The 288358-nt window shown below is 36.4% G+C and overlaps 1 protein-coding gene and 3 pseudogenes across 5 annotated transcripts; 2 read left to right on the top strand and 2 right to left on the bottom strand.

The window, feature by feature from the left end:
- Nucleotides 1-12278: 12278 nt before the first annotated feature.
- Zmat1 (zinc finger matrin-type 1) lies at nt 12279-59350 on the bottom strand. Of its 5 annotated transcripts, XM_077107307.1 has the most exons (8): nt 59074-59214; nt 35217-35264; nt 33734-33840; nt 29833-29934; nt 29438-29612; nt 27264-27332; nt 15883-15982; nt 12279-14753 (listed from the first exon to the last, which is right to left on the bottom strand). In XM_077107307.1, the coding sequence occupies exons 1-8, from the start codon at nt 59135-59137 to the stop codon at nt 13433-13435; spliced, it is 1986 nt and encodes a 661-aa protein (XP_076963422.1). In that variant the 5' UTR covers nt 59138-59214; the 3' UTR covers nt 12279-13432. The 5 variants fall into 5 exon arrangements, with proteins under 5 accessions (XP_076963422.1, XP_076963421.1, XP_076963423.1 ...); XM_077107306.1 differs by lacking the exon at nt 35217-35264 and having other exon boundaries at nt 59074-59350; XM_077107308.1 differs by lacking the exon at nt 29833-29934.
- Nucleotides 59351-114437: 55087 nt separating this feature from the next.
- LOC143638588 (transmembrane protein 230 pseudogene) lies at nt 114438-137133 on the top strand (annotated as a pseudogene).
- Nucleotides 137134-140853: 3720 nt separating this feature from the next.
- LOC143639497 (transmembrane protein 47 pseudogene) lies at nt 140854-141381 on the bottom strand (annotated as a pseudogene).
- Nucleotides 141382-144311: 2930 nt separating this feature from the next.
- Nucleotides 144312-258218, top strand: LOC143638586 (YTH domain-containing family protein 1 pseudogene; annotated as a pseudogene).
- Nucleotides 258219-288358: the final 30140 nt, after the last annotated feature.

Here is a 288358-nt window from a genome sequence, read left to right as displayed (position 1 = left end):
AATCTCTTCATGGTGTGACTGCCCAGCCACACACTTGGGGCTTTCTCTAGAACATGCTTTGTCACTTTTTATAATGTATATAGACTGGAAATCTTCAAGTTCTGGTCAATTTTTGCTTAATAATTCTTTCTCAAGTTTCTCTCTCTTTTCACTATAAAGCAACAGAGAAGCTGCATCTTCAGCAATTTTACCTAGAAATATCTTTTGGTAATATCCAAATTTGAAACTTAAATGTTTTAATTTCTATAAAACACTAGAGCTCAATTGGGTCAAGTTCTTTGTCACTTTACAACAAGGGTTGCCTTTTCTCCAGTTTCCTATTATATTTTCCTCTTTCCTAAGCACTCACAAAATTTACCTTTAAATGCCAGCAAATCACATACAAAAACATTAAAAAGATAGTGCATCATTATCAAGTGGGGTTCATCCCAGGGATACAAGGTAGGTTCAACATACAGAAATCACTAAATGTAATTTATAACATCAATAGACTTAAAAGACAATAATCCCAGGATTATCTCAATAGATTCAGAAAAATAATTTGATAAAACACAGCATCAATTCATATTCAAAACATGAGAAAAACTAGGGATAGTAGGAACATACTTCAATATTGTAAAAGCTTTATATGCTAAACCCAAGGCCAACATCATTCTAAATGGAGAAAAATAGAAAGGATTCCATCTAAAAATTGGAACAAGACAAGAGATGCCCTCTTTTACCACTTCAAATAGAAGAATAGAATTAGAAGAAAGAAATTAAAGGGATATGAATAGGAAAAGAAGAACTCAAATTTTCCCTACTTGCCAATCACATGACTCTATATTTAGAAGACTCAAAAACCTCCACTGGAAAACTTCTAGAACTCACAAATCAGTTCAGTAAAGTAGCAGGACATAAAATTAGTACCCATAAATCAATTCTGTTCCTATTCATCAGTGATAAATCAACTGAAAGAGAAATTAAGAAAACTGTCTCATTGACTATAGCCTCAAAAAATATTTGGGAATCAATCTAACAAAAGAGGTGAAATATCTCTACAATGAAAACTACAGAACTCTGAAGAAAGAAATTGAAAAAGACCTTAGAAAATGGAAAGATCACCCGTGTTCTTAGATAGGCAGAATTAATATTGTCAAAATAGCCATACTACCAAAAGCACTCTACAGATTTAATGCAATGTCTATTAAAATTCCAATGATATTCTTCATAAGAAATAGAAAAGGCAGTCATGACATTCATTTTGAAAAATAAGAGCCCCAGAATATCCAAAGTAATCCTAAGCAATAAAATGAAGCAGGAGGCATCACAATACCAGACTTTATACTATAGAGTTATAGTAACAACAACAACAACAACAACAAAACAATAAAACCGTGATAGTATTGGCACCAAAACAGACATGAAAACCAATGGTATAGAACAGAAGGAACAGAGACAAGCCCACATAAATACAGTTATCTCATACTAGACAAAGGTGCTATAAACATACATTGGAGAAAAGATAGCCTCTTCAATAAATGGTGCTGTGGAAACTGGAAATCCATATATAACAAAATGAAATTAGACCCCTATCTCTCACCCTGCACAAAACTCAACTCAAAGTGGGTCAAGGACCTAGGCATTAGACCAGAGAACCTGTGTCCACTAGAAGAAAAAATAGGACCAACTCTCCATTAGGTCAGCTTAGGAACCTCATTCTTCAACAAGACTCTTAAAGCTCAAGAAATAAAATCAAGAATCAAGAAATAAAATCAAGAATTGGGATAGTAACAAATTTAAAAGCTTATTCACAGCACAGGAAACTATCAAGAATGTGAAGAGAGAACATATAGATGGAAGAAAATCTTTGCCTCCTGTACCTCAGATAGAGCATTAATCTCCAGGATATATAAAGAACTCATAAAAGTTAACACACACACACAAAAAAACAAATAATTCAATCAATAAATGAGGAAAGGAACTGAACAGACACTTCACAGAAGAAGAAATACAATTGGTCAACAAATATATGAAAAAATGTTCAACAACACTAGCAATTAGAGAAATGCAAATTAAAACTACACTGATTTCATCTGACTCCAGTCAGAATGGCAATTATCAAAAATACAGGTAACATTAAATGTTGTTGAGGGTATGGGGAAAAGAGTACACTCATATATTTCTGTTGAGACTGCAATTTGTTGCAACCACTCTGGAAAGCAGTATGGAACTTTCTCAGAAAACATGGAATGGAAGCACCATTTGACCCAGTTATCCCACTCCTTGGCATATACCTCAAAGTCTTAAAATCAACATACTATAAGTGATACAGCCACATCGATATTTAAAGCAGCTCAATTCATAAGAGCTAAGCTATGGAACTGACCTAGTTGTCCTTCAACAGATGAATGGATAAAGAAAATGTGGTACATATACACAAATAAATGTTACTAAGTGATAAAGAAGAATGAAATTATGGCATTTACTAGTAAATGTATGAAAATGCAGACTACCATGCTAAGTGAAATAAGCCAATCCAAAAAAAGGCTAAATATTCTCTCTGATATGCAGATGCTTACTCATAAAAAGGGGGTGGGGGGAAGGGAAGTTCACTGGATTGTACAGGGCTGAGTTTGGGGAAGGGCAGGAGCTGGGAATGGGAAAGACAGTGGAATGAATCAGGCATAACTTTTCTATGCTCATATATGAATACATGACTAGTGGAACTCCACTTCATGTACAACCACAAAAATGGGAAGTTATAGTCCATGTATATATATGTCAAAGTTTTTCTATCATGTATAACTAAAAAGAACAAATAAAAAACTTTAAAAATTTTAAAAAACACCAAATTTACCTTTAATATTCATATTTATACCAACAATCTCTCTTTAAGGTAATCTAGACTTTTTCTAACATGCACTACAAAACCCTTCCAGTTCCTCATTACCCAGTTCCAAAATCATTTCCATGTTTTTTAGCATTTTTATAGTAGCACCATACTTTTTGATACCAAAATTCATGTTAGTCTGGGTTCTCCAGAGGAAGAGAATTAACAGTATATAGATGAATGAATGAATAGATAGACAGATATTAAGGAATTAACCTATGAGATTATAGGAGGCTTCTTAGTAGGACTAAAGGCTAGAGACATAGGGAAGAGTTGCCCTTCAAGTGTAAAGTCAACTTGTTAACAGAATCCCTTCTTGCCCTGGGAGGTCAGTCTTTGTTCCAGTGAGTCCTTCAACTGATTGGATGAAGCCCACTCATATTATGTAGAGTGATATGCTTCAATTTAAATGTTAACACCCTCCCCCCGCAAAAAAAAAAAACCCCAAACCTTTCATAGAAACATCCAGAATAACATCTGATCAAATATCTGGAAACTTAAGCTTAACTAAGTTGACACATATTAATCACCACAAACACTTTTGGCCAATATTACCTGGGAAGTTGCCTCAGCTGTGGGAAATCTCTAAGTAAACAGAAACAAAGGGAAGCCCTGAGACAGTCCTTCACAGAGTTGCCAGAGTAGTTGAAACACACAACTATAATTATTTGAGAGAAAGGTCTGTACTGTTCACTCTGGCTCTTCACCACCTGCACTAGGAATCTTCATGGCTGCTGATGATCTGGGGAATGATGATGGTAAAAGAGTTATTTTAAATGCCATAAAACTTTCTTCCCACAACACTGCATTTTCTTTCTTCATTGAAACTTAAATTTTGACTACATTCAAGAGTTCTGTGAGTCTGACAGATTTTTGTTAGCTTATTACTTGCTTTTATAGAGAGACAGGGTCCTGAAACTCACCACTTGACTTCTTAGTGACACCACTGCCCTAAATTAAACAATTTTTGTAGATCCCTAAATGTATCATGAGTCCTGGGTACTGTGCCTACTATACTTAATGGATTGACTCACCATGAACCAACTTCAGGAGTTAGAAAAATGGGGATTACATTCTCAGCCCAGCCTCCATCTCTATGATCTTAAGCCATACATACACCTAACTATTCTGAGACTCACTTTCCTTTTTTTCACTTGGTTCTCAGAATTAAGATTTCAAAGACATACATTGTGAAGGTGCCTAGCCCAATACACGTTTTCAAAAATCTAGTTCCAACTCCCTGCCCTTACGTTCAAATGTTTCTTGAATATTCTATTTCCTCTCTTTTAGGAAATCATTTGCTGCTTTTTCCACAAGGGAAATTGGTAGCTGGGAATAACTGAATAAATTATTCCTTGAAAAATGTTTGGTGGCTCACAAAGGATACTCATTAATTCACAGGATTTAAATCTCAATGGAATTGAAAGTCACATTTCTTCTAGGAGAAGTGCACTTTGAAAAGAAGGACTAGTCTTTTCAAATGCTTTTAATGAAGGAGGAGCTCTAGTAGATGCCTCATCTACATAAAACCTTTTTCATCAAAGGATATGATGTTTAACAAGTTAGACCACTTAGAGATGAATATGTATATATTAACTCTCTGTAGGTAGGAAATTGTGAGATTTGAGAAAAAGAAATGTTGCTTGGCTCCTCTGTGAACCAGGGATAATGAAGGTGACATGTGAAAACAAATTACAAAATTGAACTTAACCAGTAAACCAATATAATTATTAATATACAGATCAACCATTATATAACCTTAGCTATTAGTAAAATAAATGCTATGCACAAAGCATTAGCCCCAAAATTGTATTAACACAAGAAATTTGTCTTATGTTTATTCTCTCAGCCTTTTAGAGAGTAGACTCCTACCAAATTATTTTCAGCACAAATAATGAAAACATAAAATTTTAAATTCTCAGGTCCAATGCTACATATCATTTTGGAGAAATTTGTGTATTGGTTTATACCAGGTTTTGTTAAACAAAACTTCAAGGCAGCTTAAAAAGATAGGCTTGATAAAATTGTAGATAAAGTGATGGAACTGTAGATAAAGAAAAATAAGGTAGAAAGAACTAAGACTGAAGTGGAATGACAAATGAGGGTGAATTTGGTATCAAACAACACAAGTAATGCTTCCCACACACTCCCATACAATCTACCTGAATAATCTTCCAGCCTTTGAACACTCCATTATTCAGAACCCTTGAGATAACCTATTTTATATTTGGCTGTTATTACTGGAAAGGGATTTTTCTTAAGGTTACCATCATGTAATTTAGCAACTGAATTTTGGTCAATTTAGTCATGTTTCCCTCAATACTACTCTACTTGGCATTCTAATTAAATTACATTTATTGAGAGTTCAATATGTCAGAAAATGTATTGGCATATTATATTATTTAGTCCTTAAATAACCTTACTAAGTGAAATTTTTTACAAAGTCTTCCTGTCACAAATCAGCAAAAGGTTTAAGGTAGCTAAATGACTTGCCTTCAGTGACCCTAAAACAAATGAGTGTGAGTGATTATTTGAACCCAGTCTTCTGAATCTGAATCCATTGCCTGAACCATTTACATGTTAGGATCCTGTTTTCTCTCCCACTTTTGGCACTATGAGTTATGTTGGTACATGGTAGTTTACTTCTAGTTACTGAATAAGATATATTACATAGAAGTGAATTCAAGGAACATTTCAGTATCACCTACTGATTTTATTTGATGTAAGATGCAGAAATATATAAGGCCAGGATTTTATCTTTTTCTGGGATGGAAATAAACTCTGCCCCACCCAACCTCTTCAGGGATCTGTGAGCTCTGCAAAAGAGAAACATTATGTGGAGAATATACAGTCAAATGAATGCTTACTTTCTTAGTTACTTTATACAGCATTTCAGGATACAGAAGAGCTTGATGACTCTCACTTCTGCCTATACCTATTTCTATATTTTTAGATACACCATTTATGAAAATCACCTAAGTACTGCACACTTCCTTCTTCTCTGTCTCTTTGGGGTTACCTTGCACCTATGCTTTCTTTTTTCTAACAAATATCCTTTACATTTGTGTCTAGCTGGTGAGGTGAGATTGATGTACAGCTAATATTTTGAAAAGAAGTACACAATTAGATTTCCTGTCTTTCTGTTCTATCTTCCATGTGCCAGTTAAAGATAAATAAAAAATGTTGAAAGATTTTATGAAATCTTCCTCCAGAACCTTGTCATAATATGCTTAAGAATTATATGAACTACTCATTAAAAACATGGAAGAAAACAAATGCACCAAACATCTGGTGAGGTTGTACCCGTATGGTATATTCTAGAATAACAGGTATGTGGGGAATCCTTTTTGACTTTTCCATAATATGACTGATCCTTGCTATTCCCAAACATCTTTTTACTAAGTGCTTATCTTAAATTGAGGTACAGGGTGAAGCTTTACTGATCCCAAGTGTTATAGGTCAATTATTACATACTTAAAATTGTTTTTAATCCTCTTTGGTCTCAAATGTCCTAAGAAACTTAACATTTGTAATGAAAAATTATTTGGTTTTATTTCAATCTGAAGCCTCTTTCCATTAATCTCAGCATGATCTCAGTTTGACTTTCTTTGTATCAGTGTTTCTGATATTAGCCCATCTAAATAGGGCTTTACTTTCCCACTTTCCTCTCAGTTCAAATATTCATTAGGAGTCTATGACCTAGTCTAGCATTTCAGTTTTGACAAAGAATCCTACAGTTTTTCTCCCTCTGTGTCTCACTCCCAGTTCTCTCTGATACTACCCTATTACCTAATATCACACTTAGATTACTGTACAGATCCTATGCTGTGTCTCCTTCCCTGCCTAGCCTCCAGCTTCACACTAAATGTGTTTTATGAGCACATTAGACTCATAAAATACCATCAGAGACAATCCAGTCCAACTTTTTATTTTATTTTTTGCTTAGAAATATTTCATGATTCCTGTTATATTCTATTTGTGCCATTATGACAGAATGTCTGAGACTTGACTGGGTAATTTATAAAAAACAGAAGTTTATTTCTCACTGTTACAGAGGTTGCAAAGTCCAAAATCAACATGCTGGCATATTTTTGTTGTCTGTTAAGGGCCTTGTCTCCACTTCCAGGATGGTGACTTGAATACTTATTCTTAGGGGTGGGAGAGGGGTGGTAAAAACCATTCCTCATATGGCATAAGCACTGATGAGAATGAAGCCACATCCACAAGTCCTTTGTATAGTGACATTAATCCACTTGTGGGGGCAGGACTCTCATGATCTAAGCACCTCCCACTATGTCCTACCTCCCAATATTGATGCATTGAGAATTAAGTTTCCAGCATGTGAATTATGGAGAATATAAATATATTCAAACCATAAAAACTCCTGCTTCGTAACAGAACAAGGCTACTAATACTGTTTATCAAAGTCCTCCATGCCCCATTTCTGGAGAGCCCACCCTTACTCTTTGCTGACTTGCCCTTCTCCTGGAGCTCCTCCTAGAAACCTCTAGCTCTCTTACATTCTGGCCACAAATTGTCTAATCTTAGAGACCAGTTCCACCAAACCTCTTCCTAGTTCTCTCCTTCTGTTGAATACATACAGTCTCTCTTTTTCCCCTTATAAGACTAGTACTTCTCAGGCTGGGTTAAACTGTGGTTTGATCATAGTAATTGGTCTGATGGACAGTAGGAGTGATGGGTATAAATGCTTGGGGAAGGGCCTTATTGTCTTTCAAGGCAATATTATCTTCAAGCAAGAAAAGAATGCTAGCCATTAATTGTTAGAAATGTGTTAAGTGGCCACATTTATCAAAACTAATTAAATGTAATGACACCCAGTTAATTTTGGACTTTATATAAACAATTTTAAGTGTATTTTATCTCAAATATTCCACGGAACACATTTATACTAAAATTAGCTCATTATATGAAATTCAAATTTAACTAGTCATCCCGTATTTTATCTGGAAATTCTAGAGTTCAGAGGGTCCAGGGGAAGGTGTGATGAAGATGAAGAGATGAAAATCCCTTTATATGCTACCAAGGATGCCTTCAGTTTAGACACATTTTTGCTGCTGTGAACAAAAGATCTGACAAGAACAATTTTAAGGAGGAAAAGTTTATTTTGGGGCTCACTGCTTTGGAAGTCTGAATCCACAGACAGTGAATTCCATTTCTCAGGGCCTGAGGTGAGGCAGGATATCACGGCAGAAGTGTGTGACAGAGGAAAGCTGTTGGGGACATGGCACCAGGAAGCAGAGAGAGAGAGAGCTCTCCTCACAACCACAAAATATAAACCCCAAAGGCATTCCCTTAATGACCCACCTCCTTCAGCCACACCCTACCCACTTTCAGTTACCACTCAATTAATCCCTATCAAGGAATTAACACACTGATTAGGTTAAGTTCTCATAGCCCAATCATCCGGCCTCTAAACCTTCTTGCATTCTCACACATGGGCTTCTGGGGTATACCAGGTATCTAAACCATAACACCTTTTAATTTTCATATTTTTCCTTAAATTGGTGATTCTGTCAGCCTTCATTTTCTTTCTCCAATGCAACAATGACTCTGAAATTTAGCAGTTTTCATATAATTGCTATGTCCCCTGATCCTCTCAACTGCTTGAGATATTACACATGCATGTATATTCCTGTCCAATAGCATCACTGGTGAAAATTTTAAAACTATACTGCCATAGCATGACAGAAACCACCTACCATCTGTATTTTACCTCCTACAAATGAGAGAATCCATATTGCCTGCTCCAAACCGCCCCTTTTTGGTGTCTATTTCCTAAGACCATTTCTGGTTCCTCTTGTCCTAGGTAAGGTTCTGGGAAGAAATTATTATGAGGTAGGGATTTGATGAAGGCAATTTAAAGGGGTATCAGAAAAGAAAAAAATATTTGTAAGGCAGTGATAGAAGGATAAATGGAACTACAAACAGTCACGACAAATACCTCTGCTCATCCCATAAGGAACTCTGTAACTAGAATAGCCTTTGCAGGTGTCCCAGATTGAAGCAGGAGGCCTGGTCTTAGGAAGGGCAGTTTCTTTAGACAAGAACTATTCCCTAGAAACTGGAGAAATGAATGCCTCTCACCTGAAAAAGGTGTGACAGATAGAGGATGGTTTGGGTCAGCACAATACAGCATCCAATACAACATATTTAATTTAGATCTCCATTGGCTCTTTTACCTATTACTTCTATCAATCTTTTATATAATTAAAAATTGTCTTCACTTTGCTCTTATCTTCCTTACCATTTTTATCACAGTGTTTCTACTACCTTCCAAATCTTTCATTTATGGATTTTTTTTGTAATTGTTTCCTTCCGTCAATTTTTGTTTCACACCCTTCAGTTGACTGTTTCAGGATTATTTTTCTGATTCATTCTGTTTCAAAGGTTTAAATGTTTTCTTCCATTTAGCCCACTTAAAAAATTACTAGGTCAGATGTTCCAACTGCTTTTTTTGTCTGCATTTTCTGGTGTTCACATTCAACAGGTCTTGACGTCTAATGTGTTAATCTCACGTTTATATATTTATTTTGGTGCCATAATGCTTTCTGAGATCTGCTTTCTCTAGATTCTTCTCCTATCCTCTAACATATGAATTTTACATTTTTCCTTACAATCTTTCTGTTCTGTTCAATTTGATTTCAGAAACCAGAAGTTTTCTTTTTTTCACATGGATTTACCCTGGAGGAAAATGTATGCTGAATGGTTCTGAGATCCTCAAGGAGTTAGTTCACCACAGTTCTCTTTTGATGATCCTGTGCAGTTTTCTTCACTTACCTGTAATTCAGAAACTGTAATGACTTCTAATGTTTTAGTTGCTCTCAAACATATTTTCCTCTTTTGGTCATATAATTAAGAGGAATTGTTTGGTTTATTGCAAAGAAGAGATGCTCAAAAATGTTTGTGTGGTTTTTTTTTTTTTTTTTTTTTTTGCTTGAGCAACTAAATGAAGATTTTTACATAAATGGGTAAACTAGAAAATGAATGATTAATGACAGAGGCCGGCACTCTATGTTGGCTATATTAAGTTTGAGGTGCCTTCTAGCTACATGGATATATTAAAGAGATACAACTTTGAACTGGGAAGTTTATTTAGAACAGTTTCCTTTGTGAAGCCTTTCCTGAATGCCATGTTCCCCTTCATCATCATTCCTGTTGTAGCCTTTATCCAGTTCATATCACAATTACCTGTTTATTGGTCCATTTCCTCTTGAGGACTGTGTGGGCTTTTTGCGAAACAGGACATATGTTCATTTCTTCCTCAGGTCCCTTTCTGGCACAATACTGATAGTCAGCTATTATTTTCTCAATGCATGTATATAACAGGACAGCCAATTATATTTTTTTTCTAAAACTCCCATTTTTGAAAAATATTTTTCAAATTAAGCCTATGTTTGCTCATTTATACTATCCAGTTCAGGGCACATCTCTGAAGTTAGGCACTATTAGTTTACTTATTCTGAATACTGTCTTTAACATTTGCCTCAGATCATATGTGAATTTATGTCTAGATATTGGTCTTTCAAACCAAACATGTAATACATCCCCAAACATTGCTTTCATATGTAATATATTAAATTATTTTTCCTCAAATAAGTCTTTATATTGTCTTCCATACCCCGTGCAGGATTTTTAAAAAACTTTTACTACTGAATTTAATCTTAACAGAGTCAGCAGTCAACTCCAAAAGTGGAGATCACTTTATATCTTCTCTCTGTGTGTTGGTGTATCTTGACTTAGATATATTCTTACCTCCAGATGCTTAGAGGCAGAAGATGGGAGCAGAGCAAATATGCAAAACTTGGGTTCCAAGTGCTTGTCACCAGCTTCAACCATAAAATTAAATTTTCTGGTTAACAAATAATTTACTTTTGCCAAAAAATTTATCCTAAAATCTTTGAAAACCACTTTTCTTGGGCAAGCCTAAGTTACTGCCTTAAAATTGTAATCAAAACCACACCCTATTTGCTCCAATAGCCACACTACCCAATTTAAATGTTTTCTTAATTTACATGATTCATCTTTTATAAAGTTATGTATGGCTAATATTAATGGAACATTGTATCTATACATTTTGAGAATAACACAGTAATTTGGTATCTTAGTGAATATTCTTGATATATAATGTTGAATTCCCCCAACAGATTTAAACAGAAAAAGACTTCTGCATAAGAATTTATCAACTGTAAAAATGTTAATGATTCAATTGATCTTATCTTGCATTTTCTGTAGGGGGGGGGAACTTTGTACTTTTGTATTTGTGTGTGTGTGCTCAGAAAAAAAAATGCCAATTTTGTGGCTGACAATTTAGTCTACTTGTTCTATCTTGGCTCTTCTTCCTCTCCTTTCACTAGTATACCAAATATGGTTTAAAAGGGGGGGATGATACTATAGCATAAAATAATCTTATATTAACAGTCTCATGAAAGAAAAAAAATTATTTGGGGACCATCTAACTCTTTGGGACTATTTATTTAACTAGGGTATAAGCCCAACCAATAATATCATGCTTTAGCACATATCTACTATTTTATTTAAATTTCAAATATAAAAACCAACTATGAAATGGCTTGCCTAAATGCAGATATATCACCATTAAAATTTACTTACTTTTTGAATAGGTTTAGCACGTGAAGGGACTACTATAGCCTATTTTTCCTATTCCTGGTGACTTCATGTTGGATTCTGATGGCATTCTCAAGATCACGCTGCAACTTGATGGTACAACTGGAATCCAACCCTGGGATTTGGATTCCCAGGCCATTATACTTTCTATTATACCACAGTGATGCTCAAATGCTTACAGGAGTTGCTGATGATAAAAAAAAGGAGCACCAGAATAAAAAAATCATCAAAATCAAACAATATAAAGGTAATAAACCCTCATGGGCCCCTATCACTTAAAATTTTTCCTTCTTCAATTTCAAGTATTTAGCTGGTCATATTTTTCTAAGATAACACTAAGCTCAAGATAAAGTACCAGCTTCTACTAGACAAGCTGTAAAAGCAATGAAATTATTATAGCTTTATAATGTGATCTTCCCAGAAGTATTAAGTGTAAACTATTTAATTACTGCCCCTTCACTCCAAGATCAATCATCTATGGATGGAAAATGATCATTTAAATAAAACAATGTATAGAAATTAGAACACTTTAATATAAACACTTCCAGAATATAGAGTGATTTTTGTATCAGCACTTTGAGAACTTTTTTTAAAAGTATATATCTTCTAAGTTTGTTATAGACTATTTAATTTTTCACTTTCAGAACTAGAAAATACAAAAATACACTGCAAATTAGATTTAACAAAGAAAAAAATCAGTGTAAATTGTTTCATACATTTTCTTTTGAGAAAACTAAGAAACATAAACAAACACATCGATAATAAAATACCACCAACACTAACACAAACCCCAAAAGGAATGGATTCAGCAATGCCTTGTCTCCCATGGGGCTGACCATGCTTAGTTTCCAAGAACAAATAGGATCAGGTGAGTTCAGGGTGGTATGGCTGTACACTGCAACTCTTGATAATTCTCTCATTAAAAAATAAATTATCTCTCATGGGTAAAAAAAATCCACTATCACAGCAATCTGATGGACAAAGTAGAGATAACCCCATTTAGTGAAATTACATTTTATGTAAGATACATTTAATAATCTTTCTTTCTTTCCTTCTTTCTTTCTTTTTTCTTCTTTTTTAAAAAATTGAGGAAGAGTAATTTGAGGAAAAGGCATAGTGAATACTTTCAGTTCACTTGGCTTTTATAGAGATTACATTAACTGTCCATGTGAAAAATCAAATAATTATTTAATAAAACCAAACTTTTCAACCTATTTCTTCAACCTTAAGGGAATAAAACTAGGAAGTTTGAAATTAGAGGATAGACTCATCCTAAAGCATTGACTCTTCTGTCTTCTTTTATAAGTTTCCTGTTCTCTTATGTTCTTCTTATGTTCTTATGTTCTTGTTTCTCAGAGGTTAGGTTTGGGGTTTTTTGGTTCTTTTTTCAGTTAAATTTCAAGTTTTACAAAAAGAAAGAAAAGGAAAGAAAGAAAGAAAAGAAAGAAAGAAAGAAAGAAAGAAAGAAAGAAAGAAAGAAAGAAAGAAAGAAAGAAAGAAAGAAAGAAAACAAACCAGTTTCCCTTAACTGACAATGGCTATATCTACCTCTCCTTTTCATCTGATGCTCTTGTTTTTATCTAATTTCATCTTCTTGATGTTTTCTTCAGTTCATCCTCGAGGAAACACCAACTAAAAGTTTAAAATCCAAAAGCAGATTCATCCCGAAATACTGACTCTTCTGTTTTTCTTTCATAGGTTTGATTTTCTCTGCTGTTCTTCTTTCTAAAAGACTGACTTAAGCTTTTCATGTGTTTCTTATTTCAATTCATTTTTAATTTTTGCACACAAAACAATGAAGCTTTCCTGCACCAACAATGACCATATCAAACTCTCCTTTTCTTCATTGGATTCTCCTGTCTTTATCTAAACCCATACTATTTTCTTCAAATCATCCTTTGGTAAACTAAAAGTTTAAAATCCAAGAATTGACTCATCCCAAAGCATTTCCTCTTCTGTCCTTTCTTCAACAGATTTTCTTTTCTCTTTCCTGTGCTTACGTTCTTCTTTTTCAGAGGATATATCACGGCTTTTTTTCTTTTTTCTATGCTTAAGTTTTCCTGAACTGACCCTGACTTTATCCTCTTCTCGTTTACTTTGTTGGATGCTCTTGTCTTTGCCTAAATCCATATCCTCATAACTCTTTTTCTTTTTATGCTTGGATTGCTCCTTCTCTTGCCTTTCTTCACCTTCCTCAAGGTGTCGTCTTTTCTTCTGGTGTCGCCGTTTATGAGCTGCTTGATCGTCACTGGTGTTGTTTTCTGAGGAAAGGTGCTTATAAATTTCACATTCTACACTGTATGGGCCAGAGTTATTTTCTTGCTGACTAAGGCTCAGAGGTACTGGTTTTTCTGAGAAATAGTCTCTGGGAAGTTGACAGTACTTTACAGAGTCTAGTCTCTGTTTGCTGTCATAAGCTGCTAAGCAATGAGGTAACTGGTTTTCTACTGTTTGTGAACTATTGTATGGTCCTGTATAGGTCTGGAAAGTCTCAAATGGGAGTCTTTGCTCAAACATTCTGTATCTCGTTCTGCTATCAACCATTTCTCTGTGCCTTTGAGTTTCCACAGAGCTATCAACTATCTTTCTGAAACAAGTCTTTGGCTCTAATCCTCTGGCTTTCTGCACTTTGATGTAATCATCAAGTTCATCTTGGAAAGAGTCATATGTTCTCTTTGAATGAGCTGGTAACCAATGAGGTAACTGGCCTTCCACTGGTGAACTACTGTATGATTGGTGGTAGGTATGAGAAGTCTCAAAAGAAAATCTTTGCTCACACATTCTTTGTCTGGGTCCAGAATCAACCATTTCTCTATACCCTCGGTTCACAGAGTTTTCTCTCATCTTTCTAAAACAAGTGTTTGGATCTAGTCCTCTGGCTTTTTGCACTTTGATGTAATCTTCAAGTTCATCTTTGAAAGAGTCATGTGTCTTCTTTGAATGAGTTGGTAAGCAATGCGGTAACTGGTTTTCCACTGCTTGTGAATTATTGTATGGTCCTGGGTATGTCTGGAAAGTCTCAAATGGAAGTCTTTCTTCATACATTTTAGGTCTGGATCTGGAATCAACCATTTCTCTGTACCCAAGGCTTTCCAAATAATTCTCTTCCATCTTTCTGAAACAAGTCCTATACTCTAGTTCTCTCATTTTCTGCATTTTGATATAATCTGCACATTCAACTTGGTAAGAATCTTGTGTATTTGAATTCTTTACTAGATTGATAACAAGGGATTCTCTGCAAAAAGGACAGAAAGTTCTTGTTACAAGAATATTTTATTCTGAATATTTTCTTTGCTCTCAAAATTTTTAAAAAAATCCAAATAAAATTTTAAAATCAACCTCAGGATAAAAGCTATAAAGAATTACTTTTCATGGTAAAAAGATACAGTGGGAATAATCAGATATCTCCCAGGCATCTCACAACTTTTGTTTTTAAGAAAACTTTCTCTAGCTGGGATTAAAGGGAGGAGCATATATATCAGATGCTGATATACTAAAAACCTTAAGACATGTTTGGATGTGTGAGTAAGGGCCATTAATATTTAATGCTCTAATAAATGGTCTGATCTGAATGTTAGAATGATATGTGTTTTGATTAATCAGTTCCTTGTATAGATCTACAAATGTGGCAAGTATTCTGGAACCCTGAATTTCTTTTTAACATGTCTAAATGTAGGTTAATTTTAGCAAGTCAGACAATTTAGGTCCTAAATATTTATCTATAATAAAGTAACAGAAATGTTATATTTGATTTTTTAAAAATAAGCCAATTATATAACAATTAAATGTCCCTCTGTTGTATTACCTAAATTACCCACTCCTCAATTGCACATTCAATTATCATCTCCTTAAAATAACTGTTAACTAAGCATTTATTGAGCTCCACCTATGTCCGAGTCAGGTACCTTACATATGTTATTATATTTCATTTTTAACAATCTTATATAAGAGTTCTTCACAATTATACACTTTATAAAAGATGGATCTGGTATTCTGATCCAGGTCTGTCTAACAGCAAAATCTTTGCTCTTAACCACTACACTTCACTGAATGTTGACTGGATCATTGAAACCGTGGAACTAAGCCAAACTTCTAGAAATGATTTGAATTTGTATGGTTAGCCTGAGAATGATTCCTTAGCATCTCTCTAAAAAATATAATGCTGTCTGGTCAGGAGGGATACAAAAGAGCCAGCTCTTCCAGCACACTATCATGACACAAGAACACCCTTGGGGACACTAGTGTACAATGTTACTAATACTGTTAACCATATCCAGTTCAACTCATAAGGAAATGAATGCCCAGAGAAGTTTTGTAAAATATGTGTTTGGTGTCAGGAACATTTTATCAAAAAAACCACTTACTTAATTTGATGTTCACTCCCTTGCATGTGGGACCGGAACATATCTAAAGATGTAAAGGTTATACTACAAATATGGCAAATGTAGGTTCTCATATTAAATGCTGAAAAAAATAGAAAGTTCAAGTTAAGAAGGTTAGTATGGATACACTTAGAATCATTTGATATTAGGACTGGAGAAGAATTTATTAGAGATGATCTACTTGAAATTTCCCAATTAGGACTGGGCCAAGAATGGCAAAATGACTTAGTCAAAGTCACAGAGCCATTTAGTAGTAGTGAGCCTTTGTGCCCATGTCTCTTAATTTAATCCCCAGAATTCTTTGCACTATACCACACTGTTTCTGTAGCCTTTATTTATTCCCTAAAAATCTGGTATCTGCTTGCTTAGTGTTGCTATATGGTGGTGTAGCAGGCACCTCAAATTTAGTGTGCTTGCACAACTTTTGACTCTGTCCCTTGACAAACCTCTTTTTGTTTGCCACTAATTCTTTTCCACCCAACCAAAGTCTGAAATGTCCCAAAAGATTAAAGACAAACAAAAGCAAATTTTTACACTCTTACCTGAAATCACTGTAGTGCATTAGCTACCAAAAGTAATTTCCACATATTTTAGAAAGGAGAGAGGTTCAGTGAGACCCACTCACAGGATAAAAGCTGAAAGCAAAATTCTAAAACAAAACTGCTAGTTACCATTTTAAAAGAGTCAAAAACTATAAAATAGGAAATGTCCAACAACTACCTTAATAGTTTGCTTCTTGGATAGAAGGGGGGGAATAAATTATTTTCATTGTCTTACTCTCACCATCCTTCTACTTCATCTTTGGTCAGAAGAAGCAAATTAATAAATTTCCTAAGTCAAATATAAAAACAATCCTACACTAGGAAATGAGGCAATAAATTGGTACTGTAGAGACATTACAGACAACTAAGGTCACCCTCTTTTATATCAAACAATAAGCTAATCATGGAAAGGAAGCTAAATTAATCATTCTGAAGTGTATTTGTTTTGTCTGAGTGAAGATTATTCACAGAAATAAAAGACTACTGTCAAGTGGAAAGAAAGATGCTGACTTTGAAGACATGAGACTCTGTTCACTATTAAGATATACTCTTAGTGTGATACCAGAAGAGCTCAGCAGGTCACATAAAAATTTGAATGAATGATTCCCCAAATTTGTCCTTCTATCCCTGTATTCTGATTTCATGCTCACCATATCACTCTCTGTTTATAATTTTTCCCATATTTTTTGATACCAAGAAAAGTACAATCTAGATGACAAACATAAAAACTGGGCAATGGGGTCATATAAATATATGTATGTGTGTGTGTGTGTATATGTGTGTGTGTATACACACACACACATATATCCTGGTGTTATATATATATATATCCTTATGGTATATATATTCTCCTACCATAAATCAATAGCAGAATGATAATATATCAACTTAAACTATAATGTTTACTAAACTTCTCTGATAAGAATCACCTGGGGTATCATCCTGCAGAACATGATTCACTCTTTTAGGGGCAGGGACAGGGAATTTGTTTTTTAATGAATATCATTAGTTATTATTATCTGATATTTCATGAGAAATATACCAAGGGAATATTTTCCTGTTCCTTGGTTAATTTCAGCCCCCTTCAAGTTTGTGATTAGTGGCTCCCTGATTTGATAATGATCAACTGAAGATTCTGGACTTCCTGAAAAACATGGGACTAAAATGAATCTTTACAAAAACTTTTTATAGGAAATTACTACTATCCTTATTTTAAGGTTCAGATTTATATGGCCAATACTATGCATTTTTTAAGGCACCCATGTTATGCAAGGAATCCTGGCTTCCTCTAGATAAGTGGTCCTCAATGCTGGCTATATTAAAATTGTTTGGGGGAAATATTCATGTTACAGCTCCACATAAGATCAATTAAATCAGACTCTTCAGGGGTGGAACATGGCTTCCTTACTTTGTGAAAGCTTTTCAGATGTTTGTACTTTCAGCTATTGTTGAGCACCTTCCCTAGACTGAGCCAATGATCTTTATTGTGATTAAAAACTCAGATTATATATCAGAGCGTTTGTGCACTTACTTAGTGCTTATAATTATAAAATACACTGTATGTAGTTTTATCTTTAATTCCTCCTTTGTTTCTCCACAATTACAACAGGGTCTAATAGAGACAACATAGGACTTCAGAAGAGCTGCCAATCATATATCCAGAGGCAGTTCTAGTACTGTGGTGTGATTACTATTACTTTAGCCCTTGGCTATTCCACAGAATGATGTTCTTTTCTTGTTCTCATCTGTAGACATCTCAGAAAATAATGTATAAAAACTGTGTAAACAGGGCTGGGATTGTGGCTCAGCAGTAGGGCACTCGCCTAGCATGTGCAAGGCCCTGAACTGGATCCTCAGCACCACATAAAAATAAATAAATAAAATAAAGGCATTGTGCCCATATACAACTAAAAAATAAATGTTAAAAAAATGTGTAAACACTTTCTGTGAAGACAGGAAACCTATTCATTGATCTAAAGATCAGAACTCCTGGTCTAATCCTATAATAAAAATTCATTATTCTTACACTCTCCATTATCTTAGAAACTGCTCCTTCGCCCCATTCAGATTTGCTGTACTTGCCCCTGCTAGGATCCTTTGTTTCTGAGTTTATCCAGAAACTGAGGCTTCTTTGCATCTTGTAATTTTTGTCCAATCTTCTCCTAATCACAGCCCTATCTCAGAACTCCTTGAACAAAGGTCTTTATTTTTAAAACATGAATTGGGTAGGGTATGTCTTTATAATCTAACATTGTAGTTTCCAATTTGGCTTCATGTTGGAACCACTCAATGAATTTTAAAAAACAAAACAAAACACGATGTGTAGGATCCAGGGATGGAAATTTAATTGACCAGTGGAATGATATGAGCATTGGGATATCTAAAAGCCCCTCAAATAATTCTAATGTGTAGTCAAGGATGAGAACCTCTGGTCTAATATGTTAAATCGGGGGCAACAATTGAAAGTTATATGAAAGTAAAAAAATAAAAAGCAGCTTAATTTGGAACTTATGAAGAAAAACAGAAAACATCCAAATTACTTGTCTTAGAATTATGATAGAAAACAAAACTTTTTAAAAAATTAATATTTAAACCGATTCTGTTTAAATAGGTTTAAATATCACATATTTATATATACACAGAGGAATCTATTCTCTCTCTCTCTCTACACACACACACATACACACATGCACACGCACACTTACACATTATTTCACTTCACCATTGTTCAATCCTATGAAGTTACATTATTTTTACTTTTTACCCAACAAATTTGAGGTGCAAATGCACAAGTGGCTTCAAACACACCTCTAAATCTATATTTATCCCTCTACATGATACTGCCTAAAATAAGCAATTACCAAATATAAATTGAGAAAAACTCATTACCATATAAAGCACTAAGAAATATATTGCAGAATAAAATATAACCCATTGTCTCAAGGAGAGTGAGTCAGTTGTGGGGCTATAATTGATGCAATTGTCAATGAACAGTAGACTATAAGAGAAAAAGTATAAAAGCAAGAGCTATAGCAGTAAGGGAAGTTGTGATGGATCACTGAGTACAGGAAGGGTTTGAATTGTAAGGAAAGCTTACCAGGGGATGAAACAACATCAACTATGGAAGAGACAGAAATGAGGATGATGTGTGGAATTTGAACAATCTGTTCAATAAAAGTGAGTATCTATGTGGCACCAAGCATCATGCTACATGTTAGAAGTACGAAATGAATTAAACAGCCAGGTTTCCTACAAGACCAATGCGAGAAACAGATAAATGAACAAAGGATTTCAATCTCAGATGGTAAAAGTAAGAAAAGTATGTTTGAGAGGTATGGGAGCACAGTGAAGCATAGGCACTTAGCACAGTATAAGGGTCTAAAGATACTTCTCAAAAGAGAAATATGAATGGTCAACAAATGTATGAAAAATGTTCAACATCTCTAGCAATTAGAGAAATGCAAATTAAAACTACAGAGATTTCATCTCACTCCAGTCATGATGGCAATTGTCAAGAAAGACAATTAAAAATAAATGTTGGTGAGGAGGTGGGGAAAAGAGTACATTCATACATTGCTAGTGGGACTGCAACTTTGTGCAACTATTCTGAAAATCAGTATAGAGATTCCTCAAAAAAAAAAAAAAAAGGAATGGAACCACCATTTGACCAACCTTTCCCACTCCTCAGTATATATCCAAAGGATTTAAAATTAGCATATTACAATGATGCAGCCACATCAAAGTTTATAGCTTAATACACAATAGGTAAGCTATGGAGCCAACCTAGGTACCCTTAAACAGATGAATGAATAAAGAAAGTGTGGTATATGTACACAATGAAATATTTATTACTCAGCCATCGAGAAGAATGTTTTTATTACATTTGCTATTAAATGGATGGATCTGGAGACTATCATTCTGAACGAAATAAGTCAGTCCCATAAAGCCAAAGGTTGAATGTTTTCTCTGATATGTGGAAGCTAACCCACAATAAGGCAGAGGGAGAAGAGAAATTCAGTAGATTAGACAAAGGGGAATGAAGAGAAGAGAAGGAAAAGGAAAGGCAGTGGAATGAATCTGACATAATTTTCCTATCTGCAGATATGAATACACCACAGTAAATCACACCATAATGTATATACACAAGAATGACATCCTAATTAGAATAAGATACATTCCATGCTTATATAATTATATCAAATGGATTTTACTATCATGTATAACTAAAAAGAACCAATAAAAATTTTCAGATGAAAGGATCTTTTAAATTTTCAATTGTATTAATTTCTAGTTTTATTGCACAGTGGTCAGATTTGTCTGTTTTATTTTTGCTTTCTGGAATTTACAGACTATATTTACAGCATATATGAGAATCTAGCTATTCTCTCAAGCCAGGTGTGAGATTTGCAAAATATATAGCACAGTAGTACTCTGTTCACTAAATTTTTGTTTTGGAAAATGTTTTTTTTCCTTAAAATGTGATTTATGTTAATATGCCATGGATTTATTTTGTTATTTTAGAGAAAATAATAATTATTAAAAAAATAAAAATTTCAGTTTTAATTTCACAAACAGTGAATACCAATGGAAGTGATCTACACAAGTAGACACTCTTTGTAGTTCTTTATAATTTTTGAGTTATAAGAGGATAGGTCCTGAGGCAAAAATTTTGAGAATTGATACATTGTAGAATTGTTTTACTTTGTTATCCATTCTAAAAATCTTTTTATTCTAATAATTGAATTAAACTCCTTACTCTTATTGACAATCCAAAAAATAATAATAAAATTTGTGGGAAAACTTGCAAAAAATGGGTTATCAGGAAAGATAATGACTTACCTAAACTTGGAAGGATGAAAAATAGTTAACTTGATGGAAAGAGTTGCTGAGAGCCTTATAGATACATGAAATAGAAAAAAAACACTGATAGGTTTTTAGGATTTTTTTAAAAATTGGAATTGTTGTAGAGTAAAATACCAGGGGACAAGTTGAGCAAGGCATAAGGGGTCAGATCAAAGACAGACCTAAAACTTTTTTTCTGTATGTTAAGAAAACTTGAAGTGTTTTAAGTAGTAAATGACATGGTTGTTCAACTATGTGTTTTTGAAGAATGTCTCTTTTGGCTACAATATAGAATATAATTTTAAGAGGAGCAAGCCTCGGGGCTGGGATTGTGGCTCAGAGGTAGAGTGCTCGCCTAGCATGCTGGAGGCACTGGGTTTGATCCTCAGCACCACATAAATATAAAATAAAGACATTGTGTCCACCTATAACTAAAAAATTAATATTTTAAAAAAGAGGAGCAAGCCTATATGTAAGGAGACCACATACATGAAGTGAATACAATTAACAGGGCAAGAGAAAATGAAGACATGGATTAAAAGGTTCTAAGTAGAAATAGAGAGAAACAGGCAAGTTGTTGAAATATTTAGTATCAAAAATTGGTAAAACTTAGTGACTAGGTGAAGTGAGGGGTAAGGGAGAGAGAGGAATCTAGAGGAGTGTAAAATAATTCCCAGAATCCTACTTTGGTAATTGAGTGGGTGGTGATCCCACTAACTGAAACTGGAACTTCAGAAGGAAGTGTTGTTTTACAGAGTAGAAGCGTAAGTAATGATGAGTATAAGCTTGAATACTTAAGGGTATATGAAATATTCTTGAAACATTCATGTAAAGTTATCCAATAGGCAGTTATAGATAAGAGTCTGAACAGACAGAAGAAAGTCCAGAGAGATTTTGGAGATGTCAGGACATGGGGATAGTTAAAATAATCAGAATGGGTGAAATCTCCTTAAGACAATGTATAGGTGTGCATAGGAATAGCAACATAATGATAAAAACCCTGGAGAATGTCACTCTTTAAACCAAGATAGTAGAGAAGGAGGAGCCTATGCAAAGTACAAAATGTGAAGGATGAGGTTATGATAATGAACAGAGAAAACAATGTTTTAGGAAGCTAAGTAAAGATGTCCACTGCATTTAGAAATTTGAAGGTCACTATGACCCAGTGAGGAGTAGTTTCACTGGAGTGATATGATAGAGTGGTAGCATGAAGGCTGGGTGAATATGGACCAACAATGGCAGTGAATTGAGGAGTGAGTGAATAACAAATTAAGAAGTAACGGTAGAATAAGATTTTAAAAACCAGAAACTTGGCTAAGAGGAGACAAGGAGAGTGCAGTAGTTAAAAGGGAACTCAGGGTTATAAGAGAAGTATCTGCAGGGGGTGCTTAGGGTTAGAGGAGGAAGAGGATCTGGGAAGGGCAAGATACTTAGTAATCCACATCTGATGGACAATTCCTTGTTGATGAAATTAAGAAAGAAGCTTGTCTAAGAAGTGTGACGAGGGGGAGCATAGAGCAAAGGAAGAGAGTCTTGGAGAGTGATACAGTTTTAAAATGGTTGTTAAGGGTCATGGCATTTGCAGATAAATGGATGGAATTAGAGAAGATAATGCTAAATGAAGTTAGCCACCGCGCCCCCCCCCCCCCGCCAAAAAAAAAAACAAATAGCAAAATGTTTTCTTTGATATAAGGGGGCTGATTCATGGTGGGATAGGGAGTGGGAGCATGGGAGGAATAGAGGAACTCAACAAGGCAGAGGGGTTGGAGGGGAAGGGAGGGAGCATGGGATTATTAATGATGGTGAAATGTGAGGATCATTATTATCCAAAGTATATGTATGAAGACACGAATTGGTTTGAGTATACTATGTATACAACCAGAGATATGAAAAATTGAGCTCTCTCTCTATATATAATAAGAATTGTAAAGAATGGGGTTATATTATTTTTTATTTATATATAGCAGCATTCCACTGTTATATATAAATAAAAAATAATTAAAAATGATTGCTACGGAGAAAAGTGAAGGAAAAAAAAGGTTAAGTAGGACTAAAGACCCAAAGTGGTTAGATACCAAGATTCTGAAGAGGTACTCAATCTCTAAACTTATATAATTTTCTCAGCATTACTCAGTAGCCTGTATGCTGAAATAGAAAAGGTGGAAAACAGAATTGATCCAGGCTTAATATTTCATTACTAGAATGTAAGAGGTACAAGTAAGCCATTCTAAAAGGTTCTTACAGCATTAAGGTGCAATATGATGGTAGAGGAAATACAATGAAGGACTACAGAAAGGAGAACCAGTTCTAATATTTTATAATACTTGAGGATGGACAGCATGTAAGTAGTCAAAGATGTCCTCAAAGATTCAAGTATAGATAGCTAATAAATAATGGTCCTACTGGCAAAGACAGAAATCTTGGGAAATTCAAGTTAGTTCTAGAGAATATTATTGATTCACTTTTAGATATGTTGAGTTGCATGTGAAGGCAAGACATTAAGTGCAACAATAGAGCTAGAAATTAGTAAGATAAACAAAACAAATACAATAAATAAAAATACATACATACTTTAGTTCCATATCGTTATGGTAGCCATTCCTGTGCTAATAAGGCCTGGGCTGGATGAAGGACATAAAGAAAGCAGTGAGAATGATGAAGGAAAAAAAAACGAGAAAAGAGATTAGATATGGAAGAAACACATATAAGCAACAGCAGATGGAGAGGAAGGTTGAAACATAAAGGAGAAAATTGGTAAAGAGTGAAAGAGTTAAGGTGGCATATGTCAAATTGTTTTTTTTTCTTACTGTCTGCTTATTTGTAATATGGGCTTCTACTGCTACAGTTCTTTGAAATCCTCATTAGTTAATTTAATTTCTCTAACAATTTTTAAGTTCTCAAATGTTTACTACTCTTCAGGCAATAGGCAAGAAAGGACAAATCTATTCTTTGAGTTCTAGCTTCAGAAACTAGTGTAAAATGACTTCAATGACTGGATTAAATTAATTTGATGATCTTTCCCTTCCCTCCTCATCATATGAAAATTTCACCAAAATTCTTTATCCCTCATTATAATAACCTTGAAACTTCAGAGTACTAAAATGATTTCCCCTTTAATAGTGACAAAAGTGCAAACACTACTCATAGTTGACTCAGTTAAAATTTACTCTATGCCACTAAACTATAAGACACTTATCTCAGATACTTTCAGCTCAGAGATAGGAAAAATATCTTAACAACAGGAAGTCTGCAATTTCTCTAAACATCTTTTACCTTCAGAAGCCTTATCACTTCTATTTCTACACTTTCTTAAATCAACATTTAAAAGCATAAATACCCAGGAGTGATGGTGCACACCTGTAATCCCAGCAGCTCAGGATGATGAGGCAGGAGGATCATAAGTTCAAAGCCAGTCTCAGCAACTTAGTGAGCCCTAAGAAACTTAGTGAGACCCTGTATTATAATAAAAATAAAGAGGACTGGGGATGTGGCTAAGTGTTTAAGCACCCATGGGTTCAATCCTTGGTACCAAAATAATAAAAAAGAAATAAAATAAGATCAGAGATAAAATCACATCTGTATGGAACTTTGGGGGATATATTAAATCACTTTAAGTAGGATAAAATAGTACAAACATGGAGTAAGCACTTGATAAATATCAATTAACAGTTCACTGATTTATATATTATACCAATCTCTATTGAGGTAGGACTAATTTTTGTGCCAGTTTTTATTTCTAGTACTGGAATTATAAAAGAGTTAAATAATGCCCCTTCCTTCAAAGATCTCACATTGTAATGGTAGATAAAAACACATGGAGAGATACTTGGAAATGCAAGTTAAGAAAGTATAGAAAATTAGCCTTGAAGGAAGTAAAATGGCTTCCAGGTAGCAGCTGCATTTTAAACAATGAATAGGAGTTAGCCAGAGGAGGGTTATGGGAATTATTTCAGGCAATATGACAGCATGAACAAAAGTATAAAGACAAGAAACAAGACAATGGTTTCTGGAAACCACAAATGGTTCACAGGAAATGACCTGCATAGATTATGGCAGGGAGCAGTAAAGAGTGAGCCTGAAGAAGATAGGCAAGAATAAGAAGGTGCATAGCTATGAAGCTTAGTATTTATTCTTAGAAGATGGTGAGACAATGGAGGATTTTTAAAGAAGGGGAACAACAAGAAAATATTTGCATTTTAACTAAAACACTTCAGTGGTTTAATTGAGGGTATGTTTGGGCAGAAAAAAACTGGAGAGAGGGAGAATAGTTAGGAGGTTATGGAAGGATAATGCTTTACAAAATTTACTGGGTGCAAATCACCTAGGGATCTTGTTAAAATGCAGATTCTGACTAAGTAGGTCTGCAGTGGGGCCTAAGATTATGTTTTCTAATAAGCTTCCAGGTGATGCCATTGGTGTTCATCAACAACCCACAATCTGAGTAGTACAACTTTAGGAAAGATGTTACGGACCTAAGAATTTAGGGGAAGAATATGGCTGGAGATAAAGACATAAATAGTGACAGCTTGGTGCCTGATTAGATATAGAAAGTGAAGAAAGTAGCATTGGGGAGATCACAGGTTTCTAATTTGGATGAATACATTTGAAATGGCTTTGAGGTATCCATGTAAAACAGCAGCTGCCATTTGAATATGTATGTCTAAAGTTTGACAGTAAGGTCATAAGCCTACAGATGAGAGATGAAACCAGAGGAATGGATTTGAATCGTGTTTTCTAGAGTAAGGTCAAGAATGGGATTATGGGAATACATCTAGGTAATGAACAACCACAAAGAAAGAGCCCATATAGAGAACAGGTAAGAAATAGAAACACATTAGAAGAACCAGAGCATAAGGAATTACATATGATGAAGAATAGAGCTTCAAGAAGATAGGAGTAATGAGCATTTCCACATGAAATAGCAAAGTCTAGTAAAGAAAGAATTGAAAAATAACAGCAAGTTGAGGAAAATAAATGGGTGGAAGAGAAAGTATGAAAGGGGAATAAAATATACTAGTAGTGAGAAGGTGCCTGTGGGGGAAAATGAAAAAAAAAAAACATGGTTAGAAGAGCAAGTGGATCACTCCAGTCAGGATCAGTCTATATTGTGCCTGAACTCTTGCCAGACTTTCTTAGTTCCAAGTCCTTCATTCATCATCTCTCCTTCCCACTTCTGTCAAATGAAATCACAGAAGTCTATGAAGATCTTATAAACCATAATGCTTCACACTTCTAGTTACCAGAAATATGTAGACAAATGACATATATATATATATATATATATATATATATACAAATAACATATATATGTGTGTATATATATGTGTATGTATGGCTATTTATCCTCATGCAATAAAGTGTTATTAACCCAACTAGTTTACATACTTGGTCCTTCAGGGAAAATGATATATTCTCATTTGTATTCCCAAGAATGGCCAGCCTAGCGCACAAGAGACACTTAAGCCATATTTAGTGAATGAACAATATCATCACAATACAAATTTAAAGTACTTTTTATGAACCTAAGATAGCATACAACCATGTGAATACCTATATTTACTTCTGAATTAATAAGGGTCACCTAAACCATTCTGTGTTTCATTTTCTAGAATACAAACAGATCAAAGTAGATGGACTTCAAAGTCCTTACTTATCTAAAATTCCATGATTCCATGAAAACCCTCAGTCCCTCACTCAATAAGAATAAAATGTTATATAAATAAACTAGTATGTTTTATGAAACATGAACTTCCCATGAAAGAGTTTTGGGATAATGCTCCTGTTTATCATTTGCATTTGATTTTACTGGAAGAGGTTTCTCTCTTGTCTACAAATGTCTTCCTAGCTTCATTTCTTTTGTGTTTTTTTCCCAACATAATGTTGTTGGGCCATTATTGGACTATTAAAGGAAGCAGGACAGATTATTCAAATCCAAAGCACTGCTGGAAGAGGAAGGCATAGTCTTGTCTTTAGTCCCACCTGGAGGAGGCTTGGCAGCAAAAGGCTTCAGGAAGGTTGACTCTGTGTAAGTACGAACAGGCACACCTGCTGAAATAGTTATAATGAAAAGAGATCAGTATGTGTTCATATATTAGAGCTGCATTCATAAAGTATTACAGACATTTAGAATTCTTTTTTTTTAATATTTATTTTTTAGTACTTGGCGGACACAACATCTTTGTTTGTACGTGGTGCTGAGGATCGAACCCGGGCCGCACGCATGCCAGGCGAGCATGCTACCACTTGAGCCACATCCCCAACCATTTAGAATTCTTTAAAAACCCAGCATCTTTGGACTTTCTCAGCACAGGGATGCTGGATAGAAGAACTGAAGTCAAAAAGAATTTCCTTCTGTGAGAATGGAAATTTGAACACTCATTTATCACAAGGTTTTTCCAATAAAGACATGGGAGGGAAGGAATTTTTCACATCAGGCATTGCCTAAATTTTATTGGTTCATTTGAGGAACCAATAAAAGTATGACAATTGTCTTAGTGTAAAACAAATGGTACCAACCTCTAAGTTGATGTCTTTTTTAAGTACCATAGCAAATGCATCTATTCTGCCTAGGCTTAATTTTAACTTTTTTTTTCCTTTTTAAAATTTTTTTTTCTTAGTTGTTGATGATCTTTTTTTTTAATTTATTATACATGGTGCTGAGAATCGAACCCAGTGTCTCACATATACCAGGCAAGTGCGCTACCACTGAGCCAGTCCCAGCCCCTGCCTAGACTTATAATAATGTTTGCATCAGAATAAAATTGATGCAGTTAAGACCATGAAACTATACCTGTTTCTACAATTCCAGTTATTTCATTGCTATTTCACTTTCTCTCCTCAAGGCCAAGACAATGGATATTGGTTTCCAAAGATATGGTTGTTATAAAATACTTTCTCTTTTAAGGCACACTAATTCTGTCCTTCATTAGATTGGCAGTCAGAAAAAAAAACATACAACAATTAAGAGACTAGAATAACTTTAAAAACAAATTCTGATTTCATTTGTTAAGAAAATAGTAAGTTTTAATGCTGCTTCTTGTAGCATTGACTTTGCTGGGTGATGCCTATAAGATGACTTAGGAATTAATGTAGATGAATTTTCCATGCCAGGTATACCTTAGTACTACAAGGTTGAAGCTACTTAGAATGTGAAAAAATATTTATTTCAGAGGATTAATCATCATCTTTTTTGTTTTGCACACAAGTTTTTCAAAATAGAAGTTGGGTTTCCCAGAGTGTGCTCTGCCTTTTTAGATAATTTTGGGTCAGATCTCTCTGCACTGGTAGCCCAACATCACCAGAAGAAGGGGAAAAAACAATATTTTATAATTTTCTGTATCTTTTGAATTTAACATAACAAAATTACTCAGCAACTACTGATTGATAATGCTAGTGGTATTTTTTCTTTATATTCATAGGAAGAAATAAATGGAAAGACAGGGTAAAAGGAAAGTCAATAACTTTTTTGCCTGCAGTTATAGCCAGGAAAGGCTGCATCTGTGATTATATTATGATGAAGACATTGTTCTGAACACACATTTAAGACATCATTTTGGCAAGTACTACAGCAATAAAGAAGATGCCAAGGGGAAGAAATAAGAAAGTGTTAAAGAGCTTGTGACTTGATTATAAACTGATAGAGCTCTAGCTACTTGTTAATATTTACAGCAGTATAGCAAGTCACTTGCTTTATTTGGATTTAGCAAAATGAAAGTGAGATGTCATAACACCTTTTAAATTCAGCTAGCAATTATAATCTCCATTGACAAGGACACAGAAAGAGATTAACTGAGTAGAAGAAAAACAATTAAGTTGTTTAAACTGAAGTGAAAGTCTGCCTGATAAAAAATGGATGGCAGGTTTGAGGGAAAAGATGTCTAGATCTTTTATTAAAGAAAAAGAGGTGAGTAGGGGCTGGGGATGTGGCTCAAGCGGTAGCATGCTTGCCTGGCATGCATGCAGCCCAGGTTCGATCCTCAGTACCACATACAAAGATGTTGTGTCCGCCAAAAACTAAAAAAAATATATTAAAAATTCCCTCTCTCCCTCCCTCCCTCCCTCTCTCTCTCTCTCTCTCTCTCTCTCTCTCTCTCTCTCCCTCTCTCTCTCTCTCAAAAAAAAAAAAAAACAAAAAGAGGTGAGTAGAACCTTACCCATCTCTGATTGAAATCCTGATGGAGATACATGATAATGTTCTTCCGTTAGTTGCTTCAGTTTTTTAGCATGGACCTTCCCCACATAGTGAGATTGAGCAACAATTGGAGAGCTAAAAATCATGTTGCAGAGATCACAAAATTTGTTTCTGTCCACTACTCCACTCCTATGCACCTGAAATAAGCACAAGCGTGTTAGAATGATTCAATAGCTCAAAGTTCAGAATTATTTTTTTCAAATATTTTTAGCTGTAAATGGACCAAATATCTTTATTTTTTAAATGTGGTGCTGAGAATTGAACCCAGTGCCTCACACATGCTAGGCAAACACTCACCACTGAGCCACAATCCCAGCCCCAAAGGTTAGAATTATGACATTAACATAGACCACTCACCTTAAGGTTCCCATCATGCATCTTCATTCTCTTACCAGGCACTTCATTTTGTTCCCCATGCATTTGAAAATAAAATCTAACATTTTGAGCATGTTTTTCACTCTGAAAAAAGATATAATATGACTTTGTTTATCCAATAACAAAGTCATCAAAATTTTATATCTCTCTGAATTTAAAGACAGTACTCATGAGTTTTATTACATTTTAACTGTACTGCTTATGAAAAAAACTTCACAGGCTTTGAAATCTCTAAATCTCACTTAACATAAAAATAATGCTACAATTTAGAAGTCAATCATTTTTAGGTTCTCATTTTTGACAGACTTCTAGTTGCTACCCAATATCAAATGTCTTCTTCCTTAGTTACAAACCCTCGTCAATGGTCCCAACAAAAGAATATATTTTTCAGCCTCCCTTTCTGTAAGATGTAGCCATGTAACTAGATTCTGGCCAGTAATAATCTGAAGTGTTTGGTGAAACTTTTGGGATGTTTCCTTAAAAATTTCCTTAAAAGGATAAGCCCTTCTTCTATCCTACTTCCCCCATGCTTCTAGAATTATGTTGAAAAGGACAGAATTCACCTTGAACCACAGGTAACTGTGAGGATAAAAGCCAGTTCATCAGATCAGAAAGACATGAAATGCCTAGGTCACTCCTAATAGTACTGAGCTGTCATAGGATTCTAACACTGCCTACCTCTCAAAATATTTTATGTGAGGAATTAAACCTTTCTGGATTCAAGCAATATTAGAAACAATCTCTGAACAAATATATAACCTAATATGTAAGAAAAACCAAAATATTAGTGTAGGGAGAGGGTAAATGAACAATTTCTTAACATACTGCTTGAGGCAAAATTTCTCATTTTTTAATAGAGATAACCAAAACTTTAATTATGATTGAAACATAGATATGATAAAAAATAAAAGAAATAAGACACAACATATACACTTTTAACAGAGAAGTAAATTCTATATTGGGGGTTTTGGCGGGTTTTTGTATTTTTTTCTTTGTTCTAATTAGTTATACATGACAACAGAATGCATTTCATTTCATTGTACACAAATGGAGCACAACTTTTCATTTCTCTGGCTGTACACGACGTAGAGTCACAGCAATTGTGCAATCATACATGTACCTAGATTAATGGTAAACTACTCTCTTTACAGAATTTTAAATAGTCCATCATACAGAATAGGAAAGGAAAGGAAATAATAAGCCAGAAGCCTGTAATACTATCTAGTTTCAATAGATGTCTAGGTTTTGCTTTGTTTCTTTCAAAAGTCCTTTTTATGAAGTAAAATTTTATAGACACAGTCCTATACCCTCATGCCCACAATCCTTTCCACCTCTCTTCCTCCCCACAGGCAAATCTGATATATAGCATTTCCTTTCCTGCATTTATTCTTTGACCACATTTACATGTGTATGTAAAGTTTACATACTGCTCTTCAAAAATTTACAAAAATTGAATCACTTAATATATATATATATATATATATATATATATATATATATATATATATATTTTTTTTTTCCAAATTGCTTATTGAAACTCAGTATTAAAGGGGCTGGGGTTGAGGCCCAGCAGTAGAGTGCTCGCCTAGCATGTGTGAGGCCCTGGGTTCAATTCTCAGCACCACATTAAAATAAAGATATTATGTCCAACAACAACTAAAAAAATAATTTTTTTAAAAAACACTCAGTATTAAAGATTTATCCATATTAATACATATAGTTCTAGTTCATTCATGTTACATACTATATAATATTCTACTCCATATTCTACCCATCCAGTCCTCTATCAAGTACAGTTATGCTTGAATTTATTTTGCTTTTACAAACATTTCTGCAATAAACATATCTCCTAACATACATGTTTAAGAGTTTATTTTGAGCAGATACCTACGAATGGAATCCTTGGCTTCTAAAATATGTGAATTTTCAACCTTATGAGGTATTGTAACATTCTGAGGCAATTTATATCTCTCAAGGTAGTGTTTCTGTATCCTGATATTCTGAAGTGTTAAGTATCATTAGATTTTATATTTTGCCAGTATTATGGTATGGTAGTCCATATAAAGTATCACTTTTATATGGTAATCCATATAAAGTATCACAATATCATTTTAACTGCATTTCCTGTTTGATCACTAATTCAGTATCTCTTCTATAGCCAGTTCATATCCCTTTCCCATTTTTATTTTGGGTTCTTATTCTAACTTAGTGGTAATCCTTTGTATATTCTAGACACTAATCCTTTGTTATTTATATGAGTTATAAACATCACCCAATGTGTGGCTTATATTTGACTTTATTGGGACATTTTTTGCAGATAATATAAATTTCTCTTACAGATACTGTGATTTAATTTATAAAGCTGTGACTTAAAGGTGAAATTGCTGTAGATATAGGGAAACAGTCCAATATAATAAAACAGAAGAATATCCTCAAAACAGACCATTGGGTAGAAATTAGAATACAATGACGTGTCCACCACAAATCAGTGGGGGCAAGGATGGACTATACAACAGACAGTTCTGGGATATCATCTATTGTATCACCTGTATATCCATATGAAAAAATACCATCTACTTTCTATGCACAAAAATCAATATCAGATGGATTAAACACTTTGACATATGAAGTAGAATTTTTCAAAGTTTTAGAAGAAAGTGTATAGAATAGTTTCTTAAACATATAAGCATAGATATAAAAGGAGATATTAATAAATGCAACTTCAAAACTTTTGCTACCCACATTTTGTTAGTTCAATAAACATGCTCAGAGAGATGAAGTATCTTTCCCAGGGTTATACCACTATTCAATGGTGGAGCTATGACTTGAACCAAACTCTTCATCCACAACCAACAAAATTTTCCTATCAGTAATTATAATAGTTTAATCCTAGTCAACATAAGGACTAAAATATAGTTTCCAGTAAGATTAGTAATGGACAAAAATAGAATAAGTATTTGTAAAAAGTCATATGGGCATTACACTGTTTAAAGTAAAGATATCTATTACTTCCGGTAATCTAGATATCAGATATGAAAGAAATTTAATGGTTCACCAAATGATGTATAATGTAGAACAATATCCAATGAAAGCGAAGAACACTGAATATGAAATCAGAAGAAATCACTTTAGGCTTAATCATGTCAATGAATAGCTATGAAGAAAAACCCTTGGCCAAGTTCAGTGGCACACATCAGTGACTCAGGAAGCTGAGGCAGGAGGATCACAAGTTCAAAGTCAACCTCTGCAACTTAGTGAGGCCCTAAGCAACTTAATGAGACTCTGTCTTTAAATAAAATTTTAAAAAGGTGTGGGTATGTGGCTCAGTGACTAAGCACCCCAGGGTTCAATCCCAATACTAAAAAGAAAAAAAATCACCCTGGGTCTGTTTCCTAATGTATTAACTAAAAGAGTAAGAACATTAAACATTTTCTCTTCTAGCTGAAGAATTTATGTTTGAGTATCTAAAATCATGTGACCAAGTCAATAACTGGTTAATTTTGTTTGTGTAGTCATCTTGTATTGTAAAAGGAAATCCCTGGAGTTCTACAGTTTCCCTTGATTTGCATTAACAGTTTCCTACACCACGTGGAATATTTACTACAAGGATGAATAGTATAGTTGCTTGATGGATATAAAGGAGGGAGAATGATGTCAAGAAAGTGAAATAGATATAGGGAAACAGTCTATGTTTAAATCTGGATTCCCCAAACTTAAGGTAGTATATTACTGTCCCTCTCTGAACCAGTATTCCCCATCACAGGGAAATAATACCACCATTTCACAGGATTCTTGAAATCATCAAATAAGATTACTTATATGAAACTTACTTGCTATATTCAAAAACTTGCTTTCAACCCTATTACCACTGTACTTAACCAACCTCATAATGCGAAATCCTTTGTGATTCGAACTGTAGCATCACTCCACATACTCGACAAAAGTTATCTGTAAAAAGTTCAGTCTTTCCCTGTTCAGTCCAAGTGGCATCTATGAATAAAATAAAGGGAAGTAAGACAATGTATTACTTTAATGGATACATACAGGTACCAATTTCTTTCCTCAACTATATATTTCATATACCACTTGAAGTTTGACTGTTTATGAGGCTGCAGTAATAGCTTTTTCTAAAACATTCAACTTAATATGCATATATTAACAATGTCTCTAATGTCTAATATGAAAAGTTACATTCATTTAGTATGATAAGTCTAGTCAATGACATTTTAAAGGAATAGTCATGGGGCATCAGTAACTTCATGAGCTTCATAGAATGATTTGGGCAATCAATAATGAAAGACTGAGTTTTAAAACTTAGCCTGATATTTTGAGTTTTATAGTAGACAATCCTTAGAAATTTGTTGTTTTAAGTCTGTCACTTATCTCAAGATATGACTCCAATGTTATCTAAAAATCATATGGAGGGGCCTGGTGATGTGGAGCAATGGTAAGTGCTTGCCTAGCATGTATGAGGCCCTGGGTTAGATCCACAGTACTGCAAAAAAAAAAAAAAAAAAAGAAAGAAAAGAAAAGAAAAAGAAAATCACCTGGAACTACAAATCATTTTTGTCCACCATAGGCAAATATCTTCTATCACTGTACAAACACTAGGACAATCATTTGGCCAAACAAATTTCATATTAACCCCCAAAGATTGTGTTTGTGTGTGAGTATATACATTAAGATACAGATATTTATGCTATAGTATTTTTCAATGCAACAAGTAACACAAGCCAAGTAATTTTGCATTTATACTTAGTGTCCACACTTATATCTAAAGTCCTTAAGAGCTTCAGTGTATTATACCAAAGTTTATTAGTTTATCTACAGGGCATATATCACAAAATATCAAAATTTTGTTTATTATTTGGGCATTTAATGTATAATTTGGTACCATATATACTTTCATGAAGAGATTCCATTGATGTATTAAATTAAAATTTGTAGAACAAATACAATATGTCCAATCCCAAACACTAACAAAAATTAAATATATGCACATATATTCATAGGAATATATAGAATGATGTAAACTAAATTTAAAAGTAGTTAACTTTGGGAAGTTAAGCAAGAAAAGGAACAAGGGGAGATAAAATAATGTTTAACTCTCTGTACAACTATCTAAAGTTTTGTAAAAAGTATACAGTATTTTCTAATTAAAATGATTAAGATGGCTGTCAGAAATATGGAAAAATAAGACACTCTAGCACTTGATCCCATTACTCCCTGACTAAAACCATAAAGTGAACAACTATTCACACATGAAAATACTTTCAAGAGCTAAGGAAATCAGTTGAGAGATAATAGCTTCTGGGTGTAGCACAGAAATACAATGAATTGAAGAGTACAGGAAAGACCAACATTACCTGCATCACCCCTCCCCAAATCCCAAGTGGTACAGCATGAGAGATACCCTGTGTATGAGGGAAGAAGAGGAAAGTTAGAACCAGACTTTGTCTTGAACCCCAACACTGGGTCTGCCACAGTGAAACCCAAAACTAAGCAGGTCTCCATAGTCCCAGATTCCAGGCTGGTGCTAAAAGGCTGAACTTGCAGGACTGTTCTGGTGCCAGTCCAGATTCTGCCACCCCAGTCTCCAAATCTATAAAATATTCAGTCTCCAGGTTGTTTCAATGCTGAGGTGAACTCTGGTCCTGGGCAGATATGGATATAGGCTCCAGGTTTGTACCTGTGGATTGAGCCTTCAAGCCTGACCCAGCGCCAGGCAGGATCCTCCAGCCCTTGCAGCCTCGCCCTTCAGGCTGGCCCCTCTATCCCCATGCTCTAACAAACCAAGATCCAGGAATATTCCACTAGATCCCAGTTCTGAACCATGCACTCAGAGACTCAGTTTCCAGGATCACCTGAGTATCCAGGACCACCTGAGTATCCAGGACCCAGCCTATCCCGCTGAAGACCCAGGACCTAGGGTAGTTATTTTGGATATAACTTCTAAGTGAGGCACCTGCATACCCAGCCTTCAGGCAAGCACCACAGCCACATGCTTCAGGTTTGCCTCAGTGCTCTAAGAATCAGGATAGTACCTATGATCCTAAGTTCTAGATTAGTCCCTGTGGACTCAGGCTCTAGAGTAACCCCAGCATCATGCCAGTCTCAGGTTTCAGGATGGTTCTTGTGCCCCAGGTTCCAGAGGAACCATGGTCTTATGCCCACTCAAGTAGACCATGATGCCAGGCTAGACACCTTGGATTGAGATTCAAAGATCACTCTTAGAGACTCAGACGCCAGGTTTATTTCAATGGTTCCAGGTAGTAAGCTTGCCCAAGAGCTAGGCCAGCCCATGGCAGGTTCAGGTTATGGCCCACCCCAGCACCACTTCAACCTTTGTGAGCTCAGGCTTCAGGCTGGCCAGCAGAGGTACAAGATTTAGGCCTGCCTTTGTGGACCCAGGCCCCGGGCTCATCCCCTAAGTCCAAATCAACTAGTCTGCCACACTGGATTTAGGCTTCAGGCCAATCCTGAGGACTCAGGTGACAGGCCTTCCCACCTGCTGACCTAGGCATTAGATAGACTGCTCAAAGCCTCCAGCAGCAAGCCTTCCTGAGGACTACATCAGATGGCCTGCTCAAAATCTCTGGACAGTCTGACTCTTGAAGGCTTTCCCAGACAAAGATAGTATGCAATGAGTGGGATAAGTCCCTATTTCTTTATGTGCACAAACATCAATGTAAGGCAATGAGAAAAGAAAAAAAAAAGGAAGCATACACCACCAAAAGAACAAAATAATTTCCCTATAGCTGACTCCTGCCTGATAAGAATTCAAAGTAATTGTCTTAAAGAAGCTCAGAAAACTCTAATAAAGAGAAACAATTTAATGAAATCAAGAAAACAATGTGACAAAATAATAAATTTAACAAATAGATTGATATTATTTTAAAAATCTGAAAAATACAATGAATGAAATGAAAAATCTAATCCATAGCATCAACAGAAGACTTTATCAGGTGAAAGAAACAATCTATTAATTCAAAGAAAGGTTATTTAAAAAATACAATCAGAGGAGAAAAAAGAATGAAAAGAAACAAGAAGTTTATAGGATTTAGGAGATAGCATCAAAAAGCAAATGTTCAGGTTATGGATGTTCATGAAGGAAAAGAGAAAGACAAAGGAGTATAAAGCAAAGTGTGTGTGTGTGTGGGGGGGGGGGGGGTTCAAGATGGTGGAATAGAGAAGATTGCTTTCCTGACTATGAAACCAAGAAAGCAAACAGGCAGCTTCTCAGTGAGGTGGGTAAACAACAACAACAACAACAACAAAAAGGAGAGCTTTACTGGAATTAAATACTGGGCATTCAAACCAGATTGGGGATAATAATTGGCTATAATAAAATAAGGAAGAAATCCACAGTACCCCACAGCCACAGCTGTGACTGGAGGCACCATCTGGGGCATGCCCTCCATGAGCAAAGTGGAAGGATAAGGGAATTAAAGAAACCCATATTTTTAGGAGGACTGAGGCATGTCCAGGTACACAGAGTTTAGAGATCAAAGAGACTGCCTGACTAAACCTAAAGGTGTGCTACACAATATCCTCATACAGGAAGGAAACTGCATCTTTCCTGGCTGTGTGTGGACAGAGGAAAAAAAACAAACATTTGCAGCTGAAGAATTGAAGCTGGCAGCTGGGGAAGCCAATTCCTGGCAAACCTAAATATGGCCTGAAAAACAGTCCTGGAAAACTCACATTGCACAACATAGAGTGTGCCTAGGTGACCGGGAGAAAATCAAACGTGGAGAGAGGTTTACACATGGGACAACAGGTCGTAGAAACCGACAAGGCTCTCCCCCTCCTCCTCCATCCATGTTGCTTGCAGAACCAGCTGGGGAAAGAAACATCTGGCCAGGAATTCGAAAGAGTGGGGGCCGGAGAGATTGAGTTTGGAGACTGTACCCAAGACCAAGAAACAGGTTTGCAGGTGATGTAGTAGACTAAGAATTGGCTCCTTGACTACATGAGTAGAACCCAGGAGAGATCCCTGGAATACAGTCTTTCAGTGTGGATCAGCAAGTACTGGGCCCTGGAGGGAACTGATTTAATATCTCCAGACCAACTGGCATTTAGCAAAGAACCTGAATCCACCTAAGCCTAAACCCTGCCTACATGAGTTCCATCTACAGGATTACCTCCCTCTCTTCGGCAACCCCACCAAACAGTGCTGAGAAGGGAAACTGAGAATATTTTTAATTCTAACCGACACAATTCTTTAACTTTTCATTGAGGTTCTTTTTATTGCTTTCCTCTGTTTAATTGTGACCTTAATGGTTCATGGACACTTATACATATTCATATTTGTTTTTTCTCATTTCTCGCATTTTTGAAACTAGTTATTTTTCATGGATCAGTATTTTGAGGACTACAATGTTTGATTAGTATATTTCAGTTTTGTTATGTATTTTTTAATTTTCATTTTTTAAAAATTTACATTATACACACACACACACACACACACACACACACACTTCTCTTAAGTTTCCCTTGATTCTCTTTCTCTTCTGCTTATAGCCAATCTCTATTATTCTCTTTTTCATTCTTCCCTTAATTTTACTTATATCTTCTCATCTCCTCTCTCATAATCATCACATCCTACATCACTTCTTTTTTGGGAGTGGGGTACCAGGGATTGAACTCATGGGCACTCAACCACTGAGCCACATCCTCGGGCCTATTTTGTATTTTTATTTAGAGTCAGGGTCTCACTGATTTGCTTAGCACATTGCTTTGCCTGAGGCTGGTTTTGAACTCATGATCCTCCTGCCTTAGCCTCCTGAGCTGCTGGGATTACAAGGGTGCACACAGTGCCCAACCCTATATCACTTCTGTTCTTTCAGTCCACCATTTTAAATTGTAAACCCTTTTCAAACTTACTGTTTTTACTGTGGGCAATAACTGATTATATCATTTCTGTTTATTGTAACAATTATCATTATAAATATCATAGCGGAGCTATTTGTTTTAAAGCTGTATATTTGCATTGGTGGTTGTTATTATTTATCTCCCCATAAAGAGTGAGGTACAGGAAAGCCTCAGGGACACTACAAGTCCACAGGATAGAAATTCTACTGCCTCAGATCCATACTGTTAGATGGGTATATACACAAACAACATGAAAAAGCAACTGAACAAATTGCCCCCAAACAAACCAAGATACTTCAATAACAGAATCAATCAATATCACTGTGAAGAAATGTCATTGAAGGAATTTAGCATGTACAAAATTAAACTGATCTGTGAGGTAAAGGATGGTGTAAGGAGTGAAGTCAGAGAGAAAATACATGAAGTGAAAAATCACTTCAATAAAGAGAGATTCTGAAAAAAAAATCAAGCAGAAATCCTGAAAATGAAGGGTTCAATAAACCAAATTAAAAATTTAACAGAAAGCATCACCAACAGACTAGACCATTTGAAAGACAGGCAATGAAGACAAAATACATAATCTTGAAAATAAAGATGACCATGGAGATATGATGTTAAGAGATCATAAACAGAAATTACAAGAAATATGGAATAACCTGAAAAGACCAAATTTAAGATTTATCAGGATAGATGAAGGCTCAATATACAAACCAAAGGTATACACAATCTTTTCAATGAAATAATATCAGAAAACGTCCAAAATCTAAAGAATGAAATGGAAAATCAAATACAGGAGGCTTAAAGTCCCCCAAATGTACAAAATTACAACAGACCAACACCAACTCACGTTATTATGAAAATGCCTAACAAACAGAACAAGGATAGAATTTTAAAGGATTTCAGAGAAAAATAATAGGTTACATTTAGAGTGAAACCAATCTAGATCTCAATTCAATTCTCAACATAGACTCCCAAAGCTGAGAGGTCGTGGAATAATATATACCAAGCTCTGAAAGAAAAATGGATGCCTTCCAAGAATATTATACCCAGCAAAATTAAGCTTCAGTATTGATGATGAAATAAATACCTTCCATGAGAAACAAAAGTTAAAAGAATTCACAATTAGAAAGCCTATAGTACAAAACATACTCAATAAAATAGTTCATGAAAAATACATGTGAAAAGCAGAAAAGGGAGAAACTACACTGGAAGAATAGTCAATCAGAGGAGAAACTGCCTCAAAGTCAAAACCAGAATTAAATCAAAATGTCAGGGAATAAAAATAATTTCTCAATAACATTGAAGATAAATGGCCTAAACTCATCAACCAACAGACACAGACTGATAGACTGGATTAAAAAACAAGATCCAACAATATGCTGTCTCCAAAAGACTCACCTCTTAGGCAAAGACATTCACAGACTGAAGGTGAAAGGATGGGGAAAAATATTATTCACATGGATCTTGTACACAGGCAGGGGTCTCTATCCTCATATGAGATAAAGTGGACTTCAAGCCAAAGTCAATAAGAAGGAACAAAGAAGAACATTTCATACTGCTTAAGGGAATTAAACAAAAACAAGGTATAACAAATATTTACGTCCCCCAAACAGAGCATATATGTGCATCAAAGAAACCCTTCTGGACTTCAAGAATCAAATAGACTACAACTCAATAATACTGGCTGACTTTAACACGTATCTCTCAACATTTGATACACCCTCCAAACAAACTAAATAATCTATAGAACTTAAAAATATAAATAATTTAGACTTAACAGACATATACAAAATGTTCCATCCATCAATGACTGAATTCACTTTCTTCTCAATAGTATGTGGATCCTTCTCTAAAGCCATAAAGCAACTCTTAGCAAATACAAAAAAAAAATAGAGATAATACCTTTATTCTATCAGATCATAATGGAATTAAATTAGAAATCAATGACAAAATAAAAAATAGAAGCTACTCTAGCACTTGGAGACTAGATAATATTCTATTGAATTACCAATGGATAGCAGAAGAAATCAGGGATAACAAAAAAATACTTAGAGGTAAATAAGAATAGTGACATAACTTATCAAAATCTCTGGGGCACTATGAAGGCAGTTTTAAGAGTAAAGTTCATCCCATAGAGGTCCTTCATTAAAAGGACAGAAAGTCACCCAATAAATAACCTAATATTACAATTCAAAGCCCTCAAAACAGAAGAATAAATCAACACCAAAAGCATCAAAAGACAGGAAATAACTGAAATCAATGAAGCTGAAACAAAAAAAAAATTTAAAAAGAAACAAAAAGTTGGTTCATTGAAAAAATAAATAAAATTGATAAACACTTAGACAAGATAATAAAGAGAAAGAGGAAAAAACTCAAATTACTAAAATTCGTGATGAAAAAGGAAATATCACAATGGACACTACTGAAATACAGACAATAAACAGAACCTATTTTGAAAAAATATACTCTAATAAAATAAAATAGAAAATCTTGAAGACACTGACAAATTTTCAGATACTTATGACCTACCCAAATTTAATCAGGAGGACATAGAAAATTTAAACAGATCAACTTCAAGCAATTAAACTGAAGAACCATCAAAAGCCTACCAACAAAGAAAAGCCAGATGGATTCTCAGGCGAGATCTATGAGACCTTCAAAGAACAAACAAGAAGGCTTCTCAAATTATTCCAGGAAATCAAAAAGGAGGGAGCCTTTCCAAACCAGACAAAGACACATCAGGAAAGAAAACTTCAGGTAAATATGCCTGATGAATACAGATGCAAAAACACTTAATAAAATACTGGCAAATCACATACAAAACAATATCAAAAAGATCATATGCCATGATCAAGTGGGGTTCATGCCAGGAGATGCAAGATTGGTTCAGCATACAAAAATCAATAAACATAATTCATCACATCAACAAATTTAAAAACCAGAATCACATGATTATCTCAGTAGATGCAGAAAAAGCATTTGAAAAAGTAGGGCATCAATTCATGTTCAGAACCCTAGAAAAACTAGGAATAGTAGGAACATACCTCAACATTGTAAAAGCTATATATGCTAAATCCATGTCCAACATCATTCTAAAAGACACTTGTAAGCATTGCTTCTAAAAACAGGAACAAGATAAGGATGCCCTATTTCACTATTTCTATTCAACATAGTCCTGGAAGCTCCAGCCAGAACAATTACAAGAAAGAAATTAAAGGGATATGAATAGAAAAAGAAGAACTCAAACTATCCCTACTTGCCAATGACATTACTCTGTATTTAGAACACCCATAAAATCCCACCAGAAAACTGATGGAACTCATGAATAAATTCAGTAAAGTAGCAGGATATTAAATTAATACCCATAAATCAATTTCATTCTTATTCATCAGTGATGAATCAACTGAAAGAGAAATTAGGAAAACTATCCCATTGACTATAGCCTCAAAAAAGTATTTGGGAATCAAACTAACAAAAGAGGATAGGAAATGCAGCAGAATACAACAGACACTAGTATGGCAATATGTAAATCAATGGATGTGTAACCGATGTGATTCTGCAATCTGTATACAGGGTAAAAATGGGAGTTCATAACCCACTTGAATCAAAGTGTGAAATATGATATGTCAAGAACTATGTAATGTTTTGAACAACCAACAATAAAAATTAAAAAAAAACTAACAAAAGAGGTAAAAGTTGTCTACAATGAAAACTACAGAACTCTAAAGAAATTGAAGAAGACCTTAGAAAATGGAAAGACTGCCCATGTTCCTGGATAGGCAAAATTAATATTGTCAAAATGGCCATACTACCAAAAGCACTCTACAGATTTAATGCAATGTCTATTAAAATTCCAATGATGTTCTTCGTAGAAATAGAAAAAGCAGTCATGAAATTCATTTTGAAAAATAGGAGCCCCAGAATAGCCAAAACAATCCTAAGCAAGAAAAGTGAAACAGGAGGCATCACAATACCAGACTTTAAATTATACTACAGACTTATAGTAACAAAAATGGCATGGTATTGACACCAAAACAGTCATGAGGACCAATAGTACAGAATAGAAGGCACAGAGACAAGCCCACATAAATACAGTTGTCTCATATTAAACAAAGGCATCACAAACATTCTTTGGAGAAAAGATAACCTCTTTAACAGTGCTGAGAAAAATATGTAACAAAATGAAATTAGACCCCTGTCTTTTACCCTGCACAAAACTCAACTCAAAGTGGATCAAGGACCTAGGCATTAGACCAGAGTCCCTGCACCTATTAGAAGAAAAACTAGGCCCAACTCTCCGTTAAGTCAGCTTAGGAACCTGATTCCTCAACAAGACTCCTAAAGCACATGAAGTAAAATGAAGAATCAATAAATGGGATGATAACAAACTAAAAAGCTGCTTCATAAGAAAGGAAACTATAAAGAATGTGAAGAGAGCAAACAGAGTGAAGAAAATCTTTGCTACCTGCACCTCAGATACATCATTAATCTCCAGGATATACAAAGAACTCATAAAACTTAGCACCAAAAAAAGTCAAATAACCCAATCAATAAATGGACAAAGGAACTAAACAAGCACTTCTCAAAAGAAGAAACATGAATGGTCAACAAATATATGAAAAAAAGTTCAACATCACTAGCAATTAGAGGAATGCAAATTAAAACTACATTGAGATTTCATCTCATTCCAGTCAGAATGGCAATTATTGTGAACAGAAGTAGCAATAAATGTTGGTGAGAATTGGGGGAAAAGGTACACTCTTACATTTATGTTGAAACTGCAATTTGGTGCAACCACTCTGAAATGAAGTATGGAACTTCCTCAGAAAACTTGGAATGGAACCACCATTTGACCTAGTCCTCCCAATCGTCAGTATATACCCAAAGACTTAAAATTAGCATACTATAGTGATGCAGCCACATCAACATTTGTAGCAGCTCAATTTATAATAGCTAAGCTATGGAACCAACCTAGCCCTTCAATAGATGAGTGGATAAAGAAATGTGGTATATATACACAATGTTATATTAGCCATAAAAAAAGAATGAAAATATGGCTTTTGCTGGTAAGTGGATGGAACTGGAAGCTATCATGCTAAGTGAAATAAGGTAATTCAAAAACAAAACCAAAGTCCAAATGTTCTCTCTGGTGTGTGGATGCTAACACACAATAAGAGGGGATGATGAAGAACAGAAATACTTTGGATTAGACAAAGGGGAATGAAGGGAAGGGACAGGGTATGGGAATAGGAAAGACAGTAGAATGAATCAGAAATCACTTTCCTATGTTCATATGTGAATATACAACCAGTGTAACTCCACATCATGTATAATCAAAAGAATGGGAAGTTATACTCCATGTATGTATATGTCAAATTACATTCTACTGTCATGTATAACAAAAAGGAACAAATAATTAAAAAAAAAACAAAGAACACTTTCCAAATTTGGAGAAGTATAAATATCTAAATACTGGAAGAGCAAAGGTATCAAATCAGATTCAATTCAAATAAGATTATCTCAAGAAAAATTATAATTAAATTCTCAAATATCAAGGACAAAGAGAGGATCTTGACAGCAGCAAGAGAAAAGAAGCAAATAACATACAAAGGAGTTTCAAAACGGCTAGCAGTGAAAGCTGATAATCTAGCTCAGTGGAACAGTGCTTGCCTAGAATGCTCACGTCCCTGTGCTGGAGTGTCAGCATAACAAAAAAATCCAGCAGTGGATTTCTTAGAAGAGACCCCAAAGACCAGGAATGTGGGATAATGTATGCAAGATAATTAAGTAAATAAACTACCAAAAATAACATACACACAAAAGCAGCCCTTCTCAGAAGTTAAAGATAAATAAAGACTTCCCCAGACAAACAGAAATAGGGAATAAATCTCCACCAGACTTGTCTTACATGAAATGCTAAAGGAAGTTCTTCCAGCTGAAAGGAAAAGATATTAATTTGTAACAAGAAAATGTAGGAGTGTGTAAAACTTACTGGTAAAGTAAGTACACATATAAATTCAGAATACACTAGTCCTGAAATGGTGGTGGGTAAATCACTTATATTGTAAATAATGAAGCTAAAAAAATAAAACTTTTGAGAATAATAGTAGCTACAATAATTTGTTAAAGGATACACATATAAAAGAATATAAACTGTGACATCAAAAATATAAAATGTGGGCTGGGGATGTGGCTCAGTGGTAGAGTGCTTGCCCTGCATGTGTGAGGCACTGGGTTCAATTCTCAGCATCACATAAAAATAAATGAATAAAATAAAGGTCCATCAACATCTAAAAAAATATAAAATGTGGGAGGAATAAAGAAGTGTGAAATGGTTTTAGATGATCAAATTTGTTATTAGCTTTAAGTAGCCTGTTATATCTATGAGATGTTCTTGAAATCTTCATAGTAACCATAACGCAAAATTTATAGTAGATACACAAAAGGTGAAATATAAGGAATCAAAGCATAACATCAGAGAAAATCAATCATAAAGGAAGACTGTAAGAGAGGAAGAAGAGAAAAGAGACATAAAGCAATTAATAAAATGGCATTATTAAATCTTAACATATCAATAATTATCTTGAATATAAATAGATTAAATTTTCCAATCCAAAGAGAGTGGCTGAATGGATAAAAAAGCAAGACCCAAACACATGATGCCTATAAGACACTCACTTCACATGTTAAGAACACATGTAGAAAGTGAAAAGATGAAAAGTTTTTCTATGAAAATGAATACCAAAAATAGAAGGAATAACTACACTTACATAAAAACAATTAAAGATACTTACTTTAAAAGTTAAGTGAGGTATCTTTCACTAAGCTTAATTTTCAATATCTTTCTATGGACTGAACTTTAAAAATTAAAGTTACTTTAAAAATTACATGTTCAAGATTAGAATAACTGTAATTAGAAACATGTCATAAAAGAATTAATATTTACAAGTTTATCCCTATAATTTATCACATCACCTATGAATTATTTTTGAGATTATCCTAAAATATATGATTTATCTGACTCTAACATCAGCAAAGTAAAAAGGTTATCTAAAATCTATTTCAGGACTTTCCTTATTTCAGTAATAAACGCTATATGTAATGTAAGCATAGTGTCATAATCTTAACTTCTCAATGTGGATTTTTCAGCAGAGACCTTATAGACCAGGAACATGGGAAAATGTATTCAAGATGATGCAGGAAATAACTACCAAAAATAACATGCCCACAAAAGCAGCCCTTCAGAAATTAAAGATAAATAAAGACTTCCCCAGACAAACAGAAACAAGGAATAAGAAGTTTATAAGTATCACTAATTATCCTGTGGTGGCATTATAACATTACAGAAAAAGTGTTTCTTTTTTTCTTTCTTTTTTCTTTGTTACCCAGAATTGAACCCAGGGGCGCTTAACCACTCAGCCATATCCCCAAGCCTTTTTATTATATTTTATTTTCAGACATGGTCTCACCAAGTTGCTCAGGACCTAAAAGTTGCTGAGGATGGGGATGAGAATCACCTAAAACTTGTGATTCTCCTGCCTCAACCTCCCTAGTGGCTGGGATTATAGGCATGGGGCATCAAACCCTGCAGAAGCATTTCTTTCAGAAGTAGGGAACCACTAATTTATAGGTTCAAGAATTCCAAAAATTTTACACTGATTTTTCTCCTAGATCAACCTTTAATTCCAAGTTTCTCCACTACTGAGACAATCTGAAATTGACACTCAAGTTGGTAAACAAGAAGGCTGGATTTTTCCACCCAGTCTTTCATTACTGGTATTCCAGATCACTTCCATAAAGTCCAGGAAATTGCTGGTGTCCCTATAACTTTTCCTTTAGGATAATATTGCCTAGATTGCCTTTGACTCATTTCCTCAAACAAGGCCTGGGTCTGTTTTTCTTTCTCAAATGATATAATATCCTCAGGCTCAAAATTCCAACCATTGTCCCTAGAAAATCACTAATTCATATCAATTATAATATAACAACCTTTCCTATTTACCTCTTAATGCCACTTAACCCCACCTAGTTCAGGCCCTCAAGTGTCTTTGGATATAATTTAGCTTTACTGACATTTATTGTGTTTAGATCTAAAGTATTATGGTAGGTGTTTTGAAAAGAGGTAGAAAAATGATTGAACATTGAGGGTTTTCTGTGAGTCAAACAAGGTGACAGATTATCTCTTCTGAATTTAAGACAAATGCATATGGTAAATGGTATTTTTGACATTCTAAAAGTTTGGAAATTGTGATTCAGTGAACCAAAACTAACCTGTCACATGTTATGTGACCAAGCTGGAATGTAAATTTTGTCATATATATATATATATATATATATATATATATATATATATATATATATATATATATATACCATTTTACTTATTAGGAATGCAAACTAAGTAATTCCTAATCTCAAGTACTGGACAATTCAGAAAGGAAGATAATTTGTGTATAGAAAGTGCTAAAATCTGAAAACCAAAATATTTTCTATGCTATAAGGCATAAGAAAGTATAGTATATTCTTGCTGAAAATTTTGGAGAAAACTTCATAGAAGAGAACAGAATTTGAACTAAGCATTAAAAGATATGCAAAATTTTAAAAAGTAGAATAATGGTATTTCAAGGAAGGTAAAAGATTATGAAGAATAACACTGGAAAAGAAGAATAGAGTCAAATCATAATGAGATTCATTAGGGCATTTGGATTTAATTATGTAAACAATAGACAAAAAAAGTGATTTAAAATTGGCATATCAGTTAGGTGTCCATGGAAGACCTGAGGCTTGAACTAGAAGAGGAGCTGTGGGCATAGAAAGAAAAGAAAGTCATGTCTATCAAAACTAGAGAATATTAAAGACTGAGATAAGAACTTTCTGTGAATATTATAAGCCTTTACATCTATTACAAATAAACTTCAGTAATGTTGTTTCTGATGTAAGAGTTGGAGCTTTGGCATTACATCCAATGAATGTATCTACAACTGTTTGTCAGTGGCAAATTCTCTTTGTGGGAGAAATTTATATGAATATGCTGATGTCCCAACTTCAGTGAATCAAATATGAAAACATAAAATTATAAAAGATGATGCTGAAGTGATGATTCACACTTAAAATTAACTTGAAATACTTTCCCCAAATTTTATATAAATAGCAACTCTCTTAATTTAAATATGATTAATTCTACTCTAATTTTCAGCAACAATTCTTTATGTAAAATTCTTCTTAATCGGGGTTTCACATCAAATTCACATGTGAAGCTTTTCAAAATCATACATACTGAATTAAAATCAAAATTTCTGTGGGTGGTTCAATTTATCCACAAGTGATTATGATGATCAACATGATGGGAACGCTTCCTTATAGGACAGGCTCAGATTCTTACACATAATGATGGTCCAATATTTATTTGGTGAGTAAAATGAACTGTAAAAAGATCTTGTCATTTAGAATGTTACTTATCAGGCTAAACTATGTTTAGTCTAATCTGTAAAGGTTTTAGAAGAAAAAAAGGATGAATGAGTGAATGCCCATATTCCTCAGCACTATTCAAATCTCTCCATGGTTGAAGCCCAAGAATCTATGTTTAAGCAGGTTTCTGAGAAGCTGGTGTTTGGCTGTACTCTCTGAAAAAGCATAACTATTGACCTCATTCAGCTTTGCACCATCTTAACCTTGGCTGCCCATCAGAATCACCAATTTAAACAGGCCAATCCCAAGGCTCCATCCCACATTAATTAATAAGAATTCTAAGTGTTTCCCATTCATTGTTTATTTTAGTTTCCTGGGTGATTCAGTTGCATAGTGAGAGTTGAGAACTAATGCTATCTTTTAAGGATTTTCCAGGCTTCTGTTGAACTGAAAGTTGTTTTCCTAGTGTAGGAGTTCTTAACTTTAGTGTATATCAGGATTTCCTGGAGAATTGTCATAAGAGATCACTGGATTCACACAACTAGAATTTTTTTATTCCGTAGTTCTGAGATTGAGCTCAAGAATTACATTTCTAAAAAGTTCCCTGGAAATACTGATGCTGTTGGTGTAGGGACCATCTAGAGCTTCCATGGGGCCTAGTTTCATTTCTTGAAGACATAGTGAGTATGACCCCTCTTCTAATATTCCTTCAATCCTTTAAAAGAGCTATTGCTTTTTCTTCCTTTCCTTTGTCTTTACCCCTTTTGTGAGTTAATCCCAGTTAGTTCATATGGCATGATTTCTAGTCCTCTTATTAGTTTGCCTAAATCCTTGCCATTCATAACTAACACAATCTCTTTAATAGGGTCACAATAACAACAAACAAGTAAAATGGGATCATCTTTTTTTTAAAGTTATGGTAAAAAACAAAATTTACCACTTCAACCACATTGAAGTATACAGTTCAATAGCATTAAGTATATTTAATACCTTACTTTGAAAATTTATCAAGGAAGCTTAAGTTAAATTCACTACTTGTGGGGGTCACATCAATTGACTCATGCTCAGCTAACTTTTGACTCAAATATCTGGTTCTACTTCACCTAGGACTGATTAATCTGTGTTCCTGCGGGGCACAGTTATATAATCAGAAACATTCTGGATCCCTAAACAGACCCAGTATATACTTTTTGTTTTAATCAGCTTTTTTGTTGCTGTGACCAAAAGACCTAACAAGAAAAATTTAAGAGGAAAAGTTTATTTGGCTCACGGTTTAAGATGTCTCAGTCCATAGATGGCCAACTCCATTGCTTTGATTCCAAGGAGAAGCAGAACATCATGATGGAAACATAGTGGAGTAAAGCAACTAAAAATATAGCCACAAGGAAGCAGAGAGAGCTCTGCTTACCAGGAACAAATATATAAATCAAAGGAATGCCCCTAGTAACCCACATCCTCCAGCCATAACCTACCTGCCTACAGTTACCATCCATTTAATCCACTGACATGGATTAATACACCAATTAGATAATGGCTCTCATAATCCCATCATTTCACCTCTAAACTTTCTTGCATTGTATAACACATGAGCTTGGGGGGGGTGACATCTATTATCTAAACCATAACACATTAGTTCCATTTAAATTTCATCTTCTTAGATTCAGTTTATCATTCTAGTGTTTCAAGATCTTTCTGGATTCTGAATTTGTCATCTGGGGGATTGTGGGTGGTGAATTTCTATTAAAAAGTAATTTGAATATTGTTTCTTAGAGGTCACCCTGTACTGACAAATTCTTCTCAAGTTGCATGGCCCCTAAATTTTGACATGGATGTGATGATCTTCGCTTTCTAAAAGTGATATGTGAGACTTGGAGAGATTAAGTGGTTTTCCCAAAGTTACACATTTAGTGTCAGAGCCAGGATTCAAATATATGTTGACCCAAGGTTTCCTTGAGGTGGTTCTCAAGAAGGCCAAAGTCTTGAGTTGGACACGTTGCTCAATGGTAGAATTCTTGTCTAGCATGTATAAGACTCTAGAGTTCAATTCCCAGTTATAACAAAAAAAAAAGAGGTGGCAAAATCTGGAAAGGGAAACTTCCTTTCTAGGCTCAGCATTCATAAGATGCTAAATAATTGTTTCTTTAGACCCACCCTACCCGCTTCCTCCACTATTTGAGACATGACTTTTGAACTCCCAGAAATAAATGGCCAATAGCCAATTCTGAGAGTGGGAGAGGAAACTGGTGCTCATAGTACAGATGTTTCTCAGCCTGTCTCAGTGTGAAGGCCTAGAGGGAAGGATAATTTCAGGGAACAGATGTTGAATTAGAAGTCAGGTAAGCAGATGATGTTGGCTGTGAGGAAGATGGTAGGGAAAGAAATTATTATTTACTAAATACCCATGATGTGCCACAAATTAAAAGTAAGTGTTCTAGTAAAAAATGGGAGTAAGGCAAGGTGGTGCGTGCCTGTAATCCCAGTGGCTCGAGAGGCTGAGGCAGGTGGATCACAAACTCAAAGCCAGCCTCAACAATTTAGTGAGACCCTGTCTATAAAAAAAGAACTGGAACTTAGAAACTATTTCTGCTAGTAATGGGAACCAAAGCATAGCTGAAGAAATGAGGAAACCTGGGGGTTTGTGTCATCCTCTTTTCTTCTTTACAGTCTTTCCAAGATCTTTTCTTCCTTAACTGATTAGAATATTAAACAAATGTATTTATTGGTTAGTTGTTACATTCGGTTTTACACTGTTTTTTTAAAAAAAACAACGTTGTAAAAAGCACCAGAGTAGCTGGGAGAAGTGGTGCACATCTGTAATTCCAGCAACTTGAAGCTGAGGCCAGAGGATCACAATTTCAAGGCCAGCCCCAGCAAATTAGTGAGACCCCCCAACATCCAAGTCAAAATAAATAAATTTTTTAAAGAGCTGGGGATGTAGCTGAGTGGTAATGTGGCCCTGGGTTAAATCCCAAGTACAAAAAAAAAAAAAAAACCACCAGAGTAAGAGACTGCATTACTGTTGTCATCCTGCTATTTACTTACTGTATGACTAAGAACATATCACAACCTTTCAGATTTCTGTTGTACTTGACTTTATATTTTTTATGGTGATTGGTGGAAAAAAGTTTTCTTTTAGATAGGAATACATATAGAAGCAGAATTGTGGTGGAACACTTACAGAGGACATAAATATTTTAGCTGTATCCATATAATAAGACAATCAGAAACAAAAAAGATGACTTAACATTTTAAGAAGCCTTAATGTAAACATGGAACTTTAAGGGCCTAAAAAAATCGATATTTCTCCCCCTACTCCTTCCTTCCCTTTACTTTCTTGTCTATGCCCAAACCCTAAAGCTGGCTCTCCCCAAAATATTTCTTTGCAAAAACCCACACAACCTTTCTATCAACAATTATATTGTTTTAGTCATTATTACAAGTGTCAAAAAAGAATTTTTTTGCAATTTAACATTCTTGTTATAGATTGGTATAAAGAGCTCATTTTTTTTTCTCTGCCAATAAATACACAAAATTCATAGCATGTTGGGTCTTGTAGCTTTCAATCCAATTCAGTAAGAAGTTAGGAGATGTAGGGTAAAAAATATAGATTATACATTAGAATATCAAATGACAATATACTGAATGCTGCAAAGTATAAATTCATCTCTCATTTGCATTGAATAAATGTCATAGAACTTGGTAAGGTAAATGCCCCCAGTCAATCTCTGGAATGTTATTTTAATATTTCTAGCATAGTGCTTCTGAACTGTTCTTCATTTCATGGTACCTAAATTTTTATGCTACTATGAACTTGGAAAAGATATACAGATAGCAGAGAAAGATTTTATTCTCAGAATCAAAGCTTATTTTAGTGAAACAGTAATGAGATCTTAATGATACAAGAGAATGCTCTCAAATATGGACAGGGATGTACTGTCATTGAAACAGGAATTTCTAATGCTAACATAATTTCTTTACATTTTAACATACGTGTAATGAGAAATAGGAAATAACTGTCAGAAAAACTAGAGTGGAAATGGGAAAAAATAAATCTGCAATGGAATAAGGCTTAAAATGATAGGATATGGAAAAGATAAAATAATGTTTAATGGATGGTCCCATTTATACTATGGTAAAGAGGGTAAAACTGCTTTGCTTCGTGCCTTGTGGTCATAATAAACTGTATTTCCTCAGGTTGTCAACTGTTAACAAATTAAGCATAGCTTTTAAATATGTTATTTTCTAGAAGTTAGACATGTCAGAAAGTTGTACAGAGTGGAGAAACATGGTCATATAACAAAACTATTATCTACAGGTACAGAGTTTCGGTTTGGAACAATGGAAAAGTTTTGGAAATGAATCACTGTAAAGCCTACACTGCATTATGAATGTGCTTTATGCCACTAAATGGCACACTTAAAATACTTACGCAATTTTTTTGCAAAACTTTTTAAATATTGAGAAAATAAAAGATAAAAGCACCTTCTTCTTCTGGAATTAGTGCATGAAAACAAGTGCCCCAGAGTGAACCCATTAATGAGAAGAAAATGCAAGAGCAAGTGATAAACATTTTTTGTTTGCTACCACAGTATAAGTGAACCTCCTGAGTAATATTTATGAGGATTATTTGAATGAAAGAGTAATTTTGTGACAAATTATAAATGGAATCTGACAAGAGTGTTCATAATTCAATGTAATGTATTTTATTACATTTAAGTGTGGCTTTAGCCTTTGGTGGGAGAATGAATCAACCCCAATATAAAACCTGCTGGGTTGGGGATGTGGCTCAGGGGCAGAGTATTTGTCTAGCATGCACAAGTCACTGGGTTTAACCCCCAGCACTGCAAAAATAAAAATAAAAGTGTTTATCTCTTTATTTCTTTACTACAGGAAATATTTACATGATCTGAAAAAAATAAAGCTTTCATAATAATTTGGAATTGGAGAGAACTATGACCTATTCACTAGGTAGTAAGAGAAAACAAGTTAAGCTTTTGAGTTGTTTAAATATATTCAAATCCCATCTGTACCTGTAACTATATAAACTTCAAGAAATTATTTAATTACTCTAAACTGATTTTTCATCTAAGAAGTACAGAAATGCATATGTAATTCCAAGGATTTGGCAAATATTAAATGAGATAAAAGTTTTTTCATTCAACATGTACACACTTTAATAAAAGTACACTTTTTTTTTTACCAATCCAAACACTTTTGAGTTTTTACTTAATATTATGCATAAACATCTTAGTTCAGGTCAGGTTATTTGAAAGATCATCTAGTCTAAAATTTCTCATTCTTGATATTATTGTTACTTTGGGTCAGATGATTCTTTGTTGTGAGAGGCTTTCCTATGCATTGTAGGTATATCTGACAGCATCCCTGTCCTCTATCAATAAGATGTCAGTAGCATTCCCTAGTTGTAAAAAACAAAACCATATCCAGACATAATCAAATGTCCCTTGAGGGGCAAAAATGCCTCCAATTCAGGCCGAATCCATCCTAATGTCCTCATTTTATAAATGAGGAAGCTAAGGCCCAGGGAGGTTACAGGAAATAAATGAATGGGGTGACTAAAATTTAAAAGATATAATTCTAGATTCAGTTGGATTTGGTCCAGAAAATAACTGTAGTAGTCCAGGGAAAGTCAATAGTAATATCAGAGAAATGCTAATCAGTAAACCATAATTATGAATATGAACCGCTCACGTTCTATGGACTTGGGCATTACAGAATTACAATATAAAAATATTTGATTCAGCTTATTCCAGAATATATGCCTTTAATGAAATAAAATAAGATGGAGTCATTTGATAGAAACTTAATTTTAGTGACTTTTGTTAGGTTGGGCCTAGTTTGAATAGTTACACTATTATGAAAATGCAAAATATCACTATCTTCTGCTTCTAAAAATGCAACTCTGTATTAAAACCAAATTATCATATTTGAAATGTTCTCCTATCTAATACTACTAGATAACACCAGACAATTTAAAATGAAATAGATTTTTGTGACAAAAATATAACACTTATGGCTTGGATCAGAAAAGAAAAATGAATTTGGTCCACACTTGTTTGTGGAATTATAAATGTTACAGGATGTCTGAGGAAGGGAAACAGAAGATTACCATATTTATTCAGTTTGGGGAAATATAATTTTCTCTGTTTTATGAAATGTTCTTTGATTAGCCTGATAATCAGTTTAAATTTCTTAAAATTAGGTGATTTTACATATATCTGGCTGTATGAATAAAATGAATCTTACTTGCATTTCTTAAATGACAATTAGGTTTAGTTATACAAACATCAAATCTCTTCCTAAGGACAAATCATATATATCTATGGCAAGAACTTGCTATTAGCAGTTTTAATTCATTGCTGAACGGGAATTTCATAGTCTAACTGATCTTGATGCAAAGAGATCCAGGATTGTAAAGAACTTCTTGTACATCCTGTTTAAAATAAAGTGACCAAAATGGAGCAAACCTCAAAAGTGTTGGCTGTAATACTATAAACATAGTCACAGAGAAGTTTGAGAAATAAGCATTTTAATTGTGCAAAGAGTGCATGTACTATATTCTCCATGATTACATCTTTAGAGATAATCTCTCAAACATTCTTGAATAAACAGGACTTTTTTGGTAAAAGCTGGCTTGACCTTTGAAATCTTTTGCATACCATCATAACCTCAGGAAAGAATGACCAGAGCACATCAGTACTAAGATATAGCAGAATGAGGAATTGTGTTAATCTTGCCAAGGTGTTTTAAAGGCCACACTCCTCTTAAGGAGTTTTCAGAAAGATTAATTGCGCTAGAAATACAAATATGTACTGGTCAACGTGATGAACACTCAAAGCTATAAAGCCATCTAATATCCTTAAACTTCCAGGTTATTAGGTTAGTGTCTGATTCATTAGTTTACCAAGTTTTGACTAATTTACAGAAATTATCACAATCAGATAATGACATTTCCCATTGTACATTAATAATTACAAAATAAAAAGGAATTAACAAAATAATTGAAAAGTACTAGATATAATGTTAAACATTTATGTCATTTTTATTTCAACTAACCCTTGACCTTTATAATCATAAACCTTTGTGGCTAGTGAATTCAGGGTTCATGCTTCTGAAGTCAGAAACTGAATTAGGTCCTGTGTAATCCATTAACTTACTTGATCCCATGACAGCTACTTTGCATCAGAAAGCCACCACATACATGCCATTCATTCCAACAGGTTAATAAACATGACTGGATCTGTAAGACTGGTTTTCAGATGGGAAAGAATCAAAGTTCTCACAGATATAATGAATATGGTAGGAAACTTGCTTAAGTTATTCTTTATAAGCTTAGTAAATATTTTCATATATTGACACCTAAGAGAGAGGGCCAGAAACTAACAAATGTTCATTAACCTCTCTCCAGACATCCCCAACCTGTGAAATACAAAATAAAAAATTATTTCTAACAGTTTACTAATTATTCTTCACAAATATACTAGAGTTGAAAATATAATGTGCATTAGTATGCCTCTATTATATAAACCACCATGATCAGAATGCAGATTTATAATAAACAATGGAACACAATTCATTCAGGAGCACAATTAGTCATTTAAAACTACATTTTTCCCACTTGTTTATTTTGTAGTTTTAATATTGAGAAATGCTATTGAGCTCTTCAGTATAGCTGTGTCTTTTGTCTGTATATCTTTAAGCACTAAGCCTAGTGCCTGGCACACATACACAGGTATTCATTAAGTGATTCCTGAATAAATGAAGGAAAGGTTAGTAACTAGGTTTTCTTACGGTGGACTTACTGACATATGACTTGAAACTCTATTGAACAATATGGAAACAAAACACTTCTAGTGCTATGCAAAAGGATTAATAACTAAATAAAAAGCAAGAATCTAAAAAAAAACAACTATTTCATAATTTCTTTTTCTTGAAAGAAAATAGCAAATGAACAGGGAGTTTCATTTATTTTTTTGTTTTGGTTTTTACTATGAGTACAGGTAACATCATTACTGGGTGAAAATTCATGTTTGAGCCATTGAACATTTTTTAAAAACTTGATTTAATGAAATATGTTCTACAAAATCTCATGACCCCCCCCCCTTACCATGAATTCTGAGTGTATTGAGTGTATATGTTTGAATTTTTTCATATGTCTGTTCACATCCCATTTTTTAAAGTTTCTGATATTCCTTGACAATTTCTGATTTCCACTGACATTTGCCCATTGCCAACCCAAGAGGGACAAGATCCATGAATCTTAGCAGGAGATGAAAATTTATCAAGCCTCAGGCACAGTGGCAAATGCCTATAATTCCAGTGACTCAGGAGGCTAAGGCAGGAGGATCTCAAGTTTGAGGCCAGCCTCAGCAACTTAGTGAGACCCTGTCCCTCCCTGTGCAAAAATTAAAAGGACTGGGAATATAGCTCAGTTGTACCGTGGGTTCAATCCCTAGTATTAAAAAAAAGGAAAGAAAACAAAAGAAAAAATGTATCAGCAAAGGCTTTTTCAAATCACATTTAATGATCTTATCAGGAGCTGACTTATAATAAGCGGAATACTGACAATCCTTTGGTATCTTTTAGAGCTGTATCCTAACTAGACTTCAAAAAACCAAATGGGCAAAAGATATTGGCACACAACCAAGTAACATTTTTCTTTTCTCCTTTATCCACTATAACTGTCAGCCATTATGACTTTTATAACTATCTACTTTCATAACAACCTCACAAAGCCACTGAGGCCTAACAGTGTTTTGGGCAGTGTGATATAGCAAATATTCACCATTTGTGAAGTGAAAAGGTGAGAAAATTTTAATTTGGACTAAAGAGTTAATGATGGATATTTAGCTAAAAAGAAATGATAAATGATTTTTAGGTAACAATTATACTTGGTTTTTCATACCCTAATAAATTGTATGAACCCTAATTCAACACCGAATTCATTACTCAGTGAATGTCAGATGATGATTATTGGTCAAGGTTTCTTATATTCTGTAAGTTACTGTCCCCATACACAACCATGCAAATGACCCACAAAGGAATGTCAATGCAGAACTCCAAAATTATGGTTCATGCTTTTAGATATGAAATTTAACTCAAGAGTTTGGACAGTCCAATTCCCCCATTTCAGAAATGACAGAACCCAAATCCAGGAAGCTTAGGACCTGTTCAGGGTCACAAAGTCTAGTGGGATTAGTTAGCAGCACTGGACTTCTAAGCCAGAGTTCTCTTCATACAGATAAGGTGTTGCTGCTACTTTATGAACTTACATCTCTTAAAGCCTTTAATGTTTGCATATAGTACAATCAAACCAGTTAGAGAGCCTGGCAAAAGCCACTTTTCCCCCCCATGAAATGATGACCTTAACCTTAACTGTGAACAGGTATGAGAGCCAAATTGAGTGGTGATTTTGATGCCTATAACACTGCTCTCACCTTCCTGCTGATTACAGCACAGTTTGGTATAAAACTTAAAAATCTAGGAGTTTCATCCTAGGACAATGACATAAATCCAAGCTGATTGAAGATACTACCATCTTTCAAAGGTTACCTTTGCTAAGAGAGTTGATAAATAAAACACCATCATATTACAGTGTATTTCTAATATCCATATTTAGTAAGTGGCATTTATGTAATGTGCCTATTACAATTATTGTGAGGGATTTGTTTTTATTGATTTGCCATTCTACCAAAGTGAAAGGTATGAAAATTATGAAATATCACACACAAATATATATCATTTACAAATGTGAAGAGCGAATTTTTATGGGGTAATTTTAATGGGGTGTCCTTTTACAATAAAAAGGAACTTAAATTATTTTATTAAATTTTGGCATCCATAATCTTTCACTTTGGAGGTAAGTTAGCAAGATAAAGTAACAAAGCACACAGTGGAAATTACAAAATTTACAATGGCAAGATTCTCTGAGATCTTCTACAATGATATCGGTCTCCACCATCTAAGAACATTTCCAAAACTGCTTTAAAACACATTTCAAAGGCACATTTTATAAGTCTGATATTAGTAGACTGTTTACAAGTATATCGTACTTCATGTGAACTAAAGTCCATTTATATTGAAATAGTCAAGAAATACATTTTTGTTTGGAGTAGTATGTGTTGATAAGTAATACAGCACTGATTCAAACCCCAAACACCTTTAAGATGGGCCTGTAAACCTTGCTTTACTAGTATACAACCTCAAATAGCCACAGAAAACTCTCCAGTGGTCTCTGAAATCTCTACTTCTGTCAAACTCTCTGCCTCTCTTTCTCCAGTGGTCTTCTGCACCACACGCTGGATCCTAAAATACAACAGATCCTACTTGAAAGCCCAAGTATACAAGCTAACCTCCTGGAAATCCTAACCCCGTTTCTCTGTAAATAGCCTACTACTAGTTTCTACACTTCAGGACACTGAATTTCACGGGGGGGGGGGGGGGGGGGTGTCTCCCTCATTTCTTTTCTTTCCTCTTTGATTTCTGTGCCCTTCCTCCATCAGCCTCCCCTTTCGTTTCCCTGACTCTTAAGGACCACAGCACTTCTACCTTGCCTCTTCTTTTCCCAAATAACACCTCCGTTCTACATCACACTAAAGCGTCTGGCTGGAGAGAAATAATGTGTTATATACATTTTTTTTTTCTCTTCTAACTCCTGCCTTGTGAGTACCTGAAGTTCCTTTGCCTGAGGACCCCAGTCCTTTGCGGGGAAGGGGAAGAGGTAGGGAAGCCCCTCTGCTTCAGTCCATCTTGCACACTCAGGGCTAATACAGCGGGGCGGGGCGGGGCGAGTTTGGCCTTTACTGCGCCACAGCAGGTGGGGGGTGGGGCGGAGGCGAACCGCGCCCAGTCCGATTTCGGACAAGCTGAAGAGAGGCAGAGAAGGAGATGGGGCCGCCCCCGCACCCCGGGACGGGAACTCACCTTCTCTGAGGCAAGGGCGGGTGTCTACTTTAAAACTACTGTCCCCCCTCCCCGCCGCCGCCATAGTGGAGCCGCCAAAGCCGCCGCCGTCGCCACAGCCACCGGCGAGCGGGCAGACAGGGGTGGAGGTGGCGGAGGAGGCAGGCACAATCACTGCCACCGCCGCCGCCGCCGCCGCCCCGCAGGCGACGTAGGAGGAGGAGGCGGCAGAGACGGTAGCTTCCTGAGGGGAAGACTCCGCGGCCAGCAGGATGACTGTGCTCGGCGCCGCCGCCATCGCACAGCGAGGCGCGTACAATTGCACTTGCGCCCCGCTCCTGTTAGGCTTCTTTAGCTCCGCCTTCCTCTTAGCTCCTCCCCCTCGCCCCTCTTTTCCTCGTTTCAACTGGAGCCTCGTTCTAGCTCCTTCTGTCCACCAATGGGAATGCTGTACACCCACAGGAGGCCTCCCCCTCCCACCTCCTCCTGCTTGGCGTCACCAGCCTCCCTTTGGAGGGAAAGTGATGATAGCCAAGGGTAAAGGTCAAAAAGCGCGGGGTGTAAAAGCACGTGGACCTCACACAGTGAGGCCTCTTGGAGCATCTATCTAAAACCAATTAAATAATAATAATAAGTCTGGAAATGTATTGATCCCACCTCCAAATTATCTCTAAAGTACATTTTATTCTGTTTTACATCCCTTAGTAAAGAGATTAGAAATAATAATCTTTGGTCACTATACATTTTCCCCATGGCCTCTTAAAGGACTGTTTATCTGTACATCTACCCATCTAAATTACAGTGAAGTTCGGTCAATCTGGTACCCAAAGAACTGGGATATTACTGATATTTTTTTTTCTTTTCTTTCAAATTCCCTTCCTCCCCAATCCTGATTCATGCTTATTATTTCCTTGCTCTTTTAACATTTTTTCACATAGATATTTGTCTAACTAATGTGTCTTAGTTTTGATTGGTTTCAAATTTCACAAATATTTATATCTTTTTCTAGGTAGCATTCTGGAACTGTTCCTTTTTTGTGGGGATGGGGGAGCCAGGGATTGAACTCAGGGGCATTTGGTCTCTAAGCCACGTCCCCAACCCTATTTTGTTTTTTTATTTAGAGACCGGGTCTAATTGAATTGCTTAGCACCTGGCTGTTGCTGAGGCTGGCTTTGAACTCGTGATCCTCCTGTCTCAGCCTCTGTAGCCACTACAATTACAGGTGTGTGCCCCCCTGCCCCCTTGCCTGGCTTGAAACTGTTTCTTTAACTCAGCATTTTGATTCAAAGAAGCACGCATGTTGTCACTTGGAGTTGTAGAAATTCACTCTCAGTGTTTTACATCCCATCCATTGCCTTGTTGATAAACATACCTCCTGGTACATGTATGCAAAAGTATGCTCTCCTTTCCAGGCTCACTTTCATTACTGTATTTAAGTACTTACCATGTCTTGTCAGAACTATGGTATCATATCCCACTAATCTCCTTACCTGTGGTCTCAGTGCCTCCAACCTGTTTCAATATTGCTATCATCCATCACCAGCTCTCCATCGCCTATGGGATAAAATTAAAGGGCACCCCTTTAATCGCCCCTCGCCTTTTGATCTCACTTCTTTTCACTCCCCCACCCCCTCCCCTCTTTTAGTTTATGATTCAGCAATACTAAATCTTACAGATTCCTGTGGAGTCCATGTTATTTCATGAGGCAGTGTTATTATATATGTTCTTCCTTCTTCCTAATATACCCTTCTGCCCACATGAACTCAGAAAACAAGATAATAAATCACCTCCTCTTGGTAACCTCTTTTGTCTTTTCTTAGAGTTAATTCCACTTACACCTGTACTTGTTGCATATTTTTATTGTAATTAATCATATTTTCTGCCTCCCCTTTTGATAGCCTGGAGCCATTTTGAGACTAAAGATATTTTGTTTTATTTCTTACTCCAAATGCCTCAGCCCAGTAAAGTCCTAAGACAAAAGCAGTGACACCCCTCCTCCAGGTCCCTAAGCCCCACAGATACCTGTGTTTTTCCTTGCACAATTGTTTATTCTTTCTCAAAGCTTAAAAGGGAGGTTTCAAGCAAAAATTACTTTAAAACATTTGAATATTTGTCAGTTGTGGCTCTGCATTCCTGAATGGCAACAATTAGCTGAAGCTGAATAACAAATTCAAAGGCTCAGTGTGCTGGGCTTATAAGAATGTCTTTATGGGATTTTGTTGTTGTTGTTCAGATTTACCCAAGAATACTTGAGTGAGTAAGTAAGTGGTTTCTCACTGGCATTCTGTAAATTAGGGTATCTTCTGGTCATTGAAGAAATTATTAGATAGGCCAGGCAAAAGAAATATTCTGCTGAAATAGCCAGTAGGACAAGGTAAACATAAAAATGGGGTGTGATTTTATCCCTTCCAATATGAGGGAGGAAATCCCTCAAACACATTGCCCCTCTAAATATGAATCACAGTTCACTTGTGTAAGAAATATTCACTCAGAATAGGGGAGTGTGAATCAGTCAACATTCAGTCAGCAAAAAAAGAAATTGCATTAGGTGTTTCAAACAGAAAAGAAAATTAATGTAGGAATCAGGTACTTAAAGGAATAAGAAAGGTTAGATGAGTAAAACATTTGTGTGAATATGTATGATATTTTTCTATAGAATGGAGACTTTAAAAGCCAGTTTACCTGGAATTCAGCAGGTAAAGAATATGAATTTGGGGTGGGGAGAGTCTTAGCATCCTTCTGTGACTTTCTTTTGAGGATCTGTGAGATTAACAGAAATATTCAGCAGTTCTCTGACCTGTGTAGCAATAATGATTATTTATTTATAACAAATATTTATTAAATCATAGAATAACTTCTTCCTCCTGAGACCCCATGGAAAATTCTGTGTCTGCCATTCAATAAAATAGTAAAAATATGAGAAAGGGTAATACATTAAATGAAAGAAAATGATTTTTCTCCCATGCTTCAACTCCATTTGGTCACATGCTATTTCTATCTGCTAGGCCAGTACTTTCAAGCACAATCACTTAAGCTTGCAGGAAAAAAAAGGCTGTGGCACTTTTAAATAACTGTAAATTGGCCTCTAAAGTTGCTTTTTGTGTCAGACAAGGTCTGCCAGAGAAACTTCCAAGGTCATTTAGAAGTGAACAATATGTCTTTAAACTTGCCCAGCTATCCTGCCCCACATTTAGGTGACCAAGAAGTGAATTTTGCTTGCTATAATATTAAATTCTGTGCTCATTGGTGGTCCTATCTGTCATTTTCTGAACATGCAATGTAGGAAGAGGCATGATGTCAAACAGCAAGCTCAAGAATGTGCCTTCTGGCTGCTGTTGTGGCTCAGTGGTAGACCACTTGCCTAGCATGTGTGAGGCACTGGGTTCAATTCTCAGCACCACATATAAATAAATAAATAATAAAGGTCCATTGGCAACTGAAAAAAATTTACAAAAAGAATATGCCTGAAGAGTCTATTGTACATGAATATATGAGTTTCTTAAAAACAAACAAACAAACAAAAACCCTTGCTTTGTTTGCCTGGGGAAACACTGCTTTTTTAAAAAATGAGCCCCAGTGGTCTCCTTTCTTCCTTTAAGTAATAAACCTACCTCCACACTTTAATTTCTTTGGTTATAGTCAATTAGCTTTGTATTCCCCAAGGGGTGAACCCACTGCCTTCTTACACTATAACATGAAAATTTCACCAGATTTCAGTCATATACTATGCTAATCCTACACACTTTTTTTTCTCTCTCTTATACTTATAATTTTTCTCACTAACTATAATGTTATTAAATGAATGCTAAAGTAATTTCTTTCACAGGAAAGGCATAGAATGTTGTAAAAAATAATAATTGTAAATGCCTATTATGGGCCAGACATTTCCCATAATTTCCTGTTCATCTCACAATGTTGATGTTCTATTGAGCTCATTAATCCATTTAAAGAACGAAAAATTCAGTCTCATGAGTGCAACTAACTGTTCTATGGTTTTTAACTTAGTGATTGAAAATGGTCTGTCTATACCACTGGGCCAAAGTGAATAGACTGTATTGATTTGAATGAATTTTAACTACCAACCCCTCAAATCATAGAAAGAAGATGGGAGTGAGGGTGGGAAAGGGAATTTAGATCTAAGGTGGAAGGGAAGGTCAAAGGTGCTAAAAAAGGAGCATATTTTTTCATAAAGGAGAAATCAGTGAAAAAACAAAAACATATTAGGGCTCCTTTCACTATATTTACAGTGCAATGTAACATGCCTCATTTGAAATGATATGGGGACATTTAAAAGTCCACTATTACCTAACATAATGCATTTAAAGATATCAGAAAATGAAAGAAATAATTAAAACATAATTTTGTGGCATATAACTAGTAGTTGACATAAAATGAACCTAAGCAGAACAGAGAGTTCTGCTGTTATGACTTACCTCCTAAAAGTGCCACCTCTTAATACTATCACATTGGCAATTAAGTTTCTTTTTTTATTTTATTTTTTTCATCTTTCATACATTTGATTCAAGTGAGTTATGCACTTCCATTTTTACCCCAATACAAATTGCAGAATCACATCAGTTACACATTCACAATGTTTACATAATGCCATATTAGTGACTGTTGTATTCTGCTGCCTTTCCTATCCCCTACTATCCCCCCTCCCCTCCCCTCCCATCTTCCCTCTCTACCTCATCTGTTGTTGTTCAGTTCTCTCCCTTCCCCCCCCTTCCCCTCACAACCTCATATATGTGATTTCATATAACGATGAGGGTTTCCTTCCGTTTCCATGCATATTTCCCTTCTCTCTCCCTTTCCCTCCCATCACTCATCTCAGTTTAATGTTAATCTTTTCCTCATGCTCTTTCCCCCTGCTCAGTTCTTAGTTGCTCTCCTTAAATCAAAGAAGACATTTGGCATTTGTTTTTTAAGGATTGGCTAGCTTCACTTAGCATAATCTGCTCTAATGCCATCCATTTCCCTGCAAATTCCATGATTTTGTCATTTTTTAGTGCTGCATAATACTCCATTGTGTATAGATGCCACATTTTTTTAATCCATTCATCTATTGAAGGGCATCTAGGTTGGTTCCACAGTCTAGCTATTGTGAATTGTGCTGCTATGATCATTGATGTGGCAGTATCCCTATAGTATGCTCTTTTAAGGTCCTCAGGGAATAGTCCAAGGAGGGAGATAGCTGGGTCAAATGGTGGTTCCATTCCCAGCTTTCCCAGGAATCTCCATACTGCTTTCCATATTGGCCACACCAATTTGCAGTCCCACCAGCAATGTACAAGTGTACCCTTTTCCCCACATCCTCGCCAGCACTTAATGTTGTTTGACTTCCTAATGGCTGCCAATCTTACTGGAGTGAGATGGTATCTTAGGGTGGTTTTGATTTGCATTTCTCTGACTGCTAGAGATGGTGAGCATTTTTTCATGTACTTATTGATTGATTGTATGTCCTCTTCTGAGAAGTGTCTGTTCAGGTCCTTGGCCGATTTGTTGATTGGGTTATTTGTTATCTTATTGTTTAATTTTTTGAGTTCTTTGTATATTCTGAAAATTAGGGCTCTATCTGAAGTGTGAGGAGTAAAGATTTGTTCCCAGGATGTAGGCTCCCTATTTACTTTTCTTATCGTTTCTCTTGCTGAGAAAAAACTTTTTAGTTTAAGTAAGTCCCATTTGTTGACTCTTGTTATTAACTCTTGTGCTATTGGTGTCCTATTGAGGAATTTGGAGCCCGACCCCACAATATGTAGATCGAGCCAACTTTTTCTTCTATCAGACGCCATGTCTCTGATTTGATATCAAGCTCCTTGATCCATTTTTAGTTAACATTTGTGCATGGCGAGAGAAAGGGATTCAGTTTCATTTTGTTGCATATGGATTTCCAATTTTCCCAGCACCATTTGTTGAAGATGCTATACTTCCTCCATTGCATGTTTTTAGCCCCTTTATCAAATATAAGAAAGTTGTAATTTTGTGGATTGGTTTCTGTGTCCTCTATTCTGTACCATTGATCCACCTGCCTGTTTTGGTACCAGTACCATGCTGTTTTTGTTACTATTGCTTTGTAGTACAGTTTGAACTCTGGTATCGCTATACCTCCAGATTCACACTTCCTGCTTAGAATTGCTTTTGCTATTCTGGGTCTTTTGTTATTCCATATGAATTTCATGATTGCTTTATCTATTTCTACAAGAAATGCCATTGGGATTTTGATTGGCATCGCATTAAACCTGTAGCAAACTTTTGGTAATATCGCCATTTTGATGATGTTAGTTCTGCCTATCCATGAGCAGGGTACATTTTTCCATCTTCTAAGATCTTCTTCTATCTCTCTCTTTAGGGTTCTGTAGTTTTCATTGTATAAATCTTTCACCTCTTTTGTTAGGTTGATTCCCAGATATTTTATTTTTTTTGAGGATATTGTGAATGGAGTGGTTTTCCTCATTTCCATTTCAGAAGTTTTGTTGCTGATATACAGGAATGCCTTTGATTTATGCATGTTGATTTTATATCCTGCCACTTTGCTGAATTCATTTATTAACTCTAGCAGTTTCTTTGTAGACCCTTTTGGGTCTGTTAAGTATATTATCATGTCATCCGCAAATAGCGATAATTTAAGTTCTTCTTTTCCTATTTTTATGCCTTTAATTTCTTTTGTCTGTCTAATTGCTCTGGCTAGTATTTCAAGAACTAAATTGAATATAAGTGGTGAGAGAGGGCATCCCTGTCTAGTTCCAGATTTTAGAGGGAATGCCTTCAGTTTTTCTCCATTCAGAATGATGCTAGCCTGAGGCTTAGCATATGTAGCTTTTACAATGTTGAGGTAAGTTCCTGTTATCCCTAGTTTTTCTAGTGTTTTGAACATAAAGGGATGCTGTACTTTGTCAAATGCTTTTTCTGCATCTATTGAGATGATCATATGGTTCTTATCTTTAAGTCTATTCATGTGGTGAATAACATTTATTGATTTCCGTATATTGAACCAGCCTTGCATCCCAGGGATGAATCCTACTTGATCATGGTGCACAATTTTTTTGATATGTTTTTGTATTCGATTCGCCAGGATTTTATTGAGAATTTTTGCATCTAAGTTCATTAGAGATATTGGTCTGTAGTTTTCTTTCTTTGAAGTGTCTTTTTCTGGTTTTGGGATCAGGGTGATGTTGGCCTCATAGAATGAATTTGGAAGAGCTCCTTCTTTTTCTATTTCTTGAAATAGCTTGAAAAGTATTGGTATTAATTCTTCTTTGAAGGTTTTGTAAAACTCCGCTGTATACCCATCCGGTCCAGGGCTTTTCTTGGTTGGTAGTCTTTTGATGGCCTCTTCAATTTCTTCCTTTGTTATTGGTCTGTTTAAATTGTGTGTGTCTTCCTGACTCAATCTGGGCAGATCATATGACTTAAGAAATTTATCGATATCTTCACTATCTTCTATTTTATTGGAATATAGGGTTTCAAAATACTTTTTAATTATCTTCTGTATTTCTGTAGTGTCTGTTGTGATATAGCCTTTTTCATCCCGTATGTTAGTAATTTGAGTTCTCTCTCTTCTTCTCTTCGTTAGCATGGCTAAGGGTCTGTCAATCTTATTTATTTTTTCAAAGAACCAACTTTTAGTTTTATCAATTTTTAATGGTTTTTTTGTTTCAATTTCGTTGATTTCTGCTCTGATTTTAATTATTTCTTGTCTTCTGCTACATTTGCTGTTGTTTTGCTCTTCCTTTTCTAGGGTTTTAAGATGTAGTGTGAGTTCATTTATTTGTTGGTTTTTTCTTTATTTGAGGAATGAACTCCAGGAAATGAATTTCCCTCTTAAAACTGCTTTCATTGTGTCCCATAGATTCCGGTATGTTGTGTCTGTATTGTCATTTATCTCTAGGAATTTTTTGATTTCCTCCTTTATATCTTCTGTAACCCATTGATCATTCAGTAACATATTGTTCATTTTCCAGGTGATGCAGGATTTTTCCTTCCTTCTTTTATCATTGATTTCCAGTTTCATTCCATTATGGTCAGATATGGTGCATGGTATTATCTCCACACCTTTATATTTACTGAGAGTTGCCCTATGGCATAATATATGGCCTATCTTTGAGTAGGATCCATGTGCTGCTGAGAAGAATGTGTATTCACTTGATGATGGTTGATATATTCTATATATGTCGGTTAAGTCTAGGTTATTGATTGCGTTATTGAGTTTTATAGTTTCTTTGTTCAGCTTTTGTCTAGAGGATCTGTCCAATGGTGAGAGTGGTGTGTTGAAGTCCCCCATAATTATTGTGTTGTGGTCTATTTGACTCTTGAACTTGAGGAGAGTTTGTTTTATGAACGTTGCAGCACCATTGTTTGGTGCATAGAAATTGATAATTGTTATGTCTTGATGGTGGATGGTTCCTTTTAACAGTATATAGTGTCCTTCTTTATCCCTTTTGATTACCTTAGGTTTGAAGTTGACTTTATTCGATATGAGTATGGCCACACCTGCTTGCTTCCGAGGGCCATGTGAGTGGTATGATTTTTCCCAACCTTTCACCTTCAGTCTGTGTATGTCTTTTCCTATCATATGAGTCTCCTGAAGGCAGCATATTGTTGGATTTGTTTTTTTAATCCAGGTTACTAGCGGCAATTAAGTTTCAATACATGAATTTGGGGAGACATTCAGATCATAGCAGTGTGTATAAGGTGACTCAGTTTTGAACTAAAACTTTTACACATATGAACAGAATATTTCAATTATATATATTATATATTTATATATAAATTATATATATTTATATATAGTTCAAATATTCTGTGTATATGAAAAATATATATGAAAAATATATATGAAAATACTAAGAGTATACATCTTATGGTGGATCACAGTTAAGATCAAAATACAAGATAATTAACCCATATTCACATTTTTAGAAGATATAACTAGATAAAATTATTATACTATAATATGTGTCTGGTTAGAGATTGATGTCATAGAAATGAATCTTTACTGATTAAACTTTGTCAAATATATATTTTTAATTAAAATGAGTTTATCCAGAGTTTTTATAAGGATTTGCCTCTTTATTCCTGAATTATTTCTCTCATATTATGAACCTTCCTGGATTCTCCTTGTTCTGTTCCATACTCTCATCACACAGATTGCCCCCTGCCCCTGCTTCACACACACCTCAACCACCTAGAGAGAATCTCAAAGGAACATTCTTCAGTAATTTAGCATCCAAATCTATGCTAAAATCATGCTTTAGGCTTCCCGTGCCACATAAACATCTAAAAATTTCCAGAAAATTCTATTGGTTAAATTCAACTATAGAGAAGGGTTTTTCCCCTTTAACCTAAGTTTGTATTTTAAGATTTGTTAAAAGGAAAAATATGTTATACATTAGTCACTTAATGGTCACACTGGACTATGCAGTCAGGGAGTAATTTCATCATCCCATTGTCTCTTGTTTCCTATGCTTTCATGTCCTCTGGCTTTTATGCTTTATGTTATTCATCTTCTTTACATCATTGTGCAGCTTTTGCTTTAAGAGACATCAGCTATCCTCACAGGTGATTAGTCTAGAGTTATATTTTCAGTGGAGACTATTCTTTGCATTTAAGTAACAAATAATTTAAATAAAATCAATTGCACACCCAATACTGTGGATTTGAAGATCTTTTTAAATTGAGGATTGAACCTAAACCTAGTTAAAAAGATGTAAAAAATACCAGAATAAATCACTGTAGTCATCTTTTTGTTATTGCTAAAAGGTATATTCCTTGCATGGGCATTCCGAAAGGATTCAGCACAACTACACAAAGTAAGATTTCATTGTTACAGAAATTATTTGAAAATTTAGCTTGATGATATCTATTGTGTGTGAGGATGTGCACACACATGAAGTTCAAAAATCTTTGAACTCCTCTTTGATAGAGTTATTCACTGTAAGTCTTTTCTTCAGGAGATTGTCTTTTAAAATGACTCCATTCTATAAGTGTTTGAATGAGGGTCTGAGTATTTGTACAGATTCTGGTATTCCAAAAGCACTCAAAATAGTAACATAGGAAATGTAACTAATTATAATAAGAGTTGAATTTGCTGGGCAACAAACATGATGAGAGAGAAAGTAACCTCTCTCAGATGCTAGAGACTGATGTTTCTGACTATGGGACACACATATGTTGACTCTCAATTCAGTACTCAATCCCACGGGCCTACCCCACTAAGTATTTTGTCCTGTCAGTCTCTAGGGATAGCGCAGACATGAGGTCCCTAAAAGGAAAGACTTTGCAACTTTATAGCAAGTTTGTATAGTAATGGTTCTCACAATCTTTCCACAAAGGGATCTATGGCCATTTACTTAGCTAACTGTACAAAGGAAAGAAAGATGCACAGACATCTTTAGACCTTTGGACACAGACTTCTAGTTGACATTGATATCTGAAGACTTGAGACATCTTCATGGCACTGGAAGAGGGAGCAGATGAGTCATCCAGCTTTGATTTGCTGTCATTCTAATGAGTTCATGAACTAACCTGCTGAAAGCCATAGCCAAGTAGGGATGCTGAAAGCCATAGCCAAGTAGGAATGACACATGGCATTTTGGGTTGAAAGGTGACCCTGCTCAGGGATTAGGGTGGCTCCGGGTTTAGGGTGAATCCTGCTGGGAATAGGGCGGCTCCAGGATTAGGGCAGATCCTGCTGGGATTAGGGCGTATCCTGCTGCCTCAGGCATCCGCTTCTTTGGAGTTCCTGTGGAGTTCTCGTGGGGTTCTGAGAGAATTGGTGCACGGAGCCGGGTAAAGGCAGGGTGTTCCTGGGTAGTGTGGGTAGAGTGCCAGTGAGAGTTCGGGAATAAAGAGTTGCTGTTGGAATCTACAAGGTTTTGTGGTGGCTCGATTATTTTGTGCCCAGCCAGACTGCGGCACTAACCTGCTTGTCATTTCTCTGATCTTCAAATATATAATTAAATTGATGTACATGCCAAGTGATGGAACCTCCACAGTTGTTCCTTAACTGGTGAAGAAATGGCTATCATTCTAGTGATATATAAGTGGAACCCTCTGAAGCTGGAAATACTACAGCCAAGAAAATAAATTTAAAAACATACAAAATCTTGCAGAGGGTGACAGAAATCTGATACCCTTTAAAACTTCAAGGATGTAGGGGTAGTGATGTCCACCATTTTCTCATTTAATTCACCCTTTAGACTATTAAAAATCCAGAGAGATTATGGAGGAGGAGAGTAAACCACCAAAAAAAAATTATTATCCTGAAGGATGTATTAACACTCTCATTCTGTTGTAACACAGTCTGAAGAAATGCAGACCATGTGGACATTCTGTAGAACATTATTTTGATACACTATATAGATAACAACATTTAATTAAATCAATTTAGATAGAATTTGTAGGAACACTTGAGTGCTTAGTAAATCACATGTGCTCCAGAGAATGAGAGAGAAAACTATCCCAGTTTTATGTCAGTGAAGATTGTAAAGGTCCAGTGGTCTTCTGCATATTCGGAAAACTACATTAAAACACATAACACATTATAGGATTTTGTGGTATCCACTATAAGTAGGAAACATCACACCTGATAGACCTTTTCAGATTGTAGAGCAATTTATTCCAATTTGGGAATATTGCTCTCATTTATTGACTAAGTGGCATGCAAAGCTACCAACTTTGAATAGGGCCAAAAGCAGTAAAAGACTCTGTACTGGGTGCAAATTGGGGTACTAGCAGCCCTGCTACTTAGGGCATATGACCCAACAGATCTTATGACATTAGAGGAAATTCAGAGGGGACAGATTCCACATGGAATTGATGGCAGCTCTCAACAGGAGATTTACAACATAATGATTGATGTTCTAAAGCAATCTGCAATGAAAAATTAGACAACGTTTTAAATTTCCCACCATAAACTAGATACCATCAGACCCACAAAACTAAAAGCTTGCATGACATTAAAATCAAGGGGAGATCAGTAGAGGAAAGGGACCAAGGGATGGGAGGTATGGTAGGAGGGGGGAAGTGCTGGGAGCAATATGGCCTAAATTGTATTGTCATATTTTGTATTTTATGCATGTATAAATATGTAACAACAAATCCCATCAGTATGTACAACTATAATGCACTAATACAAAATGTGGGGACAAAATCTTGAGTGAATGGGCCTAGTAAAAATTCATTGTAAATTGAAAGTGGTACTACTGAGATTGGGCAATGTCATGTCTAGAAAGTACAATGAAACTACTGGAGGAGGGGGTCTCAGACTCCCAAGTCATCAACACTTGGAGCAAAGCCTCAGGTCTCAGCTCACATTTATGGTCATAGGAGATGCCTATGATGAGCAAATGGAGATGGGAAAGGATGAAGCCTGATTCCTAGATTAATTGATTGATTACAGTGCAAACTGAAGAGGAATGCTGCAGTATTAAGCCTCATTCAAAGACAGCCCTGAATGATATCCACTTTAAGGGTCCAACTTTCCAATGTGAATAACTGTAGGTGTTGAGGAAAACAGCCGAAGGGGCCCCAGCAAACTTTCAGACTGCCAGCTGTTGAGCTGAAGGGGCCCCAGCAAACTTTCAGACTGCCAGCTGATGATTGGCTCACAGCGGCCCCAGCAACATCTAGCTGATTGGCTCCTCTGCGGTGATGCTCATTGGGCTGTTTCCCTGCCCTTTCAGACCACGGAGCTGCTCATTGGGGGACTTTTTTGGCTCCGCCTATGCGACCCAGCCAATCGGCCTCAAGAGCAGGAGGATTGTGGGAGGAAGAGGTTGTTGGGGTGTGTGGCTTGTGGGAAGCCGGTGGTGGCAGTTGGGCTCTGAGGGTTTTTTCCTGAGGAGCTGTTTTGTTTATCTTGTGTGGTTCTAAAAATAAAGTTAGTTTCTTTTGACAAGTGGCTCCTGAATTGTGCCCAGCCAGACTGCGGCATTTGGTGGCTCGCACGGGGAGCGACTGAGGGTAAGTAAACCGCTCGCCCCTGAGGGCAGGGTGAGAGGATGGGGAGCCATTTTAAGATTCCTCTTTTGTTTTGCTTCATTTTTGTTTTAAGTTGCCTGTCCCTGGAGATGAGTGAGACGGAAGAAAAACCGCTCACTTCTGAGGAAAAACTATTTACGTCTGAGGAACAGATAGGGAGAAAGGACGGATGCACATGTCAGGAGGATAGAAAGGCTATAATGAATTTTTGTTGTTCCATTTTTATTTCATTCTGTCTCGGTTTTGTTTGGCGTCATCTTGTTGGGTTGTATTATAGTAGAAATACGGGATCAGAAACTAGTAAAAAACAAACTGAAAGAGTGTTAAGTAAATTGTTAGAGGAAGAAGGCATCCCAGTAAAATCAAGAGCAGTCAGGGCATACGTTGATACAATGCAAAAATGTAGCCCATGGCTTTTTAAGGAGGAGTTGTTAAATATATCACAATGGAACCATCATGGTGAAGATTTAAAAAGAATAGAAAAGAACAGCCCAGGAACTCTGCCAGCTGACACATTGGCATTGTGGGCATTGGTATCTGGTTTTCTTAGTCCAAAGCCTTCAATTCAGACAAAGGTAGAGGAAGGAGAAGACATATTGATTCAAGTCAAAGAGGAGGTCTCTCAAGTTAGTCAGAAAGAGGAAAAGATTCAAGTAAAAGAGAAGGTCTTTCGAGCTAATCAGACAGAGAAAGAAAGTTTAGAGCAGAAAAAGCCATCAGGGGGAAAGTTACAAAAGGAGACTGCTACTAAAACCTTTCTATCACCAGAGGGCTTAAGTGTCCAACCAACAGCACCACCTCTACAGGAGACTGCTACTAACACCTTTCTATCACCAGAGGACATAAGTGTCCAACTGACAAGGCCACCTTCATATGCTGAGAGGCCCCCAACCCCCGCAGTGGATAGTTCAGATCCTGAGACAGGATCTCAAGTATTAACATGCCCTGTATTTGAGGTAGGAGGGCAGCGAATTTACCATACTTTAAATTTCAAAACAGTGAAGCAGCTAAAAGAGGCTGTAACAACCTATGGTCCTCAAGCACCCTTCACTGTAAGCTTGGTCGAATCCATTACCAACTTAAACATGACGCCAGCAGATTGGGCTAATATGTGTAAAGCTGTGCTAAATGGAGGACAATACCTGTTATGGAAGGTTGCCAATGAGGAATTTTGCAAGGAGACGGCTAGGCAAAATGCAGCAGCTGGTTATCCTCAGAGAAATCTAGATATGTTGTTAGGAAAGGGACCTTATGAGGATCAGCAGCAACAAATTGCATATGATCCTGGTGTATATTTACAAATTGCTGTAGATGCAGTTAAGGCATGGAAGACTTTACAAGGACATGGAGGTTTACAAGGTCAATTATCTAAGATAATACAAGGAACTAATGAATCTTATGCTGAATTTGTAGATAGGCTTATTCAAACAGCTACCAGAGTTTTTGGGAATACAGAACAAGCAATGCCATTAATAAAACAACTGGCTTATGACCAAGCGAATCGTTGGTGCAGAGATATCATTAGACCATGGAAACATGAAGATTTAAACAAGTATTTAACTCATTAGCTAACTCATCAATTTGATTCATAGTATATGGAGTAATAATTTTATTGGGAGAAATTCCAAACACTCCCTTTGCTGCTTTTATTCCTTTGAGTATTAATTGTCCTACAGCCTCAGGATACCTAGTAAGAATAGTGTTAGGAGAATAAGATAAATGTATCCATAATAATGGGCAGAGCATCTGGTCAATGGATTCAAAGAGAAATGGCTGAAGACAAAAATAAATATGAATTCAAGGCAGTGGAAAATGACTTGTCAAGTTGGTCAGTGTCCTGGAGGAAGAAGTGCTGGAATATAAGGTACCAGAATGCATGGAGAGGAAGCAGGTGGATGGATTAATGAAAGTAGGTAATAAATGAAAATCTTTGTATTATGTTTTAACACCCACTAGACAGCATTCACCACAGGAGAGATATTAAACAGTTGAGACACAATAAGCCAGCCAGTTCCTACTGGCAGTCTACTAAAGTGCACAAAATATGGGCACCCAAATAGAGTAACCATTAATAGCATGGATGGAAGTTATGCATGTGAACAATACCATAGGTTTCTTGAATGTATTTCTCTATCTAGAAATCTCAGTGTTATATTCTGGGTTTCTTTCTTTCTTTCTTTTTGTATTATCATTTACTCCTGGAATGAAATGAAATTTTTTTCTCCTAAATCATGGTATACAATAAAACCAGAAGTTAGGAAAATACATAAAAGAAAATGGAAAATTACTTTTTTTACCAACTCCATTAGGTAACTCATTCTATAACCGATAAATCTTAAAAATAATTTTAAATGCCTGTGTCCTACACCCTGCTGTGCTTGTGTACATTCATGTGCAGGAGCATGCACAATTTCCCTGAAGGATAAGATAACCACTTAACAAGAAACAAAATCAGTACTTTGGGTGCTAGAGAGATTGCTAGAGTGAATTCAGAAAGAATTCTTTGGGTCATTGTGACAGACTTAACTAATAGCTTTAATAACCTTGTATAAATCCCTTTGCCTCTCTCCTTTACCTCGCTTATCAATCTGTATTTCACTTACTTTCTTCTAAAATGTACAGGATTGTATGGGGGCAAATGAGAGGATTGGGTGAATTGTTTTAATTAAATACCCTCTGATTCATGACCTTGAGGCACGGCAGCATCAAGAGGCACAATGAGGCTACTTACTAGCAAAAGTAGAAGTCTTAGATTCAGTAGCCCTGATACTGATCCTTGATTCATAAGAAGCATGTAAAAATGGTTTAAAGAACCCTATATTAAAGTTATTGGTTATCATTTCACTACAAAATGGAATCCAGTTAAACATTGCATCTACTGAAAGTCTACCCAAGTCCCTATAAAACAAACATGTGTCCATTGCTAAAGGACACTAGCTCCTCTTCTAGATTATATAGGTGTCTTTTTTGTGTGTGGTTCTGGGGATTGAACCCAGGGCCTTCAGCATGTGAGGCAAGCACTCTACCAGTTGAGCTATATCCCCAGCCCCATGTGTCTTTCTTCTTATAATTGGAGGCCCCTTTTTTACACTCCAGTATCAATGAAGTAAAGAGGTGTATTTTTTTCCTTCTTCACCAAAACTAGAATTTAAAATCCAAAACCAGGATTGCTCTTCCAAATAGACCTCCATTCCTGTGAGAACACACACCTTTTTGGTAACATTATTATTGAAGACGACCATGGTCACAATCAACCAATGTATGATGTTCACAACCCCTCCAGGGTCATAAAAGTTCAGCTGAGTTGCCTTTTTTCCAACTGTTTTTCAAACCATAGTTTCCATTTCCAGAACCCTATGATTTTAAAACATTTATATTTTATCTACATAGCTCTTTATCTATTAATATATCTCTATATTATTTTTTAATATTTTTTAGTTGTAGATGGACACAATATCTTTATCTTATTTATTTCCTTTTATGTGGTGCTGAGGATTGAACCCAGTGCCTCATGCGTGAGAGGCAAATGCTCTACCGCTGAGCCACAACCCCAGCCCCATATATCTATGTATTATATATTCAAGTATATAGTATAGATGACTTAGGAAGTCAATTCCAATATTTTTACTGCAGGTTCTTTTCAAATATGTCTCCAATTCCAAAGGCAATAACATCTCAATATTATAAGGATATGAAGTACAACATAAATCTTTGCATACCTGTTACAGGTATGCAAAATGGAATATCTGTTACCCAAGATATCATTAAATGAATGGATATGAAAATACTCCACACAACAGTTACGTTGTAGGGAAAAATTGGGATAATCTGTGACAATGAGAAAGCACAGTATTTGGCCCATAGTAATATAGAATCCCCTGGGGGACCCCAGAGTACAAGGACCATGCAAACTTTCCTCAATCCTTGCAAACCCCAGTGGGCACTTATTTAATGGTAACAACCTACAAACAATTTTTAAATAATATTACTTATTGGCTTTTCTTATGAGAAGCTAATAGGGTAAAAGGATGTGAGTTATTAGGATAAAAAGGAACCACGATTATTTTAAATCATGTCCATAAATTCTGACACTTGCTATGATCTGAATGTTTGTGTCCCTCTGAAATTTGTATGTTGGAATTTAATCCTCAATGTGTTGGTATTGAGAGATGAGGCCTATAGGGTGACTATTGGGATTAGTGACATTATAAAAGATGTCTGAGGGAACTTGTTTCCCTAATTTTTTCCTTCTGCTTTGTGAGGATACAACTAGAAGACACCATCTATGAGGAATGAACCCTCATCAAATATGAAATCTATTGGCACCTTGATCTTGGACTTCCTACCCTTCAGAACTGTAAGCAATAAGTTTCTGTTGTTTATAAATTACCTAGTATAAAGTATTAGCAGTCCAAGCAGACTAATATACAAATGGTACTGAGAAATGGTGTGGTACTGTAACAAACACATAAAATTGTGGAAGTGACTTTGGAACTGAAAATGGGTAATTACTGGAAGAATTTGGAGGAGTATGCTAGAAAATCCTACTTTGCCATGAGCATAGCATTAAGGATGATTCTGGGGAGGGTTCACAGTGAAAGGAGACCTATAGAGAAAATATCAGTATTCTTAAGAGATTATCTAAATAGTCACGAATGGATTCCAAGATGTCAATCATTTACCACCAGAGCTGATCAATCCTGACCATGAATTTCCTAGCAAAGTATCTATATGGATCTCTTCATAATACAACACCAGAGGGAGGGTACTGGATTGGACAAAATGCATTAAACTTCACAAGTATCCACTAACCTTCATTCTCCTTCTGGTTTACTGAGAGGCTTATAAACAATGATATACAGGTAACATATAATGATAATTTAAATACCAAGAACAATACCACTTAAGATATGTGCATTCTTTATTTTACTCTTAAAGATACTTTTATATGGTAATACTTTTATTTATATTTCACAAATGAGGAAATAAGTCCTTAGAAAAAATAAATAACTGATAAATTATCATGCAAATAGAAAGAAGTTGAACTTAAGTTTCATTAAATAGGTCCATATATAGATCTCTTGCCTTTTTGTTCCTTAACCTTTTGTCAGGTTGTTCTAACCATAAAAGGACACTTCCCACTTATAATTCTAGGTACACAAAACCCAAATGTAACACACCTTCTGCTTAATGACAGTGCCTCATTCTACTATCTCTTTTCTATCTTTTCACAAATCATACTATATTAGCACCTAGGTTGAAGATAGATAACAAAATGGGATTCACTGAAAATTCATAACCTTCCTTCACCCCAAAAGGTTATCCTCTATGAATGGAAACTTTCTACCACAGTAGACTGTCATTCTCCAGAATGATGGTTGTAAGCTTTGGTTAACTGAAAGTTTCTCTTTGCAGGGAACAGATTACTTATTTACAACTGTGAGCATCTTCCCAAAAAGAAAATGATCTTAAATTATTTTTTAGAACCAATATTAAACAGGATACCAGATATGGCTCCACCTCATTACAGTGATCTTGAATGAGCAGCTACTAGAGGATCCAGAGTGACAATACCCATGACTCCCACCATAATAAACAAACACCTCCCTGCAAACCAAAGACTATGTGGCAGAAGCTCAAAAATGTTGTAGAGCATTCATTCTTGTTCAGCTTTTCCTGGGTATGCTTTGTTTGATTCATGGTTTGGATATAGGATTTTTATTACTCCAGCTCAATGTTAAATTCCTTGGAATCCTTTTCATCTTACTTGTTTGTAGTATTGAGGTTACATTTTCTCCACAAAAGTGACTCCAGAAAACTCAGGGCAAATTCCAAATCTTCAGCCACATTTGTAGTAATTTTTCAAATGTAAAACTTCACCTCAAAGTCTTGAAGCTATCTTAGGACTCATATTAAGGAACCCCTAACCTCTACCACATTAAGGTCTTTACAGGCAACATCCTCAAGTCAGTAACAGACAAGAATACTCAGTGTCCATCACCTCAGGAATGATGAACTCAGACAACCCAAAACTAAAAAAATGATGAGCTCTGCTGAGAAGACCAACATATCCCAAATGATGATCTCAGAACAAATGGCACTCTAAAATGTCCTGCCACAACAATTCCACGTTCAAACCAACCAAAGAAAAATTCTAATCCCATCCCTTCCTCAAACGCAAATCTTGGATAATTCATTCCACTTGTATACACCTTGGATTTTCTATGAATTCCTCAATTGCCCTTTATCCTCTCTCACCTCATTCCCTCCTTTAAGTTTCAATTTATACAGACATCTGTTCTCAACTGATGCCAACCCCACCATGGTTACTGTAAACTATTTAACTGTTTGTTAAGCATTATCAGAATGCTACTGATTTTGCTTATGCATGTCTTTGTAATTTCCTATCTTTCTATCTTACCCAAACTACCTTACAAGAAACTGAAGGTTATTGGTAAACTCTTTCCTGCCTAAAACATACCCAAGCCATGTCTACTTGTTTTCCAGTACAGGTGACCATTTATACAGCTAAGTTCTCCTCCTTCTAGGTATTGAATATTCATAGTAAGAGCTCATCATCTTCCCCATTCTCATTATGGCCCTTGAATTTCTTTTTTTCCTTTTTTTATTATTAGTTGTTCAAAACATTACAAAGCTCTTGACATATCATATTTCATACATTTGATTCAAGCAGATTATGAACTCCCATTTTTACCCCATATACATATTGCAGATTCACATCGGTTCCACATCCACTTTTTTAATATTGCCATACTAGTGTCTGTTGTATTCTGCTGCCCCTCCTATCCTCTACTATCCCCCCTCCCCCCCTCCTCCCATCTTCTCTCTCTACCCCATCTACTGTAATTCATTTCTCTCTCTTGTTTTTTCCCCTTTCCCCCACTTCCTCTTATATGTAATTTTGTATAACAATGAGGGTCTCCTTCCTTTACCATACAATTTCCCTTCTCTCTCTCTTTCCCTCCCCCTTCTCGACCCTGTTTAATGGTCATCTTCTTCTCATGCTCTTCCTCCCTATTCTGTAATTAGTTACTCTCCTTATATCAAATAAGACATTTGGCATTTGTTTTTTAGGGATTGGCTAGCTTCACTTAGCATAATCTGCTCTAGTGCCATCCATTTCCCTGCAAATTCCATGGTTTTGTCATTTTTTAGTGCAGAGTAATACTCCATTGTGTATAAATGCCACATTTTTTTTATCCATTCATCTATTGAAGGGCATCTAGGTTGGTTCCACAGTCTAGCTATTGTGAATTGTGCTGCTATGAACATCGATGTGGTAGTATCCCTATAGTACGCTCTTTTAAGGTCTTCAGGGAATAGTCCGAGAAGGGCAATAGCTGGGTCAAATGGTGGTTCCATTCCCAGCTTTCCCAGGAATCTCCATACTGCTTTCCAAATTGGCCGCGCCAATTTGCAGTCCCACCAGCAATGTACAAGTGTACCCTTTTCCCCCACATCCTCGCCAACACTTGTTGTTGTTTGACTTCATAATGGCTGCCAATCTTACTGGAGTGAGATGGTATCTTAGGGTGGTTTTGATTTGCATTTCTCTGACTGCTAGAGATGGTGAACATTTTTTCATGTACTTATTGATCGATTGTATGTCCTCTTCTGAGAAGTGTCTGTTCAGGTCCTTGGCCCATTTGTTGATTGGTTTATTTGTTATCTTATTGTCTAATTTTTTGAGTTCTTTGTATATTCTGGATATTAGGGCTCTATCTGAAGTGTGAGGAGTAAATATTTGTTCCCATGATGTAGGCTCCCTATTTACCTCTCTTATTGTTTCTCTTGCTGAGAAAAAACTTTTTAGTTTAAGTAAGTCCCATTTGTTGATTCTTGTTATTAACTCTTGTGCTATTGGTGTCCTATTGAGGAATTTGGAGCCTGACCCCACAATATGTAGATCGGAGCCAACTTTTTCTTCTATCAGGTGCAGGGTCTCTGATTTGATATCAAGCTCCTTGATCCATTTTGAGTTGACTTTTGTGCATGGCGAGAGAAGGGGATTCAGTTTCATTTTGTTGCATATGGATTTCCAATTTTCCCAGCACCATTTGTTGAAGATGCTATCCTTCCTCCATTGCATGCTTTTAGCCCCTTTATCAAATATAAGATAGTTGTAACTTTGTGGATTAGTCTCTGTGTCCTCTATTCTGTACCATTGGCCCACCCGCCTGTTTTGGTACCAGTACCATGCTGTTTTTGTTACTATTGCTCTGTAGTACAGTTTGAAATCTAGTATCGCTATGACGCCTGATTCACACTTACTGCTTAGAGTTGCTTTTGCTATTCTGGGTCTTTTATTTTTCAATATGAATTTCATGATTGCTTCATCTATTTCTATAAGAAATGCCATTGGGATTTTGATTGGCATTGCATTAAACCTATAGAGAACTTTTGGTAATATCGCCATTTTGATGATGTTTGTTCTGCCTATCCATGAACAGGGTATATTTTTCCATCTTCTAAGATCTTCTTCTATTTCTCTCTTTAGGGTTCTGTAGTTTTCATTGTATAAATCTTTCACCTCTTTTGTTAGGTTGATTCCCAAGTATTTATTTTTTTTGAGGATATTGTGAATGGGGTGTTTTTCCTTATTTCCATTTCAGAAGTTTTGTCACTGATATACAGAAATGCCTTTGATTTATGCACGTTGATTTTATATCCTGCCACTTTGCTGAATTCATTTATTAGTTTAAATTACTAACATATGGGATGAAAAAGGCAATATCACAACAGATGCTACAGAAATACAGAAGACAATTAGAAATTATTTTGCAACCCTATATTCCAATAAAATAGAAGATAGTGAAGACATCGTTAAATTTCTTAAGTCATATGATTTGCCCAGACTGAGTCAGGCGGATACACACAATTTGAACAGACCAATATCAATGGATGAAATAGAAGAAGCAATCAAAAGACTACCAACCAAGAAAAGCCCAGGACCAGATGGGTATACAGCGGAGTTTTACAAAACCTTTAAAGAAGAATTAATACCAATACTTTTCAAGTTATTTCAGGAAATAGAAAAAGAGGGAGCTCTTCCAAATTCATTCTATGAGGCCAACATCACCCTGATTCCAAAACCAGACAAAGACACCTCAAAGAAAGAAAACTACAGACCAATATCTCTAATGAACCTAGATGCAAAAATCCTCAATAAAATTCTGGTGAATTGGATACAAAAACACATCAAAAAAATTGTGCACCATGATCAAGTAGGATTCATCCCTGGGATGCAAGGCTGGTTCAATATATGGAAATCAATAAATGTTATTCACCACATCAATAGACTTAAAGATAAGAACCACATGATCATCTCGATAGACGCAGAAAAAGCATTCGACAAAGTACAGCATCCTTTATGTTCAAAACATTAGAAAAACTAGGGATAACAGGAACTTACCTCAACATTGTAAAAGCTATCTATGCTAAGCCTCAGGCTAGCATCATTCTGAATGGAGAAAAACTGAAGGCATTCCCTCTAAAATCTGGAACAAGACAAGGATGCCCTCTATCACCACTTCTATTCAATATAGTTCTCGAAATACTGGCCAGAGCAATTAGACAGATGAAAGAAATTAAAGGCATAAAAATAGGAAAAGAAGAACTTAAATTATCACTGTTTGTGGACGACATGATTCTATACATAGAAGACCCAAACAGGTCTACAAAGAAACTACTAGAACTAATAAATGGCCCTTGAATTTCCTTCCAGCATTCCCTTTACCTCATTTACTTTTCCTTCGTGGACCTCATATCCTTCCTGACACCTCATCAATCAATATTGCACACAGCCATGTCTTTTATGACATGTCTGCACTAAGATAAATCTATCCACCAGAAATTTCACCTTCCAAGTCCTCTTGGGATATTGATTCTCCTGCTTACCAAGGTTATACATTCTACTCCTACATCCCTATCCCTTTTTTTCCTTATGTAACTTGACCTTTGTTTTATGTATACTTAGTATTCAATTCACCCTATGTCAAACTAGAAAATCCATCACTATCTGAATTAGTTCAGGGTGCTATAACAGAATACTATAAAATGCAATTGAAGTTTATTTCTCACAGTTCTGGAATCTGGAGAGTTAAAGATCATGTTCAATCATTTTAAGGCTCTGGTTTTCAGATGGACATCTTCTTGTTATGTACTCACACAGCAAAAGAAGAAAGAACTCAAGCTCTCTTATGTCACTTCTTATAAGGTCACTAATCCCATCACGAGGACTCCATTCTCATGAACTAATTACATTCCAAAGGCTCCATATACCCATTGCGGGTTATGACATTAGCATATGGATTTAGGGGTGACACAAACATGCAGTCCACAACAACCTTTCTAATCTAGCCTTCCCACAAAAAGAAGCATTGAGCTATCTTTTTATCTATCATATTGATCTTTATCACAATCTTTGTACAACAGACATAAATTTAGGTATTTTCTCTTTAGTAAAACGATATCAATTAATAAGGGCACCCAGACATTGTCAGAACTCCTGGAAGACCACACACTAAGAAACTCAAGACTTAGAGGCCCTTAATATGGCATAAAGCTCTCTAACTACTATAGTGGCTGACAGAAGATTAGTATTGGAGTACTCATTGCAATCTCAAAGTAAGGTTGTGTTTTAAAGTTGGATTTTTTTCTATATGTTGATCTAGAATAGAGGCAAGTTCTCCAGAATATTAAAACAAATACAAAAAATACAATAATCAATACAACAATATGAGTTTAAAAGAGTTTCTGAACCTTAGTTGATTTCTTCTTCTTGCCATCTCCTTCTGCTGGCATTGACTAGCTCTGCACTATTTTAGGGAGCTACAATAATTGGTTATCTAATTATTTTGAAATAACTTTGCAAATGTGTTTTCTCTCAGACCAAGGGTAAGTTCATTTTCAAGAAACCTGAAAGGTTGCTGTGCTAACTCAAACATCAGGAATGACTGTATAGACGGGGATGTCGGTAGGGGGTGGGAGGAAGGAAGGAGGGAGGGAGGAAAGAAAGATGAAAGAAAAGAAGAAAGCAAGGTAGTTTATATCCTTACTGAATTTGAGTGAGTTCCAGAAACCCCCAAGCTACATTTCGTACCTATGTCTTGTGCTTTTGCCTCCTTTAGGATCCTGAGAAGTCTCAGACCTCCAACACACATACCCCACAAATTCATGCACCCTCTTGATTCCTCTTTTCAATTTTTTTTGCTGGCAGCTGCCTCTTTTAAACTCATACCAGTTGGGTTCCCTTTTATAAAATGTCCATGTGTTTTTTTTTTTTCCCCTCTCTCTCCCCCTTCTGAACTTTTCACAGCATGCCATCTTCCCAGCACTTTGCTTCAGGATTTTTCCACCTGAGTGAGTAATACCTCTTTCATGCTAAAGGATTACTGTCATAAATTTCCATATGTGAACCTAATATTTGCAGGCAAAAAGCTTTTCAATGTTCAAGTAGAGTTGTTATAACAACAGGATTTGTTCATCTTCCACCACAACCTCAGCAATTGAGATAGGCTATCCTTTCTCCAACAGGTCTGGGTCTGCCTAAGTAAGCAGGTGTATGCAACCCACCCCCCTGAATCCTCCCAGAGGTGTTTGCTTCCAATTAGCGTTCCTTGGCTCCTTTCTACGCCATTCAATGTGATGATTCCTAAAAGGGAAACAGACCATGATTTCATGCACATAGCTACTTAAGAAAAAGGGGCAAAGGATAAAGAAGGTGGAAAGAAAGCTCTGATACATAATAGCGAAATATATTATGATCTGAAAAATATCTTTCTTTTACAAAAGCAAATAAGGGAAACTTCTGCAGTTTCATAGAGAAAAGTTAAAAGTGGGGAAAACGTCTGCTCTGATGTAAAAAAAATCCACCCACTCATTCAATACACATTCATTAAATACTTACTTTGTTCCAGGAGTTTTACTAGATAGAAAAATGAGTAAGTGTGCACAGTCCCTACCCTCTGGGATCCTTTAAACCTAATGAAATGGGCAGATTAAAAAATTAGGCTTGCAAAGCATATAAAGAATGTTATGATGAGGGTATTCCAAGATGAAAAAAGATATCCCAGATGAGTAATTAACTGAATAAAGGCAACTCAAAGTCACCATAGAGAAGATACTTCTAACCTGGATTTTTAAGGGTGAAATCGACTGAGCCAACTTGAGAGTATTCTATATATAATATTTCAAGATTCAAAAGAGAAAAGTATGTGTGATGTTAGGGAGACTTGGAAAATGTGGTCCTTTCAAAGATTAGTGAATCTTTGAATTTAGTTGAGGTATAGAGTGCACATAAGGAGGAAGCCAAAGAAGAGAATGTCAGCAGTCAAATCATGAAGGACCCTGAGTTACCACTAAGGGTCTGGTTCCTATTATTTAGTCAATAGGGTGTTGCTGAAAAATTTTGTATTACATGTAGACCACTTTGGCAGCACTGTTGGGAGAAATTTAGGTAGAAAAAAGGAGAGATCTTATAAGAGAACTTTGTAGTATTCCACACTTTTTCTGAAGTAACAATAGCTAGAATAAAGGTACAGACAATAGGAATAGAGAGGAGGGGAAAATGTTAACTGACAGTGGGTAGAATTTGGCAGCTGAATGAATGCAGGACAATGATGAGAAGTAATAAAAAATGACTCCCAAAATTTCAACTTGTATATGGCTGGTATGTTAAGGTAGAAAACACAAAAAGAAAAAAGAGGAACTTATTTGAGGGAAGGAAAGAAGAAGACTTATTTTGTATGCACTATGTTTGATACATCTGCAGAATGTCTTACAGGCAATTGAGTGTATGGATCCATAACTCAGGAGCAAGAGCAGGGGGTTCATATTTGTGAATCATTAGCCTATCAGAGGTTGTTAAGCTAAGAAGCTGGTCAAATTCACATAGTGTTTATACAGTAAAATGAGAATGAGCCAAAAGCAAAGACAACAGCAGAAAAGGCTAATATATCAGAGGCAGTTATAGAATGAGAAGCCTATAATGGAGAATGAGAAGTACTTAGCCACACTGGAAAGAGAAATACAAGAAAGTGATATCACAGAATTTAAGGGCAGAAAGCATCGATTGATGAAGAGCTCAATCAAAATAAAAAGTATTCACTGGAGTCAATTTTAGAGCGTTATTATTGTGGTTTGGATATGAGGTGTCCCTGCAAAACTCCTATGTTAATGCAGGAATATTCAGAGGTGAAATTATTAGATTATGAGAGCTACAACTTAAACTAAGTCCATCCTAGTTTGAGTGGAATAACTGGCTGATGACTGTAGGCAGGCAGAGCATGACTTTAAGAACTGAGTCACTGGTGGTGGACCCTGGAAGGGTGCATCTTCCCTATGCTCCATTCCCCTCTCTTTCTCTGCTTCCTGGCTACCAAGAGCAGAGCTGCATTTCTCCACCAAACCCTTCTGTCATGATGTTCTGCCTCATGTTGGATCCAGGCCAATGGAGTCAGCAGATCATGGACTGAACTTCTGAAACTATGAGCCAAAGTAAACTTTCAACCTCTCACTTGTTCTTATCAGGTAATTTTGGTCATAGCAGCAAAAATCTATCTAAAACAGCTATTTTAATGGAGGGATGGGGGCTTTAGTTTATAATAGGGTAAAGAAGGAATTAGAGGTGAAAATGTGGATAATTATAAGAACAATGCTTTTAAAAATACTCTATTGTGAAAAGAGTGATCAAAGAGTTTCCATCTTTTTTATTGACTGCTATAAAAAGCTCAGTAGATAGTCAAATGTCAGAATTCAAGGGATGAAGGGGACTATTTATGGAGCAAGGCCTTACAGTCATAGGGAAGAAGGGGGTTCCAAAGAATTGGAGGCTGCACTGGAGTTTTTAGCTAATGGTTCAGAAGTGAGGTATTTGAGGCACCAAAGTGTGTGTGTGTGGAAGAGCAAACAATACAGGCAGAGATGAAGGAAATGGAGGACTCAGTTTGAAAAGGAGTCTTCCCATTCCACTGAACTTCTAGTGAAAAAGAGTGGAAATAAATGCAGGTACAGATATGGTTGTGAGTGTGGCAGCAGAAAACTGGGGAATCTTATCTTCTGATCTCTGTTTTCTTTGTTAAGTAAGTGATGAAATCATGTAATGAAAGCAGAGGATTCAAGGACAGTAGCAAATGTCTGAAATAACTACTGGGATAAAAGGAATAAGTGGGAGAGAGAGGCATATACAGTACTGAAGGGCAAGTTGACATTTTAAAACTGGAGTTTGTAAAGGAACATGTGCTTAAGAGATATGCTATTGTCCTTAGCTGTGATTAGCACACTTGGGTGATGTTAGAGAAAAATGAAGTTGAATAAAATCAGATTTTAAAGCTGCAAACAAGAGGTTAAAATGATCAAAAAGGATAAAGTTTATATGTATTTTCAAGAAAGTGGTGAAAGTTATAAATTGGCAAGAGGGAAGGAAGTGAAGACAGCATATTGTTGATGGGAAAAATATAGAGGCAAATTCTCAAGGTCTCAATAATATCTATACAGATTTTATGGGTGTTTTGGTCAGATTTTTAATCACTGTGACAAAAAGACCTGACAAGTATAACATAGAGGAATAAGGGTTTATTTTGGCTCACAGTTTCAGAGGTCTCAGTCCATAAATGGCTGACTTCATTGCTCTGGGTCCAAAGTGAGGCAGAACATCATGGCATAAACACAGGTTGGAGGAAAACAGCTCAGGACATGACAACCAGGAAGCAGAGAGAGCTCCACTCATCAGGGACAAAATATAAACCCTAAAGGCACACCTCCAGGAGCTTACCTCCTCCAGCCACACCCTACCTGCCTACAGTTATCACCCAGTCAATCCATATCAGTAGATTAATTCACTGGTTAGATTGTAACTCCCATAATCTAATCATTTCTCCTCTGAATGTTCTTGCATTATCTCACACATAATCATTTGGGGACACCTCATTTATAAGCCATAACAAGTGGAGAGAGTAAGGAGAAAGGTGAAAAGTTGTGAAGTGGTGATTAGAAAGTGGTATTAGTCTTTAAGGTGTCAAAAGTATAGAAATATGAGTGACAACTGTTTTCAGGATATGCCATGAAATGCTGTTCTCACTCAGTATGTAGGAATGGTGAAAACAACTGGAATTGAATAAATCAAGAATTGTATGAAGTTAAAGAGTTAGTTGATTTTTTAAAAAATATTTTTTTTATTTTTTGATGGATTTTTTTTAAATGTATGTGTGTATTTTTTTAAGAGAGAGAGAATTTTTTAATATTTATTTATTTATTTTAGTTCTCGGCGGACACAACATCTTTGTTTGTATGTGGTGCTGAGGATCGAACCCAGTGCCTCATACTTGCTAGGCAAGCACTCCACCACTGAGTCACATCCCCAGCCCCAGGGGTTAGTTGGTTTTTATAAACAGACATTGAAGACACAGAAGATGGAAAAGATAAGAGAGGAAGGATATGAATAGGGACATAATGACCAGAAGGTTTGTAAACACTAATAATCAAGAATGTTTGATGATTACATATAATCAGATGACATGAGAAGAAGTTGTTATGTGAAGGGATAAGAAAAATGATTTAGAAGTGGCCATTAGGTTATCAGGAGAATGTTGGAATCATCTTTAGGTCTGTGTAATGGGATTTGAAAGAACCATCAATTCTTTCATAAGAGGTGCATGAAAAGGAAATGCCCTTAAATGAGAGCCAAGTGGTGGTTTCAAGCATTCTGCAAAAGTGAAAACCCAGTGGAATTTTAAGTCAATGGACAAGGTTCAGAGGAAAGAAAGAGAGTTCTGGGTATAAAAGTATGTGGGGTTTCAAGAGCTATCATTATGGACAGAGATGACAGATATGATTTAAGTTGAGATTATCTAATTTCAAGGTTTTAAGTGGAACTCAGGAACAGGTACTATCTCAAGTACTGCAGAGTAGAAAATCTGATAGAAGAGGGTATTTATTTATTTATTGTCACAAAATCCACTTAGAACACTGGTGAAAAAATCTGGAGATCTTAGAAGAACTTCTAGCTTATAATAACAGGTCAACAAAATTCATTGACCCCAAGACTCTCACTTCTTAGAAATAAACAAAAGCAATCTGCCAGGAAATAGGGAGTGATTCCTTACAGCCCCAAAGAGATCCTTTCTTGATTGTATAGGGACCTGAGAGGATGGTTTCTTCTGATGAAAAGAGGCACAGCACCTTAGGGAATGGATGAATTGGGGAAGATGTGAGAAGAAATTTCATAACAGAAGTAATATCTGTTCAATGTAGACATTGAACCTCATTGGAGACCTATAATAAGGGCTAAAGTGTTAAAGTTCACCCTGGCATGTGTAGTCACATAAAGTCCCAGAAGCTCTGCTCTGTTGCCTCCACTGGCACCCTTAATCAGCAGACATATGTGCTTCTAATTTTTTCTTTCAGTTTCACCCCAATGAGTCCTCTTAATTACACTAGGCAGACTCCAATAGAATCTTGGACACTAAAAGTTCCAGGTAGCTCTCATATAATTAAAAAACCCACAAATCTTGGTGGAAAGGGTGGGTGTGAGGAGATAGTCCCTTGCTTCTAGAGATGAAAATTATTCTTGTGACATAGACTTTAAATTATAGCATTTGAAAAATTGAGAATAGCACCCACTCATTTCTGCCAAAACCTCACTTAGAAAAAATTTCAGTACTCTTAGCATGTCACAATACAACATTTCATCTTAATTCCATGCTAATTTGAGGAAAGGGGATATAATTCATCCTATTGGGCTAAGTTCTGTGTATTCCAAACCAAAAAAAGACTGTCAAGTGATAATAAGAAAAAGAAAAGGAAGATCATCAATCTATGAAACACACATGAAAGATGGTTAAGAGTTAGTTTTGGATTCATCATCTCGCTGCCATGTTCAGCTTGTTCATGGAATATCTACTATATAATAGATGATGCACATATTCTCAACACACACACACACACACACACACACACACACACCTTTTTCTGCACTACCTCTGATGGATATTTCTATTTTTTTCAATAATTCTTTTAACAGATTAAGATACTATATTAATCCAGAGCTTTACAACACTAATAGCTAGTATTTGTTAAGTGCCATCCATGAATTGTCATTATTACACAACAGCCCAATTAAAAACTATTAATATCATCCCATTTTTTTTACAGAAGTGCAAACCAAGAGGTCAACTTGCCTGAGGTTACACAGCTAAATTGCAGATTAAATTCCCGAGAAAGGAATCCTATGTAGGTATCCTGGTGGCAGCTCCCCAAATCACTGTGTACCTGTATCTTGTTTTGCCAGCCTTTAATGTGAACTGCAAAATGTCAACATTACATAGTGTACATAGTGCTCTTTCTACTTATAACTTCTCATTGAGAAGATTCATTATTAATAAAAATCACACAATTTTAGTGCTGCAATAGATGATAACAACCCTTTGTCACTTATTTCATCAGGAAAATAAAGTTAATAGAGGGAAAGTGACTAAGTGACTAACTTAATAACATATGTAGTCCATTAATGGCATAAATCATGTCTTTATGAATGCAAAATGCTACTATCACCCTCAAAGTATTTCCTCCATTGGCCCACTGCAGTGATTGCAAGCCCATCAATAGGAACTTCTTTTGAAATAGAGTTTTGTGTTAATCATTCATTTGCATAAAAAGAAGGTCCATTGCTAAATTTATTGGATAGTCATTATGATCGGACACAGGACAGAATTTTGGTTTGGGTCTTTTATTTATTTATTTTGTTTATTTATTTTCTTTTTTCTTCCTTTTTTTTAATACTTGAGACTGAACACAGGGACTTCCACATGCTAAGCAAGTGCACTGAGCTACATCTCTGGCTCAAAAGTAACTTTTGATGAGGAAGAGGAATAAAGGAAAGATCTATAACTAGAGAGAAATGCAGACCATGGTAAACACCAATGTTTACTTCAAAAGTAAGAGGACAAAAGGACATTGAATAATGGGAGAAAAGAAACTAAAAAGATACTAAAGGGAGTACTGGGGTGCAATGAAGGGAAATAGTGGTAAAGACATAACCTCACCTATCTTTACTAATTAATACATTTTGAAAAGTGCTTTTCTATTTACAGAGTGCTTTGTGTAAAACACTTTCTACAGAGTATGCTACTAGTAAGCATTTAATGAATTGTAACTTCATTTTCATTTCTTTTCCTTCTATATTTTCATTCTTGAATATACTTTGAGATGTATTGAGTCAGGTGGTGCTATTAGTTTTAATAGTAGGCTGTGGTGTAGTGGAAAGAATGTGAACTCTGGAGTCAGCCATTCAGGACTTGAACCCTGTCTCAGTCACTTATTATTTGGTGTGAGAAGGTGAAAACATAATCCCATTCCCAGAAATAATTTATTTAGATTTTCTGCATACATTGTTGGATTTAGTCACTCTTCCTAAACTACCAAAAAGTAACAGAAGAGTAGGCATTGTATCCAACAGAATAAAAAAAACTCTCATTTTATAGATGGAAATGAGCATCTTCCCTTACATTCTTTCAAGATACTTGTAATTGACATTCTTACAGAAAATGTGAGTCCCCTGGCCAGGATAGCATGCCTTATATTGTCCCCTTAATGTAGGAAGCAAAATTATATTTGTTCTTTGTTTCATCCCAATAACTCTGGATTCTGTGGAATTCCTGAATACCCTTGAAATTCTGACTACTCTCTTTTCTATGTCTTTCTGTATTACAGTCTTCCCTGAATTCCTTCAGGGTGTCTACCTGTGCTTGTCTCCAGGTTTACCCTATTGTATGCATCTTACAATCTATGTCTCTTATTTTCAGGAATAGTTTCTGACTTGATCTTTGTGCTAACTTATATAGATAGATAGATAGATAGATAGATAGATAGATATAATATAGATATATAGATATAGATATATACATAGATAGATATAGATATCTTTATTTTATTTATTTATCTTTATGTGGTGCTGAGGATCGAACCCAGTGCCTCACACATACTAAGCAAGCTCTCTCCCACTAAACCACAACCCCAGCCCTCTGCTAACCTTTGATTTAAGTATAATTTTAGTTTTTTAGCTGCTTCCCAATCTAGATAAAAAGGCTCCATGTTGAATTTTTGGCTTTTCGTCTGATCTTTACCATGTCTCAAACCTGTCATGTGTAACTGATTAGAACTAATAAAAAAAAAAAACTAAAAAAAATCCTTCCAGAAAAAAAAAAAAAAAAAAAAAAAAAAAAAACCCTGTGGATATCTATAGTATTCAGGATATAGAAATTCTATGAACACAGAGTAATGTAGAAAAAGAGAAAACAATGTTGTATTACTGGACAAGCATATCCAAGTTAAGTGCATATAGGCAATCTGAATGAGACTACTGTCAAAAGACAAAATTACAAAAAGTTTAAAGATTTTTGTGATTCTAGAATCAGGAAACACTTCATTCTACAAAGTAGAATAAATGTCCAGTGACCTGAGCAGAGAAGGGGTGGGATTTGTACACAGAGAAGGGCAGAAGAAAGCAGAAACAAAGAACAAAGAGTGAATCCTTCTCTCAAAGTTCCTTTAAAAGGGGCTGGGGATGTGGCTCATGCAGAAGCGCGCTCTTCCGGCATGCGTGCAGCCCGGGCTCGATCCTCAGCACCACATACAAACAAAAATGTTGTGTCTGCCTTTAAAAGTTCCTTTAAAAGTTACTTTCCTGGTAAGGAAGGAACAAGACAAATCAACATCAAAATAACTGATTGATTAACACCAGATTACTTCAAGTTACTTTTCTATGATAGGATTGGAAACAGAGAGGATTTCTTTATCATGCTGATTAAAACTGGGCTGTTTGGGGCTAGGGATGTGGCTCAAGCAGTAGTGCGCTCTCCTGGCATGCGGGGCGCTGGGTTCCATCCTCAGCACCCCATTAAAAAAAAATAAAGATGTTATGTCCACTGAAAACTAAAAAATAAATATTAAGAAGTTCTCTCTCTCTCTCTCTCTTTGAAAAAAAAATTTAAAAAACTGGGCTGTTTGGGAAAATTGGCTATTATTTCTTTCTCTTTATCTTTAGAAGGTCACATAACAACTAAGTTTCAGTTTGGTGGAACTTAAGTATGAATAATACCATTTTTATTTTTAGTCTGATCTGTAGTGGCCTCACAGAAGAACTTATAATTCAAAACAATGGCCTCCGATAATTTTTATTTAATGTTATAAAGTAGGGCATTTTCACATACATTTATATAGATAATTTGTAGCTAATACAAAACACATGTCCTTCAAATTTATTGTATTTTTTCTTATAAAAGAACTTAACAGCACAATTTTCACGTTGTTTTCATTATAGTTCATTCTAAATTTGTTATCAAGTTGCTATCGCTGTTCTACTTAATTTCTTTCATCCAAAGTATAAGAGAACCTTTCTAGCCTCATCTTAAAGGGATACAGCCTGAGATAGAAACTTGAGTTAATTTCTCAAGGTGCCAAAGAGACTTCTCTGTTGTTTACATTTCAAAAAGGATGAAGTCCAGACTCTCAGAGAAAGTTATTTACATTCCAAAAGGTTAGAGTAAGGACCCATGGTTAATTAGGTTTCCTGAAGAATGGCTCTTGGAAGAGGAGAGGAAATGCTCTATTTGCCCTTTACAAACAGACACCATCATTTCCTTTGCTCTGTCATTGACAACAGTAGTGCTTTAGCCACAAAGAGCAGTTGTGCAAGCTGCCTAACATGGAGCAAGAAATACACCCACAGATCTGAAAAGACTTGGAAATCTTATCTTTCTGACTGATCTTATCTCAGGCGCACTAGAAAGATATTGAATTGCTCCTAAGTTCTTTACTGGTATCCCAGAGACCCAAAAGTTTAAGAGATGTCTACTTTCCATCAATAAGGAAGAATCGGTCCATGCTGATCAGGCATGAATGCTGGCAACCAAATACTAGAAACCAGTTAGCATCCAAAGAAGAGCAAAATACTAAGTTTACTCATTATGGTGCTTTTGTTAACTTACATCATTTCTTTGTTTCAGAAAAGTCATTTCAGCAGATGCTTTTGCTTTCCTAAATACATTTGAATCAAAACCATTTGTCAGAAGAGGTCCATATATCTATCAGTTGGTTCATGCAGAGTGTTATGCTTGGTACTACACACACACACACACACACACACACACACACACACACACCTGTTAGCCTTTATTTTTGGCTTAAAACAATATTTTCTTATATCTCAAGTGCTAGATCTCACAAACCACTCTTTTTATTATTATTATGTCTGATCTCTAATCTCATGATATTCAAATTTTAAAATACTCAATAAACCTTATGGTTTATGCAAAGCACTCGGACACTAATATAGATTTTACTCAAATTTGTTGTGAGAGAGTATCTAGGGCTGGGACTGTGGCTCAGCAGTAGAGCACTCGCCTAGCACAGGTGGGACCCGGGTTCAATCCTCAGCACCACATAAAAATAAAGGTATTGTGTTGTGTCCATCTACACCTAAAAAATAAATATTTAAAAAAACTTTAAAAAAGAATATCTAGTGACATATCTAGTGAATATCAATAACAATTTTAAAAGAAATCAATTGCCAAGGTTTCCAAAACAATCTAGTTGAGTGATTATTATTCATAGATTAACGAAAACACATTATGTAGATTATACCAAAAAGTTTCTTCTGAAAGAGTTCTCCTCTAATTTGTTCCACGTTTGAACTCGGATAAGAGATAAAGTCTTCCCTGGTGCACAGACATGATTTAAGGCCCAGTAGAGTGATAGATCAGACCTGCTCCAGGAGCCCCAAAAATAATAGAAGGAAAACAGGGAGGTGGGCAACAAGGATCAAGGGGACAATAGGGGAGGAGCCATAGAAGGAGGAAGAAAGGAGGAGAAAAAGGAAAGTTGAGTTTCAACTTTGAAGAGTTGGAAAATATCTCTGTTGTGGATGCTAAACACAGAAATAAAAAGTAAATTGTCATATAAAATTAAAACTATTTACCACATACATAGTTACATGCATGTATAAAGAAGATCAGAAAAAAATGATGCCAATTTAAGATTTTGGGTGAGTCTGAAAGTGGGGGATTATCAGGCTGGGGAAAATCAAAAGAATGAAGAAGAAAATCAACCAGTGAAATGATAGAGTGTCACTACTTGAAGGAATAAATAATCAGTTAGTTCAACTCTCTCCTTTTATGAATGAGAAAACCGAGGTTTCCAAGGTACCAATGAAATCATAAAAGGCCCATGGCAACTGAATACACATGGAAACTGAAGAGATTTGCCAAAACTCAGACATATGCCCAAAGCCAGGCCTTTAATATTTTCATAATGTGCTTGAATTTTTTAAGTTTTCAAAACTTTTATGCTCACTTTTTAGGTTTGGCTTTTTAATAAATATATCTATTTGATATTTTATAAAAACTAGAAGTTCACAACTTTGAATCTGGAAGAATTCAAACATAGATAAACAATCTGTCATATCAGAGGAATGCCTACATTGTAGCTCCAACCAGAAGAGTTGGTTATATTGTCATCAACTAATGGCATATTTGGGTGAAGGGAAAGGAATTAAAGCTAACACATTCGTTACCAATAGCAGTTATAACATAAACATGAAAAGCTTTGAGAAACCAAGTTTGTTCTATTTAATTTTGGATGGGAAGGGAAATGGGGTTCTGCCATCCTTAAAAATTGATACTAAGAGCTGGTTATAAACTGAATTTCTAGAGCCATGAATATAGAGGAAGGGCTTGCTTCCTGATAAAAGGTGGTTTGATATGATCAACTGCTTATAATTATATATTTAACACTTGGTTATCAGGAAGTGAGAAATAACAGGAATAACAACTCCAAATGAGAGATGATAAAAAAAAACATTCTGAATCACTTAGGGGGAAACTTTCTCAGAAACATACACTTAATCACCCACAATTTAGCCCATACTATATCTAACCTTTAACTTTAGAATTCTTGTCTCTAGATCTAGTGATCCAGGCCTAACTATAATGAGAAATATTACATTTAATATAAATAATTGAAAACATAAAAATATTGGCTATATTAGCATGTTAGATTATTCAGTTTTGTGCTTGTTGGGAGTTTTATCTTCTGGTTGAAGGTAACTTTCAGGATTAAAATTTTCCTGGCTTATAAGCAAAGTCCAAATTCTCTAACCACAAGCCTAACCATGTATTAAAGGTAAAAAGCAGGAGGCCATTGACCTGAAGCTGTCTCCATATTTTGAGCTCCTATATAATAAACCAACTGAAACCTAATTTAGGAGTATATTTTATAACAAAAATCTGGATTTCAGCCAATCAAATGCAGCCAAATGATCATACTATGCCAAGTTAAGGCAAATTTCTCATCACATCGTGCCTAAATATGGCAAACACCTAGTTGTAGCCAAATAGGTGATTTATTTTCTTTGCTTCTGTGTTTGGCCTATAAACTAAAGCTGCTTAGTGAAATCTTTGAACCTCTTCTTTGTCAGAGTGCTGCTTGCTTCATGAATTATTCTTTGCTCAAATTAACTCTGTTAAATTCATTTTGTTTGAAGATTTTCTTTTATACATATATGGAAGACAAAGACCATTACATAATTAATATAAAGTTAAGCCAAACAAGATGGAAACCAGTCTGTGGACCTCCCAGATATACATCTTCCCAGATGTTCAAATGCCCAGACAGCTAAATAAAATAAAATGTTATCCTTTGAATTTTAATCCTCATGTCGGATGTCTGTTCAGGATATTGAGGCCTCACTGACCAGGGATGAATATTTACCCAGTGAATGACAGTATAAGAGGGATGTTGAAAGTATCCACAAAGACATAGACAGCTTTCTTTTTAACTTCACAGACAGACTAAATTAGACACAATGAGAAACACAAAGCAGGATTCCATTACTACAGGTATCTTAGTCAAAGGCAGCCCCTGTCTATGTGCATTGAGGTAACAACTGAGTAAGCAACATAAATGACATCAACACACAGGCCTAGGCAACTTAAGTGACCACTTAGAGTAAAAAAGTAAACTAATTAACACAAACCTATAACCCAGTCACTATTTCTTCTTTCACAGTAAAATCAAACATGAAGAAAGTTTGCCAAAGTTGCTTGATACTTTGGTAACAAATTTAAGATTCTAATTCTATTTGTTTCACTACATTATAACATTGTTGCCTGACTTTTTTCTCTTTGCTCTTGGATTTGCAGTGCATTGGAAATGAGAAAAATCACATAATAATAAAGAAACCAAGATTGTAAAATATTTCCTAATATTACTATTGTATTGCCAATTTAATGCTTGATTCTAATTCATAATACAATTTTAGACTGTAATATAAAACAGATCTGTGAGTCTGTAGGAAAAAAGTGAACAATTAAAATATGGAGCATACCTGATTTCAACTATGAAAACATTATTTCCAAAACAATAATATTTTGCCTAATAAGTGAATATTTGTTAAAATAGAAATTTCTGGGGAATGATGTTAGCCAAATTATATTGTCATATCATGTGCATGTATGAATATGTAACAATGAATCCCATAATTGTGTATAATTATAATGTGCCAAAAATATGGGGAAAGGGATCAATTTTAAAAACATGGAAAATACAAATAAAGTGCAAATGTGAAAAAAAATAAAACAGGAATTTCAAAGTATTTGGTGATGTCGTGCTTGATCCTAAAATGGGAAAAATACTGTTAAAATTATTGTTGAGTTCTTTAAGCATAGATAGATAACTATATTTAAAGTATTGTTAAAAGTCTTCCTGTTAACCAGGACGTGTTGAAGTCGCTATTGCAGCCCTATTGGGTCCAGTCTTAAACTTTCTAGTGTTCCAAATGGTTATTTGTCACTTTGAAGACATAAGAAAAATTGTTATCTCCCTCTCCCTATCTCTCTCTCTCTTTTGAGAAAAAGTAAAAAAAAGAAGTTTTACTGCTTTGCTAGCAAAGAGAAACACAGGCAACTCCTATCCCAGACTGATTCTGCCCATCAGGGGAAACTATTTTTTTTTTTAAGAGGTGATTCAAAGGCTACATTCCATGTGCTCTCTGTCCAGAGTTATAATTCACATCTTATTTTATTTTGGTACCAGGTATTGAACTCAGGGGGATTTAACCACTAAGCCATATCCCTAGCCTTTCTTATATTTTATTTAGAAACAGGGTTTCACTAAATTGATGAGGCTGGATTTGAACTCACAATTCTCCTACCTTCTAGCTGCTGGGATTACAGGCGTGTGCCACTACTCCTAGCATAATTCATTTATTAAATAGTTATTTCTGATATATTCTGGTGCCATCCCTAAGTCTAAATTAGTTTGTTCCTGTAGCGGATGTGTGCTCAAGGACAGATAACTCTGCCTAGGATGGGGAAGAAAGGTAATACTGTTTCCCCTGAGATTAGGAAGGGGAGGGAGAGAAGAAGAGAAAGAAACTTGTCTATTTTAAAAATAATTCACAGTGGCAGAACAGCAAGTGCTATATTCAAAGCATAAAGTGAACTACTATTACACTTCCTCATTGTCAAATTTTACATTCCATTTCTATGGAAAAATGGGCAACGGTATCTCCAAACTGCTTCCTGCTGAGAGAGTGCAAAATTGGGGGAAGTGATTCAAAGTCCTTGTTCTCTGTCAGGTGGGACAGGGACAGTTAAGGGTATTCAGCATCAAGGCAGTACAGAGGTCCACGGTAGCAGTTGGCAGGTAAATTGACAGGGTATACCCAGGGCAGATAATTCAGGTGGTCAAAGGTGTTGCGACTTTACTGGCTTCAGTTTCATTTTTCTAAAACGGGAACCAAGATGGAGCAATCCGTACCACTTAGGGAGAGAAGGAGGAAGTTCTCTGAAGCAAGAGAAGTTTTGGCAGCTGCTGGGACAGTCCCTCTGTCCCCACCTTTACTCATAGGAATAGCTCCTCCAGACCAACTACAGGCAAACTTACCTGTCTACTAACTCTCCAGCAGTTGATTCTCAACAGTTTTGCCAGTTACCTTGCATCCTTAGCATGGAAGTGGGTGGGTTACTCAGAGTACCAGACTTGCCCGAGAAATCTGGAGTGGGTGCTGCTCTCAGGTTCTATCTAGGCTGCCAATTTTTTATCAAAGCTGGGTCCTTGTCTGTGAGGCCAATCCAATAACGAGGACATTAATTAACTAACTAACAAGTAAACTAATTAACACAAACCTATAACCCAGTCACTATTTCTTCTTTCACAGTAAAATCAAACATGAAGAAAGTTTGCCAAAGTTGCTTGATACTTTGGTAACAAATTTAAGATTCTAATTCTATTTGTTTCACTACATTATAACATTGTTGCCTGACTTTTTTCTCTTTGCTCTTGGATTTGCAGTGCATTGGAAATGAGAAAAATCACATAATAATAAAGAAACCAAGATTGTAAAATATTTCCTAATATTACTATTGTATTGCCAATTTAATGCTTGATTCTAATTCATAATACAATTTTAGACTGTAATATAAAACAGATCTGTGAGTCTGTAGGAAAAAAGTGAACAATTAAAATATGGAGCATACCTGATTTCAACTATGAAAACATTATTTCCAAAACAATAATATTTTGCCTAATAAGTGAATATTTGTTAAAATAGAAATTTCTGGGGAATGATGTTAGCCAAATTATATTGTCATATCATGTGCATGTATGAATATGTAACAATGAATCCCATAATTGTGTATAATTATAATGTGCCAAAAATATGGGGAAAGGGATCAATTTTAAAAACATGGAAAATACAAATAAAGTGCAAATGTGAAAAAAAATAAAACAGGAATTTCAAAGTATTTGGTGATGTCGTGCTTGATCCTAAAATGGGAAAAATACTGTTAAAATTATTGTTGAGTTCTTTAAGCATAGATAGATAACTATATTTAAAGTATTGTTAAAAGTCTTCCTGTTAACCAGGACGTGTTGAAGTCGCTATTGCAGCCCTATTGGGTCCAGTCTTAAACTTTCTAGTGTTCCAAATGGTTATTTGTCACTTTGAAGACATAAGAAAAATTGTTATCTCCCTCTCCCTATCTCTCTCTCTCTTTTGAGAAAAAGTAAAAAAAAGAAGTTTTACTGCTTTGCTAGCAAAGAGAAACACAGGCAACTCCTATCCCAGACTGATTCTGCCCATCAGGGGAAACTATTTTTTTTTTTAAGAGGTGATTCAAAGGCTACATTCCATGTGCTCTCTGTCCAGAGTTATAATTCACATCTTATTTTATTTTGGTACCAGGTATTGAACTCAGGGGGATTTAACCACTAAGCCATATCCCTAGCCTTTCTTATATTTTATTTAGAAACAGGGTTTCACTAAATTGATGAGGCTGGATTTGAACTCACAATTCTCCTACCTTCTAGCTGCTGGGATTACAGGCGTGTGCCACTACTCCTAGCATAATTCATTTATTAAATAGTTATTTCTGATATATTCTGGTGCCATCCCTAAGTCTAAATTAGTTTGTTCCTGTAGCGGATGTGTGCTCAAGGACAGATAACTCTGCCTAGGATGGGGAAGAAAGGTAATACTGTTTCCCCTGAGATTAGGAAGGGGAGGGAGAGAAGAAGAGAAAGAAACTTGTCTATTTTAAAAATAATTCACAGTGGCAGAACAGCAAGTGCTATATTCAAAGCATAAAGTGAACTACTATTACACTTCCTCATTGTCAAATTTTACATTCCATTTCTATGGAAAAATGGGCAACGGTATCTCCAAACTGCTTCCTGCTGAGAGAGTGCAAAATTGGGGGAAGTGATTCAAAGTCCTTGTTCTCTGTCAGGTGGGACAGGGACAGTTAAGGGTATTCAGCATCAAGGCAGTACAGAGGTCCACGGTAGCAGTTGGCAGGTAAATTGACAGGGTATACCCAGGGCAGATAATTCAGGTGGTCAAAGGTGTTGCGACTTTACTGGCTTCAGTTTCATTTTTCTAAAACGGGAACCAAGATGGAGCAATCCGTACCACTTAGGGAGAGAAGGAGGAAGTTCTCTGAAGCAAGAGAAGTTTTGGCAGCTGCTGGGACAGTCCCTCTGTCCCCACCTTTACTCATAGGAATAGCTCCTCCAGACCAACTACAGGCAAACTTACCTGTCTACTAACTCTCCAGCAGTTGATTCTCAACAGTTTTGCCAGTTACCTTGCATCCTTAGCATGGAAGTGGGTGGGTTACTCAGAGTACCAGACTTGCCCGAGAAATCTGGAGTGGGTGCTGCTCTCAGGTTCTATCTAGGCTGCCAATTTTTTATCAAAGCTGGGTCCTTGTCTGTGAGGCCAATCCAATAACGAGGACATTAATTAACTAACTAACAAGTAAACTAATTAACACAAACCTATAACCCAGTCACTATTTCTTCTTTCACAGTAAAATCAAACATGAAGAAAGTTTGCCAAAGTTGCTTGGTACTTTGGTGACAAATATAAGATTCTAATTCTATTTGTTTCACTACATTATAACATTGTTGCCTGACTTTTTTCTCTTTGCTCTTGGATTTGCAGTGCATTGAAAATGAGAAAAATCACATAATAATAAAGAAACCAAGATTGTAAAATAATTCATAATATTACCATTGTATTGCCAATGGGTTGAGAAAAAAAACAAGGCCTATTGCTTTACTAGCAAAGGAGAAGCACAGGGGACTCCTGTCCCAAAGACTATTATTCTCCATAAGAAAAATTTGTCTTACAGGTGTAATACAGCTATAGTTAATGCCAGGTGAATTATTAGAGAATCAGTACTGATTGAACATGTATTAAGTGATGAGATCCAGCATGATAAAGTTCAGTATAGAAATAGTATCTTGCTCTGAGAAAAGATGGGGAAATTCTACTTAAGAAGCATAGGTCTCCTAGTGAACCCTTGAACAATAAAAAGAAAAACTTTATATGGAAATGGTAACAATTTTGTGCCCATGGTTCCTGAAGAATATTAAGTATTATACTGGAAGTGTTCTAAAAATGTAGTTTTGGGTATAAAACATTAGAGCTATTTCATTGTGGGATTGTTCCCTAACCAGCATCTTTGAAGAAGATGGAGGGGAGGTAGTGGAAGGCATGTATTTACAGTGATAACTATTATGATCATGCTTGCTCTCCCCTTCAGACTATTTCTGACCCTCATCTTTTTCTTCCTTCCCTCCAGGTCTGGCTCCTGACATACAGAGTGTACACATCCATCTTCCCTTTATTGACCTATGACATACTTTCATGTTTGCAGATAACTCAAAACTTGGCCTAGAAATATAAAGATGGAATGATCAAAAGTCAAATTACCTTGAAATTTTGTGTGCTAGATTTACAGTAACTAGACAATATTAAAGGTGAATATCTGACTGCAGATTATTTTTTAATTGCAATATAGAACACCAAGAAAAGCTCTCACTAAGCAGAAGCATGTGTTCAAATATACAGTAATACCTAAATATTTTAATTGACTATATTTGCAACACAATCTAAAGTTAGTATGAAGCTTTGCTGAAGAAGCTATTATGCACAAGAGCTAAAAAGAAAGGTATGGTCCAGATGCAAGAGAAGTTGATGGCATTATATATGTACTATTATGCACCATTCAGAAACCATAATTTTTGAGTGTCATGACCAAGGATAGTTAAAGAACCTGTACTTGGGTGTGTTTCTGCTGCTGTAATGCTCCTGTTGACTTCCCACTCCTCATCATTTCACCCATCCCAGCTTTTTTCTTTATCTTTTTTCTCCCTTCTTCTCTACTCATTTTTAAAGGTTTCAGCTGCTTCTTCTTAGTTAAAAGTCCTGAAACTTTCCATGCTCTGAGAAGTGACTTCTCTTCCCATAAGGAATCTATATAATCCGTGTGGATAGTCAATTTGGAATGAGTCTTCCTTTTCCCAGATTGAAACAGGTGGCCAGGAACATCTTGGTAACTGAAGGGTATTGGGAATCAGGGAAATAAGAGCCAGAGTTTCATGGTGGGGCTGCAATACCAGGTCCTCTATCATCCCTTACATTGTAGGCAATGGGCAAGGAGTATAAAGGTGGAATTTGATATGTGGTAGTGATACCTTCATGTAGGCAGGATAGGATGCTCCTCTTTTTGCAAACAATGACTATGCTGAAACGGAGATTGTTATGAAAATAATAACAACTAATATTTACTGAGTTTTTGCCATGTGTTTGTGATTCCCATGTTATCTAATTTAATTATAATAGTTCAGTACAATGATGTTAATATTTGTACTTTTTGGAACAGAAAACAGAATTTCATGAGGTTACATGAACTGCCAAATATCACACCATTAACCAGTAAGAGGAAATTGACTAGAAACCAGGACTGTCTGGTGATAGAGGAGCTTCTACTTCTAGCCATTACACTATAAAATCTAATTGTTAATTGGATATAACAGAATAATCTTAGCTGCCCCTAAAGAGGTTTGTATCAATGTTCATTGCCTAGATCAGATAATTTTTCTTTGGTTATGAAAGATGGTAGTGTTTGGAAAATTTGCTGGGTGAAATACATGTGAAAATTCTCTGTATTTTCCTTTTTTGTAAAAAATGTCAAAATTTTAAAAATTGAGAATTGAAAATAAATGTGATCATAACATGGCTTTAGGAGGTTATAGAAAATGTGAAAAAGGATGGCATGAGACTTCAGCAGATCTCCTGGTTTTAATCTCTGCTTATCAGTGACAGGACGAATATAATAGAAGGAGTATGGCCTCTGAAGTTAGGCTTGGATCCAAATTCTTGTTCCAATATCCTTAATTGTGGTATATTCACACGCAGTTTATTCATTTTATTAGATTCACAAGATAACATGGATGACTCATAGAAACAAATATACTACTGAGTGAAAGAAACAAGTCACAGAAGACCACATATTTTTAAGATTTATAATCTCAATATTGTTTTATTTGATGTTATGGTAAATAATATTCGTTTTTAAATTTTTTTTTAGTTGTAGATGAACACAATAACTTTATTTATTTATTTATTTTTATGTGGTGCTGAGGATGGAGCCCAGTGTGCAAGGCAAGTGCTCCACCACTGAGCCACAACCCCAGCATGATCACGCAATTTAATATAAGGCTTAAAAATAACAAAGCTAAAGAATATATCATTATGGATAGATACATGATAGAATGTTTTTAAAAAGACACAATACAAAAATCAGGATAATAATTACTTCTAGGAAAAAAGGGGAAGTTATATCATATTGCAATGGTCTAGTTAAATCAGATGGCAGATTCACAGGTGCTCATTTTATAGTTATGCCTCATAATTATATAAATACATAAACATTTATTTATGCATATTACCTATAGTATGTGTAGACAATTGCATAATAAATTGCCTTAAATTCATCCTGTTTTTAAGATTAAATGTACAACTGGGTGCAGTGGTGCATGCCTGTAATCCTGGCAACTGTGGAGGCCAAGATAAGAGGATCACAAGTTCTAGGCCAGCTTCAGAAACTTAGATACCAGTCTGAAATAAAAAATAAAAAGGGGGGCTGGGGATGTGGCACAAGCGGTAGCGCGCTCGCCTGACATGCGTGCGGCCCGGGTTCGATCCTCAGCACCACATACAAACAAAGATATTGTGTCCGCTGAAAACTAAAAAATAAATAAATATTTTAAAAATTCAAAAAAAATAAAATAAAAAGGGCTTTGGATGTGGCTTATTGGTAGAGTGCCCATGGGTTCAATTCCAAAATAAATAACCCAAAATGATAACCCCAAAATAAAAATAAATAAAATATACATAAAATAAAATGCTGAAATCTTAAATATACCACTGAATCGGTTTTGTCAAGGGCATACACTACTATAACCTAACACCAATATCAAGTCAATTCCTCCATCACCTTGGAAAGTATCCTATTGCTTTTTGCAAACAATTAGCCAAGGGCTGGGGATGTGGCTCAAGCGGTAGCGCGCTTGCCTGGCATGCGTAAGGCCCGGGTTGGATCCTCAGCACCACATACAAACAAAGATATCATGTCCGCCGAAAACTATAAATAAATAAATATTAAAAAAAAAAAAAAAACAATTAGCCAACCTCTGAAACTAGAGGAAATCACTGTGACACATATAGATTGAATTGTACAGCATATATGAGCATATCTACTTTTATTCAGAGTAATGCTTTTGGGTTTATCTGATATTGTTGCAATATTAATTGCAATATCAACAGTGAATTCTTTTTTGTTCCTGGGTAGTATTTCATTACATTATTGGAGCATAAATGGTTTATAGAGTCTCTTACTGATTAATATCTAGGCTGTTTCCAGTTTTCAGATATTATGGATGAAATCTGCCATGAACATCTTTGTACAAAGATTTCTGGATATGTTTTAATTTTTCTTGGATGAATACCCAGGAGTGAATTACTGGGCCCTAAGTTACATTAATGTTTAACTTTTAAAAGCAGTTGATAGTCTTATAACATTCTAACTGATGAAATTCTCACAACATAAGAACAAGAATATTCATTGTGTTTGGAGAAAGGTATGACTCAAAATAACATGAATTACAAGGGGCTGGGGAATGGGAGGTGATGGCAAATGGATCTAAAATTTATTTTAAGGTGAAATTTTTCTAAAATTAGATAATGGTCATGGTTGTACAACTGTGAATATACTAAAACTGGTGAATCAAATACTTTTAAAGGTTGAATTTTACAGGTCATGAATTATATTTAAATGAAGCTGTTATAAAACATTGCCACTATTTAAATGAAGCTGTTATAAAACATTGTCACTATTTAAATGAAGCTGTTATAAAACATTGCCACTTTTTAGAGTAACTAATAGATAAACTTTTAGATAAACTAATAGATAAGCTTTTATAAAACTTTTTACTCAGTCTTTCATTCTTTTTGATTCTCCTACTCATTTTTCTGGAGTTCATTTTAGTTCTCATTTATAGAAGTTATTTTTTACCAGGATCCTAAAATGTGAGCAAGGACAAAGAAATCATAGCTTTTATTTGATGCTGCTCTATATTATCTTAAGTACTTCCAAAGAAATAGCAGTTACTTGCCTGTGCAGTAGCCAGTTTGAGATATTATTTTAAAATAAAGAATATATATGTATATGCACATATATATCAAAACATCATGTTTTGTACTTTATATACACTTTTCATTTGTCAATCATACTTCCAAAAAGTTGGCAAAATAATAAAAAGGAAAAAGTGGATGTTTTAGACTTTTTCACATTATATATATTCACCTAAGCCACAATCACCATTATTAGTAGTACTGTATTAATGTTTTAGGTAATATTTGTGCTTGCAATGTAATATTTTTAAAATTCTGTAGTCATTCCGTGAAATAAACAAAAGATCTGTGGTAGTAACTTAAAAAAAAAACTAATATGCAATTAAACCACAATGACAAAGTGGTCACCCCTAAGTAAATATACATATTTAATATGCAGACTTTAAATTCTATATTCATAAACAAGGTTCAATAGCATAGAAGATATCTAAAATGTTAGGTGGAAAAAAGTAATATTATTATCACAAGATCCTGTTAAAAGAAAAGCTAAAGACAGTTGAATTTAACAAAGTGTACTTGAGCAAGAAGAATACGCTCAAGTTGCATTAGGGACTAAACAAGATTCAGAATTCCCCTGTCCACCCTGCCCTCCCAAGTGCAGGTTATATTTATAGCTGAAGAAAAGGAAGTGACATACAAAAATAACCTGATTGGAAGTTTGCATTTACCTTATATGGGCATGGTCTGGTCAGTTGGCAGCCTGTGATTGGCTGAGACTTTGTTGCTTGGTTACAAAGGTCTTCTCTTGATTAAGCTAGATTATTATTATTATTATCTTTTTACCCATCAAACTATGTCTAGAAGCTGTTTTAGGCTAAACTTTATGGAGGCTGGTTTGGACCAAATTTGTTTGTTTAACAATTCTAACTCTGTAGTATGAACATATTAAACTGTGACTTTAAAGTAAACTGAAATGTTAAAGGCACCTACCTTTGTGTGGTGACAGATTTTTTTTTCTTCCTATATTTTCTTTTTTTTCATTAATTTTTTTTAGTTGTTAATGGAGCTTTATTTTATGTATTTTATGTGGTGCTGAGAATCAAACCCCATGCCTCACACATGCTAGGCCAGGCACTCCACCACTGAGCCACCACCCCAGCCCCCTCTTTCTATATTTTCTAAGTTAACTAGATTTTAGTTTATGATTAAAAAGCCATCTAAATTCAAACATCATCACAAGGGAAAGTGATTTGTTATATTGGTTCCTGAGGAAATGAAAGTGACAAGAGATGGGTTTTACCCTAAATATGGTAACATCCTCAGTGTCATTATGATCCAAGGGTTTCTAGTTTTTGTCCTAATAATTAATTTTATTGGCACCCTAAGCTAGTCCACTGAACACAAATAAGTAACTTACAATAAATGAATCACACAGCCTAGATGACGTGAAGGTCTTGATAAAGACTATGTATGTGCCATTCATTTCTTTCCAAATTTTGTTTCAGAAAATATAGAAATGTAAAATTTGTGTGTGTGTGTGTGTGATGGCTGAAATGTAGTAAACAAAAGTAATAATTTCAGTTGTATAATCAAGTGTGAACAAGGTTGTTGAAAAATAGGAACTCTTGTGTACTGTTACATAAGAGAGCAAGTTGGTAGTAACTATTAAAATGGAAAATGTGCATCCTCTATGATCTGTATAAAACTACTATTAGTTTTCTATTGCTGCTCAACAAATAGTTAAAAACAGCTTAAAAGAACATGTATATTTATTATCTTTCTATTTATCTTTGTCAGAAGTCTGAAACATTGTTTAACTGAGTGTTTTGCTCAGGATCTCACAGAGCTGAAATCAAGGTATGCACAAGACTGTTCTTTTCTGGAGATATGTTTTTTCCTCCACATTTTTATTGGTGCACTATGAACATAATGGTGGGAACTGTCGTTATGTTACTACATGCACACATATAACAATATAATGTGACTAATATTCCTTCCTAGCACTTCCTGCCTCCCTCTCCTCCTCTTACTCCCTTGTCCCCTGTCTCTACTCTACTGATCTCCCATTACTTTTCATGTGATCACCCTCGCCTTTCTTTTCTGTTTTCTTCTCTAGCTTCCACAAACGAGAGACAACATACAACCCTCATATTTTGAGTTTGGCTTATCTTTCTGAAAATAATGTTCTCAAGTTCCATTCATTTTCCTGCAAATGAAAATTTCATTTTTTTTCTTTTTTGGGGTGGTACTGGGGATTGAAATCAGGGGCACTCAATTCCTTTGCCACATCTCCAGTCCTATTTTGAATTTTATTTAGAGACAGGATCTCACTGAGTGCTGAGGCTGGCTTTGAACTTGCAATCCTCCTGCCTCAACCTCCCAAGCCACTGGGATTACAGGTGTGTGCCACCACACCCAGATAATTTTTCTTTATGGATAAATAAAATGCCACTCATTTGTAGATGGACAACTAAGCTGGTCCTGTGATTTGGCTATTTTGAATTGTGCTACTATAAACATGAGTATGCATGTATCACTGTAGTATGATGAATTTCATTCCTTAGGATACATACTGAATAGTGGTATTGTTGAGTCATATGGTGGTTCTATACCTAGTCTTTTGAGAATCACCCCCCTAGGAGAGTCTAGACACCAGTGTAAGATATGCTGACAGGTGGTAATGAAGCCAGATTTAAAGTTAGGTAGTCAGTGTAGTCAGGTAAATCGGGTCTAATATCGAGTGAAATCTAAAATGGAGGCCATGCTGGGAATGACTCAGGGAAAACGCAGGACAACTCATGGAATGTTAATGAAGTCCTGAAAAGGCCCTAGGCCAAAGTCCACCTCAAAGAAATGTTAATGGAGCCCAGGAAACAGCCCCCAGCAAACTTGAAGGTGCTGACTCAGAAGTCCTTCCTGACCAGATTACTTCTTTGGCCCACCTGTGTCCCACCCCTCTTCCAACCTACATTCCATCACCAAAACTATAAAAAGGGGAAACAACCGCACTTCCAGGGATTCCCTCCTCTTGGGTCCCCTTCTTCCTCCGGGAGAAGTCTTTTCTGCTGTCCTTTAATAAACTTCTAATTTCTACTCTGACCTTGCCTCGGCGTGTGCTTTCTGGTGTTATTCTTCAACATTGGGGAAGCAAGAACTCGTCACCGGTCAACAGCGGTTTCAGTAATACCCAATCCCTGGGATTTTTAGTTAAAGACAAATCTTTACAAATACAAAAAAAAAAAAAGAAGAAAGAAAAGAAAAAGAGGCCTGGATGGAGGGCTTGTGGGGGGAGAGTTCTCAGTGTTCTAGACATCCAGGCTTCACTCCCAAGTAGGCTTTCATAAGATACATTTAAAAAAAATTAATTCATATCTTTGCACTTGAAGGGCTGAAAGAGATCAGTGTTTCAGTCCTGCCCATAGAAGACTGAAGGGAATAAGCTGTGGCTAAGGTGGCCCTAGCCCACTGATAAAATCATACTACAGTTCTCTTTTTAAACATACTGAAGTTTCACTGAAAGCATAACAAAGGTATGAGTTATCCTGCATACTACGTGCAATTCCAAGAGAAGGGGGCTCTTCTGGGGTAATCTTAAAATGAACCACATCAAGAAGACTGTCTAGAGAACACCAAGACCCCAGAGGACAGGAATCCATCAGAATCTTAGGGGTTAAATGGGATCTTAAAAGCAACAGATGAAGGGGGCAAGGTTCATAGTCAGATATTCCCAGAGAAGGATCACCAAGAAACCTGCTTAAGCACCCTAACAGATGAATCCTCAATATTTTATCTGCTATATTGAAGGTCCTGGTTTTTGATGACAACTGCCAGTTACCATGGCCTGTTTTGTTCCTTAACTCTTCTTCCTCTCTTATTTCTATTCATGTAATTTCCAGGAGGAATAGTGTGTAGGGAAGAAGATGGAGAAAGAAAAGAGTGAAGAAGATAATTTTATCCTTCCTCTAAACTGTGAAGTTCTTTGCCTGAGGCATCCAGACTAAGATATGGGAAAATGTTGATAAAATGGTACAAAATTTCAGTTAGATGGGGAAAAAAAGAACTTTCAAACTAATTAATGATTTGATTTGACATTACATTTGATGTAACTTTAAAATGACAAAAAAAAAAAAACCCAGACTATTCTCACATGTGAAAAGAACTCCCAAAGCTGCTAGATATGACCAAGATTTCCTAAGAAACAGGAAAATAATTCTTTTAATTATATTTAAAGGTTAAGTGTGGGTGAAAAAGGATGCTTTTTTCTGCTTTGATCTATTGAATCATAATTATTTAATGAAATTAATTGTCACTCATGGCGTTGGATAAGAATTCTTGCCATTGACTTGCTGGTTTTTATCCAAGTAGAGACTTGTCATGGTCTGCAAAAGAGCCCCTGAGGGGGTTCATAGGAATGCACCACGCAAAACAAGCACTTTTGTTAGCCAACTGCCTTTGCTTCTGTCCATCTAGATGTTAATGAAAGAGCATTTGTCCAAGAGACCACAGGACAATTCTAAGATCACGTGGGAAGCTTTGACCTTGGCAAGGTTGTGAGAAGTAGCCTTGAACTTTGGATACTCAAATGAACATTGGCAAGCCCCTCAAGCTGGAACAGTGAGAATGTATTCTCTGATCACACCAGCTCAAATTGATTTTTGTCGCCTATAAGCAGCTGTCTGAATTAATACCTTCAACCAGCCCATTTGTCAATCCTTTACAGGGATACCAAGGAGGTTTTATGAGAAAGACTATTTATCCAGTTGGTTTCAGTCTCCTAACAAATAGTATACATAATGTATTAACTTGCTACAAGAAAGTTGTGTGTCCATTCTCTCTGGAATTCAGAAGTCAATTTAATAAGATCTTTCATTTGTTCATTCAAAATTATTCTCAGTCTCATTTGTGTGAAGACTTATCTAGGCATGGGGATAAAGCAGCATTTGAATGAAATATATAAAGTTGCTATCCACAACAGCCTATTCCCATGTTATTATAGATGGAGGTTGACAATAAACAACAGAAAACAGAGATAGCTTAAAGAAAGTATATAATGTGAAATAGTGAAACATTATAATGAGGCAACCAAAGAAAAATAGGTCATAGGATATATGTAAGAGGACTGTATATTTGGTAGTAAATAAAGCACTTTGGATCCCTCTAGGAGCATTGGAAGTAATGGATTTAAGCAGTAATAACAGTGGGAACTGTGGGAGCTTGGTAGAGGAAGTTCCTGCTTATCAGCATTGGTTGAACACTTTGTAGAAATTGCCAAGATAACACCAAGATTCACTTGGGAATACAAAGAGATCAGAGATGGTCAAAACAACATTGAAAAATAACAAAGTTGGAGTATTTATCCTTCCCAATTTCAAAAGCTACAATAAGAAAGATTTTTATGCTACCAGCAGAACAATAAACATATAGATCATTATGTACTTATACTTATGTTCTTGGATAGGCAGAATTAATATTAGCACAATGGACATACTATTAAAAGCACTATATAGATTCAAAGAAATTCCCATCAAAATACCAATGACATTCTTCATAGAAATAGAAAATGTAGCCACAAAATTCATTTGAAAAAAATAAGAGGCCTAGAATAGCCTGTAAAGGTAAAATTTCTAAGCTGATTCTAAGCCGCAGATCCAGAGTTAAAGTGTAAAAGACCGGACATTGTGAAGTCTGTAACTGCAAGGCTTGGGTTGTAAAGTAAGAGACCATTGATATGTTAAATACCTCGGCTACCCCGGAGCCTTTGATCTCTGTAGCTGTTAGGACAATACCGGAGCTGCCCCAGTAAACATTCTCATTGACTCCTCTGGTGGTCTGATAACTTGGGACTTTGAGTCGCCTGGCACTAGGCACCACGGGCCCAGAATCAATCAATTTAAATATCCCCCCCTTCCCCAAAAAGTGTACTTAAGCTCTGCCTGACCTCTGCTCTGGGCTCTGGGCTGCTCTATCTTCCTGAGTGAGCCTGGAGCCTCAGCATGCTGAATCAATAAAACCCCTTCTGCCAATTGCATGGAGCCGGTCTCTTGTGGTCTCTCCCTCCGACGTTTCGCTGGACCCTTACATTTGGTGCGTTGGCCGGGAACTGCGCATCGCCGGACAGGGAGACCCCAACGGACTGCTTTAGGGGGTAAGTAAGTAAGGCGCCTCTTTTCCTTCTTCTTCTCCTTGCTTTTCTTTCGCGATCGCTCGCGGTTTGGTTTCTGGTGGCTCAATGGCGGGCGTAAGCTCCCAGAGGGCGTGAGTTCTCAGAGCCTTGGTTTGGGTTTGGGTTTGGCAGCGTGTGGCTGCCAGTGGAAAGCGTGAGTTTTCCCTGGCTGTGGTGACGACTCGGGGGGACGGAAGTGCTCCCCATCAGGTAGAGGGAGGAGCCCTCGTCAGGTGTACAGCGTGTCTTTGGAGCCACAGGTCACCCTCCAAGGGACGCCTTGGGGGACTCGGGGGGACGGAAGTGCTCCCCATCAGGTAGAGGGAGGAGCCCTCGTCAGGTGTATTCTGCTGCCAATCCGTCTGGTTTTGCCGGCAATTCTTTTTGTTGTTCTCAGGTTGAATTCACTGCCTGTCTTTAATTTTTGCTTCTGAACTTATGTTAAACGTTTTACTGTGTGTCTGTGATTGCGTCTCAGTGTGTCTTGTTTGTATTGTCTTGTCTCTGTCTTGGTTCAAGTAACTCCCAGTATGGGACAAAGCCATTCCACGCCTCTGTCCCTGACCCTTGATCATTGGACGGATGTCCACGCAAGGGACCAGAATCTTTCCTTTACAGTGAAACGCCGGACCTGGCAGACACTCTGTGCTTCAGAATGAATCTGCCAAGTCAGAGATATTGTCTTTCAGCCGGGTCGCATGACCATCCAGATCAACAGCCATATATCTTATCCTGGCAGGATCTCTGCGAATTTCCTCCCACATGGGTGAAGCCCTTCCTTGTTCCAGCTCCAACCCCTCCCCCCACCCGACTTACAAGTTTAATTGAGTGGCTGATGTTCTCACACCAGCCCACTTGGGATGACTGTCAACAGCTTCTGGGGACTGTCTTCACAACAGAGGAATGGGAGAAAATCCTCTTGGAAGCCAGAAAGAATATTCTTGGACCAGATGGGAGGCCAACTCAACTTCCCAATATCATTGAAGCTGGCTTCCTCTTGAACTGACCCAACTGAGACCCTAACACCTTTGAAGGTAGGGAGCATCTGTCCACTTATCGCCGGGCTCTTGTAGCGGGTCTCCAAATGGCCGCTAGGCGGCCAACTAATTTGGCCAAGGTAAGAGAGATTATCCAGGGTATGACCTTAAGAGATTTGGCTAGAGAAACTGAGGAAGAGAGGGAACAAAAGAAAGATAAAAGGAACAAAAGGCAGACTAAAGCATTGGCTAAGGTCCTGGTCACAGCCACAGATAGGCCAGAAGTTAGAAAGCAGGGAGACAGGAAGGGATATCTGGGCCCACGCCAAAAGCTGCCCCTGGCCTCAGACCAATGTGCCTACTGTAAAAAAAAAAAAAAAGGACACTGGGCCAAAGAGTGCCCCAAAAAGAAGCATCTACGCCAGCCTGTCATGCTGACTCCAAAAGATGACTAGGAAAATCGGGGCTCAGGTCCCCTCCCCGAGCTCAGGGTAACATTTGAAATTTCTAAATCCTTCAATAAAAACTCCCATAGTCACGGCTTTGACTATGTCAGTAAAAGATAAATATCAACTCTTTACGCCCCCAGGGACTGATCAAAGAAACAAACTAAAAGATTATCTTGATGCCTGGGCAGAAACTGCTGGGTTAGGTCTGGCCATAAAACAACCTCCAGTAGTAATAAAATTAAAAGCCTCTGCCTCTCCAATGAGTGTTAAACAATATCCTCTGAGCAAAAAAGCTAGGGATAAGATAAGACCCCATATTCAGAAATACCTGGCTCTTGGGGTCCTAAGGCCCTGTCAATACCCGCCCTGTTACCAGTAAGAAAGCCAGGAACTGGGGACTATCGTCCTATTCAAGACCTGAGAGAGATCAACAACAGAGTGCAGGACATTCACCCCACGGTGCCTAATCCATATAATTTGCTTAGCACTCTGAATCTAGAGCGAATATGGTACATTGTGCTGGACTTAAAGGATGCTTTCTTCTGCTTGCCCCTACATAAGGACAGTCAGTTATTGTTTGCTTTCGAATGGATAGACCCAGAAATCGGAACATCTGGCCAACTAACCTGGACTAGACTCCCACAGGGGTTCAAAAACTCCCCCACTCTTTTTGATGAAGCTCTCCACAAGGACCTCAACGACTTCAGAACTGCACACCCCGAAGTCACCCTACTCCAATATGTGGATGATCTGCTGCTGGCAGCCAACACCAAGGAAAACTGTGAGTCTGGGACCCAAGCACTATTATCCGAGCTTGCTCACCTCGGATACAGGGCTTCTGCCAAAAAGGCCCAAGTTTGTCAACAAAAAGTAATCTACCTAGGTTAATCTCTTGGGGGTGGCAAACAATGGCTTACAGAGCCCAGAAAAAGAACTGTTGTGCAGATACTGCTCCCATCTGATAAGAGACAGCTCAGAGAGTTTCTTGGGACTGCCGGCTTTTGCAGGTTATGGATTCCTGGGTTTGCGTCTCTGGCTGCCCCTTTATACCGGCTGATAAAGGGGGATGTCCAATTCCAATGGACCCCTGAACACCAACAGGCTTTTGATAATATCAAAAAGGCGCTGCTATCCGCCCCAGCCTTAGCACTCCCAGATGTAAAAAAACCCTTCACTCTACATCGAGGAAAAAGAAAAGAATAACATGGAGAGTGCTCACTCAGACTTTGGGACCTTGGAAAAGGCCGGTAACATACTTATCAAAGAAACTGAATCCAGTGGTCAGCGGGTGGCCCCATTGCCTAAGGGCTATAGCAGCGGCAGCCCTTCTGATAAAGGATGCTGATAAATTAATGTCGGGACAGAAGCTAACTATCATAGCCCCCCATGCCCTAGAGAGCATCATCCGTCAGCCTCCAGACAGGTGGCTATCAAACTCCAAAATGACCCATTACCAGAGCCTTTTGCTCCACTTAACCCGGCTACACTGTTGCCGGAAGAATCATCAGGACCTGTGGCTGGAAGAATCATCAGGACCTGTCGCTCATGATTGTCAACACATACTGGTAAAAAAGATTAGTGTACACCGAGACTTAAAGGATCAGCCACTGCCCTACCCTGAGGTCGTATGGTTTACGGATGAGAGCAGCTTCCTCCAAGACGGAGACTTGGCTGCACAGGAACATTCAGGCAGCTTATCATCTGGGGACACAGATACAGAACTCTGGGAAGCCTTCTCCACAAAGAAAAAAATAACCCAGATAGTGGTCAAAAAGATTCTGGAGGACATCTTTCCAAGATTTGGACTGCCTAAGGTAATGAAGTCCGATAACGGACCAGCGTTTGTGGCCCAGGTAAGTCAGGGACTGGCCAGGACCCAGGGGATTAATTGAAAGTTACATTGTGCCTATAGACCCCAGAGTTCAGGACAGGTAGAAAAGATAAATAGAACCATCAAAGAGACCTTAACGAAATTAAGCTTGGAGACCGGCATAAAAGATTGGACTATGCTCCTACCTTATACACTGTTTTGTCCTGATCAGTTCTATTTTTGATCAACCATATGTGTTAATGTCTATAAAATAATCTGCTTAAATTCAAAAATTTACAAGTATTGTTTCAAAATGTGAACAGAAGGAGGTTAACAGATAAAAAAAAAGAGAGAAACTAGAAGGTTCTAGATATGGATTTAATAGAGGGAAAATGTGTTTCTAGATAAAAAAGTCTATGTGATTAGGTAATTAAGAGGGTTTAAGTAAGTGATAAAAAAGGTTTGTGTAAGTTGGTTATGAGTATAAGTTTTTGAGCAAGTAATTTAAAAAAATTAAACAGCTGGTTAAACAAGTGCTGCTATTTAAAAAAAAAAATTGTGCTATGACATTTCTTTAAAAGCCAAACTTGGTTAATATAAAATCATCAATGTAATTATGGTAATTTTAATATGTTCATATCTTCCAGGTATACAAGTCTGTAAGGTAGAAGCTTCAAAAAAACATTATATCAAACTGGTGTCCTAAAGTTGTATGGTAATTTTAGGCTTAAAAAAAAAAAAAAGAGACATGTTGGAGATTTATTTATATAATTTGTGTTCTATAACTGGGCTAGTTATCAATGAGATATGTACAGTTCTATGTTACCTTTTTACACTGAGATACAACTTAAGTGTATTTTTAAGTTAATGAGAGCCTAATCTGTGTAAAGGTTTTATTACAAAACACAAAAATACTTTGCTACTTTTCCATAAAAGGTTAAAAACTTTCAGCCTTTCTTTAACTCATGTTTTAGGTGTGATATTATGTTCATGTAAACTTGAACAGCAGTTTATGTAAACTTTGTAAAATAATGTCTAAAAAACAAAGATCAGCTTTAGAACTATAACATTTGAGATTTATAAAGAGCCCAGCCTTACTTGAGATAAGGCTCTATGTCCCATCTCGCTACATGTAAAAGTAAATATAAAAAAGTAGGCCAGATTTCAGTACATTTAAAGTTGTGTCCAGAAGTTGGTTTTTGTCACGACTGCCAGGATCTCAAACAGGGGATTATAATGTATAGCTCTGCCAAAATTCTAGGTAACTAATATGTAAACTAAATATGTTTCTACCCTAGTTAGTTTTGTTTTCTGGTTTGCTCTTAGATGGTCTAAGGATTGCCTGTTAATGTTTTAAGGAGATACTGCTTTAAGAACTTACAACCTGGTTCAATTTAAGATAAGGAGTTACCACCTACAGGATAGAGAGATAGGCATTAAAGCCCAGTACTTTTAATATAAGGCTGTTTGAACTTATTTGCTGGATGTTTAAGATCAAGTTTTAAAATTAAAAATTTGGCTCTTGCCCTCTGAGTCAGTCTGAATCAGGGAATAGGGGGACTTCTCCAAAGAGCTTTGCAACTCTGGGCCACATAACCTCCTGAACAGGGAGATTAATGAGACCAGTGGAGGACAGAAAGCCAATCGGTGCATTTGCTGTAAAGAGGAGGGAAGACATCCCTGATGCTTCCGAGGGAAGCCATATGGTCAAGCAAGGCCTGGACCCATCCTAGCGCAAATGGCACTAGCAGATCTGAGAAGCTGCTGTAAGTTCCCTGAGGACTCCCAGGGAAACTCAGCTGACTGTTAACAATAGATAAAAACAAAGATCAGTTTAACTTGCTTCATCTTAAACACTTAGCAAAGACAGTTAAAGCCAAAGCATAGCTGTTCCTGGGCATTTTAAATGATAGTAATAGTTAACTGTAACTTTCATAAATAAATAAACTAGAGGCTACAAAAGAGATTCTTAGGTAAAAATGCCTGATAACCATCGAAAGGAACTGCCAGAGTAGTTTTTAGTTCAAGGCCTTTAACCAACGCAGATAGGCTTAATGTTTGCTAGTATGGTTATCCAGCCCTAGTAACAGAATTAAAGGTTTCTCTATTAGACACAGCACAGAGGTCATACTAGTACAAAGATTTTGCAAGATCAGATGACATTAAATTATTAGACAGACTATATCTTAAGGGAAAGGACATCTGTAACCCTAAAAGTTAAACATTGTATGACAAGTATCCTTAAAGATTTACATGCTCAGACAGAAGCCATGTATTCAGCAACTTTGTCATGGAAACAATATCTTAGTTCCTGGTTCTTGGTACTGCCTGATAAAAAACATTGTTAGTCTTTGTCTTTGCCATCATACTCATTGGCATATTCCTGTGCTATGAGATTTATTGCTGCATCAATCTGGTTCCAGTACTAATGAATTCTTTTTTCTCTTATAGACCACCCATCATTCAGATGGCCCTCCAGTCTGTTACTTCTCAATTGGACTTTTATCATGGACCACTTGATAGACCCAATTTTTTAGAGGGGGACTCCAAACTCCTTGCCCCACACCGTCCCTTTTCAGCCTAAAAAAAGCCAGAAAGATCATCTTAGCCCCCCTTCCTTACAGCAGTAAGGAGTTCCCAAATTAAAGGGAAAAAAAACAAAGTCAGATTTAAAGTTAGGTAGTCAGTGTAATTAAATTCAGTCTAATATCAAGTGGGATCTAAAATGGAGGCCATACTAAAAATGATTCCAGGGAACACGAAACAATTCATGTAATATGAGACCCTTCAATAATTATGATTCAGTACTTTTAAGATTAAAAGTAGTCAGAAAAAGGAGTGGGGAATGTAAAGGTAAAATTTCTAAGCTGATTCTAAGCCGCAGATCCAGAGTTAAAGTGTAAAAGACCGGACATTGTGAAGTCTGTAACTGCAAGGCTTGGGTTGTAAAGTAAGAGACCATTGATATGTTAAATACCTCGGCTACCCCGGAGCCTTTGATCTCTGTAGCTGTTAGGACAATACCGGAGCTGCCCCAGTAAACATTCTCATTGACTCCTCTGGTGGTCTGATAACTTGGGACTTTGAGTCGCCTGGCACTAGGCACCACGGGCCCAGAATCAATCAATTTAAATATCCCCCCCTTCCCCAAAAAGTGTACTTAAGCTCTGCCTGACCTCTGCTCTGGGCTCTGGGCTGCTCTATCTTCCTGAGTGAGCCTGGAGCCTCAGCATGCTGAATCAATAAAACCCCTTCTGCCAATTGCATGGAGCCGGTCTCTTGTGGTCTCTCCCTCCGACGTTTCGCTGGACCCTTACAGCCAAAGCAGTGCTTAGTGATAAAAGCAAAGCAGGAGGTATCACAATGCCAATACAGCATGATATTGGCACCAAAACAGGCATGAAGACCAAGGGAACAGAATAGAAGACAAACTCACATAAATACAGTTATTTCATACTTGGCAAAGGTGCCAAAACATACATTGTAGAAAAGATAGCCTCTTCAACAAAGGGTTCTGGGAAAACTGGAAATCCATATGTAACAAAAGGAAATTAAACCCCATCTCTAATTCTGCACAAAACTCAAAGTGGATCAAAGACCTAGGAATTAAACCAGAAACCCTGTACCTGCTAGAATAAAATGTAGGCCCAACACTCCAACATATTGGCTCAGAAACCAACTTCCTTAAGAATATTCCTTAAGCCCAACCAGTAAAATTAAAAATAATAATAATAAATGAGATCACATCAAATTAAAAAACTACTTCACAGCAGAGGAGACAATTAAGAGCATAAAGAGAGAACCTACAGAGTGGGAGAATATCTTTGCCACCTGCTCTTCAGATAGGACATTCATACGGAGAATATACAAAGAATTCAAAAAACTTAACACCAAAAATCAACCCAATCAATAAATGGGCAAAGGAACTAAAACATTTCTCAAAAGAATAAATATGAACATTCAAAGAATATATGAAAAAAATGTTTAACATCTCTAACAATTATAGAAATGCAAATGAAAAACTACACTGAGATTCCATCTCACTGAAGTCAGAATGGCAATTATCAAGAATAAAAGTAACAATAAATGTTGGCAAGGATGTGGGGGGAAAAGTACACTCATACATTGCTGGTGGGACTGAAAATGGGTCCAACCACTCTGGAAAGCAGTATGGAGATTCCCCCAAAATCTAGGAATAAAACCACTATTTGATTCAGTTATCTATCTCCTCAATATATATCCAAAGGATTTTAAATCAGCATGTGATAGTGATGCAGCCTCATCAATGTGCAGCACAATTTATAATAGTTAACATATGGAGCCGACTTTGTGCACTTCAGCAGATGAATGGGTAAAGAAAATATTGTATATATACACAATAGGATATTACTCAGCCATAAAGAATGACATTTGCCAGTAAATGGATGGATCTGGAGACTATCATGCTAAGTGAAATAAGACAGTCCCAAAAAGTCAAAGGTTGAATGTTTTCTCTGATATGTAGAAGCTAACCCACAATAAAGGGGGTATAAAAAAGAGAATAGGAGTTCAGTGGATTAGACAAAGGAAAATGAAGGGAAGGGAGGAGGAATGCAAAAAGGAAAGATAATGGAATGAATCTGACATAACTTTCCTATGTACATACATGAATATACTACAATGTGTCACACCATTGTGTACATTCACAATAAATTAAATTTTAAAATAACTATGGCTGAATAGCAGAAAGTTCAGTAGACCAAAGGGAGCAGGCATTTGCGGGAGGTGAAGAGAAGGGGAAGTACCAGGGACTGAATCAGATAGAACAAGATGTGTTTCATGCTTGTCAAAATTGATTCTACTTCATGTATAACTAAAAGGAACCAACAAAAAAGGATCTCTATAACTCATCTGCCGCAGTCTCTGGCTGGGCACAAATCACGAGTCTCCACACAGCTTGTAGATTCAAACAGCAATTCTTTATTCCCGAACTCACACCGGCCGTCTACAAACACGTTCTGGGGAAATCCACGTTCTCTGCCCAAATCCACCACTCCTGGGCTTCTGTCTCCCAAATATACTGTCTGACCCTAAGAACTCAAGAGGAAACCAGGCAGCAGGATACGCCCTATTCTAAAGGGGGAACACCCTAATCTCCTATTATGCTAAACCGCCCTATTCTAAAGGGGGAACACCCTAATCTCCTATTATGCTAAACCAGGAACACCCTAAACACGGATCCGCCCTGGTCCTTGAGCAAGGTCACCTTACATGCAATGTCCTGCAAAATGTCCTATTTCCATGAGTCCTTCCACTAAAGAAACATGGGGGTACACTGGCAAGGAAATTGTCATACCTACTTGGCTGATGGCTCCCAGCACTCATCAATTAAAATATAATCAAATTTAAAAACGGGCAAAAGACTTGAATACATATTGCTACAAAAAAAGGTGGACACATGACCAGTGAGCATAAGAACATATACTCAACATCAGTATTCATCAGGGAACTCTAAATCAAAACCACAAAGAGATAATCACTTCCTAGCCACTAAAATGGCTGTAATAAAAAATAAAGCTTATACCAAGTTTATACAAGGATGTAGTGGAATTGAAACCCTCACATATTGATAGTTGGAAAATATTTTGGCGGTTCCTCAAAACACTAAACATAGATTTACTTCCAGTACTTTTACTTTGCCTAGGAGGAAGAATGAATAATCCCCTTTGGTTGCCACTTTCGGTATCTTTTTCCTAATGCATCTCTTAAATTAATTCTATGTGTGATGGCTCTTTTGGGGGAAGGTATATTCAAGGGAAATGCAAACATATTTTTCACACAAAACTTATACACCAAAGTTTATAATAACTCTATAATCACCTCAAGTTGGAAATGTCTATCAACTGATGAATGGATAAATAAACTAAGGTATTTCCATACAACAAGATAACTATTTTTTATAATGACTTGTCTTTCATTAAGACCTACACCCAACCCTTTCTCAGGCTCCCCTAAAGACTCCACAGGCCCTAGCATGTGAGTACCATGGCTTAGAGGCATGTTTTCCAAATGCTAAAAGTCTTGCCATATCAGAATCATTTATTTTGTCTAAAAAAATGCCCATGGACTGAACTCCTAGAATGGCATTAACTATACCTCTGCTACTGCCTCCCCAACCTCAGGCAACAGAGGAGGAAGCAAAACTATACCAAATGGGGAGTGCACAAAATCTAGCACAGAACTTTGTCTTGGAGCTAAGTGCCAGGCCTACCATGGTGAGCACCTGGTACAAACCAAACTCTCCATGGCCAGGCCCTGAACTCATAAACCGAGACTCTAGACCTTCCCCAGTGTCAGGTGGAGACCTATGTGTTGGTTAGACAGATTCAACTTTCAGCCTGCATATTGCCAGTATTTCAATGAACCTGGCACAAACCCCAAACACACACATATACATACACACAGGACTGCACACTGATCCTGTGGGCGAGACTCAGATGCTACTCAGCTTAGTGTTATAGCCTTGGTGGCCAAGGGAGTATCTCTATAAACTATTCCCTAACCTGGGATAGTACAGCTATCTTCTGGCCAGGGTTGGCTGAAGGAGCCTCTAGATCTGCCCCCAGGACCAGGAAGAGACTTGTGCCCCAGTGCAACAGACTCATGTTTCAGCCTGTATCACTGCTGGTTGTGGAATGGGCCTCAGTGTCCCCTTGAGAATATGCAGGCTTTTGTGGCTATGAGACTCTGGCGTGAACCAATTTAGTATCAGTCCGTATGGCAAAGACCCCATTCATTGAGGGGTAGGCCAAGGTAGTAAGCACAAACTTTTCTCTGGAACTGAGTGTTGGACTGGGAAAACCTAACACTGGGCAGATCCTAATAACTTTACTCTCCAGGTCTGCCTGTAGGCAGAGCCTCTGGAATAACTCTAGTGCAAGAAGAAGACATGTGGCCCTAATATATCAGACTTCCATTCTAGTCAGCATCACTCATGACTGGTTGTAGCCATCTTGGGCCACTGTTCCCTCTCAGGAATAGGCAGCCAATAGATGTGTGGATCTTTGTCCTACCCAGTGCTGTAGGTGGGCTGACGGCTCAGGGTGTGATTTGGCTCTCTGGTATCAGTATGTACATGTTGGCATAGAAGCCTGGCACTGGTTCGTCCATGGTAAAACTGCTCAGGGCAAGGTAGAATTTTGCAATGCCTGACCAGAAGCCAGTGACTATTTAGAAGGTATCTAGGCCCACCCCAACTCCAGGGAGAAAATTGTGGGGATAGATTATCTTTTTAGGTACTTTGATTCATTCTCAGCAACATACTAACTGTATCTTTGGGGAAAACCTGGGCTTGGATTGCCCTCTAGTGGTAAGATAGTGACAACACACCAATAGCAGATTGTAGGCAAACCTGGACCTGAGCACCATCCAGTGTGAAAGTAGTGGAAGTGAATAGTCAGAGAAAATGAGGAGCCTATGAAAAATTACAGAAAAGATAGGCATTTTAAAAAGCCATATAACAAAGACTGAAATAAATGCCTAATCCTTCAATGTGCATATTTCATCATACATTAAGCATCAAGAACTTTCAGAGAACCATGACTTCACTCATTAGGCACCAACACAAGTCTCCAGAAACTGACCAGATGGTTACCAGTATGAATAATCTCTCCAACACAGAATTTAAAACAGCTCTCTTAAGGAAAATCAACAAGCTTCAAGAAAACACAAGAGAAATGATCCAATACTCTGACAAAGAAAATTAACAGTAAGATGGAAGCAATTAAAAAATGTTAAACAAAAATTACTTGACCTGGAAAATACACTAAGCAAAATTAAAAACATGATAGAAAGTATCAATTGCCAAGAAGGTCTTACAGAAGAAAGAATTAGTGTTCTCAAGACATGTTTTTTGAAAATACAGTTAGAGGAGGAAAATAAAATAATAAAAATAAAATAAAAAATGCAGAGGAATGAAGAAAGGTTACAGAGCTTTGAGGACAGCATTAAAAGAACATATATTTGGATAGTTAGGGTTCAAAGTTCTTGAGAATGCCAAAGGGGTAGAAAGCTTGATTAAACTGATAATAATTGGAAAACTTTCCAAACCTAAAGAGGGATACAAATGATGAGGATGGGAAGGTCAAAGGTAATCAGCCAAATTTAAATTAACTAAGCCTACCCCCAAGGCACATTAAAAGTAAGCTCTCAACATGAAACAAAGAGAAGATCCTCAGGGCTGTAGGGGAAAAGAAATAAGACAGTAGGGTGGCCCCATTCAACTGTCTGCAGTCTTTTCAGCAATATCCTTATAGGAGAGAATGACATGAGATTTTCACAGTACTGAAGGAAAACTGCCAACCAAGCATACTGTACCCAGTAATACCATCCTTTACAAGTAAAGAAGAGATAAAGATATTTTCAGGCAAACAGAACTGAGAGTATTTGTCACCACCAGGGCTATCCTACAAGAAATGCTAAAGGAAGTTTTTCAAACTGAAAGATATGTTAATGAGTAAGAAGAAAATATCAGAAGATCTAATGCTCACTGGTAAGACTATTCAATTTCAAATGCTCAAATATTGCAAACTATTCATTTCTTTACTATGAAGAATTAAAAGAAAACAATTTAAATAACTTCATTAACAAATGAAGAGAGACAATATATAAACATATACAATAAAACATTTAAAATTCAAACTGTGGGAAGGAATAGAGGGCGTGTGTAAACTTTTTCATGAATATATTCTATTTCTTTTGTTTCTTTTGTTATTATTTCAGTCATGATGAGTTGCTATCATTTAAAAATATAGTGTTATAATCAAAAGATGTTTATGTAATCCTCAAAGTGACCACAAAGCAAACAATGTATAATAGACATACCAAAAATAATAACAAGAAATAAAAACTTCTAGAGTAAGTCATTTAAGCACAAAGGGAGGCACTGAAAGAGGAAGAAAGAAGGAAGGAAGGAAGAAAGGAAGGAAGGAAGGAAGAAAGGAAGGAAGGAAGGAAGAAAGGAAGGAAGGAAGGAAGGGGGAAATAAATAAAATTATATAATAAAATTAGTAAAAAGTTACAAAATGATGGTGGTAAGACTTTACCTATCAATAAATGTCATAAATGTAAATGGATTAAATTTCCCAATTTAAAGATATAGAGTGATGGAATAGATAAAAAATAAGAACCAAGTGTAAACTGTTTATAAGAAATTCATTTTACCTCTAAGGACACACATTTGACTGGAAGTGAAGAAAAGAATAGGAACATTTCATGTAAAAGTAAAACCAAAAGAAAGCAGGAGTAGCCCTATATATACCAATTAAAATATACCTTAAATCAAAAGCAGTAAAAAGAAGACAAGGAAGTTCCTTATATAATAGTGAAGTGGTCAGTTCAACAAGAGGAAATAACAATTCTAAATATATAAGCATCCTACATGTATATATAAAGCAAATATTTTTAAATCTAAAGGGATATATAGACTTTAGTACAATAATAGTAGGGGGATTTTTAACATTCTACATTCTGCAATGGACAGGTCATCCAGACAACAAATCAACAAAGAAACAGCAAAGTTAAATTGCATACTAGACTAAATGGAATTATAAACATCTATCTAACTAGCATTTTAATCAATAGCTGTAAAATGCTTATTCTTCTCATTAGCACATGGGGTATTATCTATGATAGACCATATGGTAGGAATATTATCTATGATAGATCATATGGTAGGCCACAAAACAAGACTCAAATCAATTTTTAAAAATTCAAATCATGGAATATGATTTGACCACATTGAAATAAAACAAGAAATAAATAATTTTAAAATTTGGAAAAATCTAAAATACATTAAAAAGTCTAAAATTTGGTCTTGAATAACCAATGAAATAAGGAAGAAATCAAGAATAAAATTTTTAAATTTCTTGAAACCAAAGAACATTGCAAACATAGCATGCCAAAACCTATAGGATACTGTAGTGGCACCCCCTCCTCCATAGAAAATCTTAATTAAGCTTCCAGAGACCCTCACCATAATTGTTCTTAGACTGTCAGCAAGAATTTCTGTAAGAGAGTTGTGTGTGTGTGTGTGTGGGGGGGTATGTTTGCAGAAGCAGAGTGCAATAAGAAAGACTAACTCAAGGCCTTCACAGAGGTATTTCCATTTCAAAGGACAATAGTTAGATCCTAGGGAAAGTCCTTTACAATTCAAAGGATGAGAGTAAATGGTGAATTAGGTCCAGGGAAAACAGCTGATGGGAAAAGTAGAGGGGAACTCTCCCTCTCACAGGCACTGATTTAGAGACCATCCTTGGGGCTATTGTTGTAAAACCTGACCTGAGTTGGTTGCCCAGAACAATAGGAAAAAACCCTACTTTTATGTGGACTTCTGCAGATTGTGAACCTCTGAGCTCCTCCCCCTACACACTGGGTATAAATTTCTAAAACTTTCTGAACTCAGGGTTCAGAGGGATTGATTGATTGTGGTGAACACCCACCCACCCCCTGCTGGACCTGGCTGTAGCCAATAAATGTGCTAATTTCTCCATATCCAGCCTCATCTGTCCTACAACAGAACAACAAACCCAGTACTAAGAAGGTGGTTTATAACAATCTGCATCTACAACAAACAAGTAGAATGATTTCAAATAACCTATTTCCTGCTTCAAGAAACTGGAGGTGTCAATTGTTTCAAATACATCCTGTAAGACCAGCATTACCCTTATACTAAAACCAGACAAGGACAAAACAAGAAACAAAAACTGTAGGAAAATATCCTTAATGAACATAGACATAAAATTCTCAACAAAATACTAATAAACCAAATCCAACAGCTCATTGAAAAGATTATTCACCATTATAATGTGAATTCATCCCAGAGGTGCAAGGATAGTTCAACTTATATAAGTCAGTAAATGTATATACATCAATAGAATGAAGGACACAATAAATGATCACCTCAATAGATGGAGAAAAGGCATTTGATGAAATTCAACATCAATTTATGGTAAAAATACTGAACAAGTAAGATATACAAAGAATCTGCCTCAACATGAAAAAAGCCATTTATAGTATCCTAACAGCTAATGTAATAAGAAATTGGAAAAACTGAAAGTTTTCTACAATCTAGAACAAAAAAATTGTGTCCACTTTTGCCACTTTTACTCAGCATAGAATGTATTTAAATATTGAAATCATACAAGGTATATTCTCTGAGTATAATGGAATGAAACTAGAAATCCTTAATAGAAAATAATGGAAAAATTCACAAATATATACAAATACAGAATAATACATCCTTAAAAAACTAATGAGTCAAAAAATGATATTACAAGTAAAATTAGAAAATACTTTGAAATAAATAAAGATGAAAACCAAATAAAACCCATGGGATGGAGTAAAAAGAGTGTTCAGAGAGAAATTTATAGTCATAAATGCTTAAATTAAAAAAGAAGAATTATTCTAAATTAATAACATAAATTTATACCTTAAGTAACTGAAAAAGGAAAGCAAGTTAAGTACCATAAGGAAAAAAAACCCAAAGATTAGAGTGAAAATAAAATAGAGAATAAAAAACTTAATGGAGAGAATCAAAGAAACAAAAAATAGGTTCTTTGAAAAGATAACAAAATTCATAAATCTTTGACTAGACTTGTCAAGAAAAAATGAGAGAAGATTCAAATTACTAAAATCAAAATTGAAACTGGAAATATGACTGTAGAATATACAGGGGAAAAAGGGGATTTTAATGGAAGATTATAAAAAATTGTTTACCAGCTAATAAGGTAACCTAAAAATGGGTGAGACATAAACTAACAGAACTAACTTGATAAAAATTGAACTATGAGTTCTGACCTTGAGTTTGAATCAGTGAGCAAAAGCCTCCAACAAAGTAAATCTAAGGACCAGATGGTTTTATTGGTGAGTTTTACTGAACACTTAAAAAAGAATATAAATCCTTCTAAAACTCTCCCAAAGAATAGAAAAGTAATATCTCATAACCCAGTCTCTGAGTCCAACACTACCCTTATATGAAAGCAAAGACATCTGAAGAAAATTGTAAACCAATACTCCCTATAAATATAGGTCCTAAAAAATATTAGTAAAGCAAATACAGTAGCATATTAATAGGCTTACCTAATAACATTTTACTAGGCCTCACCTTTTAAAAGTTCCACCAACTCAGCACTGACACAGCGGAAACTAGGCTTCTATCATAGGAACCATTGGGGAAAATTCTCAAACCATAGCAGTGGTTCAACATGCAAAAATCAACCAATGTAATACATCATATTAGTAGAATAAAGAGAAAAACAATTCATAATTATCTCTATTAATGCAATTTTTTAAAAATCCAACATACTTTCATGATTAAAAAACACTCAGGGGGCTGGGGATGTGGCTCAAGTGATAGCGTGCTCGCCTAGCATGCGTGAGGCACTGGGTTCGATTCTCAGCACCACATAAAAATAAAATAAAGATATTGTGTCCACCTAAAACTAAAAAAATAAATAAATATTTATTTTAAAAAGCACTCAGAATAAGAGAAATATTCTCAACAGTATAAAAGAGTATTTATACAAAACCCACAACTCATATTCAGTGTAGAAAGACTGTACCTTTCCCCCCTATGTTCAGGAACAAGGCAAAGATGTTTTTATCATTGCTATTCAGTATTGCACTAGAAATGCTCTTTTATTATTCTGTGGTACGGAGGATTGAATTTGGTGGCACTCTACCACTGAGATACGTACCCATCCCTTTTTATTTTATTTTTTTATTTTGACATAGGATCTTGCTAAGTTACCAGGCTGGCTGCAAACATGTGGTTCTCCTGCATTAGCCTTCCAAGTAGCTGGGATTATGGGTATGCACTACCATGCTCAGCTAACATTGAACTAGAAATTCTAGCCAGAGCAATTTAGCAAGGAAAAGAAATAAAAGGCATGAAAATAGGAAAGGAAAAAGTGAAATTATCTTTAAACACAAATGACATGATCCTACATATAGTAAATTGCAAAATATATTACAAAAAAGAAACTGCTAGGGATGATAAATGAATTAAGTTTCAAGGTACAAGATCAACATGTAAAGATCAGTTATATTCCTATGAACTGACCATACTTAATATGAAAGGAATATTATAAAGTTATTCCATTTCCAGTAGCATAAAAAAGAATAAAATATTTAGGAATAAATTAAATCAAGAAAGTACATGCTTTGAACAAGGAAAACAACATGATGATAAAAGAACTAAATAAATTGAAAGGCATCCAGTATTCATGAATTGGAAGGCTTATTATTGTAAGGTGGCAATACTACTGATGCAATCTATAGATTCAATGCAATCTGTGTTGAAATCACATCTTTTTTAAGAAATGGAAAAGCTTATCTTAAAATTCATATGAAACTGAAAATGACCTGAATGCTCAAAGTAATCTTAAAAAAATGTTGGAAGACACAATTTCTGGTTTCAAAACTTAATACAAAGCTACCAACAATCAAAAGAGTGTAATGCTTAAGTACACACACACACACACACACACACACACACACACACAGATGAAACAGAATTAAATCTTAAAAAAATCCTTACATCTGTAGTCAAATGATATTCTACAAGGGTGAGATACGTACATAGAGATGATTGAAAGTAAAACTGGCTGTATTTGAATATGGTTGATTGATTGTACTGATATCAATTTCACAGTTTTGACTTTGTGTTATGTTATGTAAGAAAATGCCATTCAGAGAAATTGGGGGAAGTATATACAGTACTTTTCTGTACTATTTTGGCAATTCTCGTGAATATATTATTTAAAAATTTTTAAAAAAGATTTTTAAAATAAAACAGGAATTAGGGGTACTGAGCAGAGTATTTGGCTATGTAGGTAGTGAGTGTGAGCAGATGTGACCAGGAGCAGAATGTTGAAATATGAGTGGGACATACATTGTTGGTGGCACTGCAAATTAGTGTAACCCCTCTGGAAAGCAGTATGGAGATGTCTCAATAAACTAAGAATGGAACGATCATATGATCCAGTTTTACCACTCTTTGATATATAGCCGAAAGATCTAAAATGAGCATACTATAGTGACACAGCCACATCAGTATTTATAACAGTAAATTGACAATAGCCAAGCTACAGAAGCAACTCAGATGCCCTTCAACTAATGAATTAATGAAGAAAATGTGGTATATATACACAATGTAATATTATTTAGCCATAAATAAGAATGGAAGTATGACATTTGGTGGTAAATGGATGGAAATAGAGACTATCATGCTAAGTGACATAAGCCAGATTCAGAAAGCCAAAAGTTTAATATTCTCTCTGATATGCAGAAACTATTCTAAAATAAGGGGGGGAGGGGAAGAGGGGATTCCATTAAAATAGAAGAAAGATTGGTAGACTAGATGAAGGGGACTGAGAAGGAGAGAGAAGGGACATGATAAAGGAAGAACAGAGGAATGAATCTGACCTAAATTTCACATGTACATATATGGATTTATCACAGTGCATCTGACCATCATGTATATACACAAGACACTAATTGTTAAAAAGACTAAATGGAAATACAGAAAGATCAGTGTAGTAGAGAGAGGGACACAGGGGGAGGGAGGAGGGAAGGGAAGGGGGAACACTGGGGATTGGATTGGAACAAATCATATTCCATACTTTTAAAATTATGTCACAATAAATCCTAATGTTAAATATAACTAAACAGGACCACTAAAAAGAAAAAAAAGAAATATGAGTGGGTTACCAAGAGTATCAGTACAAAGGCAGCAGTGGCATCAGTGTCTGCTGGGACTGGGGTTCAGCCGTAGTGCACTTGCTTAGCACGTATGAGGCACTGGGTTCAATTCTCAGTACTGCATATAAATAAATAAAATAAAGGTCCATCAACACTAAAAAAATGTTGTTGTTGTTGTTTTTTTAAAAGAGAGCAGTGGCTGTAACTCTATGAGTCAGACTTTGGTGCAGAGTGAGATATTTATCTATGTGCAGGACAACACTAGTGGCAGTCTTCTGCCTGGTATTGAAGTTTGAATGATGTAAGGAGGATAAATTGCTGTAAGACTAAATCAATGAACATGATAAGTTTTGGCCAGAAATAAGATTCAGATTGTGGTGTTCAGTTCTAAGTAGCATAAGGATACTATTGAGAGTGGGGGCAAGGAGGGGCCACTGAAACTACATAAATTAGCCTGCTCTCAACAAATCATTCATCTGTGACACAAAGGGATGTACCATCTGTACTTTTTAGATGCCTCACATTAAAAAAAAAATTCCTGAGTGGAGTTAACTAGGCTGTGAGTCGTACTTCTGCTCCTAAGTATACCTGGCTAGACATGAAGCGAAACCTGATTAAAGTTTGACTTTCCCAGAAAAATGAGAAATTATATCCCATCTGATTCAAATGTATGATATGTCAAGATCATTGTACTGTCATGTGTAATTAATTAAAGCAAATAAAAAAATAATAAAAAAGTTTGACTTTCCCAATGTCCTCCATGCTTTGAACTCTGAAATCCTTATCTCTCAGTAGTGAATGAGACATTCTGTTCTTCATCTCAAAAATGCAAATATAGTCACAAAGACACTCCGCTCATACTAAATAGAATGTCACTGATTACAAGTCCATGTAGGCAAAGTGGGGACACTTTTAGAATTTCCAATGAAGATTATTGTCTCTTATGGGTTGAATGTTTGTGTCCCCTCCAAATTTCATGTTGAAAATTCCCAATGCAACAGTACTAAGAATTGGGGTCTTTAAGAGGTGATTAGGCCGCAAGGGCTCAGCCTTCATGGATAGAATTAGTGCTGTATGAAAGGGCTCAAGAGAACTAGTTGGTTCTTCTTTTGTCCTTCTACTCTTCACCTATGTGAGAGAAAAAGGGTCTCACAAGACACTAAATGCTGTTGTCTTGATCTTGGACCTCACAATATCCCAAACTGTGAGAAATAAATTTCTATTCTTTATAAACTATCCAACCTAAGGCATTTTTGTTATAGCATCAGACACAGATTGAGACAGAAATTGGTACTGAAAAGTAGGGCATTGCTATAACAAATTCCTGAAAGTATGGAAGTAGCTTTGAAACTAGGTAATGGGTAGAGACTTAAAGAGTTTGGAGGTGCATGCTAGAAAAGCCTACATTGCTATAAATGGGGCGTTAAGAGTATGTCTTGTGAGGGATCAGATAACTGTGACTCATTTGGGCCCAAGCTCCAGAGAGCACAAGTGTTAAAGCTTGGCAGCATCCACATGATATAATCATTCAGTGTGCACAATCTGTGGAGGCATGGTTATCTCATCCTAGTTTCAAAGAATGTCCTGGAGAGCCTTGGGACTTAGACAAAGATTTCCCAGTGGAGCAGGACTGCTGCAGAAAGACTCCACTATGGAAATGCCCAGTGGAGCCATAGGGTCAGGACCACTGTAGAGAGTCTCCACTAGGGAAATGTTCAGCAGAGCTGAGGGTCAAGACCACTTCAGAGAGTTCCCATAAGTGCAATGCCTAGTGGAGTTGTAGTGGATGGACTTCCTAGCAAAATCCCATACCTGTGGAGCTACTAGCATGGAACACCAGCCTGGGAGAGCTTCCGGTATCTGATTCCAACACATGAAAAGTGTTCATGCTCTGGACCCAGCAAAATCATGGGTACAGGCCCACCTGGAGCCATGTACACCCAACCCCTGTCCTGTGTGTCCAGAAGGCAGGACATGAAGTTAGTCTCAAGCTTCAAGATTTAATATTTACCTTGTTGGTTTTGGGTCTTACTTGGGACCCATTGTCCCTTTCTTCTCACCTATGTCTCCATTATGCTTTTCCCACTATTGTATTTTGGAAACACCTAACTTGTTGATTCTACAGACTCAACAGTGAGAAAAAATTTGCCTCAGGATGAATCACACCTTAAGCCTCATACATAATTGATTTAATTAATATTTAGATTATACTTCAGACTTTGACTTCAAAGTTGATGCTGGAATGAATTGAGACTTTTTGGGATATTGGCACTGAATGAATGCATTTTGTGAGAAATGAATTTGGAGGGAGCCAAGGGAAGAATGCTATAGTTTGTATATTTATGTCTTCTCCAAAACTTATTAAAACTTGATTCCTAATACAATAATATTAAGAGGTGGAACCTTTAGTGCCTTATAAAAGGGTTCAAGGAGACTAGCTAGGTCCCTTTTTGCTCTTCCATTCTTCCCCTAGGTGAGGATGCGGCAAAACAGCCCTTACCAGAAACTGAATGCCAGTAGCTTGATCTTGGACTTTCTAGTCTATAGAACAGTAAGAAATAAATTTCTGTTCTTTATAAATTTTGTTATAGCAGCATAAATAGACTGAGACACTTTCCCTTTGGCTATTCTTAATTTCAATCTATGGGGTAATTCCTAGAAGACTTAATAAAAAATGTTACAATTGCACAGTAAGTGCTCCTTCAGGAGCTGATGAAATGAAGCTTGGCATAAAAGCACATGTTTAATTTCAGTCCTTAGACAAGTAGAAAGTCAATATCAGTAAGCTTCTAGAAGACAGAAATAATTTAAATTAAACCTGGTTCATCAGAGAGTAAGCTTATGTTTACTAAAATGTCAAGCTACAAGTGCAGAAAATAGAAATTACAGGCATCATGTGTTATACCTAATTGGTTTTTGGTTTGTTTGGCAATTCACTGACAGTAAATCACAAGAAAGAAAACACTTTCCCACAATCAGAGTATATTGAGTGTGAAACACAGCCAAGAGGCCCAGCTCTTCCTCATCCCACCTAATACTGAGGTAATTGGCACAGCTGAATAGTTGGGAGAGGATAGGAACAGGGAAAAGTAGCCAAAAAAATCTACTAATCACTCTGCAGATTCCATCAGGATGATTGCCTCTGAGCTGCTTGGAATGCTTCCCTTGCAGAACACATCTCCATGTGGACCACAAAACATTCCAAACACGCTGTGTGCTTTATGCTCTCCACCAGATTAGCTCTGCAAGTACATATCTGTGGGCTGTGAGTATAAGTGTGCAATACAGTCAGCCAGCTGACTTTGCAAGATTGGGAGAAGGCACACTAACTTGAGCATTTCAGGGCACTATCCTAGGGGAAACAAATATGAAGATCTTGACTCAGATTGGCTTTGCTGGATTGAGAAAAGGAATCAACAAAATGATAAGGCAATCTAGGAAACGGGAGAAATATTTGCAAATTATATATCTGATAAGAGGTGTCTTAGTTCATTTTGTGTTACTATAACAAAATGTCTGAAAATGGGAATTTTATAAATAGTTAGAGCAAGACATCTTCTTGGGTCTGATGTAGACCTCATGGCAGATGGCATCAAAATGGCAGGAGCACATGTGGAAGAGTTTACATGGAAATTAGAGACTGGGGACAGGCCAGGATCACTCTTTTCATAGCAATCTGCTTTCATGTGAATTAATCCACTCCTACCAGACCTGACCCACTCTCATAAGACAGCATGTATTAGTCTAAATAATAAAACACTAGGGGCTGGACAACTTCTAAAGAAAATAAGTTTATTTAGCTTAAAATTCTGGAGGATCAAGGGCATGGTATTGATATTGTCTTGGTTCTGGTGAGGGCCTCATGACAGATAGCATCACAATGGTGAAAACTTGTGAAAGAGGGAAAGGTCATATGGTAAGACAGAAAGCCAGTTATATACTGGGGACTTTCTGGAGCCTCATAAGAAGTATCTTAATCCATCCCAAGGGTATGATTCCAATGAGCTAAGGACCTCCCACTATGCCCCATATCTTAAAGGTCCCACTACCTCTTAATATTGTGACTGATGAGCAAGCTTTCAATATATATGCCCTTGGGGAAGAAATCTCCAACCAACCCATGGCACAGCATTAATCTATGCATGAGGGTGAAGCCCCTATGACATAATTACCTTCTACTATGCCCCACTTCTTAAAGTGCCCACCATCTCAACACTGCCATACTGGGAATCAAGCTTCCAGCACATGAAACTCTGGGAGACAAACCATAATAGATGTTAATATTCAAAACATAAGTATCTCATACACCTCACTAGCAAATAACAATCATCATCATAATCCTATTTATGTAACTATCTAGACTTGAATAGATAGTTTGCTGAGAAAGTCACATATATGGCCAACAGGCACATAAAAAGTTTCTTAACATCATTAATCATCAGGAAAATTCAAATCACAACCACAGGATATAACCACAAACCTGTTAGGGTGGTTATTAATAAAAAGTCAAAAGATGACAGGTATTGGTCAGAATGTAGAAGAAGGAACTCTTATAAATTAATTATCAGAGGGAATGGAATTTTTTGAAGCCATATAATCCAACAATCCCACTATTCATTGTATATTGTATTTTATCCAAAGGGAATAAAATCTCTATTTTGAAGAGATAGCTGCCTTCCCTTATTTATCCAGTATTATTTACAAAAGCCAAGGCATGGAATCAACTTAATTGTCCATCGACAGAAGAACGGTTAGAGAAAGTCTCTCTCTCTCTCTCTCTCTCTCTCTCTCTCACACACACACACACACACACACACACACACACACACAGTGGGATATTTATTCAGGCTGGGAAGAGATGGAAAATGTGCTATTTGCAACAACATGGATGAACCTAGAAGACATTATGCTAATTGAAATCAGCTAGTCACAGAAAGATAAGTACTATATGATCCCATTTATATATGAAATTTTAAAAGTTGAACTCATAATGTGCAGAATCATAGTTTTCAGGTGAGGGGTGAAGAGAATGGGTAGATGTTAGTTGAAGGACAAAAACTTACAGTTTTAAGGTGAATAAGTTCTGGAGGCCAGTTCTGGAGAGTAATATTCAGCATGATAACAATAATTAATAATGTATCATACAATTCAAGTTTTCTAAAAGTGAAGATTGTAAATATTCTCAACCAAAAAGCAACCACCTGAGATAATAATATATTAATAGTTTGGTTGTAGTGATAATTTCACATTACATACATAGTAGAAGGTAATTATGTCATAGGGGCTCCACCCTCATTTATATATATAAATCACATAAGAAACTTTGAATTTATATAAATTTTATCTGTCCATTTTACTCAAAAATTATATCCCATCTGATTCAAATGTATGATATGTCAAAAAAAATAATAGTATGCCATACATTTCCATGTGTTATAAACTTCAATAAATCAGTGTATCAGTGTACACTTCATAATGTTATGAATAAATACACTTGTGGAAATATTTTTAAAAAGCTGAAAAACATGTCTCAGTTGTGAAAAATATATTTTCTATTATGTGATATTTCATATTAATAAAATATTCTTAGAAAGCAGGAAGTTTTTAATATTTTTTCAGTGAAACCACTTTTATTTTTATATTTTCCACATAACTAACTTCATGTCAACTACAAAAATCATGAAATGAAGAACTGATACTGAACTGCAAACCCCAAATCATTGGAGTAATAAACAGGCTTCCCCACTGTTATAAGTAACCAGGATATCATAAGTTCATATTTAAGTATTAAAAACATCATATATTGAGAAATAATAAAGATAGTATAGCAGAGGGGAAATTACCAGCACAAAGAGCCTGACATATATTTTTAAGACAGATGAAATTTCTAGACACAGTTTTAGACATTAAAGAGGACACAGAGTTATACCTTAGTATGCACTGCTCTGTACAAAAATATAGTCTTAAATAAGTTACATTTCAGGCTATACAATTAGATATCACTTACCAGTCAATTCATTGAATATTTAATAATATACAGATACATCTTAATCCAGATATATCATTTATATTTCAAACACATAAATCTCTCTATATTTCTTTCTTTAAAACTTACACATTGAAATTACAAAAAGCTAAATACTTGTGCAAGATATCTGAACAACTAACCCTGCTGAGTACTTTTTTGAGTACTTTTATGCTGTGTGTGTGTATTATTTATCTAAGACAAACAATGGGTTTGTGGTTAACAACTTTGCTTATGAAATCATCAAACAAATCTAAAACTACAAATATGTAACGTTAATGTAAGTGAAAACTTCACTCATGTTTATTCCAATAGACAAAAAATTCAGATAATTTTCCTGTTGTGCTGAGCCTTGTTAGGTACGAAACACTCTAAAATATTATTGATGGAAGAAATATAGTGTATGGCTCTTTATTGGGAAGGGGGAAATGTTACAGAAGAAATCTGCTTTTCAATAAATGACAAATATGTATGCCTCAATCTGTAGCATATTCTGCCACTTCCCAGCTTGTCATACTGACAGAAAATAAAAACTTGATAAGACTCTAGAAAATATATTGGTCTAACAGCATACTGCATCCCCCACTAGGTCCAAGAAAAGTGCCTCATTAATGTCAGCACCATAGTACTGTACTTTCATTTTTCAGGAATAAAGAGATCTCACAGTAGAGTGTATTTGGTAGCTGAAATCCCTACTCAAATATATTTCTCATGCTGTTCTGACAATAGGCAATTAACTGCAATACAGTCTGCCCCAGATTTTACTATTTCTCAAGAAATTGCTTCAAAATATTCTATATTACTGCTAATTCTGGAAATTTTCCACTCACAGTTTCTAATGATTCTTTATAGAATCATACACTTTTATAAAGGTTTCTCTCTAGGATACATTTATTCACTTTTGTCTATCACAACTAAACCTGGTAATAATAAACCTGGTACTTCATATTTGCTTTGTGATTCTATAGAAAATTCACAAGATCTAGCCTTTGGCACTTGAATACTAAATTAGTTTTATTTGAGAGGAGGAGGCTATTGTTCTTGGCAACTATTCTTAAGACAAGCTGAAAACAGAACTCTGTTCTAGACAGTAAAGCAAATTACTAGTACTATTATTGACATCCTACTTTTAATGGATGTTGCAATACAATAGCACATAGGAGAGTTTTATTTTTCTTATGCTTATTTTTGCAGGAGGGCAAACCAGAACATACTGTTTTAGTGTTTTGTCAACAAAATAATTATTTATAACTTTTATGGTAGAATTGCATATTTTAGGAGTATCAGTAAGGCTGGCTATGCCATGCAGCCTGGGACCTCTAGGCCACTAGTTATGGGCAAGTTCCCTGCAAGAAGGCAGCTTGGTAGAAGGCTCTGGTAATACATGCCTGAGGCAGGGTGGGACAACATGCCCTCTTTGTCAGGAGCCAGGGCTATTGCCTGAAGCAAGCACAGCATAGTTCTCGGTTTGAAATGGTTGGCTGCTTTCCAGAAACTAGTTCTGTTTGATTTTGGTCTAAATTTGCAACAGTTCTTCTCCATGTGGAAAATGACTGGAGATGGGCAGGAAAATAGTACTATAGTTGTGTCAGGGTAACCTAGCTACTGGAATCCCCAGTAGTAAAGTAAAATACTCAAGGCTCTCCAGCACAGACAATGGCTATATTGACCTTCAGTTTAAGGAAAACCTCCTAAGATTCCTTACAAGGTCATTGCACTTGCCACTGTGCTGTTTTTGATTGGTGCCTTTCCCATTATTTCAGGCTCTGTCTTGCTGTGAGGCTACATCAGCAAAGTGGGGTCAGACCAAGCAGTTCCTGTCCTGATCATTGGCATTCTGGTGTTCCTGCCAGGATTTTACCATCAGAATATGGCCCACTATGTATCCAAAGGCTACAAGAGTTACTCTTATGATGCCATTCCAAACTTTGATGATTAGCACTCACTTAAGCACTGAGAAGGGTCACAATGGGACTGTACCCACCTTTAAGATTTTGAGCAGAAATTAGGGCTAAAGACTGAGGAATCCTGCATTTTTCAGATGTTTAACAAAACAATAGCTAGAGTTTATGGGGCTATTCCAAGAATGTTCACTGAGCTTAATTAGCTGATCAGGACATGATGTTTTTCATCTTCTGTCCTTGGCAAAAGCTCAACAAGTTTTCCCACATGAATATATATCATGGAGAAATAGCAATGCTACTAATTGGGAATGCAGGAAGTTTGCTGTAGTATAAAGTGTTACCACTACTTCCCTCTTTACATTGAGAATTTCTTTTAAATAGTCTTCATTGTCAATTTGATTTTATACCAAATGGAAGAGTGTGGTATGTCTAATTTCTTATTACTAAGTAATTTTTTAAAAATATCAAAAGATTTTAACCCTTACACTTAACTCTACCTTCTGATGAAGACCTCAGCACAATTGGTGAGTTCCATATGCAATATTTTTTACTTGGTTTCTTAGTGACATGAACTGGGATTTTTTAATCCATAGAGTAAGTTTTCAAGGTGTAAACACTTTTCTTTGACAACCAGCTTGATCTTGGCCAGCTCTGGTCTAGTTTCCCAATAGGTTGGCCTGAATATAATTTGAGTCATTCTATCCTTTGTATATCAAGATGTTCTGTGTAGCATGCCTTTAAAGCTGGACTTTTGGCTGTTCCATATGAAAAATGAAGATAAGTAGTTACTAAAAAAAGGGGAAAATTGTATGTTTTATACAAAAATAGGTTCATAATTAAACTTCCAAATTTGTATATTAAACAGAATTAACTCAAACTTTCAATGAGAGATTAGTTGCAAACTTATTCCCTACTATTAATATTGCCTTCCCTTGAAATAGTTCCCTTGATACTTGTTATGGTTTGGATATGAGGTGTCTCCCAAAAGCTCACATGTGAGACAATGTGAGAGGATTCAGAGGGGAAATGATTGGGTTGTGAGAGCCTTAACCCAATTAGTGAATTAATTACCTGAGTGGTAATTGAAGACAGGTGGAACATTGGGGGCATGGCTTTGGGGTATATATTTGTATCTGGCAAATGGAGATCTATCTATCTCTCTGCTTTCTGATGATCATGTGAGCTGCTTCCCTCTGCCACACTCTTCTGCCATGATATTCTGCCTCACATTGAGCCCCAAGGAAGGGAGGTGACCTTCTATGGACTAAAAAATCATGATCCCTGAAATAAACTTTTCCTCCTCTACAATTGTTCTGGTCAGATATTATAGTCACTGCAGCAAAAAGCTGACTGAAAGATTTTTACAAAGCTTTACAAAAAACAGTACTGAAAGCTGGGTCCTTGTCCTTGATGCTAATCCAATAATGAGGACATGGTTTTGAGGAAAAGGAAAAAGAAGTTTTACTGCTTTGCTAGCAAAGGAGAAGCACAGGGGACTCCTCTCCCAGAGGCTGTGGATCTGTCCATCAAGGGGAGCAAGGAACTTTTAAAGAAATGATTCAAAGGCTACATTACCCTTGTTCTTTGCCAGAGTTCTAATTCACTTCTTAATTTGGGAGATAGTCATTTCCAAGATATTCTGGTAACATGCTCAAAGTCTGAATTACTTTGTTCCTGTGGTGAGTGTGTTCTCAAGAACAGATAAGTCTATCTAGGATTGGGAAGAAAGATAATCCTGTTTCCCCTGAAACAGGGCGGGAGAGAGGAAGAGAAAGAAAAATATCTGTTTGAAAAATAACTTGCAGTGGCAGAGAAGCAAGGACTGTATTCAAAAGCATTAAGCAAACCATAGTTACAAGGACATGGGTTTGAGAAAAAGGAAAAGGAAGGTTTATTGCTTTGCTAGCAAAGTAGAAGCACAGGGGACTCCTGTTGCAGAGGCTGTGATTCTGCCCATCAGGGAGTACAGAGGGTTAAGATTCATTCAAGGTGTTCCCTGTGGGGGAGGGGCAGGGGGTTGTGATTTACTAACAAGTGAATTTGGGAGATAGCCATTTCTTAGATATTCTGGATCCATCCCTGAAGTATGAATTACTTGGTTTGTGCTCAAAAACAGATAACTCGGCCTAGGATGGAAAAAGGGTAATCCTGTTCCCCATCCCCAGGTTAGGAAGGGGGAGAAGGAGAAAAGGAAAAGAAAACATGTCCATTTAAAAATAAACCTCAGTGTCAGAGCAGCAAGGGTTATAGTCAATGCATAAGGTAGTCCACTGTTACATGGTCAGTTAATGATTACCCTAACATAAATACATTAAAATTCTGTGCACAAATCAGCCCATTAGTTGAATTTACTGGACCAGGTGATGTCACATGAAATCTATCTACTCCTCTCTCAGGAAATGTATATAAATCTAAGGCTATTTCTTTTTTTAATGAAGACATTTAAAATACTTTCAAATATAGCAGCTTTCTATTTTAATGAATTTCACACAAAGTGATCATCCTAATTGCTACTTTCTTTGGAACTACAGTGCTTACAGAACAATCATTAATACTGATATTAACACATTTTCAATTTTTCTTCTTAGGCAATTCCATTAATATTTTCCAGTGGAAGAGTATGGAAAATAGACCAAATCTTTAAGGTACATGTACTTCTGTATGGTAAATAAGTCTGAATACCAATATAAGCCTCTTAAGAATATGTGTAAGATTAGTGTTCAGTCCACTTCACTAGAGCAAATAATAATTTTATGTGTAATTGGTAAATGTATATGTAGGATTATGAAACAACTTTTTACCATTTTATACTAATGATTCACTTTTTTCTATAAAAATTTATGCACAATTGTTTGCTGCAATGTTTGGTAAATGATTTATAGTGCTCAAAAGGAACTCATGCATATTTCTTTCTGATTGCCCCAGGGAAAAGAGAGACTTTCAATTTCCCTCATTCTAGATGGGTCTGAAGCACAATTTCTAAATACATAATGAAAAGCACATGTCTCTACTTCTAAACTTCCTTCCCCAGGAGATGCTGATTGCCAAAGCATAACCTCCCATTAAAAAGAGAATTCTTGAAGGTGGAATGTGTAACATTAACCAGTTATATTCACAACTCACATTAGGTGCTGAAAGGCATTCACTTTTCAAGAGCTCACTCAAGCAAGAAAAACAGCACTCATTCTAAATGGTTGGGTGGGATAAAAACTTGAACAGTGGAATCCTTGTTAGGGCAAAGAAACTTTGCTTTTTAGGCAGATACACTATCTTTATTTCATTTTTTAATGTGGTACTGAGGATCAAACCAAGTGCCTCATGCATGCTACGCAAGCACTCTTAACACTGAGCCACAACCCCAGCCCACAAAGGAGCTTTTAAATGTTGTTTATGTCAGCTGCTCTCCTGCAGACAATAAGAGATTCAGGTAATTCTCATTCCAACTAGTTTCTCACAATTGTTGCTGGTTCATACACCATTTCACTTGTCAAGAAAAATGACATGAACATATTGGAAGTTTGCAGCTTTTGCCTATGTCTAATCCATACCTTAATTTGTGCAGGTCACTCAAGTGGCTATAAAAGCTGGTTATGATGTTGACAGGCAAAAGACAAAGTATATTAAATGAATTGAGCAAAGTGATTGATGCTGCACAAGTGTTTTAGAAAACAGTGAGTTAAAAAGATGGAGAAATACATCTTTTGTTGAATGGCTGCTTTTTCATTTTTCTTTTTTTTTTAATTTTGGACTTGGTTTTAGTAGTAGTCTTCATAGTTCTTAAGGTTCAGGCAATAAAAGATGGTACCCTCAAATGAAAATAGTTGCACCCCACACACCATAACCCATTTGAACTCATGATAAAATTTCAAGCTTACAATTTCAATCAACTTGATTCAGTAAAAGACCAGGTCTCAAACCTGTAAAACAACTGCTGCAAAAAGCATGACAGCAACAAGTCTGTAGAAGCACCTTCAATATCCCACATAGATATAAATCAAACCCACCGAGAATGCAGTGAGTGATGGCAGTGCCTCCCAAGAGCAGAGCTAGAGTAGCAATCTGCCAAACACTGCTGAATGTGAACTTGAAATGCCAAATGTCTAAGCTAGCAGGTTTCTGGCAAGATTCCCACAAGAATTGGTGATCAGTGGTGGACCAAGCTAGGCTCAATAGTGCTTCATGTCCAGACACTGTGCCTGGAAGATGTACACAATGGAAACCAGCTTCAGTGGGGTTAGCACCTTCAGGCCTATCTCTTCCATGTCACTGCCTGTCAAAACCATCCTGGGGTGCAGCTGCCACCCACCCCAGAGGTGAGGATACAAGTTGGGTACTGGGAACCAGAACTCAAGCAGCCAACCACCGCCCCCTCCCCTGGACATGTTCCTTGGGGATTACAGGTTCCCACTGCATGGGGAAGGTAGGTCTGTGGGAGCAGGTAATTGGATGGGGGTTGTCAGCAGCCACAGTGACATTGATCCCACCATGCACTGACTTTCAAGGCATGTTCTCTCAATATTTCTTTAACATGAGTAATCAGCTTTAAAGGGAAGAGGAGCTCTAGCATCCATAGTCGCATATAGTGTCCCTGCTATTAGGAGCAAGGCAAGGGATCCTGTGAGACTCAATATTAATTATTACTCAGGAATTTTAGACAGTGCATCTAAGCATGAACAATAATTACAGAAATGATGACACAAAATCGCTTTTTCAAGCTGAATAGACTGCATACCTAAAAAATCCTGGAGAAAGAAAAGCACAATAGCAGATATAGATCAATAAAATATTACTTGTCAGAGTTTAATAACTTTAACTCTACACACAATTTGGATGAAAATTGCATAAAACATGTAGTTATGAAAATATTAATATCTAAAAAGGAATATAACAGTTTCAAACATATGTACCTGCCTATTGAGAGAAGAAAACTCAGAACAAAAAAAAGACCAAGTTAAACACAAATTGTTTAGAAATTTAATCTAATTCAAGTACAATTTTCCACAGAGTACTGGGCATTGCATATATGTGTGTTTAAATGATAATCTAGAGAAAAATAAGAGTAAAAAAAGTCTTGATATTTGAAGAGTAAATTTCACTGTCCACTCAGAAACAAATTTAAATGGGCTTTAGAACATAATGAAAATTTTGTTAGTACAAAGAAAAAGGATAGACAGATATACAAAATGATAATCGACAATACCATTGAGGCAAATTCTGATTGTTTAATAATTTAGTAAAGGTCTGTGTGGTAAAATGTGCATATAACATAAGCTTATGCAGACTTCAACCACAAAAACAACTGTAAGCATATTTCATCCTTTTTGATATGGGAAATGCAAGGAATAAAATGTTTACTGTCAAAAATGACAGAAAAAAATTTTACAAATGAAACAATCCCCAAAGAGAACAAGCGAGGGACTTTCAAAATGGTCAAAATAATTAATTGGCCATACCTTATTTTTCATGGCTTGGAAAAGTGCCTTTGGTTTCTGCAAACAAGTATCTATCTCTCAGGTTTTCTAGGAGCTTTGGTGTTGTTGCTAGTGCTCTTGGAAAATGTGATTTTGGCTAGCTCCTTGGCAGCAGCAGGTCCACAGACATCTGGCTTTTCCAGAATCATCAAGTGTCTGCTTTAAATAAAGGGCCAAGAAAAAAATCCGTGCACATAGCCTTGGAAAAGCTATCCCTGAGGTGAACTTGATTTTGAAACTTATAGAAGTAGCTACCACAGCTGTCCATACTGCATCATTTTCTCTTCTCACCTTTCTGCTTCTCGATTTGGGCTCATGATTTATGAAGCTCTATTGCGATAAACAAGACTTGAGATTGCCTGGAAAAAAGGACTGGTTCTGGAATCATGACAAATATTCAGATGAGATTTTGGGCAATCTCAAAGCCTGAGTGAAGTAAAAGCAACATAGGAATTTTTGTAAACGATATATTCCAGCTCAATTCTGATTGGATAGTCCTATTGGCCATCAACCAATGTGAGATAAACAGGCCCTTAATCAACAAAGTAGTGGAAAATGACCTTCAGAACTTGTACTTTGAAAAGACTCCACCTATAACACCTAGATTTAATAGGTTTTATTAAAATATTTTCATGCTTTTATTTAGCAATATGCACATAAAAATATATTTTTCAAAAGACCTAGATAACACAAAGAAATACATAATACATAAAAATAGCTAACCAAAATATTGAAACAAAATGAACTTTAATATGACTGATGAATTCTTAGATTAATCTTCTAATTTATTGCATTTTAGTCTATTATTTTATTTTCTTTCCTACTGTATCTCTTTTTCTTTTTCTTTTGTTAATATACTGTTAGTCAAGTGTTTTGTGACCTATAGTATGGAAAAAGAACACTGAAAATATGGAAAGGACCAATCAAAACAGCATACATTGCATGGTCCAAAGGCTCAGCCAATAAAGCACTTCGTCTTGATGCCAGCCACAGTGGTTCCTCAGAAGAATAGGGACACAATATCATAAAGAAGCAGAAAGAGAGGGGGTTCCAAGATGGCGACCTAAAGGGAGGCTGCATTCCTTGTAACTCCATGACTTGGGATTCAGGAAAGAAAAGACTGTATCTCTGGGAGGCAGCCCTTGCTGCTCTCTGGTCCCTGCTCTTTGCTCCGTTTGCCCACCATGACCATCTGCCCTTTGCCAGCATACCACCTGATCTCTTGCTGACTGATGCTGACTGCCCATTGTTTCCTCTTCACCTGCCATTGCCTGCCCGCCTTATATCCACCCACCAATCATCTGCCATTTGACCGCAGACTGCATACAGATCACCTGCGGCCCACTGCTGCCTGAACTGCAGGCTTGAATACACGCCTTGGCCACCATCTTGGGACACTGTCCAGGGCCTGAGAATCCAGGGCCAAGAGGCCTGCAGGTTTGCCAATACCATGGCTGCCATCCTAGGAGGCAGTTGTCTCAGTCTGGGGACACTGACCGGAGCCTGGAGATATATTATTGGGTTACCTGAAGGTCTGGTTGCCCCTGAAGTCTTCCTGCTGGGTATGCCAGTGGCTGCCATCTGGTTGCCTCTTTGAAAGGTTGGTTCTTTGTGTGAGTGCCACCCTGGTGGTCTGTCTGCAAGCTGAAATGGCATTGAGATCTTGGGACTGCAACAAGACAGACCCTATGGAATCTGAAGCCCAGATTCATTAGATTGTGGCTGGGTCTGTGTGAGCCAATATGGACCAGAGAAGTTTGTGTAAAGCCAGAGATGGAGATGGGAGGCAGTTACCCCCGGGAGCACTGGTTGGAGAATCTGTAGAAAACTGGGCTCTTTCCATCTTGTAAGTCCTGAAGTGTGCAGGGATAAAAGGGGCCAGCTACCACAGGTGGGAAGACTAGAAGAGGTTGGGAGGGCATCTTACTATCAGCTCACCCACCCAACTGGTCCCACACCCACCAGACTGGAGCTACCATCAAACTTCTGACAACTCCACCTATAGGTAGAGAAGGGAAACTGAAAATATTTTTGAAAGCCAACTGAAGCAATCATTCAATTTTCCATTGAGACTTTCCCCCCCTTTTCCCCCCTCTCTCTTAACATCTGTACCATCTTTTAATCTGAATATTTTCCATGCATCAATTTATTGAGGAATGGGATGCCTGAACAGTATATTACAGTTTTGTTGTATATTCTTATATTTTTACCTTTTTAAAAGTCTGCATATATTTTTTCTCTCATTTACCTAACTTCCTGGATTCTCTTTCTCACTTCTCATGCTAACAGCCAACCTCTATGCTCTTACTATAAATTTTTTTCTCTATCTCCTCTCCTTCTTCCTCATAAGCATCATCCTACACTACTTCTGATCCTTCTTTGTCCATCATCTGATACAGTAAACTCTTTTAGCAAAATTACTGTTTATATTATAGACAATAATTTAACATATCATTTCTGTTTATTGTGACAAAACTGTAGATGCCTTAATAGGAGCTATTTGGTTTAAGGTCATATATTGTTTGCATTGGGTGCTGTTAATATTGGTTTCCCACTTAATGGTGAGGTACTGGAAGCCTACAAGGACACTATAGGACTATAGGGTAGAAAATGTACTGTCTCAGATCCATACTACTAGATGGGAAGACACATAATCAACATGAAAAACAAGGGAACAAAGCACCTCAAAGAAACCAAGATGCTCCAACAATAGAATCCATAGACAACACAGTAGAAGAAATGTCAGAGAAGGAGGTTAGAAGGTACATGGACTGATTTTCAAAATGAAGGATGGTATCAGAGACAAAATAAAGGCAGTGAAAGATCACTTCAATAAAGAGGCAGGGATTATAAAAAGGAATCAAGCAGAAATCCTCAAAATGAAGGAAACAATAAACCAAATTAAAAATTCAATGAAATTATTACCAAAAGACTGAACCATTTAGAAGACAGAATCCCAGAAAATGAATTTTTATATCTCTCATATATTTGAAGACAAAATATATGCTCTTGAAAATAAAGAAGATGATAAGAAACCATGAACAGAACTTCCAAGAAATATGGGATAATATGAAAAGATCAAATTTGAGATATATCAGAATAGATGAAGGCATGGAGATACAAACCAAAGGAATACACAATATTTTCAATGATATAATATAAAAAATGTTCCCAAATCTAAAGAATGAAATGGAAACTAAAAGAGGCTTACAGGAACCCAAATGTACAAAATTATAGAAGACCCACACCAAGACAAACTATAATGAGAATGACTAATATATAGAATAAGTATAAGATTTTAAAAGCTGTGAGAGAAAAAAATCAAATTACATATAGGAGGAAACCAATTCAGGTCTCACCTGATTTCTCAACCTAGACCCTCACTTCCAGGAGGTCCTGAAATAAAAAATTCTGACAAAATGGGTGGCAACCAAGAATTATATATCCAGCAAAACTAAGCTTCATACTTGAAGATGAAATAAAAACCTTCCATGATAAACAAAAGCTATAAGAATTCACAACAGCAAAGCTTGCACTACAGAACATTCTCAGCAAAATATTTTATGAGGAGGAAATGAAAAACAAACAAACAAACAAACAATGAAAACAAAGGGAGGAACTACACTAAAGGAAAAGTCAATCAAATGAGAAACTAAGTTAAAAACCAAAAGTAAACAAAATGACTGGGAATACAAATCATATCTCAATAATAACCCTGAATGTTAATGACCTAAACTCCAATAATGAAAAGACATAGACTGGCAGATTGGATTTTTTAAAAATACCCAACAATATGCTGTCTTCAAGAGACTCACCTCCTAGGAAAAGTCATCCACAGACTGAAGGTGAAAGGTTTGGAAAAACCTTTTTGCTCAAATGGACTGTGTAAACAAGCAGGGGTTTCCATCCTCATATCAGATAAAGTGGACTTCAAGCCAAAGTTATTCAGAAGGGATAAAGAATGACATTTCATTACTGCTTAATGGAATCATACATCAACAAGACATAACAATCATAAATATTTATGTCCCAAATAATGGAGCATCTACATACATCAAACAAATCCTTCTCAACTTCAAAATTCAAATAGACCACAAAACAATAATACTGGGTGACTTTAACCTCTCTCACCACTGGATAGATCTTTCAAACAAAAACTAAATAAAGAGGACTGGGGATATAGCTCAGTTGGTAATGTGCTTGCCTCACATGCACAAGGCCCTGGGTTCAATCCCCAGCAACACACACACACACACACATACACACACAAAGACATAAAAAAACTAAACAAAGAAACTATAGAACTAATATGCCACAAAGCAACTCTTAGCAAATACAAAATAATAGAAATACTACCCTGCATTCTATCAGAACATAATGGATTAAAGCTAAAAATCAATGATAAAATAAAAAGTAGAAGCTACTCCAACACCTGGAGACTAATTAGCATGCTATTTAATGACAAATGGATAGCAGAAGAAATCAGGGAGGAAATAAAAAAATACTTAGAGGTAAATGAGAACACTGATACAATACATCAAAATCTCTGGGACACTATGAAGGCCATGCTAAGAGGAAAGTTCATTGAAACAAAAGAGACAATTCAAAAATTGACTAAGCAAAAAGTTGGTTCATTTAAAAAATAAATAAAATTGATAAATGCTTAGCTACATAAATGAAGAGAGAGAGAAAAGAGAAACTCAAATTACTAAAATTTGTGATGCAAAAGGAAATACCATGATGGACACCACTGAAATACAGAAGATAATTAGAAACTATTTTGAAAATTTATACTCAAAATAGAAAATTTCAAATACATTGACAAATTTCTAGAGACATATGATCTACCAAAACTGAATCAGGAAGACATACACAATTTAAACAGGTTAATTTCAAGCAAGGAAACAGAAGACAGTATCAAAAGCCTACCAAATGGGCTGAGGCTGTGGCTCAGGAATAGAGCACTTGCCTAGCATGTGAGAGGCCCTGGGTTAAGTCCCCAGCACCATATAAAACTAAATAAACAAAATAAAGGTATTGTATCCATCTGAACTAAAATTATTTTTTTTAAAAAAGCCTGCCAACCAAAATAAGCCCAGAACCAGATGGATTCTCAGCTGACTTCTATAAAACCTTCAAGTAAGAATGAACACCAATTCTCCTCAAATTATTCCATGAAATAGAAAAGGAGGGAATCCTTCCAAACTCATTCTGTGAGGCTACCCTGATACCAAAACCAAACAAAGTCATATCATGGAAAAAAAAAACTTCAGACCACTATCTCTGTTGAACTTAGATGCAAATATTATCAATAAAGTTCTGGCAAATTGAATACAAAAACATTAAAAAGATAGTGTACCACAATCAAGTGAGGTTCATCCCAGGGATACAAGGTTGGTTCAACATAGGGAAATCAAAAAATGTAATCCATCACATGAATAGACTTAAAGACAAGGATCATATGAACATCTCAATAGATGCAGAAAAAGCATTTGACAAAATTCAGCATCTCTTCATGTTCAAAACCCTAGAAAAACTGGGGATAATAGGAACATACTTCAGTATTTTGTAAAAGCTATGCGAAGTCCAATGCCAACATCATTTTAAATGGAGAAAAATTGAAAGCATTCCCCATAAAAACTGGAACAAGACAGGGATGCCCCCCTTCATCACTTCTATTCAACATAGTCCTTGAAACTCTAGCCAGAGCAATCAGAGAGACAAAAGAAATTAAAGGGATTCAAATGGGAAAACAAGAACTCAAACTATCACTATTTGCCAACAACATGATTCTATATTTAGAAGACTGAAAAAAAATTTCACCAGAAAACTTCTAGAACTAATAAATGAATTCAGCAAAGTATCAGGATATAAAATCAATACCTATAAATCAAATGCACTTCTGTATATAAATGGTGAATCCACTGCAAGAGAAATTAGGAAAACTACCCCATTCACAATAACCTCAAAAAAAAAAATACTTTTGAGAGGTGAAAGACTTCTACAATGAAAACTACAGAACACTAAAGAAAGAACTAAAAAGACCTTAGAAAATGGAAACATCTCTCATATTACCTATGATAGGCAGAATTAATATTGTCAAAATGACCATACTACCAAACTGTTATGCCACAGTCTGGCTGGGCACAATTCAGGAGCCACTTGTCAAAAGAAACTAACTTTATTTTTAGAACCACACACGATAAACAAAACAGCTCCTCAGGAAAAAACCCTCAGAGCTCAACTGCCACCACCGGTTTCCCACAAGCCACACACCCCAACAACCTCTTCCTCCCACAATCCTCCTGCTCTTGAGGCCGATTGGCTGGGTCGCATGGGCGGAGCCAAAAAAGTCCCCCAATGAGCAGCTCGGTGGTCTGAAAGGGCAGGGAAACAGCCCAATGAGCATCACCGCAGAGGAGCCAATCAGCTAGATGTTGCTGGGGCCGCTGTGAGCCAATCATCAGCTGGCAGTCTGAAAGTTTGCTGGGGCCCCTTCAGCTCATCAGCTGGCAGTCTGAAAGTTTGCTGGGGCCCCTTCGGCTGTGGCTCTCAACACTGTTATACATATTTAATGCAATTCCTATTAAAATTCCAATGACATTCTTCACAGAACTAGAAAAGCAATCATGAAATTCGTTTGGAAAAATTAGAGACCTAGAACAGCAAAGCAATCCTTAGCAAGAAGAGTGAAGCAGGAGGCACCACAATACCAGATTTTAAACTACACTACAGAATAATATTAACAAAAATGGCATGGTATTGGCACCAAAATAGGTATGTAGACCAATGGTACAAAATAGAAGACACAGAGACAAACCCACATAAATACATTTATCTCATACTAGACAAAGGTGCCAAAAACATACATTGGAGAAAAGATAGCCTATTCAACAAATGGTGCTGGGAAAACTGGAAATTTATATGTAGAAAATTGAAATTAAACCCCTATCTCTCACCCTGCATGAAAATCAACTTATAGTGGATCAAAGACTTAGGCACTAGAACAGAGAACCCCTGCCTAATAGAAGAAAAATAGGCCGAAATCTTCATCATATTGACTTAGGACCTGACTTCCTTAACAAGACTCCTAGAGTGCAAGAAGTAAAATCAAGAATCAATAAATGGGATGAAATTAAACTAAAAATCATCTTCTCAGCAAAGGAAACAATCAATAATGTCAAGAGAGAGCCTACATTTTTCATTTCCATTTTCCATTCTGTAGAATAGGAGAAAATATTTACTACATGCACATCAGATAGAGCACTAATCTCCAGGATATATAAAGAACTCAAAAAACTTAACACCAAAAAAAAATAACCTAAACAACCCAATCAATAAATGGACTAAGGAACTCAACAGACACTTCACAGAAGAAGAAATACAATTGATCGACAAACATGAAAAAAGATGTTCATCATCTCTAGTGATTAAAGAAATGCAAATCAAAAGTACTCTAAGATTTCATCTCACTACAGTCAGAATGGCAATTATCAAAAATACAAGCAACATGGCAAGGATGTGGGGGAAAAGGCATACTCATACATTGCTGGTGGGACTGCAAATTGGTGCAACCTCTATGGAAAGCAGTATGGAGATTCCTCAGAAAACTTAGAATGGAACCACCATTTCATCCAGTTATCCCACTCCTTGGTTTATACACAAAGAACTTCAATCAGCATACTAAACTGATGCAGCCACATCAATGTTTAAAGCAGCTCAATTAACAATAGCTAAACTATGGAAGAAACTAGATGCCCTTTAACAGATGAACAGATAAAGAAAGTGTGGTACATTTACACAATGGAATATTATTCAGCCTTAAAGAAGACTGAAATTATGGCATTTGCAGGTAAATGGTTGGAGTTGGAGAATATCATGCTAAGTGAAATAAGCCAAACCCTAAAAACAAAAGGCCGGATGTTTTCTCTGAAAAGCAGATGCTGATCCATAATGGGGGGCGGTAGGGAAGAATGCAAAACTTTGGATTGTGCAGAAGGAAATGAGGGGAGGGAAGAGGATATAAGGATTGGTGGGATAGTGGAATGAGATGGACATTATTACCCTATATACATGTATGACCACACTACTGGTGTGACTCTGCACCATATACAGCCAGAGGAATGAGAAGATATGTTCTATTTGTATACAGTGTGTCAAAATGCATTTACTGTCATGTATAACTAATTAGAACAAATTAAATTTGTTTAATTTTAAAATTTTCATGTGGAGGTATGCTGATGGTTTTCCAAGAGAATAAATTAAAATATAAAAGGTGGTAGTGGATATGAGGAAGTTATTGATTCTCATATAATAAAATACAGTATTTATTAGCAAAGAAAGCAGAAAGAAACAGGAAAATGTTGTTTTTCAGTGCATGCATGCATACACTCTTACACACACACTCATACAAGAGCCAGGTTCTGTTATCACAATACTAGTATTCTCCTAAGACAGTGTGCTGGGCTCAAAAAGGACACATTCAGATCATCAGTGCAAATAGCCATGTGAACCCTGCACTGAACTGTGCCCTTAAGTAGTATACAGACTCAGAAAAGATGTCCCTCACAAAGTGTAGATAATATGGAATATCAGAACACTCTAAAACAACATTGTTAAAACTGATGAAACTCTAGGCAGAGAATAAAAATGAGTTATAAAGAAAATAATTGAGGTGGCTGGGGTGTGGCACAGTGGTAAAGTGCTAGCCTCCCACTTGTGAGGCCCTGGGTTTGATCCTCAGCACCACAGAAAACGTAAATAAACAAAATAAAGATACTGCATCCATGTATAACTAAAGTACTCTAAGATTTCATCTCGCTCTTTTTTAAAAAATATTTTTTAAAAGAAAACAATTAAGAGATGATTTGTTGCCTATCAGAACAGCAAATACTCACATTATTTCCAATGCATGGAAAGGCAGACACTTTAATATTTTGTTATTGGAAATATAAATTAATAATAGTACAAAGTGTTAATATAAAAAACAGCTTTTATGGATTTGAAAGAACACTTTCAGGATTCTATTATACATGAATGCTTACAAAGTGTACCATTCCTTGTATTAGAAAACATGGTAAAGGAACTAAATTCAACTAGGGTAGTGATGAAAAGCATTTTGAGACTTTCATATCACACAACACTACATCAATGTAGAAACAAAAAACAAATTCTGTTGTAATGAAATTTAAAATGTTATCATATAGATGTATTTACATGGAGAGATGGTTATAAAAAGATTAACAAGGTTAAAAATGACACAAATTTTATATATATATATATATATATATATATATATATATATATATATCTCCAGAGTTCTCAGAATAAAAATTAAAATGAACTTCTACTTCCACTCAGAAATTTCCCTTTAGCATAGAAAATGCACATTCTGCCTACAGACCATCAGTGTCCCTTTAGTCTAAGAATACCCACTTTTCCACCCATACTTCCATGAAGCTATATCTGGATGGTTTGAAACACAGCCCCCCATCCACCTTTCTTCTCAGGATGTTCAAGCTGCAGGGCAGGATTATGTCACAGGGTAACAGTAATGCACCAATATTTTCAAACTTTTCTACACAGTTATGCAAGGAGCAAAAAAGTATACTTCCCTTAAAATTAATTTATGAGCTGGGCACAGTGGCACATACCTGTTATCACAGCAACTGGGGAGGCTGAAGTAGGAGGATCGAAAGTTCAAAAGACAGCCCCAGCAAATTAACAAGTTCCTAAGCAAATTACCAAGACCCTGTCTCAAAATAAAATAGTAAAAAGGGCTAGGGATGTGGCTCAAGTGGTTAAGCACCCCTGGATTCAATCTCTAGTATTAAAAAAATTAGTTTATGAACTTGTGTACAGAATGTAATTCTTCTGAAGAATACTGAAAGATGTTAAAGAAGATTGTTAGTTACCTTTCCATAACCATAACAAAATACCTAAGGTAATCAACTTATAAAGAAAAAAATGTTTATTTTCGATCATAGTTTTGGAAGTTCCAGGCCATCATCAGTTAGTTGACTCCGTTGCTTTGGGTCTGTGGCAAGGTAGCACATCATGTTGAGAGTGCATGACAGAACAAAATCACTAACCCTGTGGCCAGGAAGCAAAAAGAAAAAGGAAGAAGCCAGGATTCCACAATCCCCTTTAGGGACACACCCCCATAACTTAAGAACCACCCACAGGGCTTCACCTATGAAAGTTCCCACCACCTCCCAATAGTGCCACCCTGGGGACAACCCTTTAACATTTGGACCTTTGAGGGACCCTCAAGATACAAAATATAGCAAAGATTAGAACCATATGTTCTGGGGCATCCATAGGATAAAACATCAAGGTAACTCTAGTATGACTTGGTAGTAACCAGCAGGCATAATGCAGCACAGGACAGGCAGGAAGTTAGTGAGAGGGTAGTTTCCAGACTGGAGAGGAGATGAATGAGAGATAGTGGGAGAAGATTTCAAAAGCCTGTGTAGGGGTAGAGTGTTGGAATAACTTTCAGTCTCAGCTAGCAGCTACTAGCAGCTGGGAAGTGCCTGAAATATCCACCTTCCTTCAGGCCTGACAGGAGCGCCTGCAGGATGGGGTGAAACCACATCCTCAGCACTTGTGGTTAGCATTGCCAAACTGCCCGGCCAGGAAACCTGGAGTCAGGGGCTTCAGGGCATGAAATCTCTGACTCAGTAAGGGCTAAAGACCCTTCCAGATTGCTTTCTGCCACGACAGCGATATTTAGAGTTTCCTCACAGTGCGGTTACATTAGGCAGAAGATGATTGGCTTATGGATATTGTCTTGCTTATGTATGACTGACAGGCACGCCCCACTCCAAGCCTATAACCATTGTTTGCATTCCAAAAAGAAACTGAGTTCCTGGACGACGACCTGAGGCGGTTCTCCAGCCAGTTCTCTCACCAGCTCCTGGAGTCTGTGTGTTGATTCCGCGTCTCTACCCGCCCACCGCCCCCCACCCCCTGCGACAAGGTAGCCAAGTGACCATCAACCACGAAGGGACTAGGAACACCTTCAGTAGAGTAATGGAGAATTAATGCCCTGTTCCCTGGGAAGGGCCTCTCTACAATGTGGACACCTCAACCTACATTAAGGAGGGAAGAAATAAATCAATGAACATGACTTAGCTTTGGGGACAACAGCAAATAGAACTGCTCTAACCTACATACGAACCTCCCAAACAGAATTAATGTTACAGTAAACAAACTATTCCAAGACATCTGTTACTCTTTACAAAGTATACTCCTTTTCATTAAATGACAAAAACAGAAATAGCTGTGATGTCTGCTAGTGGCCAGATCCAGCTTGCAGACAAGGAGAGAATGAGGTTGGATGCTTGGTTTAATGATATCAACCAGAGTTTTCTGGTATTTTTTATCTACTGATAAATAGTCACTCTGTGTCCATTACTTCCTGGACCTCTAACTTAAAATTGGAAGTCTAGACCCTGTTGAAGTGAAGGTAAAACTGGTAAAGTTGCACTTGTGATTGCGTAATGTCATGTGTACATGCACACGCATACACAGACACTACCAAAACAATTGTTTTTTTTAATCTATTTTGTTTCCCCATAAGATCAAATACAATGAATGATTTTCCAAAGTAAGGAATATATATGCAAATTACTTTTGTTAACCTGATCATAAGTATGTTTTTTGTTCAACTTTTTATGAAAAACTGTTTTATTGATTAAAAATTTGAAACAGTGGACAAAAGCATATTCATAAATTAAAAATTAATTTACACCTCCCATTGGTCCGACTTCTGTTTCTTGAGTCAAAAATATGTTGCCCTTAGAATAGAACATATTCTTCAGATGTGTCCCTGAAGGTGAAGAATACACACACATACCCATAGCATTTTCTAAAAGCAAAATCACAGTAATCCTCTTCTATTTGAAGTATTCTTTTTCACTTAATATTCTCAGAATTCATCTTTGTATTTTATTAGTTCTTGTGTTTGCGTATACTTTAATATGGTTACTGTTCATGTATATTTTATATGAATTACCTTTTGAAATTGTTTCTTAACCTTTTTGCTAGTAACTGTGTTTCACAAATCCTGGATACTAACCCATTGTATGAGTTTGTCAATGGATTCTCCCTGGTTTTCACACAATTCTTGGTGTTTTTATTCTATGGGAACATGATTTTAACTTTCAATACTATTGTGTCTTAAAAGCTATACAGGAGGCAGAAGCAGTGGCATATACCTGTAACCCCAGTGGCTTGGGAGCCTGAGGCAGAAGGATCGTGAGTTCAAAGCCAGCCTCAGCAAAAGCGAAGTGCTAAGCAACTCAGTGAGACTGTGTCTCTGAATATAATACAAAATAGGGCTGGGGATGTGGTTCAGTGGTCGACTATTCCTGGGTTCATTGCCCAGTACCCTCCCCAAACAACAACAAAAAAGCTATACAGGACAGAATTAAACACACACACACACACACACACACACACACACACACATTGAAAACACTCCAGGGAACATTTATTAGTAGCCCTCAGGGACTCCAAATTAGACTATTCAAAGTCCAGGAAGATAAAAGACAATAAAGACATTATCTGGGGAAGGGAATGTTTATAATTATTCCAGGGTTTTCTGATCAGGAAATAACAAAGTTGTTTCTGATTTGTTTAAACTCCCTTAAAGTTAGTTCCCTAATCTGAATAATGGTAATAATGAGTAACTTGAACAGCTATTGGGATTAAAGGAAACAAAATATAATGTGCATAACCACAAAGCATTCAGTGCTTATTATTTTCTTTCTCTCTGGTTTATTTGTCTCAAGGGCAACATCTGAATTGATTCCTGGCCTCACTTGCCACTTCAGGGACCAGCCACCTCATGTGGTCCTATTCCCAGGTCTCCTGGCAAGAGGTTGGGATTTCTTCTCTATTTTTGTCATGGAAAGGGGTTGTTGAGTGGGGCCCTTGGGACCACAATAGCAGGGAAGTAAAATCTGATCATATCTCAAGTTCTGGAAGTCTATCTTCTACCAGGGAGGCTGCACAGTTACCTTGAGGGAGGGCTAGGAATGGAACTTCATTTCAATCCTGACATTTATCTTCAGAGGTGACATAGGCTCTGTAAACCTGAACTTGGTCATCAGTGAAAAGGAACTTAAAGCACATTCCTTACTAATCTGCCCCGAGGAATAAATAGGAAAACCTGTCCAGAGTCTATAGCATGTAGTTGCACTTTAATTGCCCTTGAAATGTTGAAACAAAGCAAAAGGGGCTTGCTGAGCTTCTGAGCTAACACTGACGTTTTATCCTCCATGGCATCCATCTGGCACATACCAGACCACTCAGCATATAGTTATAGATGAAATAATGAATATGACTCCTGGGTTAAATCTTTGAATGAGCACCCACATTCTTGTGCATGGGCTTGCAAAGATGCAGGGTCTGAGAACCTCTCTTCCATGGCAGCTGGGTATCATCTGCTCCTAAGTCAAAGGGCAACATATTTCAGGAATTCTCATTCTCTCCCATGTAGATCCAGAACCAAGCTCCTGAAAGGAATGCAACCATAACCCTACCCTCCTTCTGGGCATTGATCCTATTAGGAAATGTCTCTCAAGAAACTGATGAAAAAACTCAAAAGTAGACATCTCAGTGTTATTTCACTGTATGATGGGGGACTTAGCAGGTGACAATTTTATTCCATTAGCAGAAAGATGGTTCAGAATGGACCTTTGAAAGCCCATCTTGGAGAGAGCTGAAAGTCACTGATTTCCATTGGATAGAATAGGAACCTATATCATAAACATGAACTCATGTGTACAGCATGATCAAACTGTATTGGTAATGGAAGAAGTACTAAAACCTTGGGATGGTAGACTGAGTTCTAGAACATTTTTCCCTGTTGATAATCTATAGAGAATACAGGTTAGAACCTCAGCAAAGGAAGCTCTTTATAGCTGTGAGGTGAAAGCTGGACACAATAATATAGTACAAATGTGCACCATCAGTAATGGGCTCAGCTGAACTGTTGTCACTGCCCTATTGCCTTTTCAGCCAACCATTCAGAACTTATTTTCTCCCAGGGCCCTGTGACTAGAGAAAGAGGTGGTATATGAAAAAGCAACTCCCTGCCAATTCAAAGGTGATGGTTCAGACACAGTACCATAGTAAAATGGGAGGATTAAGTGGAAGGAGTCACCCTTCAAGAAACAAAAACAGCACAAAGTCAATGCAAGAATGCTCTCACTGTGAGCAAGTTTAAATGAGAGTGTGTCTAAAACTCCTCCTTCCTGACTTCAAGAATCAAACACTCCAAGGATTGCTTCATCCTTTACTCAGCATGTAGCTCCATCCTATTAGAGAAGGTAACAGGTCAGTATTTGTTTAAAAAATTGGAAATACTAAGTACTTTGTGAAAATTCAGGTTCTGACCTTTCACTGGAGAAAACAAACAAACAAAAAGTTAAAAAAAAAAAAAAAAAAAAATGGAGGAAAAGGAAATTGATGCCATCTGGCAGTCAAAGTCAGAATTGCAGCTCACAAAGTGTCAGACCAGGGGTCCAGCGAGTAGTGTGAGAATAAACGAAGGGTCTGAACTTCATGATATCAGCAGAACTTTTTAGAATCTTCTACCCATTGGCAGCAATTACTCTTAATCCTTGACTTCTTGACATGCTTAACTACAATATGTGAAATATATCCTGAAGAGAAAGCTGCATTTTAGTATTAGAGGTGAAAGAGTTTAGATTTATACACACACACACACACACACACACACACACACACACTCACTCACTGTCAAATTTCATTGAAACAATTACTGATAATTAGAAATAAATATCTGCTTTCTAATAAAATTATTAATTTTGCTTCTTTCCCCTGTAAAACTTATTTTCAATTTATTTCCAGATTAATAACACCATGGATATATTTCTTTTAAAGTGTTTCTTTTAAAAATTTTATCTCAATAATTTTCCTAATTACAATATGTGTTAAGCAATATAGAATTACATATTAATAAAACAAAATTATCCTGTATCATCCATCTGCCTCATCCTTACCCCTGGCCTAAAATTGTCCACTGTCTATGGGTTAGGGCATGTTCCCCAGATATGTTTTTCTATAAATTATATCTTAATTTGTATTTAAATAAAAACAAATATGTATTCACAATCATGTATTCTTCAATATTGAAATCTTATTATTCAAATTCTTCTCAGGATTTTAATTTGTATTTTGTCAGGTATTATGTTTTGGCATATAATCAGATATTTACTGGACATGCATATTAATTATATGAATATTCTGCTGCAATCATCTACCCATAATCTCCTATTTAACTATATCAAGCTTTAAAAATTATGGTTATAGGTTTTACATTGTTTGCTGATATTTTCTGTTAGTTTCTCAGCCAACTTTTATTTTTCCAAATAGATGATATTTAAAATTTTTCAATAGTATTTTGATTTTAAAAAAAATAAAAAAACATATTGTTGTAATAGAAATTGAGCAATACCATGGCCAGCATCAATTGCCAAGGGAGATTAGAGCATTCATAGCTCTGAGGTTTCAAAATACAATGGAAAAAGCTTTAGAGTCATTCCAGATTTAATGATTGCACAGTCATACAAAACTGTTTCCCTGATTTATTTAACCATCACTTAATTCATGTAATTTGATCTGAATAATAGAGATAACCACATGCACTAAGATTAAAGAAAATAAAATGTAAAGCAACTCTTGCTTAAAGAAATACACTGACTTTTTTCTGGCTTCTGGTTTTCTTTCAGGAATAAATTATATGCTTGCTTGTGCCTGAGTCCCACACAGCCCCTTATCTGAGTCTTTTGACCTAAAGGGCAAAATTTCATGTCTTTTTAGATGACATTCCTTCCTAATCACCAAGATGGTGTTTAAAATTAATAGTCCTCAAGCCAGAAAGCTCTAGTTGCTCAGTGTCCTGTAGGATAGACAAGAAATAGATATCCATTCCTGTCACCCAGATATTTGACCCTGGAAGAGTATGTTCCTCTCAGAGCTTGAGTTTGATCATATGTGAAGTGGAAATAATATTATTATCCTCTTATACAAATATTAAAATTTAGGAGGTATGGATAATATATAATAGGATTTAACAAATACTTGTCCAGTCCCCATTCTGCCTCCTCACTGTCATGAAAGAGAAGACTATGGTCTAAAACAAAGGTTTTAGCTGCCATAGATACCATCTGGAATGTAGCATCCAGGTCAAACAAATATACTTCTATGAAACATATGGATTTCGTGTCATTTCCATTTTTATTTATATATCCCTCACTGAGCTGAAATAATGGAAGAAAATCATCATGTCTTTTTATCTAATCTCACCTGTATATCTTTCATTGTTTCTTTACTTTTTAGATTGAATGTGAGAAATGCAGATTACCATTGAAATCTAGATAGAACAGATATTCCAGGGTAACAACAACAATAAAGGATCTTTTGGACTGAAGGTTGGCATCAGGGGAAGTGAGCTTCAGATACCAGAACCATTAGTGACCACAGGACCTTGGGTGAGTCACTTCTGTGCTGGCCTCAAACCTAACACAGAATCACACTTGATATAATCCTATGGTCAGGGATGGTGACTTTAGAGTCAGATAAACTGGGGTTTAAATCTAAACACCATTAATTTCTGGTTGTATGGTGTTGCACAAGATCTCCTTTTGTTCCAAGTCTCCATATCTTAATTTCTAAAATGGGAATAATACTTACCTCATATGCTTATAGTGAAAAATAAATGAGATAAACTTGTAAAACATTCAATATGGTACTTGATACTTTGTAATAACTAAATATTCATTTCTTTTTACCAATATTGGTATTATTATCAACAAGGAGCATAATACAGGCAAACTTACTGTACTACATGCATATGTGCAATGTGTTTTGCTGTATACTATCAAATACATATAGTTCAATAATGAGTTTGTCAAAATAAATTCCACTATTATGAACAATTATAATACATCCCAATAAAAGCTATAATTTGTTTTAAATGGGGCTGGGTCAACTGTATACTCTTCCCCAAAAAGAAAAGTTAGATACTTTCCTCATACAATATAATTTTATGTTATAAACGAAAAGATACAAGGTATGTGTGTGTGTGTGTGTGTGTGTGTGTGTGTGTAAAATCGTAGCCATAAGAAATGAATAAATAATGTGTATATATATGTAAGTATATTACATTTGTATATTATCATACATAAAATGGTACAGGGATTAGAATGTGAGCAACTTTGGGAAGTCATTGTTCTATACAAGACAATATTTGGGGTTCTATTGTTATGTGCACAACCTTCTTAATTCTTATGACTTAGACTGACACTTTTTTCATTATAAAATGCCACTTTTTATCTCTATAACATTTGTGTTTTAAAGTCATATATATATATATATATATATATATATATATATATATATATATATATATATCCTCATATTTATAGAGCCACATTAGCTCTCTTACAGTTGCTATTTACATGGTACATATTTTGTCATTATTTTACATAAATCTACTTGTAATATTTAATTAGAATTGTGTCTCCCACAGAGAGCATACACTTGGTGGGTGTTTTTTGTATGTTTGTTTTTGCTATGGTGTGGACTGAACCCAGGGCCTCGCAGATGTGAGGCGAGTGCTCCACAAAGCTAAATTCCTAGCCCAATAGTTGACTTTTTCTAATCAAATATGACAATCACTCCTTTTGAATTGGATCTTAATCCATTCATATTTTTCTATTATTAGTAGAATTTATGTTTGTTAGTTTACTTTTTGATTTATGTCATGTCTTTATTTGTCTCAAGAGGGAAAAACAATGAATGACAGTCCTCAGAATGTTTTCATGTTATATTAATAGATTTTGTTTAACATGTTTTCCTTTGATATTTTGACTTTTTGTTTGAGGTTTTGTTTTGTTGTGAGTTTAGGGAGGAAAATTCAGATAATAAACCAGTGGGTATTATTGATAATTGAAAAATTAAAGCTGATGTACATTATACCTATTATGACACATTTTTAAAGCATAATCATTTCATCAATTATATTAAAATATACCTATATACAAAGAATTGTTAACAATGTTGATTTCTGGAAGTAGAGATCTAAAAAGACATCACTTTATATTCCAAATATTTTTAGATTTTTTTAAAAAAGAAGTGTATAGTATAAACAGGAAGAAATAATCACGGGCTGAGACTAGAGATAGGGATGAAAAAGATCCCTTCGAATTGTAAGTCAATAATATCACTGGTGATCTTGTCAAGAATGGTTTAATAGAGCTGCAAGGACAGAAGGCAGGTGGAGTAGCCTAAGGAGTGAGTAGGAGGTGAAAAAGTTAGACTATAGGTTACTCTTTGGAGAAGCTTAGTTGTTGAGATGGAAAATAGGAAGTGACTTCATCTGGAAGAGAATAAGAATTGAGGAAAAGTATGTAAATATGAAGGGGAAAGTTTAATTACCTGGATGTAAATTTGAGCTTGTTTACCTGTTGATGAGGGGAAGTTGGTGGACAAAATAAGGCAATCCGTAAACTCTCTCCTTTTTTTTTTTTTTTTTAAGCACACACTTTCTTGAATATGTTTTACTGGGGGAGGGTTTCTCCTTAAAATAAGCTTCCATTGATTGAAAACAAAATAGAGAAAATGAATAATCTAACTCATGAAACAAATTGAGAATCATTTTCTGTTATCTTAAAGAATTTGTGTATTATCTGTGTAATTTCATCTTAAAATGTTTGAAAGTATTCACTAGTGAAGTCATCTTGTTTTGCAGATTTAGTTTTTGGATAGGATTTTAACTGTGGACTTAATTTCTTTAACAAATATGGGACGGACTATTCAAGTTTTCTATTTCTTCTTGGACCCATCTGTATAGCTCTATTTTCCAGGGATTTTTCTCATTTAATATAAGTTGCCAAATTTATTGGCAATATGATTTTTTAACAACAACCATATTTGCATTATCAATGTAAGTTTCAACAGAGTATAAAAGACACTTGAGCATGAATCAAGGTTTTGGCACCAAATTGTAATAGTGTTACTTAAATTCTTTACTTGCACAGTCTGACAAAAAAAGAAAGTGAGGAAGAGAGGGAAAAAAGTTTACCTTGCAAATGTCCTCTATGAAGCAGTATAAATACAATTCATTTTATTAGATCACAACACTTGAGAATATGTATTTTTAATACTGTGTGATTAAGTCAAAACTTTATATAAAGTATTTTCTACATATAAAAGCAGAATGATCATCTTGAATAAAAGCACTCAGGTAATTGTTTTAGTTTTATGTAATCTGTGAGAAAGATTGGTAGACAGAGGACAGTTTCAGCTTGGGTATCAGAAAAATGTGAGCTAGAATTCCTATAATCCTTTATATTAGTTGTTTTCCTAAAAATGACCTTAACCTATTTGTGCCCCATTCCCCATTTTTAAAGTGTGAGCAATGATTCTTACATTAGTGAATTATTGTGAGAAATCAAAGAAACAAGTATTTAAAGTGCCCAATACAGAAGTTATCACCTAGGGCATATAACTGATATCAGTTCCCCCCTCACCTCATACCCTATTTAACACTGAGTGGATGATTAGGGCACACCTTTATTTATTATCTACATGAATAAATTGTCTGTGACTAACATGGAGCCATATGTGAGAGTTCATAAGGTCAGCCTTATGTCTCATCAAACACATGGTGAATAAGGTTCCTATCTATTATTACTAGACAATTTTCACTTACCTTGTAGGTGATAAAAATGTGTTAATATCCAAGTCCTTCATCTTCTTTTTTATATACAAAAACTACTTGTATTTTATACATTAAAATCAAATAATTGGTCCTTGATCCACATTGAGTTTTGTGCATGGTGAGAGATAGGAGCTTAATTTCACTTTGCTGCATATGGATTTCCCTTCATCTTCTTTATTATTATAACAGATGTAACGATCTTAGAGGTTACCCAATCCACCAACTTCAGTTTACAGACAATGAATCTGAAGCTCAGAGAGGCAAAATCAATTAGCAGCTGAAAGAGTGGCAGGACCCAAAATAGTAACCAGTCTTGTGATTTTCTGGGATGGTGTGCTGAGTAATCCTACCATTTAATTATTGTGCTTTTCTGGTTTGTTTTTTGCTTTTAATTGACATCAGAAAATGAGTGAATTGCATGTCTATAAATAACTTTGAGCCCTGAAAGATAAAAAACACCCTATATGAGAGGGTCTTATGAAAGAAACAATCATAATTGAGCTATTGGTCAAAGCACTACAAGAGGAGTCAAAAGGTCTTTGTATTAGTGCCTGAACCATTTCTGACTCTCATAGTTTGGGTAAGTCTCTCTCATATTGACATTCTCATCTATGAAACAGGGTAACACCATGCACTATTCTTAGTCGTCAGAATATGATGTATAGAATCCCTTCTTTATGCCATATACTCTACAGGAATAAGAACAGAATGACAAAATGTATATACATTATTACCAGTGTAATAATAAAATAAGCATTTAATATAACAATATAATTATTAATATAAATGCACTAATATTTTATCTATATAGGAATTGTAAACATTATTAGTTTGGTTTATCTTTCTATTTAAATCCTCGAAGGATAAAATCTAAAACACTCATTCACATATTCTCTCTCACACACATAAATGTGTGCATGACACAGGCTTGCACTAGTGTACACCCATTCACATGCCAAGGGAGTAGAAAATACATCTTAGCCACACAGTATAAAATATATCTTCCATAGCAAAAAAATGCAATGCTGTGGGAAACTGGAGGTGAGTACACTTGCTTCCAAATGATAGGTCTTGAAGACATCAGAGAAGACTTTTAAATGAAATTGGGACTCATTCCTGTCAAGTTGATCTTAGTCACTACTGATGGCTTTATCTAGCACCAAATCCTGTGAATTCCTCTGCAGTTATTGGTTATCTCACCACATAATTTAGGAATGAGATAAACATTGTGCCATCTAGCATTATGTCTTCAGGCCATGTGACCCTACTCTTCAATCCCACACTGCAGGTTAGGAAATCTTTGCTGAGAGTTCAAGATTTTCTCTTGCTATCCAGAGATAACCTATCTTAATTTATTCAATGAGGAACAGATAAAAGGATGAGTTAACAACTAAAAGCATTTCTGCTTCTAGCCCTACCACAAACTCCTAAATTTCCTACTGGAATAGGGATAGGAGGAGAGAAAAAGGGAAAGGAAGTAAACATTAATACTTTTCAAGTGTGTACTCCTGCATAGGTTTTTCATCCTTTTAGGTATCTCCAAAACTTACACACATTTATTCTTTTAGTTCATATGCTGTTCAACTACTAGAAATTGAAAAATGCTTGTCATTCAATATGTTAGCCATTTGAAATCAAGTTTCTTGGATCCGCAGCACAAAATAACACATCAACAAAATATCACAAACATAGTAGAGATTCCTAAACATTTAGATTATCTTTTAATATTTTTTAGTTGTAGTTGGACATAATACCTTTAATTAATTTATTTTTTATGTGGTGCTGGGGATTGAACCCAGGGCTTCACACATGCTAGGCGAACACTCTACCACTCACCACAACCTCAGCCCCAGACCATCTTTTTATAGAGGTCTTTTGGAATTAATTTTATTGACATGTAAAATACACATAGAAAAGTGATCAAATCATAGTAATATGGCTCAATCATATTTCACAAAATGAATACATCTATATAATTAGAAATGTGAAGCTAACCCACAATAAGGTGGGGGGTGGTGATGGGAAGAAGAGAAATGTAGTAGACTAGACAATGGGGAATGGTGGGTAGGGAGGGAGGAAAAGCAAAGGAAAGAATAAATTTGCATAAATTTCTATGTACATATGAAAACAACACAGTGAATCCCACCATCATGTACATGCAAAAGAATGGAACTCTAACTAGAATAAGATATATTCCAATTTTAATCGATGGCAGGTACTATGCTATATCACAAATTTTTAAAGACAGAATTTTTACCTTTAACATTCTCACAATTTAATGTGAAAGATACATAACAAACCTTTTGACTAATTTTAATTGAATGTTAGAAGAGTGATTTATAAAAATTTAGACTATTCACAAAGGCTAAGATATGGAATCAATGTTGGTGCCCAACAACAGATGAATAAACAAAGAAAATGTGACACCAAAAAAAAAGATATATTCCATGCTTGTCAAAAAAAATTGTGCTGTCATATATAACTAAGAAGAACAAATAAATAAATAAATAAATAAATAAATAAATAAAAAGAAACGGGATCACAAAACACAATATTGTATTCAAATCAAGAAGCCATTCTTGATCCCTTTCACTCACCACTGGTTCATCCTAAACATCTAACAACATTGGTTAGTTCTGCCTGATTTTGAACTTTACATAACTGACATCTTATTATGTATGTTCTTTGGTGCCAGGATTCTTTTGGCAAATAATATATTGGTGAGTCATTCAGATTGCTTTGTCACATGGCTTCCATTATACCTTTCATCACATTGTTAAAACACAGAATTTATGTAGCTGGGACATAAGCTTAACTACTCTGTGGGTAGGAGTGGGAAATAAGTGGGTTGTCTTTTGTACAAACTATTATCTGAATTTTTATTTTAGTTCTGAATATGCATTTGATTAATGCTTAAATATCAGAATAAATCTTTAGAGCCAGGTGTGGTGACACAAGCCTGTAATCCCAGTGACTTGGGAGGCTGAGGCAAGAGGATCACAAGTTCAAAGCTAGCCTTGGTAAAATAGTGAGACCTACCTCAAAAAATTTTATAAATTAAATTAAAAATTTTTAAAAATATGTAAAGGGTTTAAAAAACAGATCCTTGGATCAGCCTGATTTTCTTTCAGGGGCTCTCATTTGTATCCATACAGAGACTGATTATGAAATATATATCATGATACTCTTTAAACATCCAGAAAACAGAAAAGCAGTTATTAGCTCATATGGGGAAAAAGAATTATTTGAGTCATGCACTTTTTTTCTCCCAGGCACCTGCACAGTATTTTTGTAAAATTAAACATTTTTGGAGATGATCATGATTGTAAATGCAGTTGTAAGAAATAATACAGAAAAAAAATCTCAGGAACCACTTATCCAGTTTTCCCTAATGGTTAATGTCTTGAAAAACTGTAGTACAATATCACAAACAGGAAATTGACAGATAGAATTTCATAACTACAAGAATCCCTTCTATCATTCTTTTATAGTTGCAGCCCTTCCCTCAGGTCCCTCTGTCCCTCTCTCCCCTTTCTTCATCTGGGACAATCACTAAACTGCCCTCAAAAGAACTTTGTCAAATTTTGGTCAATATTATTTGTTAGCTGTCATTTTTTTTCAAAAGAATTATATATATATATATATATATATATATGGAATCATGCAATGTGTAACCTCTTGGGATCTGCATTTGATCATACAGCATAATTCCCTGGGAGGTCTGTTTAAGTTGTTACATGCATCAATAATTCATTCTTTTATATTGCTCTGTAGTGTTCTATGGTATCATTGTACATATTGAAAGACATCTGAGTTGTTTCCAGGTTTTGGCTATTTACAGGGTTTTGTATGTGTGTGTGTGTGTGTGTGCGTGCGTGTGTGTTGCTAGAGATTGAACCCAGGGCATGTGAGGCAAGCATTCTACCAACTGAGCTATATCCTCATCCCTATTTACAGCATTTATGTGGATATAAGCATTCATTTCTCTAGGATAAATAGTCACCAGTGCCAGTACTAGATCATATATAGAAAACTGCCAAAGTATTTTCCCAAATAGCTGTATATGCATGCATGAGTAATTGAGTTTTTCCACATCCTCGCCATCATTTGGCAATGTCACTATTTTTTAAATTTAGCTATTTTAATAGGTCTGTAGTGGTATCTCATTGTTTTAATTTGAAATTTCCCAGTGACATATGGTACTGTGGAATTCTCTGATAACACAGTGCTTTCTCCTCACAGCCTTCATTTGCATGTCCTAAGGGCTAGTGATTTTAGACATCATTTCATGTACTCATTTGCTATCTTTATATCCTCTGATAAAATGTCTCTTTATGTCTTTTGCCCATTTTCCAACTGGTTTGGTTTTTTGTTGAGTTTTTAGAAAGCTTCTTATATTTTAGATAATAGTCTTTTATTTGTTATGTGACTTGCAAATATTTTCTCCCAGTCTGTAGCTTGTCTTTTCATCTTCACAGAATCTTTCACAGAGCAAAGCACTTAAATTTTTTTATTAATTTTTATTGTTGGTTGTTCAAAACATTACATAGTTCTTGATATATCATATTTCACACTTTGATTCAAGTGGGATATGAACTCCCATTTTTACCCCGTATACAGATTGCATAATCACATCAGTTGTACATCCATTGATTTAAATATTGACATACTAGTGTCTGTTGTATTCTGCTGCCTTTCCTATCCTCTACTATCCCCCCTCCCCCCTCCCCTCCCCTCTTCTCTCTCTACCCCCTCTACTGTAATTCATTTCTCCCCCTTATATTTTCCCCCCTTTCCCCTTACTTCCTCTTGTATGTGATTTTGTATACCCCTGAGGGTCTCCTTCCATTTCCATGCAATTTCCCTTCTCTCTCCCTTTCCCTCCCACCTCTCATCCCTGTTTAATGTTAATCTTTTTCTCATGCTCTTCATCCCTACTCTGTTCTTAGTTACTCTCCTTATATCAAAGAAGACATTTGGCATTTGTTTTTAAGGGATTGGCTAGCTTCACTTAGCATAATCTGCTCTAATGCCATCCATTTCCCTCCAAATTCTATGATTTTGTCATTTTTTAATGCAGAGTAATACTCCATTGCGTATAAATGCCACATTTTTTTATCCATTCATCTATTGAAGGACATCTAGTTTGGTTCCACAGTCTTGCTATTGTGAATTGTGCTGCTATGAACATGGATGTAGCAGTGTCCCTATAGTGTGCTCTTTTTAGGTCTTTAGGGAATAGACCGAGAAGGGGAATAGCTGGGTCAAATGGTGGTTCCATTCCCAGCTTTCCAAGAAATCTCCATACTGCTTTCCAAATTGGCCGCACCAATTTGCAGTCCCACCAGCAATGTACAAGTGAACCCTTTTCCCCACATCCTCGCCAGCACTTGTTGTTGTTTGACTTCCTAATGGCTGCCAATCTTACTGGAGTGAGATGGTATCTTAGGGTGGTTTTGATTTGCATTTCTCTGACTGCTAGAGATGGTGAGCATTTTTTCATGTACTTGTTGATTGATTGTATGTCCTCCTCTGAGAAATGTCTGTTCAGGTCCTTGACCCATTTGTTGATTGGGTTATTTGTTATCTTATTGTCTAATTTTTTTAGTTCTTTGTATATTCTGGATATTAGGGCTCTGTCTGAAGTGTGAGGAGTAAAGATTTGTTCCCAGGACGTAGGCTCCCTATTTACCTCTCTTATTGTTTCTTTTGCTGAGAAAAAACTTTTAGTTTGAGTAAGTCCCATTTGTTAATTCTAGTTATTAACTCTTGTGCTATGGGTGTCCTATTGAGGAATTTGGAGCCCGACCCCACAGTATGTAGATCATAGCCAACTTTTTCTTCTATCAGACGCCATGTGTCTGATTTGATATCAAGTTCCTTGATCCACTTTGAGTTAACTTTTGTGCATGGCGAGAGAAAGGGATTCAGTTTCATTTTGTTGCATATGGATTTCCAGTTTTCCCAACACCATTTGTTGAAGATGCTATCCTTCCTCCATTGCATGCTTTTAGCCCCTTTATCAAATATAAGATAGTTGTAATTTTGTGGATTGGTTTCTGTGTCCTCTATTCTGTACCATTGGTCCACCCGCCTGTTTTGGTACCAGTACCATGCTGTTTTTGTTACTATTGCTCTGTAGTATAGTTTGAAGTCTGGTATAGCTATACCGCCTGATTCACACTTACTGCTTAGCATTGTTTTTGCTATTCTGGGTCTTTTATTTTTCCATATGAATTTCATGATTGCTTTCTCTATTTCTACAAGAAATGCCGTTGGGATTTTGATTGGCATTGCATTAAACCTATAGAGAACTTTTGGTAATATCGCCATTTTGATGATGATAGTTCTACCTATCCATGAACAGGGTATATTTTTCCATCTTCTAAGATCTTCTTCTATTTCTCTCTTTAGGGTTCTGTAGTTTTCATTGTATAAGTCTTTCACCTCTTTTGTTAGGTTGATTCCCAAGTATTTTTTTTTTTTTGAGGATATTGCAAAGCACTTAAATTTGATGAAGTCTTATTTATTGATTTTTCTTTACATGTTATTTTGGTGTCAAATTTCAAACTTTTACCTAACCTCAAGATTCTTCTCCTTTTTCCCTCAGAGCCTTATAACTGTTTCACAAATAAAGTCCATGTTCCATTTTGAATTAATTTCTATATAATAAGTGTAGATTAGGCTGAGAACTTTAACTTTTTAAATTTTATTTATTTTTTGCCTATGCTATACATTGTTCCATCACAATTTATTGAAAAATATTTTTTCCTACATTGTATTGTCTTTAAAATTTTGTCCAAAATGAGCTGAGCATATTTGTGTGGATCTATTTTCAGGTTTTCCCATTTTATTTCTTTAATATATATGTTGTTCTTTCACTAGTATCACACTGTCTTGACTACTGTGGATATATGATAGTTATTGAAGTTGGGTAGACTGATTCTTTCTGCTTTGTTTTTCTTTTTAAAAAATGATTTTAGCAGGCTGGGGATATAGCTCAGTTGGTAGAGTGCTTGCCTTGCAGGCAAAGGGCCCTGGGTTTAATCCCCAGCACAACACACACACACACACACACACACACAAAATGAAATGAGCTTATCTATATCTAAAAAAATCCCTGGGTTTTTGAAAGAATGTTCATTAAACTTATAGATCAATTTGGGTAGATTTGATACCTTTACTATATTGAAATTTCTAATCTATGAACACAAAATCTCTCTCCTTTTCTTTGGGCTTTCTTTTATTTCTTTTTTCAACATTTTTCAGTTTTTAGCATACACATCCTATGCTGGTTTTGTTGTATTTACACCTAAGTATTTCATTTTATGAGTAATTAGAAATAATATCATGATTTTAATTTTAGCATCCATGTGTTCATCCATCATCATCTGTCACCTAATAGTACCAAAAAATTTATATAAATGACTATTTCAATAAATGTAGAAAACCCTATCTTACTGTCTACATTTTGCAATTTTATAGTGATGCAAGAATATGTACTTTTGTATAATGGAACAAAATTATGCCAATATTGTAATTTTCTTACTCTGAAACATTAAAATATAATGCTTAATTAAAAAAAACATAATGAAAGATGATATTTTGTCTATCAGATGGGCAAGCAACCATCCCTATTATCTCCAATGTATAGAAAAAGAAGCACTTTCATACTACAAGATTAGGAATATAAATTGGCAATAGAATTTTGAATTTAATGTGTTAATATAAAAGTTAACAGATTATATAGTTTTGAAAAACATTTTAGGAACTTATAATAAGAAATGTATAAAAATGTCTGCATATATATGAGAAACACTGTCAATTACACTGTTGTGTGTAATAGAAAATAAGGTAAGGGGTCTAAATTTCCTTACTAGGGTACTGATGAAATTTATTTGGGCCTCCATATATATAATAAAATGCTCAACATATAGAAAAAAATCAAACACAAATGAAATTTTGTTGTAAAGTAATAGAAAATGTCATTATAAAATATATTTACATAGAAAGGTCATCGTAAGTAGGGAAAAAGCAGGTTGCAAAATTTATAAATGGCACAGATCCTTTTTTTTGGCACAGGAGATTTAACTCAGGGGTGCTTAATCACTGAATCATATCCCCAGTCCTTCTTATTTTTTTTTTTTATTTTGAGACAGGGTCTCACTAAGTTGCTGAGAGCCTAAGTTGCTGAGGCTGGCCTTAAACTTGAGAACCTCTCGTTGCAGCCTCCCAAACTGCTGGAATTGCAGGATTGCACCACCACTCTTGGCAGATCCATTTTTACTTATATAGGTCTAGCTATCAGGATGTCTTAAAGAATACAAATAAAAATTAAATAAATTCATCTCACATAGAATGTTCTTCCCATCATAATGATAGTCTTTACTTTATGTTTGAAGCCTTCAGAATCCCTGTATACTGGAAATGCCCCCTTTTCCTCCTGGACTTCCAGAAGGCTCTGGCGGGTTTGGCCACAGCACCTCCCTCTCGCTTACCTGATTAGCATTTCAAGCTGAAGTTCAGGCTTCGGTCACAAGGTGACATCAATGTACTTTCTTTCTTTTCTTTCTTTTCTTTTTTTTTATTAATTAGTAGACTTTTGTTTTATTTATTTATATGTGGTGCTGAGAATTGAACCCAGTGCCTCTCACACACCAGGTAAGTGCGTTATCGCTGAGGCACAGCCCCAGCTCTCAATGTACTTTCATTGTCTAACATCTCTGCAAAGAACTGTATGCAAGGGGCCAAAAAATAGTTAATCCCTCTTCATTCATGGTTTTGTTTTCACAGGTTTCAGTAATTGATGGTCAAATTGGGTCTGAAAATACTGTAATAGTGCAATGTAATACATAATAGTGCAATGTAATATATAGGGATATATTAAAGTAAAATGTATAGTATATAGAGAGTGCACACTCATGTAAGATTTGTAATGATATATTGTTATAATTATCGTTCTATATATGTATGTTGTTATTATTAATTTTTGTTAATATCTTATTGTGCCTAATTTACAAAATGTATTATAGGGATATATTAAAGTAAAATGTATAGTATATATAGAATTTGGTGCTATCCCCAGTTTCATAGAGCCACAGAAATTCTTGAAATATATCCCCTGAGGATAGGAGGGACTATTCTACCATCTCTTAAAACCCAGTTTATGAACTTATGTACAAAATTATTTTAATTTATCTGAAAAAAAACCTGGAAGGTGCAAAAAAGGATTGTAAAAACACATACACAGGGCATCCAAACAATAAAATACCAGGTAGCTCTAGTGCATCTTGGCAACTATCAGTGTGCATCAGGCAGTGCAGTGCAGGTGGAAGGTGACTAAGAGGATGGGCCTCCCAAAGCAGGGTATGGACAGTTGTGCCCATAGTGTTCTAGAGAAGGGATAACTTAGAAGGGGGTGGGGGGTCTAGAGAGCCTCTGCAAGTATGGGTAATGGACGGTAAAGGCCCCTGCTCTCTAGAAGGGACCCCTCTGCAGTATGGACATCTTAACCTATGTTAAGGAGAAGAGATAAATCAGTGCATGGCATGTAGACTTGGGGTCAACAGCAACTATATCTTTAATGTATCTGGGAATTTTCCAAAGAAAATTACTATCTTAGTAAACAAATATCATATTTGATATTCTGGAAAATCTATTTATTTCTTTTCATTAAAAAAGAAAGTGGAAATGATGCCACATGTTGGTTAGATTAAGAACAGCAGCTCTGAGAATCTCAGTCCAGGGGCCTCAGCAGTCAGAGGGATGGAGTTTTGGAGCTTAGCTTAATGGTATTAAGTAGAATATTTTAAAATTTTCCATTTTCTATAAGCAATACTTCTGTTTCCACACTAAACTGAAAGCAAGGAATGCTTTTCTAAATTAAGGAATAATGTGCACATTACTTTTGTCTATTTTCCCCAAGTATTCTGTGTTCAATTTTTGTGAAAATGTTTTTCTTGCAATATAAAATTTAAAATGATACACAAATGCATTCTTATAAATTGAAATTAAGCAGCATCTCTCACTAGCTTCCCTCCTACCTCATGACCCCTCAAATGTCTGCTGTTCAAACAATGGTGCATAGTATCCACCTATGAATAGTGTACATGAATATATATATATATATATATATATATATATATATATATATATATATATATAAATAAATATTTACACACACACACACACACACACACACACACACACACACGTCTTTTCCAAAAGTAAAACCTCAGTATTTGACTTCTATTGAAACTATTCTTTTTCATCTAATGTCATAATTTATCTTTACATTTCACCAGTTACAGTGTTTTTGACACATTTCAATGTTTCTTTTTGGTATATATCTTATGTGAGCTATCCATTGGAAGTGCTAAGATCTTTATTTATTAGTAAGTGTGCTTTTGAAATCATGGATATATGAGTTCACGATTGTTTTACCTCATTTTCATACAATTCTTAGTATATGTTTCCTTTAGAATGTTTTAAAATTCCAATAATATTGTTACTTAAAAACTACAGAGGCCTTATTTTTCTAAAAATTTAACAATACCCCAGGGAACATTTAATAGCAGCCTTAGAGATTAGACTTCAGAGCCAAGGAAGAATGAAGTAAAAATTGGCAAAAAAAAAAAAAAAAACTTTACAGTAATTCCAATGTTAGCTGATGATCAAGAGACAAGATTGTTTCTGGTTTATTTAAACTCCTTTAAAGTTAGTACTCTAATCTGAATAATGGTGCTAATAATTGGTAACTTGATAGATGTTGGGATTAAAGGAGTGAAATATAAAATGCATTAGCATGAAGCATTTTAGTACATATTATTTTCTCTCTAGGTTACTTGCTTCAATGGCAATAGCTGATTTTCTTTCTGATCCTATTCACCAATTCAGCGATCAACCACCTTATGTAGCCCTATACCCAGGTCTCCTGGCACATAGATTGGTATTTCATCTCCTTTCCCCTTTTCACTATTGAGAGGGATTGTTCTATGGGGCTCATGTAATAGCAGGGGAGTTAATCTGACCATGTCTCAAGCCCTGGAAGCCCATATTCTTATATATATAAAAAAAAGCTGCTCTGTGACCTCTAGGTAGAGTAAAAGATAGAAGCTCATTCCAGTCTTGCTAGTTTGACTTAGGCTCTGTGAGCCTTGGTTTGGTTATCCATTAAATGGGACTGACCATGCCATCCTTACACAGCTGACTTAAAGGTAACTAAGAACACTTGCCCAGAGTGTGGCATAGAATAGGACTCCAATGTCCTTTAAAATGTTCAGACACAGCACTAGGCACCTCAGGGCTAACTAAATTAGGCATTGTGAAGTCATTTCTCATTGTTTCTGCTAATAAGAACACAGACAGCTAGACAGTGGAAGCAAATCTCTCTCTGAGATGGCTTGAGTTCAAAGTTTTAGAAACAAAAGCTGTTCTATATTCTTGGGCATTTCATACCTTACAAAAGTGGTTCCACATCACTCATCTAAGCAGATTCAATTCCAATTCTCCGTGATGGGAAGACAGGTACGTCTGAACTCATCTGGTGAGCTCAATGATAGATAATACCTGGGACATAGGGTGAGTTTGCCTAATGGCTGTTCCTGGACTGTTCAATATGATAATATATTCAGAATAAAATTTGAAATGTCCCATAGTCACAATGTCCTCAGATCATGTATTATCTAACTTTATCACATTATTCAGCCATTTTGTCTTTCACAGAGACAAAAATCCTATTGTTACTGGCATTTCTTTTACACACATTTGTCCATTTTTCATTAGAATAGCTATTATGCTTAAACCCATACTATTTCATTGGAGGCATCTCATGTGCTCTAATGTGGAAATGAAAGGACAGAAAGGTACATATATACGTGGGTGATTTTAAAAGTTAAGTCTGAGATTAGATGGTTCCTTCAACTTAAATTTTATACTTATTCAAGTTTCAAGAAACTGAAGGTTTTAAAAAATCCCTCCTGGCCCCATTTACCCATTCTTCCACCAGATAAATATTCTGTCTCTCTCTTCCTTTTCCCATTTAAAGTTCTGAAAAAGTTTCAGGCATTTCCTACTAACATTTGTTACTTACCACTGAGTCATCCTTCTGCACTATGGCTTCTGTCCCCAGGATTGCAACATTAGTGTTCTCCAAGGTCACAAACTATCTTTCTGTCACTATGTCCAATTGTGTGTATCAAAAACATACTGAGAATTACTTTTAATGACCTCCTAAAATATGCATGTCTATGCAGACTGCTTCTTTCACTTAACAAGACATCTTTCTTTGACAGTTTCCCAGGCTCTGAAGCATGACATATATGGCTCAAATCCAAGCTGTCCTTGTTCCTAACTGTGCAGTCTTAGGCAATGTCCTTATTATACCTCAGTTATTCACATATGTATATTTATATACAAACAGAGATATGTAAAATTGTGGTATATGTGTAATAAGAATTGTAATGCAAAAAAAAAACAAAGTACATGTATAAAGGCATGAATTGGCGTGAACATACTCTATATACAAAGATATGAAAAATTATACTCTATATGTGTAATAAGAATTGTAATGCATTCTGCTGTTGTGTAATTAAAAAATAAAATCAATAACACAAATAAATAAATAAATAAAATGGATATTAGCAATATTAGTTGTATTGTAAGGTTGCTGTTAGCATTAAATAACTCAATACTTTAAAATTATTTGGTACATTACATTCTAGATATTTTTGTTTATTTTTCTCTATTGTTATTAGCCATTAGTATTTTTACTATTCCTATAATGTAGATTCATGTTTATTCACACTGAATGTCATTTGAAAGGTTACAAAACTAAATTTAGAGTGAGACTTTATCTTTTCTATTTTTATTTTTTTGCAGTTGTAGATGGACAGCATGCCTTTATTTGTTTATTTTTTGTGTTGCTAAGGATCGAACCCCAGTGCCTTGCATGTGCTAGGCAAGCACTCTGTCACTGAGTCACAGCCCAGCCTAAGACTTTACCTCTTGAATATAAATATATAAATGCATACATTTCTGCACAAATAACTGCATGAGAAAATTTCTATAAAAAAATCTTACACAGAAAAAGACATTATCAAGACTTAAATGTGAGTACTCTGTTTTAGGGAATCATTATTTTATTCTCTTCCTATGTTATTTATTTTTTAACTATAATACACCCCTACTGGTGTTGAAATTACACAAAATTATACAATGGCAGGGAAATATAAACATTCACAGTTCTAATCACAGAAAAGATACTCATTTTCAGCATTAGGAATGTTTTTCAGGCTCAGGAAGGAAAACAAGATATTGAATGAGTATAACAGCATTATTCCAAACTACAATGACAATCATCAATATTTTAAATGCTGCCTCTCCAATGAAAAACATCAAGACACCTTTTAAAGTTTTAAATGCCAAAAGTCATTGGACAGAGGATGTAGTTCAGTGGTAGAAGACTTACCTTGTATGCCTAAGGCCCTGAATTCAATCCTTGGCATCACAAGGGAAAAATAAATTCCTTTCTCTAAACACCAAAAGTCATTAAAAATATATAAGAGTGGAAATTTGGGCAAAGTTATTCTTAACAGATACTCAATCAGATTTCATACATTATGAAAAACTCTTAAACAATACAGATTGGCCAATTTTTTAAGAGACAGTATGCTGAGAGCCATTGCCAAGTAGGAATGACGCATGGCAATTTCTTTGTCAGCCTACCCCATGTTGCTTAGAGGAAGGACTCTCCATTGTGGACCCAGGTCATTTGCAGTGACTTTGCATGAAAGGTGACCTTGCTCAAGGACCAGGGCGGATCCGGGTTTAGGGTGGATCAGGGTTTAGGGCAGATCGGGGGTTTAGGGCGGTTCCAGGTTTAAGGTGATTCCTGCTGGGAATAGGGCGTATCCTGCTGCCTCAGGCGCCTTGAGTTCCCGTTGAGTTTGGGATTCAGAGAGTATTTGGGATTCAGAGCCCGGTGGAGAGTGTGGATTTCCCCAGAATGTGCATGTAGAGTGCCGGTGGATTTTGCCCAGAACGTGCTTGTAGAGTGCTGGTGTGAGTTCGGGAATAAAGAATTGCTGTTTGAATCTACAAGGCTGTGAGTGGCGCGTGATTTTGTGCCCAGTCAGACTGCGGCAACAATAAACATAAAACACTCCTGAAAACCTCTCAGAAGCATAAAAATCATGTAAATAAATAAAATGAATCATATTTAGTCAATCATACAAATTATAAACTATAATAAAGACTATAATCCCTTGATACAAAGGAATATATAAATCAAAATGTTTTTGTGGGTATATATGGTGACTAAATATAAGTTAGTATGCTATATATTAGAAAATAAATTGAAGAACAGATGCAGTAAATTAAAGATAGTGATAACAAAATAAGAAGCTGAGTATTTTTTATTTCTAAAATAATTTTGTTATGTTTGTTACATTTTAAACAACAAAAGGAATTAACAAATAATGTGACAAAGTTATTAAGATAAAATTTTGTAAATGAGAAAAATGTGTAAACTGAGTTACAAAATGCAGTACAGAAAAATATTTGTTGAATAAGTATCATGTTCATATACTCTTTGTAAAAATAGCACATTAAAAATCAATAATTTTGTATGTAGGCACTGACTGAGGATTTGTTACTTTTATGAAGGTATATTTCTCTAGTGTTTTATATACAGGATCTTTATTGTATAAAATGTTGAAAACCTAGTTGTGAATTGATTACAAACATGATGCTCATATATTCATTGCTTTGGAAACATGTTCATGGTATATAGTCTTATGTTTAAAAGAAGCATATCAAAACAAGTTATTTGACAGTGTGTCTGTGGGGGGTGTCTGTTTCTTCTGTGTCTCAACCTTCTTTGCAGTAAGTACTCATACACCATCTCATTTGGTTTTTTATTCAGTTCACATACAGCCTGGACTTACAGTCCCAGGGAAGAAAGGACCCTGAGTAGACGTGAAGATAGTAGGATTGCCACCAGTATGTAGAAAACTCCAGAAAGCTTTGGACTATACAAAGGAATTCAAGCATCTCCTTCACTTCTCCCAAATCCCCTACCCCTTATGAAGCCCCCTGGTTGAAATTTTCATCCAAGTGGTATCATCTTCCATTTTCTGCAGGTCATGTTTTTTTCAATGAAAAGGCAAAATTTTTATAATCAGAAGACAATTTTTCCTCAAAAAAGATGACTGAAGAATAAGTACACTGTAACTACAACTGTCTTTGAAAAAGTTATATATATATATATATAAAAAGAATGAAATGTCATATACTTAGTTTCATTTCCTACTTACTCCTACATCTATATGTAATTAATTTACTTACAAGTAATTTACTTATTACTGTGTTCCAAGCACTGTTAGTCCAATTGTGTATGCATATCCCACAATCCCTTTACAATCTCTAGACCTGCACAACTGGCAATGTCCAAAGGGAGAAACAGATGTTGCAGCCCAACCCATGCTATATGACCTCAAACTGACTCCATTCTAGGCAAGTTTATTCCAACAGTCATCCTGAGTGCCGGGAACTCAGCATCTAAACAGGAAATGATACGGCTGAATCAGGAAAAGTGGAACTGTGGGAAATTGAAGCACCTAGTGCTAATGGCCAACCTTCTCCCCATGGGACCTCACTCACAGAGAGTAAAGGATGAGGTAACTCTTCTGTGGAACCAAAACTGTCTCAGTTTTTCTCATAGGTAGAGATCTACAGGTTTTCCATTTCCCTTTAACCTTTTGTTAAGTAAGAGTGATGGATTTCTGAACTGTATTTTTACCTGTCTTTCCCCAGGGAGGGAGGTTCCTCCTATTGAATCTCCTTATGGGACATGGAGTTTTGATTCATATAAGACCCTCTCTCTGAGTTGGTGGTAAGGACCTAGAGCCACACAGACAGAAAAGAATAAAGGTCAAATTCTCAAAAACAAACACAGGACTAGGCCTCAGTCCCAACATCTTATCCTCCTTACTTAATGGAATAATTTTCACAGATTTCTTACATTCCTTCAGTTTCTCTTAGAAACTGTGAGGAAGTCGGCATTTTTAGACATTGTTGGGAGTAATATCTAATGGAACAACCCCTCTAGAGGAATTTAATACTGTCTAGTAAAGCTACACAGGAAAAATTATGTAGGCATTTATTCTAGAAACCAGCACTATGTCTTCTAAAAATTGATACAATAGAAAGAGTGTGAAAAGAAAAACGGAATAACACAAGATCCTTCCTGGGGGAACAGCAGAAGACTGGAAATATCACAGTTGACCACTAAGTAGGAACTGTTTGAGTAACGTAAAGTATATCTATATCCAGGAGTACTATGCAACAACTATAACAAACAATGAAGACTCTCTCACTATATTGCTATGGAGTGATCTCTGGGATAGATTGTTCAGTGAAAAAGAAGGTGCAGAAGGAAGTGCTAGATGTGGCTCTCTGATATAGGAGCCACTAGCCATAGTTTGTAATTTCAAACTGATCAAATTTAAATTGCAAACTTGGCTTTTCATTAACATTCACCATACTTTACCAGCTAGTGGCTACCATATTTGATGATTAAGAATATTTTTGTGTCAACAGAAATTTCTATTGGATAGTGTTGGTGTACAATATGCAACACTCTAGCTATGAACATGGGAAAGAAATAATATATATTATATTTGGTTATATTTTACATTGGCATACTAAAATAACAATAGAGAAGTAGCTCCAGATGGAAGTGGATGATGTCTATTCTCCTTAAAATATAATACATATTTACTGGATTCATACATTTAAAAATATAAAACAATGAGCAGCAAAGTAACAGTGACATACTCTAATACTCAGACTGAATCCTCTAAAATTTCATCCTCTTTAAAAAAAAGTGAGGTCCCTTTCAGAAATATCTGATTCTAAGTCTGGGATTGGATTGTTCTAGATGAGTATGGACCAAAATATCATACCAAAGAATATGTCAAAAAGACTCAAAAGTCAAGCTGAAAGAGCTACCACTGGACAAAGAACAGCAAAAAGGTTAATTCTTACTGGGTATTAAAGTACATTGAATATAGGATCATCTATGTGTCCATGATGACATTCTACCAAAATCCAAACACAAATCTAACTCACTGATTATCTTTGAGGGGTCCCAGGGAAACTACTCATTGCTTTGAAAAGTGAAGATACTGAAAAAAATTAAATATCCACCCTACCCTTCCTGTATACATACCTTAGTATATCCTGGTAGTTGATGAGGGGAAGTTTCTTTTACAGATTTCCAGCTGATGAATGTAGAATAAATAAGAATTAGAACATCACCATTTTATAACATTTTATGAAATTCAGCTTTAGTTGGCTGTCTGCAGAGACTACAATAAACATGAAATGAAAAGCAATAGAGAATTGTTAATGGCACTCCTCTTTCTAGGATTGTACACATGCTTCTCTGATGTTAAACTAGGGATAAAAAGCATATGGAATAGAGGAAAGTAAGATGATTAAAAAAACATAAAATGCAAGGGATAGAGGAATGATGTCTTGCCTATCTTTACTCTGTTTTTTCCCCAGCTTTATCCCACAACCGTCTTACACACAGCAGTGACACTGTAGCTCACTCATAATGGATATATGGGTTTCTTATTGCTTGTAGCTATATTTACAGGTATTCTCTCTGTAGTCATTGTATTATGTTAAGGTGAGAGGTATCTCACTGACAGAATGAAGGAAGTAAAGTTAGAATAGGGAACTAACATTCTTGTGAAGGCCTACTAGATGCCACACTCCATAGGCTGTTATTTTCACACTTTTTATTTTCTAGTCTTCAAAACAATGCTTTGAGATAAGCATCATGACTTCCTTTCTACAGATCTGGAGATGGTTAGGCTCAGAGATCAAAGTACCTTCTCAAGGAATCCTAGGGAGTTATCAAATGGATACTGAGGCCAACTTAAAGGTGTTTCCACTGGCCAATTCTATAACAATTTTAGCATAATATTATAAAAAGAGAATAAGAGTAACTCTTTGAGAAAAATGTGAATCTCTGAGTCATACTGACAAACACATTAATAATCACATTTTTAAATAAACAAGGGGAAAGTGAAAGCTTTATATTAAAGTTCCAGGTAATTATTATACAAAGTATAACAATATTCTTTTCACTGTAATAAATGATTAAGGTAAGAATCATAAATGGATGCTCAGTTTGTACCGAATCTATAGCACTTATTGAGTCACCATGCTAGTCAGGAAAGGTGGAAAAAAAATACCACCACCCTGATTTTGTCTATAATATGTTCTAGGAACCAATTGCGCAGTAATTAACTTCATGCAGGTCCCCTCACAATAAGCACTCCCAAAATCGTCATCCATATACATATTCATGTATGCATACAAACCCACATACATATATGTTATCTCCTACCACCACCATCACCCCAAATCCCAGGAATTTGTGGAGATAGACTGCTGGAAGATGAAGAAGAGAAACCACACAATTGAACACATTCAGTTTTGGCCACACATATATAATTAAAAGCGACTACTTTTAGGAATGGTGTCTTTTGGAAGTTATCTGTTGAATTAGCTCTAGGATATTTTTCTCCCTAGTTTCAATACATTGCCAATCACATCAAAATGTGACACAAGCAACTTCAGAGTAAGTATCCTGAAATTTTAACATAGATTTCTTAACATCTACTGTCAAAAATTTTGCTGCTGACATCTCAGTGAAAATAAAATACATAAAATTATAATTTAAAACGTTATATATAATAGCATTAGTTAGTATGAAATAATTAGGAATATCTTCCCACTGATGTATAATACTTTTACACTGAATATTTCTAAATATTACTGAGAGGTTACAAGTCTAAATAAACAGAATGACATATTCATGAACTGGATGACTCATTGTTTTTAAGATGTCTATTCTCTTCAAATAAAAAAAAAAGACATTTTCTTTAAAAGAAGTTGACCGGCCAAGTCTAAAGTTCACATGGAAATGCAAAGAATGTAGATTATGAAGTAACTTTGAAAAATAAAAATGTAAGAGGGCAAATAATCTTATTTCAACACTCCTTATTAACCTGCATTAATGCTAAAAAGAGATGTTGGCATCAAGGTAAAAAGAAGTCAATCAAAAGAAAAGAATAAAGTATTGAGAAATGAACATATAGTAATACTGACAATTGATTTTTTTTACAAAGGCACAAAGGCATGGCATCCAGAAAGGATAATCTTTTCAACAAACTGTGCTGGGACACGTGGATATCTACATTCACATATAAATGTCAACTCAATATAGATGACAGATCTGACCATAAGACTTAAAAATATACAACTTTTGAGAAAAAATATACAGGAGAAAACCCTTGTGATGCTGCTGACAAGGGTTAGGTAAGGAGTTCATAAATGAGACACCCAAACCTCAGTCCATAAGTAAAAGAAATTGACAACTTCTTCAAAGTTAAAATTTTTGGCTCTTCCAAATACTTGGTTGAAAAAAGAAAAAGATAAGGCCCTGACTGGGAGAAAATATTTGAAAAATCATATATTTGGTAAAGGACTTGCATCCAGATTTTTTTTTTATCAGGGATTGAACCCAGGGAAGCTTAACCACTGAGTCACATTTGCAACCCTTTTAATTGAAGACAGAGTCTCACTAAAGTTCCTTAGGGCCTTGTTAAATTGCGGAGGCTGGCCTTGAACTTGTGATCCTCCTGCCTCAGCCTTTCAAGCCACTGGGATTACATGAGTGGGCCACTGTATCCAGCCAGATTATAGGAAAATCTGACCAAAGAATAAGAAAATTGACAATCCAATAAACAAATGGGGAAAAGATTTGAATACAGACTCCACTAAAGAAAATACGCAAATTTGAAATAAACAAGTGAAAAAAAATGCTCACCATGATTAATCATTAAAAATGTAAATGAAAGCTACAATGAGATATTATTAAATTTTAGAGGAATAACAAAAAATTAAACAACTGGCTATAACAAGTACTGGAACTTTTTTGGAAGATGAAACTCTCAAATACTGCTGATGGCAATAAAAATGGTATAACCCCTTCAAAATAATTTTAAGTTTCTTACAATATATATCTTACATCTACCATATGATCCAGTCTTTGAATATCTAAGTATAAACACTAGGGAAATATTGAATATTCCCATGAAAAGATTTAATCACTATTATTCACAGAAATTTTATTTATAAGAGCACAAAAATGGGGCTGGGGTTGTGGCTCAGTGGTAGAGTGCTCATTTAGCATGTGCGAGGACCTGCGTTCAATCCTCAGCACCACATAAAAAAATAAATTAAATAAAGATATGTGTCCAACTAAAAAATAAATATTGTCCATCAATGAGTAAATGGATAATAAAATTGGTGGATAGTTGGGTGTTGTGGTACATATCTGTTATCCCAGAGGCCCGGAAGGCTGAGGCAGTATCACAACTTCAAAGCCAGCCTCAACAACTTAGTGAGCCTTAGCAACTTAGGGAGACCCTGTCTCAAAATAAAATACAAAAATGCTGGGGTTATAGCTCAGTGGTTAAGCAACTGAGCTTAAAAATAAAAGTGTAGAATAGTCATATACCAGAATACTATTCAGTAATTAAAAGAAGAATGAAGTATTGATATATGGAAAAAAAGATAATTAGGGTGAATGAAAGAAGCTGGACTCTGCTGAAAACAAACAAAATAACCCCATTTGCATGATTTTATTTAAATAAATTTCTAGGTCATGAAATTGAATCCATAAGTTATAGAAGTACTGTGTTTGCCTGAGACCAGGGCAGTAGAGGGGTGGGGAGACTGGATACCACAGAACTGAAAATGAAAATACTAATGATGTTTAGAACTATATAATTATTTTAGGGGACATGACTGGGTATCGATCAAATATAACAAACAATAATATGCTTATTATTTTTTGAAATATTGAATTATTTTAATATTTTATTTTATTAACATGTATTAATTGTACATGCTGACAGGGTTGCCATATTTCATACATACATACAGCATACATGATCATTACCAGCCTCCCTTTTATCCATCCCGTTTCCCCACTTTCCAACCCTCTAGTGATCACTATTCTACATTCAGATCAACTTTTTAAAAACTTTGACACATAAGATAGACCATATCCTGACATTTTTACATGTTTAATTACATTTGATATAATTCTGACTTTTTGTTCTTGTTTTTTAATAATATTTTTTAGTTGTAGATGGATACAATATCTTTATTTATTTATTTTTATATCTTTTATTTATTTATTTTTATGTGGTCCTGAGGAGGATCAAACCCAGCGCCTTGCACGTGCTAGGCAAGTGCTCTACTGCTGAGCCACAACCCCAGCCCAGGAAACAGTTTATTTAGCTGCAGCTAGGTTCAGAGGCTACAGCTCTCACTGTAATAAATTAATCCCCCTGAACCCCGATTCAGGCAGTTTCAGAACTTTATACCGAGTGTGTAAGGGGAGGAACTTCTGCAGAAGTTCACACACAAGTAGCTTTTTTCTTTTACTGTTCTGGGCAAGTTAACCCTTCAAGGACCAATTCTAACTTCTTAATAAATTTCACTATAAGACATATAAATTGGTGACCATTTTAGAATGCATACCAAATTCTAAAATTGCTAGGAAGAATGTCTAACCAATGGCATGTTTCAACATTCAAGAGAAAGATACACAGGTATCACTAATTATTATTTGAGCAAGTGTTATCCCTGAAGGTCCTAGAAATCCTGTGGCTGACCATTCTTGCCCCCATTTTATGGAGGAGAAGCTGGGTCACATAGCACTGTTCCCTGTCTTATCCTCCAGCATGCCTTTACATGGAAAGTAGGTCCAGGACACCCTGGAGCAGGACCCCACACTCGCTAGAACCAGGAGGGTCCCACATCACCCTCCCTCTTGAGATAGGGGGCATCGGTCTCAAAGTTGGAATGAGAAGACTAGAGTCTGGGATGTCTTCCTCTCCCAACACCCCAGGGAATTTCAGCCCCCATGGACAGGGCACCCACACCCTCACTGGGACCAAACACCTGGAAGTGAGTCCCTGTTCTCAAACCAAATCACATCAGCCTCCATTAAAAAGTTGTCATGGTCACCAAAATGCCATCAGGTTTCTATGGCAACCACTATGCACAGGCCTATCACTGACATCTGAAAAGCCTTTGCACATCCATATATCATAATTCATAAGTTTGTAAGAAAACACTAGTGTTGCTCAGCTCCTCTCCCTTCAATAATTTTGGTAATAGGCAGACCTTCAGAATACTTGTCTGCTCTGCCCTCAAGGGATGAGTCTTATATTGGGATCAAAGCTCTACTCCCCTTTATGTGTCTTACTAGCTTCTCAGTTTTTTCCTATAGATTTACTTCCTAATACTTGGATTGTGATAGGAGTCCACTTCATGTTCTGAATATAATCCTTGCTGCTCTGTCACTGTGGCTTATCTTAAAACTGACACAGGTTTTTTTTTTTCCTTCCTTTCTTTTCTCCTTATCCCTAACCATGAGGGAAGCAAGATGAACCTTCTTCCGGTCCTAGGCACAGTTATCTGTCCTTAAGCTCATGCAACACAGGAATGAAGGAATCCAGAATTCATGACTAGTGCCAGAAGTTCTAAGAAATGGCTACCTCTAAAGGCTACAAGTGAATTATGTCCCTTGACAGGGCACAGCTGGAAAATAGACTGTATCATCAGTTTAAAAGCCCTCTGTTTCCCCTGAGAGAATCACAGTCTCTGAGACACGAGTCCCCCATGCTTCTCCTTTGCTAGTAAAGTAATAAAACAACTTTCTTTTCTCCAAACCTTGACTCACTATTGGATTAGTCTCAGGGAGGACAAAGCTTTTAGTAACAGGATCTTTAAGGGCCCCTAAAATATGCTCCTACTCTGAGCTTTAAACCAACTAAGCAATATGTTTGAAGAATAAAGAGAAGCAATATATTGACTTGATTTTTTATAAAGGTAATATTGACTTAGATTTGCTAATAAGTTGACCTCCTAAATGAACCCCATAACAGACTCATACAACTGACAGTACTGTTTTGGGATAGTCACAAAGTCCAAGGACTGCAATGCACATCTATCTGCTGTCTGCTGAAGGAGTCCTGTTCTAGGTGCTTAAAGAAAGTGAATTCCTTGCAAAGGGATCCTGTAGCAGGAGATGGTGTTTTGAGGTACCTTCTTTGAGAAACACTTCTCAACATAAATAAAGGTGCCTTGTTCAGAATGAAGAGTCACTAAATCAGCCTGCAAGGATTTCCTTATGGAGTGGTTTATATCAACATCCTCTCAGTATCTTCATTAATGTGACTGAAGTAGAGGCTCAAAATTCCAAGGTAGCTTGAAAAGCAAAATTGTGAAAATTACCCTTGTAAATCTCTTCAAGAAAAAATTGATGAAATCTTCAGAAATCTACAGACATACATACATGCATACATGCACAGACTACTGTCAAAATTATAATGAAGGTTCACCTTCAAAAAAAGAGAATTTCTTATCTAATAATAACAGATCACAAAAGAAGTAAAGTTCATCAGAAACATAATATTTTGGATATCCATTTCTGTTAATCAACTGCCACAACAACCTGAGGTTCAGCCTTAGGTCTAAGGAAACCATTATAAAAACTCACTGCTCATTGTTTAGCCTTCCTCTAGATGAAGGAAACAAATAACTCCCTGATACACCATGAGTTCAAAGTTTTGATGACAATAGTTGCTCTCCCTTTTAGTGTTTCATCAGGTCATAAGAGCTGTTTCACATTGTACCTCTCAAAAAGTCCCAAATCCAGTTCCACCTGCTGGAAAGACAGGAATATCTTGTAACTCATGTGAGTGACAGATCACACCAGGGAAGCAAGGCATGGTTTCTGTCTAATGATTATTCCGGGATCATTTTATATGTTAACATTTGTGTAGAAAATTCTGACCTGGACCTCATCACCAGTGCAGATTCCTCAGATGATATAGTATCTAACCCCAATGCATCAGAATGTCAGATATCTGCTTCCCCACACAAATCCAAGAATTAATAGAATTTCCTTGACATATAGTTGTTCATTATTCCATTCACTAATAACTGAAATTTTTGTACTGAGCTCATAATCCATGCTATTCTACTAATGGCATCTCATTATCTCTAAAGTAAAAATAAAAAGGTATGAAGAAAAATGAATATATGAACAACTTCAAAGGTTAACCTGGGATGAGATGGCTCCTTCACATTTACTTTTAAACTTGCTCAAGTAACAAGGAATTGAAGATTTTTATATTCCTCCATCTAGTCACAGGCTCTCACTTCTACTATGTCTTTCTCTTTTTCTGTTCTCTCTCTTCTTCTTCTTCAATGTTCCATGAAACCTTTTAAACTTTTCCCTGTATTTTATTCTATTACGGTTAATATTCTTCACTTGCCCCTGACTCCTTATCCCATTGTACTTGGGATCCTGTCACCAGGACTGCAATGAATGTGATCTCACCAAGGTCATAAACCACTTTTTTGTAACTAGAGTCAACTATTTTGTATGGCTATCCCAACACATGGATATTACATTCAACAACCTTTTAAAATGTATATGTTTTTGCAGACTACATATCTTATTTAACAATAAACCTTTAACAGTTATTCAGGCTCTGGAGTATCATGTATTGGGTACAATTTTAAGATGTCCTACTCACTATCTGTGCCGTCTTGGGCAAAGTCATTATTATCTCTATCCCTCATTTTTTTTTAACAATGCAATGAATATTGCCACAATATTTACCTTATAATGAGCTATAAGCATTACATGGTCAATACCTTACAAATATTTGACACAGAATACATTTCTTTCTTTTTTCTCCATCTTTAATGGTTATTCATATCTCAACTATCCCTATATCAGAGGCTTGGGTTTACTTATAATAAATAACCTGCAAGGTATATTGTTAGAGACAAGACTATCACAAAAATAAATGTGTGATGAAAGCTTATCATTTGTAGATAAATATATAAATGTATGCATTTAAATATAAATATTTGAAAATGTAGGAAATTATATAAATATGTAAGTACCTACATATGAAAACTTGTAGAATACTATTATTTAGATGGAAACATTAGCAGACCTTCTTTTCTGGTAGTTTATTGGAGGATAATGCTATTTATTTACTTTCCTATGATATCCAATTTTAACTATAGTCAACACCTATTACTCTTGCAATTATATGAAATAATGAAGCAGAAGTAAAGCTTACACATTATAGGCCCCAACCACACTAAAGACACTGACTTTGAGAACAGGGTTGCAAGGGGTGAATATTCTGCAAATTTCAAGCCACCCTGATAATAAATACTTTAAATTCCTGCCTAGTCAATTGGAAAAAATCAAATATAGTGTTATTTGGTTGCATTCTATCCTCACAAAAGATATGTTAAGGTCCTAACCCCAGATATCTGTGAATGTGGACTCTTTTGGAATAGATAATTCTAGCACACTTGTCATAACCAAAATATGTACAAGTGGAGCAAAATTTAATGATTATACAGAAGACCAAAACAACTTAATACCAAGGGTATATCTTAGAAATACTAAATTGAGACATCTATTTCAGATAACTGATATACTTTATAGAGGAGTGTGGGAAATTCACGAAAATTGACTCTAAGACTAAAATGAATCTTGAGAACAAATGAAAATATAATAAAATTACATAATTTGATGAATACAATAATGAAAACACAACATGTACTATATAGCTAGTACAGTTATCATGTAACATTTGTGAACATTAAATATCTATATCAATAAGGAAAATAAGTGAATTAAACATTTGACATGAAAACCATAAAGAAAAACACAATATATAAACTAAAAGAGAGCAGATGGAAAGAACAGTTAAATGCAAAAGTAGAAGTGAAAATGTTAATAAACAATCTTCCTATTTAAGATCAGAAAAGTTTAGATAGACTAGAAGCAAACACTGGCATTCTGGATGTTGTACCATATGCTACACTGGGATCTTTTTTTTTCATTTTTTTTATTGGTTGTTCAAAACATTACAAAGCTCTTGACATATCATATTACACTGGGATCTTGATTAAGGTTTCTCCTTGCACTCTTCAAATGTTCCCTCAAGTGTAAGGATCAGAGAGTTGTGTGTGTGTGTGTGTGTGTGTGTGTGTGCATTTGTGGGCATGTACATACATATGTAAAAACATAAAAATATGCATAGATATAAATATGCAATGTTAAATTAGAGGGAAAAATGTTTGTTTATGCATCTGTGTACTTATATATAGTGAAATGCAAAAAGAAGTTGTGCATTCTCTTTAGAGTAGCTGTCATATGGAATGATAAAGCAATGCATGGGAATGATAAACATTCTAGACAGTGATTATGTCTAGGGGAGAAGGAAGGAGATGCAATCAGGGAGGAAATTTTTTTTCCTTAACCTCAACTAATTTTATAGCTATGTTTGCTTATCTGAAATGTTTTATAATCAGCAAATGTTTTAGGGGATATAGTTTTTCTCATAAATATAATCCATATTAATCTTAGTAAATTGTTTAATATTTATCTAACTGCAAAGGTTAAAAATATGAATACCAAGCAATAGTACCATGATTAAAGTTAATATCTTATGCCATTCTTGTGGGTATATTGTGCATTCATATATGTACTTCTACTGTACATTCATTATATGTATGTTTCATATGGCTATTATAAGCATGTACCATGTAGGATTCTGACTTTTTTTGTTATTGATTTTGTTTTATCTTAAATATTTACATGTGGACAAAGCATTCTGATTCATTGACAAGGCAAAAATATAATCTAACTTTACCATTTTTTTATAGTGCTGGAGATCTAATCCAGGGCTTCAAACATGCTAGGCAAGCACTCTTAACACTGAACTCCACTCTCAGGACCTAGTTTTACTTTATAATAAACCTTTTGTCATCTGTCCCAGCCAATTTGATGGCTAATGCATTTGATTAGAAATGCCATACCTGTATATTAAATAATGTCTGGGTCTGCTCATGAGCATTCTATTGTTATCGTTTAATTAGTATGTCAACTGCACTAACCAATGGTCATAAAAATCAAAGATTCATGGAACATTGTTAATACCTGGAACTGTAATCTCCACTCCCATTATTCATCATTTGGAAGGGTAGTGGAATAATAATAAACAGTAATAATAGATGCCAGTAATTATAAAGCATATAGTAGAAAAATCGTTTGTTTAAAATCATACACCCAGCAAGTAACGTTTCCCAGGATCCAGTCCGAGCTTATGACACCAAAGCCTATGGCACTAACCACTTTTTCTGTATTGAATTCTCTTCTGCATTAGCCCAGAGTTCAGCAAATGGAAAGGACTCACCCAAGTTCCTGTGGTTCATAGACGTGTCTGTCAACTGGGATACAGGATTGATGATTCCCATCTTCTGTATAGCTGACCAAAGAAGTCGGGATTTTCTAAATGAAAAGAACCAACAAGATATGTATATGTAAAAGGGGATTTATTAGATTAGATTACACAATCAGAAGCAGGATAAGTCCCACAATGGCCATCTTCCCACTGGAGTGCAAGAGGAACCAATAGCTGCCCAGCCCAAGAAGCTGCAGCTTGAGAACAAGAGGGACCAATAATACAGCCCCAGTCCAAGACTAAAGGCCTAGAAACTTCCTGGAGAGTCACTGTAAGTGTCCATATTGAATGAGTGAAAGAGATGATGATTGTTGTTCACAGATGGTGACAGCAGTAATAGACACACTGGTTCAAGAAGAATGGAGCTTGCACCTGCTACTGCTTCTTCCTTCTTCTGCCTTTTGTTCCATTCAGGCCCCCAGCCTACTGAACAGTGATGCCTACATTCAGGTCAGATCTCTTCTCTCAGTTTGCTGTCCCACATGTCAATGGTGTCTGGAAACACCCTCATATACACACCCAGAAGTCTCTCAACATTATGTGTTTCCTGGGTGTCTCTCAATCCTATCAAGTTACAAACCCAGATTAACTACCAAACTGACCCATTATTATTCTTTGCTTTTCTGTATGGTTTTGCCTTCCTGGGGTTCAGTTAGAAATTTCTGTATCCATGTTACACTTGGAAGGAAATAATAGAGCAAAAAGTAGCTTGAATAAAAGGAATAATGAGATAATAACAAAGTTTACTTCTTGCTGCTACATTTCCAGATGCTTTCTGTTTCCAATAGTTTATTTTATTGAACACAGGTGTTTTCTCTTGGAACCAGCAATATATATCCTAAGAATCTATCCCACAGTTACAATGCAGAAATACAAAAAGGCATAAGCACAAGGTCATTCTTGGAAGAACAAACTATAATAACACAAAACCAGAAATGAGACAGGTTGATTAATAAAAGATTGATTTAAAAATATAAGGTATTGGGCTGGGGTTGTGGTTCAATAGAGCACTCACCTAGCACATGTGAGGCACTGGGTTTGATCCTCAGCACCACATAAAAATAAATAAATAAATAAAGGGACTGTGTCCAACTACAACTAAATTTTTTTTAAAAAACCTAAGGTATAAGTACATCCTAGAGTACAATACAGGTGTCAAAAGCAATGAAAACTCCTTCTTTCTATTGCTATTTAGTTATAAATATATATTGTTAAGAATTCAAGGTGCAGAAAAATGTGTCTGGCTGTTGTTTTCCAATATGGTATGCAATGACCAAATGTTGCTACATGGTTTCAGTTGATTAAGTACAGATGAAATTACAAATCCAGTTCCTCAATTGTCCTTACCACATATCCAGTGTCAATGTCCACAGGTAGCTAGTGGCTAGTGTGTTGGACAATGTATACACAGAATATTTTCATCTCTGTGGAAGTTCTATTGGAATCCACCAATCTAGAGTACATTAATTTTTACTTTGAAATAGGAGAAATCTAATGTAAACACAATTGCTTTTGTTTTATAAATTATATGGTTAAACCACAAATTGATAAAAAAGTATTACCTGTAAATTAATGGATCTTCTTTTAATTAAAAGATAATTCTTCAAAGGAATTACTATGTTCACCTGAGATGTTGCCATATGCTACCTAGAACAGCAAAACTGAAAAAGATGGAAAATACCAAGTGTTGGCAAGAATATGGAGAAAGTGGAGTTTCATTTGTACAAAGTTGGGAATACAATTTGAAACAACCTATTTGAAAAACTGCTTGGCAGTATGTACTGGGGAAAAATACATATACCCTATGGCTCAGAGATGCCATTTTTATTACCTGCCCAAAAGAAATGAAAATAGGGGTTTATTCAACTTTCATGATACCATTTTTTCATGATGTCATAAACTGGTGTTATGGTTTGGATGTGAGATATCCCCCCAAAGCTCATGTGTGAGAAAAACGCAATAAGGTTCAGAGGAAAAATGATTGGGTAGTGAGACTCTTAACCCAATCAGTGACTTAATGTCCTGATAGGAATTAACTGAGTGGTAATTGAAGTGATAGGGTGTGACTGAAGGAGGTCAGAATTGGGGTGTGGCTTTGTGCCACAGTCTGGCTGGGCAAAATAACCGGGGTGGGGGGGTGGGGGGGTGAGTGACAAGCAACTTGTGAAGGTTGATACAGCGGGGGCCACTTTATTGCAGGACAGCAGAGGTATATATACTTAACTAATTACACACAGCTTATCTTAATTAACATAAACTAGATACAACAGTCAACCAATAAGGAATCCTCATCATCTTAATGATTGCACAGCTTAACTTAATTGACATAATCTAGACACAGCAGTCAGTCATTAAGGAATATCTATCATCTTAATGGCTCGCTGGCGTTACTTCTCAAACCACTCCTCTTGGCAACGTGCCAGGCGCCATCTTGACTTGTCTGTGGCTCTCAACAGCTTTGGGTATATATTTGTATCTAGCCAGTGGACTCTCTCTCTCTGCTTTCTGATTGCAGTGTGAAATGTTTCCCTCTGCCACACTCTTCTGCCATGATGTTCAAGCCCTGAGGAGTGGAGCAGGCCTTCTATGGACTAAGAGCTCTGAAACTGAAAGCTCTTAAGTAAATTTTTTCCTCCTCTATAATTGTGCTGGTAAGATCCTTTCAGTCATAGCGCCGAAAAAGTTGACTAAAACAACTGGAAACACCCAAATAGCTGTAACAGATAACTATATTGTGAAATACCAAAACAAATACATATGGTCCCTGGCTTACAATGGTTAAAGTTAATGATTTTTTTTTTTTTTTACTTTATGATGGTGTGAGTGGGATGTACATTCAGTACAAACTGTGCTTTGTACTGAATTTTGATCTTTTCCTGAGCTATCAAAATGCAGTATGATACTCTCTTGTGATACTGGGCAGTGGCAGTGAAATGAAGCTCCCATTTAGGGACACAATCATGAAGCAAGAGCAAAGTTCAGGCAGTTAGTGTATATAGATGATGGAGTTGGGTCAGGAAGATGGAAGCTGATTCAAAGGGAATGGAAAGTTGATACCTTCATGACACATCCCCCTCACCTGTGGCCAAAGTCACTTGTCTCTGGGAGACTGAAATATTAATACCTTCAGGACACATCCCTCTCCCCTCATCTGTGGCCAAAGTCACTGGCCTCCAGGGGGATTGTTCTTCCCAGCAGGGAATTGTTAATGAGCATTCCCTGGGAGGCTCCCTTCCTGTTCTTCTGGGTAGACAACGGAAAATGGGAAGATGTACCTCTGGATTGCCCCCCTTTCCCACCTTTTCACCACATGGGCCCAATTGAAGGATGAAGCATAAGAAGTAAGAAACCTGGAAACTATAAAAAGACAAGATTCACCCCCTCCCGCAGATACCATCTCTGGATCCCCTTCTTCCTCCTGAGAGAAGTCTTGTCTCTGGTTCTATACTTTAAATAAAACTTGCTTTCTACACCTGCCCCATCATTTCTTAGATGTTCAATCTTCATGTCTGGGGAAAAAGAACTCGGTTCTAATTCTCATCACCAGCATCAATCACAAGGTTAAACACCAGATTCTCTATAATGTACTGTGTTGGTAAGGTATGTTCCAAAGATTGAGTGTGTTAAATGCATTTTCAACTTATGATATTTCCAACAATTAAAATAAGGAGGATATATAATACCTTATGACAATGAGGATAAGCAATCTAAAAATAAAGGCATTAATAAATATTAATTTCACACACATTATACTGATTGAAAAAAGCCAGACACAAAAGACTACATGAAGTATGATTTCAGGGAGTTTCTTGCTAACTTCCCAGTGGAGTTTGGGGCAGGATAAGAATATTGACAACCCATTTCCTTTTCTTTTAAGCTACTCACTATCCTCCCATGCTAACTGTAGGTTCATATCAGAGAAGTGAAGCAAGTTTTCTCTGAGACTTTGAAAAGGGTAACACTATACCTGACAGGCAACTAGATATTAGGGATTCAGGCAAAAACACTAAAGGGATGCTTTGTCTGGACAAAACTGCACAGCAGTCACTGGGTCAGTGACTATGTTGGACAAGGGAATGTGAGAAAAAACAACATCCCTGATTTGTTTCCTAAAATGTGTGTGGTAGGAACTGAAAGGGAAAGGGCATGACCTTAGTAACTTCCCTCTAGTATTCATCATACTGTATACTCCTGGCAAAATCAGCAATTGTATGTGTATACACACACACACACACACACACACACACACGCATACACACTTTCCTTCTTTCTCTCACTATCAAAGAAACCAGGATTTATTGAGGTAGATATGCTGTGGGTGGGTAAAGAAGAAAAATACCATTATTCAATAGATTTACCACAAATACAAAGATAGAAAAACCACAACTATTCTTTTAGAGATTTGCTTTTCTGGAGATGACCTGTAGAAATTTCTCTAGGACATTTTTTTTTCTCCTCTTGAGTTGGAAGATTACATTTTCTAAAGTTTTATATTTCTCCCCAATCAATACTTACATGTATTTCCAAACAAAATCCTACCTTTTTTTTTTTTCAGAAACTGGCAAGGTAATACTAAATTTCGTGTATAAAGTCAGAAGATCTAGACTATGAAAAAACAATTTCAAAAAGGAAGAACAAAGTTGGAGGACAAACACAAGCTGTTTTCAAGAATAATGATAAACCTATGGTAATCAAAAGACAGCATGCTTCTGGCAACAAGACATTAGATTAGTGGAACATGATATAGAATCCAGAAAAGGATCCATGCATATATGGACAACTGACTTTCAACAAAGGCACAAAAGGTAATTTAGTGGAGAAAGTACCATCTTTTCAACAAATGTTACTGGGATAGATGGATATCCATACATGCAAACATAAACTGTAATTCATATATCATATCACATATAAAAATTAACTAAAAATATACCAAACACCTAAATATAATATGTAAGCTGTAAATGTTCCAGAAAAGACCTTCAGCCTCTCTCTCACTTGGTCAACTCTGCTCTACCTTACAGAGTACTACTTTCATCTTCACCTTCAATAAATCTGTACTTTGCCTGTTCTTTCTGCATCTCTTGCTCAAGAAAAAAAGTTCCAGAAAGAAAAACATAAGGGAAATTCATTCGACCTTGGATTAGGTGAAGATTTTTTAGATGAGACATGAAAACCATCTTCAATAAATGAACAAATTAATAAATAGGACTTTCTGAATGTTACAAATATTTGTTACTGCCAGGCATGGTGGTGCACACCTGTAATCCCAGCAGCCTGGGAGACTGAGGCAGGAGGTCAGTGAGTTCAAAGCCAGCCTCAGCAAAAGCAAGGCACTAAGCAACTCACTAAGAACCTGTCTCTAAATAAAATAAAAATTAGGAACAAGGATGTGGCTCAGTAGTTGAATGCTCCTGAGTTCAATCCCTGGTACCCCTCTCCCAAAATCTGTTACTTCAGAATCAGTATTAATAAAGTGAAACACTTAATGGAAGTGAAATATTTCAAATATTTGAAAATCATATATCTGATAAAGAATTTGTACATAAAAAATCTCTCAAAAGCCTATAAGAAGAAAACAGACTTAAGTAGCTGAATTTTTAAAAAAACAATTTTGAAGTGACAGTTGACCAAAGAAGATACAGAAATGTAAATATGCCCATGAATATATGGCCATCAATATTAGCTATTAGGGAGATACAAATTAAAATTACATTGGACATAACTTTCTTATCCTTGTATATAAATACATGACCAAGGTAATTCCACATCATGTACAACCACAAGAATAGGATCCTAATTCAAATTAAGTTATACTCCATGTACATGTAATATGCCAAAATACACTCTACTGTCATGTGTACCTAAAAGAATAAATAAAAACTACATTGATAAACCATTATACCCTGTGTTAATGATCAAAATTACACTTGAATGATCATGTCAAGTGTTGGCAAGGTAGAAACCTATCTGTAAGTTATACCACAGTTTTCTAGCACTTGGTAGCAAAATATAGGCACAAAAGCTTGACTGTGATACTTGATATAAAGTTGGCAGGGTCCATGATAGAGGCCAATACCCTAGTCAGGTATGTGCTTAGATATGGATGAGAACATAATATAGGTCCCCTGCAGACATATCTGTTGGCCTGTGTGGCCTCAGGAATGTCTGAAGGTGAAGAAACCTATCCATGTGATGTGCCACAGTGTTCTGGCACCTGGCATCCAAGCAAGAAAGCCCCAAGTGGCAGCTGAAGTGTACAAAGAATTATTGACTGCCATAATAATTTCTTTTCAAAAAAATCCAGGGGTGATCTGGGGTTGTAGGTCAGTGATAGTGCACTTGCCTAGCATGTGTGAGGCACTGGATTTGATTCTCAGCATTGCATATAAATAAATGAATAAAGTAAAGGTCCACCAACATCTTTTTTAAAAATTCCAGAGGTGCCCAGTCACATGGGACTCCCACAATGTAGTAAGTTTTTCCACTAGAGGTTCTACTAAGATCTCACACTGAATATAAGAGGCATACATGTTTTACAAAAGAGTATCATGCTACATGAGGCAAAAATCGATAAACTACAGAGAAACAGATGAATCCACTATTATAGTTGGAGGCTTTATCACCCATCTCTCAGAAATAGAAAGATCCTGCAGGCTGAAAATCAGTAAGGATATAGGTAAACAATAATACTATCAGTCAACTGTATATAATTGATTTTTATAGGTCACTTCATTCAACAACAGAATACATATTCTTCTCAAACTCACATAGAACATTCATGAAACTACATCATATTTTGAGGAAAAAACTTAACAAATTTAGATAGTGGTAATGGTTGTACAACATTGTTAAATACTAAAAACACTTAGTCGTACATTTAGAGTTAAAAAGAATTTCAGCCAGGCACAGTGACATACGCCTGTAATCCCAGCAGCTCAGGAGGCTGAGGCAGAAGGACTGCAAGTTCAAATCCAACCTCAGCAACTTAGAAAGGCCCTGAGCAATTCAGCAAGACCCTGACTCTAAATATAATATTAAAAAGGGCTGGGCATGTGACTCAGTAAAAGTGCCCCTGAGTTAAATCCCTAATACCAAAAATGATGCCTACAAATTCTAAAAAGAGATGGGTGTTCATGTTTACTGATAGAGGCATGCCTTCATTTGAAAACAAATAGTGACCATGAGGAGGGACACCTACACCATTAGTGCCCCAGGTAGATAAAATTCAGGGGAAATCTAGTAATAGCAGATCTTTGACCTGTGTCCTAGAGATTAGTCTAGAACAGTATTTTCACATGCAACCGTTAGTGGCTTATTAAATAATTTGATAGAGCATTTTTAAAGAGAACTAAAAAAAAATTAAAGGCAAATGGAATTAAATATACAGCGGGTTTCAGGTCATAAGGAATTATTTATTGGTTCCAATTATAAACAATTATTTTTACTCTAAGTCAAGCTGTTAAAAAAAATCTTAAAACACTGGTCTACAATATCTAGTCAGAGTTTCTGCTGAAAACCATTAATATTACATAGGTTTAAAATAATCCATTTACTATATTCACCAATAAGTAGGACAAAAATTACATTAATCCATATAGTCATTAAATTATATCTAAGGATATGTGTTACATGAAATATTTATAAAATTACTGAAATTGAAAATATTCATGTGATTATTTTCTTATAAACTTCCATATTCTTGTACTTAAATGTGTAGGTACAAAACAATAACTGTAGGAACCAACTCATTTCCATGTCATCAAAATCCAACAGTTTATTAACTAGCAAAATTACTAGTATTTTTATCATACCTTAGCTTAGTCAGTGCAAGTTGCTATTATGAAATATTAAGTGGCCTAAACAAGTGTTTTTCCTTACAGTCATGGAGGCTGAGAAACCCAAGATCCAGAGGCCTATACATTCCTTATCTGGTTAGGCCCCTTTTCCTGATGTGCAGATAGCCCTTTTCCTACTATGTGTTCACACCTGGAGACAACCAGAGAGATCTCTCTCTTGTCTATTCTTATCAGGGCATGAATTCCATTCTAAAGGTTCTATCCTCATGACCTCATCTAAACCTAATTACCTACCAAAGGCCCCATTTCCTAACACTACCACATTAGAATTAGAGAATCAACATGTGAATTTAGGAAGACATAAACATTAAATCCATAGCATACATTTTTAGGAGAATTTTACCACTCCAACTTGTAATATTCACTGTTAAATATTTTTTTAAAAATTTTTTAGTTTAATTAGACACAATACCTTTATTTTTGTTTTTATTTTTATGTGATGCTGAGGATCGAACCCAGTGCCTCACACATGCTATGCAAGTGCTCTACTGCTGATCCACAACCTCAGCCCCTTGTTAAATATTTTCTATAAATCTTAAATCTCAACATAATTCTGCTGTTATTTCTTTTTTGGTGTATATATAATAGGATATTTTGATGATCCATAAAAAGTTTGGCAATCCCCAGGTTTCCCAAGTAAAAGTCTTTCTCTAGTGGACATGTTACCCAAGTGTCTATAAATTAAAAGATAATTTTTAAAACTATAAATAAACAGGTTAAAAGAAATAAGCCATACCAATTCCCTTCAAAAAAGTAAATTGTATGATTTCATTTACATGGAATAACAGGGAATCAAAACTGATTCAATAAAAGACCAGTATTTGCCTTGGGACAGGGCATGGCTAGGGAGAAGGCTGTCCAGTATACAGAAACTAGAATATGATGTCCTGGCAATATAAACATAATACTATTTTGATTAGCATGTTGGGTTAATTAAAAATGGGGACTTCATCAAAATAGAGGAAAGACCATTAGAGTAGACAAAGGGGATTAAGAAGAAAGAAGGGACAAGGGAAGAACACTGGAATGAATCTAACTAAACTTTCATATGTGTGTGCATGGATATGGCATGGTGGATCCTGGCACTGGATGTATCCACAGGACAGTAATGTTTTAAAAATGTAAATGGATTGAAAATGGATTGGTGGAGTGAAGGGAGATGAACAGAGGATAGGGGGAAAGTGCTGGGGACTGAATTGGAGCTGGTTGTATTTCATGCTTTTGTGATTATATCAGTGTGTGTTCTGATGTTGTATAAAACTAAAAAAATTTTTTTAAATGACATTACATAATTATTCTGAGGCAATCACTGATTATTTATGCAGTCAGAAAAATGTTTACACAAGCACATGTTAAAATCAAGTTTCTTCTCCAAGCTAGATAATTAATTGCTTTAAGACAAAGAGGACATGGCTAAGATGGGTCCCGTGGTCTATTACAAAACATGCAGCTGTTAGCTGGGCGCCATGACACATACCTGTAATCCCAGCGGCACGGGAGGCAGAGATGGGAGGATCACAAGTTCAAAGCCAGCCTCAGCCTCGGCAAGGCACTAAGCAAATCAGTGAGACCCTGTCTCTAAATATGAAATACGGCTGGGGATATGGATCAGTGGTTGAGTGCCCCTGAGTTCAATCCCTGGTACCCTATCCCCTCGCAAAAAACAAAAACAAAACAAAACAAAAAAAACAAAAAAAAACATGAAGCTCTCTGCCATGTTTCTGCCATATGATATGACCTCAGTCATCCACAGGAAGAGATTCTCCTGAGAAAGAATCCAGCAATCATGATGCTTTATTGTAGTCTATGTGCCTGCCACAGGCAAGGCACTGACATGTAACCAATGACAGTGATATAATTGGGTCTAACAACAAAAAGGTACAATGGACTTCTATCTAGGGCCCCTTTTTCTTCCCCTTGCCTCATCTGTCCCCTAAAAACATATCTGAAAAGGAATAGTAAGAATCCTGAGTTCACACAGCCATTCGTGGTCCCACAATAACCACTGGGCTATGGGTTGGAATGTAATTTTATCACTGAAGATTCCCACAACCCTGTGGCCCTGGGCGTGAGCATTCTTAACCTGCTTGTTTTCCCCTCCCCCTCCCCCTCCTCTTTCTTCTTCTTTTTGTATTGGGGGTTGAACCCAGGGCACTTTACCACCTGAGCTACATCCCTGGCCCGTTTTAAAACGTTTTTAAATTTATTTATTTATTTTTAATTTTGAGGCAGGGTCTTGTTAACTTGCTGAGGCTAACCTCCAACTTGAGATTCTACTGCCTCAGGCTCCCAGTCACTAGGAATACAGGCGTGTGCTACAGCGCCTAGCTCTTACCCATTTTACAGAGTAGCTGGGTCACAGAGGGCGCTTCCTTGCCTTACCCTCCCGCGCCCCGCCTTTACATGGAAATTAGGTCCAGGACACCCTGGAGCAGGACATCACGCTGCATCAGTCAGCGGGGCACGAGGTGACTTGGTTCTGAGATTCTCCTCGTCTTCCATACCCCAGGAAGGCTCAGTCCCCACCAAGAAGCACCCACACCCTCTGCTGAGTCCAAAACCCTGGAGGTGGGGCCCTGCTCTCCAACCAGAGCAAGTCAGTCTCCTTCAGAATGTCGTCACAGTCGCCATAATGACGTCAGGTATCTGTGGCAACCGCGATGCGCAGGCTCCGTGCATTCTTCCTTTCTGTGGGCTTTGCCTCTCCTTTAAAGCAAAACACCTGAGAGAGAACACTAATTAGAGACCCTCAGCGGAGATGCAGACAATTGGGAGCACTTTGCCCAAGTGTTTGGAACAAAGCATGTGTCTGTTACCAGGAATTTTATTAGCACTAAAAATGACCTTGGATGAGTGTTATCAGTACACAAAGACCAAGGGAAGTATTCCAGGGCTCTTGGAGAGGAGCTAGCCTTCTGAGGGGACCCTGCAGAACTCATGCACTGTGAAGGGTAGTTGGCCATCAGTGAGAAACTAAAACTGTCCATAATCAGTGACTGAATGATCTAAGAACTCCAAAAATGTCATCTGAGGAATCTTCACTTCACTTTACAAGGGGAGACCTAGAATAGTAGAGCCAGCAGTGTTGCATAGGAGCAGTCACAAATTCTGAAGGCTACGATGTGTGTCTATCTCCTGTCTTGTGAAGATACCCTATTTTTGTCCAAGAAAAGTGATTTCTTTGTCATAAGATTATCTGTGTGGCAGGACAAAGTGTTTTAGAAAACCTCTGAAAAACATAACTTGAAGTAAATAGAAATATTCATTGTTATGATGTCATACTTACAAAGAAATCTGCTGAAGATGTGGTTTTTCCGTGTGGTACATGGAGCAATTTGCAGCAACAACCTCTCAATTCCTTAATACAGTGATTCCAGTGGAAGCTTATCTTATGGATGGGGACTAGAATTAGGTTCTAAATTTCAAAATTGTATTGGAAGTCTATAGTGAAAAATTTCCTTGGAAATTCCTACAAGAAGGAATTAAGACATGCTCGGAAATTTCTAACACATAAACCAATACTCAGATTATAGTAGAAATTATAAGAACTTCTCACCAAGTTTTCAAGGCTTACAGAATCCTTATATATTCTGGTCGTAAAAGGTCACAGGAAAAGAAGGAAAGTTCATCATATCCCTGTGGCAAATATCCATTTCTGTTTAACAAAATGCCTCAGAGCCATTTATTGTTTGTCAGAATTCTGTGTGATAAGTAAGCTCAGCAAATTGATTTCTTCTCTATGTGCTTTCTTCATACAAATACAGCCTGGGATATCCAAGAGAACTCACTTACATGGATGATGACTTGTGATGGTGATATTGGTCTTGGAGATCAGGAACAGATCCCTGTTCCCTGGTATTAAAGATTAAAAACCCAAGAAACACTGAGACAAGCATAGAAAGCAAGTTTTATTTAAGAAAATGACAGAGAGAGACTTCTCCAAAGGGGCTCCAGAACTTCTGTGGGAATGGGTGTGTCTTGCTTTTTTATAGATCCTCTTTTAATTATAATCTTCTCTTTATTTTCCATATACATGACCAAGGGCAGGAAAGCAGAGGTTAATTGTTAGCAACCCAGAGTGCCCAAGAGCATAATCACAAAGGTTAACAAACCATTGTTCTCTCTTTGATAACCAGTCTTGATCTTCTCTTGACCCCCATCATTCATTGCCTAAACTGACTGCCTGACCTTTGCTCCTGCCTCTGCCAGGCAGGGCTGCAGGCAGATTACTTTTTTTTTTGGCAAAGAAAGCATGTGGGGTGGGTCAGCACAGTGGGATTATTTTATAGAATTATTCTCTTAACCTCACATTCCCACCATTCTCATTTATCTGGCCCTTATATTGGCATATTCTGGGAGCTGTTCCCTGGAGCAACTTGGTTCTCCATGTGTAGGGTTGCCATATAAAACAGAGTACACCTAGTTAAATTTTAATTTCAGATGAATAATTTTAATGCATATAGTTCTGTTTATTTGAAATTAAAATTAAGTGACAAATCATATATTTTTATTTGCTAAATCTGGTAACTCTAGGGGATAAGCCTATGTAAATCTTTAAGTTTAATGACCATCTTCCAATAGGGCAGGACTGGAGAAAATAAACAGATCTGATTAATATGAAAATCAAAAGCTATTCTACTTGGTGTTGGCATTATAAAGGGCAATAGGCACTCAACATACACTGTTGATGACAAATGGGTATATCAGTTTTCTGAAATCTATATCATTATGATTTCATAATTTAAATGGCCTTTTATGCAGAAGCCCTTTTTTCTACCAACAGTTTCAGGTTTCAGGTTAGGGTTTAGAAAGTGATTCCAATGTGATTCAGATCTAAATTTTGGTTAAGGGAGCCTGCGTAAGGAGGCAGGTCAGGGGCCATATGAGTTTCTTGCTCCAGAGAAGAGAGAGTTTTTAGCAGAACCAAATGCTACATCCTTCATGTTAGTGGCTGAAATTAATCCTCACCATAACCCTGCTATTAAGATATTAATAGCCTCTCTTTATTGATGTGACTACAACATATGTGCTCTTAACCACAGAGTTATATGGCAAAGAAGTCATTCAGCAGGCATGCTGCAAGAGCCAGGTCAGAAACTGCCAGCCTAAGCACCTTGAATTGTTGGTAGAATATCATACTAAATATATCAGGACTCATACAGTTGAAATGGTCAAACTTTTTTTCTTCCTGTATTAATTGTCCCTTAAGGAAACCAGGTATGCATCAGAGGCTGTTAGGAATGCCATCCTGAGAATTCTCTTCTTTCATTCTGGGCCTAAATTTAAGGAAGGAGACCCAACAGGACACAAATCCATGAAGAGGCAGAAGGAAGCAGAAGAAATGTGTTGGCAGCACTAGTACATCAACCAGTTTCTGTTAACACAATACTAGAATTCTCAAAAGACAGCTTGCTGGACTCAAAGAGAACACATTCTGCTCACTAAGGCAAACAGAACTCTGCTCTGAACCGTACCCTTTGGCAGTGTACAGACTCTGAACAGACACCACTTCACAATATAGACAACAATGAATATCACAACACTCTAAATAGCATGGGATTGTGAAAACTAATTGTCACACTCTTAGAATGAAATTCCAGAAGGCAGAGAAACAAGTTATAACATCATCAAAAACAGTGACAAGAGATGATTTCCTGCATTTCAGATTAATAATTTACATTATTTATAGTATGTGGAGAAACAGACCTTTTCATACTGATGTTAGGAATACAAATTAGTAATTGGATTAAATACATTAATATAAAGTTTCATATTTCAAAGGGTTTTGAAATAATACTTTTTGAATTTATTCTGAAGAGATGCTTATAAACATATCTGCATATATACAGCACTGAGTTAAGTATACTATTATATAAAATAGAAAATCAGTAAGGGAATTAGATTTTCATCACTAGGATACTAATGAAATAAATATGGGGGCATCTGCATGATAAAACATCTTGGCCATGAGAAATAAACAATGCAACTAAAATCTTGGTATAACTTAAAATGTATTCATAATAAGGGTAAATGCAAGTTACAAAGATCATAAACGGCCTAATTCTATTTTTTATTATATTGGTTTCTGGCTATTTACTTAGAGGTTTGAATGCATAATAATTAAAATGACCTTTTGTTTCTCTCCATACATAACTTTCTCTTTAACATAGTAAGAGTCATACCTTCCCGTTTATAGAGCCTCAGTGTCTGTGTATGCCCCTTTTTATACCCAGAATTTCAGAAAACCCTATAGAATTGGGTTAGACCACAGCCCCTCCCTCCCACCTTCCTGCTCAGCCCCATTCAAGCTGCAGTTCAATATTCTGTCACAAGGTAGCACCAATGTACCTCTGATCAGATTTCTCTAGAAAGCAGCAAATACAGAGATAAAAAATTCAGTGACGTCTCTAAAATCCTGGCTAATGAAACTATGTAGAAACACTAGAATGATTCCAATTTTATCTTACAAATAAACACAGAGGAAGGCAACAAAAACCACATATATTCCAGGGCATCCATATGATAAAATATCAGGTAGTTCTAACCCACCTCAGCTATAGCAGGTGGGCATGCATAGGGCAGCACAGAGCAGACAGGAGGTGACTGAAAAAGGATGCTAGCACTGTTGCAGGGTTTTGGCAGCTATGACTGATAGGACTGAGCAAGGGATTGGAAAGCCTGTGCAGAGGTGGGCTAATGGAGGGGGAATGTCATGGTCTCTGAGAAGCACCTCTCCAAAGTGTGGACATTTCAACCTAAACTGAGGAAGGGGAGGTAAATCCATGAATGAAATGTAGATTTCTAGCCAGATGCAATGATACAGGCCTGTAATTGCAGAGATTCTGAAGGCTGAGGCAGGAGAATTGCAAGTTTGAGGTCTGCCTAGACAACATAATGAGACCATGTCTCAAAATAAGAAAGGGAAACTAGGGATGAAGCTCAGTAGTAGATTACCCCTGGGTTCAATACCCAGTTCCATGAAAAAGAAAAGAAAAAACATTTGTAGTCAAGAGAAAATAGAACTGCTTTAATATAATATGTGCATTTTCCAGAGGAGACACAATTCAATCCACTGCAGTAAAGCAATTAAGTTACAAAACTAAGGAGCTGGGGTTGTGGCTCAGTGATACAGCGCTCACCTGGCATGTGCAAGGCCATTGGGTTTGATCCTCAGCACCACATAAAAATAAAGAAAATAAAAGTATTATGTCCAACTACAACTAAAAAATTTTTTAAAATTACAAAACTAAGATCAGATATGTTTTGTATACATGCATAAATATAGAAATCCCTGTGTAAGAAAAGTTCTGGAAGACTATAATGCAGATTAAAAACATTAGAATACCTTCTTGATAGGTGGTAGGTTTTAGTTTTGCTCTTTCAATGCTGTCGGTTTTGTTACCTATAATAAATACTTATTGATGTTGCAATTATGCAAAATATTACAATGGTTGGGGAAAAAATCATTATCTGCCCCAACCATATGAAAGCCACTCACTGTAGAATGGGAACATCCCTGAGACACAGAAAAAGTGGCAAGATGGTAGGGAAGCACTCAGCAACAGTGTTACTAGACACATTTCTTTTAAATTCAAAACAACATAGATTGCTATCAATATTTTCAATTTCTGAAAAGTTAATAGAAAAAACACAGAATCTTAATTTGTTTTATTGTGTTGAGCCCTATTTAACAATGAAGCTGATCCTACCATGTGAAAGGCAATAACAGGTACTGATCAGATATGTATAGCTGGGAGCATCATGGCCTGTGTTCAAATCTAGCCTCACCATTTTCTAGCCCTGCCCTCAATATGCCTCAATTCCCCTATGTCTAAAGTTGGGCAATAATAGCTCCTCCTCATAGGTTATGGTGGTGAATAAATTTGAAGATATAGGTTATCACAAGAGTGTTGGACACTGAGTAAGTCAGCAATAAATAGTATTGTTTTTATTACTATTGTACTAAATTGACCATCAATGTTTCTATCATCAGTTCTATTACTTCATGGATTTATATAGATTGGCATGGATCAAACTTCATATATGACAAATGTCAAAAAACAGCTTTTAAAGCTGTAAGTAAGGTATCATCTCCCTACTATTTGTAAATATACTTGATTATATTTGCATAGAATTTCTGAATGAGATATATATTGAGTCAAGCTTAATCATGTTCATGCATGAATAGAAAAGTTTTAATGATCTCTTAATTTTTTTTGCTTTCTTGTCCTTTCCATTTTTGTCTACAATTAATATTTCAGATAGTTGGCTTGAATAAAATGTTATCAATTTTAAAAATGATATTGTAGATACTTGCCCTTTTGGGGGGGTTACTGGGGATTAAACTCAGGGGCACTTGACCACTCGAGCCACATCCCCAGTACTATTTTGTATTTTCTTTAGAGACAGGGTCTTACTGAGTTGCTTAGCACCTTGCCATTACTGAGGCTGGCTTTGAACTTGCAATTCTCCTGTCTCAGCTTCCCGAGCTGCACCACGGCTCCTGGCTGTTAGTTGTCTTTTTAAAAAATATATTTGTTTTTTAGTTTTTTTAAGTGGACACAATATCTTTCCTTTACATTGATGTGGTGCTGAGGATTGAACTCGGTGCCTCAAGCATGCTAGGCGAGCACTCTACCACTGAGCTACAACCCCAGCCCTTAGTTGTCTTTTTTAAAATATTTTTTTAGTTGTAAGTGGACACAATATCTTTATTTTATTTATTTATATGTGGTGCTGAGGATTGAACCCAATGTCTCACCCATGCTAGGTAAGTACTCTACCACTGAGCCTCAATCCCAGCCCTAGTACTTGCCTTTTTAATTCAGGATAATGGGCTAGGATATGAATTTATATTTCTTAATTATTATAAATTGACATACTATTTGTCATTTTTACTTTACTATGAAAATATCTATTTATGTAGAAAAGAGTTTATATAACTCATAGTTTTGGAGGCAGACAGTCTGACAGCATGGAACAGGCTGAACACAGACTCTGGTGAGTGCCTCATGGCAGATGGCAGGCATATATGCTGGAAAAAGGGATTACATTGCAAATAAGAAGCCAGAGAGCAACTCAGGGGTGAGGTTAGGGTTTTGTTTTTGTTTTTGTTTTCCCAGGGATTGAACCCAGGGGCACTTAACCACTGAGCCACATCCCCAGCTCTTTTTATGTTTTATTTTAAGACAGGGTCTTACTAAGTTGCTTAGGGCCTCACTAAATTGCTGAGGCTGACCTTGACTTGCAATCCTACTGACTCAGCCTCCTGAGATGCTGGGATGACAGGCTAACCATACCTGGCTAAAATTTTAACTAAAATAATTATATATATACACACACACACACACACACACACACACACACACACACGTCAGAAACTGTTAGACATTTTAGAAGGGAAGCCCAGAAATCATGAAAAAGGGGTGAGGACATTTTTTTCAATGGAAATTAGGCGAAGATATTTTCTTAATCCAAATCTATTACACTGAAGAGTCCAGGGGAAAAACCCTCCCCTTCAGATGAAGGATTGGAACAAAAGTAATTGACACATGTCACTGAGTATACAGCTACTCTGAAGAGCAATATGATAATGCCTAACAAAACTGAATGTGATTATCTTGAAGTATAAAGCACATTTAACAACCAACAGAAAGAAGGATAAATAACAGCAACAGAGATTTCACTTGAAAGTATGCATTACCAAGCCATAGTAAACAAAACAGCAAGATACTAGCATAAAAACAAACTCATAGGTTATTGAACAAAAAAGACAGCTCAGAAATAATTCCAAGCATATTAAGAAAACAAATTTTTTACAAGGGTGCCATGAATTCACAATTGGAAATGCATCATCTCTTCCATAAATAGTGCTAGGAAACTGAATATCCACATACAAATTATCAGTTAAATTATCAGTTAAAATGGAGCAAAGACATATAAAATCAGACATAAAAATCTTAGAATACAACATAGAGGATAAGCTCTATAACAGTAGTCTTAGCAATGATTTGGGGGGCAGAAATAACAGCAAAATTTCAGGCAACCAAGAAAAAAGAAACAAGTGGAATTACAAAGGTAAACTAAAAAGCTAAAAATCATCTACATACTAAAGGAAACAATCAATGAAAGAAAAAGACAACCTATGGAATGGGAGAAAATATTTTAAACCACATATCTGATGTTTAATATTCAAAATAATATGAAACTACACAACAAAATAGCAAAGAAAAAAAACAATTGATTTTTAAAAGTGTATAAAGGAACCAAAGGGACAATTTTCAAAGAAGATATATAAATGACCAATAGGTATATGAAAAGATGCCAAACCTCAGTAATCATTGGGGAAACTCAAATGAAAACCACAAAGAGATATTACTTCACATTTATTAGGATGGCTATTGTTATGGGTTGGATCTTAAATGTTCCCCCAAGTTAATGTGTTGAAAGCTTGATCCCCAATGCAGCAGTGCTCCGAGATGGGGCCTTTGGGAGGTGATTGGAACATGAGGGCTTTGACTCATGAATGGATTAATCAATTTATGGATTCATAGCTTATGGGTTTGGGAGGAGAAGCTTTGTTATGAAAGTGAGCTCTCCACTGCAATGAGTTGAGTAGCTTTGCTCCATGATATATTCCCCACCATGGTATTCTGCTTCACCAGAGTCTTAAAAACAATGGAGCTAGATGATTGAAACTTCTGAAACTGAGTCAAAATCTTCCTCCTTTCAAGTTTTTATCACATGTATTTTGTCACCACATGAGAGAGTTGACTAACACAGCTATCAATAAAGATAAAGATAACAAGTTTTGTCAAGGGTATGGAGAAAATAGAGCCCATATACACTGATAGTAGGAATGCAAATTGATACCCACATTATGTGAAACATTATGGTGGTTCCTCAAAAAATTAAGAATACATCTGTCTTGTGATCCAACAATCCAATTCTTCTGACATCAGTATGTTGAATATGACATCAGTATGTTAAAGATATCTGCATTCCCATGTTTACTGCAGCACTACTCACAACAGCCAAGATAGGGAAATGAACAAATGTCTGTTGATGGTAAGGATAATTGTAATGGCGTGGTGTGTGTGTGTGTGTGTGTGTGTGCACGCGCACGTGCACAAAATGAAAAATTTAGTCTTAAAAATTGAAATTCTTTCATTTGTGGTAACATGATGCACCAGGAAGACATTATGTTAAGTGAAATAAACCAGACACACAAAGAAAATTTCAGCATAATCCCACTTATATGTGAAATTAAAAATAATCAAATTCGTAGAAACAAATTATAGAGCTGTCATTGCCAGTGGCAAGGGAGAGGAGGAAAGATAAAGATGTTGGCCAAAGGGTAAAAAACTTCAGCACATAAGATGAATAAGCTTAGAGATCTAATGTACTGCATAATGTCTTCAATTACTAATAATGTAATATACATTGAAAATTTGGCAACAGAGTAAATATCAAAGGTCCTCAAAAAATTAAAAAAGGATAACTATGTGAGGAGATAAGTTAATTTGCTCAATTATAGTAATAATTTGATCTCTCTCTATAAATATACAAATATAAACATAAGTATGATGGTGTATACCTTAAATACATAATTTTTGTTAAAATATATATACACAGAAATATTTATAAAATTCCCAAACCACAAGGACTGGCAAAATGTAAATAATAATGAAGATGGTTAATGTTAAAGAGAAAAGCAAGCTAAAGATGATAATGCATGTGATTATCATTTTACAAAATATGGTAATGTGTAGGCATAATTGTATATATGTAAATACAAGTTAATGCTCTACCCTCAGGTAAAGACACCTGGAGAATATGTATCCATCTATTGACAGAATGTACTCCCCTCACCTTTTAGGAGGGTAAGGAAACAGAAATGTGGGAAGTACAAGATAGTTTTATTTTAGAAATACACATTCCCTTACAATGTGAAATATTATAATCAGGAAAATAATGTTAAGGTAAAATTTGCAAATGAACTGACAAAATGATGTACATATAATTACTATTTTTCAAATATTTACAAAGCATATTGCTTGCAGGGAAAGGAGCAGATTAAAATAGCTTAATCATGGTAAATATGTAAGTTTACATATGCTTATGAATCTGTGCATATGTGTTTCTATGTTTGAAGTACAAATTGTGTGTGTCCTTGTTTCTGGGTCTCAAATTCTATCACTGTATACACACATTCACATGCATAGCTATCTCTCCACCTCAAATGGAGCTGTGCTTTCTTGCTTGGAGCTTAGAGATCCCAAAAGGTGTTGGATACAGAACAACTGATGCCACTAAGTGGAAAATTCCAAAAGACTATGGCTGATACTATGAAGTCTAGGTCCCTATTTCCCTCCCATCTGAGAATTATAAAGGTGCAAATAAGCAAAAAGACATCTGTCTCCTTTTTTGCTTTTGGTTCTGCTTTCTAAAACGTTAAAATGTCTAATTTTAGAAATGAAAAAAATGTGTGTTATTCTTTAGAATAATTCATGAAACAGTTTGGAGAGTATGTTGTTAATTCTGTTTGGGTAAGCCCTACTTACATCAAAAAACTTAAACACAAGTTCATTAGACATTGACTCCATGTCTTATTTTGTTCATCAACCATCTCCTTTACTTACACTCTTCCCTTATCAGTGTTGGCAGACCTGTCCACACTGTAGAGATGGACCCTCCCAGAAAGCGGGCCATCAAGAATCCAAGACCCCACCCCTGTAATGGCTGCCCACACTTTCTCCCCACACCCTCACTGTCCCTCTCCAGGACTCCATGGACATAGCTGCCCACACCAATTTCCCTGAATCATGCTCTGAGCTCAGAGGCAGGCTGTTGCATAGCAACAGAGGCTCAGAGCCAAATATAACCCCTAGAAGGAAGAGTGGCCCCAGATAATGTTGGTGCTATGAGGAAAACAGATAAAGATCATATCTCCAAAACATTTTTAAAAGAAGCCCACGTTTATTCCCACCAAGACTCCCCACCCCACCCCATGGTCCTAGCCGTATGCCAAGCACTGGGTGCTCTGGACAAACTGCTCCATTGGCGGTTGATCCTTCCATTTTCCAAGCACCCCAGCACCCCATTAACATGAAGGGGTTCTAGTTGCATGGGGCCTGTTTTCCACACACACAGGATGCTGGTGAATTTTCAGGACCACCCTTGTAAGGGCTGGTGTCTCTCTCTCTCTCTCTCTCTCTCTCTCTCTCTCTCTCTCTAACTGTCTCCAAGATGGCAACAATTAGGTTTGCTTCTTCTCAAAAGGCAGTAAGTTATGAATGAGGAACATTACATTTAGCCATCACAACCTGCTTTCATGGCTTCTGTTTATGCTGACACTTTTTTAAAATTTTTTATTGTTGGTTGTTCAAAACATTACATAGTTCTTGATATATCATATTTCACACTTTGATTCAAGTGTGTTATGAACTCCCATTTTTACCCCATATACAGATTGCAGAATCACATCGGTTACACATCCATTGATTTACATATTGCCATACTAGTGTCTGTTGTATTCTGCTGCCTTTCCTATCCTCTACTATCCCCCCTCCCCCCTCCCCTCCCCTCTTCTCTCTCTACCCCCTCTACTGTAATTCATTTCTCCCCCTTGTATTTTTTCCCATTCCCCTCACTTCCTCTTGTATGTGATTTTGTATACCCCTGAGGGTCTCCTTCCATTTCCATGCAATTTCCCTTCTCTCTCCCTTTCCCTCCCACCTCTCATCCCTGTTTAATGTTAATCTTCTTCTCATGCTCTTCGTCCCTACTCTGTTCTTAGTTACTCTCCTTATATCAAAGAAGACATTTGGCATTTGTTTTTAAGGGATTGGCTAGCTTCACTTAGCATAATCTGCTCTAATGCCATCCATTTCCCTCCAAATTCTATGATTTTGTCATTTTTTAATGCAGAGTAATACTCCATTGTGTATAAATGCCACATTTTTTTAATCCATTTGTCTATTGAAGGGCATCTAGGTTGGTTCCACAGTCTTTTTTTATTTATTTATTTATTTATTTATTTATTTTTAATTTTATTTTTTATTGGTTATTCAAAACATTACAAAGATTGCAGAATCACATCGGTTACACATCCACATTTTTACATAATACCATAATAGTAACTGTTGTATTCTGCTACCTTTCCTATCCTCTACTATCCCCCCTCCCCTCCCCTTCCATCTTCTCTCTCTACCCCATCTACTGTAATTCATTTCTCTCCTTATTTTTTCCCATTCCCCTCACAAACTCTTATATGTAATTTTGTATAACAATGAGGGTCTCCTTCCATTTCCAAGCAATTTCCCTTTTCTCTCCCTTTCCCTCCCACTTCATGACTCTGCTTAATGTTAATCTTTTCCTCCTGCTCTTCCTCCCTGCTCTGTTCTTGGTTGCTCTCATTATATCAAAGAAGACATTTGGCATTTGTTTTTTAGGGATTGGCTAGCTTCACTTAGCATAATCTGCTCTAGTGCCATCCATTTCCCTCCAAATTCTATGATTTTGTCATTTTTTAATGCAGAGTAATACTCCATTGCGTATAAATGCCACATTTTTTTTATCCATTCATCTATTGAAGGACATCTAGGTTGGTTCCACAGTCTTGCTATTGTGAATTGTGCTGCTATGAACATCGATGTAGCAGTGTCCCTGTAGTATGCTCTTTTTAGGTCTTTAGGGAATAGACCGAGAAGGGGAATAGCTGGGTCAAATGGTGGTTCCATTCCCAGCTTTCCAAGAAATCTCCATACTGCTTTCCAAATTGGCCGCACCAATTTTCAGTCCCACCAGCCATGTACAAGTGTACCCTTTTCCCCACATCCTCGCCAGCACTTGTTGTTGTTTGACTTCCTAATGGCTGCCAATCTTACTGGAGTGAGATGGTATCTTAGGGTGGTTTTGATTTGCATTTCTCTGACTGCTAGAGATGGTGAGCATTTTTTCATGTACTTGTTGATTGATTGTATGTCCTCCTCTGAGAAGTTTCTGTTCAGGTCCTTGGCCCATTTGTTGATTGGGTTATTTGTTATCTTATTGTCTAATTTTTTGAGTTCTTTGTATACTCTGGATATTAGGGCTCTGTCTGAAGTGTGAGGAGTAAAGATTTGTTCCCAGGACCTAGGCTCCTTATTTACCTCTCTTATTGTTTCTTTTTATGCTGACACTTTTCTACCATTCTTCCCCTAAGTTATTGAGGCTGGAGTTGAACTTGCAATCCTCCTGCCTCGGCCTCCCAAGTCTCTGGGATTATAGGCATGTGTCACCATGCCCAGCATTTTCATTCATTTTTTTTTTTTGCATCAAGTTCCTCTGCTCTCATGGTTTCTGTGTATACTAGCACTTTCCTAGCATTTCTCCCCATAACTAATTCCCAGAAGTCACACATCCTCAGAATCACAGATGGAGCATAACTAAGTAAATAGAAAATGATTCAGGGAGTTAAAAGTAGAGGGAGCTCCAGAAGCCACACTGGGGCTGTCATATCCAATTGTATAGTGCCTTTTTAAGAATAAGGCATTATTAGTCATTTGCCATCTCATCACTTGATTCATGAGATTTGCATCTGGAATAAAAAAAATCAAGGAGCCAATTTCATTTAATGAGTTATTTTGTTGTGCTTTCAAATTTCCTTCAGATTAATCATAAAAGTGTTTTTAGCTGGTGTTAGTTTCCTGGTGCTGATGGGAAAAGGGCTTTCATATATGGCCTAAATCCCAAATGGCCATATCCATTTTCTTTTCTTTTGTTTTGGTGCTGGGGATTGAACTCAGGGCCTTGTGCATGCATAGCAAGGACTCTACCAACTAAGCTATATCCCCAGCCCACCATATCCATTTTCTGAGTTCCATATTAGTACATCTTCATAACATCAACAGATAAGCTTTAGGGCAAGATGGCAGAATAGGAAGTATCAGACTTAAACTAGCAACTATCCACATACCACAATATCTTTGAAAACATCAATGATAAAAGCCTGAGGCACCCAGGCTTTTTTGAAAATGGAATTAGAAAGGTAAGAAGAACAGTCTCCCATTCAAGTACCTTCAAGGCCGAATCTTGCTTAGATTCTGAGATACAATAAGAATGGACATATTCAAAATGTTATACATATGTATAAACATCTACTGGGCTGGATATACACATACAGAAGATTAAAACTTGACTCCTATCTCTCGTGATATAAAAATCAACTGAAAATGGATCAAACACTTAAATATGAGACCTGGAATAATGAAACTAATAGTATAAAACGAAAGAGAAACACTTCAAGACATTGGTATAGGCAATGATTAAAAAAAAAAAAAAAAAAACTCAAAATAACAGGAAACCTAAACAAAAAGAAATAAATCACATTATATCAAAATAAAAATCTCCTACCCCACAAAGGAAACAATCAATGGTTTGAAGAGACAGCCTACAAAATGGGAGAAAATATTTGTGAATTATTCAAATCTGACAAAGGATTAATAACCAGAATATTGATGAAACAAAAAAAACTCAATTGCAAAAAATCAAAGCAAATAATCTAATTTAAAACTGGGCAGATGATCTGAATAGACCTTTTTCAAAAAACAATATACAAATGGCCAACAAATCTATGAAAAAATGCTTAATATCAGTAGCCACCAGGGAAATGCAAATCAAAACCACAATGAAATATCATCTCACCCTAGTTAAAATGGCCATTATCAAAAAGACAAAAAAAAATCTGGCAATGATGTTTTCTAAAGGGAACAATCTATGGTTCTGTTGATAGAAATGTAAATTGGTACAGCCATTATGGAAAACAGTTGGGAGTTTCGTGAAACGTAAAACAATCAACTTCATAGAAGAAGAGAGTAGAATGATGGTAACAGAGGCTAGAGGTAGGAAGAGTGCAGAGAAATTAGTCTTAAAGTCTCAGTTAACCATGAGAAATAAAGTATTTTAGATGTACTGAACAGCAGAGTGAATATAATGACTGATAATGTATTATACATTACACAATTGCTAAGAGTAATTTCAAAAGTTCTCACTATACAAAACAATATATATTTGAGGTAGTAGATATGTAATTAGTTTGATTTAACCATTCCACATTGTATTTATACATCATAACATCACTTTATGCCACATATACATTATAATTATAAATGTCAATTTACAATATTTTTAAGAGGCAGGAATCATACGTCCTGATATTGCCATCAAATTACTGAAAATTATTTCTTAAATGCAGTGTAGAGAGTTGGCAGACATTACAAGGACTTATTTATTTTTTCTTTTTTTGATACCAGAGATTGAACCAAGCCCTTTATTAATTTTGAGACAAGACCTCAGTAAGTTGCTTAGGGCCTCGCTAAGTTGCTGAGGCTGGCTTTGAAGTTGAAATCCTTCCTGCTTCAGTTTCCAGAGTCAATGGGATTACAGTTGTGCTACAGTGCCTGACTTATGATGGGTTTTGACACTCTGAGGACTGTTGTATGAAGAATTAACACTTCATAAGCTGTTCTGAAATTTTAAATTCTGGGTAGAAAAGATATTTGAGAAAAAATGTGTAAAAGTCCTCTAAAAGGGACATTGCCTATACCCAGTGTTTTCTTATGCAGATAATGGACCATCAAGTCTTAGGGTAAGCATAGACCATTCCCCCATGAATGCTCATATTAACAAAAACTCTCATGATAAATAAAGTGGAGAAAGAAGAGGAGGAGGAGAAGAGGAGAGGAGAATAAGAAGGAAAAGGAGAGAAGGGGAAGGGAAGGAGAAGGAGGAGAAGGAGCAGAAGGAAGAAGATAAGGAGGAAGAAAATGAGAAGGAGGAGAAGGAGAAGCAGGAGGAGGGTAAAGTGAAATCCTACCCCTTGGGTAAAGAGTCTTGTGTATGGGGATCATGTGAGTCAATTGGATTTTAAGGTAGCAGACAGACAAGTGCTCAGTCAGAAAAACAGGTGTTTTTTCCAGGAAAGATTATCTGGAAGGTAAGAAATTAATGTTGCCAAAATTAATGTAATAAGAAGTACTCTAATATCTCAACAAGCCATACAGCACTGGACCCCTAGAAATATGACCAAAGTAGAATTCCCCTGAATATGTGTAACATTCATTTCCTAACTTCTGACATGCAAACATCCTAACAATAATTTTAAAGGAGTTGCTACTTCTTGCTAACTAGATCCATCAGCAAACATCATCAATAATGGACAAGAAAGACAATCTATCCCTGAAAACTCAATTATGGCATAGGGTTGTATAATTGATATATCCCAGGATAGGATATTTGTTGCTTTACCAACTGAATTCAAACTGGCTCTGGTGGTCCTTATTGACAGATATACAGAAAAAAAAATTTCCTGATTCACAGATGCATACTATGTTACAGTGTATATGTTCATTTGCTCAATGAATGAAACCACATATGGTACAGCGGTTGCAATTGGAGTAACCACCATATTAAACCTATAATAATACACTGTCATCATCCAAGATCTATGTTTTGTGCCCAGGCCAAATAGCAAGTTTAAAAACAATAAGTGAAAACCATCACTTCTGCAAACTTCAAGTCCTTTATACTGGCACTAATTTCTGAATCCATCCAGAAATGCAGTGTTGCTTCAGGGTTACTACTTTCCTTGATAGAGAACATTCTACTGGCTTCACTTGGCCTTTCTCGCCAAAATAGCCCTCATTCCACAGGTCAGTAAAGGAAATAGGAATTATTCCAGGTTCTGAGTATGTTTACTCCAAAACTGGGAATTCTGAAACTAAAGAAAAAAACCATACAATGTGCTTGGTGACCGATTCGGCCCACTATGTAATTAAGCTAAGTTAAAACTCCATTGATCACTGGACCTCCGTCATAAGTCCCTACTTTTACTGGTGGGTCACTGTGACATTTTGGGTCCTGGAATCAACAGTCGTCCAGAGCCTGAGTCCAGTAGTCCCAAAGGGATCTAATTATTTCATTTCCCCAAGTCATCCTGGTAAAAGGTCCTAGGTCCCTTTGAAGAAGGCAGGGAGAAAAAAAAATGACAGTGTAAATTTTGGCAGTGCACTAGGGTTCTTCCTTGAAGAAATCCGGGCCTGTCTAAAATTGGCTCAACATGGGAATTAACTTAGGGACCATCACTCTCTTTTTATGATTCAGGTTATACCATTATTAACCAAAACTAGAACTTTTCTGTTTATACAGGTCAAATAAGATTTTAGTAGACTCCATATTTATTTCACATCTAGGAACAGCAAGACCAAATAGCCAATGTCATAAGTCTGAGCAAGTCATAATATTCTGATAGTTGCTTTAATGCTGCTACTCACATGGTAACCATGCCCACTTTGTCTTTGATGTTTGAGTGCCACCACTTTTCCCTTGTTACTTGGGGTTCAATCATTCCCACTGCATTTAGATTTCCCAATTCAGTGGCCACTGAAAGGTGTGACCTACAGAGTAGTGATAACAGAGCTCCTCAAGGATTTTAGGACTCCCTCACAAATTTATTTCTCAAGATCATGGTGAAAGGTATGTCTTTAGAACCCTAAAGGGGTAGGTGAGAAGGTTTTAACTGACAAATCTACTCTAACATTCTAATCTCCTTAAATCTTTGAATCCCTTCTACTACAATAACTAAAGCAGGTCTGGCAATTCTAACTAGCTCACTGTGAGCTACCATTTTGGTCCACATTTCAGGAAAACAAACTGTTAGATTTCATTCTAACTCCATAAATAGCAACATTAAGTACAGCATCCCTTCTTAGTGAGCCCATATAAATAAATTAAGCCTGATCCAACTTTATGTTCCTTCCACCATTATCCCATACCTTGAATATTCATCCCCAGACTTATTCTCTGATTCCTATTGGCATAATTTAGAAACCTCTAATAGTTCTTTTGAAGTATAGTGCACTATTTCATAGGTCATACTTTGTACCTCACTTTAATCATATCTGCTGGGGCTTGAGTCTAGTTATAGATTTAGAAGCAAAGAGAGATGGCCGGGGTAGCTCCTGAGGAGACTTACATTGTTTTGTATGTCAACTGCCTAGGGAAAAGCCATTAGAGTTTCTTCAGACAATACCAGATTAACCCCCTCAAATAGGGGTAGAGAAGGCAATTTCAATAGGGTCAGAGAGGCCACTTCCACTGGGGATGGAGAGGGCTCTATCTTTGGCAAAGAAGAATCATCAGAATTTTCAAGTTTAATGTCTCCACTTTCATCAGAGTCTTCCCACATGTATGTATTCAGACTTTTAGGACATAGTAGTCCTAAAAGATATGTTCCAAAGGCTGCTTATGTGGCCCATTGGTAGAGTACTTGCCTAGCACACACAAAGCCCTGGGTTCAATCCCCAGAACTGCAAAAAAATATCTTTCAAGACACCTGTTAGATGTTTGAAAAGAGTGTACTGAGTCCTATACATTCATGTTTTTTTCCTATATGCCCTGAAGTGTTGTCACAACCAAAGTAAACATTTCCTTCCATGTTTTATGTCCTGATATCTATCTTTTATTACTACTTTTGTACTTTGGAGCCATTATGAAGCACTTCAATTCTTCAATAATCAGTCTGATAACTTGGACAGCTATAAGTGATTAATAGGCAGGTAGTACACATAGTGTAGATACAATGGACAAGAGGATGATCCTGGCCAAGATAGAGTGGGATAATATGAGATTTCCTTATGCTACTCAGAATGGTGTACAATTTAAAACTTATGAATTGCTTAGTTCTGGAATTTTACATTTAATATTTTCAAATTGTGGATGACCACAAGTAAGTAAAACGATTGAAAGCAAAACTGTTGGTAAGGGATGGGGGACTTCTTTCCCAGGCAATGGGAAAATCAGTTTAACAGTGCACTCCCTGTAAGCCTGGAAATTCAAGTTGTTTTGGAATTTAGCCAGTCTCAGGATAAGATTCTTTATTTGATTTTCAGAAATCTCAGCCCTGCATCCAAAGGAGATAAGGGATTCATTCAGGGCACCTACAGAAGCAGTCAGATAAATGTATGTTGCATTTGAGCTTGGAATTTGAATCCCCAAGCAAATCCCCATTTTCTTCATTTTATCTAATGACATTGTATGAATATCATTGTATTTGTTTGATTAAAATATTCAAAGTAATTTTATACACAGTCTCCCAGAACCTTATTTCTCATAAGTAGAAGATTAGGGTTATCAAATGATAATATTTTGTGTATTTCTATTGTCAGATAATTCTATGTCCTATTAGTGCTGCTTCACTATTGGAAATAGAGTCCCTAGCATCTTTCAATCTAATCAGATCTAAAGTGCTCATTTGAGAAATCCCAGAACAAATTTAGAAAGCTCATCATTAAAACTCTGTTCCTCTGAAAACACACTTGGTACCAAAATTTCTATTGAGGTTCTCCAGAGAAATGGAGATAGATAAATAGGTAGATTGATAAACATTCATTATAAGATATTCACTTATGTAAATATGGTTACTGACAAGTCCCAAAATCTTCTGTCAGAAAACTGGACGCCCAGGGGAATCAATTGTGTAGTTTCAGTCTCAGATCAAAAGACTCAGAACCAGGAGAGCCAACAGTGTAGTTTGTGTTCAAAGACCAGTCAGCTCGAGATCCGGGAAGTGCTGATGTTTCAGTTGTAGTCCAAAGGCAAGAAAAAAAAAACTACATTCCAGTTTGAAGGAAGTCAGACAGCAGGAGTTCCCTTTTATGGTACATTCACTCTTTTTATTCTAATTTGGCTTTAATATTATTGGATGAGGTCCCTACACATGGAGGAGGTCAATTGGCTTTACTCAGTCTAAAGAATCAGATGTTAATGTCATCTAGTAGCACCATCATAGACATACTGAGAGTAATATTTAACCCCAAAGCTGAGTACTACATTGCCAGTCCAGTTGACACATAAAAGTAACCATAATTGTAGATGTTATATTTATGTGTTTAAACATAATTTAGGGGATTACATACAGAGAAAAATATATAGTAAATAGGCAACAAAAAGTTAACAGAAGTATCTTTTGCATTATGGAAAGAGGAGGTGGTGCAAAGAAGTAACAGAAGAATTCCAGCTTCTAAATATACATTTCTATATTGATACTTATTAAACAATAAAAAAAGTAATTGGCACTATGAAATAGTTATAGAGTTTAATAAAATAGGAAACATATGACATATATCTCAAAGTGATATTTGAGATATATTTATTGATTTAGAATCATAATAAGATAGCACATGAAAAATAATTATTTGGAGCCACACAAGGTGTTGCATGCCTACAATCCTAGTTACTGGGGAAGCTGAGCCAGGAAGATAGCAAGTTTGGCAACTTAGTAAGACCCTGTCTCAAAATAAAAAAAATCAAAAAGGCTAGGGATGTAGCTTAGAAGTAGAATGTTTGCCTAGTATGTGCTAGGCTCTGGGTTCAATGCTCGGTACTGCAAAAAATAATTGAGTATTAATTCAGTATGTATACATTAGTGTCTTAATTACGTCAACTTTATTGAATAAAATTTTTATAACAAATTGATGCAGTATACTCTTTAGTTTACTTGGTGGCTGAATTTCCATCCCCAGGATTTGAAGATTCTAGGACAGTGCAAATGTAGCAAGATTACTACTATGGTATGAAAATTTCCAGGAAGCACTGGCCTATACAATGGAATATATATACTTCTGTCACTACCTCCAGACTTCCTCCCCTTGCAAAGTGCCCTAAACCAGTCTCACTATTGCAATTTTGACTATGTTCACCAGGTGGCATCCAGCTTCTTTTTCAATGGGTAATTGTCTCATCAAACGAAAAGGCATAATTTTTTATAAACAGAAACTAGTTTTTTTCCCCCTTAAAGCAGATTATGAAACAGTAAGTACCAAGTGGCTCAACACTGAAAAAAATCATCTATTTATAAAAAGACCAAGAGGACATATATGTCATTTTATTTCCTGTTTATTCTTGAATCTACATGTCACTGCTTTAGTAATATGTTTTAGGAGTTTACTATATGCCAGGCATTATCAATCCAACTCCATATCTGCATTCCACAATGTCACCCTTTTGATTTCTAGACCTACATAAAGGAAAAAGCAGACAGGGAGAAAAATGGATGCTAGGGCCCACACATGATGAATGATTCAAATAAACTGTATTCCAAATTTATTTTGCCAGGCTTCTCACAGCATCTACACGAAAAAGTGAAATGCCTGAGTAAACAGAGGTTCCTACCTTAGAAAATTGAGGCACCTTGTAATCTGTACCTGCATCATCTTGCATAGAGCTAACAGGATAATGCTAACAGGTAACTAACTGCATCTCACAGAGGGAAAGATACACACAACCCTATTTGGGTTTTAGTCTTGTTTCCTTTCACTGGTGGGACTGGATCCAAATCCACAAGAAACAAAGAGAAGTAAAGAACAAGTTCTCAAAAGACAAGCACAAGACTAGGACCCCAGTCTGAATATTTAATTCTCCTGATTTAGTAAAATGGTTTTCATAGATTTTTTAACATTACCTCCCCTCTGCATTCCTCTTAGAGGAAATATGCATTATCCTATATTGCTTGAAAGTCTGTAATAGCAGGTCTGAAATGCAAGTGTGAGGAAGGTTCCTAACATGGGTTTGGACACTGTTGCAGATAATGTGAAAATGGTATAAACCTTCTAGAGGGAATTTAATGCTATCTCTAAAATTGCATAGGTATTTACTTTTGGAATGAGCAATCACTCTCCTAAGATACTATCCCCAAAAGAAGTTATATTAACAATGCCAATTCTAGCAGAATAATTTACTACAGTAGAAAACTAGAAACATGAACAGATATGCACAAACAGATGGCTGATTAAGTAATCTAGGGTACATCTACAAGTTAGAGCACTATGTAGGTACAGGAAGCAAAAAGGATTTCCTCTCTCTCCTGATATAGAATGATTTCCAGGATACATTGTAAGTTAAAAAAATGTAAGGTGCAGAAAAATGTGAAGAGCTGGTGTTGTCCAATATAATAGCCATTAATCACACATGACAATTTAAATATAAGAAAGAAAATTTAAATAAAATTATGAACTCAGTTCTCCAATAGCACACACCATGTTTCACATGCTCAATAGCCACAGATAGCTAGTGGTTACCATGATGGACAGTGCAAATACATAATATTTTCATTTCCCCAGAAATTTCTATTGGACAGTATTAGTATAGAATATGCCACCTTTTGCCAATGAATGGGGGAGAAAATTAATATACATATTGTATTTTATTTTTTAAACTGGATGAATTCTCAAATTGTTCCATAAATTAGGAAGGCAGGATACACTACCAAATTCATTCTATAAGCCAGTATTACCCTGACACCAAAACAAGATAAAGACACATCAAGGAAAGAAAACTGCAGACTGATACCTCTAATGAACATTGATGTAAAAATCCTTAATAAAGCATTAGCAAACCTCAATAAATATAATTCATTGCAGGAAGCCACCCATGATTTACATGAGGGTCTTCTCAGTATGGTAGCCAGGAAGATTTAGGTTTGTCATTGTGAACTACCCGGGGCTCTCCTGCACAATTGATTGCCCAATGCATGCAACCTTTATCTCTGCTCTGCTAGGAAGATCCCTCATAGTAGTTCCGGAGATAGGCATAACCCCTTGGGAACTGGACAGCCCACCTTTAACCTATTTTGGTGAAGAACATTCTATGGAAGGCCTTTTATGTTTCCCGATATAAATAAACCTGGCACAGGCTCCATTTTGCCATAGTATAGAAGCTCGATCCATATGATCAGCTTGCCCGTCCTGCCCCTGCTTTTGAAATTACTTTCTGTGTTCATTGTCTTTTGTCTTTTTATTTCTCTTAGCTTTTATTTCTCAGCCAGGCCATTCCACCAAGGGGAACCCTATTTCCACTACATGCTTCAGGTCACAGGTGAGAATTCATTGCACAAATAGAATCAAGGACAAAAACTACATAATCATCTAGGGATAGTACTACCATTTGACCCATCTATCCCACTCCTCAGTATATATCCAAAAGATTTAAAATCATCATACTACAGTGATGCTGCCACATCAATGTTTATAGAAGCACAATTCATAATAGCCAAACTATATAACCAACCTAGGTACCCTTCAACAGATGAATGGATAAAGAAAATGTGGTATATATACAAAATGGAGCATTACTCAGCCATTAGGAAAAATGAAATTGTGTTATTTGCTGGTAAATGGATGGATAGAAGTGGAGACTATCAAGCTAAGTGAAATAAGCTAGTACCCAAAATCAAAGGTCAAATGTTTTCTCTGCTACGTAGAAACTAATCCAAAATAAGTGGAAGATAAAAAAGAGAGAAAGAAAGAGAGAGGGAATTTCATCAAAAGAGGGAAGATCAGTAGAATAGACAAAGGAGACTGAGGAGGAGGAAGGAGGGATGGGAAAAGGGAAGAACAATGGAATGAATCTGAGCTGACTATTGTATGTACATACACAAACATAGAACAGTGAATCCCAACATCAAGTATATCCACAAGACACTAATTAAAAAAAAAAACTGTGAATTTGCAGAAAGATCAAGAGTAGAATGAGGGAAGCAAGGGGAGTGAGTAGGTGGGAGGGAGAAGTGCTGGGGACTGAATTAGAAAAAAATTATATCCCATGTTTTTTTTATTATATCAAAATGTATCCTAATGTTATATTTAACTAAAAAGAATAAATACAATTATAAAATATAATAATTGTTATATAAAAATAAAGGAAATAGGAAGGGCTATAGAAACATAACAAACAACATGATATTGATAAGATTAGCAATATCAAATTAGAACAACTTCAAAAACTGTTGAACAATATCCACTGAGCTGGGCTTGTCATTCTCAAACCAACAACCCCTTAGGTATGGACGATTGTTGTTTTGTTTTGTTTTGGTTTTTTTTTTTTTAAAAGAGGAGACAACTGAAACAGAGAGTTCTTTAATTCTCTTAAGGTCACAGAGAGCCAGGTCAATGTCTCCACCTTACAATTTTTAAAATAACGGGATTCCTGATTATTTGTTCTTGTAAAATTAAACACAAGGAAATAGTCATTTAAAAATGTTTGTGGGCTGGGTTGTGGCTCAGTGGTAGAATGCTCGTCTAGCATGTGTGAGGCACTGGGTTCCATCCTTAGACCACATAAAAATAAAATAAAGGTACTGTGTCCACCTACAACCAAAAAAAGTTTTTAAAATATCTTTAAAAAATATTTTGAGCTGGGTATGGTGGAACACTCCTACAATCCCAGGGGCCTGGGAGGCCGAGACAGGATAATTCCAAGTTTGAGGCCACACTCAGCAATTTAGTGAGGCCCTAAGCAACCTAGTGAGACCCTGTCTTAAAATTTTAAAAAAATGAAAAGGGCTAGGGATATAGCTCAGTGGTAAAGTGTCCCTGGGTTCAATCCCCAGCACAAGAAAAAAAAATGTTTTATCTTACAAGAAAACCTGTAAAACAGTGGTAGGTACACAGTAACTGCTTGCATGTTGAGATTTTTACAGTTTTGACAGTTTTACAGTTTGCATCTATCTTCAAAATAACCAATAGTGTTGCAGTAATTCACTTGCAGGTCAGCATGGGAAAAGAAAGAAGAAGCAGAGCAAGCGAAGCAGCAGCAGAAAAAAAAGTTCTTTATTGTGTACAAGCAATCTTTTCATAGTATTGTGAACAAAGAAGGCAGCCTTCCAACATCAATAAATCAGGTCTTTCAGCTAATTAAACATAGCATACAGAAGTTTTACTTTCTAATCAGAAGTGACCCGCTTCTCATGGCTAATCTAATCTCGGCCCGGAGTATGTTGAGCTCTGCTCTTTGTTAAGAACAGATAATAAATTTTTTTCTCAGCGCCCTCCTAGCCCAATTGGCAGAACATCCCGTTTGCAGGCAAGTCCTCCCAAGGACAGCAGATACCTCGTTTTCAAGCAAGTCCGCTGTTACCTTATCTAAACCTTGAAGGAGCCTCTCATTTGCAAGTAGGCCCTCCCAAGGACAGCAGCCTCCTCATTTTCAAGCATGTCCGCTGTTACCTATCTATACCTTGACAGAATATCCTGTTTGCAGGCAGACTCCATCAAGACAGTAATAGTAATGCAGTTATATCTGATTCTCTACATCTCCCTCCTTTTGTTTTTGTAAATGAGCCATAGCAGAAGCGAAAAGAGAGGTTTCATGTTTCAGTTGCCTTCACTTTTTCCAGCATTGGAACACTATATACAAAACAAAACACAAAACAAAAATTATTACAGTGTTACCTAAAGAAGTTGACAACAAGGTAGAGAAATGACTTAAAGGATTTAAATTAGCAATACTTGAAGACAATTTTTATAAAATGTCAGATCCTATTAGTTCAGGTAATGTCTTACTAAAGGTGTCCATAATAGTTTTTTCCAAATTCATAATTTCTAAAGTTAAATTTTGATGTCCATTTAACTGTCTTTTAACATTTTCCCAGAAATCACTAGTATTATATGGCACAGGAGTCACACAAATATGAGAAGAATTCCAGTCACACTTCAGAACACTTCTGGTAGCCAAGATAGTCACTTGATTGCCAAGCCAGGAAACAGTATGTTGTAAGTTGATCACATCTGTAGCCAATTGAGAGTTTAAGTCCTTTCGTTGTTGCCATAATAAATAAGCATCTTGATGCCATGGTCTCACGAAATTCACAGTTTGAATGTCTTGATGCAAAGCAACACTAGCTATCGCAGCAGTGGCAGTTACAGAAGCAACTGCAAGGAATGAAGCTATAACTATTCCTATTAATCGTAGAGAGCGATATAACAAAATTTGAACAGCATTGTACAAATGAGTAACAGACAATGAATCAGAGCAAGGATGAGTCAAATTAACAGGCACCCACAATTCTGTGCGAGCTTTAACAATAACTAAAGAATAATTATTAATTTCTATTAATTCCCAATTAGTTCTATTTACACATTGAGTAAGATAACAGTCTATACATGATATTGTTCCCCAAGTTACATTCTATTCCCAGTTTCCAATCATAAGAGAATAAGGGAATTTAACACATGCAGAAGCAAAATAAGTCAGATTATTATGTAGATGTACTTCAAAAGGAGAGGAATGGGATACATCTAACGTGAAATTTCCAGTCCATACAGTGAGTTTCCCAGATACTGCCCATAATTTCCATATATCCCCTTGAATATTGGAAAACCTTATTTGCTGTAACATTGGAGGGACCAAAACATAATGCTGCATTTTAATTGTCTCATTACCCCAAGCATTTATTGTCCCATTATGTCGATGCCATCTTAAAATACGATTTGACCAACTTTCTATAAATTCAGAATGATCAGGACTCCAATCAACTATAGTGATAATTAACTCCCCAAGTATTATAAGAAAGAGAGTCGTTATGTGCTATAAGAGGCAAACAGAAAGAATGAGCCCCTATACACAATGGGACTCCTTCAACAGCTACAGGTATATTAGAAATATTATACAGATTTTTATGAAATGGAATATTTTTAATTCCCCCACATACAGGAGGGGGGGAAATTAGTATTATTAGTACACACACAAACTTCAGGTTTTCCCCAGGAAACACTGCGCACCAAAGGAGGGTTAGGAACATAGGCCCAATAAACAAAAGAATGAGCAGAAACTATACTTACCTGGCAATTAATAACTGCAAGCATAGCTAATAAAAGATTAACAGGATTTAAAGGCTGATTTGCCTTTTGAAGGGTTTTTTTTTTTAGCTTCTTGAGTCAACTTTTTCATCTGTCCCCATGTTGGGGGTCTGCTGTTCTTGTTGCCATCATAGAAGTTCTCTGCATTGTCAGCTCCTGAAATTGTCTGACAAATGGGTCGCTCATTCTGCAATTTGATAAGTCTTGAAGGTACTTAGAAAGGTGTTTCACCTGTAGAAATAAAAGTAAACACCCTTCCCAAGTGGTGCAACAACCTAGAAATCCATTCTTAATTTTCATCCCTGTACCACATAGGTGTTTCCAATTTTAGAAATAATGACTGAGATTTAAATGTAGAGAAATGTTGCTGGGCTGCAGGAACCTCGGAAGCTGACCAGACATTTAAAAAATTTAAAGTTAGTATAAGTTTTATGAAGTATATTTTGATGTGTATAAGCCATAGCCATATCCCCCCTTTTTATTTTTAGTATATATTCTCTTAACGTATGATTTGCCCTTTCTATAATAGCTTGACCCTGACTATTATAAGGTATGTCAAATGTATGTGTAATGTCATACTTTTGTAAAAATGAATGTAATTTTTTGAGGTATATGCAGGTGCATTGTCAGTTTTAAGTTCTTAAGGAATTCCCATGATAGCAAAACAAGATAATAAATGAGAAATGATTGCATCAGCCTTTTTTTTAAGATAAACTGTGGCCCATAGAAAATGAGTATGAGTGTCAATAGTATGATGTACATATCTTAGTTGTCCAAATGACTGAATTATAACAACATCCATTTGTTAAAGGGCAATAGGATGGAGTCCCCTTGGATTAACACCAGGAGGACAGTAAGGAATATTAAAAGGAGCACATGATGAACAGTTATTTTGTATTTTTTATAAAGTCCTTTAGTGTTTGTATGATGTAAAGCATATTCTAGATGAGCCTTTTGTAAGGGGAATAATAGTTGATAAATATTTTGATTTTTTTTAGTTAATGGTCCTGGCAGTGTAGAATGTGCTCTAATATGAGTAAAATATACTGAAATTTGGCCTACTATTTTTGTTGTTATTTTTACATGTAGCCAGATAGGACATAGAGTCTGATCTTAGGTAAGTAGGGCTCTTACTAAATTTTAAGTAAAGTGTTGTAGTTTTAAAGTTTATTTTTGTTTTTTTAAATATTATATTATAAATTTTATATAAATAATTTTTTAAGTTTATTTGAGTAAAAACTAACACAATATGATAACACATCTAAAACATGAAATAAAGAAAGGCTGAAAGCTTTTAGCTTTTTTTTTTAGAAAAATAGAAAAATGTTTTTGTATTTTATAATATTAACCTTTATGTAGATAAGGGTCTCATTAACTTAAAAAATACATTTAAATTGTACCTCAGTGTAAAAAGTAACATAGAACTTTATATATCTTATTGATAATAGGCCCAGTTATAGAACATTAAATGATATAAGTAAATCTCCAATATGTTATTTTTATAAGCCTAAAATTACCATGCAACCTTTTGGAGAACACCAGCTTGATATAATTTTTTTTAAAGCTTTATCTTAATGACTTATATACCTGGAAAATATGAACACATTTAATATACAAAGAAGAGTAATAGTACCATAATTACTATTGATGTTTTCATATTAATTAAGTTTAGCTCTTAAAGAAATAACATATTAGAATATTGCAAAATAACAGTTGTTGTTTAACCGTAGTTGTAGAATCCTTAATTTTTTCAAGATTATTTGTTCAAAAATTTACATATATAGCCAACGTACACAGACCTTCTTTATCACTTACTTGAAACTATAGAGCCAACATATATAGACCTTCTTTATCACTTGTTTAAATCCTTTTATTTACTCACTTCCAGAAACACATTTTTTTATTAAATCCATACCTAGAACCTTTTAATTTTTTTTTCTGTTAACCCCTTCTTTATTTACACTTTGAAATAATCCTTGTAAATTTTTGAATTTAGGCAAATTATTCCATTTTAATAAGAGATATTTTGTTATTTGTAGTACACAATTAATCACATTTGTTTACCATATTATGAAAATATAGTGTCTAAATATTAGGGATGATAAAGCAACCATTTATTTATTTATTTATTTATGTTATTTACCAACTTAAAAAATTATTAATAATGTTATCTAATGTAATTTAAGGAGTTAAAAGCATTTAATGGTACATTTAACATTTAGCATATTAACCTTGTAAATCAATCAGATATTTAACAAAAATACTCATAAACAAGCAATATTATGTCTAATTAATTTACTTATTTTATCAAAACATTAGACAAGTATAATGAACAGTGTTAGCCATTTTTTTTGTTGTTGTTGCTGAAGAAAAGTCCTAGAACCAAAGCACATCAGTCATTAACATGTTAAAGACATCTTATTTTTTATCTGTTGACCCAATTTAAATTGAACCATTTAAATCAGTGAATTAAAAATATTTGGATCCATTTTGTTTTAATTTTTATGAGTGCTCTTTACATATATATCAATCTTTATATCATGTACATGATATATGGACATATGCACAAACAGACATACAACATATAATACAAATGTGAACACATAACACAATAAAGGCCTTGTAGCTATTTTAGGTGAAATTTCCATTGTAATGTTTAAATATTCCACAGTTGATCAAAAATAGAACTGATCAGAAAAACATTAATTTAGGTCTGTAGGATCAAAATTATGAGCTCAAAAATACAGAATCTAGGAAAAAGTAAGAGTCCTAGAAAAAATAACCGGCCGGTAATTAGAAAATATCATAAAATTTATTTATTTATTTTTATTTATTTATTTATTTTTTACGATCCCTTTTAAAATGACCTGCTTTTCCATAATTGAAACAAGTTCCTGATTTATTGGTTTTAAGGGCTCCAGCCATGGCTGCAGCAAAAACAGAAACTTTGATGTTCAATTCCTCCCACTCCAGCACAAGCTCTCACATATTCACTCAATGAGGCATTTTGCCCTTTTAATGGCCCCAAAATATGCTTACATTCAGGATTTGCATTTTCAAATGCTAATGTTTCCAATAATACCTTTGCTATTTGATCTTGATTCATTGCCCTCATTACAAAAGTACACAGTCTTGCAAGAAAATCAGTGTAAGGTTCAGTAGCCCCTTGCACAGTTTTAGTAAAGGAAGGTTGTGCTTGACCAGTGGATATCACACGTCTCCAAGCTCTTAAGAAAACCTGTCAACTTGTTGAAGATCTGGATCTGTATATTGAGCCTGTCTCTAAAGGCACGGTAATTACCCTCCCCCATTAACTTATCCTCCATAGGTCCCGGGGGATTTTGAGCTTCACTCTCTCCAGCTTGTTTTCGTGCCTCATCTTCCCACCAACTTCTCAATTGTAACTACTGAGATCCCTCCAAAACTGTTTTGGCTAATGCCTTCCAATCCAAAGGAATAAGTAATTTAGAAGTTCCCAAATTTTCTAAATATCTAACACAAAAGGAGACTGAGGGCCATATTGAAAGGCTGTAGCTTTTAAATCCTTTATAAACTTGTATTCCACTGCAGTATAGTGAACGTCAATCATTGGGGGATTTTTAATCACTGAATCACCACGGTAACCATACTGACCAAGGAAAGCTGGGAAAGCAAAAACAATCACCATTCTTATCTTGCTGTTAATATGTGCTAAGAACCAATTACAACTGACATAATACACAGTAATTAAGCACAAATATTATGATTTAGATCTGGAATTTTCCCCCAAAGCTCAGGTGTTGAAGACTTGGTCCCCAATGCAGCAATGTCTAGAAGTGGGGCTTCTGGGAAGTGATTGGATCATGAGAATTATAATCTCATCAGCAGATTAATCAATTTTACATGTTAATCAATTTTACATGTTCCTCCTACTAGTAGGAAATGGAAGCTTGTAGGCAGGGAAAGCAGAATTGGAGGAAGTAGGTTACTAGAGGTCATGCCCTTGGGGACTATATCTTATCTCTGGCCTCTTCCTCCCCCCTCTCATTGTTTCCTGGTTGTTAACAGCTGAGCATTTTCCACCACCATACACTTCTACCAGGATGTTCTGCCTGGCCTTAGGCCCAAAGCAATGGAATGAGTCCATCAAGGACTGAAACCTCTGGAACAGGGAGCCAAAATAAAATAAATCCTTTATCCTTTGAGTTGCTCTTCTAAGGCATTTTAGTCACCGCAATGAAACGTTAACCCAGCAATTAACCCAAACTATAAACATTGTTGACAGCTTCAGTGACATACGTATACATACAAAGGTACATGCATACATATTTACCCTCTCCCATTCTCTCTCTTACCACCAAAAATCCCAGAAATTCACTGAAATTTATTTACTGTGGTGCAGTGGTAAAGAAGTACACACGTACTTCAAGAAGTTCAATTCTACCACATATAAAGTTGAAAACTAACAAACTATGCTTTTTTGGGGGGGCGGGTAACTTGGGATTGAACACAGAACACTTAACTTCTTAGCTACATCCCCAGACCTTTTTTGCATTTTATTAAGAGACAGGGTCTCACTGAGTTGCTTAGGGCTAAGCTAAGTTGCTGAGGCTAGCTTTGAACTTTTGATCCTCCTGCCTTAGTCACCTGAGATGATGGAATTACAGGCATGCACCACCATGCCCAGCCCAAATTATGTTCTTTAGTTGAGTTTTCAGGAACTTATCTGTAGAATTATCTCTGGGGCATTTTTCTTCTGAATTTCATACCATATATTGATAATGACTCCAAATAGATGATAAGAAAATATAGAAAAATATGTACTAAGCATCAAACACTTTTTTTCATATGATAGCCTGTGCTTTCAAACAGAAAGCTTCCTCTTCCCAGAAGAGTCAGAATTGTTAATGTTAATTCTCCCAATCTAATCTATAGTTTCAATGCAAACTCAATGAAAACTTTACTAAACTTCTTTTAAAATTAGTTAACAGGCGATTCTGAAATTCACATGGAATTTCAAAGGTCTTAGACTGTGCAAAACATGTCCAAAGAAGAACAGACACATAAGCTGGGTATGGTGGCACATGCCTGTAAACATATGTGTATGTAAAGCCTTTTACACAAATGTTTATACCATCTTTATTTAAAAGAACTCTAAGCCTTAAACAATATAGAAAGGATAATAACCTGATTATCAAATAAGAATCTATATTACCTTATCACAATACCTTCTCAACAACTTTCAACACACATGTGACAGTGTTGATGGGAATCACTTACTTTTTTTTCAATTCATTCAGGAAATTACGTATAAATTTATCACAAATGCATGTTAAACATCGTGTTTCTTCCTCAAACCAACAATTCTGTGGGTGAGCATTCTTGCTCCCATTTTACAGAGGAGTAGCTGGGTCACAGAGGGCTGTTCCCTTTCTTATCCTCCCTCCAACACCCCACATTTATAAGAAAAGTAGGTCCAGGACACCCTGGAGCAGGTTATCAAGCTACTAGGGCCAGAAGGATCCCACATCTCTCTCCCTCTCCAGTCAGCAAAGCACCAAGTGCCAGAGCAAGAATGAAGTGATTGGGTTTGGTATCCCTTCATTTCCCCACACCCTAGGGAGGTTCATCCCCCACCACACCCTCCCCAGAGTCCATACACTTGGAGTAGGGACACTGCTCTCAAACCAGAGCAAGTTGGTCTCCAATAAAGTCATTATTGTCAACAAAACGACATGAGGTTTCTATGGCAATGGTGTTGCATGGTATTCGCTTACACAGGAAATGCTTTCTACAGTCTTCTGTCCCTAATTTTTTCCTTAAAGCAAAATACCTTCAACTTTCAGGCCACCTGAAAGCATACTAATCAGAGAAACTAGGTGGGTATGCAGACAACTGACAGTCCTCTGCCCAATTGTTAAAACAAAGCATATCGGGATTCCATCTCTTGGGTCCCCTTCTTCCTCCTGGAGAAGTCTTTTCTGCTGTCCTTTAATAAACTTCTATTTTCCACTCTGAAAAAAAAAAACAAAGCATATCCAAAGAGGAATACTAATCAGTAAACAGAATCAGAGAGATATCCCAGGGCTCCTGGAGATGAATTAATCCTCTTCAGGGAAACATGTAAAACTTACACTAAGCTGTCTGCCATCTGTGGCAAAAATCTGAGACTGTCCATAATGATGTGACTGAATGATCTAGTAACATCACAAAATATATTTAAAGGAATTTTTCAGAAGAAAGCCTATAATTAATGTTATTTGCTAGGCAGAAACTTGGTTAATTGAAACAAATATTAGGATATCATGAGGAATTTTTATCCTCAGTTCCTCACAATTTCTTCCATGTGAGGGACTATACATGACCAAAATAATTCTATCCTTTCTATATCCACTCCTCTATTGTGGGAATTGTTTGCTGATTGGTGAGTTAGAAATAGAAAGAGCAGCCCGTATGGTGGTTCATTCCTGAATCCCAGCTCTCAGGCAAGAGGATCACAAGTTTGAGGCCAGCCTAAGCAACTCAGTGAATCTCAAAATTAAATAAAAAGGGATGGGGATGTAGCTCAGTGGTTCAATTCCCAAATTGGTGTGCGGTAAGGGGAGGAGAATGGGTCACATAATTAAGCCCAAGCTCTCTCCCTTTAAAATGCTTGATAGTAATCCATGCTCAGGGAGTCTATGTTTCACTTTGCCCCTCAAGGGTAGTTCTTACACTGGGTCCACAGCTCTCTCTTTCTCTCTCTCTCTCTCTCTCTCTCTCTCTCTCTCTCTCTCTCTCTCTTTTTAGTTTCAATGGCTCCCTTACTTCTGGTAAAAGGTCTGTATTATTAAAGGGCCCACAAACATATATCCCTTCTCTACATTTGAACCCTAAGCCAACTAAAAAACATGACAAAAGAATAAGAATACAATTCAATACTTTATAAAAGGAATAAATATTTAAGAAAGTAGCTTTGGTCTGCAGGCAAGATGCTTCTTAATGAAGCTCAAAATTGGAGAGTCTTATCCAGCTATTGGTACTGGTTTGAGACAGTCAAAATGTTATACCCATCTGCTGTCTGCTGAAGGAATCCTGCCTACTTGTTCTTAAGGAAAGATGCTTCCTGACAAAGGCTATCTCTGTAACAGGAGAAAGTATTTCAGGAAAACTTCTATAACAAAGACTTTTGGAAGGGAAAAAATGTCCATTGTTCTAAGTGTATACTCACCTAGAAATGTTCTGAGGATATGAATCTTCACACAGCTCACAGAGTCATTTGTAGCAACAGCCTGAATTTCTTAAAATGTGTGACTGCAGTGGAGTGGAACTGGAATTAGGTGCTAAATTCCAAAAGTAGGTTGTAAATCATGTATCATGAAAATTTCCTTGAAAATTCCTTTCAAGAAGTAATTGAGGAAATGTTCAGAAATTGATACTCACCTGTAAACCCACATGCAGACTATAGCCAAAATTGTAACAGTTTTCCAATGCTTTAAGGATAAAAGATTCCCTGTATTGTCTAATGTAACAAGCTCCAGGGGGAAAAAAACTCAGAGTACAGGTTTGGGATTTCCATTTTTGCTTAATAAAACACTTTCAAGAAACAGTGATTTATTAACTCTCAGAATTCTTTACTGGGCTCAGGAGGATGTCTTTCTGCTTCATGTGGTTGTCTTCCTAGGCTGTCAGGTGATATCTTTCACATACACTTCCTTTTCATGTGATGTTGTCACTTCAGTAATATTGAGGATCCACTCAGCTAGGATATGCAAGAAGACTCTCAAACATAGATGAAAACTGGTACATCCATTAAGTGGAAGCCTTGGTGGGATTGTTGATGTGAGTACCTTGGTTCTACCCCCATATGGCCTTCCATGTATAGGCTTATAAATAAAAAGCATCATTTAAATTTGAATTTCATATAAAGAATTAATTTTTTAGTATAAGGACATGACATACAATATAATTTTGTTTATCTAAAATTCAAATTCAACTGAGCATCTTGTATTTCTACTTGCTGAATCAGGCAACCTTAAGGGATGAGCCTCTGAAAATGAAAGGTTAATAGCTAAGACACTTCTAGTGGCACAGGGCTGGGGAAATTAGGAAAATACTATGGAGTCTAGGTCCCTATCTCCCTCCCATCTGAGAATCATAAAATCTGATTAAAAATAAAGACCAAATTTAGTAATAAGAAAGATGGAAATAAAGACAGAAGCTGGTTGGTGGGATAAAGAAGAGGTACTCACATACACTGTTGTTTCTGAATGAACATACCTGATTCTGAGGCCCATATTATTTTAAAGTAATTACTTGAATAGCTTTTGAATCACAAGCCCTATTTCCCCCAACAAGGGATTATCAGGGGAGAATTTAGAAAAGGCCCATCAAGGTGATTCTGATGTGCATCCCCTAGATAAGGGGCCCTGACTGAGGAGGCAGCTCAAGCAAGTTGCCATGTGACTTCTCTTCTGCAGGGAGGAAAAAACAGCTACTCTTTATGGAGCCAGTTCTTTACAAGCAATCAACTACAGGTCCCTCGTGTTAGTAGCTAAATTTAATGTAATGACAACACTGTTAGTGAAATATCAATATCCTCGCTTTATGGACATGTTACTAGAAAGTACATGCTTTTAACCACAGGCATAGATGGAAAAGAGGTTGCTTACCAAGCCTACTGCTAGAGCCAGGGAGAGAACTTGACAGCCTGGGTACCTTGAGTTGCCTCTGGCTGTTCTATAGCAAATATTCCAGGACATATACTGTGGAGATGGTTAATCTTTTCCCTGCCTATGTTTATCCTCCTTGTAGTAGGGAGCCACAACTGGTGCCCCCTTCTCCCTTGCCTCAGGGGAGGTTTAAAGCAGGGAGCGATGTAGAAGTTGTCTGAATCCAGGGTTTCTTCTGTACTTTGAAATAAATTAAACTTAAGAAAAGCATGGTGCTGCTTATACCTGGTAAGGAACAAATGGCCTCTGAGTACTCAGATTGGGGATAGGAAGGTGGATTTCTCACAGACAGAGATGAGGCACTTTCTACAAATCCTGGTATGTTTCACACTTTTCTGGGCATGCCAAATGCAGGTAGTGGACTTTCACACAAGATCTTGTCAGGATGAAACAGTACATAAAGTGTTTCATACCTCTTATATCCAGCTAGAATCTTGAATTAGGTTCTCCTTCTTCTCTTCTCCTGGCTAGTGCCTGCTTACCTCAGGTCTCAACTTAAACATCACTTCCTGTGATATATCTCCATAGATATACCATAATGGTTATTAGCACCAGTCCTCTAGTTACTCCACCAGCTTTACCATTTCCAGATACTCTTTTTTTAAAAAAATAATTTTATACCTTTATTTTATTTATTGTTTTTATGTGGTGCTGAGGATCAAAACCAGTGCCTAGCACATGCTAGGCAAACACTCAACTGCTGAGCCACAACCCCCGCCCCAGATACCCTTCTTCATTTGAAAAGGGTAAATACAAATTCATAATTTCTCATGGTTGTATATTTTCACATTAGCTTGAAGACTTTTGAGCTTTCAAATATCTTGTCTAAGATTTGCCCTAAGATCCATCTCTTCTATTTTAAGGAGGATGCCTAGGGCACAGGTCAGATCAACAATGGAACTCCTGGGTCATTCCATAGAGAATTGGGAAATGTATTTCAGAGAAGCTGTTAAAGACAAGGGCTAAGGTTGTAGCTCATTGATAGAGTGCTTTCCTAGCAAGGGTGAGGCACTGGGTTTGATCCTCATAACCACATAAAAATAAATAAATCAAATAGAAGTATTATATCTATATACAACTAAAAAAATTTAAAAACTAAAAACAATTGTGGAGTTATGCTTCTTCTTCTAAAAGATCTCATAAGACTAATGAAATTACTTTTTCTTCTTGACAGACATAGTATAGCATGATAAAGTCTATATGAAACTTCCAGAAGTAGAAAGCTATAACCAATTTTACTGAAGATTCTTTCAAATAGACTATTTCTAAGATATTTAGATGAAATTAGAAAAGAACAATAATTAAGGGAGCAAGGCAAAAATCTTCTTTAACTCTTACTTAGATAACATTTTTAATTATCTTTAACCGACATCTTTGGAACTACATAACTTTTATTTCCTTTGACATACTTTCATGGTCAAGAAGGTGTGTCTTGGTTCACAAACAAGAAAAGTGAATCTTACATCCCAGGAATAATGGTAAAGCACCTGTGTGACCTTTGACACTTTTTTTCATCAAATCTCAATAAGGACCTTATGAGGGAGGAAAGTCTTGCCCCCTGAAAGAACAGGGGTCCAGGGAGCTTAAATGTCTCATACTGTTACACATCATGCTTCTAGTCATTGGAAGCTCCCAGACTGGAATTCACATCTTTCTGACCCCAAAGCCCTTACTGTACCCATTGTTTCAATTGGCTTTGCTTTGGTTATTGAATATATTTTTATGGGCTTTATTTCTGAATATAACAAGAAATCACATTCAGTTCAAATAATGTGAAAAACACATTCACAGATGAAGTGATCAAGAAATAGAAACAACCAACTACTGAACAACTCACTAACAGTCCTTCCTGATTCTTAATAACTACTTAAAATCTAATTCCAATTTACTGAGAAAATTTGAGACAACACTTTTCTTTCTACATTTTTAATCCTTTCCTTTCTACATTTTTAATCCATATCACCTATCTATTGCTTTTAACAAAAAGAGTTATGTATCATTTAATCATTGACAATGGATTAACTTTGCAAGAATACCATTGGTAAAATCTAGCAAAATCATTTGTTTCTCAAAAATATTTTTTAATGCTCAATAAATTAATTTTAAGTATTATAATTAAATCTATATTACAACATATTTGCTTATAGTTAATGTAAACTACAGAAATTGAAGCCAAAATAAAGATGCATTCTGGCATCTGATATTTTATTCCATTACCTTCAAGTACAGTAGCATCCATGCTTGCTTGCCATTTACTAGGATGAGCAAAAACATGTAGGACCTTTATCTCTATAAATGGTCTGGTTGTTTTCATTGGTTCCATCTACACCTGGCTTTGCCTACTCCAGCAGTCTGGTGGTCCTGTTGAGAATACCCATGTCTCTCAGTTTGTCCTTGCTCTGCACCTAACCATTCTCCATCATGATGAAGGCTGGCACTCACAACTGAATATTGTTCAAAATAGACCATCTCAGAGAATACCAATGTCAAAGTCATTTGGTGCCCATGATGAAGTAAGACAAAGAACAAGATAAGCACACAGACCACAAAAATAACCAAACACTTTTTTCTTGACTAAGTGACTACTGCTTTATTACTAATTGCAGCTTTAGCTTTGGTCTGTTCTTCTCTACTAAATTTCATTAAGACACCCACCCAATTATAGAATTATTCCCATTTAATTACAGCACCCAATCTTGACCAATACTCTACTTCCTTGAACCCTTTCCAGAATTGCCTGACACAAGTCCAGATCTTATAAGTCATTCATTCTATTGAAATACCCCATTATTTTACATGGTGTCCATTCTTACTCACTTTGGCTACAGATGTGGTCTTTTAATTGGAGAATTCAGACAATGAAACAATACTCAATTGAATGGCCACCAATTCAAGGTGGCAATTCAATGTTTCCAAGTCCCTGTAATTTTTTATTTCTACAGTATTAGGACTCCATGTGGATCAAATATCTGCAAGGGACAGAGTCTACCATAGATGCCTATACCAATGTGCAATTAGATTGTCTGTGGCATGGTATGGAGTACGAGGTGAGAATATTGATTATGTCAGAAGGAAACAAATGGCAGACAGAGACAGGAAGATCTATCCAGAGCTGTTCTGTTCATTTCCCTGGGCCTTCATATACTCTACTTAGGGTTAGAGTGGGAGGTAGCCTAGGACTGTGGAACTCCAAGGGCTTAATTACAAGAAGAGGCATTATTTCCCAAATGTCACTTCCCTTCTTGTCCATCAGATACAAAGATATCAAATTTGTGGGCACCTCCAATGAGGTGTACTCATTAGAAGGGTCTTAGCTGAGGGTGGCTAGGAAATTCTTTGCCATGTTCCAGCATAGCCCATAAACCTCTATGGGCAAGGAGCCCCAGAAGGATCTGAAAAAATTTCAGGGGGAATGTTATTGATAATGCCATTTTCCAGCCTCATGTCTAACTGTGTGCCTTTCCTCAAAGTATCTGGTTCCTGTGTGTTAGTCTCCCCTCCCAACAATTTGCCTCAGAACTTAGCTCTGTATTTATCAGATATCCATAAACCTGGGATCCCTGCCTACAATTCCTGCCCTGGGCCCTAATAAATAACTTCTGCTTACCTTTATAAATAACTAGTGCTCTTCTTCCATTGAGCCTATTTGGCTACTCATGAGGCTTAAATGGTTTCATTCCCTTAATGATCACAGAATTTCCCCCCATGTGCTGTCCCTTGTGATATCATCCTACTATAACCTCTGAGTAGAAGCTAATGATTAGATGTAAACCATTCACTCCTCAGTGATCATATCCAAGCAAAGAAACTTTGAACCTAGATCATTCAAGGTTTGACTCCATCCCCTTCCCCCACCAAAATAAAATAAAAGTGGTGAAAACTGGTGTTCAGGTTCTTAGACTTTAACCTACATCAAAATAGCTGATAACTGTGATGGTAGGAGGACTCAACTATAACCAAGCATATTCTAGGTCAGGGAAGGCTTTGATCTCACACTGACTTCTTAAAAGCTTCTGAAGCATCATAAAAAAAAATAATAATCCTTCAGTAAGACCTAGAGATCAATGTCCACAGAACCTGAAGTGCTCAGTCTATTATTTAAGAGCACTTTTTGCTCCCCTGAGAGCCCCTGCTTTTCATTCTAGTCATACTAGACTCTCCATTCCCTCTGTTCCACCCACTCCATAACTGCTGCCTATGCTATCAGGCACAACTCTTCTTTCAAGAATCTCTGATGATTCCAATGAAGCCTTCATCCTCTTCTACATTAAGATAGCCCTACAAAGAACTAGGTCAATAGAACTTTCACAAGGACATGATCCTGGCCTATTATTTACTGTGACCTCTCCACCCTGAACTACTTGTGGTGTGAAGAGGGATAGCTGCTCAAAGAACACCTGTGTGAAAGTGCGCATCAAGGCATAAAGAGGAACTCACCTAGAGTTGCTCAGGCACTGGGTCCCAAGAAGAGCTCCTGAATCACTCCAGTGTTCCTCCTATAGACCCACTCTCTTCTCATCTTCTGGAGTTCAGAAGGTCTTGAAGCTCCAGGTCATGTGTACATTTCCCTTACTCCAACTCCATTATACTGTACAGCAGAGATGGCATTAAATTTATTTTGGAGGGGGTATTAGGAATTGAACTCAGGGGCACTTTACCACTGAGCAACATCCCCAGCCCTATTTTGCATTTTATTTAGAGACAGGGTCTCACTGAGTTGCTTACCACCTCACTTTTGCTAAGGCTGGCTTTGAACTCATGATCCCCCTGCCTCAGCCTCCTGAGACAATGGGATTACAGGTGGGTGCCACTGAGCCTGGCTTGAATTTCTTATATAATATATATGAACATGTGTGGTTCCTTTCTACTTACATTCATAAATACTCACTAAAATATACTGATGCTTCCAGTTAAAGAAGCATTTTCTCTATTGAAGATCACAGCAGTTAGGTCAGGAGGGAAGCATATATTGTCCTTGTAGATAATGGACCTAATATCATCCTGGGATCTTGACCAAGGTTTCTGCTTGAACTCTCACAAAGCTCACCTCAAATAGGGTCAGGATTTCCTTTTACATATCAGGAAGTTTAGAAGGGAGAACTAGTATCACATCCCTGAAAATCTGACTCCAGCACCTATGTCTGTGATGGTATCACAAGGGACCTTTAAATTACATCATACCACCCCCCAAAAAGTCAAAGTGAATTAAAGACTTCAACTTAAAACCTGAAACTATAAAACTCCTGGAAAATCACAAAAGATAAGTTCCTTGCCACTGGCCCTGGCAGTGATTTTTTTTTAAATTTTATTTTTGGAAATGAACCAGAAGCCCAGACAATAAAAACAAAATTAAAAGTAGTACTACACCAAACTAAAACACTTCTGAACAAAAAAGGAAACATTCAATAAAATGAAAGGGGGGCTTTGAAATGGGAGAAAATGTTTGCAAACTATATACCTGATAAAGATTTAATATGTGTGTGTGTGTGTGTGTGTGTGTGTGTGTGTGTGTGTGTATGGAACTACACCACACAAAAAAATACAAAAGCCAAACATAGGTAAAAGACCTAAACAGACATTTTTTTCCAAAGAGAATATACAAGTGAACAACAGGTATATGAAAAAAAAATGTTTAACATCAGGAAGCCCCAGGGAAATGCAAATCCAAATCAAAATGAGATATTATCTCATACTTGTTAGGATGGCTATTATCAAAAGACAAAAGATAATCAACCTAGGTGCCCTTCAACAGCTGAATGGATAAAGAAAATGTGGTATATATACACAATGGAATATTACTCACCCATAAAGAAGAATGAGATTATGGCATGTACCAGTAAATGGATAGAACTGGAGACTATCATGCTAAGTGAAATAAGCCAATCCCAAAAAAACCCACAGGCTGAATGTTCTCTCTGATATGCAAATGCTAACACACAATGGGGGGTGAGAACAGAAATTATTTGGATTAGACAAAGGATAATGAAGGGAAGGGAGGGGATGAGAATAGGAAAGAGTGTAGAATGAATCGGACATAATTTTCCTATGTTCAAATATGAATACACCACAGTGAAACTCCACATCATGTGCACCACATGAATGGGAAGTTATACTCCATGTGTGTATAATATGTCAAAATATACTCTACTTTAATGTATATATAAAGAGAACAAGTTAAAAAAAGACAAAAGATAACAAGTGTTGGCAAGAATGTGGAGAAAATGAACCCTGATACACTGTTGATGAAAATGTATATTGGTACAGAAATTATACAAAATAATGGAAAGTTCTCTCAAAAAATTAAAAATAGAACTACCATATGAGTCAGGAATCCAATTCCTCTTCTGGGTATATACCCAAAGGATATGACATCATTATGTCATAGAGATATGTATACACTCATGTTTATTATAGCGCTATTTACAATAGCCAAGACAGGGAAATAATTTAAGTGTCTGTTGACAGAAGTAATTGTGGAATATGTACAATGGAATATTATTCACATTTAAAGAAGGAGATCTGCTGTTTGTGATAAGATGGAGGAACATGGAACACATCATGTTAAGTGAAATAAGTCAGACACAGAAACACAAATAATGCATGATTTCTCTTCCACATGGAATCTACAATAGTCACATGCAAAAACAGATTGTAGAGAAGATGTTGCCAGGAGTGGGGGAAGTGGGTAATGGTGAGATATTGTTCAAAGGGTACAAAATTGCAATTATCCAAGAGGAATAAGTCTAAAGGTATAATGTATAGCATGATGACTATAGCTAATAAAGTAATACAGGTTAGATATTTGGCCAGAGTAGAAATTTAATAATCTCACACACACCCAAAGTGGTATTTATGTGAGGAGATGAATATGTTAATTTGCTTCATTGTAGCAATCATTTCCCTCCCTGTATATATATATATATATATATATATATATATATATATATATATGTGTGTGTGTGTTCCTATATATGTGTATATACTCCTATATATATTTCATTTCATTTTATTAAAACATATTCCTAGCTATAATCACAGTGACACAGGAGGCTGATACAGGAGGATTGTAAGCTCAAAGCCAGTTTCAGTAACTTAGTGAGGCTCTAAACAACTTAAGGAGACCATGTCTCAAAATTAAAAATAAAAAGGGCTGGTGATGTGGCTCAGTGGTTAAGCAACTCTGGATTCCATCCCCAGTACTAAAACATAAATAAATGCATACATACATACATATTCCCTTATTGTTTGAAATGTTATAATCAGGAAGATGCTTATCATAATTTAAATATTGAATTTGTACATGGAGTATCAAAAATATGTACACATATACTCCCTATTTTTGAAATACCTATAAAACATATTTCTCATGGGAGAAATAGATACAAATTATTGCTTATGGCTAAGGTTGTATCTCAGTGGTTGAACACTTGCTTAGAATGCATGAGGTCCTAGGGCTGGGGATGTGGCTCAAGTGGTAGTGCGCTTGCCTGGCATGCGTGCGGTCCGGTTTCGATCCTCAGCACCACATACAAACAAAGATGTTGTGTCCGCTGAAAACTAAAGAATAAATATTAAATTCTCTCTCTCTCTCTCTCTAAAAAAAGATTAAAAAAAAGGAATGCATGAGGTCCTAAGTTTGAACTCCTGCACCACAAAAAGAGCAATGATTGTTTAGACATAGGTGTCTGTATAAGCCTATGTGCAGGTATGGATTTCTATGGCTGAAACATAATGAGACTCTTGGTTTCTAGATCTTAAATTCTACTACCCCATGTATACACATTTAGTAGGTAAGGCTTCTTCTCATCTCAGAGAAGTTGAGCCTATTGTCTTTTGGTTTAGAGATTCCAAAAAGTAATGGATACAGAAGTATTGCTGCCAATGAGGGAAAACTCCATCAATTTGTTTTGCTATCTCCCACCCACCATTCTTTCTTGAGTCCCTGCCTGAGATTACAGATAGCTAAAATTATGAATGGTTTTGCCCTTTTGTGCTTAACTATTAAAGGTCCTAATTTTTTAAATAAGAAAAGAGATGCTACTCTTTAGAATTCATGAAAAAGTATGGAGAGTATACAGCCAACCCTGCTTCAAACATTCCTGTATATATTAAAAGATTAAAAAGCAGTTTCACTTAATGTTGACCCCATATATCTTGTTCATCAACCATCTCCTTTACTTACACTCTTCCCTTATCAGTGTTGGCAGACCTGTCCACACTGTAGAGATGGACCCTCCCAGAAAGCGGGCCATCAAGAATCCAAGACCCCACCCCTGTAATGGCTGCCTACAATTTCTCCCCACACCCTCACTGTCCCTCTCCAGGACTCCATGGACATAGCTGCCCACACCAATTTCCCTGAATCATGCTCTGAGCTCAGAGGCAGGCTGTTGCATAGCAACAGAGGCTCAGAGCCAAATATAACCCCTAGAAGGAAGAGTAGCCTCAGATAATGTTGGTGCTATGAGGAAAACAGATAAAGATCATATCTCCAAAACATTCTTAAAAGCAGCCCACATTTTTTCCCACCAAGACTCCCCACCCCACCCCATGGTCCTAGCCGTATGCCAAGCACTGGGTGCTCTGGACAAATTGCTCCATTGGTGGTTGACCCTTCCATTTTCCAAGCACCCCAGCACCCCATTAACATGAAGAGGTTCTACTTGCATGGGGCCTGTTTTCCACACACACAGGATGCTGGTGAATTTTCAGGACCACCCTTGTAAAGGGCTTCTCTCTCTCTCTCAGGGAAACTGTCTCCAAAATGGCAAGAATCAGGTTTGCCTTTCTTCAATAGGCAGCTTGGAGTAGGATGTTCATGAGGAGAGTACAGAGCTAGGATTCAGCAGGCTCAGGTTCTAGTTCCAGTTCACTGGAAGCATGTAAAGTCCTCTAAAATCCCAGGCCAGCATCACACTTAGGCAAAGTTGATGGTATTCATTTACCAGTGTGGAGCTCTTGCTTTAAGAGACACCTGCTGCCCCTTAAAGTAACCCTGAGCACCTGTGCCAATCAAAGGAATCCACCTTCCCTCATGACCTCCCCTGATTCAGCCATGTGAAGGTAACAATAATGCTATCATTGCTCACAATATCAGGACCTAGTTTCCAAGGCACACAGACATAGGATTCCAGATGGATTCCATGAGGACAGAAAATGTGGCACTTTGGTCCTCATATCTATGACTGATTAATATAATTTAGGGCCATGATTTTTATTTTTGTTGTCTCAGGGATTAAACCCAGAGGCACTTAGCCACTGAGCTACACCTCCAGTCCTTTTTATTTTTTGAGACATGGTCTCATTAAGTTTCTTAGGGCCTCACTAAGCTACTGAGGCTGACTTTGAACTTGTAATCCTCCTGAATCACCTCCTGAGTTGCTGGGATTATAGGCTGTACCACTGTGCCCGGAATTTTCACTCATTTTTCACATCATGTTCCTCTCCTCTCATGGCTTCTGCATATGCTAACACTTTCCTAGAATTCTTCTCCATAACTAATTCCCAGAAGTCACACATCCTCAGAGCCACAGATGGAGCATATCTTAGTCCACAGAAAATGATTCAAGGAGTGAAGTAGAGGTATCTCCAGGAGCCCACACTGGGGCTGCCAGATCCAGTTGGATTGTGTTTGTTAAGAATAAGGCATGGGCTGGGTGTGGTGGTGTATGCCTGTAATCCCAGTGGCTTGGGAGGCTGAGGCAGGAAGATGGTGAGTTCAAAGCCAGCGTCAGCAATGGTGAGGCGCTAAGCAACTCAGTGAGACCCTGTCAGTGGGACTCAGTGGTTGAGTGCCTCCAAATTCAATTCCCAGTACCAAAAAAGAAAGAAAATTTTAAAAAAGAATAAGGCATCATCCATCATTTTCCATCTCATCACTTGATTTATAAGATTTTGCATTTGGAACAAACAAAAAAATCAACAGACCAATTTCATCTAATATGTTATTTTGTATGCTTTCAATTTTTCTTCTAATTAATGATAGAAGTAGTTTTCCATTTTGAGCTGTTAAAATGCTTGATATTATAGAGCAACAAGATCTGTGAGTCTGTAAGATTAAGGACCATCTAAGCACAATGTTTCAATCGGGACAGGTCTACAGAAAATAACAGGCAGATTGTCAATAAAAGCAAAAGCTGGTAATATTCACCGCTGGTGTATGAGGCTGTGTGTGTGTGTGTGTGTGTGTGTGTGTGTGTGTGTGAGAGAGAGAGAGAGAGAGAGAGAGAGAGAGAGAGAGAGATACTGGATAAGGTGCCCAACCACCAAACTACATTCCCAGCCCTTTCCTTTTTTTTTTTTTTTTTTTTAATTTTGAGACAGGATCTCACTAAATTGCTGAGGGTGACCTCAAACTTGTGATCTTCTTGCTTCAGGCTCCCAATTAGCTAGGATTACAGGCATGTGCCGCCACGCTCAGCAAAACAGGCTTTTGTATATACTGTAAGTGCCAAACTTGCCTATTTTTTTAGGCCCATTTTATTGGGACAAAATAACATGAATGACCTTCAATAAAGCAGTTCCATTTCTGGGGCTGGGATTGTGGCTCAGTGGTAGAGCGCTTGCCTTGCATGCGTGAGGCACTGGGTTTGATCCTCAGCACCACATAAAAATAAATAAATAAAATAAAGGTATTGTATCCACGTACAACTAAAAAAGATATTTTTTTTTTTAAAAAAGAAGTTCTATTTCTAACAACAAGAAAGTTTCAGCTCAGGGTTTAGAAAGGATCCCCATGTTGAATCTGACCTGCATTCAGGTGAGAGAACTCTCAATGAGGGGTAAGGTCAAGGATCCAAATGAGTTCCTGGTCTGTGGAGGAAAAGAAATTAATTTTTATGCAACAGTTTGTTTAGAGGGTCCAGCTCCACTTTTGTTACTTTAATGGCTTAATTAGCTACCATAAAAACACTGTTAGTAAGATATTGCTATGGACTCTTGGTCAGCATGTGTGGCTGCTCCTAGCCACAGAGCTGAATGGCAAAGTATTTGCTCACCCCGGCCCACCACCAGAGGCAAGGAGAAAGACTAGGCACCTTGATCTGCTGGTAGCAAGTCTGTTGCAACAGTATGTGTCAGGACACATGCTGTGATGGTTAATTTCTCCTTTCTAAATATTTCTTAAGTTGTCTATGGATTTTTATTTTTTATTTATTTATATGTGGTGCTGAGAATAGAACCCCATGCCTCACACATGCTAGGCAAGTGCTCTACCACTGAGCTACAACCCCAGGCCATGATGGTTAATTTCTGTTCTCCATGTTTATCCTCCCTGAAACAAGGAGTGAGGCTCGAGGTGTACTTTCCCCTTCCTTTCTTTTGCCTCAAGGGAACTTTTTGTTAGGGGTGGAAGTGGAAACTGTCTAAAGCCAGTATTCTTCCATGTTTTAATACAACTTAAACATATCAAAATTATTGGGCTACCTGTACTTGGTAAGGATGGTAGGGCCTCTGAGGACACAGAAAGGAGAAAAGGAAGGAAATTTCCCCAAGACAGGTATGAATTTGTGGGGTGTGTGTGTGTGTGTGTGTGTTGCTAGGAATTGAACCCATGACCTCATGCATGCTTTTTCACTCTACCACTGAATTAGTAAGTCTACAGGTCATTCTAGGAGGAGGAATATTAGCACTGCTTAATGTCAATGCTTGGGGAGGATCCTAGATGGTCCTTCTAAGGTAGTCACCCAGCCATGAGCCAGAATTTCTTTTTCTCAACTCTTTTTTTAGTTTAAGATGTACAGAATATATTTATTTAATTTATTTTTATGTGGTGCTGAGAATCGAACCCAGTGCCTCACACATGCTAGGCAAGTGCTCTACCACTGAGCCACATGCACAGCCCAGAGACAGAATTTCTTGATTTGATTATGGATTGAGCAGGATCAGGCATCCTGAAGGAACTGAAATAGTTAGAGAAATGGTCAGCTCAATTCTAAGCAGTGTGAACACATGAATGATGGTGTCAGCATGAATGATGGTGTCAGGGGCTTCCCCACACTGAATGTTGAGGTATAAATTCCTATAAGTGGGACTATCAAAGAGCATGATATCAAACACTTTTCTAACAAAATTTAAAATCTCTTCGCCAATATGTCCCAATAAAATATGAGATAAGAGCACTTTGTTTTCATGGGTTAAACAATATTATGTAAATTAAAATGAAAAGTTGGGCATGATGGCATGTGCCTATAATGCCAGTTGTTCAAGTGGCTGAGGCATGAAGGTCACAAGTTTGAGGCCAGACTGGGAAACATACTGAGAACTGGTATAAAAAAAGAATTTAATAATTAATAATGATAATAATATGATAACAATGATGTAGTACTGGGGATTGAACTCGGGATGCTCTATCACTGAGATACACTCCCAGCCTGCCCCCTTTTATTTTCAGACAGGGTCTTGCTGAGTTGCCCAGGCTGGCCAAAACTTGTGATACTCCTACCTCAGCCTTTGAGTTGCTGAATTACAGGTGTGCACCACCACACCCAGCAATAATATTGTTAATATTTGCTAATATAATATACCTAGATTGGAATGACAGATTATTTTTTAATTTCTCTATCTTATTTCCCTTAGTATAAATGGCATATTTCAAATGTACATTTCTAAATGTGAAGATAACAGTTCCATGAGATGCTTGATAATATGTCCTAAAACAATTTTAGTGTTTGAAAAGAAAATTCAATTAATGAATTGGGGTTTATGCTTCATCCTCTTCAAATAGAAAAAATGGAGCTAAAGGAACTCCATACATTTTGGGGGGAGGACAAATTGACAAACCTGTTTGTGGAGACATTTACCAACAACCTATCAAAGAAGAAAATGATATACCTATTACCCAGTGTACTCTTGGGTCTGGACTGCATACATTCCTTGGCATATGTGCAAGCATGATTACAATGGCATGCCTAAAAATATCAAAGTAACCCTACATTACCTTATTAGGTATATCTTAGAAACACTATTTTTGGAGAATAAAAAGCCTCAAAATGGCACTTCCTTTATGGTCTCACTTATACATTTACAGCTAAAAGCATGCAATAATGTATTTTGTATGACTCTCACAACTGTATGAGAATGCTGTCATTATTTCCAATTTACAGATGACAAGATTAAATTCATTGATGTAAAATCAATCTTTTAGAGTTAGTAGTAAGGAACAGTAATAGGAATTCTAACTCTCACCCTTCCCACAAAACATGTAGAATTATCCTTTATAGATGATGAGCTTCTAGGGTTTAAAAACTTTTATTTTATGTTTCTACTATTGTGTCCACATATATACTCACTCAACATTTCTCTCACTGAAGAAGATGATGGTGTAGATCAAACCCCAATTTAAGGTTCTGTAAGAGGTAATAGGTATAATATCAGGCTGAAGGGCTTGTGATTCTTACCTTATTTTCCTCTCTTTTCATTTGGAAGTTCAATGGAAACCTTATTTTCCAATATAATTTTTAAATATTTATTTTTAGTTGTAGTTGGACACAATACCTTTATTTTATTTATTTTTCTGTGGTGCTGAGGATTGAACCCAGGGAGGGCCTCATGCTAGGTGAGTGTTCTACTGCTGAGCCACAACCCCAGCCCTTCCAATATAATTTTAGAAGATCAAATAAGGGAACAAAAATGATGAGGGATTAAATAAATGGTTCAACAATCTTCTTTCTCCTGAAATGTTTCAGCAAAGTCTTCCCACTACACAAAAATGACCCCAAACTTTCATTCATAACATAAGTTTAAGTATGTGTTCATTCCTACTGCTACATTTCTAGGTGGTCTGTATGGCACTTGCCCTGTTCAGTTTAGGTAACTGTCATCACATCTCTGGAATGGAAGAGAAACTACATTCCATCTACTCTGTATAGGATTTCTCATTTGTCATTCACAACAGAAAGCACTGTGGTTCCCCTGCTACATACGACAAAAGGCAGGCTGATAGAGGTTGAAAAATTATTCCAGAATCACAGTAGAAATAAGGAGTAGAAATGAGATGCTAGTGTTTTACTCTTATGACATTATTTCATACATTCTTAACAGGGGCCACATTTCCTCCATGGGCTAAAAATTTGTTCTTGAATGTAGAAGGTTGGTAGAAATTAGAATACTTTTTAGCACTACAAAGAACTAAAGTACATAAACTTTAACATTTTATCTGTGTTATTAAATTTTAATATTATAGGAATAAAGGAAATGCGAGAAAGTAAATGTACAAAGGTCCTCTACAGTGGTATAATGATGAAAGAAAAGTTGAAAAATATTGTACATACCCTGTGATCTCTTTCATGGGTAATAGGTCACCCAAGCTTTGGAACTGGATATTTTGCATTCCCCCATGGATACTCACCCACTCAACAATTCTTATTGGTAATGGTGGTGGTTGAAATAAAATTCTCCCTCTTAGGCCGAGGTACCTTGATATGGCAACCACGTAAAATGACTGGATTTTAAGGTGAAGTGTAGGTGATTAGTAAGAACATCAAACATTATCTCTGAGACAGATGAACTAGAGGGTAGGAAATTAATGTTACTAGAAATAATGTAATGAAGAAGTATTTTAATTTGCATTTCCTTTAGTCTTTACATTTATTCAAATAACATTGTCAAGTATATAGTTTATATCGGATATAGGAATTTAAGAAAAGTTAGAAAATCTGGGAAATAACTTCTTTAAGGCCTGCATAGTAGTAGAAATTAGAATTTCCCCAAATTGCCCTATCCTGAAGTCACCAGGAATTGTATGCTCTGATTTCCCTGGGTGCTCAGAAGCAATGCTGCCCAGGGTATGGTTTAATTTATTTATATAATGAGATGTATTACTTTAAATTATAACATTGAAAATTTAAAAACACTGTATAAGGAAGTAAATCATTACTTTGTCTGAGGAGGGCAGACTATATACTTGAAAATTATATAGGTCTAGTTTTCCTGGTATATGAAACATTTCCAATAACCAATATGGATAATTAGTCTAATGATGCTGTGGTAGACAAGCTCTAATTATGACCCCAATGATCTTTGCCTCCTCATATTCTGTCATATAATCTGTCCCATTGCATAAAAACTCTGAGGGGAAAATAAAACAGCCCCACTCAAAAGGTGAAAATGTACTCCAAGGACCTTAATCCATAGCATGTTAGCTATTAAGAACATGCTATTTGACTATGTATACAACCAGAGATATGAAAAAATAAGCTCTATACATGTAATAAGAATTATAATGCATTCTGCTGTTATATATAAATTTAAAAAAAAAATAAAAAGAACTTGATATTTGGGCTGGGGTTGTGGCTCAGTGGTAGAGTGCTCACCTACCATGTGCAAGGCCCTGGGTTCAATCCTCAGCACTACATAAAAATAAATAAATAAAATAAAGATATTGTGTCCAACTACAACTAAAAAGTAAATATTAAAAAAAAAAGAACATGAGGAAGGCTGAGGTTGTGGCTCAGTGGTAGAGTGCTCGCCTAGCACGTGCAAGACCCTGGGTTCAATCCTCAGTACCACATACAATAAATAAAATAAAAGTATTGTGTCCAACTACATCTAAAAAGTAAATATTAAAAAAAAGAACATGAGGGTCTGGGGTTGTGGCTCAGCGATAGAGCATTTGACTCACACACGTGAGGCACTGAGTTCAATCCTCAGCACCACATAAAAATAAACAAAATAAAGGTAAAAAAAAACCCATGATATCTGCCTTTCTCTACCTTCTCACTTAATAACACTTAGTTTAGTCTTATCAGCCTAAAACAAACAAAGAAACAGGTGTATCAGCCAGGTGTGGCAGTGCATACCTGTAATCCCAACATCTCAGGAGGCTGAGGCAGGAGTATTGTGAATTCAAGGACAGCCTCAACAATTTAGCAAGGCCCTAAGCAACTCAGAGAGATACTGTCCCTAAATAATATATAAACAGGGCTGTGGCTCCGTGGTTAAGAATCCCTGGGTTCAATTCCTGGTACCAAAAACAAACAAACAAACAAAAAAACCTGGTACATCATTAAAGCCAGGATAGTCATTCCATGACTCTCCAGGAATGAATAACATAAAAGATAAAATTGTTGAGGAATCACCAAACAGCAGGATCCTTGTTACTTGCATGATTTGTGCCTTCTTCCACCTCCAATCTATGTGTTCTCTTAACAGCTGCAGTAACTCATCTCTATCACAGGCAAATATGATTATACAGTATGCAGCATAATAGGAGATACGTAATATTTGGCTCCAGACTGACCTACTGACCAAATGACTGCCCTTTCCACAAGGCTGAAGTGCTCACAAAGGAAAGGAAAAGCACCTTTTAAATGTACCTAAAGCTAATCAAAATTCTTAAACACTAGTCTGCCTCTACTGTCATTATACAGAAGTAAAAACTAGCTCTTTTCTTTGTTTGGTTAGCAAGCTTAACACTCTATGGTCAATGCTGTGTCTCCATTCTGCTCAAGAAGTCCTAAAAAAAGAGTTTCATTTCCATCAAAGTTGTATCTTTTTGTGATTTTTCTGGTGAAGAACATGAAAAAGCCATTGAGATTATAACACAATATGCTATTTGGCTATGAAGAAAAATCTAATACACATAAAGATATACAATCATTAAATTGGTAGGTTAAAAGTAAGTCTGATAAAAATAAATATTTATATAGAGTCAGAGAAGTTGCACATATTGAGGTTGATGATGTATATTCTCTAAAAATATAATACATATTTATTGGCTTCATGCACTGACAAAGTCAAGAATCAATGACCAACCCAGGAACAATAAGCAACTTACATATGAAATTTGAGTCTCCTATACTCATTTCTTACTTAAAAAAGGAAGAAGAAAGCAAGTCTATATGATTAAACCCAGGTCTGAGATTGGGATTTTACCAGATGAATCAGAATAAACAATCACACCAGATGGTAAGTAAAAAAAGGACAGTCAAAGAAAACAATTTGAACAACAAATATTAGTGACTGTAATGGATTAAAACATTAAATATAGAAAAATCTGTAAGTCATGATGACACTCTAAAAAGGAAAACAAAACACAAAAGATACCAACTTATTGCTCACCTTTGGAAGCTTCTAGGGAAATATCTCATTATTTTGAAAAGTGGAAATACTATGAAAGATACAAGTATTCATTATACTATTCCTCTGTGTACTATAACTGTGAATCCTAATAATCGATGGGGTAGTAGTTTCTGTTTTAGAAAACATCCAGCTAATAAATGAAGAAATTACAGAATTATAACATGACCACTGTATAATTTTTAATGAAATGCATATCTAGATATAAATCTTAAGAGAAATTAAAAATCATGAGGTAAAAAAAAAACTAATGGGAAATTTTATAATGGATGCATTACCTGAGCCCAGTGTTCAATCTTAAAGTCACAGTAGCAGTGACAATCAACATGATAAGGTTCCTAAAAATTCATATATTGAAATCATAATACCCAATATGAAAGTACGAGGAAATAGGGCCTTTGGGAGATCATTAGGTCATGAGGGTTGAACTCTCATGATGGGATTAGTTCACTAATAATTAGAGACACCAATGAGCTTGCTTCCTCTCTGCAAGTACACAAAAAGGAAAGGTCATATGAGGACATAATCAGAAAGAGGACCCTCACCAAGAAGCAAACAATGCTTGAGCTAGCACTCTGAACTCAGATATCGAGCTTCTAGACATGTGAGAAATAAAGGTTGTTTAACACATCCACTCTATGGTTATTTCTTACAGTAGTCTGAACTAACACATGGTGTGAGACTATAGGAGGTACCTAACACCATATCTGAGGTACATTTACCAAAAGAAATCTGAATTGGATAAAGACTCTAATTACCAATTTATAGGAAATATGAGGGACCAGAACAGTAAGAAATAATACAATATACAATGAGCAAAATTGAGAATACAAATTACATAGGCCAAAGACCAAGTACAATAATCAAATTAGAAAGTAAAGATGGGAAGAGGGAGAGAGATGACCTTCTTCATATTAAAGGAGAGCTAAAACTTCAGAGAAAGTTGAATTAACAAAAAAAAAATACAACTATAATGAGATACTATTACATACAGAGAACAAGAGAATAAAAGATGGAAAATGCCAAGTATTGGTAAGGATGTAAAAAGGCCAGAACTCTCACACTGCTGTGGAGAATATAAATTAGAATAACCACTTTGAAAAACTGCTTGGCAGTGACTGCTGAGGATACATATATCCTATAACTTAGGTCTGGGGTAGATAGAGGCCCAAGAGAAATGAAAATAGGTATCCATCCAAATATATGTGTAAGACATTCATAATACATAAATCAAGAACTAAAACAATTTCAAATACTCATAACAAATACACTTATTGTGAAATATATTAATTCAATGTAATACTATCACTAATAAGAATGAACAATCAACATCTATAGACAATGATAAGTGTAAATCTCACACATAGCATGTTAATTAACTGAAAGAAATTGGACAGAAAATTGAATCTCCCAACATAGTATTGTGCTGGATAAGAAAAGTCAACTCCTTGGAGGCTGGGGTTGTGGGGTTCTATCCCCAGCACCACATAAAAATAAACACATAAAATAAAGATATTGTGTCCATCTACAACAAAAAAGAAAGAAAGAAAAAGTCAACACCTCATTTCCTCTTATTCAAAGATACTCAATGTCCTCTCCTAGTTATCTATATCCTAAGCTCATGAAAAATGACTTACTACATATAAATATGTGGCAAATGCCTTATCTGATGGACAGACATATTAGTGAATGACAAGATATACCTGACCCTCAGTTCCAGATCTAACCCACATATTCTAGGTGATGTTGGGTAAGTCACCACACCTCATTTGACTCACCCATCAGTGGGGGGTCTAATTAGCCACACCTCCCAACCAATGAAGTCTGGAGCACAGAACAATGTGATTTCCATCTGGAAAAGCACTATGAGTTTCTAAAGGAAAAAAATCACCATGGAGGTTCAAGGAATTATCTTAAGAATCCAGCTGTCTAATACATAGTAATTGTGGTGATTGTCAACATTTTTACTTTGATAATTATTACATTTTTGTTTTTCTAAAATAAATATAATTTGATACAATGTGGGGTGATTCTACAAGCATAGATTCCCCCAAAAGAACTATGGTCACAATGTAACATTAAACATCATGGGCTGATAGAGTTCAACAAACGTCTGTTTCTTCTAAAGTATACTGGTGAGGAGTGTGGGCTCTGGAGACAGACTAGGGACAAGCCCTAGTTACATCACTTGAAAACTCTGAATACACTTATGTCAGCATACTATCACTTATTGGCATCATTGGTAAAACTGACATTAGATAGTACTTCTCACAGAAGAGAAAACAATTTTTAAATATTTCTTTGTGCTTTGGTTATTAAAAATATAGTGTTGGGGTTATAGCTCAGTGGTTGAGCATTTGCATTGCATGCATGAGGCACTGGTTTGATCCTCAGCACCACACAAAAAATAAATAAAATAAATATATTGTGTCCATTTACAACTAAAAAAAATTTTAAATATATAAATTTTCAGGAATAACATTTTAAAAATTCATGACATAGGGAAAAGAAAATTCTAAAGTCTTAAAACTGAATATTAATTATCAATTAATTTTATTGAATATTATTTCTAATTGACAGGGGGAAATTACACACATTATTGGGATATTCTGTGATGCTTTGGTATATGTTAATATTAGTGAATGATAAGTTTCATTCCATGATCAGAAAGCTCCATTGCTTTGGGCCTCAGATAAGGCAAAACATCTTGGCGGAAAGGCATAGCAGAGGAAAATAGAGGGGGGGCGGTGGAGGGGAGAGGGAGGGAGGGAGGGAGGGAGGGAGAGAGAGAGAGAAAGAGAGGCCAGGAAAAGAAATACCCTTCCAGGGCATGTTCCCAGTGACCTACTTCTTCCAACTAGGCCCCATCTCCTAAAATTTCTACCACCTCCCCATAATGCCATCAAATTATTAATCAATCAGTGAATTAATCCATTGATAAGGTCAAAGCTATCATGATCCAATCACTTCCCAAAAGTTCCACCTTTAAATATTGCTGTACTAGGGAACAAGCTTTCAAAACATTAATCTTTGTGGGAGAGTTCATATACAAACCATACCAGACAGTCATGCATAATTCCAGGATAACTGGCGTGCCTGTTATTGTAATTAACCCAAATTGCACTGATCCTTCTCTCCATTTGAGAATGAAGATTGCTTTCTTACATGGGATCACAATTAAAACCTAAAGCATGCCTGTTCATCAGGAGGTTGTAGGTGTTGTTACCCTGTTTCATAGATAAGACTGGTGGAAAGTTAGTCACCTTCTTAGTGTCCCAGTGATGAGGTTATGATCATTTCATTCTTGCTCCAGTAGCCTATGACACTCTACATCTCACTTGGTTCTTATCTATGAGTTATTGGTTCTGTGGTGTACAGTCCACACCTTCCTCAGATGTACACTTGAAAGACAAAGACTATTTTTGAAACCACCATACAAAAAAAATGGGGCTGGAGTGATGCCTTGCCTACTTCTACCCAGTTAACTTGAAGTTGTGCAATGACACTTTTCCTCAGCTCCATCTCCTTACCCTCTTACACCCAGCAGTGACACTCATACTCACAAATATTGGAAATGTGGATTTATCCCTGCTTGCTGTTATATTCCCAAGTATTCTCTCTACATTTATGCTATTATGTTAATGTCAAATGTATTGCACAGACAGAATGAAGGAGGCAAAGATGGAATTGGGAACTAATATTTGTTGAGGGCCTACTAGATGCCACACATTATAGGTAGGTATTTTCAGACTTTTTCTCTTCAAGTCCTCAAAGTGATACTTTGAGGTTCAGATCATTACCTCCTTCCTATAGCTGGGCTTAGAGAGCAAAGTACATGCTCTAGGAGCTCTAGAGAGATGTCAAAGTGACATTGAAGCCAATTTGAAGGCCACTGATCAATGCTTGGATAATTTTAACATCAGTATATATGATAATAATAACAGAGGCTAACCCTTTGTTAAAAATGTTGTTCTTTGGGTCATACCAATATAAATAATACATTGAGAAATATATTTATAAATAAATAAAACAGGCCATTTGGGTCAGCACTCCCTCAGTGTGGCCACTCAAAGCTGCACACCCAGTGCCTACTGCTGCAACTAGCTGTACCAGGGGGAATTGGGATGAAGCCCAGGGAAGGGCTTGAGAGGCCCAACTTCCACACTGTTTATAAAGCAGGTGGACCAGTAGTGTGGACCCCCAGAGAACAAAAAGGCAAGATAATAAAGTACAAAATGGTTCTTTGCATCACAAGGATATAGTTCATGACAAAAACTCCAAGCCCTACCTTTCTGGACAGTCCAATCGGGGTAACAGTTACCCCTTGATGTGCAGGGGACCCTCCAATTCCATACCTCACCACCTATGGGCAGCTCCATAATGGAGACAATCATTCCATGCACGATGCTGTTTTTAGGAAGCCAGGGGGCCTGGGGAACAACATGTATCAACATAGGTTTAGTTTCTTCCCTCAAAACCCTATATTCTCAGCTGCTGCAGTCTGGCTGGGCACAATTCAGGAGCCACTTGTCAAAAGAAACGAACTTTATTTTTAGAACACACACACCAAACCACACAGCTCCTCAGGAAAGACCTTCAGAGCCAAACTGCTTCCCACAAGCCTCTCAACCTCCCCCACTCCTCCTGCTCTTGAGGCCGATTGGCTGGGTTGTGTGGGCGGAGCCAAAAAAGTCCCCCAATGAGCAGCTCCGTGGTCTGAAAGGGTGGGGAAACAGCCCAGTGAGCATCACCACAGAGGGGCCAAACAGTTGGCAGCTAGAAGTTGCTGGGGCCGCTGTGAGCCAATCATCAGCTGGCAGCTGGAAGTTTGCTGGCAGCTGGAAGTTTACTGGGGCCCCTTCGGCTGTGGCTCTCAATACTCAGCAGGAGGGGCAAGTAGTTCTCAGAGCAGCAGACTCAGAGCTCCACATACAGAAGCAGCTATACTTATCTGTCAAGCCCCCTGAGTGGCATGGTTGTTGATGGACAGACAGGTTTTCACAGTGACATACTTACCAAGGCACCTGGGATGAACATCCTGGAACAGGGCACAAGGATGTTACCACTTCTGAAGTCAAGATGATGGGCTCTTTATCAATGATGTTGCACTGACAGGAATCCTTTCTAGCAGCAGTGGGACAAATGTAAACATGCTAGTTTCAAAGCCAACCTCTTGGGCTGCCATTGCTGACAAGCCTGCAAAACCATAGCCTAAAATGAAAAAGAAAAAAAAGTGGGCCTGTAGTAGGGGTTGTGATGCCTCCTCCACCTATAAAAAAACCACATGGACACTGGCACCCAGGATAATAAAGGGCCTGTGCTGAAGGTCCCAGCTCCTGGCAGTCACCTGCCCCTAGTTTACCCTGCAGCCCCAGCAGGTGGTCCATATTCTCCCAGCTCAGGCCTCCCCTATTGGCCCAGTCACAGTATCAGAGCCCTCAGCAGCCACCCAAACCTGCTGGATTACCCCTTATAACAAAAACACTGCATTTAAGTAGAAAAGGGAGGCTAGAAGTCGTAGTAACACTCCTGAAATCACCCAGATTAATTTTGCCCCAAGTATAGACTTCCACCCTGTCCTTGAGAAATATAAGGCCCTCTACAGCTACAACCTTAAATAGTTTGAGTGAGCCCTTAAAAATGGGCATGTTCATCATAAGGAGTTATTCAGAGGACAACATCCATCACTTCATCAAGTACTGCATCTGGTGCCACACTGAACATGGCAACAAGCTCCTGAATAACACCTTCCCTGCAGTGAGCAGATAGGGGCCTGTCTACCTGCTTTTCAGCATCAATGAGACTAGGCATTTCTGTGGGGTGTGGCCAAGATGAAGTTTCCTGTGGACTATGGCACCACGGCTGTGATCTGGTCTCAGAATAACTGGAAGGTCACGTTTGACATGAAGTGGATTTTTGTCAAAAATGTGCCCAATAACCAGCTCCAGCACATCAGACTATGGAACAACAACAAACCAGTCACAAACTCCTGAGAGACAAAGGAGGTGCCTCTAGTAAAAGCAAAACAAATGCTGAGAATTATTGCTTCCTTCAAGAACACCATCTGAAGCCTTGAAGACTTTTCTCACTATGAGAAATGTCAGGAGGACGGAGAGGTGGTGCACAATGAATGGCAAAATCGAGGCAAACAATAAGGACAAACTAGTCTCTTATGTTAACAGTTGACTTTGAAAGCAAAGTATATTTGGTGCTATCTTCATGCTATGTTCATGTTCACCTACTTTGCAGTTAATTTTTGCCAGATGGATCTGCATTCATTTGTATTTTTCCTTGTGTTATAATGTTACAGAATTCACTAACAGAGAAGTGTTTTGTCAGCTTATCAGTCAGAACTAATGCAAAATATAAATATCCTTAAAAACAACAAAAACCTAATATATCTCAAAGATTTTTTTGGAATTTTCTTATTTTATATTCAGTATTTATTATTTCCAAGATGACTTAATAGTTTTTACCACTCTGCTTCTTTGTAGCAAACACAAGAACCCATGGGTTGTTGTGTCATGTAAAGAATGCTGTTAAAATCTCACAGTGCTGAAATAAAATGGTTAGTGATGATTCTCTTCAATTGATTTGCCATTTTTACTATTTGTGTTATCTGTGTAAAAATGTTTATCTGTCCATTTGGATTTTCTACTGGATAGAAAGATAAGTTTTAGTTTTTCTAACGTGATGACCACCTTTGTATCCTTGGAAAAGCAATCCTTCACTATGTCTTGCTCACACTGGGTGGTCTGCTTCACCCCCCCCTGCTACTGTCTAATCTCTTAGGGAGGATTATTTAGTGTTTTAGGTCTGTGTCAGTGTTCAGTTGTTCTCAGTTGTTGGCAGAACATTTTTCATTTTCCTCTTTTATTCAACTGAGAATCCTGATGTTATCTTAAGTTTTATACCAATAATATTGAGCTTTAAAGTAGGATTTGATAGTATAGACAGTGTGATGTGTGATGCCACCTACTAAATTTCACTTGTATCTAATTTTTGTTTCTGTTGAATGGGTCAAAAAAAAAAGCAACACACACACACACACACACACACACACTTTTTAGAAAACAAATTTGCTGTCATGTTTTGTGGAGTGAGGGCCTATTGAAGAGATCACTGCCTGGAGTTAGATTTCAGCATGTAAGTGGTACTCAGGTCCATCACCCTCATACCCCAATTCTGCACATACCTACCACAGAGGATCCTTCCTGTCTTAGAGAGTAGATACCTTCTGAAGTTATTTAATGCAAAAGAACCTCTAAGTTAATGTATAACCTATATTATTTTGACTTGTATCTAGAATGTGTCACTTGCTCTGAATTTTTTTTATACTGCCTGTATGGAGTCATGGACAGCATTAGATCACTGTCCGTTAGGAGAATACAAGCCTTAATATACATACCTGTTTATTATAAATAAACAAATTAGAAATAAAAACTATACATTCAAGTGTCAACTAATAATTTTGGAAGGCAAAGGAGAATTCAAAAAGAGGCACTGGACAACTATTATGGCAATACATTATTCAGACAAGAAAAAAAATGGATGTTCAGTCTGCACCAGATCTCACTGCAGTCACTGAGTCACTATGGTAACCATGCTAGTGAAGGAAAACTAGGAAATGGATCCAGTGTCCAGAGCACCGACTTGCTCTCAGGTAGGCTAAGCTGGTATCTGAAGGATAGGCACATGTGGAGAGACTTTGGTTCCAAGGCCCAAGGTGTGAACTTACTTGCTTACTATGGTGTATGAAGCACACTGAAGACACAGAGCTGGGGTCTATAATGTAGGCACTCACAGAGCAGCCTGTCTTGGGGTTAAGTGAATATGTGTGGTTGGAAGAGGTGGAAGTTATTGTTCTGAGGCAGCACCGAGGATTTTCTCCTATTTTTTTAAGTTTTATACATTCAGGGTTTGATTAGATCTATGAGATTAATTTTGAGTTACCTTTTCAATGTGGCATGATCACAGTTTACATTTATGCAATATCCAGTTGATCTGCCACAATGTATAGGAAATACTTTTTTTCACTGAATTGTCTTTGGATCTTTGTTCAAAAACAATGAATTAACCAAAATTGAAGTTAAGAAAAAATTTCCATCTGCAATAGCTACCAAAATAAGTGAAATATGTAGGGAATAATTTAATCAAGAAGGTGAAAGTTGTACACCAGAAACCATACATTTAAATATTATAAATAGAAATAGTTAAATAGATGAAAATAGAGATATATCCTATGTTTAAGAACTAAATGAATCAATATTGTCAAAATATTCATTCTACCTGAAGCAGTCTTATTTATAGATCCAATGTAATCCCTATAAAAATTCCAATTGTTTTATACTTGAACAAAAAATATATCTAAAATTCATATGGTATCAGAAAACACCCCAAATAAGCAAATCAACCTTGAGCAAAAAGAAGAAATCTAGAGGCATCAGATTACCTGATTTTAAAACCTATGGGCAAAGCTATAGCAATCAAAACAGCATAGTATCAGCATTAAAACATACACATGGGCTGGGGATGTGGCTGAAGCGGTAATGCGCTCGCCTGGCATGCGTGGGGTGCTGGGTTCCATCCTCAGCACCACATAAAATAAAATAAAGATGTTGTGTCCTCAGAAAACTGAAAAATAAATATTAAAAAATTCTATCTCCTCTCTCTCTCTTAAAAAAAAAAACATACACATAAACCAATGAAGTAGAATAAAGAGCCCAGAAATAAATCCACACATAAAGACAACTGATTTTCAAAAAAGGTGTCAAAAACATATAATAGGAAAAGGGCAGTCTCTTTGTTATCAAAAGCTTGGTCCTTGTCCCTATGCCAATCCAATGATGAGGACAGATTTGGAAAAAAAGGAAAAAGAAGTTTTATTGCTTTGCTAGCAAAGGAGAAACACAGGGAACCACTGTCCCACAAGCTGTGATTCTGCCCATCAGGGGAAACAGAGGGTTTTTTTAAAAAAATATTTATTCTTAAGTTTTAGATTTACACTTATGTGGTGCTGAGGATCAAACCCAGTGCCTCCTGTATAGTAGGTGAGCACTCTACCACTGAGCCACAACCCCAGCCCCCAAACAGAGGAGTTTTAAAGAGGTAATTCAAAGGCTGCTTTCCAGAATGCCCTAAGGGAGTTGAAAGTTACTTGTTAATTTGGGTGATAGTCCTTTCTTAGATCCTCTGGGCCATCCCATAATTCTGAACTACTTTATTCCTGTGGTAGTTGTGTGCTCCAGGACAGATTTGGATGGGGAAGAAAGGTAATACAACCCTGCACCCCCGCCATATCCACAAGGTTAGTGATGGCGAGAGAGAGAGAGAGAGAAGAGAAAAAAAAAAAATGTCGGATTTTAAAACAAGTCTCAGTGGCAGAGCAGCAAGGGATATATTCAAAGCATGGAGTGGACTTCTATTAAATTTCACCACTGTCAATTTCTACATTCCATTTCTAGGGAAAAATGGGTGATGACATCTTCAAGCTGTTTCCTGCAGAGAGAGGGCAAAGTTGGGGAAAGTGACCGAAAGTCCTAGTTCTCTATCAAGTAGGGAATGGACAGTTAAGGGTATTTAGCATCAGAGCAGTCCAGAAGCCCACAGTGGCAGTTGGTGGGTAACTGGACAAGACATACAAAGTGTAGGGATCCTGCTAGGACAACGATAAAAGACAGCAAAGCATTACATATTTATAAACAATTAGCACAAAAGCAATTTATATTTCATCCAGTCTCTGAAAACCATGAAGACAGTAACTCATTAAAGCTCAAGGTGGGTTACCACATGCCATTGATTTGTGAGTGGAGGCCATTTAAAGCTTTCAAAACATTAGCAGAGTTGTTAGAAACATATACAACATTTAGTTTTTATAATGGCACAGTGAGCTATAGTAAAGATATCTAATGTCATCTGATTTCTGTAAAATAGCTTCTCATTAGCATTAGCTCTATGCTTTATAGAGGGATTCCTTTAACTGTGTAATTTAGGCTTTTCTTGGTAAAGTTAGTTAGAGCTCTTCTGTGCCACATTGTATGTTTTAGACCAATCTAAGGGATAAATATCAGCACTAGAAAATCATACCAGGGATCAAGTTTATCTACGTAGGAGGTTAGAATTTGTGGTTTATGAGATCAGGCTCAAGTTGACTCAGGACAAACACATGAGTCTAGAGACTTTTGTGATATTTATGCATTCCCACATAAGAAACCTTCCTTTATAGCTTCCAGCTTTACTTACTTTTGGTAGGGCTGACACAAATATATATCTTAAGTTATATTTAAAAAGTCACTATCTTTCCTCTTAAATGTCCATATATGATTGTGCTTTAATTAAACTCTCCTGCCAGGTGTTTAAGACCAAATTGATTAAAACTGACCTTGTTCTTACCTACTCTTAGGGCCAGCTGAGATTTCTCAGCAATCACTCTTGGGTTTGTCTGAGGAACCTCTTGGCTGCTTTTGCCTTCATTTCCCAGTCATTCCATCTGCCAGGATGGGTCTGGGACTTGCTGACCATATGTGGGCTTCCCTTGAAAGCATAGGGGACATTGCCCTCTAATGACCTTTTGTGCACAATGTGCACTGGTTGGCTTCCTATTCTCAAAGGTTATCTCAATCCCTCTGACTGGGAAATTGGGGGACTCACCAAAATTGCAGGGCCCTTAGGAGGTTCCATTGTTCCCTGGGTTCTAGCTGACTTTAGAGGGCAAGGACCAAAAAGTTGGCTGCTTTTTCCTTGGGACTTTTACTTACTTGACTTTTTAAAAATATTTTTTTAACTGTAAATGGACCCAATACCTTTATTTTATTTATTTATTTTTATGTGGTGCTAAGGATTAAATCCAGTGTGTCACACACGCTAGGCAAGTGCTCTACCACTGAGCCACAACCCCAGATTACTTACTTGACTTTCATCTCTTTGGTTTTAAACATAGAACAAGCCAGTTTTGCCAGTCTTAAAGTGGAAGTAATGGGTTATAACTCAATTGTCCATAATTTTGCAGTTAGTCTTTTCATTTAATTGTGGTCAATATTAATACTAGAAGTCAGCATTCTATCCTATATGTCCTGTAGGTGATGACTTATTGTCTTAAATTTAACTTAGGTTGTTTGTTAAAAGTAGTACTTCTGCAAAACACTAAATGCAACAGTTATAAAATTTTACAAGGAAAATACAAAATGAAAACTATTGTATGTTTGGTATATATTTAGCCTCTACAAAGACCCATATATTTATCAACTCAATTACATAGAAGTTTTAGTCTTTTAAAAACCTCTTTTATAAATCTAAATACCTTTTACAATCCCCTCCTTAAGTTTTCTACTATATCCCCAGTTTATTTTGAGACCATAGTAATTTTAAAAAATTTATCTTTTGAAAACAACTTTAATTATTTTTTAAAATATTTTATCCTTTAGTTGTTGCTATATCTTTACTTTATTTATTTATACATGGTGCTGAGAATCGAACCCAGCACCTCACACATGCAAGGCAAGTGTGCTACCTCTGAACCACAGTCCCAGCCCTTTTTTTCAAATGAACACAACTTAAATAAGTTAATTCTATCCTACTTTGGCGCCATTCTAACCTTAAGAAGGACAAGAGAAAAAACTTAATCAGGTAAGGCTGGCCTCTTGGAAAATCTTAAAGTGCTTTATTTCTTTAGCTGATCTTTGCCTCTTTTTTAAAGTATCATTCTACAAAGTTCTCATATATTATTTCCTGACTGTATCTGAATATCAATTAACATAATACAACATTACATCTGAAACATGAATCAATCTGAAAGTCTGAGAGTTCTTAAACTTCCTTTTTGTGGAAAAAGTGGCAAAAGGTTTTCACATTCCACATTGGGAACATTTGAACAAACCAGGCTCTCCTTATTTTTTTGATGGGGGTACCAGGGATTGAACTCAGGGGCACTCAGCCACTGAGCCACATCCCAAGTCCCATTTTGTATTTTATTTAGAGACAGGGTCTCATTGAGTTGCTTAGCACCTCACCATTGCTGAGGTTGGCTAAGCCACTGGGACTACAGTCGTGTGCCACTGGCCAGGCTCTCCTTATTACTACCATCCAAAAATACATTTAATTTCCCATCCCAGTGTAAAGAGTAACATAAAACTTTATATATAACTCACCAATAACAGGTTATCTTTACCCACTTATAAAACATTAAATGACATAAATAAATACTAACCACATGTGTTATTTCTATATAAATCTGAAGGAGGCTATTGGAGAATACCAACTTGGCAAAATACTGTCTTAAGCTTTATATTTTAAAAGGCTTATATAATTGAAGAACATGAATACATCTAATATAGAAAGAAGCCAGTAATGGTTAGCATCACAGTTACACTGAATTCCTTATATTAACCAAGTTTAACTTAAAGTCAAATTTAGAATCCATAGTGCATGGTAACTACAATCACAGATCTCCATAGGTTAGCAGTACTAGCAAAATCAAAGGATAGCCTTAAATCCCTTATGCATTTAGGAAACACTGTTAATGATCAGAAATAGACTTAGCCAAAGCCAGGTTTTAAATGACAGTGTGGCCCTTTCATGTCAGATAACTGTATAAAAGAGAGCACTTATTGTTACCTTGCCTGTAAACCTGAATAAACTTTCATTTTATAAAATGAAACTTTTATATGATATCCAGACAAGGTTCAGACAAACATAGTTCTCAGATATATACATATCTCTAGCCATATATACTTGGAATGTCAACTATATTGTAATAACCTAAAATAACAGTTGTTTATTTAACCAGTTATGCAGTAATCATTTAAAAGACTTTAAAGCAGTTACAAACCTGAATTCCTGAGTAATAAAACCTAACAAACATAATATTTTAGACTTCAATTCGTATCAGCACATTAAAATCTGACTTTAAAAAAAACTAAAATGACTGTGCTAATTATAGCCAACTTAATTAAGTCATTAAAAATACCTTTTGAAACTTACCTTCCACTCTGCAACTTACTTAGACATTCTACAACTTGTTTACATCCATTTTGTCCTCTCTTTCATTTTGGACTATAGCACAAGAATATTACTTTACCATACAAAATATTTCTCATCCAGAAACACTTCTTTTTCCTTTTAATTTTCTGTACTAAAATATATTTCCACGACTATAACTTTCTTATATCTCTTTTCTAGTTTCAGACCCTTTCTTAAATTCACATTCTAAAACAATATTTATGAATGGTATCTGTGCATTTAATTTACACAACAAATTTTGTCCCAGGAGAAGAATCAGAAAACCTGGTATATTAAAAAATTGTACCTTAATCTTTTCTTTTTCCAAGTTGCATTCAAAGGGTTGGCGCACAGGATATTGTTAAGCCTGACTTGTCTCTCTTATCATTATCACAATGCCATCAACTTAAAGTGAGTTCCTCACTGTCAATTGTACCAAGAGTCTCTTCTAAGGTCTTTTTCTTACAGTAAGCATATTGATATTCAACAGGCCCTTTCCCTTATTTAGGCTCCCCTGAAGAGCCCTTTGCAGAGGCTGAAAGAAATATGGGTTGGCTTTAGTTTCTGTTCCTCCCAGGCATTATATACATAAAGGCACTATCAATTAGCTGTGAGAGGTTTATGTCAATTTGCCCCCTCTGTCCAGTGAAGCTTTTATTTCTTATGTCTAGAGCACTCTGTCCAATGAAGGTTACATGGACCATACTGCGACTGCTAGTGACCTCTCCCTGCAGAAACCAGTTGGGCCAAGACACAGGTACCTGCATATATGGGGACTCCAAGAGGCCCTTATACTTCAACTTTGTGGACAACAGGCAGGGCTCCACACAGAAGTGACCCCTGACAGGTGAAAGAGTTCAACAATTGTTCAGAGAACACAAGCTGGGACAGCATACACAGGAGACTTTGTCTTTCCTTGGCAGCTTTGGCCTGGGATTACAATCAGGGCCTGAAGGGCTTTTTTCCTAATACTGAGGCTAAACAGGTGGCTCTTCTTTATCCCTACCCAAGCATGACCCCTGCTGCTTGTGGTGCAACTTCAGTATAGCCCCAGCAGTCCAGGGCCTTTAGTTATTTTTAGTTGGAGCTTAGGACCCTGTAGTTGCCCAGCTATTTTCATAGCTGCTGCTTTTTTCCAGTGCTGAAGTAGTTGCAGTTTTTTCTCTCCTCTAGGTATTGCTTTCGAGCCATAGCTTTTTTTTTTTTTCCTTTCCATGTACAGTTGTTAATCCTGCCATTCTCCCCATGCATTTAGGTTGATGGGAAACTGTCAAAGCAAGAACTACTCAGTCCCAGCAATAGGTATGCCCTCTTCAAATGGGGCATCCTGTCAGACCTTAAAAGGGGAGATCATTCCTCTCCCCATGTCATAAGATAACATTGCCACATCATTTGTGATTGGCAGCCTCCACTTCCTGAATAAGATAGGATAGTTAATGGTCAGGCACTCAGAGTAATGTGCCCCTATTAAGTTTTTTTCCAAATGTAAAGGTAACTCCATGAGATTATCTTTCAGAAGTATGCCAAACACTCCAGTCAACTCCTCTGTCCTGGAGCAGGGTGGGAAAATGAAGTAGGATGGACCTAAATGAAGGTTACAGAAAAGTTCCTATACAAAGACTAAAGGGCACAGCCAATTAGAAGGTCACAGGCCAATAGCCCTGGTACCCTGCCGATACTTGTTCAACACAAATTTCAAACAGCAACCCCAACACTTTTCCAATAACTGTTTAGCATGGACTCTGAAGCCATACAAGTCCCCAGACTAGCACACCCAAGTGGAAAAACCCACTGCCAGGTCCCCTCTAACATTGTGGGAGCTCCATTTCCCTTCTTCTCACTCACAGAAATCCCACTTCTTTAACTCTTGCTCTCCATCTCTATCTATGGATTTCACTCCTTGAACCCATGTGACAATAACCAGAAGGAAACTGGGGAGAATTGTAGCCCATAGAGACTCCACCAACCAGCAGAAGTGGCAAACCAAGCCCTGTTCTCATATTCTGGACTCATTCGAATGGACAAAAAGAGGTCGAAAGGCAGCGCAGAGATCAACTCTTCTTTGCCCATTTTTTTATAGCCCAAGAGGATTTCCTGGGACTTATCCCCCTAACCTAGGGTCAATGTCCATGACCCAGTGCAGGATGGTCTGTGACTGCCTGGGGCCAGGCAGAGAAGCAGTGCCTTTTTGCACCATCAACTCAGGTTCTAGCTGTTCAGATTCTTTATGATCAACTGCATGAATGTCTGCACATACAGAATTTCTTTCACTTATTTTCCCCCTGACAGACCAACTCCAAGATTGTATAATATTCAGAATGCCATTCAAAGGCCTGATTGTTACAGTAAAACATCATCTTTTTTAAGACAGGTTCATACCTACAGGTGACTCTTTTAGCCAATATTTTTCCCAAGAGACTATGTGTAGCATCAACAAAGCTTTGCCTATGTCTTAAAGGGCCAGTAACAGATACATACAAAAACACATACAACCAGAGGGGATAACCAAAACTATGGCTGACAGATAGGAACCTTTAAAATAGACATATCTCTACTCCCACTTATGTCCCTTCAAGGAAGGACCAGATGTTCCCACAGAGGGGAACCAGATGTGTAGAATCAAGGGTTTTAGCATGTACACTGGAGGAGCTTACCAAATGCCAAGGTGTTGAGAATTTACTGCATTCAGTTTCCTTTTTCTCAAAGTAGACCAATTGATGAAGCATCCCTGATCAGGGAGAAAGGGGGGGTTACCGAAAGCAAGATTTGGTAGCTGCTAGAATGGTCCCTCAATCCCTCCCTTTATTCACAGGAATAGCTCTTCTGGTTGGGTCCAAGGCAAACACACTCCATCTCCTAATTCTCCAGTGGGCTCTCAACATACTCATCATCCACCTTGCAGCCTCAGCATAGAAGGGTGTCAGACCTGCTGACAATCTGTAATTCCTGGTACAGCAGAGATGCTTAAGAAAGACACACGCACACACACGCATTCAGTAGAAAATGAGCATTGTCTTTACTTTTTTCTCTCCTTCTTTTACACAGCATTGTTAATTAAAACGAGGGGAAAGAAAAAACATCCTTTCGGCAGCTTAAGCCTTACAAGCATGGATAAACATTCTCAGGAAAACTTTGTTTATGGTCACAGTGCTCCGTATTACACACATATATAAATTTTACACTTGGCATTCTTTTATCTTCTTAAGACAGCAACAAGGACACAGTTCAAAGAGTTCATAGTTTCTCACAGAACTCCTTGTTTTGCTAAGCACAGCAAAACTTAACTGTTTGTGTGCGTGAGCTCACAGAAGGGGGTTTGCTGGGAGTGCCAGACCTGCCCAAGAAAATGGGAGTCCTTGTCCCCATGCCAATCCCAAGCATAATGACATGTTTTGTTTTGTTTTTGTTTGGTTGTTTGTTTTTTGGTACCAGGTATTGAAAAAAACTGAGCCATATCCCAAGCCCTTTTTTGCCGCAGTCTGGCTGGGCACAAAATCACGAGCCACTCAAGCAGGAACAAACTTTATTTTTTGAAACTGCCGCCAACGCTCCATAGGCGTCTGGGAAGATTCCCGATTGACCCCTGCCGCGTTCTCCCGGAACCCAAGAGGCGGTTCCTCCTCCGGAATTCCCTCCTACCACACTTCCCCAACCAATGGGAACTCTCCAGAAGTCCTGTAGCAGGCGGAGGTGGACAGCAGGAATCCAATATCCATATGAATACAAATCTTAACATAATCATATCATCTCAATGGCTTGTTGGCATCACCTTTCAACCAAAAATGCCATGTATCATATTACTTGGCTGTGGCTCTTAGCATCTCCCCCCTTCTGTTTAATTAAGCAACAAGCAATGTGGCTAGGGACCGTTAGGTGCCTGTTAGGTTTGTCCAATTCAACATATGGTTCTTACTATGGCTACTATCCATCTTGTGATCCTCCTGCCTCAGCCTACCAGCTGCCTGGGATTACAGGCATACACCATGCCACCGCGCCTGACTTTAACATCACTTTCAGAGCAAACAGAATTCATGACAAGAACTTCCTTTTCTTTTACCTTAAGGAGTGGAATTCCAAATATTGCCTAAGTCCGGGCCTAATTTCTATAATTAATATGCTTTCTCAAGTTGTGACCTGAATGGCAAAGATGATTTCTCTCAGTCAAATGCAAGAAGACAGGATTGAGAATGTAGCTCAGCATTGGAGTGCCTGCTTAGCAGGCGAAGTGCTCTGGGTTAGATCCCCAACTCTAAAAAAAGGAGCAAGGACACAAAGGGCCAAGAAGGCATTTCCGGTGTGGCATCGTGGTTGCCATAGGAACCTGATGTCATTAAGGCAACTATGACAACAGCGAAAGGAAACCGACATTGGACACAGCCGAGGGTGTGGTTGCCCTGCCTGTGGTGGGAGCTGAGCCTGTCTGGGGTGTGGGAAGACTAAGAGATCCCAGACCCAAGTTGCCTCGTTTGCGGTCTGGGACTTGGTGCTCCCTTGACTGGAGAGGGAGAGAGATGGGGGAGGTTACTGACCACATGCAGAGGGATGTCCTGCTGCAGGGTGTCCTGGACCTACTTTCCTTGTAAGGCGGGGCGCAGGAAGATAAGACAGGGAACAGCCCTCTCTGAGCCCTGCCCTCTGCAAAATGGGAGCAAGAATGCTCACCCACATGCCCACCCACGTGCAAACTCATAGCCCTGTGGTTACTGTGGGATCACAAATACATGTGTGAATATAGGCTACTTCGTATTTTCAAATTTATTGTTAGGGGATAGATGAGGAAAGTAATAGAAAAAGCCTCTGGTGAGAATCCCATTGTACCTCCCAGTTGTTATGATTTCTATTAAATTGTATCAGTGTCATTGGTCACTGCCAGTGCCTAGCATGTTGACAGGCACATAGTTCCTCCAATAACAGTTATTGCTGACTTAGTTTTCTTCCTGGGCAGCTCTTGATTGGGTGACTGAGCTTATATCAGGTGTGTGAAGAAGGTGGGTTCTAAGAATCTGGACCACAATGGCTGTTGATGCCTCTAGTCCAAATTTAAAGGTAGCAATGCTCTGGACCTCCAGTTGTTTCCTTTCATGGTGGAAATGCCTGGCACCAGTAAGTTCATGTATCTGAACAAAAGCATATTGTAAAATTGCACCTGTGGAATTCACAAAATAGCCTAAAGTAGAGAAGGTGCTCAGATCTCATCACTTAAAAACAGATGTAATTCATTCTATTGGCAACTGTATACTGGAATTAGGGGTTGTGGCCCATCTCAGAGATGCTGTCTTTGAAGGCAATGCATTTTCCAGTTTGAGGAAGGAACTTGATGTTTAACATATCTTTTTGATAAATTTACATGCTTTTTCTGATTACATAAATAATGCTGATTCCCTTCAACATCATCAAATATCAGATGGATATTTGAAAGATGCAATTGACTAGAAGGTCTTCCTAATAATTTAAGGTTGTAATATGTACTCTTCCATGGTTATCATCATTCATTTTTGACAAAATATTTTATGAAACCAGAATTTATAAAGTGTTACTTTAATATGTCAGATGCTATATTGATATATGTATACATCGTGGAATGACTAAATCAAGATAATAATATGATTTACATGTAATTTTTGTGGTAAGAAAACCAAAATCTACTGTCTTAATTTTTAAATATATTGTTGTTAACTGTAGTCAGTTTGATGTACAATAGATTTCCAGAATTTATTCCACATAATTGAAATTTTATATACTTTGACTAACATTTCCCAAGTGCCTCTCAGAAACTGATAATTATTCTACTCTCTACTTTTATGAGTTCAATTTATTTAGATTCCATATGTAAGAGATCATGCAGTATTTGTCTTGCTGTGTCGAACTTATTTCATATAACATATTGTCCTTTGAGTTCATCCCAGTTGTGGCAAATGATAGAATTTCCCTCTTTTAGGCTGAATAGTATTCCATTGTCTATATGTACCACATTTTCTTTTCTTATTATTTTTATTTTTGTTTGTTTGCTTTTGGGTACCAGGGATTGAGCTTGGGGCACTCGACCACTGAGCCACATCCCCAGCCCTTTTCTTTGTATTTTATTTAGAGACAGGGTCCCACTGGTTGCTTAGTGCCTCACTTTTGCTGAGGCTGGCTTTGAACTTGTGATCCTCCTGCCTCAGCCCCCCCTGCTGGGATTATAGTCATGTGCCACTGTGCCCAGCTTCTTATTATTTTTAACTAATATATAATATACTTATTTGGGGGCTATAGTATTCTAATTTTATATATCAGTGTAATTAGCCATCTCTTCAAATAGAATTGTTCCTATGTGTTGGGACCTTCAACTATTTCTCCTCTATTTATTTAAAATGATAATTAATTGTTGTAGACTATAGTTACCCTACTGTGTGCTACTGTATTTTGGTACTCACTCTCTGTCCCCTCTCTATCCTTTCTCCCTTCTACCCTTCTTATTTTCTAGTGTTATATATTTTACTCTTTTATGTGATCACCTTTTCAGATTCCACAAGGAAATGAGACCATGTGATATTTGCCTTTATGTGCCTGGCTTACTTCACAAAATATCCTCCAGTTTCATGCAGGTTGCCACAAATGGCAAGATTTCATCTTGTTTTATTGCTGAGTAATATTCCATTGTGTATTCATGCCATACTTTTGTTTTTTATCTATTTTTTTAGTTGTAGATGGACACAATATCTTTATCTATTTAATTTTAGACAGAGAAGAGAGAAAGAGAGAGAATTTTTTAATATTTTATTTTTCAGTTTTCGGTGGACACAACATCTTTATTTTATTTTTATGTGGTGCTGAGGATCGAACCCAGTGCCCTGCACATGCTAGGTGAGCGCGTTACTGCTTGAGCCACATCTCCATCCCTTTATTTATTTTTATGTGGTGCTGAGGATCGAACCTAGTGCCTCACACATGCTAGGCAAGTGCTCTGCCACTGAGCTACAGCCCACCCCTCTTTTTTGTCTGTTGATAGATACTTATGTTTATTCCATGTCTTGGCTATAGTGAATAACATTGCAATGAACAAAGGAGTGCAGATAATACATTTACATGGGTGCTATAAAGGAAGGGTTCTCGTGTGGGAATGCCTATTGATAAATAACGCAAAGGACTCTAGAGTTACAAATTTATCCTGAGTCAGTTTAGCCTGATGTCATAGACCTACATATCTTCCAAACCTCCTATGTAGATAAACTTGATCTTTTTTCACTGGTATGATTATCTAGCCCGGATATTTATCCCTCAGATTGGTCTAAAAGATGCATTGTGACCCCTAAAAGCCCTAACTGATACAGTTGAAGGGCTCCCTCTACAAAACATGGAGGTCATGTTAATGAGAAAGCTGTTTTACAGAAATCAGATTGCATTAGATATCTCAACTACAGCTGAAGTTGACCATTATAAAAACTAAATGTTGTGTATATGTTTTTAACAACCCTGCTAATGTTTCTGTAACAGCAGTCCACCTAATGCTTTGAATATATCCCTGTTGCTCTGCCACTGAGGCTTATTTTAAAATACATTTTTTCTCTTCTCCCTCTCCCCCTCACTAAGCTGGTAGAGGTGAGGATTATATTACCTTTCTTTCCCACCCTAGGAGTTATCCGTCTTGGAGCATACATCCACCGCAAGAACAAAGTAATTAAGACTTAGAGGATGTCCCCAGAAGATCTTAAAAATGACTCTTACCCAAGTTAAGAAGTGAATTTTGACTCCCTTAAGGCACACCTGGAATGTAGCCTTTGAATCACCTCTTTAAAATCCCTCTGTTCACTCTGATGGGTAGAATCACAGCCTCTGGGATGGGAGTCTTCTATGTTTCTCCTTTGCTAGCAAAGCAACAAAACTTCTTTTTTCTTTTTTTCAAAATTGTGTCTTCATGCTGGATGTGGGGGCATACCTGCAATCTGGAACTTGGAAGGCTGAGGCAGAAGGATCTCAAGTTCAAGCCAGGCTCAGCAACTCAGCAAGACACTGTCTCAAAATAAAAAAATTAAAAAAATAAAAAGTGCTAAGAGCCACAGCCAAGTAATATGATACATGGCATTTTTGGTTGAAAGGTGACGCCAACAAGCCATTGAGATGATATGATTATGTTAAGATTTGCATTCATATGGATATTGGACTCCTGCTGTCCACCTCGGCCTGCTACGGGACTCCTGGAGAGTTCCCATTGGTTGGGGAAGTGTGGTAGGAGGGAATTCCGGAGGAGGAACTGCCTCTTGGGTTCCAGGAGAACGCGGCGTGGGTCGATCAGGAATCTTCCCGGACGCCTACGGAGCATTGGCGGCAGTTTCAAAAAATAAAGTTTGTTCCTGCTTGAGTGGCTCCTGATTTTGTGCCCAGCCAGACTGCGGCAATTGGTGGCCCGTGCGGGGAACGCCTGAAGCTTGGAGGTGAGTAAAATTGCTCGCCCCTGAGGGAAGGCGACAGAATAGGTGACCATTTCAAAAAACAATGTGTTCTTGTTTTGATTCATTTTGTTTTTGTTTCAAGCTGCCTATCCCTAGAATTTTCTCAGGCAAACTGGGAAAAATGGTTGGCTCAAGGTTTGAAGTTGTTCGGCCCTGAGAAAGAGAAAATTGATACAACTACTCTTTGTTCCGTTTTTGTTTCATTCTGTTTCGGTTTTGTTTTATGCTATCTTATTGGGTTGCGTTACCTTTATAGTAGATTAGAAACTAGTAAAAAACAAACCGAAAGACTGTTAAGTAAATTGTTAGAGGTCCAGACTATGGTAGAAAAAATGTTAGGTCAAGCAAAAGAGAAGGTCTCTTGAGCTAGTCAGACAGAGGAAAATTTGAAGGAAAGAAAGCTTAGAGGAAAAACAACCATCAGGCGGGGAATTACAATAGGAGGCTGCTACTAACTCTGTTCTATCACCAGAGGGCGTAATTCAACCAACAGCTCCACCTACAGCTGAGTGGCCCTCAACTCCCGTAGTTGATGGACGGAATCCTGAGGCAGGACCCCAAAGATTAGCATGCCCTGTACTTGAGCAGGCAGGAGGGCAAGAATTCACCGTGCTTTAGATTTCAAAACAGTGAAGCAATTAAAGGAGGCTGTAACAACCTATGGGCCACAAGCACCCTTCACCATAAGTATGGTCGAATCTATTACCAACCTGGACATGACACCAGCAGATTGGGCTAACATGTGTCGATCTGTGCTAAATGGAGGACAATATTTGTTATGGAAGGTTGCCAATGAGGAATTTTGCACGGAGACAGCTAGGTGAAATGCAGCAGCCGGTTACCCTCAAAGGAATCTAGAAATGTTGTTAGGAAAGGGACCTTATGAGGGTCAACGGCAACAAATTGAATATGATCCTGGTGTATACGCACAAATTGCTGTAGATGCGGTTAGGGCATGGAAAACTTTACAGGGGCATGGAGATTTACAAGGACAATTATCTAAGGTAATACAAGGAACTAATGAACCTTACGCTGAATTTGTAGATAGGCTTATTCAAACAGCTTCTAGAATATTTGGAGATACAGAACAGGCAATGCCATTTATAAAACAACTGGTTTATGACCAAGCAAATCGTTGCTGCAGAGAGGTCATTAGACCATGGAGACATGAAGATTTAAACACATATATTAAATTATGTAGAGACATTAATGAGCAAGGGCAAGTCTTAGCAGCAGTACAACAGGCTTTAGATGCCAGGCCAAAAACATGCTATAACTGTGATCAAACAGGACATTTTAAAAGGAGTTGCCCCATAGGAGGAGGGTTTAACAAAGCTAGGTATCAAAGGAATAGAATACTGGATATTTGCCCACGATGCCGTAGAGGGAGACATTGGGCTAATGAATGCCGTTCTCAAACCACCGTAGAGGGTATTCCATTATCAAAAAATGGACAAGGACCAAGTGTTTACCCATGATATCGTGGAGAAAGGCATCAGGCTCCATTGCCAAAAAACGGACTGGAGGGCCCAATGCTCCGGGGCCCAAAACCACAAATATACGGGGCAATGGAGGAACCCAGCAGCACCATCAAGGTAGTGCCCAGGACACATTATCCATTAAATCCCTCATCAGACAAACTAGAGGGAGCGCAGGGTTGGACATCTGCGCCTCTGCCAGACCAGTACTAACTCCAGAGATGGGAGTTCAAATTATTCCCACAGGAGTAAAAGGACCTCTTCCCCAAGGAACAGTAGGCTTATTATTGGGACGCAGTTCTTCTACACTAAAAGGACTTATGATAAGTCCCGGGGTAATTGATCCCGATTATGAAGGTGAAATAAAAATTATAGCTAGTTTTCCAAGAGGTATATCAGTAATTTCACCAGGAGATAGAATAGCACAGTTATTAATAGTACCCAGCCTACATGATAAATTTTCCAGTCGTGCTGTAGAAAGAGGTACCAGGGGATTAGGCTCCACAGGTGTAGACTGGGCTATGCTGTCATTAAATTTAGATCCTCGCCCCATGCTAAAACTAAATATTCAAGGACATGAATTTAATGGGCTACTGGACACAGGTGCTGACCTTAGCATCATATCTCATCAAGAATGGCCAAAACATTGGCCATTACAACTAGCCACTCAAACGCTTCGAGGCCTAGGAGTGGTGACTAATCCCCATTGAAGTGCAATGGTATTAGATTGGAAGGATCCTGAAGGATGTGAAGGAACCACAGCCCTATGTATTGGATCATCTTCCTATAAATTTATGGGGACGAGATGTCCTAGATCAATTAGGTTTGACATTAACAAATAACATCAGTCCTAACGCGCCCACTACTAGGGTTAGACGAGGCTTTAGGAAAGAAAAAAGATTAAGAGAACAAGAACAAGGTATGACAGCACCAATTCAAATAGATCAAGAAATAAATAGACATGGATTGGGTTTTCAAAAAGGGCCACTGAGACAATCAAAATTACTTGGAAATCAGAAAGACCAGTGTGGGTTCCTCAGTGGCCCCTGACTAAAGAAAAGATACAAGTGCCCATGACCTGGTCAAACAACAATTAGTGGAGGGACATATACAACCTTCCGTATCTCCCCATAATACTCCCATTTTTGTCATTAAAAAGAAATCTGGTAAATGGAGATTATTGCAAGATTTAAGAGCCATTAATAATGAGATGGTTATTATGGGACCTGCTCAATCAGGGATTCCCCAATTGTCTGCTTTACCCAAAACCTGGTATGTTTTAGCTATAGATATTAAAGATTATTTTTTTTTTCAATTCCAATTCATCCTGAGGATAGTCCACATTTTGCATTTACTATCCCTGCACTAAATCATGAAGGTCCTGATCAGAGATATGAATGGAAAGTACTCCCTTGAGGGATGGCTAATAGTCCAACTATGTGTCAAATTTATGTTAACAAAGCAATCCAGCCACTTAGAAATCAAAATCCTGAACAACAAATATTTCACTATATGGATGATGTTTTATTGGCACATAAAGATAAAAACACATTGCTAGAATGTTATGTCACACTTACAAATTTATTAAAAAATTATAATCTAGAGATAGCAATAGATAAAGTACAATTAAATCTTCCAATTAATTATTTAGGAGTTCTATTATCCTCAACCATGGTCCGTCCACCAAAAATTCAAATACAAGTAGATCAACTCAAATCACTTAACGACTTTCAAAAGTTATTGGGAGACATAAATTGGATAAGGCCTTATCTAGGCATACCAACAGGAGAGCTAGGACCTTTATTTGATATCCTAAAAGGTCCATCAGATCCAAATTCACCCCGCATGTTAATGCCTGAAGCAAGAAAGGCATTAAAAATCATTGAAACATATATGGAAAATATGCATTTGGATAGAATTGATATAAGTTTGCCTTTATTATTTATTGTACTACCAACAAAAAATATTCCTACAGGAGTATTTTGGCAAGAAGGTCCATTATTGTGGATACATTTATCTTATTCTCCTAACACTATTCTTACTAGATATCCTGAGACTGTAGGACAATTAATACTCAAAGGAATAAAAGCAGCAAAGGGAGTGTTTGGGATTTCTCCCAATAAAATTATTACTCCATATACTATGGATCAAATTGATGAGTTAGCTAATGAGTTAAATACTTGGGCAATAATCATGTGCAAATCTAATGTTTCATTTGGTAATCACTTACCGTCTAATCCTTTGTTGTCTTTTTGGTCTAAGCATCCTGTAGTTTTTCCAAAAATGACAAGAAAAACACCTATCATGAATGCTCCAAATATATTCACTGATGGGTCAAATAATGGTACAGCAGAAGTAGTTACCCCTGATCAAACTTTTACATTTTTAGTACCCAAAGAATCAGCTCAAAAGGTAGAGCTTAATGCAGTATGTCAAGCTTTTATGATGTTTAAAGATTCTGTATTTAATTTATTTTCTGATAGTCAGTATGTAGTTAATGCTATAGTATCCCTTGAAGATGCTGGTCGGATTTCCCCTTCTTCTACTGTTTTGTCTTTGTTTTCCACTATACAAAGTCTAATCTGGGACAGAAAAGATCCATTCTTTATAGGACATATCAGGGCACATACAGGATTGCCTGGAGCCCTTAGTTTGGGCAATGAATTAGCAGATAAATCTACACATGACATACATATTTTCTCCACAATAGAAGAAGCTATAAACTTTCATAAAAGGTTCCATGTCAATGCTAATACTTTACAAAAGATTTTAAAATAACTAAAGAACAAGCCAGACATATAATAAAACAATGTCAAAATTGTGTGACATTTTTACCACAGGTTAATCTTGGAGTCAATCCTAGAGGACTGATCCCTAACCATATTTGGCAGATGGACGTCACACACTTGCCAGAATTTGGAAAATTAAAATATTTGCATGTTACAGTTGATACTTCTTCCGGATTTTTGATGGGCTCCCTTCATGCCGGAGAAAAAACTAAAGATGTTATAGCTCATTGCTTATAAAATTTTGCCACTGTGGGCGTTCCAAAACAGTTAAAAACAGATAATGGTCCTGGTTATGCTTCTACCTCTTTTAAACAATTTTGCTCATCATTTGGCATTACTCACATAACAGGAATTCCATACAATCCACAGGGACAAGGCATAGTTGAAAGAGCTCATCAAACTATTAAAATGTACTTATTAAAACAAAAGGAGAGAATTGGAAAGGGGTATATATCCTCCAAAGTTAAATTTAAAATAACCCTTTTTACTCTAAACTTTTTAAATTTGGATTCATCCGGGCTTAGTGCTGCAGAAAGACATTTGTATCCAAAAAATGTACATAAGCCTAAGGTACTTTGGAAGGATATTCTAATAGGACAATGGAAAGGTCCTGACCCAGTGATTGTCTGGAGTCGGGGCTCTGTTTGTGTTTTTCCACAGGGAGAACAGCAGCTGATTTGGATTCCAGAGAGATTAACCAAAACAATTTCTACAAACCAAAAAGAAGATGATTTGACTCAAATCCATAACAGCTGATATCCAGAACTCCAGCCTGGCTATTCTTACATCTGCAACAGTAATTAACCAGGATGCTTTTTTCAATATCTATTTTATTATTGCTTTTTCCCACATCATAAAGTTCTATTTTATTTTTGAGCTCATGCAGACCTAGGTTAAGGTTTTTCTGATCAGTTTTATTTTTTGACTGTGGAGTTTTTAAACATTGCAATGGAGATTTCACCTAGGTAAAGCTCCAAGGCCTTTACTATTGTCTTATGTGTTGTATGTTACGTGTGCACATTTCTGTTTTGTGTTGTATGTCTGTATGTGCGTATGTCCATATATCATATATGAGGAGCGCTCATGAAAAAATGGATCCGATTTTTTTTTTTATTATTCACATGATTTTAATGGTTTAATTTAAATTAGGTAAACAGCTATTAAAGATTGTTTTAATATGTGTACAAAATAGCAGGTTAACCGATCTGTTTGTTTACTTTCACCTTTCCTTTTCATTATATTTAATAAATCTGTTCAGGATAATGTAAATTGTTCTAAAAATTGTTTTCTTAGTACCTGTTGAAATGTTACATATTTTTTTTTTAACATCATTGTCAGAATTCCTATTTTCATCCCAGTGCCGGTGAAGACAAAGATGAAACCAAACTACAACTTCTTTGATAATTATCACAACAAACTGTATAAACTGATACATCAATGAATAATAATTCAACAAGTAATGCTCAATCGATGAGTAGATTTATTTTGGGAGGAAATGGACATATTGATAGATTCCTTCACTTTGAACTGCTTACAAAACTTGCCTGGACTATGTATCACTTGTATGCACTGTGATCTATCTGTTGATGTAGCAAATTATGGCAATGCTGACGTATCTTTGCTGATGTGTCACCAGTGATGCAATTTTCCCTAGGAGTCGTCAATTGATTTGGTGTCGTGGCATTTCTGTATCCTCCTCCCTTCTACTAGTGATGGTCTAATTTTGGGGGCCAACAGAGGTGAGTCAAAGAACCTCACCCCCCCACTGGTGCATAGGCCTATCCACAAGTATGGCTATATGCTGGACCGGTAGTCAGTGACGGGTATGATCCAATTGCAGTGGTATCAACCTAAGACAGGAGGCTGACGCCTAAAGGTTAGTTTTCCGATGACGGGTAAGGGGACCCTATCTCAAAATATAATATTGGAGCTGGGGCTCAGTGGCAGAGCACTTGCCTAGCATGTGTGAGGCATTGCATTAAATCCTTAGCACCACATAAAAATAAAATAAAGGTATGCTGTCCATACACTAATATATATATATATATATATATATATATATATATATATATATATATATATATATATATATATATATTAAAAAGAGGTTGGATGTAGCTCAGTACTACAGTCTTTGCCTAGCATGAGCAAGATCCTGGGTTCAATCCCCAGCACTGTAAATAAATAAATAAATAAATAAATAAATAAATAAAGTGACCTTATGATAGTAATATCAGTGCACAAAGAAACAGTGAGGTATTCTAGAGTTCTTGCAGATGAGAGAGTTCTCTGAGAATGATCATATAAAACTCATGCTCCACACAAAGCAGCTAGCCAACTGTGGCTGAAAACTGTCACATAATTATGTAACAATTATCTGGGAATACAAAAATATTAAGGAATCTAATTTCAGGAAAGCATATCTAGGATAATATAATCAAGGGTAGTAAAAAGTCTATTCAGTTCAACCATATAATGGTATATCTTGAGGAAATTCTTATTCTTTATTCCTGTTTACTTCCAAAGGAAAGGAAATTCATGGAAAAAAAAAACATATAGCCTCTCTACACACTCATGGCCTCTGTATCTTAAGAATGACTTACCTGATTGGAGAGTTGAGAGGAGAAATGTGTGTCTTAGTCCAAGTCCTCTCCCTTGTTACCAAAGCTGGCTTTCAGAACACTTGTTCTGCTTTGCTTTCGGGGTAGGTCTTATAATAGCTCAAAGCTGTACTCCCCTTTATGTGTCTAATTGACTCTCCAATTTTTCCTATAATCTTATTTCTCAATATTTGGATCTTTAATGGGCCCCCAAAATATGTTCCCACTCCTAGTTTGAGCTTTAAACAAACTAAGAAATATGACCAAAGAATAACAGGAGCAATACATTGACTTTATTTTGTATAAGGGCAATATTGTAGAATATTGATTTAGATTTTCTGGCAAACTGACTTCCTGAATGAACTTGATTGTACCCTGGAATAATTTTAGATTTTGATAATAAAACCTGATCATGGAGTTTGAATTTACATTGTATCCTGTTTAAGCTGAAATTATGCAGTTATGAAAACTCCACACTTTGCTAAGAGAGGACTCATCGGAACAACTTATTTGTAGACACACTTGGAAACATTATAAGAGAGTAAAGCAAGGGCTTCTTAGCAGCTGCTTTCTTAGATCTGCACTCAGAGTCTTGGGCATGTGTGCAATCATTATAAAACACCATAACTAGGGCTGGGGATGTGGCTCAAGTGGTGGCGTGCTCGCCTGGCATGCGTGCGGCCTGGGTTCGATTCTCAGCACCACATACAAACAAAGATGTTGTGTCTGCCGAAAACTAAAAGATAAATATTAAAATTCTCTCTCTCTCTCTCTCTCTCTCTCTCTCTCTCTCTCTCTCCTCTCTCTCTAAAAAAAAAAAAAAAAACACCATAACTAAACTGTGAAATTACCCAAAAGCCAACTTATTAGACAGAACTCAGAAACAGTATTTACAGTTGAAAACATTTCAGTAATTGATAATTTATTACTTATAAGACAATTAGATTTTCTCCCATTCTGAAGAATCTCTGTTTACATTCTTTGTTTCCTTTGCTGTGAAGGAGCTTTTCAGTTTGATACTATCCTATTTATTGATTCTTGATTTTAACTTCTTGCACGTTAGGAGTCTTATTCAAAGTACTCTCATCATTGTTGGTGGGACAGCAAATTTGTATAACCACTATGGAAAGCAGTATGGAGATTCCTTAGAAAACTTGAATTGGAACCACCATTTAACCCAGTTATCCCACTCTCCAGTCTATACCCAAAGGACTTACAATCAGCATACAGCAGTAATGCCACCACATCAGTGTTTATAGCAGCTTAATTCACAATAGCCAAGCTATGGAAACAATCTTGGGTCCTTAAATGGATGAATTGATAAAGAAAATGTGGTATATATAAACAATGGAATATTACTCAGCCTTAAGGAAGAATGAAATTATGGAATTTGCTGGTAAATGGATGGAACTGGAAAATATCATGCTAAGTGAAATAAGCCAATTTCGAAAAACCAAAGGCCAAATGTTCCCTCTGATATGTGGTTGCTAACCCAAATCAAGGGAGGGTAGGGAGGGGAAGAAGAGAATTCCATTGGATTAGACAAAGGGAATTGAAGGGAAAGGAAAGGAGAGGGGAATAGGAAGGTCAGTAGAATTAATCACATAACTTTCCTAGCCTCATATTTTAAATACATGACCAGAGTAATTCCACATCATGTACAACCACAAAAATACAATTCTAATTAGAATGTTATACTCTTTGTATGTACAATTTGCCAAAAGACATTCTACTATCATGTATAAATAAAAAGAATAGAAAAGAAGATATAATTATAGCAATATTTATGTCCCAAATATCAATACACCTAATTACATAAAACAAATACTGTCGCATTGCTCTCAACTTAAATACTCAGGGTCACTCCAGGGGAACTGGGCTGTGTGAAATAACCACACAAGAGACAGAAATATCTTTTTCTTTGGGAGTCCTGTGGCAGCTCCTCTGACCTTAAGGATCTGCAGAGAGAGAGAGCGAGAGAGAGAGAGAGAGAGAGAGAGAGAGAGAGAGAGAGAGAGAGAACTGACCCCTTTTACTGAGAAGAAGCCATTCAAATGAGTCAAGGGGTCAGGTTTCAGGGGGGTTGAGTCTAGCTTCATGATGTCTTCTGTCAACAGGTTGACTGACATCTAGGAAGGCCACACCCAAGGGCAGAGTAAGAGAAGGAGACACACAAAGGGTGTTTCCATGGAACATTTTATCCCAAATAGGGCAAGGGGTAATATCACAAAGGAACAGGTAAGTGTAGCTCGACCCATGGGGCTGCAAGAAAGCACGCCTATGCATGAAGACACATTTGGTTGCATTATTTCTATCCTCAAGATAGGGGCTACAGTCTTCAGCAAGAGAAGCCGTAGCCAGATCATAGACCAGGGTGGGGTGGGAGATGACCGACAGTGCCTCAACCGATTAGGAAAGGAAAACGCTGGTAACATGACATGATGGCCTCCCTCAAAATACTTCTAGATATTAAATCTCAGACATACCTCAATACAATAATCCTCCCCTCTTACCAGTAGATCATCATCCAAACATAAAATCAACAAAGACCCTTCTGAAATAAAAATAATATAAATCAAATGGAGCTAAGTGACATCTGAAGATCATTTTATCAAATAACAGTTGAATTCCCTTTTGTCTTAGCAGCTTATGGAACCTACTGTAAAATATATCATAGTTAAGTCACAAAACAAGTCTTAGCAAATTAAAAAAATGTTATCATTCCTTGCATATTATCAGATCATAACAAAATTAAATTAGAAATCAATAGCAAGAAAAATGATAGAAACCACATAAACGTTTGGGGATTGAACAATTCACTTTCTTAGAGGGGGTGCACTCGACCACGGAGCCATATCCTCAGCCATATTTTGTATTTTATTTAGAGACAAGGTCTTAAAGATTTGCGGCTTTGAACTCGTAATCTTCCTACATTACCGTCCCTAGCTGCTCAGATTACAGGTGCGCACCACCTCGCCCAGTAAGAATAATTTACTTTAAAAAAAATATTTTTCTTTTTTAGTTGTCAATGGACTTTATTTATTTACATGTGGTGCTGAGAATCAAACACAGTGCCTCAAAAATGCCAGGCAAAAGCTCTACCACTGAGCCACATCCCCAGCCCAACAATTCACTTTTGAATGAGGAATGGATTGTAGAAGAAAAGAGGGAAGAAATTAAAAAAAAAAAAAAACACCTCACAGAATCAATCAACAATAGTGATACAGCATACCAAAATCTCTGGGACACTATGAAGGTGGTTCTAAGAGCAAAATTTATAGCATTAAGTTATACCTATGTTAAAAAAATTATCCCCCAATTTAAGGTTATATCTCATTCTAGAAAAGCAGGAACAAATTTATTCCAAAATCAGCAAAAGATCCACCAACAATTTATATTTGTTCCTTCCTCCCCACATTCTCACCAACATTTGCTGTTACTATTCTTAATGATTTCCATTCTAACTGGAATGATATGAAATCTCTGTGTAGTTTTGATTTTCATTTCCATTATTGCTAATGATGTTTAATGTTTTTTCATATCTTTGTTGGCCATTTGTATTTCTTCTTTTGAGAAATGTGTGTTTCATTTGCCCATTTATTGATTCAGTTATTTCATTTTTGGTGCCAAGTTTTAAAAAATATGCTGAATATTAATCCCCTGCTGGAAGAGTAGTGGACAAAGATTTTCTCCCATTCTGTAGGCTCCTCCCCCCATTCCCACTTTTGGTACTGGAGATTGAAGCCAGGGACACTTAACCACTGAGCCACATCCCCAGCACTTTTTAAATTTTTTTAAATTTGTTTTAATTAGCTATACATGACAGTAGAATGCATTTATGCACTTTCATGTGTCATAGATGGGATATAATTTCTCATTTTTCTGAGTGTACATGTTGTAGAATCATATTGGTCATGTAGTCATATATATATATATATATATACACACACACACACACACAGTAATAATGTCTGTTTCGTTCAACTATCTTTCCTATCCCCACATCCTCTCCCATCGCCTCCCTTCACTTCCTTCTACCTAATCTAAGGTAATGCTATTCTCCTATAGTGCCTCCAGCCTTATTGTGAATTAGCTCCACATATTAGAGAAAACATTTGACCTTTGGTTTTTTGGGATCAGCTTTTTTTTCGCTTAGCATGATATTCTCCAACTCCATCCATTTACTGGCAAATGCCATAATTTCATTCTTCTTTAAAGCTGAGTAATATTTCATTGAATATAAATACCACATTTTCTTTATCCATTCATCTATTGAAGGAAACCTAGTTTGGTTCCATAGTTTAGCTATCGTGAATTGAACTGCTACAAACATTGATGTGGCTGCATTACTATAGTATGCTGATCTTAAGTCCTTTGGGTACTTTGAGGAGTTGGATAGCTAGGTCAAATGGTGGTTCCATTCCAAGTTTTCTGAGGACTCTCCATACTGCTTTCCATAGTGGTTGTACCAATTTTGAGTCCCACCAGCAATGTATGAGTGTACCTTTTCCCCCACATCCTTGCCAATATTTATTGTTGCCCCAGACCTTTTTCTATTTTATTTAGAGACAGAGACTCACTCAGTTGCTGAGGCTGGCTTTGAACTCGAAATCCTCCTGCCTCAGCCTACTGAGCCACTGGGATTACAAGCATGTGCCACCATGCCCAGCTGTAGGCTCTCTTTTCATGGTTTTGTTTCCTTTGCTGTGCAGAAGCTTTTTAATTTGATGTCATCCCATATATTTTCAGCAGTGTGAAAATTAGTGTGGCTTCTTCGAAGAACTAGGAATAGAATGACCTTATGACCCAGATATTTTACTCCTCAGTATTTCTCCAGAAGAACTGAAATCAGCATACTATAGTTATATATATGCAATCCAATGTTGATAGTGGTGCAATTGAGAATATTCAAGTTACGGAATAAGTCTAGTTGTCCATCAACAGGCAAATGGATACAGAAAATGTACATATACACAATAGAGTTTTATTCAGGCATACAGAAGAATGAAAGTGTGTCATTTGCTGGTAAATTGAACTAGAGAACATCATGCTCAATGATATAAGCCAGACACAGGTAAGGAGAGAATGTTTTCCCCTCATATGTGGAAACTAGAGAGAAAAAAGAAATGAAAATGTGGGGATCTCATATAAGTAGAAAGTATATCAGTAGAGGAGAGGTAGAGGATCAAGGGGGAGGGAGGGAAGGAGAAGTACTGGAGAATAAAATTGATCAAATTATTGTATGTGTACTAATATACCAGAATGAATCCTACTACTATGTATAATTATAATGTACCAATAAAAATACATGTAAATAAATAAATAAAAGGAATTCCAGAGGAACAGAGAGTGGAAAATGGGGAGGGAAAGAAGAAATACTAGGGGATTAGTTGGAGTAAATTATGTTATGTGTATATATGAATTTGTCACAATGATCCCCCACTATTATGTATAATTAAAATACATTAATAAAAACAAAAAAACTGGTAGAAGACATGAACCAAAATTAATTAAATAGAATAGAAAAATAACATAAATGATCAATGTTACAAGTAGTTGGTTCTTTGAAAAGATAAACAAGATTGGGAAAACTGAGTCTTGATGAAGACACCAAGACAACTCAAGTGAAGAAAGACAACTCTTGTCAGAAAATGATAATGGAAAAACTGGATATTGCAATGACACACAAAAATGAATTCTGACCTATCACTTATACCACATATAAAACTTAACTCATAATGTATTACACATCCCTGGCCTTGAAACCTAGAGAAACAATAAAAATTTTAGAATAAAGGGTAAAGTATTTGTGACCTTGTTTAGGCAGAGATGTCTTATAGATAACACTAAAGCCTAGCTGCTGAAAGAATTGTTATTAATCACAAATTTAAAAACTCTGCTCTTCAAGACATCTTTAAAAGAATAGAAATACCACAGATTGGGAGAAAATATTTATAAAACACACACCTGATAATGCACTTATAACCACTTCATATTTTTTTTAAAAAGTCATGGGGGCTGGAGATACAGCTCAGTTGGTAGAGTGCTTGTCTTGCATGCACAAGGACCTGGATAAATCCCCAGCACCAAAATAAATAAATAAATAAATAAATAAATAAATCACCAACCTGATCTTTGAAAAATAGAAGTTTGCAGTTAGAAAGGCAATCATCAGAATACAAATAGTAATAAATGTTGGTGAGGATATGTGGGAAAATGTACACTTATACATTGTTGGTAAGACTGCAGATCAATACAAACACTTTGGAAAGCACTATGAAGATTTCTCAAAAGACTAGGAATGAAACCACCATATGACCCAGCGATTTCACTCCTAAGTATTTATAGAAAAGTACTAAAAACAGTATACTACAGCAATTCATGCATAACAATGTTTATAGCAGCACAATTCACAACATCCAAGTTATGAAACAAGTCTAGGTGTCCCTCAATTAATGATTAAAGAAAACGTGGTATATATACACAATGGGGTTTTACTCAGCCTTAAAAAATGAAATTATTTCATTTTCTGGTAAATGGATGGAACTGGAGAGTATCTTGCTGAGTGACATAATCCATACTCAGAAAAGGGTCAAATGTTTTCTCATGTGCAGAAGCTAGAGAGTAATAAGGAATTTATAAAGGAGTAAGATCTCATGAAAATAGAAAAGAGAATAGTAGAGAAAAGAAAGGAGAACAAGGGGAAAGAGTCAAGGGATGAGAAAGGGGAGGAACTGCAGAATGAAATCAACCAAAGGATATTAGGTGCATATATGAATATATCATGATGAATTCCACTTTTATGAATAACTATAATGCAGCAATTAAGAATAAATTTTAAAACTGGGAAAGATTTACACATATTTCATTGAAGATATGTGGATGGTAAATATGCATATGGAAAGATATTCAAGCTGGCTCACACCTATAATTCCAGCTACTTTGGGAGGCTGAGGCAAGAGAATCCCAAGTTCAAGGCCAGTCTGGGCAACTTAGCAAGACCCTTTCTTAAAATAAAAATTTAAAAAGGTAAATGGTATAGCATTTACCCAGCCTGTATAAGGACCTGGGTTCAATCCCCAGTATCTATCTATCTCTCTGTCTCTGTCTCTGTCTCTCTCTCTCACACACACACACGCCATTCAATATCTTCAGTCATCAGAGAAATGCTAATTACAACTACTATGAGACATGAATAACATTAAAAAGACTGACCATACCAACTACTAGCAATTATGTAGAGGTATCATAACCCCATACATTGCTGTGGGAATGTAAAATTGTACAATCACAATTCTTACATACCACTATGGAGTTGTAAAATTACATTATCACGGTTGGAGCTGGGGCTGAGCAATAGAGCATTTGCCTAGCACAATGCTCAGCACCACATAAAAATAAATAGGGCTGGGGTTGTGGCTCAGGGGTAGAGTGCTTGCCTAGTTTGCATGAGGCACTGGGTTTGATCCTTAGCACCACCAAAAAAATATATATTGTGTCCACCTTGAACTAAAAAATAAATATTTAAAAAAAAAATAAAATGATACTGTCCAACTACAAAAAATACTTTTTAAAAAACTGCATAATCACTTTGAAAAATGTAAATATTACACATGTAACTACCATATGATCCAGCCATTCCACTCCTAGATATTAATCCAGAACATATGTGCATAGAAACACAAGTACATTAATTGTCATAGCAACTTTATTTGTAATAACCAAAATCTGAACCCAAATGTCAACAGTTGAATGGATAAAAAAAAAACTGAAAAAAGCCTTAGACTACTACTTATAAAAAAAATTAATGAACTACTGAGATAGATGACATGAATGAAACTCATACAATTATGCTAAGTGAAAGAAGCCAGGCTCCCCCCTTCCAAAAGAGTATGTGCTGTATAATTCTACTTGTATATGATTACAGAAAATGATTCTATTTTGTTAGAAAGCAGATCAGTAGTTGCCTGGGGACAGAGGGAGACAGGGTCGGAGAGATT

The sequence above is a fragment of the Callospermophilus lateralis genome, chromosome X (genome assembly GCF_048772815.1).
Source record: "Callospermophilus lateralis isolate mCalLat2 chromosome X, mCalLat2.hap1, whole genome shotgun sequence".
Lineage (NCBI taxonomy): Eukaryota > Metazoa > Chordata > Mammalia > Rodentia > Sciuridae > Callospermophilus > Callospermophilus lateralis.
The sequence above is the reverse complement of the archived record's forward strand: the minus strand, read 5'-3'. Positions and strand labels throughout refer to the sequence as shown.

What these genes read in the sequence shown, in the direction of transcription:
- Zmat1 (XM_077107306.1), bottom strand. Translation starts at nt 59,350, where the DNA reads ATGGCGGCGGCGCCGAGCACAGTCATCCTGCTGGCCGCGGAGTCTTCC. An exon ending in CCGCCCTTGCCTCAGAGAAG is followed by an intron (nt 33,841 to 59,073) that starts GTGAGTTCCCGT and finishes TTTTATTCATAG; the next exon opens with ATGCCACTTGGACTGAACAG. An exon ending in TGCATGATGGGAACCTTAAG is followed by an intron (nt 29,613 to 29,832) that starts GTGAGTGGTCTA and finishes TGCTTATTTCAG; the next exon opens with GTGCATAGGAGTGGAGTAGT.